The sequence below is a fragment of the Marmota monax genome, unplaced genomic scaffold (assembly GCF_021218885.2).
Source record: "Marmota monax isolate L192 unplaced genomic scaffold, Marmota_monax_Labrador192_F-V1.1 WCK01_AAM20220418_F8-fsc00099, whole genome shotgun sequence".
Lineage (NCBI taxonomy): Eukaryota > Metazoa > Chordata > Mammalia > Rodentia > Sciuridae > Marmota > Marmota monax.
The window spans coordinates 4,299,148-4,587,505 of NW_026692126.1; the positions used below are offsets into that span (position 1 = coordinate 4,299,148).

Consider the following 288,358-nt stretch of genomic DNA (forward strand, 5'->3'; position numbering starts at 1 on the left):
CTACTCTCAATGCACTTTAAGAAGTTTTGTTTGAATTAGTTATTCAATGTGAAAGTTGACTGAAAAAAAAAACGAGTATGTTAGTGTTGATGTAAAATAGCAACTCTACTTTAAAGGAAATAAGAAAACAGTTTATTCTGAGCCAAATATGAGTGACTATGGCCAGGAAGTTACCCTGAGTGACATATTCCTAGTATGAGGACTTTTTACTAAAAAATGTGAACTGTCATTTACATTGGATATAATTGCAGATAAAGGAAATTTCTGCTTATAAAAGGGCCACAGGGCCGTGGAATGAGTGAAACATGTCTAGTAACAGGGGGTTCCAGAATTTTCTCTAGAAGGGGCTTCCGGAAGGCCATCTATTTGGAAGAGGGCTAGACAACTGATCTTGAAGTCACGTCTCTATGACAAAGTGCACTCTTGCTTAGATTGTGTTATCAAGTTCATGTGTAATTTTTCTAATTTTCTGTGTATTTGTCCATGGTTTATATAGGGTTGAGGAAATGTCACTCATGTGTAACAAGGAATGAATTCACCTCCTCACCTTTCTGTAAACCCTACATCTGACCCATAGGCAGACTCTCTGGGTGTCACCTATGGAATGTTCCAGAACCTGTCTGCTCCTTGCCAGTCTTCCTGGTACCCTCTGGTCCAAATGGCCTCCTCTGCTGCTGCAGCCAGTGCAACCACCTCTTGCTCTTTCCCTACGTCCTACAGTCTCTTTTCCACCCAGGTGCCAGTCCTTGTGGCCCCAAGCCCTCTAGTGGCTCCCACCTCACTCTGAAGGACAGTGAAGTCCTTGCTGTGGTCCTCAAGGGCCTCCATGGCCTGGACCCTTACCCCCATGGATTTCGTCCCCTTGAGCACCCTTGTTCCCATTCACTTTTGTGCCCCTTGGCTGTTTCTCCAGCCTGGTCAGTGAAGCCCCTGCCCCAGTGCCTTTGCTCGTATTCATCCCTGCAGCAAACTGTGCGGATAGGCAAATGGCTTGCTCCCTCTTCCTTCAGGTTTCTCCCAAAAGGCAGAGAGCCCTTCCCTGACCACATCCCACTCCTACCGCCCTGCCCACGGTCACTTTCTGTCTCCTTGCCCCAATTTATGTCTCCTTCTGGCCCTTTGCCCCACCACCTGCTGTAGCACATGCTTGGTGTTGCCCATTATTGCCTCTTCCCCCTCTTCCACCCTCTATAAAGAACGCAGTTTGTCTCCTACACTGCATGATCCTCAGTTCCCCGAACAGCCGAGCACACAGTAATTCCTTAGTAAGTTCTGGTCGGATGAAGGCAGGGATGGAAGCACAGGGCCACATGGGGGCAAGGCCGTTGAGGAAGGGCTCAAACCCATGTTCATTTCATCTGATCTTACCTACAGGTGTTCTGATCTTTCTTTGTAAATCTGGATACCAGAGCTGCTAAAACCTTCAGCATTGTCAAGTTAATAGATCTTTCTTTTTTCTTTTTTTGTACAGGGGATTGAGCCCAGGGGTGCCTAACCACTGAGCCATATCTTCAGCCTTTATTTCTTATTTTGAAACAGGGTCTCACTAAGTTGCTTAGAGCCTTGCTAAGTTGCTGAGGCTAGTCTTGAACTTGCGATCCTCCTGTTTCAGCCTCCTGAGCAGCTGGGATGACAGGTGCGTGCCACTGTGCTGCTGGTTATTAGATCTTTCTGTCCTTGTCATCGTGAGTGTGATGCACAGAAGACTCCCTGTAAGAAGCAGAGACAGCAAGCAAAGGCCTCAAATAATCCTCTTTGTTTATTCTTGGTTATGTTTTATCCTCTTTGTTTATTCTCCTTCCTACCCAGGTTTCCTTTTTAGACAGTTGGAGCTACTTAGAACTGATGGGATAGTTGTTTCAAATAAAAGTTTTTTTTTTGTTTTTTTTTTTAAGTGACCCAGCCATGATCCCAAACTTTGAGTTGAAGCCAAGGATCAGCAAGCTTTCTGGGACAGTCAAACAGAAAGTATTTCAGACTTTACAGGCAATGTGCAGTCACATTTATAGGCAACGTGCAGTCAAAGTAGTTAACTCTGCCAGGAAGGCAGGTGTAGATGGCACTTCAACATGTGGGTGAAGTTTTTAAACTTCAACAAAAGTTTACAATCATGGGTCTCCTGGATCGGGCATGTGGGTCATAGTTTGCTGGTCCCTGACCTCAACTAAAGTCAAATCTTCCTAGAATGAGCCCTTGAACGCAGGGGTGGTGTCTAACACATGTACCGGGTACAAAGGATTACATGTTGAATATGAAATAACGAACACCCTAAGACAAATCCATCGGTGATTTTATGTTGGATGCTATTAGTCACGGGGGGTTGGGGTTGGGGGTGTGGGGAACATTGGTGCCATGATCCTGCCATGGCCCCAGCATTTGGCCTCTGGAACATGACTGTGAGAACCTTAGCCAGGAGAGTGACACTTCTCATCATTCCTAAGACAAATTTCTTTGCCATTTAGCTTCTCCCCAATCAAGATATGTCTTACAGGGATATCAGAAGCATGGTTTCTTTTATGGCGCATTTGAAGAAATTAGGCAATTCTCATTTATATTGGCAGATTAAAGAGTGACCCAACAAAATACTTACCTAAGTAAGAACAGAATTGTCTATGATGTAATAATTGCAAGGGCACATGAAGATCTTATCCCTTGACTTTAAGGTGCAAAGACTATTGCTTCTTAAAACTTCCGAACAGTAGGGACATTCATGGGAATAGATTGTGAAAGCTGAGTAGGTTTTCATGTTTGGAACCATAATCTTATTGTTGTTGTTTGGTACTAGGGATTGAGCCCAGGTGTGCTTACCCCTAAGCCACATTACCAGTCCTTTTTAAAATTTGAGGCAGGGTCTCACTAAGTTGCTTAGGGTCTTCCTAAGTTGCTGAAGCTGGCTTTGAACTTTTTTTTTTTTTTTTTTTTTTAGAGAGAGAGAATTTTTTAATATTTTATTTTTTAGTTTTTGGCAGACACAACATCTTTGTATGTGGTGCTGAGGATCGAACCCAGGCCGCATGCATGCCAGGCGAGCACGCTACCGCTTGAGCCACATCCCCAGCCCCGGCTTTGAACTCTTAATCCTCCTGCCTCAGCCTCCTGAACTGCTGGGATTATAGATGTGTGTCACTGTGCCCTGCTAGATTATTAATAAAGAGTATTTTACTAACTGATTACAAAATAAGCACATTTTGGGGTTCCCTATTCCCATTGAATTATGTTCAAATGTAAAAACATTTGTAGTCCCAAGTGTCCCTGAAGTCGCATCCTTAGGACTTCAGCAGTATCCGCCTACCTTTGCGTATGGGTCCTCTTGTGTATCTTGCATTTATTAAGAGGTTTTGTTGCTTATCAGATTATATTTGGGAAAAGTTTTCCACAAGGCTTGGAAAACAGGAAACTGGCATTGCTGTGGCTTGTGAATCAAAGTGTAGGTGGAAAACCCCTTCTTTTGACTCTCACAGAACCATCTGAGAGATGCACCCCATGAAAATAATGCAGGTGGGTCTGGGGTGCTTAATAGAGTTGATCCAGGTCCAGCCACATGGCCTGTCATGATGGGTGGGTGAGTCGGAGGAAGGCACCCCTGCGATTTCATTATTGTGCGAACATCACAGTTCGTATTTATCCAGACTGAGGTGGCTGTAATGTGTCACTGGGTGACACAGGCTACGGAACCACCGAGCTGTATGGTCTGTCTTTGGTCAAAACGTCATTGTGCAGCACATCACTACCATCATTTGATACAATTCTAAACACAAGGACACCTAACTTGGTCACCAAGTTTTCCCAGGGATAAAATGGGGTAAAATGATGACAGTGTTAATATTAGAAACAACATTTCATTTTGTCACCTAGTTGATGTTAGCTTATGGGATTCTTCAGTGTGACAACTTTAGCGTACCTCCTACTTTTTTTTTTTTCCCAATCTCTCCATTCCCGAAGCCCATACTTGGTGTATTTTAGACGTTTTCTTCTGGTCTCCTTATCTTCTTATCTGTGGATCTCCCTTGGCTCTTGGTTCCTACTTCTCCTCTCCATAGTTATCTAGTTTTCAGCCTTCTATGTTTTTGTAAGGAGCACACATTTAGATACTACACCTTTCAAAAAATTGTCTTTGGCCAAGAGCAGTTCAGGCACAATATGGCTGGATAAGGTTCTGCATTATTCAGGACACACCAGGTCCTCATTTGAGTTCCCTTAACATGAACACAAAACAGAGGGGTTTAGCCATGTAGCTCAATGGTAGAGCACTCACCTCCAACATGGGAGGCTCTGGGTCCGACTCCCAGCACCACTTTTAAATAAAGTAAATTAAAAAAGAATTTATTTAAACAAAGTAAAAGCCAATAAAGAGAAAGGTGTATAAATCAGAAAGCCGAACTAGGCTCTTTTTATTTTGAGCTTAGTTATGCCAAGGTGATGGTTTTTAAAGGTGTGAAATAAACCTAGGACCATAGTGTGCTTTATTGCCTTTTCTTTTTAAATGTTTGGATTAAGGTTGAGAAAAGGGAGATTTTTCAAAGAGTTAGGCAATGAAATGAAAGAGTGGACGCGGAGCTTAGCAATCCATCTCTTCCATTTTTGGTTTTTCGTAGGTTCTGTGTTAATACAAAATAAAATTCATGGCCTTGTGGTTAGAAGCCTGGGCTGTGTGGCCAGAGCTGGCTGGGTCTGCTCCTGGCCTTGCCACTTGCCAGCTCTGACCTGAGGAAACGCTCAGTACTGGTGCCAGGGTTTTCTCATCTGTGACGTCACTACAATCATATGTCCTTGTAGGGTTGTTGGGAGAATTAGAGATGATTTAAGGACATGAGTGCTCAGCACTTGAGAGGCAATTTATCATTGATCATCATCCTCATCCTTATTTTCACAAATGGCAGTGGGCGTGTGGGTGGGTGGCTGGTCAGCTGAGTCCCACATAGGGACTGAGTCCCGCCCTTGTCAGGGGATGAGAACCTCTAAGAGGTTGGGCCTCTTTAAGGCATCTTTAAGGGAGATGGAGATGAATGCATTGTCCAGGGAACTTGGCTGGAATCCCAGCTGCACAATGGTGGCAGGGACATCTGACACTCAAATAACACAAGGCCACAAGCAGGAGCAGAGGGGAAATAAAACCTGTCACAGCGACACTCGGGAGGGGGATGGAACATGTGTTTCTACTCTTATTTATAGAAGCTCATTCCACGTCTATGGGACAGAACTTTTCAGAATCCTATTTTATTTTTCTGGGCAAATCTTTGTAACAAAAAAATTTTAAAACAGGGAGCCGTTTGCTAACTGTTCCAAGTGGCAGTGGAATGTGAGCAGAAATGATAAAGCCCAGAATGTTCTCTCTTCATAAACATTGCTTTGGATTTGCATATTCACCAATAATTAATGCATGTAGGACATTTCTCAAATGATCTTGCGATAAAATAAGTAGGGAAAGTACTAATCAAACTGAGGTTATGAAAAAAAACGCATGTTTACAACATGGTCAGGACACATATTTGGGGAAGATTGGTGATATGACCGTGCCTCTGTCTAGATGGCATATAAATAAAGGTTTCTGACTCTGAATTCTCATTTATGTAAGACTCAAAGAATGTCCATGTGGTGGGTGGGGCAGTTGACACCCGTTTCAGCTGTCGGTGGTGATACCTAGGCTTGTCCAGGTTCTTGTTGAGGACAAGAACATTCCTGGTTTTTTGGTGCCATGGATTTTAGAAATGTAGTGCCACCACCGTTTCTTTACAGTCCTAAAGAAAATGCTCAGGTGATGAGTGAGCATTGACCCTGCAGCAGACATCCGTGTGTGCTTGCAGGAAGGCACTGTGGCTCAGTGGTGAGAGCCTGGGGTCTGGATCAGACCTTGTTTTGAACCATTGCTCAATCACTCACCAGTGATAGGATTTTGGGCAACCTATTTAACCTCTGCATACTTCAGTTTCCTTGGTCATATGAAAGGATTGTTGTGACGATGACATGAAATCATGTTTGTATATTAGCGTGAACGGTGCGCTTGTGAAACAAAGAGACCCTCAAATACAGTGACTTAAATAAGAGAGCAGTTTATTTGTCTCCCACCTGAAGATGGTCCATGGACACTGCTGCACCAGGTCACTCACTTCCATATGGATGCTCCTCTGTCTCCTGGATCACTGACCACATCTGGGGTCCAGACAGGGAACCTATAAAAGCCAAAGAGCAAGGGAAGAGGCTTCCCTCCACAGCTGGAGAAGACTAGCGGGAGTTGTGCTTATCATTTCTGTTCCTATTCCATGGCCATAATCCCATCTTACATGGTCACACCTAGCTGCAAAGAAGACTTAAATTGGGTGGCCATGTATCCAGGGGAAAAAAAGGAGGATAAATTTTTGGGAGACAATTAACAATATTTCATAGTATATGTAGCACACAGGATTAAACACAAGATTACTACTATTTTCATGAATTATCTTTAGCGTTGTCATTGTGCATTCTTTGATTTTTATTTCCTCAACTAGATCATTACCTGGAACACAATAGATGCTCAATTAATATCTATTTTTTCAAGTGAGAAATATTGGAGCTGAACAAATCATTTTGCCTTTGTTCAAGTCATTTTGTGGATGTTGGGGTTCTCCAACTTCAATTTGCTCTCTTCTGTCAGACGGTTGACAGAACTATGAGTAGGGGCTGGGAGAAAGGTCTCAGCAACTTTCCTGTATGACCTCATCAACCACGGGGCATTCTTGACCCTCACTGAGGAGGTCCAGGTAGGGAAACCAGCGCCATGAGCCATCTTCCGCTGAACAGCAGATGCTGGAGAAGTGGTCTTTGTTTGTTTGCTTTGTGGTTTTGGGGTTGGAACCCAGGGCCTCCTGCATGCTAAGCAAGTTCTCTTCCACTGTGCAACACCCCTTGACCCACCGAGAACAGGTTATGAATGTTGAATTCAACTTTTCAAAAAGTAGACGTTTTCTTTTTCGGAACATTAACTATTGTAGGGGTGAATTGGTTTGTTTGACAGGTTGTGATTTCTCTCCTTCCTGTATCATAAATGAATACTGATACAAGCATTGTAAATCCATTTTTTTATATACATTTAAATCTCTGGAGTTGGCTGGATCTTGCCTCTTGGTATCTCAAGATTCTAGAAAATTTCAAAGGTGCAGGTGTAGTTTTCTTCCAGAAAGAAGATGTGTGAGGGGAGAGATCTTTCTTGAAGTTTCAGGCCAGTGTGTTTGGCTGCCTATGTCCGAATTGTGGACTGTCAGTGTTGGAGGATTGTTAATGATGACCCAGCCCTCCTAGGCAGGAGTCCCCAACAGTGCTGTCCAGGCCAGCCTTGGGTGGAACAGTCACTGGGAGGTCACTTCCTCTGATAGAGTTGGTTCCATGGGATGGCTTTGATGGTTGGACATTTTTTTTTCCTCTCCACATTGTGCTAAAATTTCTTCCTCGACAGTATCCACCTGTCTTCCTCCCATAGGTTTGACTTTCTGGGATCACAAAGCACAGTTCGAATCCCATTTGTAGCTCTTTCTTCAGATGGTCAGCAGCAATGCCGAGCACCTTGTGTCAACAGAGCGAAGCCATTTTCAGTGGTTATTCTTTGGGTTGACAACATGCTTAGGATGGGCACTGACTTGCAGTCCTACATGTGGATCACTCCTGAGGAACATGAAGTAAGTTGTTTCTGGACTTGGGTGGATAAGCAAATTGGATGGACACTGGATTATCCCAAGGTTGGCCCACTAAGATGTCTCTTGTCAAGGTCAAGAGATGAAAAAGGGGTGCTATTGTTTGGATCTTGCATGTGCCCAGAAGGCCCATGTCTTGAAGGCTTGGCTGTCTGGTGGCACTATCACAATGATGGGAGTTTTAGAGGTGGGGCCTTGTGCGAGGATCTTAGGTCATTGGTCCACGCCCTTGGGGGAGACTGGGGGCTGCCTCCTCCTCCTTTCTCTTTTGTTTCCTGGCCAGGAGGTGAGTGGTTTTCTTCTTTACATGCTCCTGCCATGATTCTGCCTCATCACAAGCCCCAAAGCAATGGAGCCAATTGATCAAAGACTGGAACCTCCAAGCGTGTGAGCCAAAATAAACCTTTTCTTTGAAAGTTGACTATCTCATGTATTTTGTTGAGTGATGGAAAACTCTACGCTCTCATTCAGGAAACTTGAATACTTTTTGTGGAAACCATGTGCTGGTCCCGCTGTGTGCCAGCACAGAGTCAGTGGCTTAGAAACCACGGAGTCATTGTCCCTGCCCTTATGCTCACCGTGTAGAGGGACAATCCTGGGAAATGACATGATGAGACTAGAGCACAGTCGCATCAGAGAGCCCAGTGCAGTGGTGCACACTTGTAATTCTAGCTAGTCAGGGGGCCGAGGCGGGAGGGTCACAAGTTTGAGGCCAGCCTCAGCAACTTAGTGAGACTCTGTCTCAAAAAAATAAACAACAACAACAACAAAACAACCACATCAGAAATCTGAGACCCAGGAGGTGGGGATGTACTGGATGGATGAGGAAGGGCAATCAGGAAGGTCTCTTTGAATTTGATTGAAGTTTTCCAGCCACGGGGGAAAAGCATGAGTAGGAAGAGAGAGGCCAAAAGGCGCAGGGCAGCAAGTTGTTTGGTGTGACTGCTGCACAACAGCAGGTGGTGTGGGGAGGCTGGAGAGGGAGGCTGGGAAAGCAGGTAGAGGCTGTGTCAGGAAGGTTCCACGGACTTTTTTCCTACAGATGGTAAGCATCCTTGGACGATCAGCGAAGGAATGATATCAGCTCTCAGCTGGGAAGACTGCTCTGGGTCAAAGGATTAGAGTGAGGCTTGGAGTGGGTTGAACGGGATAGAAGGGGTCTAGCCTTCGGGCTGCTGCTAAAGTTCAGGCTAGAAAGGCCAAGCACCTGATCTAAAGCCACAGGAAGGAAAGGCATGCACTGGTTTGAAAGGAATAAGAAAAGGAGCTTTGGGATTTGGAAACTGAGACCATGTGGAACGGGGGAGAGGTGTAGGAAGGAAAGGCCGTCTCTAGATGGCCCTGAGCAGGAGAGGCCTGTGGTGGCGGGGACTCCAGAGGGGTTTCGATTCCTGTTACTAGAGAGCTGGAAGGCTCTGGTCCAGGCAGCTCCATCCTCAAGGACACCAAGGATGGGGAACTGCTGTTGGCTGATGGGCATGCTACCTCCATAAAGTTGAAGAGTTAAGACACCAACGAGGTGTCTGCACATGGTCTCCCGTCCCTCCTGGGCTCTTTGTGACTAACAGGTCCCAAGGAGAGTCTCAGGTCTGAGGCAGTGTCCCAGGCAGGCTGGCCTAGAATCCACAAAACCTCCTGGTGCAGCCCGAGGTCTGATCTGCGCTGGCTGGAGCGGGGCGTGGAGGCCCAGCCCTCTGCAGCCTCCTCGTTTCTTGATAGTTTAGTTTCAAACTTACTTCAGGGATACTCAGCAATTAGTCTAATTACACCCCCCTTTCCCCTTCCCCTCTCTCCTAGCAACATGCAAAGCCTTTCTACAAACAAAACCACAATCACAGCCTGACATCAGTCACTGAATTATTAATTCCTAACTTAACATAAAACAAATGCCTATATGAAACAGTTAAAGTATTGCAAGAGTATTTATTTTGAGTGACTAAACTATACACTTCCTGTTCAGCGTTAAGGAAAATTGGTCTTTATTATTCCAGGGAAATGTCAAAATCACTAAGTACTGCAGCATTCTGACCTGCGTTATGTTGAACAGAGACTACACATGTTTCTCATAAAAATATACATCAGAGATGGCTTCAAACCGAATGTCAAACTTAGTTAAAGGTATAAACCTCCGCAAAGTTATTTTGAATATCAAATATAACAATCAAATGCACATCAGCACGAGAGCCCCCCCCCCCTTATCCTTAAAGGCTGCTCATGCTGATGGATTTAGCAACTTGGTGCATGTTATTCTCAGTGAGGGAAGGAGGGCTGCATCGGCTCTCATCACAATGACCCCTGCCAGCATCCAGGAGGGGGCTGGGAGAAAAATGTATACAACTACTTAAAAATTTTTTTTTTTTAAAGTTCATGTTTTTCATCTTGCTTCAATTGTGTTTTGATTACCTGGATGTACACGTGTGTAAAAATGTATCAAAGTGTATACTTTTCTGTATGAAAATTTATAGTCCAATTAAATATGAACATGTATTTTCATATTTCATGGGATGTCAGCAAGAATAATTTTGAAAAAGTTCTTCCTAGAGGTGGACAAGGGAGATGAATTTGGAGGTCACTCTTTGTTACCTCAAAATCTCAGTTTTGCACTAAAAATCCCCAGGTGCAGTGTGTTGGGTCTGACTCCTTGGTGTCTTTTTGAAGGATCCTAAGAAAAATTAGGGTTTCCTTGGCAAAGGACTTGTGCCTCCTGAGCATCGTAGCCACCAGAGAGGATGAGAAGGGTGGGGGCTAATCGGGGAGGGCTGGACTCATAAGCATTATTGTTTGATGGCTCTTGATTTTTTTTTAGTATTTCTTTTAGTTGTTGATAGACCTTTATTTATTTATATGCGGTGCTGAAAATCGAGCCCAATACCTCACACATGCCAGGCAAGCGTGCTACTGCTGAGCCCTAGCCCCAGCCCCTCTTTTGTTATTTTATACTATAAGTTTTATTTATTTCCCAAATGGATTCATTAGTTATTTTGTTGCTTTAAACATCTCCAAGCTGCATGTGGTGGTGCACACCAGTAATCTCAGCAACTTGGAAGGCTGAGGCAGGAGGATGGCAAGTTGTAGGCTCTCAGCAACTTAGCAAGACCCCGTCTCAAAACAAAACAAAAGAAAACACAAAGACATTTCCAAAGACTCAATGGTTTTGAAGGAGGCTGATTTCTAGAACATGGGTATCCTACCTTCCATGGTTCAACTATGGAGAATATGAAAGCTTTTCTATTCCTGAGTACTTGATATTTTTGTATACTTCATTGAACCGGATGCCTGATTTTCTCTAGTATCTTTTCCTACGTATCATCCTGTTTTGGAGACAGAATAGCATGATGTTTACGTGGTGCTGATCCTGGGGTCAAGGTGCCTGGGTTTGAAGCTCTGCTCCTGGGCTGCTGTGTGACTCAGTGGTAGAGCACTTGCCCAGCACACATGAGGCCCTGTGTTTGATCCCCAGCACTGCATAAACCAAAGATCAAATCCCTGCTCCTTCTCTGACTAGTGCATCTCATAATGCAAGATTATAAAATGAGGATGATACTACATGAAGTTGTTCTGAGGATCAAGGAATCAATAAAGTGTGCAGGAGTTATTAGAAAAAGTTAGATACTATTAAGATTTTAGGGGCTGGGGGTGTAGCTCAGTTGGCAGAGTCCTTGCCTCACATGCACAAGGCATTGGGTTCAATCCCCAGCATCACAAAAAATAAATAAGTAAATAAATAAATTTTTTTTCCACCAATCAGTTTTAACAGTAAGTGACACAAATGCTTCATTTCCTCTGTGGAACTGTGATGCGTGGATTATGATTACTTTAATGCTTCAGATATCCAAAGCAGGGCATCAGATGACTATCAAAAATGCCTAGAGAAGGAAAGTAATTCCTCTTGTGAAATTCTATTGATTCCAATCCCATCAAGTAGTTAATTACTCAGAAGTTTTAGTATCCAATAGAATAAGGACAACATAAAGACTTTTAAAAGTTATCAGGCTGGGCATATCAATATTTATTGAAATACTGAAAAAAAAATCCACTTTATTGAGAAATTCCTGGCAAGAACTGACATGACAATATGTATTTCACTGATACAGTAAGAAAACGTCAACAAGTAACCGACTCCACACTCTAAACATGGCATGGATTTGAGCCCAAGGCAGCCGCAGAAAATCTGTAACACAAATATTCAGGACGCTACAGGTTGCATGTTTACAAACATAGACCAGCTATAATAAACCAAGCTAAGCCAAAAACCTTTATATTTGAGTCTGCTTTTACTAATAAGTCCTGTAATAGATAAGGCAGTTGGCTGAATGGATGTCTGGTTACAAACTGGTTAACAATGAACATCAGAAAAATGGCATCTGCCAACTTTGGATGGGCCACAGCCAGCGGCTGTGGTGCTTTCTTGTTTATCAGCTTCTGTCCTCAATGTCACCAGCAGTGTGGACGTAACTCCATATGGTCTCTTTCTAACCATTCCCAGGGTGTGATCCACTCGGTTAACAACATACCAAAATTTGACATTTTTTAGGGTCACTATTCAGTAGGAAGAAACATGGATGATAGGAGTGAATGTATTTGACTTTTTTTTTTTTTTGGGGGGGGGTGCATGGAGGATTGAACTCAAGGGCATGGACCACTGAGCCACATCCCCAGCCCTATTTGTCACACACACACACACAAGGGATGGAACACTTCCTGACTGTCCACACCACTGTGCCCCTCCACGTGTCTTCTGACTTGGTTCTGAATGGGGGTAGCAGTGATGCTGCCGAGCTCTGGGGTGCTTTGGCTGTGAGCTCTGGCCAGCGATTCTTCACTGCTCTTTGGGCCATGAAGATAACATAGGTGACAGACACGGCACAAGTCGAGGCTGGGCTTTGCTAGCCTGCACCCTTCGGGTGGGCGGGCATTAAAGGTGATTAATAAAAGTAATAAAATAATTCTCTTTGTACACGCTGAAGTCATAACTAATATCTTTGGTATACGACTTACAATGCTTGAAAGGAAAACCGGGTAAGACTCTACCTTGTTAAATTTACTTGAAAACAGAGGAAGCTACAGGTCCCATAATTTACAATAGATATTAAATAAACTACAGTAAGAATTAGGAAGATTTACAGACATTTAATCAAGTGGATGATTTTAATTCATTAAGACCCTTCTATGTCCCTGAACTATGTCCCACTAACTTGAAGACATGCTACAGTAAACACATGTATTTGGTTTCTTCAGTCTTGGCTATATCTTATACAAAGGTGAAACTGAGAACAATAAATTAGCATCATAATTGTCTACAGTTGAAACTATGATATACAATATAAATAAACTATTCAAAAGCCAGAAACATTTATGAAAAAAAAAAATTAAGGGACTAGGAGATACTTTATTTTTTTACAGTTTCTACAAGTGATTGTGCTGCCGATAATCTCAAAAAAATTAAAGTCTAAATGAGATTCCCGTTTTTGATTTTAGTGTCTCACGACATATAATAATTAAATCCTGTTAAAAATAATTACGAATCAGAAAAATAACATTAAAGAAATTACTGCTTCTGTTATTCTGTAATATCATGATCCCCGCCCAACCCACCCCCAGGACCTAAAGAATGTAAACACTATATTTTATCTGACTTTAAAAGCATTAATACTTTATTTTAAAGTTGATCCACATCTGCACAGCTACCTTTCAGAATCGCGCAATAAGGCAAGACTTTCATACCTGTGGCATCGCGTGTTAATAATACTGACGGCATTGTTTGGAGAGTTTGTTTGCAATTCTTTGTCCTCCAATATTTGTTCTACAGCAGACTTTGGTCTATGACTTAGAAAGGTCAGTATCACTCTCTTCCTTTCCTCTTTGGGGAAGATTTAAATGACTGTAGTATTTTTCCAGGCTGTATTCAAAAATTACCGTTCCCATCTCAAGATAGAGGATGCTCAGTGGCAACTAGAATGAACCTTGTGTCAACCAATCTATCAGCTTCTCCTTCCTTTTCATTTTCATAGCTTGACATGCTTCAATTTTTATGTTCAACTACTTAGGACTGTGACTATTTGACATTCCAGCAAAAGATTTTTAATGCTGTATTTTTTAAAAAATGAACCACAAACCTTTATGATTAAAAAGGGCAAATGTAGCCTAAAAAGCCTTTCAGCCAGAAATTCTTATGAAGTCCAACAATGCCAAAGCCACATTTCAGCAACAGTAGCAGAAATAAGATCTAACTTGCTTTAGTTATGGAGCATTTGCTTAAAAAATTTGTAGTCATTTCCCTTAATATTCATGAATACTTATATAAGATAGAAGAGGGATACTGCCTGCTCTTTGTAAAATCATGAACACGTGACAAAACAAACTTGAGAACATATTTAAAATGGCAAGCTGACATATTTATAGACTGTTCTTATTAGCGGTTTGCAGGTCTAAGACACAGACATTTGGAATTCATGATTTAGTGGAGCTACTAATGGGCGTGGCTGAGCATAGGTCCTTTGTACAGACTTGGTGATCACAGGGCAGAAGGTGCGAGGCCTTCCAAGGAAGAGAGAGGGGCTGTCGCAGGTACAGCTGATGCATTCTTGAGAATTGTTTCAGTTCAGCTTCACCAGGGAGGAATTCTGTAAGCTCAATCCCTCACTGTATAAGCCTAATTAATAACACAGATTAGTTCCTAAATTTCTTCATAGTGGAGATCAGTTTAAATATACAAGAATTGTTCTGTCCATTTTTATTCTGACATAGTGTTGGAATCCATCTGTGAGTTCAAATCCATTCCGTTAACAATGTCTTTCACATGAATCCTTTGGGGACATGAAGCCTTTGATTCACAGTTTGCAATACAAATACCCTGATACATCATTTATTTGCTATTAAGTATTTGATTATTATGCCTTTTAAAATTCAGTATCTTTAACCGAGTTTTTTAATTAGTGTTGCTTGGAGCAGTTCAGAGTATTTTTTCCTCTTCCTGTTCTTTCCCCTTCCCTCAAATCTCTTTGTGTTCTGGAAGCAGAACTCTTAGGGGTCATAACTTAGGCTCTTTTTGCATGCAACATTTCTATGAGAAGGTTATTGTAGGGCACGTCCCCATTCAGGTGTTTGTAGTAGAGGTATTCCTCAGCCTGCATGCTGATCGCCCGGATTTCGGGTAGTCGCAGAAGTAGCTGCCCGAACTTCTCTGTTTGCTGGGGGTAGTTGCACACGGTGTAGTCCAGCAGGGCGGCATTGACCTGTTCCTGAACACCTTCTACCAGCTGGAAGTTCTCAAGGTTTTTGACATCTGCATTTAAAAAAACAAAGAAAACAACATTTCAATGGCATTCTAACTCCCCGTTTACTAAAGCAGTGTGTTCAATGAGTGGATGTATTTTCCCCCTGACATAAAGCATACTCTATACTCTGCTGAATATTCAGTGAGCTGGACTCACCAAGCTTCCTGGGAAAAATGATCACAAAAGAGCTTTAGAAGAAGGTCTTGTTGAAATTCTGCATATACCTCAAGTCAATTAGACACCAATGGATTTTGAGCAAGGTCAACTCTTTTCATATCCTACAAAAGGAAAGGTTTGAGAATTCCTAAAGTAGAGGGATCATAATATATTGCCAGCAAATGAGTCCCTAGAGAAAGACCTATCTTAACCCAGTATATTACACAATTCATATAATTCTGTATTAATTTTTCTGACCCAAGGTGAAATCTGTGTCCAGGGTATGATGTAGTTAATTCTAATAAAAAGTGACAGGGTTCTTGTTTCTGTTTGACATTTTCTAAATGATTCTGAAAGCCTTTGACTTGTCTAGCCTATGCTAATGAACCATCTGTACACTCCACTGACTGCCAACGGAATAGTCGCTACTGGGAACTCTCTAAAATATATATCTCAGTGACTAATGATCGTTATCAAATGAAAGTCTTGTCCTTTAGGCAGAATTCAAGCTAGGCTGGTTGGTGCCCTTTAACCTGAACATGGTTTTTAAAGTCTGATTGTGTCCTTTTCTGTTTTTCCTTTTGGTCCTGGGGTCCCTCTTTGGAGAAGCCGGACATAGGCGATTCATTCTGCCTAACTCCTGGTGAGCATCCAGTTGTTGTAAGACATCTGCCCTAGAGGTCCTTATAAATACTGAATAAGAGAGAACACCACAGAATCAGAAAAGACAGACTGACGTACAGACATACACAGAGACAATGGGCCAGGGAAAATGGAATGTTGGAATTTCTCTCCTGGAGTTTATTTATGTTAACTGTACAACTTTACTACAATGTGTATATAGAAGCCGCTGGGGAAAAAATACACAGATGTGTGTGTGTTTACATACACCCCTGCATGGAAAGTAAAAAGATGCTTTTTAATTGGGTAAAAATAAATAAGAAGAATTTTGAAGAAAACAACAAAATGGTATGAGTAAAAGGTTAAACTCACTAAACCAAGTTAATGGTTACCTTAGTAACGCATATCCAATATTTTGAGCACGATCTACAGTTTGCGAGTTCTGAATGTATATACATCAAGTCTGCCTTACGCTTACTGTTTTATTTTTAGATGGAGATGGACACATACCTTTATTTTTCTTTATGGTTATTCTTATGTGGTGCTGAGGATTGAACCCAGTTCTTCACACATGCTAGGCAAGTGCTCTACCACTGAGCTACAAGCCCAGCCCACGTGTACTGTTGAAATGTGTTCAAGACGATTTTGGTGTTTATGTTTGGGTTGTAACCGTGCACTAAACATGCTCCTTTCTATCCCCAGTTCTCTGACCCAAATTTGAAACAGTGAGGAATCAGTGCTGAAATAGATACAGAGTGTGAGAACTGAGTACCACATCTATTTCAAAGTGAGATGCAAAAAAATTTGATCATTAATAAGTTGTGCAAACAGACACACACCACACTACCAGGAACTCTGCATCTTCTTGTCACATCAGACTTGGCAGCTCAGTTGTTTTCCATTTGATATTTTATATATGTGGCACTTCACAGTTAATAAAGCATTTTAAACTTACCTTACAGGAAATATTTTTAAAAATGACTTTAAATTACTTAAACTATTTATAAACCTGGCTAGGCACTTAGAGGTATACTTAGTTCAAAATTATAAAACGTAAACAATCAAAAATACCTTCATATGTTGTACCTCTGTACCACAGAAAAATCTACATGGGTGTGTGTTATAGTGATTTAAACATAACTACAAAACATTTGAAACGGAATATTATTTTACAGTATAGTGAAAGACAACTCTCACAAGTAAAGCTAGCAACAGTCATAGAGATTAACAGGGAGGGTGTAGGAATGTGAACAGTGTAAAGTGTAAGATAAACGAATAATAGCCTTTTTAGAAATTTGTTTTTGAAACTTTCTTTTTTTGATAAATGTATCCTTTGAGAACGATGTTTAACACTTTGTGATAAATTACGTCACCCTGAAGGGTGGGGAACCCATTCCCCATGAGCAGAAAACAAAGGGCAGATCATCAATTCTAGTTTATTCACACATTCTTATAGAATGATCATTTAAAGTCTTTCAATTAGCTTTATGAATATGTTCAAATTACACCTTTCCCCCAAGATTGTAAAAATACATGAAATTTTCCTTCTGGCAGAAAAATATACAGATTTATCAAGCTTTGGTTTCTTTAAACTGAGAATGAAACCCAGGGATGCTACACCACTGAGTTACATTGCCAGGACTTTATTTTTAATTTTGAGACAAGGTCTTGCTAAATTGCTGAGGCTGTCCTTGAACTTGCGATCCTCCTGCCCTAGCCTCCCAAGTTGCTGGGATTATAGGCAGAAGCCATAGTGACTGGCTCAAATATCTAATTTTTCTCTAAAGATCAACAGAGTTGAATTCACATGATTGAATTAATTATCTGATTAAGTTTCTTTAATGAATTCATCACTAAATATAACAAAGCTTAATCTGCTAATTGCACCAAAAGATACTTGCTGAATATCTATTTTGTATCTGTGTCTATACAGGTGGTAAGGATCCTAACATATAAGCTATAAGGTAAGAAAGGGAATAGGGAAAGGGATGTAGAGCAATTTCAATTGATTTAGTCTCCTTTACTCATAGAAGTTGCTGGAACATTTCTCTCCTGTCTGCCCCTGAGACGGTCTGTCTATTTTGAACTGTCCACTAAGTTCTTTGGGGTGAGGACGCTGCATCAGTCAAGGCATCTTCAGAAAATACACCAATTACTGTTGATATTTTGGGTTCACTTGTTCAAGAATGATATAGTCACATTTGTGAAAATGGCCTGTTACCTTATCTTGGCTGTCAATCTCCTTTTTCTAGTTAGAAGCTGATTTCAAAAATTTGGATGGGTGGTTCACATTTATTTTTATATAAAAATATTTATATTTTTTTATATTTTTATTTTTCAGGAAACTTGAATGTGTTTCTACAATGCTCATGGAATTAGTTTTATGCAAAATGATGTCCTTTCAGGAAAATTTAATCTATTTAAATAGAAATTTAACATCTTAACCATTTTCCCTGAGATGTCCTTCCTCCAAATCAAGATTTATCTCTAAGTACCGTTACTTGGTGTATTTTGGAAGTTTTAACTCTTCTATAAGTGTTATTCTACAATACCACACATTCACAGATAAATTCATGTTAAATTATGTGAGAAAACAAAATCTGGAAAACATGAATGCATGTTCTGGAGTTGTCAAAAATAAATGTATTGGGGATTTGGTTCCCAGATCAAATAGCACTGCACCACCTCTAGGTTTTGGCAACAGACCCCCAGCTGGAGGTACAGGGATGGACATCAGACCCAAATTCCAACCAGTGCTGTGGCATTTTGGTGCTGGGTCTCAAAATCTCCTGTGTCTGGCACCCTAAGTGCGCCTTTGAAATTTATATAAGCTTCATTTTAATACAATTTAAAAACACTGGTTAATGAACTATCATTACAAATTCTGAGCTGGAGATTGTATGTAAACAGACAGAAGCATCCCCAACCCTTTCTCTATAGCCTTTAAAATTTGATGACTGGCAAGAGCATTTTGTGCTTCCCCTCTAAGTATCAATCTCTTATCATCTATTCTACTTTATTCACTCAGGGACTAATTACCCACTTTTTATATGAAGCAGCATTAGGATAAGCTCACAGTGGGGTGCTCAGATTTTTTTCCCCTCCTTATTGGAAAGTAAACCCTTAGGTCTTCTTGAATATATTACAGGGCCGACTTCTCAGTCCTGCATAGCACTGGGGCTGTCTGAAGATGAAGATTCTTATCTCTGCCTCCCTGGTCGCTGCGGCAGTGGGAGAGCCTGTAAACCTTCCCGTTCAACACACTACATACAACACACTTTTACAGTGTTGTTCTTTGCTGAGCCAGGGAGCTTTGGGGGAGGGGTATGAATTGTTATTTGCTGACAAGTGGGAGGAAAAGAAACTTTTTTTTTTTTGGAATACCAGGAATTGAACCCACTTAACCACCAAGCCACATCCTCAGCCCTTTGTATTTAATTTTTTTTTTTTGATAGGGTCTCCCTAAGTTGTTTAGGGCCTTGATAAGAAAAACTTAGCCTTTTAAAAGACATAAAGGTGGGGGAAGAGGTACTATTTTGCACTTAGAGAATATTTCTTTTTCTCAAGGCTTTTGGGGGGATGACCTTCTATAAATTGTCACACAATTTGTTCTCAGAAGGTCTTTTCCTTTGATACAGAAAAAGAGAAATGAATTTTCTGTAAGGAATATATTTTATTTAAAAAATTCTAGATATTGATGGACCTTTATTTTATTCATTTACTTATATGTAGTGCTGAGAATCGAACCCAGTGCCTCACACATCCTAAGCAAGTGCTCTACCACTGAGCCACAACCCCAGCTCCTATTTGTAAAGTTATGTTAATAGGGCTAAATTTGAATAATTTTGTATAAATAATTTCAAAAGGAACTGTGAGAGGTTGGAGAGCAACATGCATACACCAACAAAGTTCACTTAAAACTTTCTCACACCAACAAAGTGCACTTAAAGTCTGGGCTTGGGAACGAAGGGCCGGGTATTTTTGATGTTTATGTCCAAGAGGAGATTCTAGCCTGGTTTCCAGTAAAACCTGAAACTTGAAGATTTCAAATTCATGCCTATAAATCCTTTGCAATAATATAGGTGTCCACATATAAGCTTATTAACTCAAGAACTAACTATTTTGACCAACTAGAACATACAATTCACTGCCCTCATTACGCAAATTAGGAACAAGAAAATGGTGTGCAAAAATATGTACATAAGGCATAGGTACTTTTTATGCACATAGAAATAAAAAGCTCTTAAAAACTGCGTGCTTTGTTATTTTATACCTTCATATATATACAATGTACAAATTCATTCATTCATTCATTCATTCATTCATTTGGCAGCCCTGAGCCAGATGCTGGGATACTGGAGCAAAAAACAATCTCTGCGCACAGTAGTTCATTCAGTGTGATATAGATAAGCAGTGAATGCCTTGGGGGCCACACAGGATAAGCACCTAACACAAGGCTCAAGGGACAAGAAGAGTTCCTGGGGGGAGAGGGGAGGGGACATCGGAGGAATTCTGAAAGATGAGTAGGAGTGAGCTAAGCAACATGTGGAAAGAAAAGTCCTGACCTGGCAGACAATGTCCTTTATACAAAACCTCAGAGCAGGACAGAAGGGGAGGTCCTTGGAACACTGTCATGCAGCTGACACTTCATGGTTCAGATATGGAGGAACCATAGGGTTTCAGACTGTGAAGGGCATTACATGTCAGAACATCTGGCTTTTACTATAAAGCAGTACAGAAGCACTGACGGGTTTTAGGAAAGAAGGAAACGGTCAGTTTTCTGATGAATAAAGAAAACTCCACTGAAAGTGGGGGAAAGGGACGGGTGTGTGCAGGAGGGTGAGGAGGCAGCAGGCTCATGAAGGAGATGAGAACCGAGGCCACTGCAGGAAGACAGATGTGAAACATGGCCATGGGGGTGGGGAAGGACCTGAAAAGCATCCAGGCTTGTTGACTTTGGATTAATACAGAGACAGCCACCCAGCATGGCTTCTTGGCATCTATTAATGAAGTGTGGTGGTAGCCAACCTTAAGGTACCAGGATAAAGAGATTGGAGTAGTTAGGAATGAGATGTTTGTAAAATGGCCAGAAGTAAAAAAAAAAAAAAAAAAAAAAAAGTCTAGACCTCAGCAGAGAAGCCTGAGCTTATGGTCTTGATTTGGGAGTTCTCAGAGAACAGGTAGAACCCCAGGAATCAGTGAGAGTATGTAGAAAAGAACAGGCTTAGGGGTGGGGGCCTGTAGCAGCTAATGTGTAAAAGACCCCATCTTGAAAAGGTATTGCAGGTATGCCAGGTATTTTTTTTTTTAACATGTTTTCTCATTGAATCTAGTTAAGAGGCTTATGGAGAAAGTATTAATATTCCTATATTCCAGAAGAGAAACTAAGACTTAGAAGTGTTGTTGAATGGGTCTGTGTCACCCTAGAGCCCTCACATGGTGGGATGGGAAGCCTACAGGGGCATCACTTTCAATTCCTACAGCTTTTTCTTCCTGTATCACAGCCTGCAAGTTTCAGTTATGTACTAGGGGTGGAGATTTGCTGATGCTGAATAATCAAATACTTCAGTTTTCCTTAAAAAAAAAAAAGTCTTATTATATTATGAATGAATCATCCTCAGAGAATTTGAAACAATATAGTATTGGCACACTGGGATGTAACATACCTTATCTTGATGATTTTGAAGGAACTTTATCATCTCCCCTCTCCTGGCCCTGCTTAATGAATCCAGGGTGCTTCGTCACTGAGCTACACCCTCAGCTCTTTTTATTCATTCATTCATTCATCTATTTATTTTTTAAATATTTATTTTTTAGGTGTGGATGGACACAACACAATGCCTTCATTTTGATGTGGTGCTGAGGATCCAACCCAGCCCCGCCCGTGCTAGGGCTTTACCTCTGAGCCACAATCCCAGCCCCTTTATTTATTTATTTATTATTTAAATTTTGAGAAAAGGACTTGCTACATTGCCCAGGCTGGCCTTGAACTTGTGATCTTTCTGCCTTAGACTTAGTAGCTGAGATCACAGGCATGCACCACCACACCTGTCAGGAATTTTGACATCTTAAATGTCCGAGATCATTATAAACAGTAGTCACAACTGAGACTGAACACAGTGTAGTGTCAAAGGATGTCTCTGTGGAGGATCCTCTGGGCAAGATTCACCCCAGCCTTTTACATTTGGACCATACAGATACCAAGGCTAAGAAATAAGTTTCTTCACCTTTGCCTTATTTCAGTACAAGTTAGAAAAACAGATCTCATTAATCAAAGAAGTTTTAAATCAACTTGATTTTGTGGTCTAATACCAGTGTTCAAAGAAATTCACAGAAAAGAGGTCTAATCTAGTCTGAGGGACAAGTTGGGCAAGTCACTAAACTCCTCTATTTTTCTATTAGCAAAATAAATGAAATAACTCATTTCTTAAAGCCAAAGACACTTTAACTGATAGTGAACTTAAAAAAATATACAGGTACAGTATCCTCACAAGGCATTATTTTTCTTATAATCTCAGCTAGGAATTGGAGGAGTTGTTTTTTGTTTTTTTTTTTTTTGCCTAGTACATGACTGAAAGGGGAAGTTCCTCAACAGCAATCTGGTCCTTTTCCCCAATGTGACATTTCACGGACAAAGCAGAATCTCTGATTATGCAGTTTTCCAAAGTTAATGCAAAGAAGAGTGAATACCTGCAAGTTTATCCCTTTCTTGATCAAAAACAATATTCAAGAAAGTATGATTTAGTCTTAGGTTTCAGTTAAGCATTTTCCATTCTGTTTATTAATTTTGAAGCCCACTTTCCACAAGATGTACATGGCATTTTGCATAAAATGTCACTAATCCAGTGTCTACCATAGTGCCCAGGAAAAGCAGGGCTCAGAAAATATTACTGTGTAAAGAATGTCACCTGCAGAGAGATGCCTGCAAAATACATAGTCCCCAAAGGGCAGCAGAGTTCCTAAAGAGAAGGAATATGTCTTCCTCAGTAATATGTCTTCATTTACAGTCTTAGTTCTATCTCTATAAAATTGTGAGATCATGGGCCTGTCACTACTTTGAGTTTAATGTTTTTGCATCTGTGAATACCAAGGGCTGGACTTGAAGATCTCTATTGTCACCATAGCTCTACTATTCTGTGCAATTTTGAATGGGATTTTTGACAAGAAGACACTGAATTCTTAGCAAACTAGTACATGTATTACTCCACATTTACCCAACAGCCCATCACTTGCTTTTTCATTCAGTTGTCTGGATGGTACTTTAATCTCCACAAGGATTTGAGAACTCATTTACATGAAAGTCGCCCCCTCTTACAGGAAACAATGTAGCTTTGGCAGGTATAAATTCAAAGCTTGCAAAAGTTCCTAAGCAGCTCCTGTGTGCCTGGAGATGTCTGGCATCTCTTCTGTTAGGACACAGAATACAGAATTGAGTATAAATGACATCAATTTGATATTTGGAACAAAGCAATATTTCATGCATTAATAAAAATTAATCCCCCTTATCACAGTCTGACTCTTACAGCACATCTCCTTGCCTCACCCACTCCTGTCTAGATGCACCTCTTGGTATTTCTTGGTCCTTGGGACCTTTCTACTCTCTCTTTTTGGATGGTTCTTTCCCTGTTGTGTAAGACTCACTTCCTCACTTCATTGACTACACTCATCTACTCAAGGAGATGATCACTCTTTTCGAAGAAGCTCTATTGTCCTATCACTGTCTTCTCCCTCACCTTGCCTTATTTTTACAAATTTTCCTTTAAAATACACATAAAGTATAAAAGAAATAGATAATTGCCGAGAGCCTAAAGGTAGAAGCAATCCAAGTATCAATAAATGGGTGAATGGAGAAACAAAACCTGCCCCCCCATATGTACACACAGGGGAGGATACTAAAAAAGGAAGGGGACTGGCATATGCTACCACAGATGAACCTTGAGGACATTTGATACATGAAATAAGCCAAGGACAAAATAATAAGCACTATGATCTTTCTTATATGAGGTATCTGCAGTCGTCAAATTCACTGACCCAGAAGGTAGAACAGTGGTTGGAGGCTGGAGTTGTTTAATGGACACAGAATTTTAGTTTTGCAAAAGGAAAAGAAGTTTGGAGATTGGTTTAGAATTTAGCACTACTGAATTGTGGATTTAAAAATGGTTAGATTAAAAATTTAGGTCCCCACCAAAAAATGCACATAGATGCTTATATCGCAATTTTACTTATAATTGACAAAACTTGGAAGGAATCAAGATGCCCTTTTAGTGAGTGAATGATTAACTTTGTTACACTCAGACAACAAAATAATATTCAGTGTCAAAATCAAATGAGCCATCGAGCCATGAAAAGACATGCAGGAATCTTAAATGGGTATCACTAAGTAAAAAGAAGCTAATTTTAAAATGCTACATATTAACGATTCCAACTATATGACATTCTGGAAAAGACAAAACTATGGAGATGGTAAAAAGAGCAGTGGGTGTCAAGCATCAGGTGGGGAGGGGACTGAACAGGCAGAGCTTCATATGATGCTGTAACAGCGGCCATGTTGTTATACATTTGTCCCCATGGAATGTACAACACCAGGAGTGAATCCTAATGTGAACCAAGAATTTGGGGTGAAAATGTAATTTCATCAAATGCAACAAATACATCACTCTGGTGGGGAACACTGATCATGGGGGAGGGCTGTGCACGTGTGGTGGAAGGGAACACAAGGGAACTCTGTACCTGCTGTTTAATCATGTTGAGAACCTAAAAATAAAGGAAAATTTTTAAAAAATGATTGTCATATAAAAGAAAATTTAAACCTAATGGGAAAATAGTTAAGATGATAGATATTACGTGTATTTTATGATCATTAAAATTTTTTTTAGGGCTGGGCACAATGGTGCTGCATGCCTGTAATCCCAGTGGCTCTAGAGGCTGAGGCAGGAGGATCGAGAGTTCAAAGCCAGCCTCAGCAAAAGGGAGGCGTTAAGCAACTCAGTGAGACCCTGTCTCCAAATAAAATATAAAACAGGGCTGGAGATGTGGCTCAGTGGTCCAATGCCCCCTGAATCCCTAGAGCCAACCCTCCCCTCCCTGATTATTTTTAGGACTGGGGCTCTGGCTCAGTGGTTGAGTGCTTGCCTAGCATGTGCTTGGCCCTGGATTAAATTGCCAGTACCACCAAAAAAGAAAAAAAAGTTAATGTACATATAACTTTATAAACATAATATAACAGATTTGTCAGACAACTGAAACACTGGGACATCACCAGCCCCTCAGGCTAGTGATGTTGTGTGTTCCCCCATAAACAAATTCCTGACCCACCAGCGGTAACCACAACCCAGCATTTTGTATTTCCTCTGCCCCTGTATAAAACTGCTTGTTTCTGACAGACATATATGTGTGTCTGATTTTAAAAATTGCCCATCATCCCTTCCACAATAAAAGTTGTGAAGGTCTTCTTTGCAGCTATCTTCCTACAACCTGGCAAGTGCTAAACACATTGAAGATGCTCAATAAATATGTTAATAAATTTCTCCATTAAATATTCGAAACCAACATATCTCTCTCTCTCTCTCTCTCACCTTTGATTCTTCCACATCAAATTCGTGGCAGATTTTATTTTTGTTTTGTGTGAAATTGATTTATAACTGCAAGCAAAAAGCACAAATTCTGTTATGTACTGTGCTTTCTTAAGAAACAGATTCAAATAGGAATTTTGGCTAGGGGCTTTGTACACAGTGCCAAGCTTGCCTTCTGTCCTTGAGTCCTTTGGACTTTCCTAGGTGGAGAACCCATTACCACGTTCCACACCTTCATTACCTCCCTCAGTGACCATGCTGAAGACCTCAGAACATGATTTTATGCTTATTTCCCAATAGAGCAAATACAGCACCCCCACCCCCACCACCACAAGACACCCAGTGCCTACATCATTGGACTTGCTAATTTGCATTAAGCTCCCATGAATGTAAAACATATCCATATTAATCTGACAAAAATATACTAAGCACTTTCTGTGTACCAGTCCTCCAACGATTAGCTATTTTCGAAGATTTCAAAATCAACTTCAAATACAATTTATCTCTGGAAAAAAAAGGTCATTTAGACTCAAAATTATTTCCTATATTCACAAATATAGGAAAAGCATTATACTTATGTGATGCTGTAAAGCAGTAATCGAAATATTTTCCAGGAAACCTATATTGGAGGTGTGTGTGGTGCTCAGGGACCATCGCGTGGATGGACAGAGAGCACTTCCATCTAAATGTGTATGTACAATTTGTAGTTTGCTTTCCAGAATTCTTAGGGATAAAAATGAGGACAAAAGGCTATGCTAAAGGGGATCTGAGGCCAGGAAAAAGATCATATGTTGCACCAGATGATAGTGAAAATATTAGGATGCATGAAGAATGAGAAAATAATAAGGGCTCTGGCTGGGAATCGACTGAATGTTTTGAGCCAGGAAACAGAATTTAAAGGGGTATAAAATCCAACATTTTCCTGGTTGTCTCTAAGCATCAAATAAAGTTGTGCATAAAATATGCTTAATAATAAGGCCAAATCCATACAAAGTGTGATGAAATAGGTAGCGTACTACATTTCAAACATGAACCTTAAAACTGCAGCTGCCAAGGCTGGTCTTGGGAGTCATAGTCCTTATCCTTTTCTAAAGACCATCTGTCCCCACATGAGTAGGAAACATGCACATTCATAAAAAGCAAACCTCCCTCAGAGAAAAGCTCTTCCCCCCATTCTTCTAATCACGTCCCGAAACCGTTTTTGAGCCATAAGTTTGCATTTGATTTCCACTCAGGAACTTTTGTGGGTTTTGCAAAGTTTTCTTATTTTCTTAGAATAAGATATGAGGTTCAGTTTGTTCAGGTGGCAAGGCAAGACTATGAATAAACCAACGTTATCATATGAAAGAGAATTAAACAGGCAGATCCAAGTGGGGATATATTAAGCCAAATTTAAGCTCCCGTTGTTGAATTTAGCCGGTACTAGATGTCTGGTTTGCCTCGGGATAAATTCAGCTTTCCAGCTAATCGAATGAGGAAAAGTGCCTCAGGTATGATAAAATTTACAAGAGAACACTGTCGAACAGTTCTTGTTAAAAAATATTAGCTTAAAGGCATTCTTATGGTCTTTGGGATGAAGACCGTATTTGCATTTAATTATTTGATTTCAAACTTTTATGAACTTGGATCAAATATTAGCTTAGCCAATTAAAATATTATTTTGTGTGCGTGTGGCTAAGAGCCCGGTGCAGCTCAGCTTTCTCAGCTTTGGCACCACTGACTTTCCAAGATTATTTCTAAGGGAGGGAGAAAACAGGTCACATTTGAGAATAGAATGTGCATTTAGTAGATAAGGTACCACATTCCGAGTAAATAAGACTTGAAACGCTTCTCCACATTACAGTGAGTCTAGAAGACAAAAGATGAAATCTTCTAGATATTTCTACAAACACAATCAATACTCCTTCATAATTCAGCACTTTACAGAAATCCTTTCCTTTTAAACTCAGGCTAGTCCATGGGCCATGGTGCAGTTTGGATTGCCAGGAGCAGCTTCTGTTACTAGGCTTTGTTCCCCACCGAAGGCTGGTTAGAGCCTGCTGTAAAACCTATCCTTTGGGTTTTGGAGGGCAGCAAGGGATACCGGCTCGCACAGAAAATGGACAGGGATGAGAAGGGAGGAACATGCTACCTAGAGAAGAAAACTTGCATGAGACTAAAGAAAGCAGAGTACAATTTTAATAATATCTTTTCAAAATAGAAAAGCTGAATAAAAGTATTCAAGAATCTTTACAAAATAATCAGCATATTTGTATAATTTGTATCACTCCTGCCTCTATCCAAGGAGCTGTGAGAACCTGCATAAAATGAAGGCAAGAAACTTCATAATTTTTTTTTTCAAATTTAGTCCAGAAATGGTAAGATTATCTGGAGCTAGAGAGACATGCATGGGGTCTCCACTGTTTCCCATACTCCCATCTGGACCCCACATCCCTGGGTGATGTGGACCTGGGAGGATGTGTTTGCAATGGTGGGCTTCATTCCTCCTGTGGAAGGGTATCCACTGCCTCCCTACACTCAGTTCTCACCTCATTCATTTCAACAGAAAAATGGAAACCAAATTATGAATATAATATTGATAGAATAAATTCGAATCATGATAAAAGAATGAATTACCTTATAATCAAGTCAATATAAAAAGATATAATAGGATAGGAAATTTAGAATATAAAATATACAATATGGAAAACACTGCAACTATAGTTCACGGATTCAAAGTCCCAGCCGTTTGAATAACACTAATTAGTGTAATTTGGGTTTTAATTTTGATAGGAAGTTTAACTTTCTGTTTCAGATTCTGAGTATCTAAGGCACGAGAAATAAATTTGATTCAAAACCAGCAGCTGAACCAGAAATTCAGGGAATTAAGAGAATTATTAATGTGTAACTTATTTTAATTTCCAATTTCTAATTGTTAAAGGCCTTTGTGAGGGTATGTTATGAAATGCAGGCTTGCTGTGAATTGTGATTTCTGTGAGTTCTTATCAAAGCTGTTCATCTATTTTATCTCACATTCTCTAACACTTCTGGTGGGTCTGGTATGACCCTTCCAGAGAGAGGTGCACAATGAATAAATGACAGCATTGGAAGAACTCCATATTTTAATGCTATATCAGTGCTTCCAACCCCTTTTTATGTGTATCATCTCCACCAATTTACATGACTCCATTTACATAACCCACTGTGCTCACTGCATTACTTTAGAGAGAGAATTGCATTTCCTTAGGTACCAGTACGTTCAGCTCTCTGCTGCCAAGTTGAAATGTTCTCAATTAGTGAGGTTTGTTGTATTTCCATATGTTCTGTTTCCATTTGTTCTCAAAAGTAATATATGACTATCAGTAAAATTCTGGCAAATTTATGCCCATAGGAGAACTTGATTATATACATATCAATTCTAAATATCCAAGGTTTTATTAGTTTGAAGATTTAAAATAAAGCTGTTCTATAAGAACTAGAAATACTCTCAAGTTGCTATTATATCATTTCTCTTAGTTTATTAATATTCTGCTCTGTAAGATCAGATGTTGAAGTGGAGAAGAAGAAAAAAAGCATCATTCAGCAAACCAATACTTATTCTGAATTATTTGGCCTAAAAGAAGAAAAGAGAAGGTCTTTGGAGTGGGAAACTGGTTAACTAACAAGACCGCTAAAGCCAAATACCTAGTTTTTGGACGTAACTTAAGATTAATAATTCATTCAACCGCTCATGGATTTGTATTTGTATATAAAAGTCAGAAAATCTACATTACCAACCTATTTTATATTTATGTAACCATGTGGCAGAGAAAAATAATATCAAAGATTAGTCTGAGAACTTCAGCAGCTTGTATTTTGCAAAGGAAACTTTGTGTGTGTGTGTGTGTGTACACACGTGTGTAATTGCAGATTTTGCTAAGACAGTGATAAAATATCGTGCATCCAATCATAGGGTTTTGTAAATGCTATATTAAGACTTGTATGAGAAGGAAACCAACAAAATATGATGATCAGACATTCACATACATATCATTGATATAAGTGTGGGAAGACGTTGATGTCCTTACAGTTTTATTATAACCAGCTCTTGAGTATTAGGAAAATTGTTAATACTTGCACTTCCACAGCTCTGAAAAATGAGTAAGAGTGACTTTAAATCTGTGAATACTCCACTAGCTACGAGACCATGAATTAGGAACTGCTCTACACCTAGTATTCTTGTGGTTAAACTGTGTCTTAACAGTAATTATCACAAGGTAGGATGGTGCCTGGCTCCTAAAATACTTTGCTATTTCATCTTATTGCAGTGTTGACTTAATTAATTACTCTGCCCAACAATAGTCTATCCAGTGCTCGTCTAATGGACAGCTCACATATGGATTTTCCTGAGCCAGCTTCCACAGAGAAGAGCTCTTTCAAGACACCAGGAACAGTATCAATAGTCAGCTGCTTGGGCACCTTCACTGGGCTTTGCTGAGGGAGGGGACAGGTCCATGGATGTTATCTCAGTTCAGGGTGCCATGGTAGAACCACTACTGTCTCCTGGGGATTCAAACTTAAGTATTCAGGACAAAGACAAATCACCAAATCCTCTTCCCATGAGCCCATTCATCAAATACTCCAATGTCAAAATCAAGGGCAGCCAGAATCACACAGAGCTCTCCACATTGCAATTTTGAGGTGGGTACAGCTCCCATTTTGTGAAGCAAAGGATTTAAATAACTGTTTACATTTCGAGTTTTGGATTAGGTGTGGATTCAGGAATGCCCTGCAATCTCTAGTAACAGAGAAACCTGAGGATAGGTTTTTAAGTTCCAACACAGAGAAATGCATCACTTTTCTGTGAGGGTCTTCCAAGAACAAACCTGAGTGTGATTATTCTTTGGCTGTGAAGAAACAAAGAAGCTTCCATTTTCCAGATTTTAAAATCAACGCTTCTTCAAGGAATTAAACACGGCTTATACTCCGTTTACATATGATGTCAAAATTCATGCATTCTACTGCCATGTATAACTAATTAGAATTTTTTTAAAAATGAGTGAATGGGGGCTGGGGTTGTAGCTCAGTGGTAGAGTGTTTGTCTAGCACTTGTGAGGAACTGGGTTTGATCCTCAGCACCACATGAAAAATAAGTAAATAAAATAAAGGTATTGTGGGCGGGGGCGGGGATGACTCTTGAGATGTTTGGTTGTCTTCCTCCAAGTCTATGGTAATAATTAATAAGTGAAAACATACATGGCTTTTGTGTTTTATTTTAAACTCTTAAGAAAATGTCATTCTAACAGTAAAATGTTTAAGAGAAATGCCTAAATCTTAGATAGGATGAAGTAAATGGAGAAACTGTTTATCTTCTCCACTCTATTTCAGAGCCAACAAATTCCTGATCACATAATCAAGAACAGTTCTGATCAAGAACAGTTCTTACTTCACTGACTGAAAAGTCATGGTGGAAAAAAAAAGTCATTTTGAAATATGGAAGTATTTATTACCCAGTAACAGCTGTCTAAGCACATTCAGTTTAGCCACTGTATAAAGGTTTGTTTATTATTAATGGTTTGTTAACTAATACTAATGCCAGCCACAAACATTTCAGTGCCTTTTAGTGCCTATCTTCTTCAATGCTTGACATTAATGTTATATATTGACATTATTTTTATTCCTGCATTGACTGACAATGGTTGGAAACAGAACTGCGATTAGAACCCAGGTCCATCTGATTCTAAGTCCTACTCTCTGGACCTAATCTACAATCTGTACTTTGTTAACAGGAGACAAAGTGGTAGGACTGGAGGTGAGGGAAATAATTCACAAGGTGCACCTCCGTCTAACCTCCTGAAGTTCTATTGAATCCTGGTCTCAGAGTTGTTCCTGAAGCACAGTCCACCAAGAGGGGAAGGGGCCCTTGGAAGGGTGCAGAAGCATCGATAGGTCAGCAAAATGAAAGATCTTTTTCAGTTACTGAAAGAGCTTCTAGATATTAACGCAAATGCCAGGAGAGGGGACATGTGTGTAAGATGACAGTCAATGTAAGCTGGGCATCAGAGCATGAACCGAGCTGCTTTTTGACCACATGTTCCTCATTGTCACTGATGAAACCCTTTGTAAATGTTTTGTGGAAATTTCCAGAATGCCCTTGACCATCAGCTTATCTACCTTCAAGTGGTCGACACCCTCTCAGGCTGCAAGACTTTGCCTGTTGCTGGCTTGGGACAGTGAAGAAAGTGTGGAGCAGGCCTATCCCTTTCCCAAATATGCCAAGTGTGAGCACAGCTCCCAGCAAGTGGGAAATCCAGCACAGGAAATAACACCAGCTGTGAGGCTGGTCATGGAACACTCCCACATAAGTATGCTTGATGGTGCTTACACATGCACAGGTCAGGTCTGCTGAAAAGAATCTGAAGGAACATGGGCTGAGGGGCTGTTAGGAAGCGTGAACAGACAGGGAAGCCCTGTGGTTGGAAAGATACCTCTGGAAAGAAAGCAGCAAATGCAAAAAGTGTATTTGTGAGACATATTAAAATATTGGAAATTATTTTTTCTTAAAAATTTGCATAAATATAAACCAATTTAAGAATTCAACCATATCACAGATTAGCATTTTTGTCGGTGCAATTCAGAAGTTTTTTTAACATATGAACTTCTTTTATTTTTTAAATTAGGATAAAAATTTAAATCTTACAAGACTAGGAATAAAAAAATTATGATCACAGAACTACCTTTCTTTCCTTTTTTCTTCTTTATCTTTGTCTCTTTCTATTTATTTGCTTATCCACTATTGCCTCTTTCTTAATTTATTCTCAATTTCTGCTTAAAATGCATTCTTTCACTATACTTATTTTTAAGACCAATTAAACACCCATGGCCTGTGTGTTGGACCAGCAACCTCTCTCATGGCAGGGAGCCATGAGTTGATGGCAAATTTGCTGTCATTCTGGATTTCCCCATCAATTTGACCCTACAGGGCTTGGAACAGCTGGGTTGGAAAGCCCCTACTGTACATAATATCCTGCTCTGGGTTTTCCTGCCAGAGTCTGCACCCTTTGACTGATGCGTTAGAGCAAACATAACCTGGGTGGCTCAGGAGAAGCACCAGATTATTTGGTGTTAAGGTTCAAAGTGCCCTGGAAGGTAGAACCCAGGGTCTCATGCATGCTGAGTAAGTGCTCTACCTCTGAGCTATGTCCCCAGCCCCAGGATTTTTTTTTTTAACTATGCAAGAAAAAGTATGTGAAAATAATACTTTTTAATGTATAATATGAAAACAGTACTTTTAATAAAAGCATTAATGCTACATAGAGGGAAGTAGTAGTTAAATTCAGAGAGATTATGTAATCATCCAGAAAATATTCATTCAACTTGGACCTCCAATTATACTTAGGACAACCACAACTCAAGTAGGTTTTTAATAAAGTACTTCTGCATGTAATTACATGCAAAACACCAACCTAGGTTGTAGCAAAAGAAATGAACGAAAACAAGAGTATAATTAAGAGTAGCAATATATAAACTATGTTTACAGTTTTAATTGTTAGGAACATTGGAAAATAAAAGAACTAATCTTGGGGATTTTATCACCACCTTGATTAGCTGGGACAAGGAGGGTCTTCCTCCCAGGCAGGGGTATAGAAGTACAGACAGCCTGTTGCTAGTTTCTCGGCATCCTCTGATGTAAACAGCATGTGCTAACTAATCTTTTCACAATCCTTGTAGAGAAAACCTTTTGGAACATCAAACACTCAATGTGCCTATAGCTGAATGGCAGTTCTTTCTATTGCTGGACTGTCAAAGGGAGCTTTAAAAGCCTCACATAATTTTTGGTTATATAAAAACACCGAAGGAGATGTTTAAAAAAGAAGTTGGAAAAGCTATGAAAGAAAATGGGATATTTTACAAGTTTATCATTGAAATATTTCTCCCTTCCCCTCAAGACAAGACAATCCTACAGAAATCAAAACACTTATTAAGATTCATCAATATTTCAAAATGCTACTTTTGGGAGGTTGATCTGGTCCTCAAAGTTTTAGTTTGTTAGATGTTTGTTTAATGTCACTGTGATATTTCCAAAAATATTTTTTATAGTTTTTCAAGTTTTTTATATGAACACAAAAATTATCAAGTCATAAATTTGTATATTCTATCTAAATATGTTCTCTCTCAAGAGGATAAGAACTGGGATTTGGAGTTGGATAATAATAGAATGCAAAAATTCTTTGTGTAGATCATGACTCTCAGAAAGTAATAAACTAATTACTTTAATATAGAGACCTGAATATATTCACTGCATAGGTTTTGGGGTTGGGAATTAAACTTTCGCATGGTTCAGAACCAAGACTTAGGACCTGCCTTGGAAATTCCTGGGTATGTTGCCCAGATGAATGCTGAGATGCCAGAGACCCTCTGCTCCTTGCCAGCCCCCCCCACCCCCCCACTATGAGGACCTGCATTTTGTTTTCCACCATTTTTGATTTACATGAACTAACTGGTAGCTAGTATGCTCCCAAAGGCAAACAAAGGTATTTGTTATGTATTTTTCTTTTCCCAACATATACTTTCCCCCCCCCCCTTGGGCTATTTGCTTTTATTTTATTTTTATTTTTTTTATTGGTTGTTCAAAACATTACAAAGCTCATGATATATCATCTTTCATACATTTGACTCAATTGGGTTATGAACTCCCATTTTTACCCCAAATACAAATTGCAGAATCACATCGGTTACACACACACATTTTTACATAATGGCATATTAGTGACTGTTGTATTCTGCTACCTTTCCTATCCCCAACATATACTTTGAAAGAGAATGAAACTTTGTCCATATGTATGTCTGGGACTCCTAAATTCCATTAAGATTATGGAATATTGCTTTCCATTCCCACTGTTCTTTGGGTCCTCCTCACTTGCCTGGGCGGTCAGCACAAGAGCACAGTGCCGTTCACTTCAGCTGTGGGAACTTTCTGCTTATAGTTGATTTTTTTTGTAGATGCAAATGGATAGAATGCCTTTATTTCATTTGTTTATTTTTATGTGGTGCTCAGGATCGAGCCCCGTGTCTCACGCATGCTAGGCAAGGGCTCTACCACTGAGCTACAGCCACAGCCCCTTAGAGTTGATTTTTAAGTGACAACCTAGTACTTACACCCACTGTCCAGGTGATCTTAAAAAGACAATTCCAAACCAGAAGACATGGAAATTGCACGTGTTTATGATCACTTTGGAAATGGCTGCTTCCCTTTGGAAAAATGATTATGCCTCCTATCTAGACCTGTTGAGAGATTGTTTTTCCAGGGTTCTATGCTTCCATTTAGAAGATGACCATATTTTTAAAAAGTCACCTCTGTTTAAAATTCCCTATGTAAGTTGATTTTTCTAATTCAGACTAGGCAAACATCACGGAGAGCTGCTATGTTCCATTGGTGAGACTCTAACAAGGTGCACTCTTGCAGCGAGGGGCTCTTTACTTGATGTACACAGTAATGAAAGCTCACTATTGATTTTTCTGTAGCTGCTTGTAACTATTATAGTTGATACATCAATAGAAAAGGAAAGCACAATGTTTCACGGGAGGCAGAAAATCAGAGAATACATGATGCTCTGACAGTAAATCATGGAATAATCTTAAGAATTGATAGATGGTTCCTGCTAACTTGAAACCCATGGCTTCCTCTACAAAGACTGTCCTATAATCGCCCAATATGTCCTCACCCTGACTGCCCTGAATGGTGCTAAAGGACGCAAGACAACGCTTTATCTTCCACAGAAGGCTTTTTCTGTTCCTCTGGTGGTGGTGGTGGGGGGGGGCTGGGGACATTTCAGCTAGCTGGTTTGCAGTTAGGGGACCATTTTCCTCCCTGCTCCTTCCTAGAACTGAGATGCCATAGCTGGGTTTTCTCTAAGAAAGCTCAGAGAGGAGGTCATTTCTGAGAAGAGCAAACAACAGGGAGAACAAACAAACAGAGCTACCATTAATTCTTAACTCCCCCGGGTGTGGAATAAAACAGAGGAGTTACTCTGGTGGAACTTGAGCATTGTCAGTGTGTTTTAGTTATCGGGTCATTAAAGGTAACTAAACTGAAGTTTCTTGCTTCTGAAAAGGTACTGAGTCCCATGAATTAGAGGTGATTCTTTTATGAGATTAGAGACACAATGGGGAAATGTTTGGGGTATTAGGAAGGCCTGCATTCTCCCTTTATAGAGTCTTCTTTAAAATCTTAAATTAAGAGCTAAGAGCTGTAAACTGCTGCCATCTCATGATCTCTCCCGCCCCTCCCTGATCTTGCCTGTACATTTTTCAACATTTATATACACAGGGTTAACTCCAAAACAATTACACCCAGGCAGTACTTTTTAGTGTTTAAACCATTTTACAAGCATCTCATAATCAGCCCATTAATTACTGGAGCTCTGAGCACTGTGTGAAACTCTCCCCTCCATCAAATGTATTAATTATTGAACAAGGAGTCATATTTTTAAGTAGCGCCCATAATCATCCAGAGTTTTACTGCAATAGCACAGAGGCATTAAATATGGATGATACTCAGTAGTGTCCAAGATTGTTTTCGTTTTTACACCAGGTTGATGCTATAAAAACAAGCTGGTAATGGTTCACCTATTGACTCCCTGTATGAATAGTCCAATTTCATATTTCCTCCACTAAGTTGACCACAAGAGGCTCAGGCTCTTAGTTTCCAATTTGATCTTGGCTCTCTCGTTCTGGGGATTGGATGAGTTGAAATAGTAAGAAGAATGAAAAGGAAGAGTCCGGGGGAAGGAACAGAAGAAGGACAAGACAAGATATCTTCAAATTGTTTGATCCAGCATCAACTCAATCAATGTTCACTCATTCATTCATCCATCCAAGTTTGGGGGCTATGAATTTCAAGCAAGTGATGTCAACCTTGGTACAAATGACTTTGGCGTGCCTTGGGAGAGTCAAGCAGACATCCGAGTAAAGAAGCAACATTTAGACAGGCACTAAAAGATGACTAGTAGTCCATAATGTAGAGACACAGGTTAAGTCATTACAGACAGGGATGTCCCCTGTATTGTGCTCAATATAGTTGGGATTTAAAAAGAAAATGATATAGGACAGGCTCCCCGTCTCTGGGGACTCATGATATATGTGCTCCTGGCACTGTGATGCCAGTGCGTGGTTTCCTGAGTTTAGCTATCTTACTAAAAATAGCCTCAGGTGTTACCGCAACCTCTGACAGAGTCCTCTACTCATGGACTTTTCCCTGGTGGAAGTTCCCTCCCTCTACTCTCACTTTCTCTATTGTACTTCCTTGTGTGCTGGGGGCAACACACAGACATGGCAATATAGTTGTTGGTTGCTTACAAATACCCATGACTCAGTGGCTGACAGGTGTACCCGAGGGTCACAATCTGAATAAAAAAGAGGCTGTTAGACTCTACACCAGTCATGCAATCCCAAGAGCTCGGTGGGCCAGTCATAATTACACTGAAGCCTGTGTTGGAGACACAGCTAATCAGTTCTCAGGGCCAAAGCGTGGAAAGGACCCTCAGCCACACACCAGATCCTGCATCCCACCCCCATCCACCAGAATCACTCTGGAATATGGGCTGGGAATGTACAGTGCCAAGAACTGCAAGCCAAGTAGATGGCCCACAGTGTGCTGTGTGGCAGGCACTGGAGGAAGGAGAGAAAACACACCCCAGAGGGTGGCCCTCACACCTCCATATTTTTGGATTTCAATTCACATTTCAATTTTGTAGATTATTTACTAAGCAAATGAAATGTATGAAAGAAAAGAGAAAATAATTTATTTAGAAATGATTTTTAAGATTATCAGGAAGATTTTTGTTTAAAAAAATTTTTTTGCTCAAATTTACAGCTCACCTATCTTCTTTATTTTTGATTGAAACGTTTTCACTGAGTGTCAATGTTCTCATTTGTTTATTTCTACAATAACTCTTTTTCTCCCCACTTCTGAGTTTCTTTGTTTACTAATGTGATTATTAACTAATAATTAACCAATTTTCAGTATTTGTAGCTAATTAAAAACATATTTAATTGCCGATCAGTCATCTATGCAACATGAAATGATTACTGTTCTATGGACATGCTACAGTTAAATAAAATATTTTGTGTCATTCAGACTTCACAAGCTTATGTAGACAAATGAACAACTTCAAAATGAAGTTTTCAAAGTGTCAAAGTACTGACAAGACTTGAGGTCATCCGTTCATTAATTTTTGAGTTCCAGCCCCACTTTAGCCCAGTGATCTACCAACCATGATGCCCCCAGAGACCTAGAGGGTGACCCTTCCTGTATCTCTCCAGCAGTTCACCCGTGGTCAGGCACTTAATAAAGGCCATGAGGATCTTCTGTTATTAATTAAATGAGATCTTCGAGAAGTTATAAGTTGCCAGAGGAAGGCTTCAGTATTCACTGGGACAGAAATAAAGAGTGGCAGATGGTTTCAGTGATACCTACTGATGGTAATTTATAGCTGTTAAAAATCACAGCTGTATCATTTAAAAAAAAAAAAAGAAAAACTATCTTGTGCCTTCACAGAAACTCTCCTACAGTGGTCACAGTTAAATAATCCAGAGAAACAGCGCTCATTAAGGAAGATTACAGGAAGTGAAACCAATTGTGATTTCTTATTTCTATTTGGAGTGCTGTAGTCAGCTAGATTCACTTAGAAGAATTCTCTCTATACCTATGTGAAACTCAAAGATGGACTTCTGGCTGAGGCTGTAGCTGTAGTGGTGGAGTGCTTTGCCTAGCATGTGCAAGGTCCAGAGTTCAAGCACCAAATGAAAAGAACAACAAATGATTTTCTGAAAGTTAGTGGTCCATTAGGAACCAAAGAGTTAAGATTTAGAAACCTTATTCATGTTTACTAATTTGATATTTTGTACTGAGTAGTCTTATAAATTTTAAATTTAGCTGGGGGCAGTAGTGCTCATCTGTAATCCCAGCAACTCTGGAGGTTGAGAAAAGAGACCAGCCTCAGCAACTTAGCAAGACCCTCAGAAACTTAGTGAGATCCTGTCTCAAAATAAAAGGTAAAAAGAGCCGGGGATGTAGCTCAGTGGTAAAGCACCCCTGGGTTAGATCCCCGTTACCAATAAATAGATAAATAAAATTAAAATGTAAAATCTCATAATTTAATTTCAGTTGTATTTTATTTGCTTTTTAATTTTATTTGCTTATATTGAGGATATAAAATGTTTCTAATACATTTTTATAAGTAAATATTAGAAGACTAAATTATATTTTGGAATAAATTTTTATAAAGTTTAGAAGAATTTATCTAGTCTACTTGTCCTGTAAATTTACTTTATTTTGAATGTTCAAATTTCCCCATGTCTAAGTTTTTGAAAGCAGGGAATGCATTCGTGGGGTTGACAGCATTCTTCTTTTGTTTTTTAGTTTTTAGTTGTAGGTGCACACGATACCTTTATTTTATTCATTTATTTTTATGTGGTGCTGAGGATCAAACCCAGTGCTTCACACATGCTAGGCAAGTGCTCTATCACTGAGCCCCAGCCCCAGCCCAACTGCATTCCTCCTGCATGCGAATTATCTCTTATGCTCAACCATGAAGTGACTGTACTTCTGCTAGTTGTTTAAATTATTTGAGGCATCAAGACACCCCAAACTTGCAACCTGAGGACTAATTTATCAGAAGGAACTTGAAATTCCTATTTTACGTGGATTTATTCATTTATCAATGGTCATCACTTTAAGACGTTTTACCTAGTATTTTTCAGACAGTAATCAGTGTACAGCTGCTTCATATTTACCTGAGCAGCTGTTAAAATCATGGACATGACTATGGAAATCCTGATTTGGTCATCTTAAGCATTAGGAACTCACTCCACCCCCACCCTCAGATGATTCTGGTGAGCAACAACTTTAGGAGTAACAGTTAGGACCTAGAGTGCTGAAGAATCACCAAAGAGGTGGTTAAAATGCAGATTTCTGGGCCAAAAATGGTTCCAGGTCTCTAAAGACCTGGGTAAGGCAGACACAGGTGGGTTCTTGGACAACAGTCTAAGGGGCTCACCTGCTCATCACAGGAGCAAGCATTTCCCAAATGCTGGGTACAGGAAATGTGGGATACACAGTGGGATGGTGGACAGAACCTGGGCTCTGGACTGTCCCTTCCTCCACCACCTAGTAGCTGACGCTGTGAGACTTAAGCCCAGTCCTCACCTACCTAAGGTTCAACTCATCACTTGTTGTGAAAAAAGTTAAAGGAAGTAACAAAGCATCTTAATAAACATTCCTCCTCACATCGTTAATATAGGACTATTTTAAGTCTTTGAGATTGGGTTAGGTTTTATAATATTTTCAGACTATGGCAAAGGTCATAGAGATTGAAAAAGAAAACGAAATGAGTTAATAGCAGAGAGAAATCTCTTTCCCAAAGGGAGGTTTGTGGAAGTCTCTAGTGGAGCAAAAAGTGTGTGTTCGAGCTCGACCTCAACACGACTCCTAGGGAGAAAGATGAAGCAGAGGTCCTGGAATGTCAAACTGTCCCCTGTGCTGGGGACATGGTATACTGACAGGATGGTAGAGGACAGTGGCGTATAAACTGGGAAAGGCAGAGTGGAGTCCTATTGTACAAGGCTTTAACATGAGACTGGGGCCTTCCATGGTAGTGTGTGTGTGTGTGTGTGTGTGTGTGAGTGAGTGAGTGTGTGTGTGTGTGTGTGTGTACTGCTGATGGTGCAGATGCAGGTGGAGGTGGTATTGGTGAGGAGATGTCAGGATCTTTGGGAAGAGAAAACCCTGCTGAGTTCCGGTGGAAACCCTGCAGTAGGTTTGATTTTGGTGCACTCTTTCTGTTATAAACACATCAATGGTGGAAAAACACAAAGAGAGGGAGCGAGACAGAGCAAGGCTCAGCTTCAAAATCTCTGTCAAAAACAGCACAGCAATGCAGAGCAGTGGCAAGGACTTCTATGGGCCACGGTGGCTGGAGCCCACCTTCTGAGGGCTGATGGGGCCCAAAGGGCTATGCATCCAGCAGAGCCCAGCACTGGGCTCAGGAAGGGAGTTCTATGTCTGTGTCTTTTGTAAAAGGATGGCAGCAGGCTGAACTAGGAACGAAGGCAGGTCACACAGTGTCTGCGTGACGGGATCTGAAACTTCATCCCTGATCCCACCACCGTGCAGAAGGCAAATTGCCACTAAAAGACTTGGCTCTCAACTCAGGATCTCATGGAGCTGGAAGGAAACAGACACAGAAAAGTACCACGAGGAGGAGTGAGCACAAAGTGGGCAGGATAGCAAAAACAAGAGGAAGAGAAACAGCAGCAGCTGATACAAATCTGACTCAAAAGGAGCCAGCAAAGTGTACCCTGAAAGCCAGGAAGATGTACCTGGCTAAGGAAGAAGACAAGAATGCTGAAGTCACTGATTCACTCCAGGACAAAGTGTTTCTAGGGAAGAGTCAAAACCAGTTTGTTTACCATGTGTGAGAGAGAAAGGAAGGAAGATTATAAAATGGCATATATATTAAAAACAAAGATAAAGGATGAAGCAAAAGAGGCAAAAACTAAGCATGAGTATGTACAAATGAAAAAGAACCTATGAGAAATTTTGAAAATAAAAAATACTCAGGGAGGCTGAGGCAGGAGGATGGTGAGTTCAAAGCCAGCCTCAGCAAAAAGCGAGACACTACGCAACTCAGTGAGACTCTGTCTCTAAATAAAATGCAAAATAGGGCTGGGGATGTGGCTCAGGGGTCTAGCGCCCCTAAGTTCAATCCCTGATACCCCCCCCACCCAAAATAATCAAAGAAAAAATGTAATTGATGGGACATATGCTAGGTTAGATATAGTTGAGAGAATAGAAGATGCGAGTACAAAAAGAAGCACAATGAACTAAACTGTGGGGGGAGTATAAAAATGAGAGATACAGAAGACTGATTAAAGATTTTAATACATGCTTTGCAGGAATTACAGTGATGTGCATAGAAATCATACATAAAAAGAAAGTAACAGAAATTTTAAATATCCTCTTATTGACTTATAATTTATACCTCCTGGTATAAATCTATACTTAAACACTTTGCAGTGAAAATATAAGCTATAAGCAACCAAGAGAAGGTCTGAAGAGCTACCAAGGAGATAAAGGTGGTAGGTCTCCAACAGTCTTCCCAAGTGTGAGAGAATGTGTTGTCAACCTAGATTTTTATAGCCAACTAAATTAGCACCCAAGATGAAGCCATATGTAAAATATTTTCATATGTACAAAGACCAGCATGATTTAATCAGTGAATAGATCAAATCGACCTATTAAAAAACAAATCATAAACATGTGTCTGTCATAGGAATCAGCAAATGCATTCTAAGGCATTTATCCAGGAAAAATGAAAATGTACATTCACACGAACACATGTATGTGAGATTCACAGCAGCTCCTAACTGCAAATAACCCAAATGCCTTCTTTTTTCTTTTAATACCTTTATTTTATCTATTTATTTTTTAATGTGGTGCTAAGGATCGAACCCAGCACCTTGCACATGCTAGGTGAGTGCTCTACCACTGAGCCACAATCCCAGCCCCACCCAAATGTCTTTCAACAGGTGAATAAACTGGACTACACCCACACCATGGGATACTAAACATAAAAAGGATCAAACTATTCGTATAATTACAAATGGATTGAGAGAATATTGCTGAGTGGAAAAAAAAGTCAATTCCCAAAGTTCACAAGCCCCATAATTATATTTAAATAGCATTCTTGGAACAAACAAATTATAGAGATGGAGAATAACCTGACTCACAAAGGTGAAGAATGGGACGTACGAGAGGCTGTCAGGGATAGCATAAAGGAATCCTGTAATTTCTGTAAAAAAGAACTGTGTTGGTGGTTACGAACATACAAGTAATAAAGCTACAGAAATGACACACTCATGCACACACACACACATACATGTAAAACTAATGAAATACTCAAACTTATTAAATGTATAAGCCCATTTGACTGCATCAATGTCATTTTCCTGGTCTATTCATCAATAATTGTTATGTAAGATGTTTCCACAGGGTTAGGGTTAGGGTTAGGGTTAGGGACCTCCCTCTGTGATTTTTTTTCCTGCAAATCTATAATGACCACAAAATTAAATTTTAAGGAGATTACAGACTGAATTCACAAAAAGCTAAACAAAATACGTCACGTGCTGCTGATCATACCACAGAAGCACAGGAAAACCCATGATAGCAACTAACCACTTGAAAACAGAGATGAGGAAAACAATATTGATTTAAAAAATCTGATAAAACTTCAAATATCAGATGAAGTAGATTTTAAGATAAAAGTACAAAACAGGAAAAAAAAAAAGCGAATTATGAGAAGAAATAATCTAGCAAGAAAGGTATAGCAAAGCTGTCCAGAATGACTACGAGAGAATACAAGTTGGCACCTCACAAATAGAGACTGAATCCCACGTGTCATGTTTACACAAATTAACTAAATATCACATTACAAAGGAAGCCTCAATAATATGTGCAATCTCATAATGCAGTCAACTTACAACCTCCAAATGAAAAGACAGTTAAAATCCCTATTTGTTTGGAACTTTAAAACATTATTAAATACATTGTAAGTCATGAATTTCAAAAGCAAAACAGAATATAACAGAGATCTCAAGATGTCTGAGGCTGACTACAGTGGCCACCACACAGGGTCACTCAGGTTGTGGACTGCTCAGCTCCAAGGGATGAGCTGTGAGTGGTGCCCCCTGGAGTTCTGTGCAGTGACCTGCTTAACCTTGCAGCCACCCTGGGGGTCACAGGGTCCCACACCAAAACTTTTGCAGCTACAACTATTGCTATGCCAAGAGGCAATTTTGTAACCCTTGAAAAAGTAACTTAAATGTATGGCTGAAAATGGATCCACAGAATGTTCAACTCAAGAAGCTAGAATGAGAACAAGCCAACGGAGAAGAGAATTTATTGAAATAGAAGAGAAACAAAACAAAACAAAACAAAAAAAACCACCCAACAAAAACCCAACAATTGTTGGATCTCAAAGATTAACAGTATTTATCTTCCCCCCGCCTTCTCTTCTCTTTCTTTATTTCCTCCCTACCCCCTCTCATGCTAAGAAAATAAAACTTTTCATACGGAGCTGTAAGACGTTAGAATTATTCCCACTGAATGCTGGAGTGAGGCAGGAGTGCCTATTATTAGTTTCAAATCAACAAGAGAAGCAAATAGGAGGGTCAAAGGATAAATTTGTATTTATTTTCAGGCTCTGACTGTTTACATGGAAAGTCTGGTGCAAACTATAGAAAAGCCATTTTCTATAAATATATATAACATATAAATATGTTAAGGAAATCCAGCAGGTTTGTTAAGGTACAAGTTCAACATAAAAATATTCAGTTATATTATTAGTAAGAAATTAGAAAACATTATAGAAAAAGTTTGCATTGTAGCAACAAACTATATAAAATAACAAGGGGAAAAAAACATCAGTAACAGATGAAGTCTAATACCTCTGTGGAGAAAATGACATGGCAGTACTGAAGAACATCAAGCTACTCCTGATGAAAGAAAAGATAAACAATGTTCATGAACGAGAAGAACTCAATTCTGTGACGAAAATAACATTCTCCAAATCAATCTCTAAATACTGTGCAATGTAACACAAAATCCCAACGTGGTTCCTTGGGGGATGACAACAAGTCAAACCAAGAATAATTAAGACGATTTTGAAATAAAAGGTGGATGGACTGATTAACCAGGTATCAAGATTTATTTTAAGAACACTTAAAATGTGTGAGATTTACCTGAAATAAGCAATGAAATGACAGAAAGTCTAGAAAGAGATCCGTGATGTACAGATCTTGAGCATGTAAAAGAAGTGACGTTAGAAATGGTGGGAAAGGCAAGGTACTGCCTGAGAGTGTTGGACAACTGACTACCTGCAAGGAAAATAAAATAAGAACTGGGTCTTCTTCTTACCCACACACAAAAATAAATTTTGGGCTTCTTAAAGATCTAAATACCAAAAATAAGGTTTTAATATGTATTTCATGACCTTAAAGGCTGGGAAGGATTTTCTAAAAAAGATATAAACAAGAAAAAAATCATCTAGAAAAATATTGATGAATATATGGCTACTTCTACTAAAGAAAAAATGAAGGGAAAAAAGCCAATGCACACTTTTAATCTCAGTGGCTCAGGAGGCTGAAGCAGGAGGATTGCAAGCATGAGGCTAGCCTCAGCAGCTAGGCCCTAAGCAACTGTTTCAAAATAAATAAAAATAAGGGATTTGGGGTTGTGGCTCAGCGGTAGAGCGCTTGCCTAGCACATGAGAGGCCCTGGGTTCGAACCTCAGCACCACATAAAAATAAATAAAATAAAGTAAAGGTATTGTGTCCAACTACAACTAAAAAAAAAAAATTTTTTTTTTTTAAAAAGGGCTGGGAATATGGCTCAGTGGTCGAGCATTCCTGGATTTAACCCCCAGTACCACCCCCACCCTTCTCAAAAAAAAAAAAGGAAAGATAAGAGAAACCAAATTATTATTCCATCCACCACCCATCCTTCTAGGAAACAGGGACCTTCAAATCAGTAAGAAAAGACATGTAACACAGTTGACAAAGGATGTGAACAGATACTTCAAGAAAACAAAAAGACCAATCTTGTTGGTAATCAGAATACAAAATAAAACAGAATAATCACATCTATTGAATCATAGTCTTATAGCTCAGTGGGAGAGCACTTGGCTAGCACATGTGCAAGCCCTGGGTTCAATCCCTCGGAATAATAATAATAATGATAATAATAATAATAATAATAATAATAATAATAATAATAATAAAAGTTAAATTATAGTCTTGGTGGTGTTATGGAGAAACAGAAGCTCTCATTTACTGTGGATGGGAATAATTCAGTACAGCCATTTTGAAGAACAATTTGTAAACTTCTAGAATTGAGACTAGTTGCCCAAAAATATATTTCAGAAAGACACAGAGAAAAATGTTCCTTTAATATTGCTGGTAATAAATATCCATTGACTGGAGACTGAATCGATAAATTGTGGGGTTCAGTATATAATGAAGTAGTATGGGTCAGTGAAAATAATGACCCAGATCCTGGATTTCTTAAGGATTCCAGAGCTACATGAATCAAAATAGAAATCTGGAAAACATAACATGGAGCAACAAGGGCAAATTAAGATGTTTTGAAATCCTAAAAGCCTTATTCTTTTGTAAGACAAGAATAAGTTTCTGCAGCTACCTCTTTGAGAGAGGAATTTCCTTGAAGTTATAATTAGAAATGATACTGTTACAGTATTCGCCCGCCCCAGTCCCTTTTGATATGGGCTGTTCTGGACAACTGCCAGCACATGTGGTTATCCAATTTGTCCCATAATTTCTCGTGGCCAACAAACAATGTTAAAAAAAATTTGTTTTAGAAGAAATTGCTAATTAGTCAAACTCTGACTCTAAGTATCAAGAACATAGAAGGGCTTATGAGGAAACTTTTATTTTAGTATTCTTGAAAACATACACACAAGATCACATTTTAATCTTCGTTCCCTCTTCTCGTCTATTGAGTCCAATCTTTTGGGGGACGAAGATGGCAATATTGGAAAAGGGAGAATCTGCTAATAATGCAAACTTGAAACCTCTGATCAACATCAGATAACATTCACAATAAAGATTTGCAAGAGTACAGGAATTCAGACACCAGTTGCTTCTTCTTATCGCAAAGTAAATCTGCAGAGACAGTGTAAAGGACAAGTATACTATAATTTCTGCAGTGCCTCTGGGTTTGTACTGATAAAATTTTTAATCTCAGTCCTAAAATGGGTAAACAGGGAGTAGCTCAGCTGAAATCACAGTTGTTAGTCCTGAGCAAGATGTCAGTGAAGGAAAATTGTTCCTGGTTTAACAAGGAAGGATTGGTACTCAGTCCTTGTACATTCCAGTGGTAAGAGCTAGGAAAGACCAGATTTCCCTCAGCCTCCTGATGGGTCTAACCAGAAAGGGTAACCATCGTCATAAATGACAAACATTAGTACAGTACCTTACAGTTTATAAACTTCATAGATAAACCAGAAAAGTAGTGAGTAGTAGAGAAAAATCTGGCCTTTGGTGTTTGAACAGTGAAAATCTCAGCTCTTCTACTTAATAGTTGGGTAATTTTGTGTACTTTGCCTCTCTGATTGTAAAGCAAGAATAGCCAATGACACTTGTCTCCTTTGGTTTACTGTGAGGGTTGGAAAAAACATGTTTAAGGTACTCTGCTCACAGAAAACAGTATCATGTAGCTATTACAACTAAACACGCTAACTAAGCAAGTGTTGCTTTTTATTATGAACTATAGTCCAGGCATGAAGTTAAGGGCTAGGAATACAGAACAAAAAGCTGGCAATCTACCTGGGGAAACCTATGAAAGAATTACAAAATACTCTGATCAGTAGAGACTTGTGTAAGAAGCAGTATGACCTTTGAGGAAGGAATGAGAGTGTCTATAACATTAGGGACTCTTATACTGGGACATGAAAGATGAACTTCACATAAACATCCAGCAAAGTAGGTACTGGCATTTGTGAAAACAAGGCTTATGGTGGACTTCCATAGAGTTAGTAAGTGGGGATACTGCTGACAGAAGCCATGTAATGCCCATTCCCCTGCTTCTAGGTAGAAGGACCCTGGACGTTGACTCCAAAGTCCACAACTTTGAACTGAAATTATTTTAGAACATGCAGAAGTTTTTAATTTTAATATCTACTCCTTATTCTCCCACTCTACTTAATTCCTTGAGTTTGAGGATTGCAAAGTGAGGGGAGAAGCTGCTGAAATTACTATTATACAGTTATTATGAATAATCAATATTAATAGGGCATTGTCTCATTTTGGATCATTTTCCTCTAGCATTATGAAAGAACAAAGTTCTAGAAGGTTTCAGTTCTCAAATTCCAACAATTTCTTTCAAATGAGTAATAGTTCCAAGAGACATAGGCCTCTCTAGGTCAAATCTATGGGATCCCTCAGCATTTTGGCTATGTGGCCTTGGGCATGTTCCTCATGCATGTTCTGTAGAACAACTAAAACTTTTAATGCTATGATATATGCAAAGGAAAATGTGAGACGTAGAATACTTTGCAAATAAAAAAGTTTGAGCCAGGTATGGTGGGTGGCACATGCTTATAATTCTGATGACTTTGTAGGCTGAGGCAAGAAGTTGCCAGTCTAAGTAATGTAGACTCTGTTTCAAAATAATAAATAAAAGGGCTCTGGAGGCAGATCAGTAGTAAAGCATCAAAACAAACAAACAAAAAAACTCCTACACAGAAAACTGAATATTGGGTAAGGAAGTAGAGGGATGGGGAATGGAGAGTTACTATTTTATGGGCACAGAATTTTAGTTTTGGAAGACGAAAGAAGTTCTCAGATATCCATTGGGGTTGGTTGTACAACAACTGGTATGTACTTAACTGTAATACAATTGTAAATTTCATGTTACATAGATTTTGCCACAAGAAAGAGGAATAAAAAGGTACACAGATTTTAGCAATATCTAAGAATACTTATTTTTCTCTTAGGGATAAATAGTGAAAGATAGGATTGTTTCAGATGTCCTGTCAGTGGAGATATATATATATAAATCTAAGATGGGATAAAATGATACACAACTATGATGTGGTCATTTTCCCCAGGGATCTAGACAGAAATATCCAGATGTGAGCTTATCACACTGACGATAATTGATGGTATAGAGTTTAATGTACCTATGCAAAGCTGGGAGAGTCTTAATAAGGTAAAAAGCTGGGTGAATTCCACTAAGATAATGCTGCTGTCTTTCAAAACTCAGGGTCATACAATTGAGCACCCACAGTAGAGCCCCAATGTAGTAAAAATGTAATGTGTCTTCCAATCTTTTCTGAGAAATCGCTTTCACACATCACAATGATGAATTTTTTAGATTTAGTTAAAAAGGACAACCAAGAAATATGAAGGTCTAATTTTTTGACCCCAAATAATGCAAAAGCACTATTTCCATAATTACTCTCATCTATATCTGTGCTCCTTTCCTACACAAAGAGTCTAGTAACTTAAATTCAAATTCAAATTCTGCCTCTAGGTGACTGTGTACAAAGTCACTTAACTTCTGTTAGCCTCAGTTTTGTGATGTAGAAATGAGAGGTGCAGGCGACACTGCAGGTTCTTGACACATCAGGTTCTCTTCTAGGCTAATGTTCTAGAATTGGGTCTTTCTAGAACTGAGGATGAAGTTGCTGTTCAAAATCTGAGTTTGGAACAGTGCCCTGGTGAGGCTCCAGGAGGTGACCACACACATGGTTTTCCCAACTCTTTTCATGCCTCTGATAGCTCTGAGATTTGTGTAACATGGGGATCCACAAGTGGCTTCTCACTGATAAAATATCACTAAAGGGAATACATGTGCATGGAACATGTATTGCTTCAGAGGAAAGAAGAAAGAGAAAGGAAACGGAAAGGTGCACACAATGTTGCTGGTGGCAGGTCGTGCTCTGGACTATTCCCTTGGTGCACAGTGCCTTATTCAGAACACTGCCTGCAGGGTCCAAAGAACAGTTCTTATCAAACGGAGGAGTTTTTTTCTCTTGGACAGGCTGTGTTACCAATTCCTATGCTGCCCAATACAATGGTTTTGCATAGTAGGTGTTCAATATGTTTTGTGCAATTGAGTGTTTCAAGATGACTAAAGGCCTCTTACTTTCATATTTGTACTTGTTACCTGCGTTAGATGGCTCTGTTTGGAATTTAACACTCTTAACCAAACACAGGCAGAAACCAAGACTGGACACATCAGTTTACCAATGAATTGGGAGGAAGGTTTCACAAATGACTCAGAGACAGATTTGCTCCATTCTAGAAGAGACCTGAAGGTTTGGGTTAAACAGAGGTCACTGGTGTGCAGGACCTGAGCTGGCCATGTCATCCACTGTCCTCTGCTGCACAGCACTAAGATAGGCATTTTGTTCTGAGATGTTAACAGTGCAGTTGCCACAGCTAAAGCAAAGAGAAATGTCAACCAGAGCAAATGACACTCTCACTTCCTTTCCATGCTGGTACTTCTTGACCTGATGGGCCAATATGTCTCTGAAAAATCATCTCACTAAACAGCAGCAGTTAACAAAGCGACAGTATTAGTATTAATAACTAAAATATAATAAATATTTTTAGACATAAGCTATTCAGAAATATGCTTAAATAAATGCTATTTAGGCAATTATATTCTTGTGCCAGCAGATAACAAATGATAATCACTTCTTCCATGGCTGTAAATACGTATTGATTACGTTCAAACTTAGAACTCCAAAATGAATTATATCTGGTCATTGCTAAACTGCTTTGCTCACCGAAAGAAAAAAGAAATCCACACAACACCTATTATACTGCATTTAATTAAGACAAGCATCAACTTTATGTGCCATTATTTGCTTCTGCCAAATCTCTATGGTGTAAATATTGAACAGAGGCATCTCTTGAATGCTAATCAATCCTCTCTGAATTTCAAATGATTACATCAATTTTAGAGAATGCTTATTTGCCAGCATTGCTCTCAGACCAGCAAGGCATTAGTATAAAGATATGCGTGGTAGCTTGACAAGTGTCAAGTGAGTGTTTTTCTAAATTAGAATATCACAAATGAAAAGGTAAAAACTGAGGCTGCATGCTAATTGTTAGACAAACCCCCAGGATGTTTCTTTTGCTTATCTGACTTCATGAGGAACCACTGAAGCAAAGCCCTGGGGTCAAGATGTGAGGCGAATACACAGTATCACCAGACTCTGTAAGCCAGTCCTGGGCAGTGGGTGTGTGCGTGCCTGTGGGCTAAATTTGGAGAAAGGCTAAAACAAAGCAAGTCCTGTGCCCGGCCTCAGGAAGGACGATTACCATGAAGATTGGGGTTTGCTGTTGCAAGACCACCTTTTATCAGGTTCAAGAATTTTTTGACATGTGGATTGTCCCTCTTGTCTCAGGATAATGTTAATATTCAGACATAAATTGTGATGCACAAATAGAAGAGCTTACTAGTTTTAAATTCCTCAGGATCTTTTACGGCTTTTCTGGATCAAGGCAGTCCACCAAGGTGTGAGAACAGAATTCCTCCTTTACTTTCTAGAAGTGCTGTATTTATAGCAGGTGACAACCTCTTTTAATAAATGGATTTAATGTTGTGAAAAAGCAATCTTCTCTCTGTTTCTGTGACTTTCCTTAGACTCAGAAAGACCTCTAGTTTGATGGGGGAGGGGGAACACCAAAAAATAAACAAACAAACAAATAAAAACAACTCCCACAAACTGAACAAGTTGCAAGACTTATAATAAGTGTGCATTCCTTCTCCAAAGTCACGGCTAGGATATTTCCAGGCCACTGCTGAAGTGCTAAGGAGAGGGGGCTCCTGGACTGCATCCCCACATGCAGTGCCCCCAGGGATTACTGCCTAGGAAGGACAGAATGCAGGGTTCCAGAGCATGGCCCAGGCTGGAACTACCCCACAAATGGCCCATCCTCTGCACAAGAGGTAGCAGAAAACCCTCTTGATGACCAACACTCTGATGCTTCATTGACATCTGGTCTAGGATTAGGAAATGGAATTGCAATTCAAACTACCAGTTTGGGCTTCAATGTCCCGCTATCAGGGCATCCTTCTGAGGGGTAGCAAAACACTGAGCAGACTGGATAAGAAGCTGCACACAGTGAAGTGTTTTCTTCTCATAGGAGAGCACACACCAGCTTGTCTAGTCTAGCTAAAGGGAAGGGTCCTCCCTTAAAGACAAGAATCACAGCAGGCAAGGGGCTCTGCATGGTTTTCCAGGATATGTTAAATAGGAATCTTTTGTATAGTACACTTCATGATTTTGAGGTTTACTATTTCTAAAAGTCCCTGTTACCTCTTGTTAAGTGAGATAGGGAATCAATAATCGCTCTGTAATTCTTTGCCCATTTACAATGCCTTGACTTTGCAAATGAAGCATGCATATATACATGCTTTTATATATACTCTTGACAGTAATGAGATTCCTATACATGACAGCTTGTGCTGGAGTCTTCAATCTGCCCAGAAGCCCTGACTGAGGTGGGCACCTGTTGGCATCCTGCTTCACCAACTGCTCTGTGGAAAGTTTCAGCAGTGAAACTTCACTGTGTCTGCTACTGAAAGCCAGAGGATGAATGTATACTGTGGTAAAGGAGAGAACAACTACTAGGTTTTTTTTATTTTAAATGTCAAAGAAGAAAAATTACTAAACAAAACTCAAAGAAGGAAAAAACATCTACCATATCAGAAAATAAAGGCTATTTGAAAGCTAACCAGTGCAGATGAATTTTCTCACCCCAAAGGCTACATCAATCACATTGTTCAACTAACAAAGATGGTACAATTTTGTTTACTATTAACAATGTCAACATCATAATACATGAGCAGATTATGATCAAACCCTTTGGGAAATAGAAGGCTCTTATACATGAGCACAGAATCTACAAATCCACTCACCTCCCTACATCCCATCCCTTCCTAAGGAACTTCATCCACATGAATCTGATAGAGATATGCTTAGCTATACTTTTTCTTTCTTTTTTACCCCTCAACTTTAAGGTTTATTATAGCCATGCCCTCCAAAAGGGAAGATTATAAGCAAAAAGCTAACCTTGTTCAAAAAATTTAAATGGATGCTAAAATAGACATATAAGTAATGAGAACTTATGATCATTTTGCTTTCTTAAGGCCTGCTGATTGGTCCAAAGAAATACAAAACCCTAAGAGGCAACAATAATAGAAGAAAGAGTCTTGAGAGACTTTAAGGCAAGAGCTTTCTAACAAGCATACTGATGTGTGAAATCAAGAATTCACACAGAGATAAAAACAGACAAAAAAACTATGATATATTTAGAAACCAAGGGAATTCAAAGCTATGTAATTATGCTCATCCCTTTTATCCAAGGGTAACACATCTCCTGGGCATGGAGGAACTGCATCTGTATTGAACATTTATATACTTTTCTCCTGTCATTAGTCCCTAATGATACAGTATCAAAACTATTTACTAATACTAATAATTGACATTGTGTTAGGTATTTTAAGTAATTCTAGGAATGGTTTAAAGTATCCTGGTTAGGTTATATACTACTTCATGTTATATAGGGAATTTAAGCATCTTTAGATTTTGGTATGGGGCAGGTAGTACTGACACCAATTTCTGCCCAGGATATGGAGGACTGGCCCTACTTATTATGCTTTTACCCCAAAAGTGGTTTTCTTCTTGGTCCACATTCTTCAGATGATCATCCTGATTTCCTGCATCATTTTGCTCATATAAATGGTGCCTGAGTAAGTATGTAGTATTTTTAAAATATTGATTGATGAGTTCGATGTCTCTGAAGAGGACACTGTGTAGGAGCAGAAAAATGCTGGGGACACTTGGGGTTGTTGGTTCTAGACCTGGCTGAGGTTAAAATGTTGAGTAAAACCATCTGGTTTTGTTTGTTTAGCTACAGAATCAGCGAGAGTCTCGTATGTCCCTTCTGTCAGGGAAAAACTAAATGATTTACTCACATGAAGATATTTTATTGTTAACACTTTTGAAGGACAGGGCATTTCCTTCTATGGCTCATTTGGATATCTGACATGCTTAATGCCACAGTTTCAAATAGGCCCTATATGCGAATCATTAGTGATTAATTTCATTTATTATTTTCCTTGTAAAGGAAAAAGACTTTCTAATTTCCATCTGCCTTATAATAACCCCCTTTGTAATGTGAACACTTATATTCTTGCTAACATAAAAAAATGCCAAATCCTCTAATATTTATACATGGGATCTATTTTCTAGCGTTTCTGTCTTGAAATTTTGTTTTATTTATTTATTTTTTTTACTATTTTTGTGTTTCCCATTACAATTTTCTTTTTAACCTGGAAGTTGGGAGGAAAAACATACATTCATTCATGACTGCAATAAATATTTATTAAAAACCCATAGCTGTCAGGTAGTATTCAAGGAGTAAAACATACACTGTGCTCACGGAGCTCAGAGTTTATGAATTTGATAGATAAAAGGCCTGTGCCTCACCACACAGCCCCCCTTTGTTTAGTGCTAGACTTGGGTAGTTAGAAGGAGCCATAACAGACAAGGTAAAAAAAATGTTCTGCTTTGCCCTTCAATACTTCATTTTTTTCTCATCCCAAATATGATTTTAAAGGTTTTTTCAAAACCTTCGGGTCCATTTTAAAACCCTTTCTAACTTGTTGATCAAGTCACACAAATACTGCTTATTCTGGAACACTGTAGCAATAGCTCGGCTGCCATTTCTATTTAAGATAATGGGCCTAACTCCTTCAACATGGAGGTGTTGTGGTCTGAAACTAGCCCAAAACAGACCTGGGGAGGAAGCAAACAGCTCTCAGCAGGGCGCTTACATTGCATATCCAGTGATTGGTGCTCTTTGCCTATCCAGTGATTCTCCTTAGAAAGGGCTCAGGTAGCAGGCAAGTAAGGGCATCCAACAGCAGATAGCCTTTCTGCCAGGATCTTTAGAGTGGTTCTCTGAGATGAGCACAAACTGTCTTCCGTGGGACATTGGCTGAGGTCATGTGATGGTACAATCAAAGGCCACAACCAGATTATCAAAATTTGGTATGAAGCAAAGGACTACTATGATGAACAAAGATACGATTTTCTCCATGAGGTTTACTGGAAACAGGGCTCTTGTTAATGCCGTGGAGAAATTGTACACTGTGCCTTGACCACCTTTCCTTAGCAGGGGCTGAAAGTTTCTGGTCTTGCATTTGCTTGCCACAGAAATGCATGCCATACATAGCTACCTTTCGTCATTCACATTCTTTCTTTCTAAAGTTAGCTTTTCAAAAAGAGCTTATGAATAAACATCTGCTCTCCTAACCTGGAAAAAGCAGAAATGATTTAATTTTGAGAAGACATTTTTTAGAGAGCTCTCTGAAAAAACTTGTGTCAGAGAACTAACCTGCACTTGAGCTGTGACTTTTTGACTAAATTAATCTCCTATTATCAATCACAAATATTTTGGTAAAGGCTTTGCTCTGAGTTTAAATAAGTCTATTTATTCATGTATCATATCAGTAAATATTTTTTAGGTCCTTCTATGTACCAAGGAATATTCTAGAAACCTGGTGTACAAGGAAAACATGAAGGACAATTTCTAACCTCAGTGGGACCTCAGTCTAAAGCAATGGAGCACAGAAACATTTACAAAGCAGAACAGACCCTTCCAGTAGCAAAAGAGACTTGAAGTAAATATTACCCAGTTTTGAGGTTTGGTAAATACCCTTGAAGAGAATAACAGTCTCTGTAACTCTGCTAAACATAAAAAGTGCTTATAAAAGTATTTCAAAGAGAATAGTTTACAACCATTCAAGGATACTCACTAAGGGAAATAGGATATCATACGTTTCTATTTCTTTCTTTTGCCACCTGGGATACAACAAAAGTCATAATGTCCAGCCACTGAATCTCCAGGCTAGGGGACTCTATAGGCCAGACTAACAACTTAGTTGACAATTCTGGGCACTTATTGCTTTGAGGACCCAAGCTATATTAATATTCCTGATAGGCTTCAACATGTAATGACATTGTTCAGGATACCACAGGTAAAAACCTAGTGACCACTTTCCATTTCTGTCCTTGTCTTGAGAAGGTAATATTTCATAGGATTTCTACTCATCTAAAATGCATCCATGATACCGAGGCTCGTGAACACCTATACTTACTCTGTAGGATTTATTTCTACACTGATGGGTGACAGTCAGTCAATTTACTTTCATCATTCACTTTGATTCCTTGTTAGAAGAAGGTGGTAGTATGAACATTAAAATTTTTATTTTGGCTTTTCTTGGGTCATCAATTTTAACTGGCCAACTTAGAATATTTCCTTTTCTGCCAAGTTATCAATGGGTGCAAAATATATTATCTCATAGTTTGGCAACAAAATAGGGTAACTTAGCAAGATTTTAAGAATGTATTACATCTATGATCAGCTACTGATTCTTGGGACTAAACACCCAGAAATTCAAGACTTACCCTAGTCCTCTTTATTTAAACTCTGTCATGACCTCTGACAACTTATAACTGGTTTATACCCGTGATCTCCTTTCCACCCCCGGGGGTAAAACCACCTCTTTCCACATGGCTATAAGAAAATCAAATCAACCCAAACTACACACCTCACCCCTGTTTTAACAGCTCTGCATTGCTTCCCAGTTGCCTACAGAATAAAAGCCATGACACCTACTTTTGCTGACACTATACCCCAGTGGCTACCTCAATGTCTGGCACATGGATATGGCTCAATGGGAATTTGCTGAATGTGTCTGGAGTCTGCTCTTCTGTGCCAGCCTCTGGCTTACCTCTCTAGCTGCATTTGCTCCTTCCTTATACCATATTCATCTGTTAATTGTTCCCCCAACTCATCTTTTTACAGCACTGGGGACTGAACTCAAGGCCTTGCACACACTAGGTGCGTGCTCTACCACTGAGCTGCATCCCCAGCCCTGTTTAAATTTTGAGATAGGGTCTGACTAAGTAGCCCAGGCAGGCTTAGTCCTGGCTTTGCAATTCTCCTGTCTTAGCCTCCCCAGTAGCTGGCGTTACAGACATGCCCCACTATGCCTGGCTCGCCCAACTCATCTTCTTCTCTTTCGCCTTCACATTTTCAAGTTGACTGTTCTTTTGGTCTTAGAACACTGCACCTACTCAGGATCACATCCTACCGCTTCTCACCAAATCAATCTGGAAAAGGCTACTTCAAAATGTGATATATGTAAAACGTTGTTTTATTCAGCCATAAAGAAGGACAAAATTATGTCATTTGCAGAAAAATGGGTGAGAGAGAACATTAAGTGCTATAACACACAAACTTATAAAATGTCAAGCAATATTTTTCCTCCTTATAAGTGGAAGCTAGAAAGGACAAACAAAACCAAAAGTGGGTGGGGGGCATCTCAGGAAAATCAAAGGTTGATCAGTAGAGAAAACGGACCAGGGAGAGGGGGAGGGAAGGGAAGGGGAAAATACTGGGGAATGATATGGCCAACATCATGTGTAATAACGGATCCCACCATTATGTACGACTATAATGCAACAATAAAGAAATGGCTATTTCATCTCTTACATGAGAATATTGCTGTAGCCCTCTTTCTACAGTGTCTCTGGCTTCTAATCATCCCTCCAAATCCTTATTTTTCTTCAGCAGGAAGGAAGCTCAAGGTTGCGCTGGGACTAGAACTTATCTGGCTTCAGGCTTAGGGGGCTCAAGACTTATAAGGGTTTGGGTCAGCAGATACCTGGCTTTGGACTTGGACTGGGCTTTCATGTGTGACCCTATATGATTTCATTCTCAGTCATAGGTAGAATAGGTGTCTGGAGGGAAGCCTGGGAATCTAAAGGCTGATTATCTATATATAAGTCAATAAAGTTGAAATAAAGGTTTTCCACTCATAAATTAAAAGCCACCTGTATTTTACAATTAGTTCCACTTTTCCTCTTTCTTTAAAAATGAATTCTTGGCCCAAACTTAATTTACCTCGACCTGAAACCCATGCTATCCTGTCTTCCTTACACGAATCACTAGGGTTTTAGCACACCTTAGCTGGTGGCTCCCTGGTGCCCTACACCTGTGCCCCCTAACAGCATGCTCAAACAAGGAAGGAGGATGTGATGAGGTTCAAGAAGATAATTTGTAAGGTACACAGGTTGAGAGCCTTTTAGACTCACTCCCCATTCCCTATCGACAGGCAGAGAATATAGTAACTTTGAAAAATGATTATAAGGCAAGATAAACGGGTTGAGAATAAAAGGTGGATCATGGTTCATGTGCACATCATCAAATGTAATGCAGTTCCCCCACTAATTTTAAATACCACTGAAGTGAGAGGACTCTTTCTAAATATTTTATCACTGAGACGCCATAAGATTTCTTACTCAAGTATTACCCCAGTTTCTATTTAATGACTGATCAAATGTACTAGTTGAAAAGACTGAGATCTTGTCATAAAACTGAATAATATGGGAGATGACAGCAAGCAGACTCGTGCTATCTCCTGACTGTCTAAAAACTGCTCTGGGGTGACAGACGCAAACTTCCTTGACTGGAATGTTCCTCTTTATTGTGGTTAATAAAGAAACCACACAGGGTCCAGCCTTGGCATTATAAACCTTTGAATATGACATCTATAAAATTCTGTTGTCTTTTTAAATTTTCAATAACATTTCTATACACTATATTTATCGCACTTTCCCAAATGTGAAAATGCTCTTTGTATTTTAAGTGCCGACTACATGTGAAAAATTAACTCTGGTTCCATTACTTCCAACTCTTCCTTTATTAGCAACAGTTGTGCGATGCTGTCAAGAGGCATTTTAAGACTAAAGTGCCCAATTTGGAGAGCAGACACATCTGTTTTACCTCGCAGTGTGTTTTATTGTTTTATTTCTTGGGATATGAATTCACAACTATCTTATAACTGAAGACTAAAGAAAAAACACATGTTGGTAAATCTGATTTCAGCATTTTTTTTTCTTTTTATTCGAGGGAAGTTGCCTCCCTCAGCCGTCTGTCAGGGAAGAATAAATGGATTTGGCAAAAAGTTTATTTAAGTTGGCTTTATTAAGCCAACAAAATACAGAAATCAAGTAAGGGACAGGCAGAAAAATCTGTTCCTTTGAAGTCAATAAAAATCCATCTCCTTAATCCTTTTTTTATTCCAAGCAGTGGTGATTTTTCTCAACTGGCTCACTGAGAACCTTGATTTAGCTAATCTGTCTTGCTTAGTTATCTTTCTTCTCTAAAGCTTTCTAAAGAAGCATCTTTCCCCTTGACAACTGTCATCCTTTATGCTTGCATAGTGCAGCATCTGGTTATAAACATGCTCTCGTTAATCCTGATAGAAATTTAAAAAAAACAGGCTTTTAATTACTATCCACATGTTAGAAGAATAAAAGATGCAATAGGTAGCGAGCCAAAAGGAAAGGCACATGGATTGCTCAACAGCAGGAAGATGGCAAAAATCTGAGACCACACATCTTTGCCTTCTGTTGTGGCTTTGACTAGCATCTCTGCTCCTCTCAGTAAAGGGTGAGGAATCAAGTAGAAATATATATTTTTGTGGCTATATATATATATATTCATGTAGGAAGATTTCATGATTTGAATGGAAAGGCATCATCTTAGTGTTAGAAAAACATATTGACTTGGCATTGGGCACCATTGAGTGATATTTGGTGGTTCAGCATGAGAAAAGGATTGCTTACCCAAACTAAAGAGCACCAAGAATTTCAGACACACAAACTCTCGCTGATCAAACTGTAGGGAGCGAAGTTTTGCCACTAGCTCCTGTGCGTGACTCATGAGGTTGTTGAGGGTGGCCCCGGCTTGTGATGCAATTATAGAATAGTCCACCTGCAACACAGTTTTCATGAATGTTAGGATCAAAAATGCACATTTCACTTGAGATTGTTAAGCATCGTGGGTAAAATCAGACTGCAACACACACTTATACCAGAGAGGGCTTTCCCCTTGAAGGTAGCTTGAGACACGGCCTATTATCATAAAATGAATTGCAATTTATCTGTTACATCTAATCACGCTGATGAGCTTTGTAGGAAACAGGTTTTGATAGCCTGCATTTTACAAGTGTATATACCTTCTTTCTCTTATAAAGTTATATTGTCGCAGAAAATATTTTAACTCAAGTTGAAAGAAAAAAAAATATACTGTACATACAGCTTTCTATCTGTACACCATGACAATGACCAGTACATGAGGAAAATATAGGCTGACTCACATTCTCTCTGTATTTTAAGACCACATTTGAACATAATCCTAGTTCAAGATTGCTTGTGGATAACAAAATAATAATAATGATAGTAATGATAATAATAAAATCACATTTAAAGTATTCCAGCATGCTGCTTCCTTAAAAGCTATGACATAAACCTGCTAGTTTCAGGTGATCACATTAGATGCCGTCAAATGAATACATCTCTCTCTCTAAAGACAGCAGTGACCTTATTTGCAAGAATAATTCCCTCGTCTGGAAAACAAAATAGAAATAGCATATTCCCCATTTCGTTAAAAAGAAAAGCACGGCAAGGCACCGATCTTAGATTATTCATGGGGACATGCGAAGCTCCATTTATAATAAGTTAAGATGTTGGGCTGGCTGTCAGTGGAAGTACTGGCTGTGCTGCTTCGTTTACAGCATAATGGGAAAGCCCAGTTGGTACCTGCAGTTCCAGTCCTTGTTTTCCTGAAGAGCTCTCAGGCAACCAGATACTCTTTTAGGTGCATTTAATATTTGCAGCAGCAGCAAATTTGTCTGGGAGGCAAGTCCTCATCTGCCACTCACCCAGAGCAGACTGTATTAAATTTTTATATTTATTGACATTTCATTACCATAATTGACTGCACTTGCTTCTCTAGGAGAAGGCACGGGGCTGCCTCCTAAGCAGGAGAACTAGTCCCTTGAGTAGAATTTGCAATTAAAAACAAGGCAGAATGGATTTTTTTTTTATTGTGTAAATATGATGAGTTGAATTTTCAGGTTTAACTAGAGAATACTAGGTGTACAGAAACCTTTTTCAAGAGTGAGAAAAATTATGAGTCAGTGGAAAGATGACCCCCAAAGGTGTCAATCAGTTTATAGATAGTCAACTATGCATGAAAAAGCCACAGTTAAAGTGTGTTCTAGGAATCTCGTGCATCAACCACCAAACTGTCCTCCGTCTGTATCCATCCGTGGGCGAGCATCTGTCCTAAGAACTCCAAATGTGGGAAAGAAAAGTTCAGTACCAGGGCTGGAAGACAGGACAAGCTGTTTATATAGGATTGAGTATCCCTAGTCCAAAAATCTAAAGTCTGAAATGCTCCAAAATCTGAAATCCTTTGAATTCCAAGTGACACCATTAATGGAATGTGTACATGATGAGTTGCAGCCAAACCAAAAAGTCACTAAAAATACTGTATAAAATAACCTTCAGGCTATGTATGTATGAAACCAATGAATTTCCTGTTTAGACGGGGGTCCTAGCCCCAAGACATCTCATTAAGAATATGCAAATATACCAAAATCTTAAAAAAAAAACTGAAATCTAAATGATTCCTGTTTCCAAGCATTTCATATAAAGGATACTTAACCTATAATAGGACTTCCACAGAGACAACTGGGCTAGATGATTCAACAGCAGGCGGAAGGCCATGAGGTGAGAGGTAGAAGAAACCTGAGACAAGACGCTACCTGGGTCAATGCTGCCCTCTAAAAACAGAGGGCTTGGGCGAATCGGACAACATCTCCATCCCTTACTTTCCTCATCTTCAAATAAGGCTGATAAGAGAGATGATGATAAGGTGGCTCTCACTTTTATGATTAGTAAGAAATCATCATAGTTGGAATAATAGTACCAATTTAGGCTAAGAACTAACTGAATGCTCCGTGACAGTAGCAGAACACATACAATGTGCTGTGTGTGTGTGTGTGTGTGTGTGTGGTGTTGTTTTGTCAATGCTAGGGATTGAACCCAGGGTGTCCTACCACCACTCTACATCCTCAGCCCTTTTTGCTTTGAAGGTCTTGGTATGTTGCCCAGGCTGGCCTCCAATTTATGATCCTCCTCCCTCAGCCTCAAGCATAGCTGGGATTATGGCATGTGTCAATGTGCCTGGTCAAAGTATATTTTAATAGAAATCATTATTTAAGCCCTAAACCAGGAATACCATGTTAAATAAAGTACAAATATGTAATATGAATTAATTTATATTGAGATGTGATTAACATGCCAGTAATCCCAGTTACTTGGGAGGTTGAGGTGGGAGTATCAAAATTCAAGGCCAGCATGGGTAACAGGGTGGGACCCTATAGGGAAAAAAAAAAAAAAGATGGGTTGATGACATTTTTGATGCATGTACAGTTCCAGCAGAACTGTAATAATTAAATTCAAATACTAGAAATTCATACTTGAAAATATACTATAACTGAAAGGAATCTAAATTGTTTCTTGGGATTATATATTTAGTGAGAGACCTCTACTGAGAGGGACCTCAGGAAATCAATTGGCATACCAACAACTTTATTGCCCTACATTTATTTACATGCTAATTTGAAAGCTCAAACATGCTTATTAAATGAGGGCTCCAGTAACACTTCTTTCAAGGATAATTTATCAAATTGCACAGTTCTGAAGGAGGATGGTTGATTTATCCCCGAAACGGCACAGAGATCTGCAACTTCCTTATATTTTATTACAAACATAATTATATTTTCATTGTTGAATGCAGAGTTTGTGCTCATTTCACGAGCAGCTGGCCTTGTCTTTTATGTACTTAGTAAAATTAATTTATTGCTCTCTTACATGTAATCTTTGTGCCATTAAATTCAAGGGAGATATTGAAAAAATACTCTAAACCGATGCCCCTGTTGAGTAAAATTTCATTTATCATGAAGGTAGAAACAGTTTTAGCTAAATTGCTTTTAGTTCTAACCTCCAAAATTGTGATGACTTGTATGTTGTAAGATGCCTGTCATTTTAATATGATACACAACAATCAAAGATAGTAACAGTAGACATTTCCCTTAGGATGAGGTTACAGTGGCTGTTAATTAGTTACAATATGCAAATACTCAAATCTGACCCCATGTTGAACTATTCTATTTTATGTTACATATACACGATTACGTGTGTGTGTTTTAAAAATACTGAATAGGAAGGAATTCGTCTCATAAAATGCTAATGCTATGTATTGGTTGTTGATTTGACAGCGCCGATTATTACTAATGATCATTGCTTCCTTTTTGTCTAATAAAGTTAAATACATGCGTGATTAAAAATGCAATTAAAACATAGTAGCAAACTTTAAGGTTAAGTAAAAAACTTAGTGGGAAACACGGAATCCTCATTTCAGCGCCAGGGGTTGTGTCCTGGACCCTCTCTGAGGCGCTATTTCAGTTACTTCAGTTCTGAATACACACAGGAGACCTGGATTCTGCCAACAATCGACAAGAAAACTCACTAGTCACCACGCTTAGGAGGAAAGTTGTGCTCCTTTTTCTAATTTGCCTCTTTCTTCAAGTTCCAAGTAGCAGTTCTTCCTGAGAATCCCTCGATGCCCTCCTTCTGTCCTTCTGTCTTTCCTTCCCATCGGGGTTCTGGGGATTAAACTCAGGGCCTTACTCCTGCTAGCCAAGCCCTCTACCATGGAGGTACATCTCCATTCCCCTCCAGTCCTCTGCTGTGGTAAGTTCCCCACATTATTTTTTCAGTAGGGAAAAGCCAAAAGATTGGGCTGTGGAGCACCTGGGGACTTGCATCCCTCAGTCTGTCTAAGAGTGTTGCTCTAAAGCCATGTACAGACATCACATACAAGCTTCAAGGTGACATGAAATTGCTGTTTGGAATTTCCTTGTGGCAAGTCTTTTGGCTGTGATATCATGGACTGAGGCGTGTATAATATTACTATTCACTAGTCTTAAAACACTCAAAATAAACATTTTCAATTGTTCCAGAAGTAATCATTACAAGAAAACTGGGGAAAAAATTTTTTAAAAGAAAAAAAAGGAGAAAAATTCCATATGCAAACCTAAAAATTGATAATGAGTGATTTGGGTGTACTCTCTCCTGGGTGAGGCTGGAAAAGGTTGTATGAGTTTAGTTAAAGTTTTATCCAGCAATTCGTTGTCTCTCCTTTATTTGTGGGGACAGTATAATCTCACAGCCTGGTGTTAGGGGCAAGGCGCTTCCTTATAGAAGCTGAATCATCTGGATAACTTTGAATGGCTGGCTGGTCCCTGCGTACTTCCTCCTCTGAACTTCAATGCACCTTATCTGAGTCCATGTCATGGGGCTTACCTGTGAAAGTGCACAGTGCCAGGCCCCAGGCAAAGGGCAGTCCCTGCAGTCATTAATTAGATAGAGGGATCACATTTCTTATCACTTTTGACTCTAGGGCTGTGTTGAATTTTTCTCCACTCACACCTTTTGACTTCCCTTTGTCTATCAGACTACTAGAAATATTTTTAATAAAAAAATTCCTTCCTCACCTGTTCCATGGGTGTTAGCTAAGTTGCTGGTAGGGGAATTTTGCATGCTTTATGGGCATAAGGCCATTCTGTGCACCCCCAACCCCCACAGTGATATCAGTGTCATGGCCTTGATGCAATACATCATGGGCACAGACTTCTACATTGTTTTAAAGTTCACACTCCACACAAATCCATGCTACTAGGTCAATGTGTCTCCATGGTGGATTATTTTAATTCATTTTAGAAAGTAAGGAAAGCTCTTATTACACACACACACACACACACACACACACACACACAAAGTTTCCTAACACTGAATGAGAATTCTAACAAAAATGATGATTTTAGGGCAGTGGCATTAGGAATAATATTTTTGCCTGGCATAGTGGCACACACCTATAATCCCAGCAGTTTGGGAGGCTGAGGCAGGAGGATACAGTATTCAAAGTCAGCCTCTAACACTTAGTGAGGCCCTATGCAACTCAGCCAGAGCCTGTCTCTAAATAAAACACAAAAAAATAGGGCTAGCATGTGGCTCAGTGGTCAAGTGTCCCTGGGTTCAATCCCCAGTACCAAAAAAAGAAAAAAATATATTTTTCTTAATGCTGAAATAATTTTATAATAGTAAGTAGTAATCACATTAAAGTTACTTCTGGATAATTTAAATTTACTATATTACAATGTATTTGCAGCACCACCCTCCAAAACAAAGAACACAAATGTTTATGTATTTAGCTTCTATAAAAGGGAGATGAATTTGTTTTGCTTGGAAGTGCCACTGATGACTCTCAGTGTATAAAGGCTGCTATGCATTAAAGTTATTCACAAAGACCAAATTAAAGGCCTGTGGTAAAAGCAAGCTCTGTAGCATCTGGGAATGACCCAAAGAAGTGGGATGGGGGCTGGGGTTGTGGCTCAGTGGTAGAGCACTTGCCTAGCATGTGTGAGGTGCTGGGTTTGATTCTTAGCATCACATATAAATAAGTGAATAAAATAAAGGTCCATCAACAATGAATTGAAAAAAAAAATATATATATATATATAATGATGTGTTGGTTAGGAATACAAATTCTAAGCCAGGCACAGTGATGTGCATCTGTAGTCACAGCTACTGGGGAGACTGAGGCAGGAGGATGACTTGATCTGGGGAGTTTGGGGACATCTAAGGCAACATGGTGAAATTGCCACCTCAAAAACAATAACAACCCCAAACCATACAAAAACTATGGTACTAGCCTGCCTGGATCTGAATCTCTATTCTCCCTCTTATGATTTGTGTTTTGACCTTGAATCAACTACTCCACCTCCCTTGGCCTCAGTTCTTTATCTGCAAAAAAGGGGATGATAATATTTTATTCTTACAATTGTTGTGTTCATAAATGTCAGCCTCGTGTCTGCCTAGTGTTTTAGTTTTCTTTTTGGGGGGAGGCTTGTGGAGGGAGGATCAAACTCAGGGGCCCCTGCATGCTGGGTGGGGGCTCTACTGCTGAGCCCCACCCCCAACCCTTACACTAGTTTTGATTAAAGTTTTTACGTCAGCACTTTACAAAACTATTTCCGGTGATTCCTAGTGCAGTTCTCTCATGGAGATACCATTATAATCCTGACTGGACAAGAGACAACAATGAAGCTTGAATAAGTAAAGGCATTTGCTCAATAGGACAGAGCTAGTAAGTTCTGGACAGGAGTTCTGCCTTCATCCCAGGCTGCATATGGGTATTCTGCACACATGTGTGCATGCAAATGCATGCACACATTTAAAAAAATATTTATGTTTTAGTTACAGGTGGATACAATATCTTTATTTTGTTTTTATGTAGTGCTGAGGAATGAACCCAGTGAATCACGCATGCTAGGTGAGCACTCTACCACTGAGCCACAATCCCAGCCCCGCCCCCCACACTTTTTTAATACCCAAAAAGCACTCTGCAATAAATATACACTATAGTTCACATGTGATTAGACTACAAACTCAATGGTGTATGTGGTTCTCTATTTCCTTCCTTCAGTTTCTTCCATGTTTTTTGAAATACTTTTTTTCTCCAGAATATCACTTTACTCTGACACTTATTATGTACTCCTTTCCTTCCTTCCATCATTGTATAAACCATCTTCTTAAAATTGGTGCACATAAGATATTTTATTATTACAGTTATTGGTGCTATTCTAACAAAAATCTAGCTTCCCTGCTCTTGCCATTAGGAAATATATACCATTTTAAGAAAATTAAACTTGGAATTTCACCTATCTCTCTGGGCCAAAGGGTAGGAAGCGGTCTATCATAGTGAAAAGGAGATTTATTGTTGGGAAAGAATTGTTGGTGTCTCTGATCCATGAGAACTAGTTGGAAGACAGGGGACAAGAGAAATGTAGAAAATGGGGAGGGTGAATACTCTGGGTCTTGAGTCCTACTTAATTTGTTTTATTTAAGCATTCAGGTTAGAGATAGGATAGTCCTCATTTAGTGAAATTAGTTAATATTTATCACATACTTACCATATTTGATATTATAGGAGGAACTATAGGGATATAAAATAAATATGCGTTTGTCACTCTGAATTCAAATATCTTTCTCGGGACTGAAGATGTAGCTTAGTGGTAGTTTAAGTTTATCATGCACGAGGCCCTGGGTTCCATACTTAGCACCAAAAAAAGGGGGAAAAAATTGAGGCATTCTTCTCATTCTGTTAAATGAGGTATGTGCTCTAGAAAAGTCTTTCTTGATAGCACTGTGGTTTTCTACTCTATCACTGCAGGAATCCCAGACACGTTCTAACTGCCTTTTCCAGTCTATTCCATGACAGAAGAGAAGATTTTTTTTTCCCATAACCATCAAAACGAGACTGTGTGATTATAATGAAACAGCATTAGGCTATTCACTTAGACTGGAGGAAAAAGCACAGGGAAGAACGTTGATAGACTCTGACATGTTTCAAACAGGGCAGCAGAAAAATGTGGGCTGCAGGGAAAGGTGCTAGGGAGACTGTTTTTTAGCCAGGGAGTCCCTTCCTCCAGATCTATTGCCAAATACAAGGCAGAAATAACAGACTATAGACTCTGATTTTATTTATCCCTTGATTTTTCTGGGTGTTGAAAATCAGAAAGGCAAGACATGTACTTTCTCTACTTTTTAAATGGTAATTACCTTTACCAGGGGCAGCACTTAAGGCAGAATGAAATGTGAAATAAGGAATATTTCTAAAGAGCAGGGATGAAACCCATTTCATTTCTTGAAACTCTGAAGGAAATGAAATCGAATTACATTTTGTGAGCCGAGTCTTGTCCTTCTAATGCAGCTCCCAGTTGGTCAGGAGGTGGGAGGCACACCTTGTGTTTAGACTCTGAAAATGGGTACATTTCCTTCAAAGACTTGGATCATGAGACACAAGTGCTAAACAAAAACATTCAAAAGCACAGGGAGTCAGAGAATTTTCTTCTCTGGAAAGCTTTTCTCTTGGGAGGCACAGAAAGTGGGGACCCAATAGCTAGGGAGATGGTTGAATTGATCCAATTGGCAAAAACCGAAGTAGTGCATGCCTTTAATTTGATTGGGAACATGTGATTTATTAATAATACAGCAAATGGTGTGGAGACAGCCTTTCATTTTCAAATATGCACTGCTGTGGTTTCACAGCACATAAACATTTATGGGGATGTAAAAGATCACGGTGCCTGAGTATTGAAGTCACCATGGCTGAAAGGTGCGCTGCTGTCCTGCCTAGGTATACCCACGGGCTGGAGGAACCAGGGTTCCGTGGACTTATTTTATTGATCCATCAGTTTCTAAGTGGAAGGTAAGAGACTGGAGGGACTTGCCCATATCTTTATCAAGTTGGAATTAGGTCCACTAAGGCAGTTCCTCTTTCCCCAGATATCTACAAGCCCCTCTCTCTTCCTTTAAGTGTTCCCTCAAATGTCACCTTCTCAATAAGGTTGAAACAATCGTTCTGTTTAACATCACAACCCATGGCATGGATGCTTGTTCATTCCACCTTACCTACTGGTTTCTTCTTCTTCTTTTTTTTTGGGGGGGGGAGGGTAGGAGGTCTTTACTTTGATAATACTTTCAACTCTAACATTCCCGATTTATCATGATTATTTATTGTTAATTATTAGCTTCTCCCTGCTATAGCATAAAATTCCACAAGGACAGGAAACAGGTCAAAGCCTCAAAATAGTGACTAGCACCAAGTAGGATGCTCAATAAATATTCTTTCTTTTTATTTTATTTGCAATACTGGGGATGGAACCTGGGCCTTGTGCATACTAGGCAAGTGCTCTTCCATTGAGTGACACGGAACAGCCCTTATTTACCTACTTATTTATTCATTTAATTTTGAGACAGGGTCTCAAAAATTGCCCAGACTGGCCTAGACCCTGATATTATCCTGCCTCAGCCTCCTGAGTAGCTGGGATTACAGGAGTGTGTCATTGCAAAGGGCTCAATATTTCCTTCTTACTTGAAAAAATAGCTATTCAGAATAGGGGTAAAAGCCTGATGGTTATGTTTTCCTTTCTATTGTTCTTGGACATCTGGCTCCTGAAAACTGGAACTCCTGTCCCTTTTCCATACTGGCCTTTATGTCGAATATTTCAACTACATATGACATTCGAATCAACCTGTTCCAACAAAGGTAAGGATTCTACAATTTATAAGGTTTTTAAATAACACACAAGTATAGTAGGCTAATGTAGAAGCTCGAGGAAAAAACAAAACAAAACAAAAAACAGTACTAATCACCAAGTTTGATTGAGCAATTGTTCTGACCCTTAGAAGCAGAACTTTCCATCCCTGCAGACTAGAAGCAGCAGAATGCTTATGATTATGTTTGCTTTTACAAGTTTATCTGTAATCATCAGAGCAGGAACTGAGTGCACCAAGTCATCTTTTCTAAATTATTGGCAGCCAATCTCTCCCTTTCAAAGCACAAGAGTGCTTCTGATCTAGTTAAATTCCTGCCATGCTGAACATGCTTAATAAAAAGATGCGCTTTATTTTTATTTTTTTGGTCTCTACACTCACTTGTTGCCCAGTAACCAGGAAAATGGATCCTTCCTTTCCATGTACCACTTGTCGGTAAATGTGGTCGAGGATTAAGAGCTCACTCCAGCAATTTTGAAGCAGCTTCATTTGGTCATCAACCTGTAATAGAAAAAAGGGGGGAGGGCAGTTATTTACTACCTTTGTGTTTTTGCATAAATTTTTCACGTAAGAGAACAACAATAAGCAAAGAAATCTCCACCAGTATTCACTAAGGTACTGATGCTCAGAATTTACATCACTTCTCCTGAAAATGCTTATTTTTGTTTAGACAAATACTTGATGGGAAACAAATACTTATGCCAAGTACTTGTGATCAATGAGGTACTCCATTAGGTTGGTCCATCTAGCATGAATAGAGCTAGTGGTTGTGAGAGGCACGGTTGCCTGGGACTGTCCTCATACACCCCATGAGATGACCCCAAATAGCCAGATCTAAAGGTTGACACATTAAACTGAGCTGGAAATCATATATAAACATTAGCAAGCTGCCAAAATGAGAGGATTTATAGAAACAAAAATCAGGATGACAGTCCACGGGACTCTCGCAGATAGGAGCACACTGCCACTATTTTTCACGGGTTTTCACCGACAGTCCTAATTGTGCTAGACCCTGGACAGAACCATCACACGCCTATTCTTGGTGTTAACCTGCATCTGCTGTTATGATTTAGATGATTTCCCCACCAACTCTCTAAATTTGTTTCCTTATCCAAAAAAACAGGTCAAGAACTACTTTCTCCTTTATCTGGATCACCATGAAGATCAAAAATGCTGGCTTATAATGGGCATTTTACTCTTGTCTTGCCCTCCAGGGAACTGTAGTCTTCAGTCACAAATACACATCTGTCTCATGTAGAGTCCACATATATGTCTCAATACGGGGAGCAAACGGATCCATTTCCATGGCTATTTGTAACAGTTCACTCTTCCTGTTGTAATATATACCAATCAAAAACCTTGCTGTACACCCAAATCCAGTGCCCATGTTTGGATATTGATTGACCTAGCATTTATAAAACCCAGGCATGGTGGTTCATTTCTGTAATCCCAGCAACTTCATAGCTGAGGGAGGAGGATCACAAGTTAAAGGCCAACCTCAAAAATTAAATGAGGCCCTACGCTATTTAAAGAGACCCTGCCTCAAATTAAAAAAAGTAAAAAGGGGCTGGGGATGTAGATCAGTTGTGAAGTGTCTCTGGGTTCAATCTCCAGAACCAAAAAGTAAAATCAAAGAAAAAACACCAAAGCCTGACATTTACATGTTGTATAATTTTTTAAAGAGTTTTTCTGCATTATCCAGTTAGAACTGGTATCATTATATTCAATATTCAGGTGGGAAAATGGGGTCGAAGAAAGACAAAGGGGCGTGCCTGAAGAATTTTCTTTCTCCTGCTCAAATTATACGCCGTCTCCAAATCACATCAAGAGGTCCTAGAATTTTCGAAGTCAAATTAATATAATTCACTTTAACAAATTCATTTTAAGTTGTCATCCAATGGGACTCCAGAGAGTTGCCACTGATACATTAGCAGTGGTCAGACCTTGTGGTGAACTATGCTTCCATTGGACCAGGACACAGTGAACATATTCAGGAGAACACCGAGGCTTTGAGGAGAAACAAGGATTTGAGGCCACAGCTCTACAGGTTCCAGCTATGAGGGCTTGGCCAAACCATATAATTCTCAAGCCTTATTTTCTTGGTTAAAAATGTATAAAGTGGGTCTTGTTATGACGAGAAGATGAGATAATAAACAGAGAGCCCTTGGTGAAAATCTACAGTGATACACAAATGAAGAACCAACAAACAACGGCTCCCAGCTGACAGACCACATAGTTCCAAATCGAAAGAAAAAAAGGTAATTGCATGTATTGCAGCTATCATGCAGCTCTGTGATACACAAAATGCATCCACCCCTGTGGATGATGATGATGATGATGATGATGATGATGATGATGATTTGAGAGCCACTTAGGGTGAATCTAAGTGCCAGGCCCTGGATAAAACAGTGAACAAGGTAAATACAGTCCCTGCCTTTATGTGATTCTTCCTGTGGGGGAGGATGGCACCCAAACCCTGGTGAGCAGTTTAGCTGACCGTGGGAGTTCCTGTCCTTCTTAAGAGGAACATCTCCGGAGCACTGTGGATTGTTCCAGGTCAGGCTCTGAGCAGCAGCTTATGTGGATCTACCTAACTGTTCTCTGCCAACAGGTGACCCCAGCAGGACACTAAGCCATGGCCTGGTGTCCCAGCAACACGCATGTCATCACACCCAGAGCAGATTCCTGGAATTGTCTCTCAGATGCTAAAGGGTGGGTTCAAAAACGAAGTGCACTTGGCTTCCGAGTTTTATTATCTTCTCATCACTATCAGTCTCTTATTTGAAAGTTATCAGTCTATTATGGCAATTTGGTTGCATTCATTTTTTTTCTTCTTGTGATATAAAGCTTAGGTTATTTCTTTAGTGCTCTTTTCAGGGAAGCACAAAATACTGTACTTTGAGATTATCTCTCCAGAAACAATAACCACACGTTAATGCTGCACAGAATTTCCAGATGGGTGGAGAATATAGACTCCAATGTCCATTTATGGATGCATAAAGGAGATTCCAGTTAAGGACAGAAAGAAAATTTATTATCCCTGTGCTGTAGATAGAAAAACGAAAGAGATAGGAGACTCTGGGGGCCATGAAGAAAAGAAGAAAAGTTTAGTGAACATTGAGAAGCCTGTTTTTTGGAGGCCTCTCCTCATTTACGTCCCCAACCCCATTCCCTATCTTGCATACATAATGTGACAGAAATAGTACTGGTACCAAAGTGCCACAACTAATGTAAAAAAATTACAAGAACTTAGCTTCCCAGCCTTTTAGAATGTTGAGGATACACTGCCAATCTGCCTGTTTCCCAGTTGTTCTGCTCTTTGGAAATTGCCAGAACAGAGGAAATGGACTCCATCTCCTTCCTATAATTAGCACTTCACTTTTTTGTCTTATATGCTGTGCTGTTCATGTCCTTATTTCTCCCTGTGTTTCCAAGAGAGGGCTTCCTATGATTTCTCTGTTTTCACAAAGTACTGCAATTGGTTATCTGTCTGCCTTCCCTTGAAGCTGCAGATCAAAAAGTGCCTTCCTTAGTGCTTGGCAAGAGAAGAGGCACTTAATACATGCTTGTTAAATGAAGGGAAAAAAATGACTGGATCATTTCCACCTTTTCCCTGTATATCCAAGCCCACCATATAAGCAAGCGCCTCCCTTGGTGTTTGTGGCATGATAATGCGTGCATGGCTGTGAACACACCAGCAACTTAACTTTGACCCTTCGCACACGTGCCCTGCAGATTCACACCCACGGCTGGCCCTTGGTAAAGACTTCTTGACTGATTGTAATTTCAACACCCCTCTTGAGCAATTGATTCCTTGTTTGAGCACTCTCTGAGGAGGTTTTCCACGCCAACATTCCATTTCATTATTTTCCATAATTGATTATGTGATATTTTATGTTATCTTGAAATTGGTGAGTGTGCAGCTTTGCAGGGCTTTTGTATGACATGGTTTTTATGCAGTGCTATGAATAAAAGGACAGGTAAGTATGATGGCTGGCTTGCTCCCTCTCCCTGCATAAGAAGTGATGGCAATTTTGAAGATATTTTTTCTTTAGAAAACATATTTTAAATGATTGAAGCCAAGAGGAAGAGGGGGAAAAATAATCCACTCCTTCTAAGTCAATTCTCTGGATGCTAATACTGGTAATGAGCAATTTGGAGTTGCATTTGGGGAACCCAGGAGGGGGACCAACTGGATACAAATGCCCTTATATATCAAAACCTCTCACTAATAGTTAGCAATACTACCTCACATAATCCTGGGTTATCAGCTGCAATAAAAGGAAGGACTTATCTCAGAAACATAGTTATTTATCAGAGAAACTATTTATATTGGTATTATAGACCAGAGCATAAGGAATACAAGTCTCATATTGTTATCAGGCACAACTTCCCACAACCCAGAACGTTAATCATTAGAAATGTGTGCTTTCTCATACCAAGAGTGGATTTAGCAAACAATTATGAGAAGAAAAATGTGTGGATCTTTCTCAGTCTCACATTCAACTTATCAAAACCTCTCTGTTTTCCCCTCCCTTTACCTTTGAACAGTCCAGAGACTCAGCTATTTCACTTTCCCTCTTGCAGGGGTTTTTGAAAACTGACATCATGAATCATTGTAATTAAGCTTTAAGAAAAATATTATTAGAAAACATTCTGCTGAAATGGTCTGATAGTTAAAGTGGTCATAAACCCATTTCATATTTCTGACTATTCAACTTGGTGTTAAAAAAAAAAGTGAGGGAAACAGGTGACTAAAATATGATCTCTACCTTTGAGAGGTGACAGGTGTGAGTACCTTTTTATAACCCCTTGTGCACAAGAAACTCATGAGCATTTTACCTGAGTCTCTTTCTTGGGGAGACTTCAGGGGAGAGTCAGAGGAGGGTGTGATAGGCCTTTGCCTTGCAGAATTACTTATCAAACATTTTCCCTCCTCAATGGTTCCTATTAGAATAGCTCTTGGATCAAAATCAAACAAAAACACAAATAAAAAATGATTGGAAGATTCTTCAGAATCACTACAAATGAAATCCAGGTATTCAATTTATTTCTCTTTCTGGCAAGAAGAAGGGGAAAAAAAATCCCAGAGGTAGATCACCATTTCTTTTTGTGATAATGATTACATTGGTAGTGGTATATTCAGAAACAGAGAAGAGAGGGAAAAAAAACCAAAAACCCAAACAAATCCAAATCAATTTAACAAAACTCAATGACATCTGGATGCAGTGGTGCATGCCTGTAATCTCAGCAACGTAGCAGGCTAAGGCAAGAGGATCACAAGCTTCAGCAACTTAGTGAGACCCTGTCTCAAAATAAAAAAGGGGTTGGGGTGTAGCTCCGTGGTAAAGCACCGGTGGATTCAACCCCAAGCACTGCAGGAAAACAACTCAATGCTCCATGAGAGGCCAGTCTGAGCAAGACAGACACACTACTACTTCACTCCTTTACTGTTTTTATGAAGAACACTGATGATTATCTGAAACCTCTATAATAAACTGCTACAAAGTCCAAGAAAAAAATGATTTCACATTAACAATGATTAAACAAGCACGAAAAACAATACGGTACAAGAGAACTAACAGACGATAAAACTCTCCAGTCAATTGTTGCAATTCCCAATAGATTTATAACCAGAAGTTCTTCCCTGTTCCAAGGGAACTGGACGTGATTCTAGTACTTTCCAACCAGGCTGCTTTGTTCCACAATACAGAAACCTATCTACCAAACTCAGTCAGGAACTGAGCTGTCCTGCCTCCTTTCTGTTTCTCCCATAGAGCCACAAAGGGTCTGTCTCATTCCAGTCCCCCTGCTCCCTGCCCCAAGGTTCTGAACTTTTCAGACATGGAAGCAGGAGCAGGAGGTTTAACTACTTGGTATCTGCCTCTTCTTTTCCATTCCCATCAACCCCTCTAGGGCTTTCACTCATTTCCCCTCCCATCTAGGTCAAGAACACTAGTCCCCTCCATAAAGGTTATCAAACATTTTCCCCCCTCAATGGTTCCTATTAGAATAGCTTTTGGATCAAAACCAAACAAAAACACAAACAAATAGAAAATGATTGGAAGATTCTTCAGAATCACTACAAATGAAATCCAGGTATTTCCCCACTTGACCAGAGATGGTCAATATGCTCCTCCCTCTTGTTCTGATCCATCATATACACAGTTACTAATATTACCTACTCTGTTCATTTATTCCTTTGGACATGAACCTCTTTCGTATTCCCTAGACTTTCCTTTGGAGATCTCCACCAAACCAGAGCTCCCAAGCAATCGCATGTCAACAATAATTTATCAATGGGCCTGCTGATCCTCAAGCCAAGGGTGATCTGGGATAGCCAGAAGCTGAGGATCGTTGCCTCTGACCGCGGCAATCTGCTCTGTTTACACTGGTGTGCCACGCGAAGATTAGCATTTTTCTACGTCTGCCAAGTCATAAGATGAAGCTTTCTGTTGAAGTTCCTTTCTCATATCAACTTTCTATCCCATCACATACTAATCCTCTAGTAAACACTGCCTGTTTTCTTTCTTTCTTTCTCTTTCTCTTTCTTTCTTTTTTTTTTTTTGGTGGTGGTGGATACTGGGGATTGAACTCAGGGGCACTTGACCACTGAGCCACATCTCCAGCCCTATTTTGTATTTTATTTTAGAGACAGGGCCACTGAGTGGCTTAGTGCCTCCCTGTTGCTGAGGCTGGCTTTGAACTCTCAATCTTCCTGCCCCAGCCTCCCGAGCTGCTGGGATTACAGGCATGTGCCACCGAGCCCGGCAACATTGCCTATTTTCTGTAGGCAGTTTTTTTCGTGATTTATTGCTGCTATTGCTGCTGTTAGGAAACACTTAGTGCTGTCAGGCACCATCTACAGGTTTACTATTGGCAGCTTTCTAAAGCCTAAGAAGAAGAGAGGGTTCTGTGCCTCATGTCAACACATTTTAAAAACAATAATGAGTAAAGAAAGAATAAAAGCTTTAAATGCATGAACTGATTTTATATTCACAATGAACCCTAATTATGGACTAATTATGATTCCCTACTTGACCAGGCACTGGTTCTTCACTGGTAGAGGAGGAGCAGCAGCTGGGAAAATGTAGGAGAGCTGTCAGCAGGAGGAGTAGACAGAAAATCAAACAGACCAGTCCGCTACTTGAGCAGCTGAATGCACAATCACTCAGTAAGGATGCCAGAACCTTAGACCATAGGACCCCTAAAGAAACCACTCTGACACTCAGGGCACAAAAGAGGACATTCGTGACCAGAAGGGTTTCTTGGCAGCAGGCTCATCAAACCATGTAAGAAGTCGGGAAGGGCTGGGATGAAGCTCAGTGGTAGAGCGCTTGCCTAGTGTATGCAAGACCCTCGGTTTTATGCCCATCACCTCAAAATAGAAAAGGAAAAAGAAATCGGGGATGTCTGTAATTTGGTAGAGAGCATTCATCAAAAATTATTAAAAATTTTATTCAAAATTCAATGTTTCCAGAGGGGAAGTTTTACTTATTCAGAATGTTTATAAACATGGGAAAACTAATTTCACCCAGATGTAAAATGTGATATTACTTTATATAAAAATGTGTGGATGCTGAAGAGTGTATTTACATACATGTGAAATGGTTACATATATATGAAACATCTTTGAGGTTTACAGATTAAAAAAAAGACTGCAAAGCATATATAAATGGTGAATATAGAAAAATATATCACCAGGTATATTATTTAACCAATTTCTTTCAAATAGAATTATAGCTGCATATTCTGAATTTATCAAACCAAAAGATTATAATTGACTGATATTTCAGCAAGAGACTTTAAAAAATGGTTTTAAGACAAATATAAAAAACTGACTAAAATTTATCTTTTGGTTTGATAAATTCAGAATATGCAGCTACAATTCTATTTCAGCCTATTTGGGGAGATCAAATGGAAATTTTCAAACAGCTATCCTAGTAGAATTTTCTTTCTCTTCAGTTACCACATATAGCCCCACATATAATTCTTACCGCCTGACGATGGTGGGCAGTAAAAGGTAATGAGACTATTTTTCCTTATGGCTAATGGAATCAATCACATTCCGTTGCTTGAGAGTCAAAGCATGAATATATGCAAAGAGACAGGAAGAAAAGGAGGTCTCTTCCATTCACTGAAGGTTAGCTATGTCCACACTTCCCCTAAGACCTGTCACTGACATACATGATGTTTCAGTTAGCTTGACTATGATAATGCCATGAATGCAATATTCTGCAAAGTAAAGAACCATAAAAATTATCATATCGATGAGCTTCATGGCCAACCCAGCCTCAGATTTTGTGGGACTGATATAAAAAGATCTTTTTTTGGGGGGGGGGGGGTATAAGGGCATGGTTAACCTAGTAGTCATTTATCTTGTCAGATTATTGATACACCACCACCAACAATAATTATATTACTGCTGGGTGTAATGGAGACTTGAATGAATATAAGACCTGGTCCATATCCTCAAGGACCTTATGATTGAGTTGAACAAACCAGACACACTAATGCAAGCTAATTAGTGCACCAAGTAGCATACAAAGTCTTAAACTTTGTATGAAATAATTAGAAAATGAGGCTGAGTAGGCAGCTCAGTGGTAGAATGCTTGCCTCATAAACCTGGGGCCCTGCGTTCAACCCTGCACAGCAAAAGAAGGAAAGAAATTGAATACATACTTCAAAAAAAAAAAAAAAACAAAAAAAACTAGACTTGAAATCAATTTATAGCAGTTAATATATACATGTAATATAAGATGAATAACAAAATATACAAGAAAAATGAAGCTAAAAGAAAAGTAGGGAAACAAATCAAAACCAAGACTAGGGCCAGTCCCCCAAATAAAGCACCCTATGCATTGCTTCCATTGTCAGAAATGGGCCACAGTTTGGTTCCCTGTAGCTGGAGCACCACTACTAACATGAATTGTGGAGTACACATGAGATAAAAATCAAGACAGTCACTTGCAAAACATCTTCTCCTGGGGCAGGACTCCTGAGAAACCTGTCAGTAAGATTGTCAAGGAGGGCTCCAGGGGATGCTGTACACGAGGCTCAAGGCTCCAACAACAGCCTCGCGGTAGCTACAATGCTTAGCTTTAGAGTTCCTTTAATGCCCTTCATGTGGCAAATGTTAAGAGGAGTCAGGAGAGTTGGGCCCTAGAACACAACTTCCTGGTGGTCTATTTTATTCCAGATATAAATTGAGACAGTCCACAAATGGAGAGAACGTACACACCATTACTGGTAGCATCTTTCAACCACTGTAAGGAAACATGGCTGTGGAGTGCGAGGTCCCAGGCTCTTGCCTGGGCATTCTCATTTACCATGTGACTTTGGGTGAGGAACTCAACTGGGCCAGACCCCAGCTACTCTCACAGCCTTGTTTTCACCAAATGAGATGACTGTAAACTTGTCCCCGCAGTGACTAGTACACGGCACACACCCTAAAAATACTGAATTTACCTCCAGCATTTATATACATCTAATAACTAAGAAGGCCAAATACAAAGGAAAAAATTCCAGGTAACGTAAATAAGCTGATGAACTAGATAAGAAATATTTTCAAGTTGATTAATGTGAAGTATTTTCCAGTGCTTTCTCTGGCTGGGTATTGTTTCATTTATGAACACTACCTGTTTCCTGTCCTCCGGTTTAGAAATCTCCTATGTGTAATTAAAGTAATGTTCTCGAATGTCTGACCTGGCAGATAATATTCAAGCAATGAAAGCAAATTCCTTCTAAGCATGGCACATTTTACGCTGGTTGGCTTGGAATGTCAAGAGAGCATTTGCGAATATGGCGATGATTTTATAATAAGGTGATGAAGTTGTGCGTATAATTCTCATTTTCCAGACACAGACTTAACGGGTAAAAAAAAAACACCACCAGCCATAGGAGAATTGCAGGTGTGAAGCCGGCCCATCCTCTGGACATCTGAAGTCCTAAATTAAGGAAGGTTCTGGCTGTACTGCACACTGTGAGATGGACATAACGTTGGGGTGATGGGTGAACCCATCTTGGGATGGCAGGGTGGACAACAAAGAGGTAAGGTGGGGGATATTCTACAGGGTGTGTTCTATGTGCTTTAAGTCACCTAACACAACTTCTTCCTCCACAGACTGCATTTCACAGCCTTTAAAAAAAAAATGTTTAGAGGCTAAAATGTCCTTGGGTCCTTTTTAGCTGACTGTTTCAATCGGGCAGTTGGCCAAAGAAAGGAGAAAAAACAAAACAAAACCCAATGGCCTAAATATCACTCACCAAAAATACAACTCAAATTAGGGCAGAAGTAAAGGAGAGGTCCCCAAGGACAGTGTAGTGATGGGAATTCTCTGGGTACAAAGGCTCCTGGGAGGATTCCTCTGCTAGGTTCCCCTGGGAGACACGGGAGGAGTTGTTCCTTCACACAGTGCAACCCCCCCGCCCCCACTCAGGGACCAGTGTTAAGTGTAGGTCAGTCTCTGCCTTCAGGGATACAGAGAAATGGACTCACAGAAAGGGGTGGCAATGGAGCAGAGCCCAAGGAATCAAAATCTGGCCTCAAAGTGCAGAAAGTTTATTTTCAGGAAAACCAGACAATTTTTGCATTATGACATTTCTCAATAGGATATATCAGGGAATTTCATCCCAATGCTTAAAACACTGCGTGTCAGTACTAATTCTTAGCAAGCTTCCTGTCTCTCTCTGGCACTGTGAATGGCATCCCTTCCCATTACCTGAACGGGAAGACCCCACCCCCATATCCTACAGAATCACACCTACATATCCTACATGCAGAGTTCACCGTAGGTGCTTTGCTCAACGCTGAAAGGCTCTAGTGGCTACTTTAATCCAACTATTTCATTTGACAGAAGAGGATACTCAGGGTGGGCAGCCTGTGGTTTATCTGAAGTGACTCAGGTGCCAGCAAATGGATGGGAATCCAGGTGTTCTGAATCCTAGCCCAGAAATCTTTATTCTGTCAATTGAATTTAGGAATAAAGAACAATCTTTATTTTTTTTAATTTTTAATTATAATTGCTATGGTTGGGATCTTAAGTATCCTCCAAAGGCTCAAGTGCTAAAGGCTTGGCCCCCAGCTGATGGTGCTACTGGGAGGTAGTGGAAGCTTCAGGGCTGTTTTGCTTCCTGACGGCCATGAAGTGGCGCTCTCTCCTGCTGTCAAGAGATACTACCTCATCGCAGGTCCCACAGTGACTGACTGGGTCAAAAAAAAAAAAGTCTTTGCTCCTTTGAAGTTGATGACCTCATTTATTTTGTCATAGCAACAGAAAGCTAATACAATACGGTCCCAATTTCTTTCCTGTAAATTGCATTAATGGTAATCTAATCTATTTTGAATATAAAGAAATTTGCAATTTAGGAATAAATTAGAAGGTCCTCTCTCAGACTACAAAATACAAATCCATAGATACCAAATAACAGAACTTTGGGATTATTTGGATATAAAATCTTATTAAAGATATTCTTCTTATTTGGGGCAAAACTGTGAAGATGACTTAGGATGGGGACCTACTGAGGAAGGAATGAGTTGTTTCTGGGTACAATAAAATCAGGATGGAGAAGCAGTCTAGAAATAAAAGGTTGCACTGACTTCATAATTTTGAAAATCCACAAATTAATTTTATGGGGTGACAGGATGGACTAGATTCTCCTCTCAAGATATTTAGGCAAATGATAGTTCCATTTGATCCTGGGCTCTTTTGCCATTTTGCCAAATTTTGGTCCAGGTATATTTGCCTCCAACTTGGGCTTCACACACTTTCTCCAGGCAAAATGGAAAGTAGGGGAAATGAAGCCTAGGAGAAACCCACAGGATTCAGGCCCCCTGCTTGTGGCCGTGCACAGCACTGGGCTTGGGTAGAAGGGCTTCAAGGGTGAAGAGGAAATTCATCCCAAGGGGCCTGCACCAGAGTGACGGAAATACCGAGGTTGGGCCTGAGCCATTGTCCCCCGATACCCAAAGTGTCTCTTGGAAACCGCATCTGAGAGTTAGAGGAATCAGAGTGGACTTGGATCAATTTGAATCTGGAATTTGTACTTTTTTTGAAAATGAAAAATGTTTGCCTTGTTGCCCTGTTTCTATCTCATTTCTAGAATTCACATGGATCATTACTTCGAGGAAGGAGTGCACTAAATTATTCTAGCTGGATTCAACACACCACCACCACCTCCTTGGGGTTTTTGCCACTGGGCAATCATATCTATACAGGAATGTTAGTGAGCTCTGGCAAAGGGAAGGTGTGTGTGTGTGTGTGTGTGTGTGTGTGTGTGTGTGTGTGTGTTCATGCTGGGTCCTAATGCCAGCAGTGAGTAGATACCTTGTAATGAAGACATGAACTTGGCTTTAGTAACATCAATATGTTCCACTTTAAAGCCATCTGACTGTATGTGGATTAATCTAATCCCTATTTTGAAAAACACACGATTTACATAAACTACAGATGAAAAATGACACTGGTTATAGTAAAAAAGCAATCTATTTCTACTAAAAATCTCTTCTCTAAGTGATAAACAACTACAAGATCCTAACAGCAGGAACCTGAGGAGACGCCCAAGCGAGGACAAGAGAATATCCACTCCATGCCTGGGCATGGTGGCACATGCCTATGATCCCAGCAACCCCTGAGGCTGAGGCCAGGAGGGTCGCAAGTTTGAGGCCAGCCTCAGCAATTCAGTGTAGTCCTCAAGGCTGAGGATGTGGTTCAGTGGTAGACTGTCCCTGGGTTTGATCTCTAGGACTAAAAGAAGTAAAGAAAAAAAAAGTAAGAAAGGAAAAGAAAACATCCACCCTGGTAGAATGCTCAGGCTCAGAAAGAGATCCATCTCCATTCACACGTGAGCTGAGTGGTTCAAGGAGGGACGTGCCAATGAGCTTTCAGATCAATATGGTGAAGTATGGAGATTGATCTCATCCCACAGTGAGTACATTAACGAGCTCCTCTAGGTGACCTTTGCCCGGTAGTACAAATTAGACTCCACCACAAACCACATTCTTGAATGGAGACCTTTAAAGGTCTTTGCTCCTTTTTAATAAAGCACGCTGTAGGCAGACCTCAAAGATGACACCCCCAGAATATAGCATGTTGTTTTTAGAGACTAGGAGTTCTTGCAGAATTAGTATATTATGTCTGAAGTTATAGATGACATCGATGCAGGTTTTAAAGCATATTATTTTAAGAAGTATTTTTGGTCTTGTATAATAAAGGTGCCAAACAATTCTGAGCAGGAAGTCCTACTAGTGGCTTTATTTAAATCTCTCATAAAAGTTCAGGGAGAAGCAACTGTATTCGAGATTCATGCTCCTCAAACTTTAACACACCTACAATTGACCCAGAGGCCTTGTTAAAATGTGCACTGTGACTCAGCAGGTCAAAGACTGTTGACTCTGTGTGTCTAACAAGGTGACCTTGCAGCAGGGCTGACAGTCACACGTGACACTGAATAAAAAGCTCCGGAAAACTGCAGCCGCTAGATGCCCTCTTCCCATGTGTGGAAGTGTGAGTAAAGTATCTCTCACACACTCATGCATTAAAGTTTTAGGCACAGGAATGGCATTGAACCACATGCCACAGTGGCCAAGGGTAGGAGCTATGGACTCAAGCCTGATGCAAACCCAGCTCTACCCAGGGCCAAAAGAGCTGGGTGAACTTGGTCATGATTTAACTCCCTGAGCCTTAGTCTATTCCACTTCAGTCAAATTGTAATTAATACTGATGCCCACTCTGTGTGTTCCCACTTGTTGTGAGGTATCATTGAGCTACTGTATAAATAGAGTGTAAGACAGGGCTTGGGCTCAATAAATAACAGCTTTTATTAGTGAACATCACTGTTCTTTCATCAAAGTCAGAACTAGCTCCCAACTCCAGCTCAATCCAATGACAAAGAAAAGAAGAAGCCAATGCAAAATGCTCATAAACAGGGTGCCAACGCCAGGCTTTTGTCTGAATATGACCACGCTGCTAATTCTCTTACTGTCTTGGGGGCTAATTGGAGATAAACCATAGCTGTCATACAGGCCCAGAGGGACCCTGACTTCAGGGAGATGAATACTAGGGGACCTGCTGCCCCTTAAAGGCAACTCAAGGTAGGGTGGCACCAGGTCACATAGGACCAGGATCTCTGGAACTTCTACCGTGCTCCACGGGGGCGTGGGGGTGTGAATGTGAGCACAGATTGTGGGGAGAAGGACAGGTAGAGAAAAGCTGGGTCCTTTTGTTAGTGACTTAGACACATATCCATGCTGTTTCCCAGAGCTACCCCCAGCCTTAGCAAGGCTACCAGCCCCACCAGAAAAGCAGCCTGAGGACCACTGGCAGAAAAATCCTAAGATTCTGAGAAGGGCTTCTATTTCCGTAGGGGTTTCTCTCACCACTCCACATACTTGCTGACCTAAAAATTCCAGTTTAGGGGCCTGGGGGATGGAGGTCAGTGGTAGAGCGCTTCCCTAGGATGCACCAGGTCCAGGGTGTACTGGGGAGTATGGGGGTGGTGGGGTGGGAGAAGGTTGGTTCTAGTTCTCCAGTTTGCATCAGATTTTAACCCCTGTGGAAGAGTAGATAATGCCACGAGAGTGATAATATTTAAATCAGTGGTTTGACAAGTGTGGTCAGGGATCTAAGAGGTTAAAACTATTTTCTCAATTATACCAAGATGTTATTTGCTCTCTTGACCCTCCACCTCTCAGGAGTATAGAGAGGCCAAGAGATGCAATGACATCATTACTCTGAAAGCAGATGGAATGTGTGCTTGTGAATTCTTGGGTTTTAACGATCTCTCTGTTTTAACTCCTAATTCATTAATATTGATGGTCCAAACGCACATTGAGGCTGGGGGTGTAGCTTGGTGGTATAGCAGGTGAGTGAGGCCCTGGGTTCCATTCCCAATGCTTGCAAAAACATTTCGGAAAGCCTTGCACAAATTAAAGGTCTTTGGTGTCCATCATTTTCAAGAGCACAAAGTGTCCTGACACCAAAAGTTTTGGGGATCCACTGCTTTATATCAATACCAAGCATTTCCATATTATCATAAACGAATTTTGGACAAGTCAAAAATTTGGTGGGGTAATGACTGAGTTCAGATCTCTGTGCTAGAGCTTGGGAAAGAAGACAGCAATGAGTAAGGGGTGAGGAAGAAATGGGGTAGCAGCAAAAAGAGAAAAGGAGTATAATGACGATTATCAGATGTGCCCAGTTTTGCCCCAGTAGTCCCATGACTACATTTAGACTTGTCGAACCGATGGCTTAGAAGATGACGATGCCTGAATACCAGGTTGTGAAATTTTCACTTTTCTGTGATGCCATGTAAAGTTATGAATGATATTCAGGTAGGAATTGGGGCCTATCGAGAAAGAAAGTTACACTGAGCCCCTGAAAGAGAAGCACCCCATCAGGAATGGTGGTGCACACTTGCGATACCAGTTACTCTGGAGGTTGTAGCAGGAGGATTGCAAGTTGCAGTGGATGCCAGCCCTAACTTTTAGAGAAACCTAGTCTCAAAATAAAAAGTGCCCCTGTGTTCAATCCCCAGTACCAAACAACACTCATGAACTCCTGGAATACAAAACAAGCAACTCCTGAATAACCCACCCCACAGCCTTGTGTCCCTGACCCTGCCCACACAGAGTCTGTAATATGAGAACAATGCCCAAGAATAAGGAATACTGTGGTCAAAATTGTGTGACCCCACCTTGGCTCCACCTCTAGCTCCGTCCTAGCTGCTGTCCCTCTATAAATGTTAACACCTCTAACCAAAGGGCTTCTTCTCACCAGGAAGCAAACCCACACTTGCTCTCTTTCCCCTCAAGAGTGTAATCCTTGCTTTCCTAACGAAGTCTTTGCTCAGATCTGATGTGTCTTTAGATTCCTTTCTGAGACATCTGTCAAGAACCACTTGACGTCTCCCTCCTGCAACTCCTCAGACCCTCCTCCGGTCAAATCAGAAAACACAGGCACTCACTGGAAAGAGGGGAGCATGGGAGAATATAAAAGAAAAAAAAAAGGAGGGCAAAAGGAAGCTTCTTGGAGCTGATGAATACTTCCATATTTAACAAGCAATCCAAAATGCTAGCATGGAGCTTGGAAGGCAGGAATGGCATAACTGTTTGTAGGTGACGCCACTAAGAAGAATGTGTACAGTGAGAAGAAAAGGGAACCAAAGCAGAAACTTAGAAAACTATTGTTCAAGAGTTAGGGATCCTAGGCACAGTGGCGCACCCCTGTAATCCCAGCAGCTCAGGAGGTTGAGGCAGGAGGATCACAAATTCAAAGCCAGCCTCAGCAACAGTGAGGCGCTAAGCAACTCAGTGAGACCCTGCCTCTAAATAAAGTACAAAATAGGGCTGTGGCTCAGTGAACCCTGAGTTCAATTGCTGGGATCCCCCCCCCAGAAAAGAGTTAGAAAGATAAAGGGGAAAGAACCTCACAGGGGGAAAATGTTCAGAAAAGAATACTGATGTGCCCCACTTAGAAACTGGTCTTTTTGCTGCCAGATGAGAACTCCACTCTCAAGGGTTGGCTGTGGAGACATGAAGGTGCGGGGGTGGGGGGGTGAGGGTTACCAGGAGAAGAAAGGGCAGGGTGGTGACAGACCGGGTTTCTGTGTGAGGAGATGCTGTGCTTAGGTGTGCTTATATAAGAGGGCAGTTTTGCACACACGAGTGGACAGAAGAGAGCCAGGAGAGTGGGGAAGATTTAAAATATCAGCAAGGGATGAAAAACCAGACACTAGAAGAAGTAGAATGGGAACCACGAGGGAGAGAAGCAAAAGAAAAAGACCCCTCAAAGTTCACAAGAAGGGATTCTGAAATGGAGGCACAGACACAGCCTCTGTGGACAGCAGGCTTTAGTGTGAAGTGTGTGCATGTGTGCCCGGGAGCAGTGTCTGTGGCTGGGCCGGGGAGGGACATCTCAATGCAAGAGGGAGAGGTGTGTACCTCCTGCAGGTAGAGGGAGGTCAGAGCAAAATGGCAGAAATCACCCAAATAATCACCAGGCAGCTACATCATCAAAGACAAATTTGCCCTTTGTGTGGCTCCAATTTTAACCAAGGTCAAGGTTACACAGAAAGAAAGGAGGACTTTGGTAAGATTTCACCCTCCTTGGGGGACTTCTATTATTGCACTCACCATATTGTAATGCAATTAGGTGAACTTTTTAGTTCTAAAAAAGTTTGCGGAAGTCATTCTGTCTCCACCCTTATACCTTTCCATTAATAATAGACTTAATTATTTGGCATAAATAAGACTTGTTTGGCATACTAATGAAAGGCAGGCTGAAAGTCACTGAACAGTAAATGAGTCACCTTTTCTCCACCCCAACCCTAATTAGCATTTCAGTATCTTTACCAAGTAGTTAGAGAGACAGACTCACAAGCCATTTAAGGGTTAGAATGCCACTCCCTTCTCTCCTTTCTCTGTCCTTCAGAGGTGACTAGGGACAGGATAGGGCTTAACTTACATTACACTCAATAGAAAATACAGTTAAGATATCTCAGAGAGTTATGTTCAACTCTCGAGGAAATATTAGATGCACATGAAAAAACATATCTGCTAGCTTGGACAATAAATGTGTTGGCCTTTAGCATGTTTCTTTATATTGACTTTGTGAAATGTGATTCTTGCTTTGGTGATGCTGAGATACAGTTTAGAAATAGCATTCTAGCATATTCCCCCATAAAAATAGCACTAGATCTCATAATTTTATACAGATGCACTTGCCTCTTTGAGGGCAAATAAACAAATATTTTTTAGTTGTAGTTGGACACAATACTTTTATTTTATTTATTTATTTTTGTGTGGTGCTGAGGATCGAACCCAGGGCCTTGCATGTGCTAGACAAGTGTTCTACCTCTGAGCCACAACCCAAGACCATTTTTAATTCATCTCTGTGTCCCCAGATTCTAAGGCAGTGCAATCTATAATGTAAGCTGTACTCTACCCCTATTGTATAGGCAAGGACACAAAAGTGGAGAGAGTTAAGTCACTTTCCTAGTAGCATGTGGCAATCTAGGACTAGAGGTCAAGTCTTGACTCCAAACCCACCTAATTTCCACCTCAGGAGGCCTCTGCTGTGCTGGGAATTGACTGTCTATCCAGGACTCTGTGCCAAACCTAAGCATTTTACTGAACACATCAAATACAGCATTGGGATTCTGCTGAATGTCCTCCTCCCAAACCCAGTAGGCAGAAGCACTAGGGACCCATCAGCAGGAACCTAGCCTGAGGGGCCCTTAGGGGCAAAGTTCCCTAGACTTCTGCCTGCTTCTCATCTTCAACCATCAGATCTCAGAGAAAGCAGCTCAGAGTGTGGCCCCATGACAGAATTTTAACTTGGATTTTAGCAGTGTTCACAGTATTCAATCACAGTATTATTTTTTGCCTAGAAATCTTGGATTCCCTTTGTTCAGTGCTTCTGTTTTCCTGTTACACTTTATGGATGGTTTGCACTCTCATACTGTGTTTTTGTTATGCCAAAAATGTTGATTGTTCTTGTATTATCAAATCAATGAAGCAGAGAGAGGTTACTAGGAAGGGATTAATGCCCTGTTAAAGAAATTGGATGATATGACTTGTTATTCACTGAGAATGATGGCAGATCTATGAGATTTACATGAACAAGAGCTTTGTGAGTTTATCTGAAAGCCCACATAATGGGCCTCATTTAGCTATAACATGGAAGAACATTCTTAGATATTCTATCAACAAGCTTTAAAACCCTCTATTTATTCACATGATTTCCGCCCTTCCATGATCAAGTTCACTGACATACACTAAACATTATCTTTAAAACATTAATTTCTCCTTAAGTCATGATTTCTCACTTTCCCCTTAACTCTGAGCTTCAGAAAACTATTAGGATCACCCTTGAGCAATGCAGAAATGCACTTGAACTCACCATATATGCCACATGGGGAAAATGGTAGGATCTCAAGGGCTTACACAGGGAGAGCAGAGACATCCACTACCTGCACATCCTAGGTTACGAAGCTTTTCAAAACTACAAATGCTTTGGATAAGATTAGTGCAAACACTCAAAGATTTAGTAGCTGTGTGTAATACACCTGGAAGCCTACCTACTCAGGAGCTGAGGTAGGAGGATTGCAAGTTTGAGGCCAGCTTGGGCATCTTAGTGAGACCTGTTTCAAAAAAATAAAAAGGAGGGGTTGGGATTGTGGCTCAACGGTAGAACACTCTCCTAGCATGGGCCATGCTAGGCGGGACCCTGGTTCATTCTCAGCACCACATAAAAATAAAGGCATTGTGTTGTGTTCATCTACACCTAAAAAATAAATATTATAAATAAATAATATAAAGGAGTAAGGGTGCGGCTCAGTACTAGCAATCCTCTGGATTCAATCCCCATAATGGCAAAGAATTTAAATAAATAAATAATAGTTTGTAATGGGGTCCAGTGGCGGACACCAGCAGTTCTAGCTACTTGGGAAGTCAAGGTGGAGGATTTCAGTTTGAGACCAGCCTGGGCAATTTAGTAAGATCCAGTCTCAAAATAAAAAAAAAAAAAAAAAGGCTGTAGCTCAGTGATAGAGTGGCTCTGTGTTAATCCCTAGTACTACAAATAAATAAAGATTTATAATCATGAATACATATAATTTTGCCATGCATGGTGTGGCACACCTATAATCCCAGAGATTTGGGAGGCTGAGGCAGGAGTATCACCAAGTTCGAGGCCAGTCTTTGCAACATAGTGAAATCCCAAGCAACTTAAACTGTCTCAAAATAAAAACACAAAAAGGATCTAGCACAGTGCTAGAGCATCCCTGGATTCAATCTCCAGTACCAAATAAATAAATTAATAAAAGAAATTTTCTTTATACTCTTCATATGGAAGATTTAAGTCCAAAAATGATACCTGGTATATTACTGATACTTTATAAATATTTAAGCCTATGATCAAGAATACTATAAAATTATGGCAATATGTAAATCAATGGATGTGTAACTGATGTGATTCTGCAATCTGTAAACGGGGTAAAAATGGGAGTTCATAACCCACTTGAATCAAAGTGTGAAATATGATGTATCAAGAACTATGTAATGTTTTGAACAACCAACAATAAAAATTTAAAAAAATAATACTATAAAATTAAATTTATAATATTATAAAATTAAATTAAACTATAAAAATGTAAGGAAATCTGAACTTCATATTGCTTAGTAGGTCCTAGGGATACATGGGACCCATCATGAATACTTGACTCAATCTTTTGTTATCCATTGACAATTAGAGGTTTTGTAGGAATCCTTAAAATGCATTAAAATTCTTCTCTCACCATTTGAATTGGTTAAAAAATTGTGTATACTCTCATATTCAATGTATGACTTACTAAAAAGTGTTGGGAGAACTTAAAGGAAATGTCAACTGAGTACTGTATTGAGAATTACTGGGATAACAAATAATATTGTTACTTAAAACACAGATGGAATTAATTCCTTTCATTTTGATTTTGTTTTGCCATACTGGGAATTGAATCCAGGGCCTTGCACACGATAGCACTCTACCACTAAGGTACATACCCAGCCCTTTTTTTTCAATTGTATTTTGAGACAGGGTCTCATTAAATGGCATTAATTCTTTTGGATCAAATGAATTGATTTGAATTTTAGAAATACAGTAAGTTAAACTATTGTATAATGTCTTTAAAAATTTTTTCTTATTCTACCCTACCATATTTGTACATAAACCAATAAAAATGAAGTTGCTTATAAAATGACATTAAGGTCATAACACTGTTTTACATTGTTGATTGATATTCGTAACCTATTGTCTCATTTAAACTAACTATTAGAAATGCCAGTTTTGGAAATCTTATCTGGTAGAAAAATTGTTGACTATTTAATCTTTCAATGAAGGTATATGTAATTATTTTCAAAAGTCTGAATTTCAGTCCAAAATTATTTAGAAGGTAAAACTCTAAGGTAAATAGTCTGAGTTTAATTTCTCAGGGCTTGTGTTTGAAGGTTTGTCCCAATTTCAAAATAGATAAACAAACAAATGCCTTTAGGTGCTTGAGTACCTTGTTTAGATTAAAAACAGATGAATAAATGTAAAAGCTTTGTAGGTTCACAGTCAGTGTTTTCAGGGTTTATGTTGAGAAGCTGACAACTAGTTAGAAAAGCCTGGCTGGACTAATCAATTATTCAGATCATCATTAGATGCCTATTATATACAGAATCATGGGAATTGTGTCTCTTTGCAGTATTATATTAAAATCATGAGTCTAAATACTCTTAATGTGGAATGAAAAGATAAGCAATCTTAATATTACACCAAGACTCACTCCAAACAATGAATTGACTTTTATGTCCATTATGTAAAGGACGTTGTTTCAGTTTAATTTCTATTTTTTTTTAATTTTTAATTTTTGTGGTGCTGGGAATAGAACCCAGGGCCTCACACAGGGTACAAAGCACTCTATCAACGAGCAAACCCCTAGTCCTATTTTATATTTTAAAAATAACAATTATGTCCCATGGTACAAAACACTGAATATGATTCTAATAACATGAACAACAACAAAAATCATTCTTTGTTCTTTTAGGAACTTCTAGAATCGAATACACAAATTTGGACATAATTTCTAGAATGTAAACAAATTGATCTTTTAGAAAAGAAAGTACATCTGTTGTATGCAAGTATGTTTCCCCCTAATGCACGGAACTTTCTAGACTAATGAAAACAAAAATTTCCTCTTACCAAAGCTTTTGGGGAGCTGTTACCTACCAAATATATGCTATTTCTTCCTCCAGTGAGAACAAACATACCCTCTCTTTTCTCTCTCTGGCAGTTGGTGGGTGAGGTGGGGGCTGGGGGTGGGGCAAGCTCTTAGATTCAAACCATAGGAAAACCAAAAATAGATGCAACCAGACACCTGCTGAAAACAGTGACAAATCCCACTGACACTGCAGTGACCCCCAGTTAGTCAAGATTTAATTAAGGGGCATAATTAAGTCAGTGGAACAGAACACTAATGAGTGTTTTTTTTAATACGGGTAATTACACGTAAAAATACAAACTGTGATGGAGCCCCAAATATATCATTAAAATTAACAGTATAGAATAACAGAGCACTAAGGGTGTCTCCTCTATTGCTGTTAAAAAAAGAGGGGGGAGCTGACTTCATCTCAGGTTGAATAAAACTCAGGCAAGTTTATGTTGGCTTCATGCTGGGAACATTTGTTATTCTAATTTTGCAACAATAAGTGACTATGTGTATTGAGATCCTGTTTTCAATGCAGATTCCATTGCTTTGAAGTCTTTCTGAGCTTAGCATTTTGTCCAACTGCAAATGAGCAATTAAAAGACTGTTTGCAAGTATTTGGCTTCCTATGGATGGGCTTATGGAGGTGTCCATCTGAGCTGGGAGACTTTGACAGATGCAGAAGACAGTGACATTATTTACTAATGCAGAATGAGCTTCCGTGTTAACCAGTCATGTCGGATTCTTTGTCTGGATCTTTGCTTTAGTAAGCATTGACATAACCCACAGAGCTGGGGGTGTACAGACTGGGAAATATCACAGAAGACTCTAAATACGATGGAAATAGACTGGTAACCTTTCTAACATGAAAATGAGGCACTTAGGTCACAAGGGGGGGAAAAAAAGACTGAAATAACCACATTTGAGTCTGTGATTGGAAAGCATGACTGTGGTTGGGCCTCACCTTCTGCTGAGAGTGTTCTATCTATGGTGCTCTAAGCTGGGGCTCCCGGTCCAGAGCAGCCTTTGTCCATTCTTCTAAGCAACAAGTGGAAAAGCAGATTCTCTTAACTGCTCATACTCCTGATTGGATCTGTACAATTAGGGTTTTGGAATCTTTTTAAAAAGTCATCAGATTTTCTTCCTGAAGGTACTAAAATATGTCTCTCCATCTTTCTGCTTCTGGTCTCACCTTTACTTTGCAATATTCCAGAGAACAAGAAAAGAATATCTTTATGATCTCATGATTAACAGAGGCCAGTGGCCAGAAACTGCATCTTTTTATTGAGGGCTGGATTTGATTTTGGGGGGAGGGAGGCAGTGGTGAGGATGGACCCAGGGTCTCTGTGCTAGGCAAATGCTCTATCACTAAACTACATCCCCAACCCAGGTCTTGATTTCGTACATATAAGGATTGATGAAGGTCTTTTGTAAATATATGCAAAAGTATTTGTAATTTATTATATAGCAGTGCCTCTCATTCAAGAATTCAATTTTTATTGATATACATTATCAGATAAGTTGTCTAATGTTAACTTCTTATCCATACATATCAATGTGTCTAGGATGAAAATGAAAATTTTTTTTCCATGTGAAGAATTTGTTTTTGACAAAGCCAGCCAGGATAAAAATATCCACAAATAGAATTTTGACATTTTAAATAGTGGTGGGTGAACTCACCAAACCCAAGGGCAGCTGAACACAAAATAAATGGAAAGAAAAATCACCTGGTTTCTTTTCCCCTAATGTTTGCCTTCCAAACGAGCCTTATCTGGGCCAGGTGTGGTGGTGCACACCTGTAATACCAGATACTTGGAGGCTGAGGCAGGAAGGTCTTCAGTTCAAGGCCAGTCTGGGCAAGTTATTGAGACCTTCTCTCAATATTAAAGGAATAAAAAGGACTGGGGATGTAGCTCCCATGCCCTTGGGTTCAATCCCCCTTACCATTAAAAAAAAATTCTCTCTGGAGCAAAGTTAGTATAGCAGACAGAAGTTATAGGTGATTAATTAATTATAAAGTCAAAGATTTTACATATACACACCCAAATCCAGAGTGAATAATTTCAAGATATTACAAATGGAAGCATTAGAATTCCAATAGTTTTCTGAATATGAAATATATGAACACTCTATGAAGTTGAGGCCGAGTGATGTGTGCAGCCATACACTTAAACTTTTGAGAGACCATACAAGATGAATTCAAGTAACTGGTTCTGTTAATCTAGTGACCAGTTCAATTCATTTGTGACAATTGAGACATAGTTTTTGGTAGCATTGCCTGGTGGTTCTTGTTAAGAAAATGATTATGGTCTCTTTGTAAAGCATCTTCTCTCTGCCAAAGCAACTACCTTAAACTTAAAAAAAAAAAAAAAAGATCATAAAATAGGGTAAGCCATTTGTTCAAAGCTTAGGGGTAGCGCCCAAACAGTCCTAAGTCAAAAGGTTTTTCAGTGGCATCTATCATTCAAGTAAGCAACTTTGGAAAGCCAAACAACTGAATTTTGGGCCTAGCTCATCTTCCCAGACTGCCTGACATGTCTGATTCCCAACATCCCTTCCACCTCTCTGTCCTTTTGCAAGGCCACCCTTATCAAGTTATGTATGAATGAACAGAGGTGTCTTTCATCCCCTTCTTGCCTCATGGTTCAAAAGGAACTACCAAAATAGCAGCCACAAAAGCCCCACAGCCTGCCAACCGGCTTGCACACATCCCATTCTTAAAGACTTGTGAAAGGTTGGAGAGCTCAGCAAAATTTTTATGTACGGGAGCAGGCCCAAGGAAAACTCACCCGCCATAACCAATTGTGGACAGAGGATCATCTATCAGCAGGCAAATGCAGGAACTCCAGAATGTCTCTCCTCAAATGAAATAATATATCTTTGAAAGCCAATGCCCGTTTTAGGCCCGAGGCCCATATATCAAGCCTGAGAGGCTTGTGGAATCGCTCCAGGGCCATTAACCTTCCACCTGTTTCCCCTTGTCCTTCAGGATGAGACCCTGCCCTTGATTTTACTCTCTTCCCCTGTTCATCTTCCGACAGACTGTAAATGTAAAGCAGCGGGCCTGTGAAATAATTCAAAGGCAATGGACCAGGGGCATGGTTACAAATCTCTGCCACTGGCACTGTGACTTATGCAGGCAGTTTGTCACACATGAGCCAGGTGACCTCTGTGACATAACAGAGAAAAATATCGCCTGAGATCAAAGATGGGATTCGGAGCGCTCTAAGTAACTTTGCTCCATACAGTGAGCAGGTTATCTGGTATCCAAGGATTTCCCCTTAAACCAATAACATTTGTTCTAGTGAAACAGAAAAGGTAGCCCAGGGACTCCCTAATTGAAATCACTTCTGTCAAGTAGAATTGGAGCCTTTCCTGTAACATCGGGATTAGAAATTTCTGTTGTCTTGCTCGTGCTGTGTGAATGCCAGGAAGAGGCAACATAAACCCTCCCATTCAACCTTAACGCGGAGAAATTTATAGAATTGGAAAAAGGTACAAGTGAGTCCATACAGGATTTGTTAGCTTGAATATTTAAAGGTACAGTTATGAGGGTACATAAAAAGTTTTACTATAGCTTATAAATTTGCCAGGTCAAAGTAGTTCAGTAAATTTTTTTATTCATTAAAATGGATCATACATGTCTGTTGTGTATTATGGATAACATAAAAAATGATAGTAACTCAAGGAAGTCATGAGATCATGTGCATGAATTTGCTTGTGTTTTTGTTTTTGCAGTGCTAGTAACGGAACCCAGGGGCCTATGCATGCTAGGCAAGTACCCTACCACTGAGCTATATATATCTCTGCCCTTAAAGTTACTTTTGAGAGTCCAAGTTTTCTCCAAATGATATTAGAATTTAGGAAAATGCAGAATCACCCATGAATGGCTTAAAAAAAAAGAGAGAGAGAGTTAAGAGCTGAAGATGTATATGGAAGGAAATTAGCAGTTTGAATATCTTAAATGTGAATTTAAACCATTTTCTAGTTTGTATTTATTGCTTAAATTATGAGTTTTCTCCACTCATTTTGGTATTCAGACTGGTATTCTCTGTTGGGTCTAGAAAATAAAGAAGACTTCGAAGTAGTCCTCTGTAGCTAGGCCCACTGTCTCTGTAGTAGGAACATTTCATTTTTAATTTCGTCTATATTAAAAACAGAAACAATAACAGCCAGTGTTGGATTTATTGGTTGAGTGATGCAGGCACACTCCGGTTCATGCATTTCCTGTTCTAAAACAAGGAAGAACTCTAGCCAGGACATAAGTGGCATTCCCTGTTGCCCTCTACCACACATGTGCACACAATAGTATCTTTCTTTAGGTGCTACTCAAATCCTTAGCAGCCAACAACTGTAATGTGCTTTTATCATTTTTCAAGCACGCTGACACCAATGTCCAATTTCCAAAATGTTGACACTAATGTCAAATGCTTAAAAAATACAACAATACTCCCTAATTGGATCCTTATACAGTGTATATGGATCTGAACTATTACGCCATACCTGGTATATATGTACAATTAGTGTAAGTCATTTAAGAATTACAAAAATGATAATTAGAAAGTTCTGATGTGCTCGCTTCGGCAGCACATATACTAAAATTGGAACGATACAGAGAAGATTAGCATGGCCCCTGCGCAAGGATGAAAGTTCTGATGCCAAAGTTTGGAAAAATTTCAAATACCAACTTAAATCTTCACAAAAATAGGAAGCTGCCAATCTTCTTTAGTCAGCCTCTGAGTCTTTCATCTGAGACCTTCCCCAGGCTTCAAAGGGTCAATGAAGTCCTGAGGACTGCATGCAAATTTTTCTGTTTATGCATTTTTCTGGAAAGATTAATAATACCTTTCATCAGATTCTCTAATGAGTTTGTGATTCCAAGGAATGTTAACCATGACTGTGATAGTATAGATTATGCAATCTTGAAAGATTTTGTTACTATACTAAAAATAAAAAACTGGGAGCTGGGTGTGGTGGTTTAGCAGCTGTTAATTCCACCTAGTAGGGAAGCTGAGGCAGGAGGATTGCAAATGTGAGGCCAAACTTGGTAATAGCAAGACTCTGTTTCAACATAAAAAATTTAAAGGGCTAGGAATGTAGCTCAGTGGTAATGTGCCTCTGGGTTCAATAAAAACAAAACAAAAAAACAAGAAAAATTGTGAGATCTTGTAAGGATCCTAGAGGTCATCCACCTGACCTGGTATTTTTGCATCTGAGAATAAGAGGGAGCCACAAAACTCAATTTATGAAAACAATAGGTAGTGCAAATAATGGGACCCAAGATTCTCACTTCCTAAACCCAGGACCCTTCCACTATGAGTTACCATCTTCCCTTTGACTGTTGTTTGAGTCTGATTTTGTTTTATGTCACTTTAAATAATTTTTCTGTGATATACAAATCTAATTGTGAAAAATACATGTTTGCAAAAGAACATAAAACATTTTAATATTTATGGCCTTAGGCACCTATTGCTATGAATAAATGGTAAGAGGCTTTCATTTGTGGACTAAAATTTGCTTTTATAAAAATACCAATAATTAGGGCTGGGAATGTGGCTCATGCGGTAGCGCGCTCGCCTGGCATGCGTGCGGCCCGGGTTCGATCCTCAGCACCACATACAAACAAAGATGTTGTGTCCGCCGATAACTAAAAAATAAATATTAAAAAAAAAATACCAATAATTAGAATGGTAGATATTATGCCTTGAACTTTTGTTTGGTTTTCTTCCTGAAAAAAAGATCATTTGTTTATATTTCTTATGGCACAGCATACCTAAGTTTTAAGTAGCTTTGTTGCATCTATTTAGTTTTAAGTATATTTTGCAGTGTTTCTTAAAAAAAGTAATATTTAAATTACATAGATCAATCCATTGTCATATAGTAAATAAGATTAATGGATACTCCATTTTAATATTTATAAAAGTTTCAACCCAAGATCACGCAACTCTGCCTATCTTCAATAAATATTTCTACTTAATATTGTTAAATTCTATTTCCAAATTACTAAGAGAAGCAATGCATACTATTCAATTAAGTTGAACTTATTTCCCTACTAAATAAAATACTAAAATACCAAATCTAAAACACTTAAATCTGAAGAAATATAACAGTTGTTGTCAGAATTCTCAAATAAAAGTAAGATATTGGCTATTTTCAGTAAGCCACTTAAGTCATTCCTTTTAGAAAAAAGTATATGACCAAAGGGGGGGGGGGATTCTCATAATAAGTTATCCTAAAAATTTTAACTCACTAATTTTCTATGATTTAAACAAATAAAAGATGGTTAGCCTTCTGCCAGAAAAAAAAAAAAAGTCCTGGGCATGAATCACTGCTTACATTCTTTTCCATCCACAAACAATTTCATTTGGGAAGGTTGCCACATAGTATCGACAGTGACAACAAATGGCATTGTCCCATGAACATCTGTTTCCGACTCCCACACTGATACTGCAGGCCACTGGTTGGGACTTCGTTGGTCTTCACAAATTGCTGAGCCACAAAGGAACTGGAAATCACTGGTACGTTGAGGTTTTATTATTGGAACACAGGAAAACTTTATCATCATGCTGGGAAGTTCTGTATCTTTTGAAATATTGGAACCGGGGTTATGTTAGCACATTAAACCGTGCGGAAGACTACTTCTGAAGAAAGGGGAGGGAAAAAAAATCATTTCTTGTCTATTATGTCCTTGGGTTGAGGTTCCCACTTCATCTTCATATAACTTCCTCACCCACCCTCAACTAAAAACTATTTTGTTTTTTAAAGATGTTATTGAATTTCGTTTCTTGTGAAAATTGAGAGAACATTTGGAATACCAAAGAAATTCTAAGCCAACATGATAAATAAACACTATTGTTTCTTAACAAAAAAACATTAGATGAAACCAGAAGAGCTTTTGTATACACTTTTATTTTTTTCTTCTAAATTCACACTACCAAGCTGACATTGTCTGAAACCCTGGCAACAGAAAGCTCATAAAGACCCCTGACTAGAATATCCTCACCTCAGTGCCCATGGTTAAAAGGAGCCGAGCAAAGAGCTGCTAGGACCAAATCCAAAATGAACAGCATAAATGGAGGTGGTGACAAGACACAGATATGGAACTTCTGTTTTACACTTGAACCTGTGCTGTGAGCTAATGGCTTATGCTAGTCTATCAATAACCATTAAGTGCACAGGACAGATTTCTACTGGCTTACATTGTTCCTCCCCGTGGCGTTTAGTTTTAACAAAAGCAATAATGGAAATGAAAAATTTTCACAGTGGTAATTCTAAACAAAATATGCTCCAACTATTTTGCATACTCCAAAGTCATTTGCATATTGCTTCAGCTAGAGGGTCCCCCTCTTTTTGGTGGTTAAAAATGGGATGGCATATTAATGGAAATGTTGAGTAGGATGTGCAATCAATGTCTGACCTGGACACATATTTTAATGTTTAATTCTAAAAAGGCATATTGACAATCTATAAGATACTGTTTACTTCTTTTGACATTACATATAATAGTCTCTCAAAAATTTTGTGGAATAGATCTCTAAATGAAATAATCTCTAAAATCTGACCTTTCTGGTTGAAGATAAACCAATAATTAATTTCTACTGCTGAGAAATAATCCTTATACTTATTTTGCTTAGAATATGATCTTTCACCAGAATACAGTTTATGATATGTTCTAAGTATTAATCTAACTATTGCCAAATACCACATATTCATAATTTCACATGCTGAAAACCACCAAAAACATATTTTAAAAATAATCATTCAATCTATTATTACTACTTGTGGGAAAACATATTCATATTTGGATAAGTTATTTTTTTTCTTCATTTGACTCCAGTTTGTACTGATGTTTTTTGAAAATCAAAGTATTTGAAATGTATGTATCTCTCACTTTTAAAGACAGTCTACAATCTATTCTTAAATAATTACATTCATAGATACTTATCAAAACAAGAAAAAAAATCTGGGCTGGGGATGCACTTCCATGGTAGAACATTTGCTTAGCCCATGCAAGATCTGGGAGTCAATCCCCCCAGTACCACCAAAAACAGAAAAAAAGAAAAAAATGAATAAATAAACAATTGGAAATTAGAAGTAGATCTGATAATACTTATGTATAAGAATTCTTGTGATAGAACTGAAATGTGTTGTGTATTATATAGGACAATAGCTTATGTCTATATTGTTGTTTATGCTTTTCAAGGTACTTTTACCTGCCACTAGCTCATCACGGGTGGCTCTTGTAAGATAAATAAGTACAGCTATTTTCTTCCCTTCATGTGCAAAGAATCCTTCAAGATTGACTTAGCTGATTCAAATGGTAGTAACTTTGCAGTTTTCCCCTCCATAGTCAGAGTCCCTATGCTCTGCATTCTGGCAACTTATCTCATTTCTATTGTACACCCTTGGTTAAACCTAATTGTATCTTCACAGGTCTGTTTGGCTGCCAGACCTGGCTTGTGAGCAAGGACTTTGTATCTTTCTTTGGCACTGGGGGTCAAACCCAGGACTTCACACAGGCTTGGCAAATGTTCTCCCACTGAGTTAAATCCCCAGCTCTAGGGACTAGGTATTTTAATTTACCTTGTATCCCTACTGTTCAGAATTATACCTGGCACGTAACAGGACCCCATGTATATATATTTACTACAGGAGTTAATCAGGACATGGTGGTTCAAAAACAAACAAACAAACAAAAAAAACTATGTGTATTTGTGTGTTTGTGAGTATGTGTGTATTCAAATGTTTTGACCCAGGTTGTAGCGTTCATGAGTGGCTTAGGTGAACAGGCTCAGCTCCTGGTTCAGGTCTGTCTACTGTGGATGACTCCTTCCAACTTCTGGCATGAACTGACCCTCTAGAGATGTCATCTGATAATGACCAAATAAGTTAACAAAAAGGCAAGCCTTCGGTGCTGATTTTAGTAAGGAAGTAAAGATAAAATTCTTCATCACACCTTGTGTCACCCAGAGGAAACGTCAGCCTGCCAATTTTACAAACATGCCAGTAAAAGAATTTCCTTGGCCAAGTGACAGCGTGGAAATGTCCTTTTTAAAAATCAATTAACCCCCTGAATCCGAGAGCTTGCTCGGAGCATTTCCTAGGCCATGGAATACAAGGCTCATGGAGATGCTGTTCCCCTTTCTATTTCTGGGCACCTTCTTTTGTTCATTGGTGCTAAGAATAGTGGCAGAGCTGGGGGCACTATTTATAGTCCTGAAAACAGTATGGCTCTGTGAACACTTTATTCATTTATATTTCCTGTGTTTATTGTTACCTTACCTTTTTAGTAATTAAAAGTGTTCATCCAAGATTTTATTTAGTAACAAATCAGTTGTAAATAGCATTTCTTTTAATATATGAAAGCCTATCTTTAGACTCCATTAAATATTTCGCTCCCTTTCCGTATTAACTAAAAACAGATTTCAATGGTGGGGGAGGGGCATACAACTGTGTTTTCCTTCCAAATTGCATATGAAATCTAGTGATTTGACCTTTAGGTGTTTTGATTAAAAGAGTCTCAGTGTATGCAGCAACTCACACCCTCTCAAATCACTCATGTTTCCTTTTAAATGTTGAAGTAAAATTTCTAGTATGGCTACCCCACCATGCATTCATAATTAATAAACTGTAACTTTATTTTTTAGAGCTTTCAATTGTTTTAAAACATGACTAGAAAATGTAATATTAAAAATGTCCCCTCTGCCTCACAAAAAATTTCTTACTGGAAGACAACGTCTCTGAACATGGTCCCACTTGGGACTTCCCTTTGAAACAGATGAAATTTTCTGGTCCAAGAAGCACCCAAAACCAGAACCCAGTTTTACCAGAAGTACTTCTGCTACTCCTTTGACTTTTGACAAGTGACCTAGACCCTGTGCCTTTGGAAGCATGTTCTGGTGAGGACAGTCCTATCATGTATCCATCACAGCACAAACAAACAAAAATGTATATTCTGCCATCCTGAACCAACATTCTGCATCCATGGTGATCTATATAACAGTACAGACTGATTTGACCCCAGGTCGGACTCAAGGTAGTTTGTGTGCATCTACTTTTATATTGATCAATTTTGAAGACCTTCAGGGGGAAAAAAATCTGCTAAATACTGTGACTGGCTCTATGGCTGAGTAGGGAGATACTGAGGAACACAGGTGGTAGTGTTGCCTGCCATCCCTGTGAAATATCTGCTCTGCCTTTCATTCCAACCTCAAAATGCACTAGGATGGAGACAATGAGGGGCTTATCTCAAACACTCCCGTTTAGAGAAATAATCAACAGTTAATTGGAGCATTCAATCTCAAAAGCTCTCTTTAAATAAAATATTTTTTATTCCTCTGCTTTCAAAGTGATCGAACTAAGAGATTCAGCAAAAGTGGGAGCAATTATGTAAACATTTATTCACCAATTCTCAATATGGGATAATTTAGCTATTGGATTTGCTCTACACTCAAATGCAAGAGAACAATGGATTTGGGGGCACCTTTGTTGTGTGTCATTTCAATGTGTTCAAAGTGTCATTTCAATGTATTTTTACCTAATGTTTTGTTTTGATAAAGTTAAAGCGAAATAAATACTCTTCAGCTCCTAAGCCATTGTGAAACATCACATCTGTGTAGCAAGTAATTATACATCTAAGCTAATTATTGATATTAGGTATTTTTCCTCTACCTCCTGAGGTGAAGTAGGATAGTGCTCAAAGCTATGGGAAAATCTACAGCAAGAGCACATGAAATAATATTTTGTGGATATCAGTTCCTCTGTCTCCAAATGTGTTTTATCTGGTATCTTTGATTTAGAAATCAAACAACATTAAACAAAATAGTTTAAAACAAATGATTTGACTGATTGAAAATTTTTGCTAGTTAGTCATCTGGGTAAATAATTCTGAACCAAAGAAGTCAGTTGCTCAAAAAAAAAAAAAGAGCATCCCATAAAAGGGCATGTATTCAGAAAGGTAAGAAGTTTCGTTCTCATTTCAAAAGATGAACTCACTTTCACTCTCTTACAAAGGATTCCCATTTCCACTATTCCTTATGGACTCTTCCAGAATTCCCCCATTTCCTTGAGAGCCTTAACATATTGGCACTGTTATGCATCATCATAAAAACTCACATACATGCACTCAGGTATCAGTATTCTTATAGTGCAAAAGCCAGCAACTTAAACCAGTCCTTACTCAGGCTTGTCTACATGTTTAGTTAATTTTTAGATTTTTGATTAAATGTTATGCAAGAGCAGTTGGTGAAATCTATTGATGATCACTTTATTTATCTGAAGCATATTTCCTGACTGGTAGACTATTTAAAAATAGAGATCGTCAGTCACCTGAAAATATGACTGGCTCAAAATTTGCTAGGCAGCTTTCTTTTTTTACTTGAATTACTCCTTAAATGAAAAGATCCAAGCCCACATGCACAAAGGCCTTTGCCCTCCATTCATTTAACTAATGTGACAGCTTACCATGGACAGGAAAAATCACCTAAAACCCATGTGTACAAAACTACTCTTTTGAAATGCAAATCAAAACTCACAAAGATTTCATCTCCAGTTAGAATGGCACTCTTCAAAAATACAAATAACAATAATTGCTGGCAAGGATGTGTGGGCAGGAAGGTATGCTTATATACTGTTGGTGGGAATGCAAATTAGTACAACCACTTCGGAAATCAGTGTGATGATTCCTTGAAAGACTAAAAATGGCACTACCATATGACCCAGCTATCCCACTCCTTGGTATTTATCCAAAAGATCTAATATCAGCACACAATAGCGACACATGCATACCATTGTTTATAGCAGCACATTTGACAATAGCTAAGTTAAGTAATCAGCTGGGGTTCCCATCAGCAGCTGGATGGTCAAAGAAAAGGTGGTGTATATTCTCAATGGAATTTTATTCTCAGGCATAGAGAAAGAAATTGCATCATTTGCAGGTAAATAGATGGAATTGGGAAACATCATACTAAGCGAAATAACCCAGACTCAGAAAGTTAAAAGTTAAATGGTATTTCATATGCAGAACTTAAAAAGAGAGTCACACACACACACACACACACACACACACACACACACAAAGGAATTAAAGAGAGATCCCATGAAAATAGAAGGGAAACCAACAGGGTAGAGGAAGGGAAGAGAGGAAGGAGAGGAGGCATCTACCAAATTATGCTTCATCATGGACGAATACACTGCAATGTATCTAGCTTCTACATATAATCATGATGCATTTATTAAAATAATAAAAACTGAAATAATAATACTAATAGAGGGGAGATAAGAGATTTGGGCAAGCAGATGGGGGAGAGAGAAGTGGAGGGAAAGTGTAGGTACTGGAGAATGAGATTGATCAAGTTATGTGGATGTACAAATATTGCATAACAAATCCCACTATTATGTATGATTATATTGCACCAGTAAAAAAAAAAAAATACTCCTTTGGTCCCCTATACAATGTATATCAGTCATACTACTTCTCAAATGAAAAGTACTTGAGTACTCATTTCCTTTCTCTGGCAATACTAGAAGTCAATAAAGAAAATTTTTCCTTCTTTCTTTTTAAACCTTCCAGCCCCTGATTACTGGTGATTAAACTCAGGGATGCTTTACCATTGAGCTATAACCCCAGACCACCACCAGCATTTTTTTTTTTTTAAATATCAAGACATGGTGTAGTTAAGTTGCCCAACTTGACCTTGAGCTTGTGATCTCCCTGCCTCAGACTCCTGAGTTGCTGGAATTACAGGGGTGTACCACTATACCTGCTTGTTTCTTTTTAATTTTTCTCAAAGCCTTTTTAATTTGTCAAGCTTTGAACTCAAGAGTACACTGGAAACCAGGCATAGCTCTAGAGAGAGAGTTCTTTATCAAAATTATAATAATTGACTTTATTATTTTATTTTTGTAGCACTGAGGATTTGAATCCAGAGATGATTTACCACTGAGCTACAAACCCAGCTCTTCTTATTCTTTGTAAGGTCTCACTAAGTGCCTCCAAATTGCTCTCTTGGTGGGTTCAGCCTCGAGTGACTGGGAGTAGCAGCATCCAGCTAATATTCCATTTTAAAGTCAACTTGCGTACATCTTAGATGATAACTACATATGGATCTGTGTACATAATTAGAAATCATGTTTTACAATGTACTTTGTGTGTGTGTTTGTGTGTGTGTGTGTTCGGTACTAGGGATTTAACCCAGGGGTGCTGTATCACTGAGCACACTAAAAAAATAAATAAAATTACCTCTGGGCTGTGTGTATAACGTTCATATAAAACAAATGAATTTCATGTTTAGACTTGGGTCCCATCTTCAAAATATGTCACTATACATCTGTGAATAGTGCTCCCAGAGTGTTATTATTTATTTATTTATTTATTTATTTATTTATTTTTGAGAGAGGGTCTCTCTAAATTGCTCAGGCTGGTCTCAAAATTTCAATTCTTCTACCTTAGTTCTCTCCAGCCTCTGGGATTATAGCCACGCGACCTGATGCCAGGCTTCTAATGTGTTTTTTTTTTTTCTTTTTTTGGTACCAAACAATAATAAACCCAGGGGCACTTAACCCCTGAGCCACATTCCCAGCCCTTTTTATGTTTGTTTAGGGCCTCACTAAATAGCTGAGACTTGCTTTGAACTAGACTCCTCCTGCCTCAGCCTTCAGAGCTGCTGGGATTACAAGCATGTACCTCAGCACCCAGCCCAACGTATTTTTAATGAGCCACTTAAGAATTCTAATCTTTTTACTTAAATATGGAAGGCAAGATTGGATAAATAAAACCAAATAGGAAGCTTGAGATTACTTAATAAAGATTGAACAACCCTAATCCAAAAATCTGAAATCCAGTACACTCCAAAATTCCAAAGCTTTTGAGTGCCAACAAGACAACGCAGTGGAAGATTTTATACCTGACCTCATGTGAGTGGTCACTGTCAAATCACAGGCACACTAAAATATTAAGCAAAATTACCTAAAGGCGTGTGTACAGGGTTTATTTAAAACAAGGGAATTTCATGTTTAGACTTGGGTCCCACTTTTCATTTATACATATTCAAATAGTCCAGAATTACAAAAAAGAACCAAAAATACGAGATCCTAAGCATTTTAGATAATGAAAATTCAATTCAATCTGTAGTTTATTAGGTGATACCTCTTAAGAACAGAAAACTGAATTTTTAGGCTATGGGGCCCCTAAATTCACAGAACCCTAAATTCTTCTAAGGAAATGATTTTAAAACCTATATCTATAGAAAATATTCTTTTTTTTTTTTTTTTTTGTGGTGCTGGGGGTTGAATCCAGGGCCTTGTACATGTGAGGCAAGTGCTCTACACACTGAGCTATATCCCCAGCTCTAGACAATATTCTTATTATTATAGAGTATGAATTCTTTATGAATCCTTCATTGAAAGCAAAACAGAATTTACATCACTTTTTATTTATTTATTCCTTTAAAAGGTTTTTTTGTGTGGTACTGGGGATTAAACTCAGGGGCTCTTTACCATTGAGCTACATTTCCAGACTTTATTTTTTATATTGAGATGACCTCACTAAATTGCTCAGGCTGACCTCAAATGGTGATCCTCGTGCCTCAGCCTCCCAAGTTGTAGGATCACAGACATGCTGGATATACATATCAGAAATCCCTTAAGGTAAAAATTGTGAAATAGAAGTAATGGGACGGTGCCTGGTATCAGCCAGTCTAGGTGAGGGAATATGGAATGATTAAACAGCCAGACAAGGTTCAACAATGCTGCAAATGTTGAGTTTAACACGCAGAAAAATCACTTATTTAGTCTACAGGCATGACTATTCTGATAGTCCCAAGGCTGATGAGAATTTATTTTTAGGAAGAAAAACTAAAGGTATCTGGGGTTAACATTCTATATTAGTCAAATTGATTTGTCTAGACTTAAATGCCATTGGATCACATTTTAAAATATTATCATCTATGTGAATTTCTACGTTCATTCTCATATCTTCCTGGTTAAATTATGCTCTACATGAGAAATACCTGAGCAAAACTGCAAATCAGAAGCAGAGTCTCTGTAACTAATGGGCTTAACCTGCAGGAACCTTCATATGCATGGGCACTTCCACGGCACTTGGGAACCCAATCCATGTGTACACACAAGGTCTAATGTTTTGGGAAATCATGCAAGAGGAAGATTTTTGTTTATTTGTTTGGGAGCTTTCTAAATTATGTAAGCTTCAGGGTTCACAAAGTTGGGATCAACTTCTGTTACACCTGCAAGGAGCTTTTCAACTGCAAAGATATTAGATAACACTGTATCATTTTGTTTTTCCTTCTACTTCTACTTTTTTTTTTAATGCCTAGAGGTACTAAATATTGGTACTAAAGGTACTAAATATTGGGAAACCAAGTCCTGTTAGAATATTGAAAGATGTTATGAAAGATGTTATAGCAGATAAGGCGCTGAGGTTGTAGCTCAGCCGTAGAGCCCTTGCCTAGCACATATCAGGTCCTGGGTTCATCCCCACCAATACACACACCAGAAATTAAAACAGATAAAATGCTCATCTATTAATGGGGTTATTGATCCTGATATGTACGACATATTCATCTCATTTATAATATTGCAGATAAATCCCTGGATTTGTTTTATGATTCAAACACTGACCAATGTTCTGTCCTGTGGGGGAGAAAAGCCTTGGAAAGACTGTGTCTTGGATATCTTATGCCACTGAAGGAAACAAAGTTGAGAGTTGTTTTGTGCTGTGCTGTGGATTGAATCAGGGCCTCACACATGCTAGGCAAGAGTATTCTACCACTGAGCAGCGTCCCCAGTCCTAAGAGTTCTTTAAAGAGCAACAAAGATGATTAAAGACTTGAAGGTAAAACTTAGTGTTTAAACTAACTAGCAATTTTAGCATTGTTAAAAAAAGAACCACAACAACTATGGGAGCCATCATTTTATTTTGTAGAGTGCAAGCTGTCTCAGTCACGAATTGCAAATAAAAGCCAATTAGACCTTTAAAGGAAAAACAACAACAACAACTATTGAGTTAAACAAACTAGTCCTATGTCAAGGCACTGACACAAAGTATGGGCCAAATTATTCTAGAGAATCCATAGTGAGGTCCAAAGAATACTTCCAAATGCAATATCCCAAATTCCTAATGTATTACAAGGGGTCCAGCTGGGTGTGGTGGTGCACACCTGTAATCCCAGTTACTCGGGAGGCCGAGGCAGGAGGATCACAAGTTCCAAGCCAACCTGGGTAACTTAGCAAGGCCCTAAGAAAATATATTACAATTAAGCAATGGGTCATGCACAGTCTCTACTGACAGACCCAGAGGGAATGATATATACTACCAAAGGAAGGATTCAAGTTGTATATAAAGAAATGTCTGGAGTGCTGATCAAATCCAAAGCAGACAGCCAGGGAACTTGTAGAGAGGATCCCCGCCCTTGAGAAGTCTTTGAGAAGAGCTTGAGTGGGGTGGTTTAGCTGTGCTTGCTCGAATAAAAAGGATTAGAATAAATCAATGGTTCCCAGAGGGGGCATCTGAGAACCAGCCCTGGCATCTGGATGTATCTGTTCGGGAGATCTTAGACACTGCAGGACTTGTCCCTAGAGATTCTGATTCCTCTTCTCCACAAATGTCTCCCCAGGGTTTAAGCCAGAGACATAATTTCGCCTGTCTCATCTTTTCCTCTCAAGTCCTTTTAGACAATTTCATTGGCTTTCTCTCAACATGTCCTGGGGGCATCCCCTTCTCCCCCATCTCTGTTCTCCTACCCTGCTCTAAGCCACCATAATCTCTCCCTGGATTGCTGGACCTCCCACATTCATTCCTGTCACTTCAACCCATTTCCCACCTGCAACCACAGCGATATGTGTTCCTGATGAGAACTTGATGAAGTTACTCCACTGCTTACTTCTGTGAATTTCCAGCTCCAAACAGAATACAACCAAGGCCCCTCCATGAGCTGGACCTCAGCAAATTCTGTGACCTTATCAAAGCCACTCTTCCTCTCAGTCACTGGTTTCTAAGGGTGGGCACTGGCCTGCCTTTTTCCTCCTGTCTATTGAAAACACCAAGCTAGTCTGTACCACGGGGTGCTCTGCACATTTCTTTCCTGTGCCTGCACTTCAGGTCTCCAGATTGACCCAGGAGAGTCCTGTCTTGCTGTTCAGATCTCAGCTCAAGGGTTGAGGGTCAACTTTTCCCACTGGTCCTCTCTGAAGCCCTCTCAGAGCTCCCTCTCACCCTCCACAGGCCCTACCTACTGGCCATCAATCAACACAACCTCATCTGCTTCCTTCTCACACAAACCTGGGCACCAATAAAAGCGCCCTTGTAGATCTCCTTCACTCCAGTAGCCCCAGGTCTAGAACAGGACTTGACACATGATGGGTGTTTAATTAACATATGTTGAGTGAATGAATGAAGGAATGAATAATTCATCAGGTCAGGTTAGGATTTAGGAATAATCTATTTTTAAAACCTGGTGTGATCACTTAGGTATCCTGGGCTGGGACAGACAGCCCCCTAAATGTACACGTACACTAGAAGGTTGATTTGGTGCCAATAAATCAAGGACTATGAAATAAACACTCTTATATCAGCTTGAAGTTAAAAAAAAAAAAAAAAAAAAAAAAAAAGATGTACTAGTCAAAAAGGATGATGTTACGGGGCTGGGATGTGGCTCAAGCGGTAGAGCGCTCGCCTGGCATGCGTGCAGCCCAGGTTCGATCCTCAGCACCACATACAAACAAAGATGTTGTGTCCGCCGAAAACTAAAAAATAAATATTACAACTCTCTCTCTCTCTCTCTCTTAAAAAAAAAAAAAAGGATGAGGTTACAAAAAGAAATTTTAACACATCAAATTTGTTTAAATTAAATATGAAACAAAGGACCAAGACCTCAATTACGTACATGTCACCAACAGCAAAATTTACCTAAAGGAAAAAAAGTCCTCTTGGAAAAAATAACAAAAACAACAGCCTAGGGTTAGGGCTGGGGCTCAGTGGCAGAGCGCTTGCCTAGCACGTAGGAGGCACTGGGTTCGATCCTCAGCACCACACACACAAAAAAGGTATTGTGTCCATCTACAACTAAAATAATAATAATAATAATAATAATAATAATAATAATAATAATAATAATAATAACAGCCTATAAGACATACCAACCGGCTGGGTACAGTGGCACACACCTGTAATCTCAGTGGCTCAGGAAGCTGAGGAAGGAAGACCTAAGTTCAAAGCCAGCCTCAGCAACTTAGTGAGGCCCTACATAATGTAGTGAGATCTTGTCTCAAAATTAAAAATAAAAAGGGCTGGGGATGTGGCTCAGTGGTTAAGCGCCCCAGGTCAATCCACGCTCCCGCCCCAAAAAAATCTGTGAAATTATATTGCAGGCATATGTCCAGTAATTATGATGGTACTGGGTTCTCTACCTAAGTTTCTCTGGGGGCTTCCCTTTGCCTGGAACAAATTCATGTAAATGCCCCTCATCATCACCCAGCTTTACCTCTTTCTCTTTCCCCCCACTCAATCCTCCTGCATGGGAATCACACCAAGGTTGCGGGAAGCACTGCACCAACACCTGTATGGTTCTGCGCTTGCTGTTGTCTGCTAGTGTTGCCTCCACGCCCCGCCCACCTGGTTCTCAGCTCCCACTCTTCTTCCTAGACTCCTCTGGGGAGTAACTTTCTCCCTCCCTGACCTCTTCCCCTCCCCGACACTGGGTTAAAAGCCCTCCAAAGAGCTTCACTGCATGCTGGACTAATCTCTCTTTCAGTTTCAGGGGTCAGTTTGTTGTCTATGGGAATTAAATTTTATTTTTTAGTTCCAATGTCATCTTAAATCTTGGTGCAAATCTAGACAGGATCCCGCATGTGCCATTCTTACAGTGCTTGCCTGAGATTTCAGAGTCAGAGCTCACCTTTGTTTTGGTCCTGCAGCAAAATCAGGAAGGGGAGGGGGTCCTATGTTGACAGAGAAAAGTGCCTCAAGGACTAAAGGGGTGTCCAGTGAAGACTACTGTTGTCTTTAGCAATTTAACAAAGAGATGAACCCATGGTAGGAGTTCGATCAGTGTTTGATGAATGAATAAGTGAATGAAAGACGTTGAATCAAACCCTAAATCTAGCCTAATCCTAGGTGGAACCTTCTCCTTTATGGCCAAAGTGTTTCAAGGGCAGTGTGTGTTATTCAACTGTGAAGACAAGTGCCACCTCCTAGAGAAATGCCAGCATGAAGAGTTTTGATCTTTTTCAAAACACATTTCAGTCTCAGCTGGACTTTCCTAAATCTATTACAGGAATGAAGTTGTTTTCCCAATTGCAACATTTCATTGTTTCAACCATGAAAGTCATTCAACAGTCAAATAAAACTCCTTTGAAAACATGCATAACCCCTAATCCCCATTTATGAGTACAAAATATGAATGCTTTTGTAGAAACACGTTATTTCTCACAACAGTGCACCAGGGCTATTGTGTTTCCAAGGCAGATATCTGATGTGATCTGAATCGAATGTAAACAACAAATTATTGTGTTCAAGCATCTTCCCTCGCTTCATGTACGTGCCAAACAGATCCAGAATTTTTTTTTTCCCTCCAAAGCTGGAGCAAGAATCAATTAAAGTACATAATAATGTGTTAACTAGCTAATACAGCAGTTAACATTAAGGGGCATTTCAAGCCTCTGAGTTTTTAGAGGCAGAGCTGTTCTTTCATTTGCTCTGTAAGATCTATAATTGAAAGAATACCGTGAGAGACGCCTTTCATCAGCTCCCCAAGTTACATTTCCCGCTTTGATAACTGTACAAGGAAAATCTAAGGCACTTCAAGCTACCCAATTACATTTGATTAGCTAGTCAAAATAATGTAACAGCTTCTCATCACCCAAAGGAAAACTTTTGAAGAATTCTGTTGCCAACATGTCTGCACCAACCCTAATCTATATCATTATTTTACAAGGGGAAATGTAATATTTAGTAAGTTTTTTTTTAAATCAGGCCATGAGTAAAGCCTCTTCTGCATCACAACTTTAGATCAAAAAAGCACAATTGTGATAGGATGTGTATGATAAAGAAGCATTTGTGGAGATTTCAGAATTGACCAGATACAGGGGTGCAAATAAAATAACATGCATTAGATCGAGCCAGCGTTTCAGAGAACAGATCTAAAAACAGGATATGCAGCAAAACCCTGTGATATATACACACCAGATCTGCCAAGGAAAATTATTCAGGACCCCAAACCTATGCATAAGTGTAGTGATTGATTAGCAAATAAGGGAAAGAATCTGTATAAAAATCAGCACCATTAAGAAGCCATTTAAGGGCTGGGGATGTGGCTCAAGCAGTAGTGCGCTTGCCTGGCATGCGTGCGGCCCGGGTTTGATCCTCAGCACCACATACAAAGATGTTGTGTCTGCCGATAACTAAAAAAATAAATATTAAAAATTCTCTCTCTCTCTCTCTCTCAATCTCTCTCTTTAAAAAAAAAAAAAAAAAAAAAAAAAAAAAAAAAAGAAGCCATTTAAAATATCATTCTGGAATTTTCAGATCATTGAGACTATTTATTGAATGTTCCTTTAAAGTAAAGACAAAAGAGCTGTGGATTTGACTCGGTGGTGGAGCAATTGCCTAGCAAGGTTCTGGGTTGGATGCCCAACGCTGCAAAAATTAAAAAAAAAAAAAAAAATACAGCTTGCTTTTACCATTGAGCAGTTTGTTTCCTTTAAGTCTTTTTTTTTTTAAGTTGTCAATAGCACTTTGTTTTATTTATTTATTGATATGTGGTACTGAGAATTGAACCCAGTGCCTCACACATGCTAAGCAAGTGCTCTACCACTGAGCTAGGACCCCATCCCTCCTTTAAGTCTTTAGTGCATTAATTCAACATGTACCAGTGTCTACAGTGCTTCATTCCTATAAAACATGTTTTTAATTTAAATGAAATAATGATCCTGCTCTGTTAGGTAAATGGTTGTGTAAACAGGGCATTTAGAAATGCAATAGTCAACTCATAGGAGGTGGTCTTGCTGGAGACTTTAAAAACCCACACTTCTGAACCAGTGATGAAAGGCCAGTTACACCCCTGCTCCCCAGTCGGAGGTTACGTTCCGCCTTGCACAATAACGGATAGACTTTAGACCTGTTGGTCAATGATTCCATCTGTCATGGAAGAAAAAGCATTCTCACAGAATTAGAAGTTGGATCAAGTTGGGTTGTAAAGTTAATCCTGAATGTTGTGTAATCCCAGTGACGTTTTTAAATATTGCAGATTGAACAGCAGTAGTGCTCAGAGGCTCTATGCACCTGAGATTTCTATTTATTTTTTTTTTCTCTTCAAAATTTATATGAGGAATCATAGAATTAGCTTCGGTAGGTCAGAAATGTGGCATTTGAAAACATTGCCAGTTAAAAGGAAGAATGACCATTTGTGGGACTATGTGGAGATGTGAATGAGAGTCTAAAGTGTAACTCTCTTGTTTGGCACAGAAACTGTCACGACTATTTGAAAACTAGAGGGGAGTTTTGAAGTTCTCTTGTATGGGAGTTCCGTGGGTCCCATCCACACTCACGCGCCTAAGCCTGAAGCAGTGTTCTCTCTTGCCCTTGCACATCAAAGCTGACCTGCTACCCTCAAAGGAAATTGCCACTGTGTGAGAGTCATCTGTCACCGTGGAAGGATTGGAAAGAAATTCTATCCATCATCATTAAACATAGCCCATCTTGGGTTTTTTTTGTTTGTTTGTTTGTTTGCTTGTGGTCTTAGGGGCTGAACCCACTGAGCTACATCCCCAGCCCTTTTAATTAATTAATTTTATTTTGAGACAGAGTTTTACTAAACTGCTGAGGCTGTCCTTGGATTTGCAATCCTCCTGTGGAATTGGTCACGCACCTCCAAGCTCGGCTCACTACACCCCATCCTTAGAGGTCAACTGTTTCTCTTGCCTTGTCTGCGCATTCTCAGACGAGTTTATGAGCTGCCCTCTTTCTACAAGTACATTCTACCTGAAGGATAAATGCAGATGCAGTCAAGGACAGGGGTCAGCAACCACCCGGACCCTGGGACCATACTTCTCTACAAGCCTAACGCCTAAAGATTAACCTTATGCCTGGATCTCTGAGGCCCAGGAAAGAGCAACGATAAAAGCAAGCTGAGTACGAAAAGAGAAGGCAGTCTAGACAGATAGCAAACGACAGAAGGAAGAGAGTGGAGAAAATAAAGCAAATGGTGTAGGTTAGAAAGTCTATGGAGGAGCTGGCAGGGACCCCATCCCACTGGCTGCCTGAGCTGAGCCTAGCACAGGTTGGAGAGCAAATCAGATTTCAGTACCAGGCACAGGGGAACACCAGGATGCTGGAAGAGGGGACGCAGTGTCTGTCATTGTTCTTTACTGTGGGTGGTATCCTCGGGTTAGAGATTAATGTCTTTAATGTGAAGAATAGTTTAAATGCCCAATTTCCATGCAGCCATTCTGCAAATGGATGTTGAACTCTCAAAGATTTGTATGATCTGCTTCCCAAGCTGAAGAACAATAAGTCAGAGCAAAGTCATTCTTTACTTATCCTGGAAAATAAAATGATCTATTTTCCCTCAGGTTCAGAGGGCAAAGTCCTTCAACAGTGTTAGGGGGTGTCACACATGAGTCATGAATCTGTTTTTTTTTTTTTTTTTTTAACCCATTACCTGACTTTGTATAACAGTGGATACCTGTGTGCAAACAGGGACCCAGAGGTGCAGACTCAGGGAACCTCACCTGTCCAACACTGAGGAACTATCACTGGTAGGCTTTCCATAGATCTGTGAGCAATTTGTATGACCTGCTGGGCAAGATTTAGAGTGTACAAGGACATTAGTTATTCTCAGCAAACAGGCAAGTAACTACTTCTAGGACAAACTGACAAAACTCTACTGATTATTCAGTCAGAAATGGTGCTGGGTATAGGAGATGGAAGGGGTTGGGGAAGGCCCGCCCAAGTATTCTGGAGTTGGGAGGATGCTCTGCTACTGCATACTGATGGCCTCATTCTTTGCCACCCAGTTTGATAAACTAAGGCTTGAAGGCTCTAGAGTAGGCCACTATAGATAATGGCAAACACCTCTCTCCATTCTGATGGGGATTACGGAATTGTTCTATTCTCAGTTTCCTACATGGTCCTCCCCTAATTAGAAAAATAATAATGAGTTTACACACCCTTGAGTCAACTTATCAAAAACTTGCTCTCTGCAGTGAACGTAATCAGTTAAGATCTACTGGTACAAGTATGGGTAATTTGGTCTTCGTAACAAGTATGAAATACCTCACAGTTTACAAAGGATTTCCACACGCAATTTTTTTTTTTTGCTATAATAATAGCATTATCCCACATTAACTATGTAACATGGCTCAGGTTAGTAAATGTCTCAGGTCTCAGTATCTTCATCTGCAAGGTGGGTATAATCATGCCTAGTACACAAGCATCTTTAGCATTAAACTAGATGACAGATGTGAAATAGCTAACAATTGCCTGCTTCCTAGCTCAATAAGAGGTGCCCATTAGTACTGTCATCTTCAAACTTTAGTCCAGGAAAAATCCAAGTATTTTCTTGAATTTTCTTTAAACCCTCAGCTGTTAGTTTAACACCAAACCTTAAGGGGAGCTGGCCTGAGGGTTCACCTACCTCAGTTTGTCTCTCGTCCTCCCCCAACATCTCCAAACTGACCCAATTGCCTTGATTAATTTTACTGGTATCAACAAATTACTTGGCTAAAAGGATGGATTAGGTAAAAACTGAGGTAGCAAACTTCTACTAATCAGTTTCCTGGATGTCTCTATGGGCTTGTATAACCCTAAGAAGCAAGAGAAGGGACAGATGGTTGTGTCCCTTAGAAACAACATATATGTGAGAATGACAGATCTAAACCTTTTACTCCCACTCGTTAACCAAAAGGACACCATATACTATGCTCACAGACTTTCCTAAGAGTCAAACCAGAAAATGGCCTGAAAACACCCAGCATCAGGGCAGGCTCTTCATGACACCCTCTAAAATTTACCTCTCACCAGACATGGTGGCACACACCTATAATCCCAGTGAGGTTGAGGCAGGAGGATCTCAAGTTTAAGGCCAGTCTGGGCAACTTAGCAAGATCCCCTGCAACTTATTTGGAGAACCTGTCTCTAAATAAAAAATGAATATGTCTGGGGATGTAACTCAGTGGTAGATTGGCCTTGTGTTCAATCCCCAGTGCCCCCCACCAAGTTACTTCTCTTTTTACCATCTGTCCTTTAACATATCAAGGAAAATGCTGATTATTTTCCTACTCTTCTTCATATTCAGACACCTAATAATGGCTCATCTAGTGAAACTTGGAATTCTCAGCCATGGCGGGTTATTCTGATGCTGTCCCTATAATTCTAGTAGATAACAAATAGATTAATAGGAACAGGAAGCTTATTGGTTGCGTGAACAAGCAAACCCAGTGTGAATCTCTGATCCTCTGCAGAACCATTCTCAAACATCCCAGAGATTGTGTTCACCTAGATACAACCCATGCTCTGCTGTACTGCAACTAAGCTTTAGGAAGTTAGGCAGTATAGACATATTCTCCCATTTGGAAATATATACTTGATGAATAAAGCAATTCAGTTCTTTTTAAAAACAGGGAAGAGCTGGGCATGGTGGCCACACCTATACTCCCAGGGACAACTTGGGAGGCCAGAGCAGGAAGATCACAAATTTGAGGCCAGCCTCAACAATTTAGTGAGGTCCTGCCTCAAAATAAAAAATAATAATAAGAGCTGGGATACAGCTCATTGGTCTGTTACCCCTGGGCTCAATCCCCAGTACCAAAAATAAATAACACTGGACAAAAACTATTTAGACAAAAACAGATGAGGCCGGGCACAGTAGCACATGCCTGTTATCCCAGTGGTTTGGGAGGCTATAACAGGAGGATGGTAAGTTCAAAGCCAGCCTCAGCAACAGCAAGGTGATAAGCAACTCAGTGAAACCCTGTCTCTAAATAAAATACAGAATAGGACTGGAGATGTGGCTCAGTGCTCTAGTGAACCTGAGTTCAATCCCTGTACCCAAAAAGAAAAAAGAAAAAAAAAAAAAAAAACAGATGAGGATTAATGGGCTAGGGTGGAGAGAGAAATTTACCACAAAGGGGCTCAGGAGAATTTTATGGGGTAACAGAATAGCTCTGCATTTGTACACTAAGAAGAAGAGTTCATTTAGAGAAGGTAAATTATCCTTTAATAACAAAAGATGGATGCTTCTTAGTACTGGTGTATTTTCAAGACATCCCTGCGAAGAACACAGAAGGTAAAGAACACACATCGTCCTGGTCAGGTAGGCGTGTTTGGGAGGCTGTAACAGGAGGATTACAGCTTCAGGAAGTTAGGCAGTATAGACAGATTCTCCCATTTGCAAATATACACTTGATGAATAAAGCAATTCAGTTCTTTTTAAAAACAGGCAAGAGCTGGGCATGGTGGCCACACCTATTCTCCCAGCAGCTAACTGACCATAGCACAAACAGGTATTGACTGAGAAGAGCTGATTCGACCAGGAAACAGCTCAGATAACAGGTTCCTCAGTCCATAACAGACAAGAGCGCAGTAGCAAACAAGGCTAGAATAATATCACTTCTCAACACCATCAGCAAGAATACAGGCTTCTGTTTTAGATCTTTCTGCGGGGGAAAAAAAAAAATTACAGAAGCAGCTGTTTAATACCCAAAGAGAGAAGAAAGACCATCAAGTCAAACCTGCTGATTCCATGGTTCTTTCCAAATTCACAAAGACAGAAGAAAATGTCCACGTCCACCTCTAGTGGAAGAAAAACCATTTTCCTCTTTTCCTTGTAAGCCTAGGACACACAGATGTGTTTAATTCTAGTATCTCTTTAATGAGTAGAAGAACTGGCAATAAATGGTTTACAGATTGTATCCTTCTCCAACAGGATGCTGGGGATGTAGTTCAATGTTAGAGGGCTTGTCTAGCATAGAAGAGGCCCTGGGTTCAATCCCCAACAGCACAAAAACAAAACAGAACAGAGTAGTGAAACCATAAGTTCAGTAAGGTAGCTGGTGATCATTTTGGAAACCATATGGGTAAGCAGGAATGCTGAGGCTGAATTAGACTAATGGTTCCTGACCTCAATTTGCAGGCAAAGGTAGAGCAGAGCCACGTGGCAGATAGTGTCGGAAGACATTGTGAGGGCTGGTGCAGCCTCTCCTTTCCCTCTTCCATAGAAACAAAAGGAAGAAAGGTTAGAGCTGGATATGGTGGTCAACATCTCAGCCTCTCTAGAGGCTGAGGCAGGATGATCACCAATTCAAGGCCAAGCTTAGCAGTGTAGTGAGACCCTGTTTCAAAATTTAAAAAATAAATAAATAATGTAGCTCAGTGGTATAGAACCTGCCTAGCATGTGAGAGGCACAGAGTTCAATCCCTAGGACCAATTTTTAAAAAGAAATAAAATAGCTTAAAATGGAAGCAGATTTAATCAAGTCTCAGATCATAGACCTGTATATTTGGAATAGTGAATTGTAGCTTGGGGAAAGGGATCTGGAATATTAAAATAAATAAAGCATGGTGGCACACACCTGCAGTCCCAGCCTCTCAGGAGGCTGAGGCAGGAAGGTTGGGGTCAGCCTTGGCAATTTAGGGAGACCCTCGACAACTTAGTGAAACCGTATCTCAAAATAAAAAATAAAAAGGGCTGGGGATGTGACTCAGTGGTTAAGCATCCCTGGGTTCAATTCCTGGTACCTAAATAAATAAAACTCTGCCCAGAAAGCTTGTATAATGAACCAGAGAGAAAGGAAGGTTTGCCCTTCCCCTTACTGCCTTGCTTTAGAGGAAACCACACTTAAAAATGGGCTCTGGCATGGCTGAATTCCTTTGACACAAATTCCCTGAGTCTCTGAAACCTATTTTCCACAAAAATGCTAGTTATGAGCTTCAGTCAGGATTAGTTTGGGTTTTTTTTTTCCTTTATTTTATTCCTACATGTATCAGAATCATTCATGGAGGGGAAGTTCTTATATATCCATTCCCACAATTCTCCAAAGACATCTGTTCTCATTAGAAGATCAAATAGATCCTCCAGATTCATTAGTTGCTTAACAAAGTGGGAATTATTTCCTCACTGCTCCGTGTTTATATGAGATACGCCAGTCACAGGTGAGGGCAAAATAACGAGGGATAGTGTTTTTCCCACACAGGGACAGCTCGTTCAGCAGAGTGGAAATGTTTGGAATTTGCTATTCTTTTCTAAAAACACGAAGGAAAAGTCAAGAATATATAGGCTATTTTGAGACAGATTTAAAGTTCAGAAGGTGCATTTAATACATTGTTTCAGAAAACTTGACGTTCATGGCTCACCTATCACCTGCTTACAATCTCGTTCTCTTTCTACCCATTTTCCTTCACAGGCACACTAAGGAACCCACATGGAACGTGTCTTGCACCAGGTAGAACACAGGACGGAACAGCATTTGGCACTTATAGCTGTGGAGCCCAGCCCATATTGCTGTGGCTGCACCAGATTCTTCCCCGGAGCAGACTCTAAGCAGAGGATGAGGCGCTGGAGGATGCCTGGCAAAGCCCTCAAGGTCCAAAAGTGTTAGCTGGTGGCCCCATTGTGCTGAATGATACCTTGGTGGCCTGAAAGAATTATGAGGCTTTCGAAAGTGACTCATTCACTCCCAGGGGGCTGGCTGGGCTCAGGGAAAGTCTGTCCCCCTGATTATTAGTGAGTAGTAATTAGGTGGTAGGCATGGACTTTGGATAACCTAGATTTGCTTTAGTTTGCCTGGTGGAGGCCTGCAGAGTGGGAGTCGAAAGGTTCCACTGAGTGCATGTGAGCACCAGGAGGGGCCCAGGATGCTCCTTTGAATCTGAAACTTCCAGTCCCAGATCTGCCCCTTGGTAGCTGGGGAATCTTGGGCAAGTTACGCTTTCTTCCTGTCATGGTTTCTTTATGTGCAAAAAGAAGAGATTAGGGTCACAGGATTTTCACCATTTTTTCTAGCTCTGAAAAACCCATGATCTACAAATCAGAGATATGGCGTCTGATAGAAGAAAAAGTTGGCTACGATCTACATACGGTGGGGTCGGGCTCCAAATTCCTCAATAGGACACCCATAGCACAAGAGTTAATAACTAGAATCAACAAATGGGACTTACTCAAACTAAAAAGTTTTTTCTCAGCAAAAGAAACAATAAGAGAGGTAAATAGGGAGCCTACATCCTGGGAACAAATCTTTACTCCTCACATTTCAGATAGAGCCCTAATATCCAGAGTATACAAAGAACTCAAAAAATTAGACAATAAGATAACAAATAACCCAATCAACAAATGGGCCAAGGACCTGAACAGACACTTCTCAGAGGAGGACATACAATCAATCAACAAGTACATGAAAAAATGCTCACCATCTCTAGCAGTCAGAGAAATGCAAATCAAAACCACCCTAAGATACCATCTCACTCCAGTAAGATTGGCAGCCATTATGAAGTCAAACAACAACAAGTGCTGTCGAGAATGTGGGGAAAAGGGTACACTTGTACATTGCTGGTGGGACTGCAAATTGGTGCAGCCAATTTGGAAAGCAGTATGGAGATTTCTTGGAAAGCTGGGAATGGAACCACCATTTGACCCAGTCTATTCCCTAAAGACCTAAAAAGAGCATGCTACAGGGACACTGCTACATCAATATTCATAGCAGCACAATTCACAATAGCAAGACTGTGGAACCAACCTAGATGCCCTTCAATAGACGAATGGATAAAAAAAAATGTGGCATTTATACACAATGGAGTATTACTCTTCATTAAAAAATGACAAAATCATAGAATTTGCAGGGAAATGGATGGCATTAGAGCAGATTATGCTAAGTGAAGCTAGCCAATCCCTAAAAAACAAATGCCAAATGTCTTCTTTGATATAAGGAGAGTAACTAAGAACAGAGTAGGGACGAAGAGCAGGAGAAGAAGATTAACATTAAACAGGGATGAGAGGTGGGAGGGAAAGGGAGAGAGAAGGGAAATTGCATGGAAATGGAAGGAGACCCTCAGGGTTATACAAAATTACATACAAGAGGTAGTGAGGGGAAAGGGAAAAATAATACAAGGGGGAGAAATGAATGACAGTAGAGGGGGTAGAGAGAGAAGAGGGGAGGGGAGGGGGAGGGGAGGGGGATAGTAGAGGATAGGAAAGGCAGCAGAATACAACAGACACTAGTATGGCAATATGTAAATCAATGGATGTATAACTGATGTGATTCTGCAATCTGTATTCGGGGTAAAAATGGGAGTTCATAACCCACTTGAATCAAAGTGTGAAATATGATATATCAAGAACTATGTAATGTTTTGAACAACCAACAATAAAAAAAAAAAAAAAAAACCATGATCTACAGATCAGACACTGAGACTCTTCCAATGCACATGTTGCTATTTTGGGAATGACAAGTTTCTGAGTATTTCTTTCACCTTTCTCATGCCATTATTTTGGATGGATGGAGACCAGAATTGTATCTTACAGGTGGTGCCAGGCTTGGTGGCGCACATCTGTAATCCAAGCAACTCAGGAGGCTGAGGTGGGAGGATGGCAAGTTTGAGGCCCACCTGGGTAAATTGGCAAAACCTTGTCTCAAAATAAAAATAAAAGGGCTGGGGACGTGGCTCAGAGGTAGAGTGCCCTGGGTTCAAACTTCAGTACCGAAATATAGGAGAGAAATAAAAAACAAAGTGCTCCCTAATGTATGTCCTCCAGCTCTCTCCACTTCCATCTTCCTGCTCAGAAATTCCAGTTTCCATGAGCACACTGTTTTTATATTATTATCATTATTTATTTATTTATTTGTGTGGTGTTTATTAGAGATGGAACCCAGGTCCTTGCATATGCTAGGCAAGTGCTCTGCCACTGAGCTATACCCCCAGCCTCATTATTCCTTAGTTACATTGCTGCTTCATGTTGCTTCCCAAGTTGAGAATTTGGGGGCTCTCATTTCCTGTTTCTCATTTCAGTATTTTAAGTGGGAACCAGAGTACCCTTTTGCACCTGGTAGGTAGATGTGCAGAAAAACAAAAAAGACCCACCAATTTCTTCTGGCCCTTCTGTTCCCTTAACTAGTAAAGAAATGAATGGTGTACTCTCTCCTTTCTACAAGGTAGGGGGAAGTGTACATCCCATGAAAGTCAGCAATAGGGCATTTGCCTTATTATCCTGTTATTTCCCAGGAGCAAATACATGACTTTCCATCCTGAGGTTGTAGAGGTATAGGCAATCTGCCCTGGAAATATGTCACTCGATGTGCCACTTGCTGTGAAGTCAACAAGAAAAAGGAAAATGTATAAAGGAGAGCCCTCATCTTTCTGAAAAATATTTTAAAACCACAATTTTGCAAAGTACTAGAGTGGGGACTTGGACTGCAGGCTTCCGGAATGTCTTACAGGCCATGCCAGGAGGAAAATGAGTGGTGGCAGGTAGGCTCCATCCAGCAGGTGGCCCACAGCAGAGCCATATTTCTTGAATTGCAGGTCATGCCTCATTAGTGGGCTGTGACATGAATTTAGTAGGTCATGACCAGAAAAGTCCTTTTTTTTAAGTGAAATAAATTATGCGAAAGCAGAATAAACTAGAAAATATTGGAGTACATGTAGATCACGTATTATCTAACAAAATTGTCATTTAGGGGTGTGTCTAAGGTGTAAGTGTGTGTAAGAGAGTTTAGTACACCATGTTCCAGTGTAAAATATATTTCCCACTGCAGGACACAGAAAATGTGGAAGTGACAACATTGGAGATGACTTGTGATGCTGGCATCACAAGACTGACAAAGTAAATTTACAAATGAAAAGAAATTCTTCCTATGGGAATATTCATCTCACAACTCTGCTAAATTACTCTGGATTCTACTTTTTGTTCTTGACAAAATAGTTAAATGGAAATATTCCTGTTCAATATAAGCCAAGGCAATGGTAAAGTGGGTTCGAGATGGTGTCTCTATCCTGTTGACAGTTCCACCCCGCGTAAATGCCTCCTGATATTTGTAGGGTTTTTTTTCCTTTGCTTTTTTCCCCTGCTCAGACAGTATTCTCTCCCTTTCACTCTTCCAACAACAAAAGGCAGTTACAGCAAAGCCACACCAAGAGCCAGCTTCACACTTAGGAGAGGATGGTTCATTTCCTCCTCATGGTTTCCAATACTCAGCCAGATCAGAGAAACTTTGCTAGTAACAAACTATAGAAATGATCCCTGAAAATTATAGTCTTCTTTTTCAACACATGTTCCCATGAAACACTGATAACTGCATCGAACACCTGTATAAGGACAGGCAATAAGCCATACATGATGTAATCCCAAGCACTTAGGAGGCTGAGGCAAGAGGATCACAAGTTTGAGGCCAGCCTCAGCAAGTTAGTGAGGCCCTAAGCAACTTGGTCAGACCCTATCTCAAAATAAAAATAAAAAGTCGTGTATTGCGTGTATGTACGTATATGTAACGACAAATGCCAATAGCATGTACAACTATGAAGCACCAATATAAACATGGGGGGGGGATAAAAAATAAAAAGGTTTGGGGATGTAACTCAGTGATAAAGCACCCTGAGGTTCAATAACCCAGTACCGGAAAAACAAAACAAACAAACAAAAAACAACTGATAATCAGCTGCAGAGTGTAGCTCAGTGGTAGAGTGCTTGCCTAGGACACATCAAGCCCTGGGTTCAATCCCCAGCACCATTTTAAAAATAAAGGAAAAATGACTGACAGTTCTTTAAGAGCCTCTGCTCCCATAGGCATTTATGTTTTAGCCAAATATTTAATCTCATGCCATATAAAAGAATTTCATAGAATTCAGCTGCAGAAGGAGGAAAATTAGAGAAAAGGAATATATCCTCAGCTTTCTTGAAGTCCTATCTGTGGCTAGCTAGCTATGTTCACTATGTAAATCTCTTTTTTCACATGCAAATAATTTTTATTTATTTCCTCATTGATTTGTGAAATGTTATCTTTACTGTCTTTGTTTTAAAAACAAAATAACTATGGAAATATTGCAACTCTAAGAGGAAATATTTTATTCTATCAAACTTTGTATTAATCTTATACTCCTTTAAACATTTTCCTTTTCCTTGTTGACTTAATCTTATACCCAACTTAGTGCTTATCAAATTTTAGTCCTTAATTTTTATATATATATATATATATATATAAATTTTTATTTATTTATTTTGTGGTTGTAGATGGACAGAATGCCTTTATTTTATTTGTTTATTTTTATGTAATGATAAGGATCAAATCCAGTACCTCATACTAGGCAAGCACTCTGCCACTGGGCTACAGTCCCGGCCCTCCTTAATTTATATTGATTAATGACTGTTAATTATGATACAATTATATGATGCTGTAATACTTGGCAATATTATTTCCCACTGTCATACTAAGACACTACACTGCTTGTTTTCTTGCCTGAATAAGCCCGTATTACACAAAGAACTTGACTTTTCATGCAACAATTAACTTTTAAAATGTACCACTTTACTGAGTAGGTAGTATATGCCAAACTCCCAGGATTAGGGTACTTTACCTATAAATTCTCATTTTTTCCTTGCAAACCCTCCTCCAAGTAACATCTATTATTTTCTACTATTCCATAGACGCCATGTTCACAACTTTACAGATGAGAACACTAAGGCTCAGAGATGGACGATGCCCATGAAGACATGGTTATTAATTCAGATCAAGTCTATCTGATTGCAAAGGCTGTGCTTTCATGGTTTTTATGTCACCTAATCTTTCAGATGTATTTGGAATTATTTTCATCACCTCACCTGCTCTTCTAAGGACATGGTGGTGAATGTCTGAACACCAGGAAAGCTGTTTTTATTGTTGTTGTTGTTGTTTTTTTTAATGAAGACCGCTCTGCTGATGTAGAACAGCTGAAAACACTACATACTCAGAAATATCTGGCCCGATGGTGAGAACTCGATGCTTTCTGCTTGCCCTCAGTAGCCTGGTATCTCAGCTGTCTTTCAGTCTAGCAATTAAGGATGTGAAAATATCCAGCATCTTTTAACAGCATGCTAGAGATATTTTATTAGATCCATTCAGATAACTTTTTTGTTTCCATGTGCAAACGACGGTACTTTAAGACTTCTATGAAAAACATTATTTTCCATTTGCAAATAATTTCCACATCCCGTAGTCCTTCTGTCTGCACAGACCATTTTTAACAGTAACTCTTCAAATAAAAAAAATCATCTTTTTCTCTCTACTCTCAGAGATTTTTAAATTTCCAATGCCTCAGGTAATCAGAAGCCACAGGTATTTAGCAGCCACATCTCTCACGACAGCAAAAGGAAGACGTTGATTTCATAATAGAATATACTGAAAAATCAAATCCAGGGTTCTCTTTAAAATCAGAAATGAAACCCCTAGCCACCAGATTCAGACTCCAAACTTCTAAGTGACTTTACCACATTAATTCGGTCTTTAGTTTCAGGAAATAAAATAATCATGTAGTTAAACATAGATCCTTATGCAAACAAGTACTATGTTTACAATGTACCAATCCATTAAAATCAGCAGCAGACATACATTCTGAGAACTAAAACCTGGGACACATAGGCTAGCAATCATCATTAGCTCATTCCCCATCCAATGGCAGTAAACATCCTATTGGAATCTGCTCCGAAAACAAAGGCTTTACTAACCTAATGTCAAGGTAAACAGGTAGTAAATACCTACTTGGTAGTATAACCAGTGGTATCACATTTGCATTCTTTAGGTTCTAAACACAACTAAATGTTGGCATTTTTTCCTTTGAAAGCTACTTTCAAGATAACACCATTATAATATAGTTCATAATGGGGTAACTTAAAAAAAACAGTATACTAGGCACCACTTGACATTAACATCTTTAGCCAACATTAAAATTTTTTAGCCACAAACTATCTGAGATAGAGGGAATAAACATATTATGGTATACAGAAAAAAACTAAGTTTCCTATATTTTATGTTAAAAGTCATTCACCCCAATTAAGAGCTACACAGAATAATTACAATTGTGTACCACTGTGCCCAGCTTATTGTCAGTCTTTATACCATTATTCAATGCAATAAATAGTCCTAAAGTTAAGCTACAATAAATAGTCCTAAAACACAGTTATAAAATATAACTACTTCAAATCACCCAAAGAAGAAAAGGAAAAAGTACTTTCAGCCCCAAGAATATATTCATTGGGAATAGAGTTAGGTCTCCCTTGGAAGGGATATTGAGTTGTGAGAGCAGAGGGCATACCTTAAGTTCTCTGAAGAAGATACTACTCCTGGCCCACTCAACAATGGAGAAGAGGGTTTGATCCGCCATTTTGCACATCAGCCCAAATGTGCTCAGCTTTTCGTGCTTGCTTCGGTTAGCCTGCTCTTGCTGCAAATAGGTCATGATTTTGGCTTGAACTTGAGGCTCATCAGGCTCACACTTCAAAAGTTCCAGTATCAGGTGTGGAATGCTTGCCGGGGAGCTTGTCTGGTAACTATCCATATAGGAATAGCCCATTATTGACTCAGGTGAGCTGGTGTAGGGATCTGGGTACTCAGACTTGATGGCCCGGCTAGGAAAGTGGCCATATGCTTGGTAACCTTGCAGGCTGCCATGAGGTGGCATTGTCATGCTAATGGGGGATGTTACAAAGGGACTTCTGTCATAGTCTGTAGGAGGCAAGGCAGCATGGTTCAGAGGTAGGCCTTTGGAGGCAGAATGGATGTTCTGAATGGCAGAAGAGATGGTCAGGTCAGAGGGCATCGCTTGGATCACCTGAGACATGGCTTCCAGTTTAAGTCCATTGGCTCGGATGAGGGCTTTTTTCTGTTGCTTCAGGGCCCTATCTCTCTTGTACATTGGTCCAAACTTATTCCTTCCTCCACGCATTCGATCAGCCCTTACCGCTGTTGGGGGAGCAAAAAAAAAAAAAAAGGTGGGGGAGCGTGTATATAAGATGAAAATTATTAGCATTCTCCAGGATATCTACACTTAGAAATGTTGAAAATGAACCATAAATGTTTTGTGTGGCTGTTTTCATTATAATAGCTCACAAGAATTCCAAGGAAAAACAAAAACAAAAACACCATGTCCTCTTTATTTATGAATTGCTTACTCTTTTTTAATATTTATTTTTTAATTATAGGTGGATACAATATCTTTATTTTCATGTGGTGCTAAGGATCGAACCCAGTGCCTCACACATGCTAGGCGAGTGTTCTACCTTTGAGCCACAACCCCAGCCCTCTAAGTGTCATTTATCATTGAAAAAAACCCTGATAAATGCATTGAATAATGGTATAAAGACTGACAATAAGCTGGGCACAGTGATACAAAATTGTAATCCCGCTGATTTAGGAGGCTAAGGCAGGAGGATTACAAATTCGAAACCAGTCTCAGCAAACTCAGTGAGACCCGGTCTCTAAACAAAATACAAAAAGGGTTGGGGATGTGGCTCAGTGGTTAAGCACCCCAGGTTTCAATTCCAAGTAATAAAAAATAGAATAAAATAAGATTAAAAAGGGCTGGGGTTATAGCTCAGTGATAAAGCGCTCCAGGATTCAATGCTCAGTAAATTAAAAATCTTGGATACATAGACATAGTAACCCTTTTGAGAACTGAAGAAATTTTAATAATTGTTTTTTTGCTACACATAGGGATTATTTCATATTTCTAAGAGCATCAATCTTTCTACTGGAAGCATTAATTTCTATTATGCCAGTGATTCTCTATGGAAACCCAAATTCCTTTTTGTTTTGTTTTCTCAGAGAAAAATAAATCAAACACCCCATTTCTGGATTAAATTGTGAATATTTTGCCTTAGGATATCTTCCTCCTTCTCAGTCATTTTGGCTATTTTGTTGTAAAAGGATTGAGTACATGCTTTTCTTGGGAAATTTATTTTTACCTCAACTTGATAAGTGCACATCAGTAACCACCAGTTATTGCTTTTAATTTAAGCAGAGTTGGACATAATTAAAGCAAATTCCTTTCAAAAGTGGTCCAGAGGCTGTTCTGTCACAATGGTGTGTGGAGTCTGGGGCCATGCCTAATAAGTTAGTTAGCAGCTCTCTCCAAGCCCATAGTGGCCAATGGCAATTAGATAGAAACCAGAGACCTCTGACAGCTTGTGACACACTGAAATTGCTGGAGGTTAAGTTTTTGAGCTTTTTATCTTAGGATTAGTATCACATTAAAAATTTATTGTGAATTCTAGGTATCCAGAATACTGCAGAAGATCATAAAAGAGTTTTTCATCTGGATGATAATTTATTGAATATTCAATTGTTTCAGACCACTGTTAAGGGAAGTATGAGCATGTACCCCACATGACTTACTACAATTAAGAAAGCATAATTTTCAAGGTAAAGAAATACAACCTTCTTTCTTTTGTTGGAAAAAAAAAATCATATGAAATCACAGCATTGACTTTTTAACATTTTTTTCTTCTCAGTCACACACCATGATAACCACTTTCCATAATATTCTGTTATTTGGTTAAATAATAAAGTGATTGGTGATAAGAAAATTAATGAGCATCAATTACTTCCTTTCTCCATTTCTTCTTTAAAGCAGTACTGACTTAACAGTTCTTATAACAACCAAAGTGACTAATTCTATTTGAAGGAATCTGTTAGCAATTTGGCACATTTCTTAGAATGACTGTTATTAGTTTTTTAGTACTTCTATCAAGTATGAGTTCCACGTAAGGAGAAAGCTCCAAATAAATATAGCTCATGCCTCATTGATCAAATAAAATGCACTCTTGTATCTAGCACCATTAGTGACATTGTTATTATTTTATTTGCAGTATATTTAATCTGTGGAAAGCCAGTGGGTCAAAGGCTGGAGAATAGCAGCACACCATAGCAGTCCATGAACTACAAATTATTTACAGCAGTCACATATTAACTTCACTGCCTGCCAATCTGAACATGGAACGGTTTTGCTCTTTCAACAAGGTTTAGTGTGGCTTTGGGGGAATGGTTGTCTTGTTCTTGTCAAACCATTGTAACTGATTTAATCACTCATTCTTTTTCATGTTTTTGCTTCTCAATTATTTTATTTTGCAGATTCAGTCAATGTAAAAATGTGCATTTCTACACTATAAAAAATAAAACTCTAGCCGGACGCTGTGGCGCAGGCCTTCCAGCAGCTTGGAAGGCCAAGGCTGGCCTCAGCAACTTAGTGAGACCCTGTCTCAAAATAAAAAATAAAAAGGGCTGGGATGTGGCTCAGTGGTTAAGTGCCCCTGGGTTCAATCTGTGGTTAAAAAAAAAAAAAAATGAAATTCTACCTGAGAAATTCCTTTTCACAATTCAAGGCTCAAGAATCATGAAATTAACAGGGACAATTGTGATAAGCACACCTATTTAAAAAAAAACAAAACAAAAAAAAAACGATTTAAATCAAAACTTTTCCCAGGACATCCTGATTTGAAAACTTAAAGGATATTTTGGCAAATTAATTTTATTTGTTCTCAGATGGATCCTTTTAGTCTTGTTATCAATTAACCTGACTTTTGATCTGTTCCCCAAACTAAAAGGAAGGGACAACTTTGATATTTAAATTCTTTTCCTTTTAGATGTCACCATGTTTAAATGAGACACACTATTCTGCAGACAAAACATAAAAAGATCTTACTTTATGGCTGTAGTGTTAAAGGACTGGGAAAATACTGTTACCATAGCATAAGTACAATGCTGTTTTAAAGTCCATGTCCTTGGAGACTTTAAACAGGCAGTAGTCTTTAGAAGAATCTTACCTTCTAGCTTCATTCCAACACTTAGACATTTTTGAAATCGACAGTAAGGACAACGTTTTCTCTGTGTTTTGTCAATTTGGCAGTTCTGGTTTTCTATACATGTGTACCTTTTATTATTTTGGACTGTTCGCTTAAAAAATCCCTATAAGACAGAGAAAATAGTGAGACGTATTATAAATCTAATACCCGTCTCTTCCATTGTTTCATTTTAAGGAAATCACCATTAAATCTTTTCATTGTACCACTTGAGCCCTTATGTGGTTCTGTGGTTTATTTTACATTTCAGCAAGATCAACCCTCCAAAATAGTGCCAGGCCATAGTGATTTATCTGGCCTCAGAGTTATATTCCTGAAGAATTACATCAAATCTGGGGGAGATTTGGCTTCCACATCATTTCATCCCAACAGTCAGAAAAAAATACACTCTATATCAACCAGTGATTTTTTTTTTTTTTAAACCTGTTTTCCCTATTAACCCTGATACTCCAGACAGAGGTCCTCATGGAGATTTGCATTGTTTTTCAAGTAGTCTGATACAATTTCAGTGACAAACCATTGCAAAATGCCAGAGGAAAAACTGACTAGCAAAACACCTCAGATCTCTTACAAATGTCAACAGTGAATAGTTAAAAGCAAAAGGATTTAAAGAGATTTAAAATGGGAAAATGGTCATAATTTCCCTGGAATACATTCAAGCATGAGCGCTATTTAAGAAAAAGATGAAACTCATGGAAAGAAGCATGTCACAGCACTAAATTGGAGAAAGCAGCTCATGTTTTCCTTATATTTCACTCAAAAAATTAATCAAGAATAAAATTTGTAGCTTTACAATAGAACAACGGCTTTTATTAAAATAGAACTCTTGTTTTTCTTACTAGCTATAAAGAGAAACAAGCATACCTTGTTAGTGAATGAAGGAATTTTCCTGGCAATGGTTTAAGTAATTGTACTGTTTTCAAATCAAAAAAATGTCGAAAAAATAAGGAATACTGAATTTATTAGAATTGTATTAGAAAGTCTAACATAAATTCTTAATGTATTATTGACATGATTAGTAACAAGAGTAAGTTTTGCATATTCAAATTCCTTGCATTTAAATAGGTCACATGATACATTAATGAAATTATTAGAAACTAAAATCTGGTTTCTTGCTGTTTAAAGTATAAGTTTAAAAAAACATATTAAAATAATTTTTTGAAATAAACCAGGATGAAATCATGCAGTGGGAATTTAGACTTTTATAGCTGTGGATAAAAAATGCTCAGACTTGTAGCACAGAATACTCTGAAGTTAAAATGTATTTGGGAAATACTTTGTCATGTTCCCTTTCAAGAACAGGGATGCTTTAAATATATATAAGTCAAGCAAAATCAATATTTAGGACTGTTAGAAATGGAAACCTTTCTACAGCTACATCACTTTATTCCAATAAAATATTTTAAGGCCATGAGACTGGAAAAGTTTTCTAAACAGCATAAATTTCTTTGCCTTTTTGAACTAAATCAGACACATATTTCTAAGAATCATCTCCGTAAGACTTAACTCTCTCATTTTTGAGTAAAAAAAAAGCAGTCTGAATTTAGCTTTAAAAAGTAATTCAATGGTTTATTTTGGTTTTGAACATTATATTTTTTTTAGATAGCAACTTATGAGCAAACCTTGCAACTCTCACAGGTGAGAAGCCCGTAATGGTACCCAGACACTTTATCTCCACACACAGGACAAAGCTCTTCGAGATCTTCATCATAGGAGTAATTCACCATTTTAAACTGAGACACTGAAACACAAGAAGAGAAATGTACACACATATCCAATTAATTTATTGCATAGGTTTTAATCCTGCAAGGAGAAGCACTTTTGGTGATTGGTGGGCAATCACCAGGTAAAATATAAAATAAAAATAATTTTTACCCAGGTAGTACTGAAAAAATAATTTTGCACACTTCAAGTAAAAAATCTTTGAGCATCAATGAAGATGCACTTCATATTTTAAAGTTTAAAAGTAATTCCAACTTATTTTGTTAACATTCTAAAGTGACCATTGTTGAACAAGTCTCATAACTTCTGCTAAGCAACAGATCAGAATGGAAACATGAATCGCATAAAGTAACCACCTAGAACTTCTTTTAAATCTCGGCAAAGTTAAGTTCCAAAATGTCACCTGTACCCAAGAGAGAGAAACAACACAACACACATTACTCCCCAACTCTTAAAGTAGTTTCCTGAAGGTCTACCTTGCTTGTAAGGATAGTAACACCAATTTACAAACGTTGTTTCACAGAGGAAACTGAAACCCTAGAAACCTTCTCGGGAGCAGCCCCACTTTTACAAACAGCCGGCGGCTCCCAATGTTCAGATCTGTTAGATAAATCGAAACATTCAGTTCTGTATTGACTTCAGTTCTGAATATTTCCATCTCCTTACGTTTGAAAATATCCTGTGAATATAAAAAGAAGGAAAAAGAAAAGAGAGGACACCAGACGGGAGAAAAATCAGAAGAAACACACAAAGGTTTGTTTCCTCGCAAAGTACCTGTGCCCTGTAATGAACTTCACGTTTCTGATCATCATCAAAATACAAACACCTCAAGATCTCCCTGTTAATCAGAAATCAGGCGTCGCGACAGCTCAATGCCGGGATCGGCTGATCGCCTTGCTGGGGACGGCTAACCAGCCAAGGCATCTATGCACCAAAAAAAATAAACTATGCGCATAAAGGACAGTGGCTTGGAGACCCCAAGAAGTACCTGATCCTGTCCCTCCCTGAGACTCCGCATTTGCGCGGGTCAAGTCCCAGAGTGCTGGTGGGCGGGCACCTAGGGCGAGGGACAGGTCTGCACAGAACTGCCACCGCGCGCACTTTCCAGGGGCACCCTCTCTCTCACCCCTTGCTCAACCTTCTGCTACTCAATGGCGCACAAACATCAAGGCAAGTTTGTTTTAAGTTAATCAGTGGCATTGCGGGGGCGGAGTGGGGGGGGGTGCCCACCGCCAGGCAGAAGTTTCCTCTGATTTGTTTACAAAGCAGGAAAGAGAAATCGCGTCTGCTCCACAGCTAAAGTACCCAGCAATACAAATCACCATAGTGGCCTCCTGCGATGACTTATTCTTTTTAAAATTGTTATTTTTTTCTCTCCAGCTTTTCAGGGTCTCAAAGGGCGGTCGGGTTGGTGTTTGGGCTAGGGGTGGGGGTCACTTTGCAAGCTGAGGCCCGAACGCAGACCTATAGAGATGTGTCTCTTCCAAGACAGAATCCTGAGCCGGGGGCTCAGGCTCAAAATCAAAGTTTAGGATAGTTCGGAGGAAAAAGGCTCCCCCAAAGGCAGTATTCTGGGATCCATGACAGGGAAACAGAGATGCTGAGCGCAGTTCTCGGAGCAATGCTGGTCTGAATCCTAGCCCCTAGAAAGTCCCTAGAGTTTGGTGACCTGAGGGTTTAAGTTCCTTTAAACCTAAACTTTTATGGTGCCCCAGAAAACTGGCGACTACAGTCTCAAAGCATGTTTTTGTAGGGAAGGGAAAACGAGTACTTTACCAAGTGTATTCTTTTCTAACTCCCTTCTTCCCCAACAAAGTACTCTCTTACTTCACACGTAAGGGGCTCAGAGAAGCAACCACTTTCTGAGAGACTCTGGGTTCACCGAGGGAATCCATCACCCCAAAGACTTGAGGTCTGGGGTTGGGATCCTCTGGGAAAATCCAGAGAGATTCGGGTGGGGAGACAGAAGTCATAGTGAGAGGCCGAGGCATCTTTCAGGTACCCTGGTACACAGCCCAAGTAGGCGTTGGGAAGACCGAATGCACCCGGGCCAAGAAATCCCCGCACTTTCCCGAGTCTCAGTCTGAAGAAAGGAGAGGGGACCCGCAGGGTCTTGGGAAGCTGTGGCCTCAGAGAGGCGCGCGAAGTTGGAAGAGCTGCGCAGAGAACCCGGTAGCGGATCCCCTCTCTGGACTCCAGCACAGGTCGGACTAGGATGTGACCCCGACTAGGACCGTAAGAAGCACGATCAGAGACCCTCAGGCACCGCCCGACACACAGGCCGCGAGTCCCAGGGAAAGTCGTGCCCAGAAACTTCCCACGCTGCTTTTGAACCCAGGGCTAAGCAAGCGGCGGGCCGAATCTCCTGAGCCCTGGGCACAGGACAAGCTTATTCTGATTGAAAACAGTAAGTAGTGTCATGAAGATCCCTTTCGAACTTTTACAAAGAAAATGTAACCTTGGCATCTCTCTCCTCTCCCTTCCAAATAAGCTGTCGTCCCTCCCCACTCCTAGCTCCAGCGTCTCCCGGAGCTGCCTTCCCGGAGTCCCTCCGCGCCGGAACGGGAAGCAGCAACTTTCCTTTCGGACCCAAGAATCCCCGCTGGTCTCAGCCGGTGGCCGAAAGTGCAGACCCTCTGCCAGGCGGTCGGCCGAAGGAAACCGGTACAGCTTCCAGCGCTGCTTCCCCTAAGCCACACTTTGGTGGAATCTCAGGTGTCGGGAAGAAACGCCTCTTTGGGCCAACGGGGTTCCCGCTGCAGCCAAACCCAGTTAGTCTCCGGGGCTTCAGTCCCCGGAGACTTCCACAGCCCTCACTGAAGGCTTGGAGAGACCCCGGGTTCACCCAGGGAATAAATGACCCTACCAGCACGTTGCACGCCCTCCTGCCACCTCCTTTTCCCTTTGCAATGGGGCGACGTCAGGTTTCCCTACCAGAGCGTCCGGGGCAAACTGCCTACCCCGCACCGCAGAGCAACCAGCCCTGAACTCTTCTCAACACCTCCCCGGCCCTTTCAAGTTCGCTCAAGGGGATGGCAGGAAGCGTCCCGGGATCACAGGCCGGCGGCCCACGTATCCTGCGCTCTGGAAGGGGCGAGGATGGAAGAACACCGGTGACTTTTCCTAGCATTGTTCCCTCCCCGGCCCAGAGCAAATGCTATAAACTTCTGAAGGGCTTACTTAATGCAAGCCAGATCTGAAGCTGCTATTTTGGAATGTGGAGAAAATGTAGCCATTGAGATTTTTTTTTTTCTGTTATTGTTGTTAGCAATCAAGAGCTCAAAAAACAAATGGGATTTCTATAATCTCAGCTCTTGAATGGATGAGAGGGCAATAAACAAACCATATCTCCCTACTCCCCTCAACTCGGTACTACCCTACTAGGGAAGGATGGTGTAACTTTGATTTTCTTAAGTTCTGCCAACAGTTTTGAAGTTGTCCAAACCCAAGCCGCCCCTGGGGTCAGCCTGGGCTTGGCAGGGGGTGCTCACAGACACCGCTTGCACAGCTTTTCCGCGACCGCCTTCTCTTTCTGCAGTCTTCTCCCTCCAGACGGATTATCAAAGTACACCGCAATACCGAGAATCTGCTCGAATGTCCAATAACACATTCCATTTCTCAGAACGATCTTATTATTCTAAAGTACCTTCAGCCTCGAGCTGCCCGCCGCTCGAGTTACCGTAGAGCTCGAATCCTCTTAATCAGAAGCGACCAATTAGACATCGATTGTCAAAGCTCTGCCCGCATTGTTCAAGAGCCATAAACTTTTATGTCTGCACCTGAGGAGGGATCCTGATGCCCGCGCGCCGCCCCGCAGCCTGTGGCTACAGGCTTGGAGTCCCTAGCCCCGCTGCTCCAGGGCCGGCGCCGGGCGGGAGGCTGAAGCCCACAAAGCTAGCCTGAGGGTGGAGAAGCCACCGGAGCCCTCGAGCTACGCGGCGCCTCCTTACCTTGCATGTTTTCCGGCATCTGCCCCTGTTCCCCATGCGATCGAGCCAGTCCCAGGGCTTCCGTCTCCACTTTGGGCAGCATGACAAGGCGGCCGAGGGCGGGAATGGGGAGTCGGTATCGGTCCGGAAGCCCAGCACCTGGACACGGGCAGCACAGATTCAACTCCGGCGGAAAGAGGGAAGGGGCTACCAGGATGCCCGCTCACCCACCCGCTCGCCGGAGCGTGCCTCCGCCTCCTCCCGAGCTGCCCGGCAGGACCTCGGAGCCCTGTCCTATCTCGCAGCCCCGGAGCCGCCCCGGAGCTGCGAGGAGGTCAGGTTTACGCGACGAAGAGAAGACTGCGTCCGGGTGCCCTGGCTCCGCGCGGCCAGGGAGCAGCTGCCCGGGGCAAGGATCCGCGAAGCGCCGAGCTCCCAGAGGGCAGCTAGGCGGCCGCCGGGCTGCCACTGCCGCCGCCACGGAGCCGCTGCCTCTGCTCCCGGACGGCTCGGGCGACTCCTTCCCCTCCCTCCGCCCGCCCTCTGGCTCAGGATCGGCAGGGGTCTCTCTCTCTCTTTCTCTCGCCTCACTTCTCTCCTGCCTCCTCTCGGCTCTCCTCGCCTCTCCGCCCCTTCCCCCTATCTCTTTCTGCCTCCCCCTCGCTCCCTATCACAAGTGCGGAGTTAAGTTCCAACCTCCCTCTCCTGCCTCGTGGACTTCTCTCGCGTATCGGAGAGCAGCCCCTTCCAGCCCCGAGGGTGACGGTGCTGGGAAGGAAAGGGGACAGGCGAGGAGACGGGAGGTAAGTAGGGCCCGGGTGGCGGGGGTGGGGGGTGGGAGATTGGATTGGGGTAAGGGGTGAAGACAGTGAATGGGGACGCGGGTTCCGGACTCAGGTCGGACACTAACCGCCAGCCAATGAGGATGCTCCAGTCCCTTCGCCTGCCCCAACCTCTTCACCCCGCCTTAGCCCACTCCCACTCCACCCTGGCCCGGGGCGGGGGGATGTAAATGCTGCTGGGTCTCAGAGCTAGTGAGAAGCGACCTCTGTCTGAGCGCCGGAGCGATGGATCAGAAACCCGGGAGGCGATTTCCAAGAGCTGAGGGAAAGCGAGGAGAGGGGATGGAGTGTGTGTGTGTGTGTGTGTGTGTGTGTGTGTGGTGGCGGGGGGCCGGTGTGGGTGGGTGTAGGTGCATGCCTTGGCTTGTAGGGCCGGTGAAGAGCAAAGAAGTTTAACAACCGTTTAAAATACCTAAAGAAGAAAAGGCAGGTTGAACTCACCAGACCTTCTCAAATGCAGAGTCGGTCTCCCAGCTTCATTTCCCCCACAGCACTCGGTCAGTGGAGAGGCCACACCATGGATCCCCCTAGCCCTGAAGAGCGCGAGGGCCGGGGCTTACTGAGGATTTACCCATGACCCTGGGGTTTCACTCAATTGCCGGGAATAAGAGGAAGGGGCAGCCACCCCTGTTTCCCCACTCTGCTCTCCAGTCTCTTCCCCACTTACAAAAGGTCCTCCACCCAGCCCAAGATTATCTTGGTGACAGACTTCCTAGCTTTAGTGCTTCCATATAGAATGCAAAGATCACTCCTGGCTCTCCCTTTTCATTCTAGCGTCTCTTTGCTGGGACTGATCCACATGAGGCCCAGAGGCTCAACATTTTTTTAAAAAAAGTTTTAAAGAACCATCTGTTATGCAAGCTCTTCGGCCACCAGCCCAGCCACATCTTCAAAGTTTTCAGATCTCATCCCAACAAGATGAAAAACATTCCTTCCAGCCTCCTGACTGAATTCGAAAAGCCTCATATTCAAAGTCTGCTGTGCAACTGGGTAATTATCAGAGTCCACCCACAAGGGGGTGAATTTGAATCTCAAAAGATCTGAATTTATTCTATTTAAATGGCACAAGGATCACACAAACTGCCCCGTTTAATATTGGATGAATTTAAAATTATTCCAATTATTAGTGCACAATTTATACCTTATATGAAGTGAGTTATTCATCCCCCATTCCTGGCAATTCAGATACTAATAACTTTCTGAACTGGTTTGCCACTTTGCTTTTCGATATATATTCAGAGTCTAAGTTATTTAAATTTCAGTTTTACTACTATCTTTAGGTTTCATGGAAACAAACTTAGGAAGTCTTGCCCATTAGTTTGTATGGGAAAGTGGGCTAAAGTTGCCAAAATTAGTGACCCCTAAGAAGCATAGATTTTTATGATAGTATCAAGTAACAGTGTCAATACATTTTCAGTATTACCAGTTGTTTAAGACATCACTGTGAATTAAGAATACACATTCTTACATAGTTCAGAAAGGGAGTGAGTCTCAGGACTCAAACCATTGCTTGCCCTCCTCTGTGTGGAGTTCAGGTGAACTTGGAAAATCAGTGCATTTCAAAGTCTTAAGATCAACCTCCTCCCACTGCAATTCAAAGAGCCTATGTGGGCACTTACACAACACTTTCCCAAACATAACCCTGGCAAGAATGCAGGACTGCATACTCTTGGTGGTAAATGGGAGCTTCCAGCATTGGGTGTGAGATGGAAAGTCCTCTGCTTCACAGAGCAGGAGAAGGACAAAGAGAATGGAAAGATGTTGAAAGAGGGTGGATAGGACCTGCTAGATTGCAGAAGGCAAGGAAACCCTGCCATTACTTGAGGTTGGGGCTGACCCAGTGAGGCCAAGTTTGTCCCACCATATCCCCCAAAGATTGAGAGCGATGGTGGCAAAAAGCCAACAGACATCCATTTATCTTCCCATAGCAAGACTTAACAAGAAAGAAAAATCCTCGCAAAATGGGAGGGAGGTGAGAGAGAATAGGGGTTGCAGATGAGGATTAAAAGAAATTCGACCTTTAAAAATTTAGCCGCATCACACAGGAAAGATTCAGGAGTTTTCTCCCTGTGTTTAAGATCTAGTCCAGGCAGACCCTTCTGCTTAGCTGCCTACCAAAGGAGCACCGAAAGAGCTGGACGTCTCAAGCCGAGAGAAAACTAAGAACCAAGGGAACTCCTAGCACGAAAGCCCAGCAACCCTGGGCATTGCAGGCCTCCACCTCCAGGTGGGAAAAGCTCTCTAGGGCCAGCGCTATTCCAGATCCCCCGGAGGGACGTCAAAACTCGAGGCGGGAATCTACTGGAGTTGGTTCTTGTCAGAGATCCAAGGGCGCACTCACCTTTCCCCAGATCGCTCCTCAAGGAGTTTGGGTGGGCCGCAGGGTCGCCGACCTAGGTGCAGACGCAAGGGGAGGGGCGGCGGAACCAGGCTGCCATGCCAAGCTCTTTACGCACCTCCAAGTGCACCCTTGCTCCTTCCGAACACTCATTCTGGTCCCGTGACCCTTCAATTCCGTTGGGCAGAGGACCCCAAGGAAACCGGGGACCCTCTTGCTCTGTGACCTTGTGTGGGTCCGGCGCCCCCTAGATCACTCTAAGAAGGAGAGCTGTACGGGAAGGAGCCTATTCGAGGCGTCTACAACCGGGTTCTTGGGATGGTTCTAGGTTCTCGAGGACGCAGTGGGAATGGGAGAGGCTAGCGGCAGCGGGGAGGGGAGGCAGTTAAGAGGGAAGTGGATGGTACAGGACCCGTGTGGTCTAAATGCTGATGACAGCGGTGGTCTATACGGACCCAGACATACACCAAACGCTGGCGGGCAGACAGGTCCCATCCTCCTCTAGGGACATATTTAACAAATGCCACTCTGCCGCTTAGTGGAAGCACACTTAGGGATTCACCATGGCCTCCCTCCTGTGGGTCATTTAACCTGTGCCGGAGACCAGAGACCTGAAACCTGCAGGCCTGAGATGCCTCCAGATTTAGCTACTGTGCGCGTCCTCAATTTCTTCTCTCCACTCCCTTTGCCAACTTCTGGCAAACTTCTCTTTTTTCCCTCCACCTCCCCCACTCCTCCTCCTTTCCTACGAGAGTGGTCTCCTGGGCTCATCCTTCCTGGTTCTGACTTTGTCTTAAAGTGTTGATTGACGGTTGCAATTACAAAGGATGATGGCTCAGGGAGGCTCCCGCAGCCTTGATGAGCCTGAGAAGCGCAGTCCTGGCATATTTTATCCAGGCTCGGCGTTACGGGGCCGTGCGCGCCCCATTCACCCAGCTGGCTGGAGCTGAAAAGGTCTCGCGCTCCCCACCCGCGAGGATGCAACTGCCGGCTCACCTCCCCGCCTCTACCTTTCCGCGGGTTTTCAGAGCCCACGTCTGGAATAGCCTGACCTTGACCTGACCTGAGAAGTGTCAGTCCGCCCTGCGAGCTGAACCCCTGCAGGCTGCAGTGGGATAAATTGTCTAGATTTCCTTGAGCGGTTCAAGTTTCCGGGGCATGGAAACAGACCACTTTCCCGCGCGCTTGGGTAGATGAAGACTTTCGTGATCCACTCAGCCTCATAAGAAACTTGCAAACTTTTATCCCTGCAAACAATTTCTAACGTTTCCTTCTCCGTTCCTACTTTTTTGATGTTTTTAAGAAACCAGAACAATTACCTTTCTAGTCCCAGGCATTTACTTTTCAGCCCTCGGAAGGAACCTAGATTGTTTTCAAAAGGTCTTCATTACAGGGCCATGGTAGCCCGAGGGAAAAGAGAAGCGAGCTTATCAGTCTTCATACAGAAACTCGGCCTCTGCCTAATTTTTCCGCCCCTCCTACTCAGACCAACAGAAGCCATTTTTGCCTTTCCTTAGAAATTAAATGCAGCAAGAACTCAACCGAGTTTGGTGCTGGGCTCTGGGGGCTGGGCTGTACGCCCCCGCCCCTAGGCTCCACCCGCCTTCACCCAGCGCGCTTTGTTTTAAAAAGAAACAGATTAAGTTTCAGTACAGCTGTGTGAATTACCGTAGAGTATCGAACTGGCCAAAGCTTTGCGTACTCCGCGGGAAAAAAAAAAAAATCCCTTTCTATTGCGTATGTTAAATTACCAAGACATCGTCAACAATCTCTAGTGCCGGAGGTAAAATTGCTGCCCATAGAGACAATCTACCCTTTGGGGGGGAAAAAAAATCTGCCTGTAGTGGGCAAGTGGAGATTGAGTCACAATCAGTATCTTAATATATCATGCCTCGTTTTTACTGAGGAGGCAAATGAAAGCTGAAACAATGACATGGATGACCCAAGCGTCTCCATCTCTTCCCCCAAACAACCTCCCTCCCTAGCCCCGAAGGAAAGGAGGGTTTTTTGGTTTTTTGGGGGGGAGGGTTTGGCCTGGATTATCGGAATTGGAGACTCTTTGCATAAAAAAATGACTTCAATGGAGAACTTTTACACTTTCCTTTATTTGGAGCATGAGGCCCCAATCCAGGGATCCGAGCGCGCCAGCCTCGGTACAGCCAGTGCCCTTCAAGTGGGATATCTTCGAGGGGATATCTGGTTTAGAGAAAGGATGTGGTTTAGGAAATAATCTCGGGCAGATGGGCCAATCGAATCGATCTCTTCCTCTCTCTAACTGACATGGAGGCTAAACCAGCTGTTGCTCAAAACTGAGACTCCATCCTCGGGATCACTCCCAGCCATTCCTGGAGACCAACCAGAAAGTTGAGTGACGCTGGAAGGGACAATCCAGGCGCCAGCAGGCCACCAGTACTTAGTGAAACTTGTTGAACACTTGCAATTTCACTCTCCTTGACCCTCCCCCGACCCCACCTCGACATCAATCTGGACGAGGAATTTAATCCTTAGCACTATTCTAGGCTACTACTCAACTATATCCAACCATACTGAAAGATTCTTTAGGGAAGGGGTAACTTCTCACAGTGTTTCCGAATCCCTGCAGAGAAAGGATGGATGCATCTTAGAACCGTCTTCCTTAGGAAAAGACCCTAAACTTGGGTTTTCTGATTCCTAAAATCGAAGAGCGCTGGGTCTGTGCAGAGAGATGCGCATCCAGCAATTGGGGTTTTAGTCCGCAAAGAAAATTTGGGTTTGGTAAGGCCAGATTTACAATGGTATGGTCACTTTCAGGCACCCGGAGTGAAACTAGAGAAAGTGTTAGGAGTCGGGACAGTTATAGAAGTTGCCCAGTTTGAAGGGCGTCGGCTTCTCCAACCTGAGCACAACTTTGGGAATCAAGAGATATTGGCCAGTCTGCAACAAGGCTTGGGGAGAGGAGTGGGGGATCATTCATCTTTCCCCCTCACCCCGAGTTTATTGTTTGGAAACTGAAGTTGATTCCAGGACCCAGTGGTGGATTCCAAGTGATTTTCTTGGAACACCATAGAGATCGCTGGAGGGAGTGAACTTTTCATTGGAGTGGGCGGGGACAGAGACTGGGGTATGCAGACTCCAGCTAGGAATCCAACATTTACTATTTAAAAAACAAATAAATAGCCCCAGGCTTGGGACCAGCATTCCTCACTGCAGGAGGCATAGCTGGATTTGTCCAGAGTGCTAAATATAAGGAAAGGTGACTGCATGTCTTTGTCCCTAGCCCCTCCTCCCAGGACAACAGTACGTTTCCTCTAAATGCAGTCACTGAATTTGAGGGATGTCCCTGTCCTCCTTAGATCCACTAACAAGCAGATGTTCTGAATTCCCTCAGTTCTTTCTCATCCAGTGTTGGTAGCCTTGTGAGGTGCCACACATTCTCAAATTAAGCTTCATTAAAACTTCAGAAACACTCCAGAGAAGGAGACCAGAAGTACCTTCCACCCTACTTGCTCTGGTTCTGGCCTCAACTTGCCCAGACCAGTCTCCACATTGTCCCCTCCCCCAACCCCTCCTGGTACCACTCCCCATCCCACCCTTCTGAATTCTACAGGGACTCAAATCTGATTTCCATTATGGAATAAAAAGAAGTATAAAGAGCCACCTACAGATGTCTTTCTTAAACTCTTCAAAATGTTTTTGAAGAAAGTCTGACCAACATTATTTAAAATCATAATTCCTTTACATCAAGAGCATATACATAGATACCACCTTGGGGGAAAGAACATGGATTTCAGAATCATATTTCTGGGATTCTATTTAAAGCTCTCTCTCCTGACAATCTGAGTGATCTTCAGTACGTCAAATGACCTTTCTGATTCAATTTGTTAAATAAATGGGGTTAACAAGTAAACTTTGTAGTTACATGAAACTGCCAGAAAACCAGCATACCATCTGTTGATAAATATCAGCTCTCCTTTGTCTTTCTTTCCTGCTAACTTCACCCAAATTCATCTCTCCTTAAGGAAAACAACTCAGAAGAGAACCATTCTAGGACCTTAAAAATAGATAATTCCAAGTGAGAAGGGCTTGCCAATTTGATCATCTTGTAGGGCTTGACACAGTCCTTACAGGCAATTATGTTATCTCCAGAATAAAATTGCTCACCAAACTGCTCATGGATATCTGTTTTCAGCTTGCTGGGAGTTTAAAAGTCAAATATGTCTTCTTATTTAACAGCCACACAAAAGCACACATAATGGCTTCCCAAAAGATTAAAAAAGAATCAGGCTTTATCAATTTGTCTGGTCAATTCCAGTACACATGGTTTCCTCTGACTTAATTTCTTAAACTCATATTGGTCACATGGGGCTCTAGATCACAGGTTCCTGAAGTTCCTTGAAACCAACTGAATTTCTCAAAAGATTTTTGTTCCAATAAGATGAAGAGGAAGGATAACTCAAAGAAGTAGCTCTATCATGAGGTAGGTTGTGAATCTGGGGAGTGAGGTGTCAGATGCATACCCTGACCGGGAAATGTGTTCTAGAGCCCTTCTCTGGCTCAGCTCAAGTTCAAGTCTGAATCCAAACTAACACTAGACACTGTGTCTGTTGGAAGGATCAGGAAAAGGAGAAAATCATGACCAAGAATGTTCTTGCTTTCTTCATAAATCTCTCTTGGTTTATTAAGAAACAACTTATTTTTTTTTTTTTTAGTTGTTGATTGACCTTTATTTACTTATTTATATGTGGTGCTGGGAATCGAACCCAGTGCTTCACACTTGCTAGGCAAGTGTTCTATCACTGAGCCCCAGCCCCAGCCCCAAGAGACATCTTAAAGAAATGCTTCAACTCTGGTCAGCACTTGTGGATCCAGGCCAGTGCGGAGGAATCTGAGTAGCACTGTTTTGGAGATGGGCTGTGGCAGGAAAGGAAAGGAGGCTCCAGAATTTAGCTTCCTGGAAGGAACTGGCAGCCTAAGCCCCAGTTGCAAGAATCACTGGACTTGGGTGGCTGACGTTCCAAACTGCATTGCAAGTAAAGTTGGTTAGAGGCTAGTGGGACATAACTAGCTATCACATTTCCCACTGAATGATGTCTACTTTTAGAGATCCCTATGAGCATAGAGCTTGGTAGAAGTTATTATTGCTGAAATAAAATTGGGGGCTGGGGTTGTGGCTCAGTGGTAGAGCACTTGCCTTGAATGTGTGAGGCACTGGGTTCAACTCTCAGCACCACATATAAATAAAACATAAAGGTCCATCAACAACTAAAATAAATACTTTTTTTTTTAAAAAAATTGGACTTCAAAAATATTAAGGGGACCAGATAGCAAACCTTGTATTACAGACTCAACATAGTGTTTACACTGTGTAGGAGGCACCCTTAACTATATAGTCATAACTTCCTGTGGATAATGTGCAACATTATGTTGAATGTGCATAAAATATTCTATAAATGCACTTAATTTGAAGAATTAAGTAAATTTGGTGCAAAGCATGATGTTGGGCATATGGGGGGGTGTCAGTAAACTTGTTTTAGAACATGTTTCCCATCACACAGATTTGGAACCCCCCACAATAGGGATTAAACTAAGGGGTGCTCTATTACTGAGCTACATCTGCAGTCCTTTATTTGTTTATTTATTTATTGGTACTAGGGAATGAATCCAGGTCACTTAACCACTGACCCACATCCTCAGCCCATTTTAATATTTTATTTAGAGATGGGGTCTTGCTGAGTTACTTAGGGCTTCTCTAAATTGCTGGGGCTGGGTATGAACTGGAGATGCTCTTTAGCCTCCAGAACCACTGGGATTACAGGCATTTGCCACTGCAGCCAGCCTATTTTTATTTTTTGTTTTGAGATAGGGTCTTTTAAAGTTGCGGAGGCAGGCTGGCCTCAAACTTAGGATCCTCTTGCCTCATCCTCCTGTGTAGCTGGGATTACAGGTGTGCATAGATTTTGGGGTGTTTTATAGACACAGATAAGTACAAAATCTCTGTTAAGTTAGTATATCATTCAGTACAATCAATCCACTTGGGAACTGGGATGGCAGGGGCCAGAAACTAAGAATTTGACAAGTGATTTTTATTGCAGTTTTCTTTTTAGGTACTGGGGATTAAACCCAGAGGCATTCACACCATGGGTCTACATCAGTATCCCTTTTTATTTTTTAAGACAGGGACTTACTAAGTTGCCCAAGGTAGGCTCAAACTTGTGATCCTCCTACCTCAGCCTCCAGAGTAGCTGGGATTATAGCTCTGTGACACCACAGAGCTAGAACACTTGCCTAGCATGCACAAGGTAATCTAGCCAGACCAGTATTCTTGAGCCAGTTATTTGAAGGGAACAATCTAGTTATAATGAGAGTCTGGACGATTACATTGAGGTAGGCAGAAGGAACAAGTTTGTCTCAATTCTGTTTCTGTATGAACCCAGACATCTATACATAGCTTTTGTAGTTACACAAGAGAAAGTCGTGCAGTTAAGGCCCCTTGAACTTTTAAAACAAAGAAGGCACACCTCCCAGAACAACAAAACTGAATTCAATGTAGTATTGGGAACCCTAGCTGATACATACCTATGCTGGGCTCAGTTTGCCACCTCAAAGCTACCCAGCAACCTCAGATACTATAGCCACAATTATGGGTTCTTCAAAGTGGGCTTGTCCTGGGGGGTCAGAAAGACCAAAAGACAGCCGTCCTTCAGGAACCAGGTCACTCTGCTTCAGTACAACAGTTAGAGCTCTGAAGACTCCACCACAGCTCCTCAGCCCTTTGGACAGCTCTGTCCAGACAAGAATCTCAGAAATGACTGTCAACACTTTTTGGAGGCCACTCAGTTAACAGATGGAGTCTAGGAGCCAGCAGCCACCTTCAGGTCACTAAGATATTACAAGTGGGAGCACCTTTCAACCCTGTGGGACTGCAATATCAGGAGAAAGACTAGGGAGTGTGGCTGGGCCGGGTGACTACAATCAAGATCCAGAGAAATGTTTCTTTGCACCGGAGAATTAACTAGAATTCTTTCATCCTGGGATCTGGTGGCAGGAATTACCTAGAGAGCTTTAGGGATACTGGGGTTAGCTTGCTGAGGTCTGATGAGCGCCTCTTTCCAGTACTGTTTTGGAGGCTCAGTACCAGCAGCCCCTCGGGGTTAGACTGACAATTCGCCAGTTCCAGAGCATCTGCGACAGTGCTGATCTCAGACCTGCAGGTTTTTTCTATTTACTGTCAGATGGACCCGCCTCGGTTCCACCGTAGCATGTGCTGTTGCGGTCGGTGAAAACAGTTCTCCCACGGTAGCAGAGACAAGTGCAAAGTGGACTGGGGAACGCGGCCCTGGATCCACGTGGGTGGTCTCGCGACCTTGCTCCGGTCTCGGGGCTGCTGCCAGCCGGAGCTGAGCGCGGCAGTAGCACGGATCAACCCCCCCGCGCGCGCGAGCCCCCAAGCGCGCTTCTCCGCGTGCGCGCGCCGTCCCGTCTGCGGCTGGAGCGCGCTCTCGGTGCGAGCCGGAGTCGTCCCATCTGATTCACGCAGAGCGCGGTTCCCTGCAGCAGAGACTCCGGTCGGTGCACTGTGGCGGTTTTGCCCGAAGAGAACGATTTGAAATCGTTTTTTTTTCCTTCTTTCCCAGCTCCTCTGTTGTGCGTATTTTCTTTGCTATTTGCAGAGCAGTTAGTTCTCTGTTGCACTCTGCTTGCTTTCCCCGTGTTTCTTTTTCGTTCAGTACAGAATGTTTTTTGGGAAACATTTCCTCAACTGATATACTTTAGGGTGTAGTCGGCCCATAAATAAAGCAATCACGGCATTCGGTGGAGTCAGCTGGCTACCCCGGGGGAAAGAGGAAAAGCTTGATTTTTCCTTCTTGTTCCAATGAAGCTGGAACTCAGAGCTCTTGCCAGGCCCCTGGGAGTTCGGAGGGAAATTCCAGTCCGAAAGCCTAAGAAAGCATTTCAAGACAAGGCACAGGTCCTTCAGCAGCCAGAGGAAAGGAAGAAGGGCATGATTGCCATCAGACTAGTAACCACAGGCCACTGGAAATCACTTCCCTCTAGAACTTGACTTTTAGGGTTAATTCAATGTAGTCTTGCGGTAAAATTAACAAGTTTGTGACTTTTTTTTTTTAATGAAAAAGAGCTTTATGGGCTGGGGACATAGCTCAATGGTAGAACACTTGCTAGCATGCTCAAGGCCTTGGCTTCAAACTCCAACACCCACCCTCCCCACACCCCACCCCAAAAGCTATATGTACTTATTTCTGTTTATGAAGACAAGACATGCTCATTATTAGGAAAAAAAAAAGAAGAAGAAGAAGAAGAAGAAGAAGAAGAAAGAAACATTGGCTTAACTTCTAATTGTTTTCTTCAATTTGTTTCCTTGCATAACTTTCTTTTGCTGGGAAAATAAATAAAAATATTTTGACAGTATCTATAATGAATGCAACACCATAATGCCCTGTAACTGGAAATGTCACAAATCTTGGAAAAGTCTCTGTTAAGATAATTTGACCAATGGACACTCAGTGTGATTAACTCGTTTCAGATTGTTCAAATTTGAAGTTATTATGTTTGCTTAAAAATTACCAGAAAATGTTAAGCTTGAAATTGATAGATTATGAATTTTCTGGCTGTTCTAGGCTAATAGAATAAAGTCCCCAAACAACAGATGTAATAAATAATCTATATTGAAATGTCTGTTTGCTTTTTGTTTTGAACTGTAAGAAAGATAAATGTGTGATATATGCATTGGCTTATTTTATGTGCATTTAATAAACACAATAGGAGAAACAGAGATTTAAAACACCAAATCCATCAATGAAGTTGAATTACATGTATTATTGTAGTAGCAGAATAATAACCAGATGATAAATAGGCAACTTTCTACTTACCAATAGGTGTAAGTCCATGCTTTAGAGATTCTGGTAAATCCCCAGGATCCAAATTAGAAGACATTTTTAGTGAAATTATAGGCAGTCCTTTGGCTTAAGGCAGAAATCATCGAGCCCAAGAAAAAGTGCAGTTTGTCATATTTTGTGACCTTGGGAAGGACACATCAGACTACAGTAGTCCTTATTCCCTTAGTGAAAGTTAAGAAAAAAGGAAAAAAAAATCCAGAATTCAGAAAGTTACAAGCAGGTCTTTCCCTGGACTCTGTACTTTTTCCAACATTAGTGACCCGCTGTAAACCATGTATCCAGTTTCATGATGGTTTCTAATCAGAAGAATGGAAACTTTCGATAGGCTTTGACTGATCACATGACTCCATGCAGGTTGATAAGAGGACCCTGTTATAAAGTGACAGCAAAAGAGATAAGAACTCTTGGCAGATAATGGCAAAGAAATGATTAACTCAGAAGAGGAGGGGTGATATGCTGCACAGAGAGTGGAAAGTTGTAAAACTGAAGGGTCAGAAGATCATACTTAGTGGATAAAACTCCAAACCAGCTTAAATCCACTAACTAAGCTTAGGCTTGTGACATACCCTCTTGATGTCATCGCTTCTTTGCAGAGCTCTTCTGACCTCTGTAAATACATTTTAGGTGATAACATTGGTAGACATTAATTCTTTAAGTGATGACTGCAAATATGATCGACACTTTGAAACACTACAGGTAGCATTTTTAAGCTTATGGTCATTTATTTATTCATGTCTTGTTAACTTTTTAAAAAAAGTCATTCTTACTCATTAGATGGGGAGTTAATCTTAGCATGTTTGTAGCTAGATCATTTGGTTAAAAGGGCAATCTATATTTTTTTAACCCCATTATAAAGTAAAGCTTATACTTTGAGAGAAATGCTGGCAAAATGAAGACTTTGCAGGACATTTTCTTTTCCTTTTTTTTTTCTTTTTCTTTTTTCCAGTACCAGGGATTGAACCCAGGGGCACTACACCACTGAGATACATCTCAAGATAAGGTCTCACTATGTTGCCCAGGCTCGCCTTGTACTGCTACCCTCCTGCCTCAGCGTCCTAGTCCTAAGTAGCTGGGATTACAGGTGTGCACCACCATGCCCAGCCAAAATCTGGATTATTAGAGCAATGCACATTGTGGGCCAGTTTGTTATTTTTCTTGTTTGTTTTGAGTTTGTCCCTCTCCCCTCTGCTTCATGGCCAGAGATTCTATTTGGAAAAACCAAAATGTTTCTGTAGTTTTTTTTTCCCCGTTTAAAATTGTATTCTTTTAAGTATTAGATTTGACTGCGAATAATAGAAAAACCAGAGCAATTATGTTCTAAACAAGAATGCTTATTTCTCTTTTACAAAGGAGGTGCAGAGACAGGCATGGTGTGGAGGGGCATGCCTCTAATCCCAGTGATTTGGTTGGCTGAGGCAGGAGGATGGTAAATTCAAGACCAGCCTCAGCAATTTAAACTAGACCCTGTCTCAAAATAACAAGGGCTGGGGATATAGGTCAGGGTAAAGTGCCCCTGGGTTCAATTCCCAGAACCAAAACAAACAAACTAAAAACCAAAACCCCAAACAACAACAACAACAACAACAACAAATCAGAGGTAGGCAATTTAGCCATGGAAAATGATTCTACAAAGTTGTCTGGGACCTGAGTTCCTTCCATTTTAGTAGTCTTTCTTTTCACTATTAGGAAACAGGAGGAGGAGGAGAGGAGGTCTGCTCTTTTTTAGGCCCACTTTCTCAAAGCAACATGTAAACACTTTGCTTACAGAAGACTAGGCAGAACTTAGAACCACACCTACATTTAGATGCAAAGGAGGGTCCAAAGGGAAGTATTTTAGTTGAGTAGTTAAACATGTATTCCAATAAAAAAAGATTGTGTAATTACAGTAATTCTGGTTGGTTCTTTGCTACTATGTCTTTGAACAATCAAAAAATAACATGACACATTACTAGAAATTTACCCATATACATGATACAGGACATATAACTCTGAGAAATAATTGTTCTCTTAAAAATTACTCAGGACTCAAAAAAGTTTTTGTTTATGTGAATTATATCTATTCATATTTACTGTGTTAGAAGTTAAATTTGAAGATGCTAGGGGCGTTATTCAGTGGTAGAGCACATGCTTAGCATGTACAATGCCTGGGATTTAATCCCCTGTACCCCAAAAGGGAGAGAGAGACAGAGACAGAGAGAGGGAGAGAAGAAAACAGACAAAAAGAAAAATAGAAAAGAACTTAAAATTGAGAAACTTTAAAATATTTATTGCTTATAAATTTTTTATTTTACTTATAGAAAACAATAGCTGGGTGTGGTAGTGCATGTCTGTAATTCCAGAGGTCTGGGAGGCTGAGGCAGGAGGATTGTGAGTTCAAAGCCAGCCTCAGCAACTTATGGAGGCCCTAAGCAACTCAGTGAGATCCTATATCAAAATAAAAAATAAAAATCAGGCTGAGGATATGACTCAGTGGTTAAGTGTCCCTGGGTTCAACCCCTGGTAGAAAGAAAGGAAGGAAGGAAGAAAACAAGAGCAAACCTATTATATATTAGTACAAATAGCATATGAAGTTCAAAAGGGAGGAGTATTATAATAGCTTTTCCTGATAATCAGGGATTTTTTTATACCAAAATTCCCCAAGTTGTATCATTTTAAAGATTATTTGAAATATGGTCTCTGAAACCATATCAGTGAACTTTATTACATTAAAATTCATTGGTCTATTTTGTGCTCCAAATCCATCTTTTACATGTGCATGGTTTTGTAACATCATACATTAATAATTTGGAAGATAGAAGTTCCTTGAGTTTTGCAGATTTTTCCAAATGTTGATGCATTTCATCATACAAAATTAAGAAATTCACCAGGCACAGGGGCACAGGCCTGTAATTCCAGAGATTTGGGAGGCTGAGGCAAGAGGATCTCAAGTTCAAAGCTGACCTCAGCAGCTTAATGAGGCCCTAAGCAACTTAGCAAGACCCTGTTTCAAAATAAAAAATAAAAGGACTGGGGATGTGGCTCAGTGGGAAAAATGCCCCGGAGTTCAACCCCCAGTGCCAAAATAAATAAATAAATAAAAATAAACAAATATTTAAAAAAATAAAAAATCATATTTACTAATATCACCACTGATCTCATCAGAGTCCCAAACACTGGGAAGATCTCAAAATCATAGTGGCAGATACAAGTTTTCCAAGATCCAAAAGCTCAAATTTTATCATCCAAAAGCACTGTCAGAGCCGGCCTATTATCCCAAACTACTGAGAAGACTGAGGCAACAGGATCTCAAGTTCAAGGCCAGCCTGGGCAACTTAGTGAATACCTGTATATAAAATCTGTATCCAAATAAATAAATAAATAAAAGAAAAGAAAGGAAGGAAGGAAGGAAGGAAGGAAGGAAGGAAGGAAGGAAGGAAGGAAGGGGGATGTAGCTCAGTGATAGAGGGCCCCTGAGTTTAGTGTCCAGTAAAACACACACACACAGTGCCATTAATTTTTTCCTTAAAGTAATAGGTTCATGTCACTTACGTTTTAGAAAATGTCTCCAAGTACCCATATTTGAGTGACCACACTTTATGAGTCTTTTATCCCTCCCTCCCTCCCTCCCTCCCTCCCTCCCTTCCTTCCTTCCTTCCTTTGCAGTACAAGGGATTGAACTCAGGGCTTCCTACATGCTAGGCATGTATTCTACTCCTGAGCTACATCCCAGCCCTGATCATCCATTCTCTTTCTCTCTCTCTCTCTCTCTCTCTCTCTCTCTCTCTCTTTTTGCATCCAGGGGTGCTTAACTACTGAAACACACCCCCAATCTTCTTTTGTATTTTATTTAGAGACAGGGTCTCTGAGTTGCTTAGTGCCTCTTTTTTTTTTTTTTTCTTTTTTCTTTTTTTTGCTGAGACTGGCTTTGAACTCGCGATCCTCCTACCTCAGCCTCCTGAGCCACTGGGATTACAGAGGTAAGCGACTGCGCCCAGCTTGGTCAGTCACTCTTAAAATGTTCAAATGCTATTGCATGAAAACAGCAGTGAGATCTGCTCACAGCTCAAACAACTGTGTCAGTGATTTTCTTAGAGGCAGCCATCATGCTTGGCTGTAATCATTCAATGATACTGAAGAGCTTTGAAGGACAATGGAAGGCAATGTAACTAGGGAAAAATTTAATTCTTATGGTTTAGCTTGATGAGAGTGTGTTTTGCTTTATAAAATAACTGTTCTTGAAGCGTAGTGTATTAATTTTGGAAAACCACATCTCTATTTTGAATGCACTTGCTGATGTTCTAGTTAGAGAACATGACATTTAGGATTTTTATAATACATAATTGGTCTGTGTTTAAAATAAACTCTCATCTATATTTTTTGAAATTGGGGTAAGAAATCAGAATCGGATTAAATGGATTGCATCATCTTTGTTAAAGATTGTGAGTCATTTTTTCCTCCTAGGATGTTGAAAGGAGGCATATTGAGATTTCTTTGTTTACGGAAACTTTACCCAGTCTTATTAGGGTCAGTGTCCTGCCATGCTACTCATGCTCAGAAGAGATTTGCAGAACATGGGTAGCTGGATTCTTACCACCGAAACCCACCGTTTTGGCCACTATTATGGCTTTTCACCTCTTTGCAATAAATGTCAAGATTAAAAATGCACCTGACCATACCTAAGAGATGCCTTCTTTGTTGCTTGTAAGACTAATTCCTGGATAAACAGTTTTATTTATTTACTTTAGGACAAAATGTTAGCAAACTTCAGAATTTTCCTTTGACTTTTGAATCTGTTGATAGAAGGACTTGGGGCTTGTCGGGGGCAATACTAAAACAAATGTACCCCTACCCCAGGACCCAAAGCTGAATGAACAGGAAAGTAGCTGTCTATCCCCTTAAGGAACACATTATAATGCAATTACCTTAGTTTAAATTGCAATGTTAGTGAGCTTAAAGTTTTAATTCCTATGCAGGAAAAAGTTTTTCAAAGGAAAAAAACTATAGTACTTGTAAGATCAGAGAGACACCTACTAGCTCTGGCCAGGACCCCTGAAATTATGCCTTAATTAGGAAGGGATCAGTGTGTGATACTTATTGTGCAGTTAATAAAGAGGGAAGGGACTTTTCCTAAAATTTCATATAGATAAGGATACTGGATAAATTAGAACATACATTTATACTATTACATCTACCGATGTTAAATTTAAATTTTTTTTTTTTTTTTTGGTACTGGGGATTGAACCCGGGATGCTTTATCACGGAGCCACATTTTCAGCCCTTTTTACTTTTTATTTTGAGACAGAGTCTCACTAAGTTGCTTATGGCCTTGCTAAATATGGATTCAACTTGCAATCCTCCTGCCCCAGCCTCCCAAGTTGCTGGGTTTACAGGCGCTTGCCACTGTGCCCAGCTAAAATGTGTTTTATTGTTTTGGTTATGGAAGAGAATTTGCATCTATAGTAAATAAAACATGTATATATATTTTCAAGCCTTTATTGATTTTAAATAATATTAATATTGAACCCTCTTTTAAATGAGGCATATGGGGTATGTATGTATGTGTACACATGATTTCTAACTCAACATATGAGCATTTATTGTAATGAAATTTCACACATAATATAAAAGAATTAGCAGTTATTGTTCAAAGGTTCGTGTTACTTTTTTTTTTTTTAATTTTTATTTTTTGGTGCTGGGGATTGAACCCAGGGGTGTTTTATTTATTTATTTTTTTTTTAATTTTTTTTTTTTAATATTTATTTATTTATTTTAGTTTTTGGCGGACACAACATCTTTGTTTGTATGTGGTGCTGAGGATCGAACCCGGGCCGCAGGCACACCAGGCGAGCGCACTACCGCTTGAGCCACATCCCCAGCCCAGGGGGTGTTTTAATACTGAGGCACAACCCTTTTTATTTTTCATTTTAAGACAGAGTCTTGCTAAGTTGCCCAGACTGGCCTTGAATTTGTGATCCTCCTGCTGTGCCCAGCCATGTCAAAGAATTTTTGAATTATTTTTTAAACTTTATTTTTATCTCTGGTTGCATCATATTTTATCTCTGGTTGCATCATATTTTCTCTCTTGCCCCACTTCATTTTACTTGAAATGTTGGAATATGGCATCGGCAGGGAAGTGAGAACACAGAAAGTCCTCTCCCCTCTCCTCTGAGCTGTCCACTGGGCTGCTGGCCCTGCGCTCTGTCCAGTACAGACTTACTCAGCCACGTTTGGGTGGCGTGGGGTCTGGGTGACCCCTGGAAGGCAGAGTCAGAAGTGCTTGTGGCCATAACTTGGTCCAGATGAGTGTTGAAATATCACTAGTTAGATGTCCACGTGGCCTTACGAAGGTGATATTTTGTAGAGGAGACCTGCTTGTGGCAGGTGAGTAGTTTAAAACTGGCGCTGGTTCACACCAAGTGAGATAACTGTTAACCCTGGTTGTGGGCAGAGCCAGGTAAGCATGCTGTTTTTCCTTTAAGTTTTGTCGTTGTGTACACATAACCCACGTGATCTCTTTAGTATTCATTAACACTGTATTAGCTATTCTTTATTTCAATTAATTTTTCTTTTAAATATATAGTATATTTTTAAATGTGATGATGATGATTATTTTTATTTTTGTGGTCCTGGGGATTGAACCCAGGAGCAGTTTACCACTGAGCTACATCCCCAGTCCTTTTAATTTTTTATTTTGAGATGGGCTCTCACTAAGTTGCTTAGGGCCTGCCTAAATTGCTGCGGTTGGCCTTGAATTTGCAATCCTCCTGCTTCAGCTTCTCAAGTAGCTGGGATTATAGGCATGTACCACCATGCCCAGCTCAAACTGTGATTTTTATTGAAATGGATTATTTATTCTCAAATGTGAGATGAAAATCCAGAAGGGACATATATTTCTCCAGGCATATTTTATACCTGTAACTACTTTGGAATACTTTCTGCTGTAGGTCTTCTTTTATAGATGTCCAAGCTTTATTCAGGCCATAGAATAGCATTGTTCATCAGATCCTCTCTGCCCACTGCTGTAGCTCTGATTATCTTCTTGGGAGACCATGCAGTTTGGGGTGGTGCATGTCACCACTCTGAGCCTGAAAACATATTCCATATTCCAAGAGGAATGAAGGTCTTACAGCAGGGGTGGCTAAGAACCTGGGATTGATGATCAGAAAACTTATGATTATTTTTTCTGCTCAGCCTCCTCTTTGGGTAATGCTTACCCTCTTGAAGTGTTGAATTCTTCCTAAGTAAAAATGACCAAAAGGATGGAAACTAATAGTTTCTGTGATGAGAAGTAAAACAAAAGTGTGTGTATATTAAGTGCTCAGCATTACATCAGAGGGAGAGAAAGTGCTCAATACACATTAAATGTCCTTCAAAATAGGTGTTTCCTGTGTGACCTAAGATCTTAGATGAGAAACACGTCTTTTTTGGGTGGTGGAGGGGAATGGGGATTAAACTCAGGGGTGCTCAACCACTGAGCCACATCCCCAGCCCTATTTTGTATTTTATTTAGAGACAGGATCTCATTGAGTTGCTTAGCACCTTGCTGTTGCTGAACCTGGCTTTGAACTGGAGATCTTCCTGCCTCAGCCTCGGGAGCTGCTGGGATTACAGGCGAGTGCCACTGTGCCTAGAGACACATCTTGTTAAATGGAATTGTGGAAGACGTGCAAGGTTTCGTTTTGGGTTTTGTTTTTGATGTCAGTTTCCTTTTGGCCACAGATACTACTATACAGCCTGTAGAAGACTTCATGAGTTCCTATAATAGCACCATAAAGTGACATGCTCTGCTTCCCTCCTTTTATTTTGTATGTGGTTAAAAAAACATGTAATGGCACAAACGTCGAATTTCATGTTACGCCATTTGCCTGTGATTAGTCACAATTATTTTTGAAAATGTATGACAAGTTGGGCATGGGGTGCATGTCTATCATCCCAGTGGGTCAGGAGGCTGAGGCAGGAGGATCTCGAGTTCAAGGCCAGCTTTAGCAACTTATTGAGGGCCTAAGCAATTTAGTAAGACCCTGTCTCTAAATAAAATTCAAAAAAGCGCTGGGGATGTGGCTCAGTGGTTAAGCGCCCGGGTTCAATTCCCGGAAAGAAATAATGTATAACAAAAGTTGAGGTATAGTAGCATTACTAGGTTGCCTAAGAACTCCTACCAGACACTTTGAAAAAAACTCTGCTATTTGTTACTCTCTTACTTATTTTTTTTATAAAACTTACTGGCATGCTCAGGAAACATATTAATGAGTTACTTTGGACTTTTGAAGCTTATCTATCAGCCTAATTGAATAAAAATAGGTTCTCAGCAACTTGTGAGAAAGGAACATATTTTTCTGAAAGAGGGACTAGTGTAATGTTCACATGTGGTTCAAATAACAGGTGCTTGGAACTCAGCCTCAACCAAAGTTAGCAAGCAATTTACCTCTCACCTACTGGGGGGAGTGAATATCTACAAAAAAAAAAAAAATCATGGCCTAAATTTTTAGTAATTATTTTTCTCAAACAAACTACAGTCTAAACATGTCCTTTTGGCAAATGTGGGCAGTTTTTCATGAGGGCATTCTATTTTAAAGACCTTCCCTAGCCCACTAACCTCATCAGATACCATAATGTAGAATATTTGTGATGGCTCACATTTATATGAATGCACGTTTATAATGATAAAACACTATTTGCTAAATGATTTCAGGAAAGATTTGTAAATGATTGACAGATAACTAATGATTCCAAGGTATCTTTGCCAAAATCTGAGAGGTATTCAACAATGTCATCTGAACTCATATTGCACGATGATGTTAAAGTTCAGTTAATGAGTTACAGTCAATGTAAACTTCCTGAATATACACTTCCAGGACATTATGACATATCTCTTAGGAACTGATATTCTTGCAAAATTGGATTTATGGTGAAGACCTTATATGAACATGCAAGAAAGTCCCTTTCAGTATGTTTATAGTCTGGGTTTACTGAGAACAAGCATCCTAAGATTATTCATCATTCCAATAGACTGATTGCACCAGATATTGGGGAGATTTTACAGAAGGTTTAGAAATACTTTCCCAGTCAGTTCTTGCCAATTCATTGCTTAATAGGGCATTTTTCATGTACCTTCACTAATAAAGGCAGTTGTCACTCTTTTATATAGGACCTGAGCTAGGGTTGGCCCTTTTTTAAAAAATCAGCTTCTTTAATTATCCTCTCCCCTGTTAAATTATAAAAGATGGTGGAATGGTGGGTTTTTGGAGAGAAAAGATTTCTGTTCATTCTTTTTAATAACTGTGAGAAATGTGGCACCTGGCAGGAAAGATAAGTGACTTTTACACAGTGCTATTATGGTCAGGTAAATATTACTCACTTTTTATAGCACTAATAATTAAACAGAGCCTTAGTCAATCTTTTGGCAATTGAAATGTTTAAGACTTTATTCTCCTGTAGGCTTGTGCTGAGTTCCCCATGTTTATCACACTCTGGGATCTATGTCTGATGGCTTATATTTCATATCTTTATTTAGAGCAAATGAAATAAACTCAGTATCATTTTGCTTCCATTTAAGGCCTTTTAAAACATTTAAGCAAATAACTAAAGTATCTAAGCTGTTTTTAAAAGAGAAAACTATTGAGCATCCAAGGTAATTTCCCTAGAAATCACATCATTATTATAATATAGAGCCACAAAATTGATCTCAGACATTCTTAATTCATGAAATGGGTTGTTACATATTACTTAATTTTACCTAGTAAATCACATGAATATAACAACAATCAAATACTAGATGTTCCTCTAGACTGAAATATTGTATATAGCTAAATCTTTTTTTGGGGGGCGGGGGTGAGTACTAGGAATTGAACTCTGGGGTACTTGGCCACTGAGCCACATCCCCTGCCCTATTTTGTATTTTATTCAGAGACAGGGTCTCACTGAGTTGCTTAGTGCCTTGCTTTGCTGAGGCTGGCTTTGAACTTGCAATCCTCCTGCCTTAGCCTCTCATGCCATTGGGATTATGTGAAGCTATATAATTCAATTTTTAAAAATATTTATTTATTTATTAAAAAATTATTTTTCTAGTTGTATATGGACATCATCCCTTTAGTCTAGTTGTTTACTTTTCTGTGGTGTCAAGGATCTAACCCAGTGCCTCACACATGCTAGGCAAGCAGTCTGCCACCAAGCTACAACCTCAGCCCCTATAACTCAATTTTGATTTGTGTTTTACTTAAAGAACATCTTTTGCACTTTCAGTCTTAGTAAAAAAAGAAAATATTTGATAAGTATTAAAGCAGGATTTTAAATATTTATTTTTTAAACAGTTTCTCAAAATAGCAATCTGTGATCAAAACTTCAGTTTACTGACTGTCATAGAATAAGGGTATAAATTCACAGATGTTTTATTTCTCAATATATTGGAGAAAGAAAGTATAAAACCCAAAGAGAAAAGAATAAATTAAAAGACACTGAGGAGTAATGCAAAAAAAAAAAAAAAAGACACTGAGCCTGACGTGATGGAATGCATAACTATAATCTCAGCAGATCAGGAGGCTGAGGCAGGAGGATGCCAGTTCAAAGCCAGCCTCAGCAATTTAGCAAAGCCTTAAAGCAATTCAATGAGACCTTGTCTTAAATTAAAAATTAAGAAGCCTGAGGATGTGGCTTTGTGGTTAAGTGCCCCTGGGCTCAATCCATAGTACAAAAAAAAAAAAAAAAGAAAAAGAAAAAGAAAAGACACTGAGGATACTTAGAAAGGTCCCTTTATACCATACAAAATTGCAAAACTCAAGAATTTCAAAAAGGTAGTTTCACTTTCTATCTATAGTTTTTATTTCTATAAATCTAACAAGTTATATCCTTGAACACTATTCTTATTTAGATACTGAAAATTTATCATTAAAAAATTTCCCAGTTCTTTTGTATTTCTCAGAAGGCCATAAACTGTTCAATTTTCTTATATTTATCTAATAATTAAGAGGAGAGGAAGTTGAAATGATGAGGAAATTAAAATTTTAGAACTGTGAGAGATTTCAGTTACCCAATTCTGATTCTGTGTCTCCTCCTTCTCCTCCTCCCCCTCTCCCTGCCCCTCAGCTGACCCCTTCCTTCTCCTCCTCCTCCTCCTTCCTCTTTTTTGTGATCCTGGGGATTGAACCCAGAGCCTTGGACATGCTAGGTAATTGCTCTATTTCAGAGGTACGCCCCTGGGCCCTTCTCAAAATTTTATTTAGAGACAAGATCTCCTAAATTGCTTTTGGTGGCCTCCAACTTGTGATCCTCCTGCCTCAGCCTCTCAAGTATCTGGTATTTCAGGCGTGTGCCACCACCCCCAGGCCACATTCTTTCTTTCATTATTTTCCATTATCACATAACTTTGTTGTGGCTGTAGCTAGTTGAGTGGTAGAGTGTATGCTAAGCTTGCCCAGGAGGCTTTTATCACTGGGTTGCATCCCCAATCCTTTTTATTTTGTTTTGAGATTAGGGGCTCACTAAATCGCCCAGTTGTTTGGTAAAGGGATAGAAAAGAGGAGAAGATCTAAGAAGAAAGTTAAGTGAGAGAAAAAAGACAGAAGAGAAATGATCACAGGGGGCAGGACTGCGTTGTCAGTGAAATGAGGGGACCGTGTGGAGATCACGGGAACAGTACCATGGGTGAGGGTCCCCGTGGTGTAACAGGCTGTTCATGGGGGAAAACACAGAGTGAGGAGACTGTCGCTGACTGCTAGGGTGCAGGTTCCAGGTACTCAACACAGCAATGAGTAGCTAACTTCGGAGTCCCGTTAAGTGGAAGGTGCCAGGCTAAACTCTAACAGATTGTCTCTTTTCATCATGACAAGACTCCTGCATTAGGTAATGACAGCGATTCTCCCACAGGCGACCAGCCCCTCAGACCTCTTTGAGAGATAAGAAAACTGGAGGTTTGTAAAGTTAAATGGTTTCTTCAAGGCCAGCTGGCCGGGAGGAGTGGGGCAGTGACTCATGGCTCTGACCAGTTCTGGAGCCCGAATGCTCACTGTGGCTTCCTCAGTCCTTTATGGAGCTTGGACCAGAGCTGGCTTCTGCATTTGTCGAAGAAGGTCAAGTGTGTCCTGTCAGTCACGGTGGTAAATTGCATAGGCAGCCTGGCTCTCGGTGCTTTCTTCTTTAATCCTTTGGCAGATGGTTGCTGACATTCTTCCAGGGTAGCCAGTCATCTGTAAGGAGAGCAGGTCCTGTGGTAGGAAGCCAAGTCAAGGAGGTCAGGGTGTCCTTAGGAGAGGCCAGGGTTTCCGTGTCCCCAGCTGAAGGTACGCAGTGGTCATGGCCCTTTTCCTCCACAGCCGTGAGGCTTGGGCTGCCTGTAGAGCCACCTCGGTCACCTGATTGCTTCAGAGTCATCAGTGAACAGAAAATCGAGGACAGTGAGCAGACACAGGAGATGAGAGGTGAGATTTTCTTATAATGAATGGTGGAAAAGTAGCCCGGTGTCAGGTAAAGAGGCAGGGCGACCTTGGCAAGGTAAAGGGCACAACCCAAACCTCTGTTTTCTCGAAGAGACTCGAATTCTGACAACTTTAGCAGTTAAGAAGCTAAAGCAGTTGAATTTAAGAAAATACATGTATATGCATATATATGTATACACACACACATATATATTATTATTATTATTATTATTATTATTATTATTATTATTTTTAATAATTGAGAGCTCTAGGAGCAAACAGACTTCTTTAAAATCAAGAAGTGATAGGCTGGGGGTGTAGCCCAGTAGCCAAGACTGTGCTTAGCATGTATAAGGCCCTGAATTCAAACCCAAGCACCCAGAAAAATAGAATAACTAGATAAATAAAATAAAGACAGGAGCTTTCTTTCTTTTCCATGCTGTGAATTGAACCCAGGGCCCTACACATGCCAGGTAACCATTCTACCACTGACCATATCCCCAGCTCTTTTTAAAAATCTTTTTCTTTTCTTTTTTGGGGTGGCAGTACTGGGAATGAACCTGGGATACTCTGCCACTGAACTACATCCCCTGGCCTTTTAAAAAATATTTTTATTTTCTCCATTTATGTACAATGTGTCAAGATACATTCTGCTGCCATGCCTGACTGATTGGAACAAATTAAAAAAAAATAGAAGGGAGGCTAGTAGAATAGAAGAAGGGGAACAGGAGGACGGAGCAGAGGGAAACGGGAGGGACTAGGGAATGAAATTGATTAAATTATTCTGTTTTATTTTGTGAACGTATGAATCTATTATGAAAAATAAAAAATAAATTTTTAAAATTCTGAGATAGGGTCTCACAAATTATTCAGGCTGGCCTCAAACTTGTGATCCTCCTGCCTCAGCCTCCTTGAGTAGCTGGGATTACAGGGGTGTGCTACCATGATTTTTTTTTTTTTTTTTAATTTTTGTTTTTTGGTACCAGGGATTGAACTCAGGGGCACTCAACCACTGAACCACATCCCCAGCCCTTTTTGTATTTTATTTAGAGACAGGATCTCTCTGAGTTGCTTAGTCTCTTGCGTTGCTGAGGTTGGCTTTGAACTCGAGATCCTCTTGCCTAGGCCTCCAGAGCTGCTGGGGTTACAGGTGTGTGCCACCTTACCCAGTGAGGCTCAAATTCCTAATGAGGCTGCCTAACTGGAGGGCAGTTTGAGAAATGCTTTCCTTCTATTTAGTTCACTAAAGGTAAAAGTCACTTACAATCTTGCCTAAATTCAGTCTCAATAGGGAGTTGCCACGGTTAGTTAGGTTTGTCTGCAAGTAATCACTGTGTCAGATTCGGGGTGTCAGTTAACGGGAACTAATAGTTTGAAAAATTAACATTGATTTTCTTTCTTTTCTTCTTTCTGTAGTGGGCATTGGACCCAGTGATTTTCTTTTCATAACATCACCTAAGATAAACTCTATACTTTATGATTAGGAATAGATTCTGGATTTGACTCTTTTTTTTGGGTACCAGGGATTAAACTCAGGGGCACTTGACTACTGAGCCACATCCCCAGCCCTATTTCATATTTTTTTAGAGACAGGGTCTCACTGAGTTGCTTAGCACCTCACCGTTGCTGAGGCTGGCTTTGAAATCGCGATTCCTGTCTCAGCCTCTGGAGCCGCTGGGATTACAGACGTGTGTCACTCCTCCCAGCTGGATTTGACTTTTAATTTGACTACCTGATGAACTTGAGGCATTTGAAAAAAAATTAAAGTGCTCTTGGTCTATCCATCTTTGGATAAAGACCACAGTTTTGTGTTCAACACTGAATATTTTTCAATCAAAGTTTGTTCAGGGAATATCAAAACTCAGCTTTGGCCTGGCACGGTGGTGCATGCCCGTGATCCCAGCCACTTGGGAGGCTGAGGTAGGAGGATCAGTAGTTCAAAGCCAGCCTCAGCATCTTAGTGAGGAGATAAACAACTTAGAGAGACCCTGCCTCAAAATGAAAAATAAAAAAAGGGCTTGGGAATGTGGCTCAGTGGTTGAGCACCCCTGGGTTTAATCCCTGGTACAATTAATTAATTTAATTTAATTTACTACACGTGAATCCACCAAGACACAGTCCATGTTCTTTGTATCTGTCCCTCATTCAGGGACTTTTTCCCTTGAAGACCCTGCTTCCCCTTGGTTGGGTGAGCTTGGAGTAACAGACAGCCTGACCCCAATTGGCCCCAACAATAAGGAAAATATACTCTGCTGCAGGTAGTTGAAGTTTGGAGGCAGCATACGCCAAGGCTAGTTAATTCATGGCTCGGTGGCCTCATGAGGATCCCACCTCTTTCTGTTCCTGCCTTTGTCACCAACAGAACTTAAGAGACATGGCACACAGAATTGACTGCTTTCTCTGCTCCATTTCTTGCCAGCAGAACCCCAAGGTTTCCTTGTCCTCTGGTAGTTCTCATTGCTGCTGGGTAGCTGCAGAAATTCTGGGCATCTCATTGCACCAAAAAGAGTCATTAAAAAAAACAAGCATTTTTTTTTTAGCATTTTTTTTTTTATTAGAAGAGAAATCCTAAAAACTCCTGGCAGGTCCCTTGTCTATGTTAGAGCAGTACAAACCTATATTTAATTGGGGATCACTGGAATGCAAACATCCCCTCTGTGGGGTTTTCATCTTAATGGCTAAGAAGGAGAGATTAGGAGGGAGTCAGGTGAAACCCAGAGTCATTTGCTATGGCAGAAAATGGCCAACTCTTCTGACCAAATGAAATTCTGGGCCCTGTGATATATTAATCAACTTTGTCTTCTCCTCCTCCTCCCCTCCTCCTCCTCCTCCTCCCCTCCTCTTCCTCCTCCTCCCCTCCTCTCCTCCTCCTCCTCCTCCTTCTCCTCTTCCTCCCCTCCTCCTCCTCTTACTCCTCTCCTCCTCCTCCTCCTCCTCCTCTTCCTCCCCTCCTCCTCCTCCTCCTTTTTTTTTTTGGTACCAGTATTGAACCCAAGAGCACCTTACCACTGAGCTACATCCCAGCCCTTTTTATTCCTTATTTTGAGATAAGGTCTTGCTAAGTGACTCAGGCTGGCCTGGAACTTGCCATCCTCCTGCCTCAGTTTCCTGAGTCACTGGGATTAGAGGCATGCACCACCCTGCCTGGCTTGTCCTTGCTTTTATTTGGTATGTTATTAGATCACAATATCTACCAAATATGTGCTAAGAAGATGCTAAGAAGGTACATTCCTGATGCCAAACAGAAATCAAGGATGTTAATTTGAAGTTGAGGTGAATGTGTTTGTCCACTGGCAGCAGAGTTCTGGGGTTCAATGTGCAGGTTGGTTGAATCTAATTGCATCAACTTGAATTCAGCTAATGCTAGACTCTGGGCACTTCTTTGTGCCTCAGTTTCTTCATCTGTAAAATAAAGATAGCAATTGTACCTATATCATAATATTGTGAGGATTTAATTGTTTAATTAAAGCCTGGCACATGCTGGGCATGGTGGCACATGCCTATAATCTCAGCAATTTGGGAGGCTGAGGCAGGAGGATCACACCTTCCAGGCCAGCCTCAAATTTCCCAGTAGCTGGATTGCAGTTGTGTGTCCCCATGCTCTACATATTTTTTTTTAAGATGAACACAATATCTTTATTTATTTATTTTTATGTGGTGCTGAGGATTGAACCCAGTGCCTCATATGTGTGAGGCAAGCTCTCTACTGCTAAGCTCCAGCCCCAGCCCCTACATATGCTTTAATAGAAAAACAAAAACAAAACCAAGAACACCCAACATTTGCTTGGGAAGGATAATGGGAATTATCATAATGGGATTGAATCCAGGGGCCCTCAACCACTGAGCCACATCCCCAGCCCTATTTATTTATTTATTTTTTTTATTTTAAATTTGGAGACAAGATCTCACTGAGTTGCTTAGTGCCTCACCATTGCTGAGGCTGGCTTTGAACTTGTGATCTTCCTGCCTCAGCCTCCCGAGCTGCTGAGATTACAGGTATGTACCACTGTGCCCAGCTTATTGATTTATTTATTGGCACTGAGGATGGAGCCCAGAGGTACTCAGCACTGAGTTACATCCTGGACCTTTTTATTTTATTTTGAATCAGGGTCTCGTCGCTAAGTTGCTGAACTATGCTGACACTTGCAGTCCTCCTGCCCCAGCATCCCAAATCCTTGGGATTGCAAACATGGGCCTCAGTGCCTGGTCCAATTTTCTTTTAATTACTCTTCTAGTTTCTGGTTGCATTCCCTTTACCTGTTTGAATCTAAAATATTCTTCTTCCATAACTTGATACAGACTGTGTGTCCTGATATTGAACCTCTTAAACGAGTCTTGCCTGCAGAGCCCTTCATCACACATACCTTCTCCCATCTCCTCTCCTGTGACCCACACTGGATGTGGTGCAGCGGTAAGAAAATCAAGGGAACCATGCTTGGCCATGAGGAAGACAACAATATAATATTACCAATAGGCTTCAAAGAGTCCAAATAACTGGTAATAAGAGACTTTAGATATGGTATCAATTTGGGAAATAAAAACTAGAGTATCACAAACTAGAGTATTTTCCCTAAACTCTTCCCAAAGGATCATGCATATTGTTCATTGGCTGTGTGAGGTCTTGGCCTATTTCACAAGAAAGAGAGATGGATGGAACCAAAGTGACAGGCTGGCAGGGCATGATGCTGCACAGCTGTCATCCCAGTGACTTGGGAGACTGAGGCAGGAGGATCTCAAATTTGAGGCCAGCTTCAGCAATTGAGTGAGGCTCTCAACAACTTAGGGAGACCCTGTCTCAAAATTAAAAAAAAATGCAAAGGGCTGGGGATGGAGCTCAGTGGTAAAAGTGCCCCTGGGTTTAATCCCCAGTACTGGGGGGAAAAAGTGAAAGTCTGAGTTAATGTGTGCTGTTGGGGGCAGGTGGGTGGGTCTGGTTTGTTCTCCATAAGTGTGCCCATCTGAGGATCATTGTTTACACGTAGGCATTTGTGGGTCACCAGCAGCTGAGCTTATGGGAGGAAAGATTAGAACCAAGATTGTAACAATTTTGCCCTGAAGGATGCAGTTCCTGAGAAGCCGTGTAAGGAAAGCTTTGGCTTCAGCTTTTAGTTTTTGTTTTGGACAAGGTATTGCGGGGCGGGGGGGGGGGGTGCGGTTAGTGACACAATGAGTGTTGTCTTCCAAGCCTTTTTTTTTTTTAAATCAATCTGACACATTGTTTGTCCCTTTGGGTTTGATAGACATGTTGTAATAAGGTCCTGAACTGTTCACTACCTCTTTATGTACCTTCTGTCTAAAGGCTTGTTACTATTGTGACCTATATTCATGGAAGCACAAACAATGGGTTTAACCATTAACTCTCAAACCACCTTTAAATGAATTCTTTTATAAGATGAGAATTATATAGGCTTCCACTGGTTGCTTAGAGGAAACAAGAAAAGGATTCAGGTTGAACTGGGTTTTTAAGGAACTGGGAGGTGATGGTGACGTGACCCCAGACCAAGCAGATAATCTGCCTTGAATGGACTCCATTGGGTAACAATGTCTAATTGACATTCCAATACGTCTGAAGTTGGTTTGGCTGAGAACAGAGTTAAATTGTGGCAATATCTTGTATTCATTGAATAAAATCCCCAAATGTATCCCAATACTTAGTGTCTATTAAGGCATCATTTGATGTTACATGTCTATTTTCAGGGCCTTTCCTAGAGAAAATCACAAGCTACAATGGATACATTATTTTCTCAAGTGATATAAAGGACTGAACAGAATAACCAAAACGTGCCCCCCTTTGATTTATAATTATTGTCTCTTCTGTTTTTTAAAACACATTTTTTTTTTTTAGTTGTAGAGGGACACAGTGCCTTTAATCAATTAGTTAGTTAGTTAATTAATTAATTAATTTTTATGTGGTGCTGAGGATTGAACCCATGCCTCACACGTGCCAGGTAAGCAATCCAACACTGAGCTGCAACCCCAGCCCTTCTATTTTTATTATGTATTTTTGGTGCTGGGGATTGAACCCAGGGCTTAGCACATGCTAAGCACACAATCTACTGCTAAGCTACATCTCCAGTCTCTCTTTTCTATTTTTAATTCAACAACAGTTTGGAGGAGGAAGAGGCATGGTGTCGCATATCTATAATCCCAGTGGCTTGGGAGGCTGAGGCAGGAGGATCTTGAGTTCAAAGCCAGCCTCAACAATGGCAAGGTGCAAAGCAATTTAGTGAGACTCTGTCTCTAAATAAAATACAAAATGGGGCCGGGGATGTGGCTTAGTGGTCAAGTGCCCTGAATTCAATCCCCAGTACCCCCTTACCCTCCATAAAAAAGACAGAAAGAACTAAATGTTTAAGTAGCAAGAATAAAACCACTTCATTTGGGCATGGACGTTCCAGATGTGTGAATCTTAACTGGGACACAGTTGAAGGCAGCAGCAACCCCTTCACTACTGTATTCCCAGTGATTCAGGAAGCTATAGCAGGAGGGTTGCAAGTTCGAGGCCAGCCCGGGCAACTTAGCGAGACCCTGCCTCAAAATAAAATTTAATGTCTAAGCAGTAGAGCACTTGCCTGGTATGTGTGAGGCACTGGATTCAATTTTCAGCACATATAAATAAAAATAAGTAAATAAGCAAACAAATAAATAAATAGAGTTGGGATGGGCTCAGAGGGAAGAGTGTTTGTCTGGCATGCATGAGGCCCTGAGTTTGATCCCAGTACTGGGGAGAAAATATAAAACTTGCTATGTGTAAAATTTTTCCTTCTTTTTATTTTTACTTTCTATTCCTACAAATGAAAAATCCATCCTGAACAATTCATCTGTCTGCTCTAAAATTTCACTTAAAACCATACCAATTTGATCTGAACAAAACATTGGAGTCATGCTTGCCCTACTCCTCTGTGTGTATGAGAACACAAGTATAGAATGGAATGACCCGGAACAAATACACGCCCAGCGGGTGCGTGAGTGGGGACTGAAGCCAAATCTCCTACCTCCACCTGCGCTCTTCCAACAAAAGGCAGTCAGAAAGGTCAAGTTTGGCACATTTGCTCTATTTCTGTTTTGACAGAAAGTTCCATCTTAATTCTTTCATCATGAATGAACTTCCTGTGAAATACAGCATGGTTGCTCTTTATCAACATTCACACACACACACACACACACACACACACAATTTCCCTGCCACCTTGAAGTTGGGCATGGCCATGTAAATACATTTGGCCAATAAAATGTGAGTAGAAGGGACACTTTTGTGTTGCTTTGGGACAGAGCATTTAGTTGTCAGTGCTAGGCTGTCCAGAGTCCTTTGTCCCTTCCATGTTAACCAAAGAGGCTGTGTTTTCCAGATGGTATAAGGTGGCAGAACTCACCTCAGCATCAATGGCTGAGGTCCTACATTGATGACACTTTTCCCTGGAGAATCACCCAGACTCTAAGTGAACAGAGAAATAAGCCATCATTGTGTCAGCTCATCAATGTCATGGCCTTGCTTGTTACTGCAATGATACCTAGCCTATCCTGATTGTTACAAATGGGCTTTAGGAATCTACACTACCTATATTAGTAAGCGCTTGCCAAGTGGTAGACATTACGGTAAGTATTAATTGTGATTGAGGCATATATCTATACCCTTTGCAATTTGGGGCATGGAGTCTCAGAAAAGGTGAATAAATTCCCCAAGCTTACTCAACTAGGTACAACCAGAGTCCTTCCTGGGCATGTCTGGCTCGAAGGTTTCTGCTTTTTTCACTACACTATACTCTGAGGGTTTAAAAGTACCTGTAGATGCTGGTCTCTGTGGCACATGTTTGTAATCCCAGTGACTTGGGAGGCTGAGACAGGAGGATCGCAAATTCAAGGCCAGCCTGGACAACTTAATGAGACCCTGAATCAAAGTAAGAAAGAAAAAAAACTGGGGATGGAGTTCAGTGGGAAAGTGCTCCTGGGTTGAAGCCCCCGGACACTGAACATACATTCACACACGCCTACATACATACATGGACATTCTGTGGAGTGACTGATGTGTTTTGATCGCCGTGCTGAGCACTATGGGTAATGCACCATGAGAGGTAAACCCTGTCCTTAAGAATTCAGAGTATAGTCGAGGAGAGTAGAGTCCACGAAACCACAGAGGACAGCATGAGATGTGAATCTGGCATTGAACAGTCCCCAAAGCTGGAACTGAGGCTTGAAGTTTGAGGAGCATGTAGAGAGATGAGCAGTCCAGAGCCTTGTCCAGCTCTGGAGCACGTGAACTCTGGACTGCCTAGTTGGATGGCGACCCTGTCACTGGAGCTCTCTCCACCCCTGTGCCTTCATCTATGAAATGGGGTCAGCAACAGTATTGATGCCCTGGGCTGCTTGTGAGAATTATGTGGAATAGTGAATGTGAAGAGCTTAGCGACAGCCCCTAGTGCTCAATGACTGATGGCTGTCTCCGGACCCTGCACACAACAGGACAGATGTGGTGGGAAGTAACACCGAAGATGGTCTCCATAAGCTTAAAGGCTTCCATTTGTGTCCCGATTCTTTATCTGAGACACAAAGAAGATAAAATGTGGTGAGGTGATCTCTGTCACAAATGTGATAGGCACAAAGAAGAGCCAGACATGAGCACTCTTCTACTTATTTATTTATCATTTCAGTACCAGTACCGGGAACGGAACCCAGTTACCCAAGTTCTGTTTACCACTGAGCTACATCTCCAGTCTCTCTCTTTTTTTTTTTTTAATTTTGAAATAGGGTCTTGTGAAGTTGCTGAGGGTCTTGCCAAGTTGCCCAGACTGGCCTGGAACTTGAGATCCTCCTCCCTCAGCCTCCCGAGTTGCTGGGTTATAGGCATGTGCCACCCTGCCTGGCAGTGTGATCACTGTTGAACTGAAGATGTAGAGTTGATCAAGGGAGGAAGGCTCAAGGGACTCAGCACAGGGAGGACCTGAGAGGGAGGAGAGCAGAAGGCAGAGGGCAGGATGACTGTGGTGCTCCCTGCCCAGGACTGTGGGGCAGGTGCTAGTTCTGCGTGGCAGGTGCTAGTGGTGATAATCTGGCCTCAGGTTTGCTCTTGTTTTCTAACCTACCCTAGCAGGTGTGTGGTGGCACGAGTAACTTTGGTTTCATAATGTCAAGTTGTGGGAAGGGCATGGGATTCCGAATCACAATGACCTATGTTGAAGTCCAAATTCCCTTAGTAGCTGTCTGATCTTGGGCAGATTTTTTTTTCTTTTGGGGGGCAGTCCTAAGGATTGAACCCAGGAGCTCTCTACCACTGAGCTAAACCACCAGCCCTTGGAAAATGTTGAGACAGGGTCTTGCTAAATTGCTAAGGCTGTTCTCGAATTTTCCATCCTCCTGCCTCAGCCTCCCAAGTCAGTGAGATTATAGGAGTGTGACACCACACTCGAGTCAGATAGATTTCTTAACCAGCTGGATCCTCAGTTTACTTATCTGTAGGATGAGGATAATACCCATCTTTCAGGATTGAAGATGAATTAAGGAGGATATATTTAAAGCAGTCAGATCTGGGATTTTTTTAATATTTATTTTTTAGTTATAGGTGGACACATATCTTTATTTTTATGTGGTACTGAGGATCGAACCTACTGCCTCATGCATGCTAGGCGAACATTCTTCCTCTGAGCCACACCCCCAGGCCCAGCTCTGGGATTCTTATCAGAGTTACTGGTAGTGGTAGCTGTTTCTGTTATCATTAACAGTTATTGAAGCCCCCAGCAATCATTCTTGTGAAGACATTCATTTTTGTATTTTTTTTCCATACCAAAGATTGAGCTCAGGGGCACTTGACCACTGAGCCACATCCCCAGCCTTATTTTGCATTTTACTTAGAGACAGAGTCTCACTGAATTGCTTAGGGCCTCACCTTTGCTGAGGCTGGCTTTGAACTCGTGATCCTCCTGCCTGAGCCTCCTGAGCTGCTGAGATTACAGGCGTATGCACTGTGACCAGCTTCATTTGTGTATTTTTTATATCCCAGGGAGCCCTGAGGGAAGAGCCAGGAACACGCATGGGCATCCCAACTCCTAACCCTTCACTAAGTGACTTCCTCTCCCTTAGTCTTGTGATTTTTAAGAAAAGGAATGAGAAGATGTGCAAGTTGTGTAGGTGCAGAATACAACACGTGTGTCCCATGTTTTGTATTTGGTTCATTCCCCCAGAGCTTCGTGCATTTAAACTTGGTCTCCAGGGTCTAGGGTAAGGTAATTAGGTCACCGGGGCTCCAGCCTCCCAGAGGGATTAATGTTGTCTCTCGTGAGTGGATTGATTCTGGTAGGAGGGGAACATCCTGAAAGAGTGGGTTTTTGAAAGAGAGTGAGCCTGGCTCCTCCCTGTCTCTTGCTCCTCACTGTATAATGTCCCCCCCCACAACAAATACTCCCACCACCGAGACCATCCTTTAAGAGGCTCACACCACAGCTGAGCCAGCGCCATACCAGAGCTGACAGCTAATGCCAGTGCCACATCCTTGAATCTCCAGAACTGTAAGATATTATACCTCTTTTCCTTATAAAGCACCCAGCCTCAAGTATTTTTGTTACAGTCATGGAAAACAGACTAAAACAATGTGAAAAATGAACATTGTAACTTCACTCATTTCATTTTAGTTGGTGGAAGACCATAGACACCTTAAGTTCCTCAAGATGGCTGTCTTCCAGGTGCTCAACTTCTCCTTTGACGTTCATAGAAACAAACCAACTTAGTTGCCATTTTCACTTTTTTTTCTTTTTCCTGCTTTAGTCTTAATTTACCAGACAATTATATGTCGGTGAAATCAAGTGGTGTCAGCTAACTCTTCCACCCGGGCACAGAGAGGTACCTGAGGGCAGGAAACTTCCATGACCTTGCTGTCTTGCAGTGTTTACATTTGCGCTATAAAGCCTGGGGTTATTTATGTCAGAAGACTAGAGCTAACTAGCTCCTCGTAGAACTCTTGGGTTGGCTGCCATAGGATGCTTCAGTGGGATATTTTCTTACTGTCTAGTGCCTTGAAATGTCCTTTTATGAACATTCCTTAAGGTGCTGCCTTGTTTGTTCTTTTCAAACTGGAGTTTTCAAATTTAAACCGTTTTAACAACCCTGTTTGGTATTTATTCTGGGGACTAACCAAGATCATCCATGAAAGAGGATGGTAGATTTGAAGATAAAAGGTTTTTGTTACAGCGGTTCATTCACTCATTTATTTAACCGATATTTATGGAGTGCTTACTCTAAGTCATCATACTAGGTGCTAGAGATATTAGGGTGGATAAGACATAAACCCTGATTCTCTAGGAATTTTTCAGTTTAGTGTAAGATTTGGGCAAGTTAACAGACAGTTAATCAGAAACGAGAGGCTCAGTGGAAGTGAGTGCCCATAGAGACACTGAGGTCCCCAGCTAGAAGTGGGTTCTCTTTCTTTCACAGCACCTGTCACCTGTCCTGAAAAAGTTCTGTAGGTTCATATCTATTTTTTTTTTTTACAGGACTTTTTGTCCTGTATCTCTGTGTTCTCCATGACACCCAATTCAGTTACTAGTAGGTAACAGCCACTCAGCAGGAGGATCACAAGTTCAAAGCCAGCCTTAGCAACTTAGCAAGACCCTGAACAACTTAGCAAGATCCTGTCTCGAAATAAAAAATAAACTCCATGTTTGTATAAATATATCAAAATACACTCTACTGTCATAATGAAAAAGAACAAATAAAAAAAATAAAAACAGCTGGAGGTGTAGCTCAGTGGTAAAGTGCCCCTGGGTTTAATCCCTAGTATCAACTATAAAAGGTAATAGTCACTCAGTAGACCCTTAGAGGGCTGGGGTTGGGGCTCAATGGTAAAGCTCTTGCCTAGCACGTGTGACGCACTGGGTGTGATCCCCAGCACCACATAAACAAACAAACAAAAACTAAATAAACAAAATAAATGTATCATGTCCATATACAACTAAAAATATATAAAAAAATGCTTAGAGGATTAAAGAGGTCTCTTTCCCTCATAATGCTACCTTTATTTTTTTTTTTAAATGGAGTCATCCCTTCATATCTTCAGATGATGTATCTGTGGATTCATTCACTCTTTTTTAAATGTAATTTTAAAATTTTATATATGACAGCAGCATGCATTACAATTCTTACACATATAGAGCACAGTTTTTCATATCTCTGGTTGTATACACAGTGTATTCATACCAATTCGTGTCTTTATACCTGTACTTTGGATAATAATGATCATCACTTTCCACCGTCATTAATTACCCCATGACCCCTCCCTTCCCCTCCAACCCCTCCGCCCTATCTAGAGTTTGTCTATTCCTTCCATGCTCCCTCTCCCCATCTCACTATGAATCAGCCTCCTTATATCAGAGAAAACATTGGACTCACTCTAGGAGAAAAACATTTGAAAACAAAATTGCATCTGTACTGCACATATACTGACTTTTTTCTTGCTATTATTCTCTAAACAACACAATGTAACAACTGCTGACAGCATTTACAGTACTAGGTATTATAAGTAATCTAGAGTTGATATGCAGCATCCAGGAAGACGTGTATCAGTTATATGTAAATACCAGGCTACTTTATACAAGGGACCTGAGCATCTGTGGGTTTGGGTGTTGGTGGGGGAGGTCCCAGTGCCTTCATCAATGAGTTGAAATTTATAAGTAAATGAGTAAAATTTCCAAAGGTGTTTATCAGTTCCTACCATGAGCACACACTTGTTCAGTGTGGAGATATTCTAGTCAAGACTTCAGAGATGGTCCTTTCCCTGATGAAACTTAGATTTTAGGGGAGGAGACAGTAAACAAACTCATATAGAAATTCCAGTTGTGCTCAGTCTCCCCATTCACCCCTGTTGGCGTGGGACACATTTGCCCTCCTCTGTTTGGGAGAGAGGAAGGAAGGGCCAGGGTATGTAGGGGTGATGATCATTGGAATTTGTAGGGGAAGAGACAGGTGGCCAGCAATTGGGTCTCCTGCTTCCCCCCTCCGCGGGCTTGGCCACAGGGCGGATGGCTAATGTTTTTTTTTTTTTTTTTTTAATCAGCCCTGAATTTCCAGAGAATTGCTGTGATGTCAAGCTGAAAACAGCTTTGCTTTGCTTTATATTGCATCCCTCATTTCCACTCTGCTGCCTTCCAAAGAAACTACAAGAAGTAAGAAACAGCCTTTCCAATTTTATTAAAGCAGTGTTTTGTTTGTTTGTTTATAGTACTGGGGATGGACCCCAGGGCTGTGCATGTACTAGGCAAGTGTTCTACCACAGAGCTCCATTCTTAATTCTTTAATTTTTTTTTGTTTGTTTTTGGTACTGGGGATTGAACCCAGAGGTGCTTTACCACCTAGCTACATCCCCAGTCCTTTTTATTTTTTTATTTTTGAGACAGATGCGGGGAACCCTGTTAAATCTCTGAGGCAGGTTTTGAATTTGCAATCCTCCTGCCTCAGCCTCCTGAGTTGCTGGGATTATACGTGTGCATCTCTAAGCTCAGTTGCCTCATCTGTAAAACAAGAATAAAAACATAAAGTCATATGTTTAATGTAAAAATTAAATAACATTAAATGCCTAGCACACAATCAATGTTTATTATTATTACTATAACCATTAGGATTTATCCTTATTTTCTAAGCTACTAACGGGTTGAATCTTTTTTCACATAGTGTTTGTATTTTTATTTCTTTAGTTACTGAAGATTGAATTCAGGGTCTTAAAAATGCTAGTCAAGCTGAGTCCCAGCAATTTGGAAGACTGAGGCAGGAGGATCGCAAGTTCAAATCCGGCCTCAGCAACTTAGTGAGATCTGTATCAAAAAAAAGAAAAAAAAAAAGGAGTGGGGATGTGGCTCAGTGGTTAAGTGCCTCTGGGTTCAATCCCTGGTACCAATAAATAAATAAATAAGCTAGCTAAGCACTGTACCACCGAGATAAGTCCCTAGACTTTAAAATAATTTAAATTTAATTAATTGATTTACCCAATACTAGGGATTGATCAGGAGCTGTACCATTGGGCTTTCTCTGCAGTCCTTTTTGTTTTTGTTTTGAGACAGGGTCAGAGTTGCTCTGGATGGCCTCAAACTTGCCATTCTCCTGTTTTCGCTTTCCAGGTAACTGGGACTACAGACATGTCCCACCATGCCCCACCTCATATAATGTTTTATGATTTTCATTTTCTTTCGTGTGAATTAGTCCTATCTTTGGGGGTTTTGGGAGGCCTTATGTGTTACTCTCTTTTCCCCGATGCTGTGGGTTGAACCCAGGGTCTTACACATGCTCAGCAAGTACTGTCACTGAGCCACAGTGACCAACCCCTCTTTGTCCTTCTTAATCCTTCAGATGAGATATTGGTACCATTCTACCATATTTATACTGATTTTCTGCTAATCTTAATTTTTTGTTATATAAAGCTACAAAGATTTTACTTCACTTTATCTAGTTTTCTTTCATACTTTCTTTATTTCATCAAATCCGAGGAAATTATTATCAGTCTTCCAAACATGCATTTGGTTTTCTGCTCATTTTTAAGGATTTAAAAGCAAATTCATAGATCCTATTTGGGTGTTGGGTTTTAAGCATTAAGATAAATCATTGTCTTGGCTCCTTTCTCTTGTGCACAGTTATCTGGTTATCCTAACATCACTTAAAAATAATCTTCCCTTCTCCATTGTTTTGTGATAACTAATTTTCCACAGGTCACCTTCTATTATGCAACCGTGCCATTCGGTGTGAGCTGTGCTTTGAGTGTCTCTCTGAGGTCACTGGAGCAAACGGTGCTCAGGAATTTTCACTGTCTTGACAACCATATTCCATGTCACAAGGCAATTGTAGGCAGTGCACCGGAGTTTAGTCTCACTTGGAAGCTGTAAATCTTATCTTAGTAAATAAAATAAAACTGGCTAATGATCACCAACCGTATTTTCTTTTCTTCTAAGGGATGGGCTTGAAAAAGAAGAGGGGTTTCTTATGATAGCACTAAAACAGCTTTTAAGCAGAAAATGGTCTTCTGTCAACCAAGTCAGGTTATCCTTATTACACAAACATACCTTTCTCAATTCAGTTCTTTTAAGTTACAAATGTTTCCACCTCTGTAGAACTCCATAAGAGATTATACCAAGCGTATATATTTGTTTATACAAAAATAGTTTGAAATACTTTTTTTTTTTTTGAAACTGGGGATTGAACTCAAGAGTGCTTTACTAATAAGCTATATCCTCATTCCTTTTAAGTTTTTGAATAGAGATGGGGTCTTGCTAAGTTGCTGAGGCTGGCTTTGAACTTGTGATCCTCCTGCTTCAGCCTCCATAGTGCTGGAATCACAGGCATAATTCATGGTGCCGGGCTAAAAGTTTGTTTCCTTTGCAGAAGAACAGGAGCTGGCTTCTATTAAAGCATGTCAGAAGAAGCTGGCTTCGTTGGAAATAGGCCCTAGTGCTACTAACATGTCTCTTTATATACCATTCCAATAATCTGTTCCTCCACCATTGAACTAACTAGTTGGTTGTGGAGTCGGGTGAAGGTTGGCCTGCTTAGCTTTGAGTCATTTAATCATCCAGTGAAGGTGGAACCGGTGTGTTTAGATCTTGAATGAGAAGCTTTGCTGGGAGATAAGTCTGGATTAGCCATCGTGAGCTGACATGATCCTTTATGGTTCTGTTCCAGTTCAACTGCAGCAGTGAGAGATGATCTTTATGGCCTTTCGAGCTTTTCTTTCAGGGGAAACACCATGGACTAGGTTAGATGCCATTTAGTCAAAAGTGCACAGAATTTAGAGAGTGCATCTCTGTGCAGGGAGCTGTGCTTTTTTGTATTCTAGAAGTTCCCAATCCTGTTAGAGAGAAAAGACTTACACACATGGCAATTTATCAACCACCTGTAAAAAGCAGTATCTACACAGAGCCAACGAAGGAAAGTCACGGAAGGAAAGTTCAGGGGTAGGTTGGTGTGGGGTGGAAGAATGAGCAGCAGCTTCCTCAGTGAGGTTGGAGGCATCTGGTCTTGAAGGACTGTTAGAGTCTGTAAACAAGTCAAAATAACACCTGGCATTTTGCCAGGGGAATGTTAGAGTTTGTAAATAAGTCTAGATGGTGCCTGGCAAAATGCCAGAGGGAGTGGTTTGAGAAATAACAAAAGCAAGCCATTAAGTGTGGAGATTCCTGATTGGTTGACTGATGTATCTAGTTTATGTTACTTAGATAAGCTGTGTGGAATGTATAAATACTGCTCCTGTCCTGCAATAAACGGCTCCCACTCCTGCTGTATCAACGTACACAAGTTATTCGTCACCCCCTCCCCCCCAGACTGCGGCAAAGGACAGATGGGAGGAGATGAGGAAAGGATGGAGAACATTCAGGTGAGATGGAGCCTAAAGAAAATGAGAGGACTTGAAGGAACAGAATGTGCTGGAGAAGCAGTGATTAGATAAAGCAGGCTGCCGTAGAGAAGATTCAAGGGGAGAACTTTGAGTCTGAACAGGCTTGAATGCCAGACATTTTGTCCTGAGGAACTAAAGGAAAACTAAATATATTCATTTATTCATCTCTTTCAAAAGCTCTTTGAATCTGAATGCCAGATATCATTATAGATACAATGGAATCTTGCCAATTTATTTATTTATGGTGCCAGGGATTGAACCCTGGGGTGCTTAACCAACACTTATTATTTTTTAATTAATTAATTATTATTAATATTTTGGGGGGTACTGGCGATTGAACTCAGGAGCACTCAGCTCCTGAGCCACATCTCCAGCTCTATTTTGTATTTATTTAGAGACAGGGTCTCACTGAGTGGCTTAGTGCTTCACTGTGGCTGAGGCTGGCTTTGAACTCGCCATCCTCCTGCCTCAGTTTCCTGAGATGCTGGGATTATAGGTCAGCACCCCTGCACCTGGCAGATTTTTCCATCTTGAAAGAACAACAGCAAAAGTGGCACATGCCTGCAAACTCTATCACCTGTGCATCAAGTGACTGCTCTCCAACAGGGCTTGACACACTGTTTTCAAATGGAAGCCCGGATGTCAGCTGAATAGATGCCAGTACTGCTAAAATTCTAGGTCTTGAGAAAGAGAAGAGTCCTTTCAGGAGATGTGGCCATGAGTGCCACATCTCGGGACATTTTCATGTTTATTGTACACTTCTCTTAAGGATGGTTGCTGCCAATCCAGGGGCATAGCTCAGTGTAGAGGCTAGCCTCCCGAGCATGCAGAGGTCCCTGGTTCCATCTCCAGCATTGTGAAACAAATAAAAAACTATACTTATACTTTTAGGGAAATGACAAAATGAATTCAGGTGTAATTAATTTTTAAATTTGTGGTTATCTTTCACACTCTTTTTTCTGTCTACTGTCAAATATTTATATTAAAATTTTCCCTTTATAATGTAATTTTACAACTTTACTACATGAATATTGTAGAAAAATAAAAAAAGTATTAAAAAATCAAAAAGCCATTATTATCCCACCATCAAAGAAAACCTATGTTTAATTTGGGTATTTTTTCTTCCATTTTTTATTGGTGATATTTATTTATATTTATATTTATATTCATATTTATATAAGATATACACACGGGTATATATAGATATCTTTTCCTTTTTGAAATGATGCTTGCTCTGTTGCGTAGGCTGAACTTAAACTCCTGAGCTTACATTATCTTCCCACTGCATCCCTGGGAGGAGATGGGACCACAGGCACTAGCCCCCAAGCCCAATTGGCATAAATATGTTTTTGAGAGCTGGGTGTGCGCATACACACTTGTAATCACAGGTACTGGGGAAGTTAAGGCAGGAGGATCACAAATTCAAGACCAGTCCAGACAATGTAGCAAGACCCTACCTCAAAATTTAAATAAGAGATTTGGGGATGTCGCCCACCCAGTGGTAGAGTGCCCCTGGGTTCAATCCTTCCCCAGTGTATGTGTGTGTGTGTGTGTATTTGAAAAACAAAATGGTGTAACTTTCTTTTCCTTCTACTTGATGTTTTCCCAGGAATATCTTTCCATCGCATGGAACATTTTCTCTTCTTTTTTAATAGTTTCCAAAAATTCTATTGTGAAAAATTCTTGAAGCCAATTACAAGTCAAAAAGTTTTAGAAACGAACAATCATTTATATGGACATATTTTTCTATACACAGGCTCATCTTTAGAATTTTAAAATAAATAATCAAAGTATCAGTGTAATTTATTACAAATAGAGAGTGCTCTCTCTCTCTGTTTCTCTCTCTCTCTCTCTCTCAACTACCTCAAGGTGACATGCCTTCTATGTAGCCAAAAGATAAGGGGTCTGACATCTGTTACAAGAGTGGATGGTGAAAACTTGAATTTTTGTGTGTGTGTGTGTGTGTGTGTTGGGAATTGAGACCATGCAGGCACTGTTTCACTGAATTACATCCCTAGATTAATATGATTTTTGAATTGCTATTTAATATTCCATCATATCAATCTGGCACTGTATTTATTTATTTATTTATTTATTTATTTTTTGGTACTGAGGTGTTCTATCATTGAACTTCCACCCCAGCCCTTTTTAATTTATTTTGACATAGGGCCCTACTGAAGTGCTCAGACTGACCTTGAGTTTTCTGTCCTTCTGATTCAGCCTCTGTAGTCTCTGGGATTACAAGAGTGCGCCATCAAGCCTGCCTCAATCTGGCACTATTTTTAAAACAATTTTTGATTATTGTAAAAGGGCTTTTATTTTATTTTATTTGTTTGTGTGTGTGTATGTGATTTTTGTGTTATAAGTGAAGTTAACATGAATATTATTGTACTAAACTTTTTTCCCCCAGCTCTGGGAGTTGAACCTAGGGTTGCTTTACCATCGAGCTATACACACAGACCTTTTTATTTCTTATTTTGAGACAGGGTCCCACTAAGTTGCTCGGCCTGTCCTCTGACTTGTGATCCTCCTATTTTGGCCTCCCAACTAGTTGGGATTATACCATACCTGGTGATATTAAACTTTAAATTGTTGCATAAAAGGAATTGAAATTCTTTAAATTGAAATTTTTCTTCCAGGCATGGTGGTATACACCTGTAATCCCAGTGACTCAGAAAGCTGAGGCAGGAGGATTGCAAGTTTGAGGCGAGCCTCAGCAATTTAGCAAGGCTCTAAGAAACTTAGCAAGACCCTATCTCAAAATTAAAATGTCTGGGATATGGCTCAGTGGTTTAGCATTCCTGATTCAATTCCCAGTACCAAAAAATAACAAAATAAACATTTTATATTGAAATATGTTAGTTCAAACATTTTAATTAAAAAGTTTGAATTAAAATATTTTAATACTTAAATATATTTTTCATGTAAAAATAAAAACAAATACATAAGTAGAATCGGAAATAATGATCCCTCATATAACCTGTTATCCAGAGAGTGCAGTTGTCAAGATTTTCAAAATCATCAGTGTGTTTCTGCATTTATGATTGATTTTAATGCTCCAGGTATTTATTTGTAAAAAAAAAATTCCAAGAAAGATTAAGCTGATTTATATATATATATATTTAAAGGCATGGATCTTCCTCCATTCCAGGTGTGGAACAATACTGTATCCAGGGACATAGCATGGGATTAAACATGTGAGCTCGGGAATTATGGAAGACGCCATTAAAGTCCTCACTTGGCAATAATGTGAAGCTCTGCCACTTGAAGCAAGATTGTCATCTCTGGAGTGTGCCTCAGTTTCTTTACCTGTGAAACAATGATTACTTTATTTTCTACTTCTTAGAGTTGATGTGAGGATTCAATTATTTATTTATTTTTAAATTTAAAATCTTTTTTTTAGTTGTTTGATGGACCTTTATTTTATTTATTTATATGCATTTCTGAGAATGGAACCCAATGCCTCAAGCATGCTAGGCAAGCGCTCTGCCAATGAGCCATAACCCCAGCCCTCAATGATTTATTGTTTGTAAAACACAAGTATTGCCTGCTGTGACCTCAGTTACTGGGGAGACTGATGCAGGAGGATTGTCAAGTTCCAAGCCAGTCTTGTCTATTTAGGGAGAGCCTGTCTCAAAAATAATATTAAAAGGACTCAGAGTACAGCACAGTGGCAGAGTGCTTCTGGGTTTAAGTCCCATACAGGGGGGAAAAAAACCCAATTGTTGAGTAAGAGAAGAATCTATTGCCCACTGTCAGTATTGTTAAAAAGGAAAAGCAGGGTTTCCTTTTATATATATATAAGGAAATACGTGGTACACACCTATAATCCCAGCAGCTAGGGAGGCTGAGGCAGGAGGATTGTGAGTTCAAAGTCAGTCTCAGCAATTCAGCAAGGCCCTAAGCAACTCAGTAAGACCCTGTCTCTAAATAAAATACAAAAAATAGGACTGGGGATGTGGCTTGGTGGTTAAGTGCCTCTGGGTTCAATTCCTGGTACCAAAAAAAAACAAAACAAAAAACAAGTAAGCAAGTTTAAATTTATAATGATTTGGTGGGGGCCCAAGTGTATGTGTGTGTGGAGGGGGTGGCTACAATTAGTGATCGGGCAGCTCTCAGAACCAGAAAACCTTCCAAGAACTCCAGAGCTGCAAAATGGACAGCAATATTTATGGATAGAAAACAGAAGTGAGATAAAAAGAAAACCTTAATTGGTTCCAGTTTATTTGAACCAACTAGCACCCAGGATTGACTAAAACTCAATCACTGTACATAGCTGAAAATCACCTAGGAATCTGCTCACCTGTTGAGAGCCACAGCCGAAGGGGCCCCAGCAAACTTCCAGCTGATTGGCTCACTGTGGCCCCAGCAAACTTCCAGCGGCCAGCTGATTGGCTCCTCTGCAGTGATGCTCATTGGGCTGTTTCCTCCGCCCTTTCAGACTACGGAGCTGTTCATTGGGGGACTCTTTTGGCTCTGCCCACACAACCTAGCCAATCAGCCTCAAGAGCAGGAGGAGTGGGGGCTTCAGAGGCTCATCGGAAGCCTGTGGTGGCAGTTGGACCGGTGGTGGCAGTTGGGCTCTGAGGGAATTCCTGAAGAGCTCCTGTGTTATGGCGTGTGTTCTAAAAATAAAGTTCGTTTGTGCTTGACAAGTGGCTCATGAATTGTGCCCAGCCAGACTGTGGCACTCAGCTACGTTTCCCCCAAAGTTAATTTTATTTGGCATAAATGACTACATATTGGTTTAGTATGTTAGGCCCAGTGTAGGAACATAGTTCAAGTAGTCTTATGCCAATTTTATTTTAAGAGTAGAAAAGAAAGTGTTTATAGCCACATCAGAAGTCAAGTTGAGAATTGGAGGAACTTGAAAGATTAATGTTGTCTTGAAACAGATATTTGAAGTCAAAATAGATTTTTTAAAAAATCTGAATTACCTGGATAATTGCCACCTTTCTCTCCTTCCTTCCTTCCTTCCTTCCCCTTCCTTCCTTCCTTCTTTCCTTCCTTCCTTCCTTCCCCTCCCTCCCTTCCTTCCTTCCTTCCTTCCTTCCCCTTCCTTCCTTCCTTCCTTCCTTCCTTCCTTTCCTCCTTCCTTCCTTCCCTCCCTCCCTCCCTCCTTCCCTCCCTCCCTCCCTCCTTCCCTCCTCCTTTCTCTCTTTTTTCTTTCTTTTTTTTCTATACCAGTACTAGGGATTGAACTCCGGGGCACTTGACCACTGAGCTACATCCCCAGTCTTATTCTGTATTTTATTTGGAGACAGGGTCTCACTGAATTGCTTAGTGCCTTGCTTTGCTGAGGCTGGCTTTGAACTTGAGATTCTCCTGCCTTAGCCAGCTGAGCAGCTGGGATTAAAGGTGTGTGCCATGACACCCAGCTCCATGCTTGCTTTTGACTATCTTATGAGGGATGGGCAATTGAGAAATGGTTTTCAGACTTTATTGCAGGCCATGTTTTGGGTAATGTAGTTTCTGCAACTTCTCATTTGATAATAAAATTTATTGGGCACCTGCCTCATACTGAACAGTATCTTTAATACTGAACAGTATCTTTACCCTGGTCCTGCAATAGAGATCCAAAAGGACTAAGTGCTTGCCCTTATGGAGCCTATAGCCAAGTGAGAAAAAGCAAAACCAAGTAATCAAGCCGGGCATGGTGTCGCACACCTGTAATCCCAGGTTGAGGCAGAGGGTTGCACATTTGAATCCAGCATGAACCATTTAGCAAGATCCTGTCACAACATAAAAAATAAAAAGGACAGGGGATACAACTCAGTGGAAGGGTGCACCTGAGTTCAATCCCGAGTATATGGGGTGGGGCCAGGAAGAGTAAGCAAGATCATTTCAGAGTGACAGGTGCAGTCACATCAGCTCCAGGTTCTCATCATCATACAAGGCTGTGGGGCTGGGGTAAGAGAATTCTGCTCTAGAAGGTCAGGGATGGCCCATCTGGGGTGATGCATGAGCTGGAAGAGTTTTCAAGAGAAGCTGCTGCTAGGTAAATTTCTAAGGAAAGTGGGTTCCAGGCAGAGAGAGTCCCAAGGACTAAGATCCTGAGATCCAGTAAGGTCAGCTGAGTAATCCACTTGTTTCCTCTATTTTACTCAACCTTCTGTTTGTTAATCTAGGTAGATATGACATGTAATTATCTGGGGAAGAGATTGTCTAGGTAATTTTAGCCATAGTCCTTGCAGAGAGAAATGGGCTTTGCCTTCTCTTCCATTATCCTGCATCTATGTCAGTCTCATCTAAGAGATGTGGGAGGGGGAGAGCTTTTAAGAGGGCCTGACAGCCTTAAAGAGCAATTTTGATTTTCCTTGAGTGTGCTAATGTTAGCACAAATACTGACTGGGCTGCCAGGATATTTCCACACATATGGCCACAGGGATGATGGAGGTAGTCAGTTATTGATTCTAGTAGTTGAAATTTTTTTTTCCTTTTAACTACTAGAAAACTCAGGTTCTGGCCATTTCTGCCTGGGAGCTCCCTGGAGTCAGAAGTTGTGTGGAAATTACCTTCTACCTTGGTTTCTCACATGTTGATGCTCAAGAAGGCAGTTACAGTGTAGCTGATTAGCATTCTGTACAGAATAATTCAAAGCAAAGACCAAACCAACAGCAAAACAAAAATAGAAAACCCTTTTTAACCAGCTTATTTATTTCTAATTCAAGGCCAAACCCCAAGGAATGCTCAGATTTCCAGCTCTGCTGTTAGATGGAACATTGTGCATGATTGTATGGTTGGAGAATACCGAACGTGCTTTATGAAGGTGGGTTTTGTTTTCTTCTCATTTGTATCAACAACTTTAATACCTAGTACACGGAAAACCCTCAATAAAATAAGCATCAGCAGAATAAATTAAAGGCACAAGAATATAAAGGACATCTTTTAAATAACTCGCCCATATGATTTTTTTTTAAAGAGAGAGTGAGAGAGAATTTTCTTAATATTTATTTTTCAGTTTTCGGCGGACACAACATCCTTGTTTGTATGTGGTGCTGAGGATCGAACCCAGGCCGCACGCATGTCAGGCGAGCGTGCTACCGCTTGAGCCACATCCCCAGCCCACCCATATGATTTTTATTTATTTATTTATTTTGGTACTAGGGGTTGAACCCAGGGGCACTTAACCACTGAGCCCTTTTTTGTATTTTATTTTGAGACAGGGTCTCACTGAGTTGCTTAGGGCCTCGCTAAGTTGCAGAGGCTGGCTTTGAACTGATGACCCTCCTGCCTCAGCCTCCTGAGCTACTGGGATTACAGGTGTGCGCCATGTGCCTAGCTTCCATATGATTTTTCCCCTTCGGGAAAGATGATCCTGAGAGATTTGACAGACTCACCAAGAGGACAGCTACAGAGAAACCCCTTTCTACTTTTACTTCAAAAGGATAAATGAGCCCAGTGGTAAAGAGAATGCTTGTGGATCAGTTGCCGTGTCGCCCACCCGTAATCCCAGCAATTTGGGAGACTGAGGCAGGAGGATGGCAAGTTCCAGGCCAGCCTCAGCAATGAGACACTGTCTCAAAATAAAAAGGGCTGAGTGTTTTTCTTTGTATGCAAATTGTGAGTGGAATCAGCAAATCAGAAGTGGATTTGATTGTCCTCTAGAAGTTTAATTTGATCAGAAATCTCAGTCCGTAGCTGTTTTAGTTTTTTCGCTGCTGTGACTAAAAGACCTGACCAGCATAATTTTAGAGGAGGAAAAGTTTATTTGAGGGCTCACGTTTTTAGAGGTCTCAGTCCATAGAAGGCCGGCTCCATTCCTTGGCGCTCAAGGCAAGGGAGAATATCATGGAGGAAGAGTGTGGCAGAGGGAAGCAGTTCACATGGTGATCAGAAAGTGGAGAGAGACTCTTTCTCTCCAGATACAAAATATATACCCCATAGCCATGCTCCCAGTGAACCCCTTTTTCCAGCCACCCACACCCCACCTGCCTCCAGTTACCACTCTGCTAATCCCATTAGGGATTAATTCATTGATTATGTTAAGGATATGATCCAATCATTTCTCCTCCAAACCTTTTGCATTGTCTCACACATGAGCTTTTGGGGGACACATCATATCCAAACCATAATAGTAACGTTATTTTATTTTAGCAGTACTGGGAATGGAACCCAGAGACACTTTACTGATACTCTTCCAGCCCTTTTTATTTTGAGACAGGGTCTCACTAAGTTGCTGAGGGTGGCCTGGAACTTGCCATCCTCCTGCCTCAACCTCTTGCGTAGAACATTATGTTTTCAATCTGTCTTTCCTCCATTATATTATACCCTCCACAAGAATAGGGATCTTTGACTGGTTAATTAATTGCTGTCCAGTGTCTGCAGCAATGCACTGAAAGTTTTGCTGAATGAATTAAAGATTTTAATTGTGAGCCAGGCATGATGGCACATGCCTATAATCCCAGCAAATTCTGAGGCTGAAGCAGGAGGATTGCAAGTTCAAGACCAGCCTCAGCAACTTAGGCCCTGAGCAATTTAGTGAGATCCTGTCTTAAAATAAAAATAAAAAAATAAAATAAAAGGGCTAGGGATGGGGCTCAGTGGTTAAGTGTCTATGGGTCCAATTCCTTGCACTGGGGAGAAAAAAAAAAAAAGGAATCCAGTTGTGTTTTCAGTGCCTATTCTATATCTTACTACATGATCAAAAGGAACTAATTTATTTCATTTAGCATCTGTCGGTTCAAGGAATACACTTATAAGCAAATATGAGAGCTCCTGCCCTAAAAATGTCTAATATTTTTGGGGCAAGTCTGTATAGTAGGCACTACACTATGGGGTTTATAGATTGTATTTTGATTAATCTTCATGGCAAACCCAAGAGGTAGGTATTAGTATTTTCTAGATGATGAAACTGAGGTGCAGAAATGCTGAATAACTTGTCTAAGTTGCATAGCAAGTAAGTAGCAGAGTCAGGATTGGAACCCATATAGTGTGATCTCAGAGTCCTGTAAGGTAATTACTGTGTCCTATTTAGGCTTCAGGAAGTTACTGTGTAATACAGGAGCCAGAATTCAAATCAATAATCACCACACAAACATGGTTAATTGCAAACTGGGCTTTGTGCTGCGGAAGAAAAGATTAACTCCTTTAGAAATGATGTGATTTTTTTTTTTTCCCTAGACAGCCAGACAACTGGTAGGCATTAGGCACTCCAGGCATTGTACAATCTCTTGGCACATAAAGCACCGCTCTAGGAGGATGTTAAGGTCATGTGAAGAACTATTTTAGGTGTGTCAATCCAGAACAAGAGTTAGTGATCTGGAAGAGGCCATGTGACTTCTGAGGCTGGGGAATTTTTCTTTCTTTCTTTCTGGGATTTCTAAAGGTGTGAACTGCTCAGGGAATCTCCCACGGGCTCATCAGGGACTGATAGGGACATAGTGATCATTGCTTGACGATGAAGATGGTGACCACACCTACAAAAGGCAGCTGTTTTCTTTCTTTTTTTCCTTCTCTGCTGTCCTGGAGATTGAACCCAGGGGCGCTTTACCACTGAGCTCTATCCCTAGTCCTTTTTATTGTATTTTGGGACAAGATCTCGCTAATTGCCAACAGGCAGCTGTTTTCTGTGTTTTGAAATTTAAAGCCATTTATTTAGAAACACTCACTTTTAAAGTTAAGCTCTCCTCTTGTTTCCCATAGTCTCATGTTTACCCTACACTTCTTCATTTTTCCTGGCTTCCTTATCATTTAACTCTTCCCCTCCACCCCCAGGCTGGGAATCAAACCCAGTCTTTGCACCTGGGAAGCACTCATTGTACCAGTGAGCTACAGCCCTTGCCCTGTTGATTTAAGTTTCCAAATGTGTCTTTTTCTTTCTTTTCCTTGCAGTGCTGGGGATGGAACCCAGAACCTCAGGCACACCAGGCAAGTGCTCTACCATTGAACTACCTCCTCAGCCCCTCAAGCATCCCCTCCATCTAATGGGATTTGTTCATTCTACTCATTTTATCAAACTGTTACTACTAATGACTGAGATTTTGCACAGTGTGGTTTGCATGAATTCATGTTAGATTATAATAGCATATTGTGACAATAATTTAGCTGTGACCACTTCTACTAAGCATAAATATTAGGTCAAAATTGACCCACTTGCAATTCGAATAATTCATATTGATGAAGTTTAGAGACTCACTCCTTTTTATGTTGGGCAGCAGGATGATAAGTGGTCTCTTGTGTTTCCAGCTCTGAGCTTCCTGAAAGTGAACTACCAATATTAATCAATTAATTAATTTTTTTGGTGCTGGAAATCAAATCAGGCTCTCACGTGTGCTATGAAAATGCTCTACTATTGAACTATATCCCCAGGCCTGATCCACCAATAGGAACTGCACAAGGAAACCCTGTGTATCAATGGTTGAGGGGCTAGTTCTGATCTTTGGGAGGGAAAATAGGACAGTGATTTTGATCCATGAAGATTGGATGGCAGAATGAATTTTACATAGTGCCTCTCTTGCTGGCTGGAACTCTGGAGGCTGGGGTATGAGGTTGATGGGGTGATCAGAAGGCTGGATGGGTATACGGGGCATCAGTGGCCCCTCCCACTGCAGAGGGGGCATCTCACTGGCTGCCCGCTGCCCTTTAGACTGCTGCAGTTGGAATAACCTACAAGCCCTGAGAGAAAGATTCTGGATTTCCTTAACCAACAAGTTTTTACTCTAGAATGTAAATTAGAACCAGAATATTATTTTACTGGTGAGCTATTCATTATAATTTGTGCTTAACCAATTATCTCCCATCCTCACATTTGTGGAACACCTAAAAAATGTGAATTGAAACACAAACAGTACTTATGGTAACTTTGAAATATATATTTCAATGGTGCATGCCTGTAATCCCAGCAGCTTGGGAGGCTGAGGCAGGAGCATTGCCAGTTCAAAGCCAGCCTCAGCAATTTATCAAGGCCCTAAGCAACTCAGCAAAACCCTGTCCCTAAATAAAATATAAAAAAGGATTGGGGATGTGGCTCAGTGCTTAAGTGCCCCTGGGTTCAATCACTGGTACAAAAAAAAAAAAGAAAGAAATAGATATTTATGTTTTTGGAGTTCTTTTGAGAAAAGTGATGAATGATTATTGATAATGTTCATTAATATTATTAATGTTGTCATTAATATTATTAATGATCACAAATTATGTAATTTCTAACTTACTATAATGCACCTGTGTCAATTTCACTGAAGTATTCACAGGACTGGAAACTTGGGGCTTACTGGGTTGAGAAGCCAAGGCTGTGGCTGCCCTGGGATGGAAGCCACGGCAGCAGAAAAGGCTTCTAAGAAGCCTGTGCTAGCTCTGTGGGTCCCCTGCCCCCCACGCCCCACTGAAAATCTCTGTAGAGTACCATGCTTCTCTGATTCTCATTGTTTGAGGCAGTATACCCTGATGATGTCATGCGCATTCAGACTGTGCATGTCAGTGCACAGTGTTGATTGACGAGGTTATCTTTTGGTGTGTGTGTGTGTGTGTGTGTGTGTGTGTGTGTGACCTTTCTTGTAACCTGGAACTGGAAAACATCCTGAGGGAAGGGGTTGAATCTATTCTAACATATGCCACACTTTTATAAATGGCAATTATTATATTCTCATAATAAAGAATATTCATTTACCATTCAACAAGTATTTGAGTGTCTACTGTGCTAGTTATTTTCATAGACAGCAGAGAGATAATAAGTTAAATAAGTAAAATATGTAATATGTTAGATGATGACAAATGCTAATGAGAGAAGGAAAGCAGGGATGAGGGCAGGGCCTCTGGAATGGGCTGTCAGGGAGGCCAGGGAAGGACCCCCTTAGGAAAGACATCTTTGAATAAATGGGGAGGAGAAGTGTGGGCAGTCCTGCAGTAGACATATTCATCCTGTGCTGAATACAAATTTCAATTCTCATATCTGAGTAACTCAATGATGCAATAACAGACTTAACCAACAAGTGTTTAATGTATTATGATTATGATTATGATTATTAGCAGTACCAGGGATTGAACCCAGGGGTGCTTAACCACTGAATCATATCCCTGGTCCTTTTTTGTACTTTATTTTGAGACAGGGTCTCACTAAGTTGCTTAAGGCCTTGCTAGGTAGATGAGGCTGGCTTTAAACCAATAATCCTCCTGCCCCAGCCTCCAGAACTGCTGGTATTATAAGTGTGCACCACCACACCTGACTTTTTAAACATATTTAAAAATTTTTTATGAGTTTGGTTTGGAAAAAGCATGGAGAAAGTCAATTTTTGCCAATCAATTTGAGAGATGTTATTTGTTTTGGATTGTAGAGAAAAAGTTCAAACTTTTTTTTTTTTTTTTGGTACTGGGAACTGAAGCCAGGGGTGCTTTACCACTGAGCTACAGCATAAGCCCTTTTGCATTTTTATTTTTTTTTTTTTTGAGACAGGGTCTTTCTAAGATGCTGAAGCTGGCCTCAAACTTGAGATCTTCCTGTCTCAGCCTCCGAGGTAGCTGGGATTACAGGTGTGCACCACTGCACCTGGCAAAAAAAATCTGATCTTTAAGAGAGATTTTGACCTGAAATCTAACCTCTGCCACTTTGAGGGATTCCTTCCACTGTATAGAGAGAAGCCAGTCTGTTGCATAGCAACTCAGAATGAGCAAGAAAACGTTCAAACCACGAAGAAATCTCAAGAGCTCAGTTCCTGCACCACCCATTTGATAGGGAAAGAAACTGGAGAACTGACTTAGATGAAGTCTAAGGATTATTTCATGGCAGACTAGATCTCCTGTCTTTCTGCTCTGCGGTCACTGACTTCTCTTATTTGCAGTCTGCATGAGGATGAGGAGGAAAGGATGTTTTTATGACAGACCACTGTTACAGGATTGGCTTTCATTTCGTGTCCCCTGGAGGTGATTATGCCCAGAGGAGGAGGAGTTGTACATGGAATTCTGACAAATTACCTGCTGAGTCAGTCTGGGGCCTCTGGAATGTCTTGCCCGAGGTGGGCTTCCTGAGACCAAGTGTAGCAGATTCCATTCCCATTAGTATTTGGTGTATGACATTTCCTGGGTTATCTCATTGGTAGCTTCTGATGGCCACAAAAAGAAAAAGATTGACAGGAGAGCAGAGATTCTCTTACTCAGCTTGTGTGCATATGTGCAGGGTGGTTTGAACAGGGCCTTGGAAAATTCTGCTGGAGCCCTGGGGGATGTATTCCTCTTTTGATGGCAGGCTATTACAGATCATTTACAAAATAAAAATTGGGAAAATAGGAGTTCGAGTCATGGTGCTATTATTTGCCTAAGATAGTTCCCCCAAATGTCTTGTATGTTTATAACCATTGAGGATTACAATCCAATATTCTCTTGCCATTTTTATTTATTTATTTTTTGATATGGGAAATTGAATCCAGGGGCACTTAACCACTGAGTCACTCCAGTCCTTTTTATATTTTATTTTGAGACAGGGCCTTGCTAAGTTGCTAAGGGCCTCACTAAGTTGCTGAGACTGGCTTTGAACTTGCGATTTTCCTGCCTCAGCCTCCCTAGTTGCTGGAATGACAGGTGTATGCCATCATGCCTGGCACCATCTTTAATTTTTATAAACGTAATTCAGTGATGTGATGATGTAATTTTTTGTTCATTTGTGGGGTTTGTTCATTTTGTTTTTGAGAAAGTGTTTTGCTATATTGCTCAAGCTGTCGTTGAACTCTTGGGCTTAAGTGAGTCTCCTGCCTCAGCCACCTGTGTAGCTGGGACCACAGGCACATGTTACCATACTTAAGTGATGATATGCATTTTCTTTTCTTTCTTTCTTTTTTGTACTGGGTATTGAATCTGGGGTGCTTTACTAGTGAACTACATCCCCAGCCATTTTTACTTCTCATTTTAAGACATTCCTGCTAAGTTCCTGAGGTTGGCCTCAAACTTGTGATTCTTCTGCCTCAGCCTCCCCAGTCACTAGGATCACAGGCATGTGCCATTGCACCTGACTGAATACATACTTTTAAATCTCTGTTTCTTTTTCTTTTTTTTTTTTTTTTTTGTGGTGCTGGGGATTGAACCCAGGGCCTTGTGCATGAAAGGTAAGCACTCTACCAACTGAGCTATGTCCCCAGCCCAAATCTCTGTTTCTTTACATAAGATGACACTTTGAAGAATTTAAAGAGCTTTGGACATGCTCTGTGAAGTCCTAACTGATCTTTTTGGAGGATATTGGACAGGCTAAGGTTGGCATGATCCATGAGCAGGAGCCAATTTTATGCACAAATGACACCATCAACAACCAAATTCAAACACAAAATCAGACCCAAAAAAGCATATGGATGGGGAGAGGAGATTAGAAATCCTGTGTTGCAAATCCAGATGGTGTCACGTGGCAGTGTTCTACAGCACAGATGATTCTGCTAAAGGCCCAAGGCAGAGCCTCTGTGGTGGGTATGGAGTGGGAAGGAAGGGGAGGGACTTCCTCTATTTTAAAGCTGTAATATACTAACTGCTCAGTGAAGCCTTTCTGGATTCCTTTAGAGATGTGGGCACTCCTGTCTGTCAGTTACCAGAACAATTGTTTTTCTCCTAGGAGACTTTATAGCTCTGTACTATCTTGCAGACTAATCAGTGGTGTTGCAACCTTAAAGTCTTCAAAATTCCTAAGACAGCACCTTTCACATGACAGGTGCACAAGAAATGTTTGTTGACTTGAATGATGAGCCCTAATTCAGATTGGCCCTCAACAATGGGGACACTGCTGGGTACAGTAACACCTGTAATCCCAGCGACTTGGAAGGCTGAGGCAGGAGGATTGCAATCAAGTTCTAGGCCAGCCTCAGCAATTTTGCAAGACCCTGTCTTGAAAGATAATAAAAACTAGAGCAAAAACAACAAAAAGAGAGGTTGAGAATGAGATCAGTGGTAGAGCGCTTGCTTAGTGTATGGGAGGCCCTGGGTTCAATTCCTAGTACCCACTCACTCAAAAGGGATGCTAAAAATACTGAGCACATGAGGTCACCGTTGAGATCATATGAAGTAATCGCATGAAGCACCTTGCTCAGGGCCTGGCACAGACACACTCATTTAATATTAGCTATAATTATTATTAATATTTGTTGAATTGAAACAGTAAATGATAATTGGTCCTTTGGTTCCTAAGAACAATTAAAATAACTTTGGAATAAATTTTGGTTAGCAAAATATATTTTTAATGTCCAGAGAAAACTGTGTTTAAAAATATTTCTTGTTTTCTGATAATTGACATTGAACTAGAGGTCAAAATTGGATTGATTTGAAACAAACAGCTTAGACTTTTAATATTCAGAATCCATAGGGCTCATCAAATAATCAAGAATTAAAATAATTACAACCAACTTGCATGTTATTATTAAGGACTTATATAGAAAGAGCCTTGAAAAACTCAAATGACTCTCAGGAAGAAACCATGTTTTCCTACAGAAATGAGATAATTTTTCCCCCCTAGTACTGAGGCTTGAACCTAGGGCTTTGTATGTGCTAGGCATATCTCTACCTCTGAGCTACATTCCCAATCTTCTTTTAAAACAACAGTTTTTATTTTGGCCAGGCTTGGTAGCCCATACCTGTACTCCCAGCTACTTGGGAGGCTGAGGCAGCAAGATGTCAAGTTCAAGGTCAGTGTCAGAAATTTAGTAAGACTCTGTCTCAAGACAAAAAAATAAGAAGGGCTGGGGATATAACTCAGTGGCAAAACAACCTTGGGTTCAGTCCTTAGTAGTAGTAGTAGTAGTAGTAGTAATAATAAAACAAACCAAAAAACAAAAAAAAAGTTTTTGAGATAGGTTTTTATTTTTTATTTATTTATTTATTTTTTAACTCAGGCTGGCTTTGAACTTGTGAGCCTCCTACCCAAGCCTCCCAAGTACAAGTAGCTGGGATTACAGGTGTGTGCCACCGTCCCTGGCCCAACTTTTTAAAAGGAAGCAAGTTGCTCAATCTGCACAAAATGTTTGGAACCATCAATGGCATCTGGTCAGGAGAATAGAACAGTGATTTTCCTACAGTCCATCATCCTCTTGGGGGCTGTGGCTATTTCCCATCTGTGGACTAATGACCCCAGCCACACGGGGTGACTTTTTAAGAATCACCAACACAGTAGGAGATAAGCTTTCCCCAACTCATTCTCTTTGTAAGTGTGACCTTTGAAATGGATTTCCTGAGTATAGAATGAATTGTAGTACTGTATACAGCAGGGCTTACTGCCTGACAACTATATTGCCTTGTCATTTTAGATCTTTTTTTAAAAAATCTTCTTTATCATAGCTAGATGTTAAAATCGATGGAGACAGGAACAGTGCTTTATATCCCCATGTATCTCTGGGTTTGTTTTTATTGACAATTACAAAAATATAAACTTATTCTCATTTAAGAAGTTGATGTGATATTTGGGCCAGCTTGATTTCATAAGCAGCTATGGGAAAGGTTAGTTTATGAATGTTATAAGGTTATGAATATATAGTTATATAGTTTATGAATGTTATAATGTTATAAGGTTATCTTATGAATGTCGACAGTCAGTTCATTTGGAATAAATACTTCACTTATTATTTAAATTTTTTTTTCTCTTTTTTTAATTGGTTGTTCAAAACATTACAAAGCTCTTGACATATCATATTTCATACATTTGATTCAAGTGGGTTATGAACTCCCATTTTTACCCCGTATTTAAATTTTTTAAGTTAGTTTTTTTCCCCTGAGATTAAGATCTATACTATATATATCTTAAAGTGAGTGAATAAGACAAGACACAAGATGAAAAAAGATATTTGCAACATATGTAAACAACACATGATTAGTCCAGAATATATAGAGAGTTTTAATGAATTCATAGAAAGAAGACTAATGGGGCTGGGCATGTAGCTCAACTACTTGACATGCTCGGGGGTCCCAGGTTTAATCCCTAGCACTAAGAGGGGAAAAAAAAGGTGGGGGGGAGGGGAAAAAAAGGTGGGGGGGAGGGGAAAATGGGGAGGGGGAGAGAGAGAGACAGACACTAACAATTCAGTGGTATAGTAACTTTGGGAAATGTAAATGAAAAATCACAGGGAGATACTACTTCTTTATAACCAGACTGATTTTTTCAAAAATCATCTAATATTGTATAGCTATCAATCGTATAAGGCATGTTCTATAATTATATTTAAAACATGACAGCTATGCATGGTGGTGCATACCTGTAATTTCAGTGATTTGGGAGGTTGAGGCAGGAGGTTTACAAATTCAAGGACAGTCTGAGGAACTTGAGGAAGACTGTGATTCAAAATAAAAAATTAAAAAAGAAGGGCTGGGTATGGAGCTCAGTGGTAAAATAGCACCTGTGGTTTCACTCCCCAGTACCTCACCCACCCCCCCAAAAAAAAAGAGAAAAAAAGAAGAAAGAAGAAAAGAATTCCTCTACCCCAGTGAATTCCGATAGCTATCACAAATTGCCATACACTGGGTGGCTTACCAGCAACAGAGATTTTATTTCTCAGTTTCAAGGGCAGAGGTCTGAGATTGAGCTGCTAGTGTGGTTGAGTTCTGATGAGGGGTCCCTTCCAGATTGTAGACAGCTGTCTCCTCATTGTACCCTCATGTGGTAGTAGAAAGACACTAGGTGGCTGTACACGAGGCCCCCCAAACCACACAAAATCAAAATGGAGTCACTTATGCTAAAGTTCTATGTCACCAAGAAACTAAGCTATGGGGCTGGGGATGTGGCTCAAGCGGTAGCGCGCTCTCCTGGCATGCGTGCGGCCCGGGTTCGATCCTCAGCACCACATACAAAGATGTTATGTCCGCCAATAACTAAAAAATAAACATTAAAAATTCTCTCTCTAAAAAAAAAAAAAAAGAAAGAAACTAAGCTATTTATCTGTACTTTGGAGAAACCAGAGGAAAGGAGAGAAAATGGCCAAATTTCCCAAACAGTTGAGTTTCATCCACATGATAATGTAGTTTCCTCTGTTTTAGTTCTTGCATTCTTTAATCCTCAGGAAAAGTCAGATGAACTAATCTGATGTTAGCCAACCAGTTATTTTTCTGTTGTTCTGTCTCATTTTACAATAAAACTAACTTTGGAATGACTAGTCTGCTCTTTGTTCTTTGGCTTCTCCCTTCCCCAGGTCTTTTCTGTATATAAAAACCAACCCCTTCTCTTCAGACCATTGAAAAAGACTCTATTTTGTAGAACAAACTGTTGCCTAGTTCTAGAATTGTCCTTTGGCCATGGCCATCTGTATTTGACCTTGTCCTACAGTTTGCCAAGATAGCCATTCATGACAGGGTCAAACAATGCTTCAGCTTCTCTGTTTTCACATTAAATAGAAACAATGTGCATTTATTTGTGGCTTTTCCCCTTTCAATATTATGTTGTAGAGGTTTACCCACAATAAAACATGGAATTCTTTTGTACTCATTTATTATAAGTATTTTGAAAGCCGTTCGATCGTGTTCCATTCTGTAAATACACCACACCCTTGTGGACCTGGAACATATTTAGGAAAAGTGAAAGTTTTCAAATAGATGAGTTGAGAGGAGGATGGGTCTAGAGGATTTATCTGGTGATCTTGGTGCCAGTTACTGAGATCAGGAGTATAGAAAAAGAATTAATTCTCTGGGGCAAGGGATGAACTTAACCCATGAAGTTCTAAGTTTTCAATTCTGTGAATATTTCAATGATACAGGTGTGTTATAATAGGAAATCATAATCATCTGCAGGTTATATAGCCTTCATTATCAGCGAGAACAAAAATACAGATAGTTCTATTAATAACCCTGGGACAATATAGTACCTCTTACATATACACAAGCCATTTTATAAACAGGATTATAAAATGGCTTGTAAGAGGTACTATATGTAAGAGGTACTATATAATGTACAAAGAAGTGGCTTTCATGATCTGTAAATGATTATTTTTTTCTGGAAAGGAGTAAATCACTCAGATAAAGGGTTGCATTACACTTTTGACATATGTGTTGGTTTTCCATGACATGACTTGTTTTGACATTGTCATTCTTATCATTTGTGAATAATTATGGTTTCCCATATCAAATCTGGCATTATCTTGGACAGTGGAAGGTCTGAGAGTGTTACACTTTCTTTCTCCTTCTGGATTCTCATTGTATCATTTTAGGCATGCTAAGCAGATGTCTCTCTCTCTTTTGTACTGGGGATTGAACCTAGGGGCACCCTGAGTTTCACCCCCATTTATTTTTTATTTTTATATTTTTAGCTCATTTATTTTGAAACCGAATCTCACCAAGTTGCTGAGACTGGCCTCAAACTTGCTATCCTCCCACTTCAGCCACCAGAGTCACTGGGATTACAGGCATGTGCTACCACACCCTGTCAGATGTCTCTTTATAAATACAGGAAGTTAATGAGATTCCTTGTCTTTGTTCACAAATTGAATAATGCATAGTAAATTCATAATGAATAATCTATGCATTTACAACACACATTTCAATTTTTCAATTGAACAAAGGCCAATATCATTTTTTACTTCTAATAGAAGTGGAACATTTGGAAACCAACAGATTGTATTCATCCACACACCATGGACACTATCCTAGGTCCCTCTACCTGTGGTTGAGGCCTATTGGTTCTGCTCTTTCTTTTTTCTACCAGTGACATTTGCCAAGGGTTCCACTGTGTCATATTTCATTTCAACAATGAAATTTTTGTCATCTCACCATTTTGCAATGGGAATTTAATTATTTGCATTGAATCTGTAATCGTATCACCCTCTTGATTATTTTTTCATCAACATGGTTGGTTTCAGAGGACACTTGTCTATTTTCCCTCTTGTAGTTTGAAATCCAATGTTTTGAAGGTACACCACAAGTCATAAGCAATGATTAGATGATTGGAAAACAAGAACAGAAACTAAAGTGTGTCTGTGGATTTTCTACCACTTCCAGCATTTGTAAAACTATCCTACTACTCCCAAGGAAGAAAAGGAAAATAGATTTGGAGTAGATGACTAGAAAGAACTATCTATGTATCTATTACACTTTTAGTTTATTTTTATTATAGCATTAGGCATAACATATTGTTTACTTGTGTATCTGACTTGCTATGAGACTATTTCTCAAGGGCAGTACTCTAGCCAGTGCCTCAGCAGAAAGAGAATAGCATTCCAAAGGGGTAGTTGAAGGGAGTGCAAAGAAGAAATTATTTATACAGGAACAAACAAGGCTATAGAACCTTACCAGATAGGGTGAAACACCCAGGGATTACCAACAGAAGGTGGCAATTATTACCCACATTATTATTATTAATCAGCAGCTAACAAAACCAGTGAGTGCTGAAACTGTGACTCTGGATAGAGGTTTGTTCATGTTGCCATCTGTGACATAGGATCACAGAGAATAATTACCCTGACCTCTCATTGAATTTCTGGCAACAACTTCCATTAGGCAAGTCCAGACTTGGATCTAGAGGGGAATCCTGGTCCTTTAAGGTCAGGCTCCAGGAACTCAAGGCAGGGTGGAGAGGGCAAATATGAACATTGATGTACAAACAGAGAATAACAAGGGCAGGTGGGCCTCATTTCAGGGACCTGGAACATTCGGTCACTACACTGCACATTACTATGTTGTCCCAGTGTCCTACTGACCGGGCAGCTATTTTCTACCATTGATAATTTAAAATATAGTGCATTCCTTGAAGTAAAATGACAGCCTAATTCTACAAAATACTTTCATTTTTTTATATTAATTGTCAGTTATGTATGCAATATTTTGTTCAGTTAAACATTTAATATAAATAACTTTTTTTTCCAGTATTGGAGATTGAACCCAGGGATGCTCTACCACTGAGTCACATCCCTATCTCTTTTTATTTTTTATCTGGAGATAGCATCTCACTCAGTTGCCCAGGTTAGCCTTGAACTTGTGATCCGTTTTCCTCAGCCTCCCCAGTCTCGGGACAGGTGTGCACCACTATACCCAGCAGTAGAAGTGATTTTTGCAGTAAAGTTTATGCTACTTTCACAATAAATTTGAAAATATTTTCAAATGCTCTAAACCATTTGCTTTTTACTTTTCTCAAAAGAATAGACCTCTAAAAACCTAATAATGATTTCAAAGTTACCATGAGTGCTATATTTGTTGTTCAATCAAAAATGTTATAAGTGTTACATATCTGGAGTGATGGGACAAAAATGGGTTAAATTAGGTAAAGAAGGAATGGTCAATGGATGGGTTAGATCCTAGGTCACTGGACTGTGTTAAATGCTTGGTGAAATTAGAGAGCCCAGTGTGTGGACTGGTACTGAGAAGTGAAGCATGCAGGGCTGAGGGTGTAGCCCAGGGGCGTAACACCTGTCTTGAATGCAGAGATGCTGGGTTCCATCCCTAGTATTGCAAAATGAAAAAAAGAAGAAGAAAAAGAAGGGAAGGGTAAAGGATCTGGACCAGATGCAGGACTGTAGATTGGTGGTGTGCCTGGCTGTGAGGTTGGTGAAGAAAGGGTGCAGGCTGGGCCTAGGACTTAATGAACTATGAATAGACGTGTTATCACTTTGGTTCACATTCTACCAAGACAGCTCTGCCTGCCTGACCTTCCCTAACATGGAAATGTTACAGATTCCTTCTCAGGATTAGGGACATTCAATGAGGGACACCACTTTATCAATGGCTGAGGAAATTGGGCCATTAGTGAGAAATCTTGCTTTGGAGGATAGAAAGAGTTATTTACTCTATTTTTTTTTTCTTTCTTTTTTGGTGGTGCTGGGCTTTGAACCCAGGGCCTTGTGCATGCAAGGCAAGCACTCTACCTACTGAGCTATATCCCCAGCCTTTGCTCTGTTTTTTGAGCTTCCTCAAAAGAAGAAACAATCCCCCAAGACCATGCCAACAAATACCTGCTTATCAATTGCTCAAATACCATCCTCCCAGATCCAGTCCAGAGGAATATGGAAAGACCCTTCTACCATATTCATACACAAATAAAAATGCTGGGTCTCATTCCCACAAGGAAATATCCAAAGTTATTGTGAAAGGGCTGTATTTTGAGCAATGGTGGCGATTTGTTTTTTGGAGCACAAAGCAAGCAATAAATCTGTCACCCTGAAAAATCAGGTTATGACCTAAAGGAAGTAGCAAATTGTGACTTTTGGTAAAAAAGAGTGACCTACCAGGGAGGGTAATTTATCATGATAACAAAAATGCTGGTGTTCTTCTGGGCGACCAGGAAGAAGGGCTGCAGTAAGCAAATTCAAGAGATGCAAGCGTCCGAATATTTTTAACTGATCAATATTTCCAGGGTTCACAAGCAGCCAAAAAACGGTCATTGTTCAGATTAAGTGCATTGCTCATCTGATGTGTAAAAAGGGAAAAATAAAAAAGAGTTTAATTATTCTCTTTAAAAAACATCACCACTCAAAAACAGACAATCTTTGTAAAATGAAAATAAATTAAATATCTCCCAGGGATTTAAGTGTGAATTCTTGAAGTTTTTTTTTTTTTTTTTTTTCAGGGAAGCAAAATATCATGTTACCTAGAAATGCTTAGGGAAATTGACTCTGAGATCAATGCCCTTTACCCATGTTAGAACTTTTCATGTTTCAGGGAAAAGCAAATTATTTCCTCTAAGGAATTGTTGGTTAAATAAAGACAAACCCGTGAGTTACTTCAAACAGCACTCCTGTCTTCCTATTTAGGTTGGATACCTTCCATGTGTCCCTTCAGGTCTACTATTTATCCTGCCTATGCCATCCACCTTACTTTATGTCCCAGGACGTGGCTTCCAGGGATTCTCCCGCCACCTGGCTTTTGGTTGGGTTCAGTCAATGGGTGGCACCTGATGGAGAGTAGGGGGAAGAGAGACTGGGCAGGAGTCTCCCTCCTTGCAGGGTGCTTTGGGCTGGCTGCATGCATCTGCTGAAGGTCAAGCTCCTGCAGGGTGAGTTTCTTGCATAACTTTTGCTATCTCCAGGTTCCCGTAACCTCTCCCTTCCCTGGACCCATTAGACCCAGGATGGTTAATGTGCCCCATCGTTGTGCCCTAGCATGTGGTGTCCTGCTTGGTCCTCGAGTGACACACTTGAGAAGTGCCTTCCATAGACCTCAACCTTCTCACGGCATTTCAGGGATTCTGGATAACTAAGGCTCTTCCCTAGGCTTCCTTCTCCTGAAACAGTCATGACAAATGATGATCCGTCGTTGGATGAAAAATGTGGAGTTTGCATTTGGTGGCTGTATTTCTATTAGCTCCTCTGTATTGATAGCAACATGACCCACCCAAGCTTTGGATGGTTATAAAATTATGATTTGATCGGTAGATTTGCTGACAAGAACAAATAGGATAAACCGAGCTCTATGTCACCATCACTTCCCAATAAAGTTGAAGGCTAGATGAAGCATTCGGTTTCTGAGCATTAATACCCATTATCTCGCTCAACCACCACTGCCATATGGCGGTACTTATTTTCACTCCACCAGCCTACAAATTTAGCTGTCGGCACAACAAACTTGGCAGGCTCATCCCATTTCTCAGAAGAGATTTAATAGCAGTGAGTTCACGTACTTCGAAGACTTCATTACTTTTATTAGCTCTCTGTGCTCTCTGCTTACTGGTGCACTGAGAGGTATTACTGAATAATCTATAGTTGTCAGAAATATAAATGTGCCCTTGTATAGTACAGCTTTAATTCTACTTATTTTATTATCTTATTTAGGATATTTTGCGTGGGATTATACAGCTTTCCTTTGGTCAAGGAATGTGTTGCAGAATGGTTTGGGTTTATTCCTTTTTTTTTTTTTGTACTCAGGGTTGAACTCAGGGATGTTTTACCACTGAGCTACATCCCCATCCTCATTTATTTATTTATTTATTTATTTTTCATTCATTCATTCAATCATTCATTCATTCTGTGATTTGAACCCAGAGGTGCTTAACCATTGAACTACATCCCCAGCCCTTTTTAATATTTTATTTAGAGACAGGGTCTCCCTGAGTTGTTTAGGGTCTCACTAAGTTGGTGAGGCTGACTTTGAACTCGTGATCCTCCTGCTTCAGCCTCCCAAGCCAATGGGATTATAGGTTGTGACACAGGGCCTGGCCCCTTTCTATTTTTCATTTTGAGATAAGGTCTCACTAAGTTGTTAAGGGCCTTGCTAAATTGCTGAGGCTGGTCTTGAACTTGTGATTTTCCTGCCTCAGTCTCCTGAGTCTCTGGGATCGTAGGTGTGTCCCACTGTATCTGTCTATAAATTTTAATATTATAATACTGGCATATAAGCACCAAAAGAACATGTAGAAAGTGAAATAAGGGGGACTGGGATTGTGGCTCAGTGGTAGAGTGCTCGCCTGGCATGTGTGAGGCCCTGGGTTTGATCCTTAGCACCACATATAAATAAATAAAATAAAAGATCCAAAGCAAAAGTTAAAAAAAAAATAGAAAGTGAAATAAGGACTTATCCAAAGAAACCCCAATATTGACAAAGCAGAACACTCCACATCAATTGCATGTAATTTTTCAGTTGTCTTACACTTTAGAATATTTTTTAAACATTTTTAAAATTTATTTTTTTAGTTGTTGATGGACCTTTATTTTATTTACTTATATGTGGTGCTGAGAATCGAACCCAGTGCCTCACATGTGCCTCACATGGCTCTACTGCTGAGCCACAACCCCAGCCCGACTTTAGTTTATTTTGTATAAGTGAGAAAAGAGGAGAAAGTGGGTATATATTTTAGTCACTGAATTAAGAAGTTTACTATATTATTTCATTTTGGTTTTTAAATTTACTTTTGTTTTTATATCTTACAGTTCTCAATAATAAGGCCTAGCCTGTATTTTATATATTATACAATCTCTCATGAATTTTTAATTAATCTTATGCATCCAATATCTTTTAAGTTTTTTTCCTTTTGCGGTAGTGGGGATTAAACCCACGGATGCTCTACCACTGAGCTACATCCCCAGCCCTTCTTACTTTTTTATTTTGAAATAGGGCCTTCCAAGTTATCACTTGGAATCCTCCTGCCTCAGCCTTCACCAGTTCTGAATTACTTCCTGCCTTGATGGGGAAGAAAGGTATTATAGGCATGTGCTACCATAACCAAATTCCTTTAAAAAATTTAAAATACAAATAAAACATAAACTCAAAAGGAAAGAAAGGAAGTCAGACCTATAGGGAAAGGTTATTCATATCCTTGGGTAATCCCTTTCCTACTTATTGCAGCCATGTTTTTAAGAGATTTCTTATGCTTTTCTTATCTCTCAGGCCCTTGAACAATTTTGAGAGAGTCTCTTTAAGTTACTTAGGGCATTGGTAAATTGCTGAGGCTGACTTTGAACTTGCAATCCTCCTGCCTCAGCCTCCTGAACCACTGGGATTAGAGAAACATGCCACCACTCCTGGGGACTATTACTTTTCTTTAAAATAGTTTACTGGCCAGGGATATAGTGGGTTCAGTCTCCAGTATGCAAAACAAACGACCCCCTCCCCCAAAAAACCCATATTTTCAGGGAGATAATAAGTCAGATGCTTTTATGTCTTTAGTTCATTTAGTCTTTTCAGCAAATGAAAGTAGTTATCATCATCCACATTTTGCAGGTATGAAAATGGAGCTTCAGAGAGATCAAAGAACATTTTATTAGATAGCATGTAAGTCAGAGAACTCGGACTCAAACTTAAGATCAGACTTCAGGACACTGTTCTTCAGGGTTTACTGCCTTTTCCAATGACTCTTGTGAGGATCGAGTACCACAGTGTCTATGAGCAGTCTTGGAAAACTACACAAGCTATGGGATCTTGGAATCCCTGGAATAGCCATGTTTCTGTAAGTAGAGCTCATGTGGGTTTTAATTTGTAAGAATCTCTTATCCTCTCTGTTTCATCCATAGTTTAGTTTGGATAGCTTAAATGACATGATTGAATGAGGGAGGTTAAATTATCACAAAGCAGTGTTATTGGCATTTATTGTGGAGGCATTAACTTTTATAGCTCTATTGTGTTATAATCCATTCAATTTTCTGGCAATTTAGAAGAACAACTATTTATAAGGGGATTAGCTTAGTTATGTCTTCAAGCTGCCAAATGTTTCCCTGAGAGACATGGATTAAGGTTCAGAAATAACTTAAAGTTGCTGGGTGTGATGGTACACACCTGTTATCCCAGGGACTCTGGAGGCCAAGACAGGAGGATTGCAAATTTGAGGCCGCCTCAACAAATTAGTGAAGCCCTCAGGAGTTTAGAGAGACTGTTGCTGAAAGTTCTGTCCTTGTCGCCAATGCCAATCCAATAGCAAGGGCAAGGTTTTGAGAAAAAAGAAAAAAGGTTTATTGCTTTGCTAGCAAAGGAGAAACAGAGGGGACTCCTGTCCCAGAGGCTGTGATTCTGCCCATCAGCAAGAGCAGGGGGCTTTGAAAGAGATGATTCAAAGGTGATTTTGCACGTGTTCTGGGTCAGGAATAGTAATTCACTTGTTAATTTGGGAGATAGTCATTTCTGAGATCTTCTGATACCATCACCAATTCTGAATTACTTCCTGCCTTCGGTAGGTGTTGACTCAGGGACACTGTGACTCTGTCTAGGATGGGGAAGAAAGGTAATCCTGTTTTCCCTGAGATTAGGGAGGGGGAGAGATTAGGGAGGAGCAGGGAGAGAGGAAGATAAAGAAACTTCCATTTATTTAAAAAATAAATTGCAGGGACCGAGCAGCAAGGGCTATATTTAACTATAAAGCAGACCACTGTTACAAGACCCTGTCTCAGAATAAGAAATATAAAGGACTGGGAGTGTTTCTCAGGGGTAATGTGTCCCTGGGTTAAATCCCTAATACTCCCCACTCCCCAAAATAAATCAATAAAATAAAGCAAAATGACTTTAAGGAGATGAGTCAAGCTAGCAGGAACTGAAGGAGCAGTACCAGGCATAGCTTTGGGTGCTATCTTATTTCATTCCATCCTTTTGGCAAATTACAGTAATAGGTAAACTTTCTCTGTAGGGTGCCAAATAATCATTTAAAAAGTGAAGTTTTTTTTTTTTTTATAAAAGTCAAAGTGTGCATTGCGAGAAATTTTAGAAGCAATCAGCAGTAACAAAATTGCTTCAAGTTAAATTTATTTTACCGTAGAAATTCCTTCCTTCCTTTCTTTGTGCCAGGGTAAGGGAGTGGTTATTTTCAATAAGAGCCAAATCACTTTCTACATGAAAGCCTAGACATACAGCCATTTAATTGCTTTGGGTGGGCCTATCAATTTAAATTGTATGGGTTGACTTCCACATGGACATGGGTAGAGATGGGAAAGGAATTGAATTCTGGGAGCCCTGGCTCCTGGAAAAGGTTTGCATTGGGTGAATCACACCAGCTGGTGAATCATGCACCCATTCATTTCACAAAAGTTCTGTTAAATAAACATTACAGGAGGCCCTTCGTTCGAACTGAACACTTGCACGGGACCCGATGGACAAGATTAAAAATCAAAATGAAGTCACCCAGGCTGAAGTTCCATTTCACCAAGTTGAAACTGTTTACCTGCCCTTTGGAGAAATAGGGATTAGAGAGATAACAGCCACATTTTCAGGGCAGTCAAGTTCAACTAGCATGATAATGAAGTTCCCTCTGCTTTAATCCTTACACAAAAAAAGTGACCTGAAATAACCTGAAGATAACCAAACAGTTGTTTTCCTACTGTTTCCCTGTCCCTGCCCAAGGAAAGTAATTCTGAAATGATCAGTCTGTTTTCTTCCAGCCCTTTTCTGTCCATAAAAATTAGCCTCTTCAGCGGGGATGGTTGGAAGATTTATTCTATTTTCTAGAGTAAAACAAATGAAGCCATCCTGGCATGGTGGCACACACTGTAATCCCAGTGGCTCAGGAGGCTGAGGCAGGAGGATGGTGTGTTCAAAGCCAGCCTCAGCAAAAGCGAGGCGCTAAGCAACTCAGTGAGACCCTGTCTCTAAATAAAATACAAATAGGCCTGGGATGTGGCTCAGTGATTGAGTGCCCCAAGTTCAATCCCCAGTACCAAAAAAAAAAAAAAAAGCCAAATAAGATCTTTAAATTGTTGTAATTTTATACTCTGACAGATCACAAACCTTGATTGTCTTGGGAGTTGCCAGGCAAACCTACAACCCTGGGAACAGTATGGTCTATATCTGGGAAACCTGCTGTTGACAGAAAAGGCAATTCAATCACTTTAATTCTCTTTGCTTAGATGGGAGGATTTTCTGCAGTAACACAAACAAACTTAATGTGTCCATCAAGAGCATATCAGAGGTTGAACTGCATAAGAAAAGTTCTGATCATTGAGAGAAAGTAGACTGTCAGAAGTTAATCTGCTCACAGCATGAATTAAGCACAGTTGTAAGCAATAGATTTTGTGAAGATTCCAACCCACTAATCATTGAAAGTGCCTTGGGTGTGCCTATATCCTGAGACTCTGGAGGCCGAGGTAAGATTCCAAGTTCCAGGCTAGCCTCTGGAATTTAGCCAGTCCCTGTCACAAAATAAAGAAAGGGCTGGGGATGTAGCTCAGGGGTGGTGTCCTAGCCTAGCATGTGTGAGGCCTTGGTTACTGGAAAAAAAAAAAAGAATCTGGTGCACAGTAGACACTGTCTACACACTAATTATGATTGCCCCAGTGGTGGGCATGCTGGACTGGCATTATCTGTGTTTGTTTCGACTGACATATGAATGGAAAAAGAGGAAGAAGATCAGTGGTGTGCAAATCCAACTGACCACCAGAATTTCATGAGGAGTTTTCTAAAATTTAAATTTCAAGTTCTAGTGCTGGAGATTTTTATTCTCATTCAATGGTTCTTCTTCTTCTTCTTCTTTTTTTTTTTTTTTACTTTTTTTAAGTTCTGCAGCTGATTTGGTCTGTTCATCAGATTTAGAAACTACTAAATTCCTTCTCAGTTCTACTATCAAGAGTTTGGAATAGCTTCAAAATCTGGACTATGGAGAAGAATCCTTTCTTGATACTTATAGTTCAAACTCACACATATTTGCATTTAACCAAAGTCAACTCATTTTACTGTGCCTCCTCTCAAGGTTTGAGAATCTGTAAGGTAATTGAAGACACAAATGAAGCTTTTTGAGTGGTAAACAGTTTCTCTATGTGCACATCAGAACCTACAGAACTCAAGGCAACCTGTTTACTTACATGTATTAATTTAATATAAAGGATATAGAGGATGCCTGGAATCCTAGCAGCTCAGGAGGCTGAGGCAGGAGGCTTGCAATTTCAAGGTCAACCTCAGCAATTTAAGAAGGCCCTAGGTAACTTCCTGAGATCTCACAATACAAAAGTAAAAAGGGCTGGGAATGTGGCTCAGGGGCAAAATGCAAAAAGAGTTTAGAAGAGTCCTGAGCATAGGAGCTTCTGTCCCTGAGGGTTGGTGCATGTCACTCTCACACACATAGATACTTTCACCTACCCAAGCTCCTCCCTCTTCCCCGGGGGTCTTTGGGTAGGGCTGAAGATTCCAACCCACTAATCATTTAGGCTTTCTGGTGAAGGCCCCATCCCAAGTTACATAACTTCCTAAACTTTGGTAAGATCATAAAGGACTCATTATGAATAATAAAAGACATTCCTGGCATGCGGTGCGGGTGGCAGCAACATCTTATGCAGCGGGAGCAGCAGGGATTGGGGAACCGAGTTGTGGGGGAAAGGGGCAGGGTTCCTGCCAGCTTTCTGCCTCGCCCTGCACCACGCCAGGAAGCCACTCCTACTTGGAGCACGGAGCTTTGAGGCTCTTGGTGGGGTCCTGAGGTTGTGACCCTGGCCCTCTCCATTCCATGCACACCACCAGGATCAGATTGAGGAATCTTGTGATTCCTAATATCTACCTAATATCTACCCAAGAGACCTGCCAAAGATGACCCTGAATCTAAGATAGAGGGAGGACGGCCCCAGCTGCAGTCTTAAATCCACTCTTCAGCCAGCCACTTGGGCACCGCTCAAGTTCTCTGCTTCTCCTTCTCTCATGTGCTAAACTGGAATGGACTGGCCCTTGCAAAATGAGTGCCTTTGGGCAAGTGACTTCTCTATGCTTCTGTGTGCCTCATCTGGGAAGTGGGACTTAGCACCGTGGCACCTACGCTGCAGGACTTCTGTGAAGGCAAACGAGTTTAAGTGGCAAAAGTGTCCAGCCCATGAGAGCTGTCAGAAAATGTCTTTTTATTCTGAGTCCCCCATTCCAAAATCCAAAAAGCTAGAAATCAAACAAGTGTCTCTTGTTTTTTGGTAACTTGACAGCAATTCCCAACTCAACTGACTTGATGTTAAGTCAAGTCTTTTTATTCCACTGTGGTCCTTTATTTCCAAGGATTGAAAATGTTCTAATAATAAAAATTGTCTTAGTGTAAGGGTAAAAGAAATTGAAGTTAAAGCGTAAAAGTTAAAGAGTAAAAGACCGGGTGTTGTAAAGTTTCTAAGCTGCAAGGTCTGAGTTAAATTTCTGTAGCTGTTAAGACAATGCTTGCCCAGTAATAAGGGCTCTGTGTGGTCGCACATAGGCATTGCAGGGCCTGGACCAATTAGTTTAAATGTAACCCCCTCCTTAGGAATGACCAATCACTCCAGCCTGACCTGTTCCCGCCAATGAATGAACCAATCATGTTTAGGAGTTGTTGTTCAATTTTCCCGCGCCTCATGATGATTTGTTCTGATGTATACAAAGCCCTCCGCCCTCCCCAAAAAGTGTACTTAAGCAGTGCTCAGCCCCTGCTCGGGGCTCTGGGCTGCTTTCCCTTCTTGAGTGGGCATGGAGCCCCAGCATGCTGGTTCAATAAATCCCCCTTCTGCCAATTGCATGAGTGGTCACTTGGTGGTCTCTTTCTCCGACATTTCGCGGGATCCTTACACTAGTACTGACATACAAAAAAAAAAAAAAAAAAAAAAAGACATTCCTCTCACTGAGGAAATCTCAAAGGTTTTAGGAGGTTCATGCCAGGAAGAGGGGACAAAGACCAAATATATTTCTTATTTTACCAGTCTGAGAAAACCTTAGTTTCATGCACACCTGTAATCCCAGAGATTCCAAAGGCTGAGACAGGAGGATGGGAAGTTTGAGGACAGCCTCAACAACTTAGTGAGGCCCTAAGAAAGTGACACCCTACCTCAAAATTTTAAAAGTTAAAAAAGGGCTTGAGGCTGGGCATATGACTGGGTCAGTGGTTAAGTACCCCTCGGTTCAATCCCCAGTACAAAAAAAAAAAAAAATTTAATGTTCCCATTTTTCTTTTAAGGTGGAATGAAAATAGAAATCTTTAGATTAGATATAATCTTATCTTTAGATCAAAGTGCTTGTGACATCCATCAGAGCTATTTATTTTGCATGGATTTTTTTCTATAGCATGTTGTACTTTAGTGCATAACACTCAAGGTACAGGACATTGTAACTAACATTGTTATAAATAAAAGGGAGATCAGATCAGTCTTCAAGGGCTCCAGAGTGAACAGCATCTTCAAAACCTCCATGTTTATCATCTTTACTTTCTGGGGGTAATTTAATAAGGTCATCAATCCAAAGAATTGTAATTACAGCTTCTGTTGCAAATTTCGAGCTCTTTAACTAGGGTGGGTTCTAACACCCCTGCTTGTTTGTTGTTTGTTTGATTTACCATTGATCAAATCAAGACCAATCCATTTTAGATTTTTACGTTGTGGATTAACTTGAGCCTCATCATGAAAAGCTCTTAACTTTGCAACCAGATCTGTGGAGTCTTGGGCAGCATGAACTGCCAGTGTATTAGGAATAACAAGAAGAGATCTTTCTAACCCTGCAATAGCAAGCTGTTCCGGAGAGCCCATGCTGGTGGCTTAGTTTTCCAGGTATATGGAAAGGGCTGCTTCTACAGCGCCCCCACCAGGAACCACAGATTTCGACTCCAAAACTCTTCACCACACAAACAGCATCATGTAAAGAGCGCTTGGTCTCATCACACATGAAATCATTTGCCCCACATAAAATAATTGATGCAGATGTACGTGCCTTAGTATTTTTGATTAAGATCAGCTCATCATCACAAATTCTCTCCTATACCACTTCTTCTGCTGGTCCCAACATGGTAGCTTCCAAAGTTTCTTCACCTTCCAAATTGGCCAGGGTTGACAGAATAGTTGCTCCTGACACTTTAGCAATGCGCTTAAGATCCCTTTTCAAAACTCTTCTAACTGCCATGGGGCCAGCCTCCCCAAAGCACTTCAGACACATCATCAATTCCACCAAAAAATATGGAACGCTTCACGAATTTGCATGTTATCCTTGAGCAGGGGCCATGCTAATCTTCTTTGCATCATTCCAGTTTTAGTATATGTGCTGCCGAAGTGAGAGCTGGAAATTGGTTTTAATAGACTATTCTTCCATAGCTAGCCTCGTGCTTCCTGGTAAGATTTGGGCAGACCTCAGCCCTTATCCTAACTTTGTTCAAATTCTCAGATCTTTATTCTTCAGTTTGTCATGTGCTATGAATGGAAATAAGAATGCTAAACTTAGTATCTGCTGTTCCTTCTTTCTGCTGCCATATATAGTGGTTTATATCCCTATATGAGATACATTCCCAGATGTGTAGCTACTTCTGCATTTCTCTATTTTATGTAAGCAGAATGATCTGTACAGATTATTTTGCTGCATTTCATGTTTTCTAAGATGACTCTATTTTGATACAATAGCATGATGTCATTTGCTTTTAAATATTGTACTGTATCCCTCTTTATGGATCAGTTTTTTCTTTTTCACGGTCATGTGGATGTTTGTTTCACTGTTTATTATTAAAAGCTGTGTGAAGACATTCTCATACATGTCCCACTGCATAAATCTGTGACTCTTTCTCTAGGGCATACACTAGGGCTTTATAGGTAGAGTATGGGTAACTTCTGACTTTCTAAGATGTTGCTAATCTGTTCTGGAGAGTCAGTATATTAGTCATATGTGAGATTTCATATTGATCCATATATTTTCCACCCTTTGGTATTGCTAGAGATTTAAATTTTATCAATGTGATGAGTTGTAAATGTTATTTTATTTCAATTTGCATTTCCCTGGTAACTAGTCTCTTTGTGTTTATCAGACATTCTGATTTCTTCTCTGTGAACCCATATTTCTTATTGATGTTAGATAGGAATTCTTTATATTAATTCTTTGTCAGTTACACCTGTTTCAAACTTCTTTTTGTTTTGATATGAGATCTTCCTGTCTTACCCAGGCTGTTCTAAAACTCCTAAACCCAGGTGATTGCCCACCACACCAGGCTTGGATTTTTCTTTTCCTTTTTTTTTTAAACATTATGTGTGATATCTAACTGAACAGAGACCTGCAGAAGAGGGACCAAACTTGGAAAAGTCATAAGGATTAGTCTAAATCTAAATTCTCAGAAAATCCAAGGGGCACATCAGTGAAATCAAGACCAAAGACCAAGTTGGAGGTCAGAAGTGAGAATCAGGACCTTCAATACAACTACGATTTAGAAAGTGGGGAGGCAGTAATGGACGCGAGAATCTTCATTGCCCAGGTGAGTAAACTGTTGATCTGGATGATGATGGACCATCTTGTCCCGGACAAAGTGGTGGTAGTTGTAACTTCCTTCTATTTAAAATAACCTGCAGACTCTGATACCCATGGAACAAATAAAATAGCTCACATGGTATCAACATGTGGATGGTATGGGATGAGATTTCCTTGTATCATTGAGCACCATGCCTGGTTTCATGCCCAGCCCTCCTAAATACACAGAGCCTTACTACAACCAAAGGTTCTTGAAGGTGCCCAGGCCTATTTCCACTTTTCGGTTGATTCAGCTCAAATTTAACCTTCTCTGTTAACCTCATTGATTGCCCCAAGCTGAGCAAATGAGTTGGTTTTCTTCCATTAATTTATTTATGGAATTCTAATGGCATTTATGTCCCTATATTATAGTTCCTCAAGTGGGCTGTAAATTCTCCTAGCCCCATAATTATAACCAATCCCACTTTTGTGACTAGCACAGGATTAAGAACACTGCCTTAGCAGCTTCAGCTGCTCTCCCTTATCCACAGAAGATGTGTTCAAAGGCCTCCAGTGGATGTCAGAAACCTCAGAGAGAATTGAACTCTATGTATGCTATGTATTTTTCTGGACATTCATACTTATGATAGAGTTTAATTTGTCAATTAGGTACAGTAATAGATAAACAATAATAACTAGTGATACAATAGAACTATTTTAACAATATACTGTAATAAAATCGGCAGCATCAATATTCTTGAATTTGGGGGCCATAATTAAGTAAAATAAGGGCTATTTGAACACCAGCACTGTGATAATGTGACAGGTGATATGCTAAACCCAAAACTTCTATTAAGTGACTAGCAGGCAGGTAGAGTATACCATGTGGATATGCTGGACAAAGTGATATTTGTATCTGGGTGGGATGGGATGCTATGGCATGAGATTTCATCATGCTACTCAGAATGGTGCATAATTAAAAGCTTATGGATTTAAATTTTTTTTTGGTTGTCGTTGGACACAACACTTTTATTTTATTATTTGTTTATTTTTATGTGGTGCTGAGGATGGAACCCAGGGCCTTTCACATGCTAGGCAAGTGCTCTACCACTGAGCCACAACCTGAGCGAGCCCTGGATTTTTTTTCCCTGATATTTCCCAATTAATGTTTTTGGACTGCAGTTGACCACAGATAATGGAAACTATGGAAAGTGAAGCCACAGATAAGAGGAGACTATTGTATTTAGTAGCTATTTTCTGAATGAAGAAATGGTTTCCTGTTCATGCTTGAGCATCTGAATGTAAGGAATTGATTACCTATTGGAAAAGAACTTTCTAGGATTTTTGTTGTTGCTGTTTGTTTGTTTTTGAGATGGTATCTTATAATGTTGCCCAGACGGGTCTTGAACTCCTGGAGTCGAGGGAGTCTCCCACCTCGGCATCCTTAGTGCTGGAACTGCACACCATATCTGGATTTTGGAGAAGTGCCTGCCCATCCTGCCCCAACCCACCCCATACTGGGGATTGTACCCAGGGGTGCTCTACCACTGAAATACATCCTCAGCCCTTTTCATTTTTATTTTAAGGCAAGGTCTCTCTAAATTGCCAAGGCTGGCCTTGAACTTGAGATTTTCCTGCCTCAGCCTCCCAAATTGCTGGGGTTACAGGCATGTGTAGTTTGAAGAAATACTATCTTATTGAATAATAGAGCATTTAAATTTTTTCCTGGGATAAACCACCGTCTTCCCATGGCTTCCATTAACATTAGAATCAATTCTGTTTCCTTGTATATGCCACCTCTTGAGATGTCGAGATATAATTCTTTATGAAAATGATAGCTAATTTAGAATAGGTTTTGATTTTCATGCACATAGCAAAATCATCCATCTCTATGACCTTAACATTTCTTGGGAAATAAATGAATAATTTTCATTGATTTTGGCCTTTTACTTGAAGAATCATCTTTTTCACCCAATGTGGTGAAAAAAACTCATCCCAGGGACTCAGGAGGCCACGGCAGGAGGATGAGGAGTTTGAGGCCAGCCTGGGCAACTTAGTGAGACACTTTCTCAAAAATAAAGGCGGGGATGCAGCAGCTCAGTGGTAGTGTACATAGGTTCAATCCCCCAGTACCAAAAAAAAAAAAAAAAAAGAAATAAAAAAGAAAAAGAAAAAAAAGTACTTTTTACAGACTTAAAACTCAATTTTGGCTAGGTGTGGTGGTGCATGCCTATAATTCTAGCAGCTTCAGAGGCTGAGATAGGAGGATTGTGAGTTCAAAGCCAGCCTCAGCAAAAGCGAGGCACTAAGAAACTCAGTGAGACCCTGTCTCTAAATAAGATACAAATAGAGCTGAGGATGTGGCTAAGTAGTCCAGTGCCCTGAGTTCAATTCCTAGTACCAAAAACCAAAAATCCCCCTCAATTTTGGATTTCATAACCTAATAAAATGCATACACATTTTAGTACCAGAGATTGAACCCAGAGGCTACTGATTGTTTTAAAACACCCCCAGCTCTTATTATTTTTATTTTGAGACAGGGTCTGGCCAAGTTGCATAGTGCTAAATTGCTGAGGCTGGCAAGGAATTTGTGATTGTCCTGCCTCTGCCTCCCCAGCTTCTGGGATTACAGGTGTGTGCCATCATGCTGGGCTAAAACAAATATGTCTTAAATGAATTCTTACTTTTTGTGCCAACCCTCAGGTAACGATTACCACTACCATAGGTGCGATTGTTCTATTTTACAGGCAGAGACCCTATAGCTCCAAGGAGGTAAATTCACACAACTCTAAATAGAAAATTTAAGTGTTTTGTTGTGGTGGTTTTTATTTTTTCAGTATTGAGGATTATGCATGCTGGGTAACCTCTTTACTGCTGAATTACACCCCCAGTACTAGAAGAAATAAGGCTTAAATCTATCTCTGTTTTGATTCATCATCCAAAGTACTGACTGCCATGCTGTATGCCTGTCCTGTTGTCTGTTTATTCCCATATTTCGTTTTATTTATTTTCTTTCTTTCTTTTTTCTTGGTACTGGGGATTGAACTCAGGAGTGCTTAACTACTGAGCCACATCCCCAGCCCTTTTAAATTTTTATTTTGAGACAGAGTCTCACTAAGTTGATTAGCGCCTTGCTGAATTGCTGAGGCTGGCTTCTAACTCCAGATCTTCCTGCCTCAGCCTCTCGAGTAGCTGGGATTCCAGGCATGTGCCACTGCACCTGCCTCCTTCTGTCTCGCAGGAATTAGCTAAAGACGCAGCTGATTACTTTTATGCTTTGGCAAGCCTTACTGAAATTGTTTTATTCTCCACTTTCATCATATCTTCAGAGAGTAAAAACTGTGAGGTTATAACTGCATGAGAGGAGGCCGAGGAGTGGCCTTGTTCATTCCTCCTTCTCAGTGGGTGACTGCATGTTGAGGGAGATTAAACCTCATAACCGGGTGCAACGTTTTATGCAGTGCCCATACCTATTATCCCAGGGACTTGGGAGGCTAAGGTAGGAGGATTATAGCCTGGGAAACTTAGTGAAACTCTTTCTCATAATAACATAAAAAGGCCTGGGGTTGTAGCTCAGAGGTAGAAGTCTCCAGGATTCATTCTCCAGTACTGAAAAAATAAACTAAAGTCAAGGGGCTGGGCATACAGCTCAATTGGTGGAGTGCTTGCCTCACATGCACAAGGCCCCGGGTTCAATGCCCAGCACCACAAAACAAAACAAAAAACACTGAAGTCAAATGGATGCAACCAGTGAATAAAAGCTCCAAGACTGAACTGTCCTCAGCTTTGCCATCTGCTCCGAAATGAACCTCTTAAATCCCTTATTCCCATTAGTGGATTGTTTTAAAACATATTCTCAAGGAGATGAATTTGTTTCTTTCTTCCTCCAGGTTTCTTTGGCCCTCTATTACTTTAACTGCAGGCTTATATTTTCTGAAGCATGTCTGCAGGTGAAGTCAGGCAGAGCACATTAACAGACCTAGCATGCCACGGCTAAGTAATCCGGTCAAAGTATTCTTGTTGTGTATCGCATGCATTCATAGGACCATTTTAGTTATTGCTGTAATTAGTTCTGATTCGAGTATTCTGCAGAGAATGAGGTTTCTAGATTAAAAGTGGTCAGAGGCTGCTTGGCAGGGGGGATGTAGGATGCAGATGGCAGACAGAGCCTGAAGGAGAGATGAGAGATGTTTCTATATGCCTCAATTTGTGGCATTTCTGATTTTTATATGGACATTAAACTTGGTCAAGCTGAAGTGCCATTTGCTCTAAGAGAGGATAATGTACACTCATCCCTATGCTTTCTAAAAAACAGACTGAAGCTGGAGGTGGCACAGGCAGGGGGCAGCGTACAGTGACATTGACGTTACAGAGAGCCTTCAACACAGGGCTTACAAATAGGAAAAGAATAAGCATATTTTGCCTGTACCCTTCTAGGTGAAATTACTTTGACTCTTGGCTGAAGATACAAGGTCGCAGGTCTTAGATCTGGAAGGGACCCAAGAGATCATAGAGGCCTTCTTAAATTGCAGAAATGACAGTTTTTATTGAGGAGTCAGGATAATATTTACTATGGGTCAGGGACTTTGCAAGGCACCCAGAGTAAAAAGATAAATAATAGAGAGCAATCCCTCCCCTCAAGGAGTTCACAGTCTAATGGAGGAGACAGAAAGTGAAATGGTTTTTCCAAACAGTATGATAAATGGTAGTTGGCGTGGGTCCCGTGGGAATTCAAAGGGATGTTCATGTTGCCTGAAGCAGTTTTCTAGAAAGTTAGGGAAGGTGTCCGAGAGCAAAATGAATCTTGAACTAACACTTAAGGGATGCCAGGATATTTCTAGGCCAGTGGGGTGTGTGGTGGGGGCAATTTAACAGAAGGGCCCTCATCTTGAAAGGGTTGGTGTCCTAATGTCCTAAATGCACAGTGCTTTTAGGGAAGTAAGAAGTCTTACAAAGCTGGAAATTAGTAAAAATGAATTTAAAAAGAGTCTGAGAAAAGAACAGATGGACTGAGAAAGGAGAGTATAAAAGTTGAAGTGTTTCTAGGTCTTTGCACTGTTTTTTTTTTTTTTTTGGCAGTGCTGGGACTGAACCCAAGCCGGAGGCCTCACTCCTCCTAGGCAAATGCTTTATCATTGAGCTACATCCCTGGCTCAGGTGTTTGCATTGGTCAGGAGAATAGAACTATTTATTAAGATGTCGAGTCACATATGAATATTAAATAGTAATGGGAGTATTAAACATCTGATTTCTGCTTGTGTTTGGAGCAGATTCTCTTGGAGGAAAAAGCTTGCCAAGGACATCAGAGAGACCTGACTCAGCGGGGTGCGGTGGTGCATGCCTGTAATACCACTGCAACTCCAGGCTAAGGCAGGAGGATTGCAAGTTCAAGGTCAGCCTGGGCAATTCAGCAAGACCTTGTAGCAAAAAAAAAAAAAAAAAAAAAAAGAGTGGTTGTGGTGGTGGCAGCTCCTTGAGTTCACACACACACACACACACACACACACACACTCACATACCCAACCACCTTCAGAATCAGAGAAATAGAAAGTTAAAAAAAAAAAAGAGATGTCATTCATCCCCATTAGTTGGGCAAAAATAAAAAGCAGAACTGTCAGAGGCTAGGAATGTATCTGTACAGCCACTTTGGGGAGCAGTCTGACCATGTCCTATTAGCACAGAGATCTGCAACCTATCACACACCTGAGAGCAGTGGTTCTCCAAATGTGATCTGGAGCTGTAGATGGCCCCGGAGACGCTTCTGTAAGGTCACAACTTTCCATCATAATGCTGAGAAGTTATTTGATTTTCACACTCCAGCTATGATGGACTTTTCCAGAGACTGAGGATGAAGAATGGCACCATCGTGGTCATCATCAATGTGTTGCATGCTGGGAGCTCCTGCACTGTCAACATCTGTGTTTTAATTTCTAATATGGCAAATATCGGTAGGTATACTCCACATGAGCACAAATTCTTTGGGGATCCTTGGTAATTTTTATTTGTTTGTTTGCTATGCTGGGGATTGAACCTAGGGCCTCCTGTGTTAGGCAAGTGCTCTACCGCTAAGCCACATTCCCAGCCTGGTCCTAATTTTTAAAAGTTTAAAGGTATCTTGAGTCCCAAGAGTTTCAAGAGAAATTCTCATAAATGTCCACAAAGAGGAATGTAGAAGAATACTTACTGCATCATATTTGTGAGAAACTGGGAACCGCTTAAAAATGTCCTTCAATAGAAGAAAAGATAAAGAAATGATTTTCAGTCTCTTAAAAAATTATGTTGAAAATTTGACCCCAAAAGAACAGTTGTAGAAAGTTATGTACAGCTTACATAACAAAGGTTTAAACTCTGAAAAATTATTGCGTGCATATAAATAGTTTTTAAGACTTGCACGTGCATTGCAAAAATATGCATGAGAACGATGAACCCCCAAATAAAGATTGTGTTATCTTTGAGCAGGAGGCATGAGAACGGTATTGCTGAGGGACACTCAGGGGAATTCTATTATATTTATAATATACTTCTTTGAAAACATGACAAATCTATCATGCTTTTTTGGTGTCTTTCCTATTTCACTTTGTACTTTTTCGTGCTCTTAAAATAGGTTATAATAGAATTGATTTAAAACTTATAAAAGAGCCATCGAGGGAACCCTAGGGAGCTAGCCTTGAATGGTGGGGCAGAAAAGTCAAATAAGGGTTTTTGGAAAGAGAGGTCAGGAAACAGTAGAAAAGCCAAGAGAACAAATTAGGACAGAGAGTTTAATCCTAAGCATTACAAACGGATAGGACAGCACCTCAATCAGATGCTGAGGGGAAAGGCCAATGACTAAAATGGCTTGTGTTTGAGTCAGCTTTTTCACTGCTGTGACTAAAAGGATCTGACCAGAACAATTTTAGAAGAGGAAAAGTTTATTTGAGGGCTCACGGTTTCAGAGGTCTTAGTCCATAGAAGGCCAGCTCCATTCCTCAAGGATTCAAGTTGAGGCTGAACATCATTGATGGAAGTGTGTGGCAGAGGGAAGAGTCTCACATCATGGTGACCAGGAAACAGAGAGAGTCTCCACTCTCTAGATACAAAATATAGAGTCCATAGCCCCACCCCCAAGAACCACTTCCCCCAGCCATACCCCACCCACCCAGTCAATTCCATTAGGGATTAATTCAGTGATTAAGTGAAAGCTACCATCTGATCATTTCTCTTCCAAACCTTCTTGCAGTTGTCTCACACGTGAGCTTTTAGGGACACCTCACCTCCAACCCAAACAGCATGTGATTGGGAATCTTGGGGAGTAGGTGAGGCTGGAGCATGGAACAAGGGTTTCTTGTTGCAGGGTCTGGCTGCCTGGTGACTGATGGTCTAGGAAGGATAAGCCAAGGAGGTTAGAGGAATGAATGGACTGGAGGTCGCCATGGACAGGGGAACAGGTGGAGGGAGGGTAGGCCATCAGGTGAGGTGCAAGGGTATGTGTGGTGTCATGGGATTAGGAAGACTCAGATTTCATATGTGAGCGGTTCCTGGTGGCCCCAGACTCTTGGGTTTGGAGGAAGGGGCCAGGGCTGTGGGGTCAATCTAGAGACACTACAGTGGGGTGCTGTCGGTGCCTGAGTGGTCAGGTGGCCGAAGTTTCACTCTCAACTTGTATCCTTGTCCAGGGTCAATAAGAACCTCTAAGCTTTATATTTTCATCTGTAAAATGCAGTTCATCGTGCCCCATGCCTCAAAAGGTTGGTGGGGAGATTAAATGAGATAATCCATGGAAACGGTGATTGACACACAGAAAGTGCTCAGTAAATACCAGCTAGTGATTTTTAATGCTTCCACATAATGATTGAAGTTGCCTGCAATGAGGTAGGAAATGAGAGGAGAGATGTGAACTAGGTGCCGCTTGTCACCAGTGGCTTTTGGGTAATGATCCTAAAACAGGTAATTGGAATTGGCAGGGAAAGGGAGAAGCTGGTAGGAGAAAGTAGCATGGATTTCAGGTGGGGAGGTTTGGTGGATCAAGGTGCAGGAGGAATAGTATGAGAGCAGCAATTAGCAGGTGATGCAAAATTATAAGTGAGAGTCGGAGGAGAGATTGGGATTGGAATGTCGGTGAGGGTGGGAATATGAGAGTATTAGGTCCTAAACATGGAATGAGTCGAGGTCAGGATGAGTGCCTGAAAGGCCTTGTATTTTGCCTATTGTCTGAGGAGATGGATGGGTAACGTGGATGAAGAAAGGAGCACTGAGATGTCATGCTACAGCTGTTTTAGGGCCTACCTAACTTCTAGTGAGTCTTAAAATAATTTCAGGAGTTATGCTCCGTGCAGAGTGCACAGAGAGGTGTGGAAGTGGAGACGGTGATTAACTACACGTATTGGCCTATAAGGAGAAGGGTGGGTTTAATTTAGTAACTGGATTGGGGAAGGCTTCAGAGAGGAGGTGGCATTTAAAAATAGATTTTGGCAGATGAGGTGTGTGTCAGAGGTAATTGCACATTAAAGGACATGAGGTGTAAGGAGCTGGGTTACACTAAGTAAGCCGAAATGGTAGAAGTCCGAATATTTAAAAATAATACATAATCATTGACAGCTTTTTGAAAATAGTGACAAGAGGAAGATTTTTTTTTTTTTGAAAAGTTGTTATGCAATAAGAAAGCTATGAGATTGGAATTCTCAATAAGGTATTTCTTTGGCCTTTCCTGAGTGTTATTTAAACAGAGCTGTCTTTAAAGTTGTACAACAAAACTCCATTTCCAAGGATCATGCCAAGATCTTGATCATCTCTCATGTTCCTTTGGCTACTGTGCTACCACCTAACAATTATTTTTATCACAGATTTTGAGTCTCTTTAAGATGTGTAATTAAAAATTCTAAACTACTAATGCACTGGCTTTTAAAATTTTTCTTGCTATTTTTAGAACCAACCTGGCTTTCAGTATACACTCTGGATTGACATGAAGATGAGTTTGGGGTAAGCAGATAATCAATCAGAGCTAGATAATAGACATCAGAGATAGTGCTTTGCAAGGTATATACTCTGATTTATGTTAGATGACTGTTGACTATGATACCTTGAAAATATTTGTGATGGAATAAGGCTTTTAGAGCCAAGCCTCAAAGACAAAACCATTATTTTATCTATCTATCTATCTATCTATCTATCTATCTATCTATCTATCTATCTATCTACCTAGGTATCCATCCAGTCATTTATTCTTATACTGACTAAATGTGAATGAAGTAGTTGCCAGTAGTTGCAGTCTATATAATTTACAAAAATGAACACTTCTCAAGTGATGAGAATATTAACCAACGGGCAATCTGAATTTTGATTGGTTTCAAAACCTACTTTCAGCCTGGTATGGTAGTGCACACCTGTAATCTCAGCAACTTGGGAGACTGAGGCAGGAGGATTGTGAGTTCAAAGCCAGTCTCAGCAACTCAGCGAGGCCTTAAGCAGCTCAGTGAGATAAAGTTTAAGAAAGGGCTGGGAAAAAAAAAAAATAAATAAAAAAATAAAAAAAAAAAAGAAAGGGCTGGGGATGTGGCTCAGAGGTTAAGTACCCCTGGGTTCAATCCCCAGTACCAAAAAAACAAACAAACAAACAAAAAAAACAGAACAACAACAACAACAAAAAAACCCCAAACCCCCAAACAACAACAACAACAAAAAAAAACCTTTCAATTTTACCATTTAAAACTTGCATTTAGGGTTATGGGTATGACAGAGCACTTGCCTAGCATGTGCAAGCCCTGAGTTTGATCCCCAAAACTGGAGAGAGAGAGAGAGAGAGAGAGAGAGAGAGAGAGAGAGAGAGAGAGAGAGACACTTGTATTTACCCAGACTGCTGAAAGCTGAGGCTGGAGGGTTAAGAGTATTATTTTACTTGCAATTTACTGAGCCTACTTTTAAGAATGAGAAGAATAGTTTTAAGTATCCTTAACTTTTTTTCCCCCATTATAGCTGCCTGGATGGGCACACTAAGCCAATGTACAAATAAATACTGTATTTTTAAAAAATTAACCTGTGGAGTTATTTGTGGCAGATTATCCCCCTATTTCAATTTTATTTCCCCCTTTTACCTCTGGTCCGTCCTGGTGTCTAACCCCACACCACTCATACCTCCCACTGTACACAGCAAGTAGAAGCCATGGTCTGAGAATTCCTTCTTCTTTTTTTTTTTTTTATAAATTTTAATATTTATTTTTTAGTTATTGGCGGACACAACATCTTTGTTTGTATGTGGTGCTGAGGATCGAACCTGGGCCGCACGCATGCCAGGCGAGCGCGCTACCGCTTGAGCCACATCCCCAGCCCCCTGAGAATTCCTTCTTGACACCAAACACCCTCTCCTCTGCCCCTGCCTCTCATCTCCCATCTCCATGAAGGACTTGCCAGCTGTGCTCTGGACCAAGGTGCCTCCCAGGGTCTTCCCAGGGTCTTTACAACAGGTTTAAGTGTATCCAGTTAAATAATGAGCCAATCCTCATTGGGTCCTTCATTCCCCGTGGGTCCCTGCCTTACTGTCATATTTCTTGCACAGTAAAATGCTTTAAAGGGTCAAAACAATCCTCTGTTCTAGTGACCCCCCCCCCCCTCTCTCTCTCTCTCTCTCTCTCTCTCTTTCTGAGGTTATCTTCCTGTCAGTAAATCCAGGGGATATTTTCCAGTGTCCAGTGTATTGGCCTCTTAGCAGCGGTGGCACTGTTGGCCTGCTCTCCTTCAGAAACATGGCTAGCTTTGGCCTCCAGGATGCGGATCTTCTAGATCTTGCTTCCTCCTCTTTTGCCACCCCTTCCCCATCTCCTCTGAGGTCTTACCTTCTACCAAGCAGTTAATAAATTCTGGAGTTTAAATTAACTCTGGAGAATAAATTATCCCTTGGACCCTTTTCTTCCTACCCTGCACTCTCTTGGCCCTTCTGGAACATGACTGATTGTTCAGGAGATCAGGTTCCCTAAAGGAAAAATCGGGTGCTGTTGCCTGAACTCAGAAAATGGACACTGGAGCAGATGCTCAACAAGCAAAAACAAACAAACAAAACAACAAAATGATCCAGAAGCCCACCTCAGTGGGTGAGCTGCCTATTTTTTTTTTACAATTTATTCTTGCTCTTTCTCTCTCTCTCTTTTTCCCCCTGGACTGGGGATAGAATCCAGGGACAATCAGCCACTGAGCTACATCCCTGGTCCTTATTTACTTTTTATTTCGAGACAGGGTCCTGCTAAGTTTCCTGAGCTGGTCTTGAACTTGTGCTCCTCCTGCCTCAGCCTCCCCAGCTGCTGGGATTAGAGGCGTGGGCCACTGCCCTCAGCCGATGATCATTGTTTATTCCTAGTGAGACATAAGCAGGCATCGTGCAACTTCAGAAAATCAAAAAAAGATAGCTGATTGATGAAGAAAAAAGATGAAAATTTATTTTTTTACTTATTAAAATAATTGAATCAATCAGAAAGAGTGACAGATTTTAGATTCCCAGGAGCCCTGATGTGACAGGAGGAGCCTCTTCTGTTTCGTACGATTCTATGGAGAAGATATCTAATTCTAAATATTGTGGGTTTTATCCCCCGTCGGATTTTATCTTTAATAAATGACCTGCCCTTTGGTTGTTTGTGTTGGTCAGTCATGAGCCTTGTGTCCTAAACGGATGCAAACAATTATAGAATAACCCTTCTAAACAAGCAAGTTCTGGGAAAATAAAATCACCACTGTGATAATTTGGAAAGAATACTGATGGCCTTCAGCTTCAAAACAATACAATTGCAGCCTCCCGCATGTATTATTTATGAGAACATTCATGCTATAAGTCACCGGGGAGGAGGGGCCCCTGTTGAAACACTGGGGCAGTTGAACTTTCCCAAGGATGGGCCGGGACAGCATCATCGCTCATATCTTTTTCTAAACACTGTGTAGGTCTGAGGTGAATGTGACCTCAGTTTTCCTTCTCCAAGCTGGTTCCTTGCCTTATGGCATAGGATTATGCCAGGATAGGTTCAGTGAAAGCAGCTTTTAATCTGAACATAAGACCCTGAAAAATACGGATGCTTCAAATTGGGCTTGCTTGGCATTACGTCACATGGAAAGTTGTTTTCCTGATAATAGCAACCCGAGGGAATTGATGGAGACTCAGAGGGACATGGAAGAGTGAGTAGAGGGCCCCGGCTGATGGTCCCCCAAGTCTGTGTTGAGTAGTGTATTCCAAGCTCTGCACAGACATATCTGGAGCTCTGTGTCTTTCCTTTTCCTTTCCCCTCCCCTCCCCTCCCCTCCCTCCCTTTCTTTCTTTCTTTCTTTTTCATTGGTACTGGGTATTGAACTTAGGAGTGTTTAACCACTGAACTACATCCCCAGCCCTTTTTATCTTTTTATTTAGAGAAAAGGTTTTGCTGAGTTGCTTGGGGCCTCACTGAGTTGCTGAGACTGGCTTTGAACTGGAGATCCTCCTGCCTCAGCCTACCAAGTCACTGGGATGACAGGCATATGCCATTTTTCCTGGCTTGGATTTCTTCTTAAGACCCAGACTTTCTACTCATCTTCCTGATGGGAAATATTGCAACTTCCACATGCCCCATGTAAACATTGCACCTTCTGTCAGGAACAAGACAAGGCCTCTATGTATTATATTTACAGACCAAAATAAAGTGGAGTCAATCATATTCTGGCAGATTAAAATGATGTCTGGAAAAGGCACTTTTTCTTCCTCATTTGCTTTAATTTCTTTGTCTTTACGATAACTTAAGTTCATCACTTTTTTTTGCTGCTGAATTATTATTTTTTAAATGACTGAGTTCCTTTGTCATCTGAGTCTGAAACAGGACTCATACAGGAATGATTTTTTCTACTTCAAAATTATGCTTTTAATGGCATGACATACTTTGAGAAACATATTACACAAAAATACAAATATTAAAAAAATGATACCTTTGGGCATGACTGTTTCATAAAAGGAATCTTTGCATTACTAAATTACTTAGCCAGACTGTCTCTAAAGAGGGCATGTTCTAGTGTTCTCTACTGAAACAATTACTGGATGGCCTGGATAGAAGAGAAATTTAAGGTTGCTCTTTATTATTAGGATTGCTAGGTAAAATACAGAACACCAGATTAAATTTGTACTTCAGATATAAAACAAATAGTTTTTCAATAACATCTCAAATATTGCATGGACATATTAATACTAAACAGATTATTTGTGTGAAGTTAAAATGTAACTAAGTGGCAACCCTACTAGGGTAAAAGAAAATCTTGAAATATTTATTAAACATTTTATCATAAAGTTTCAATTGGCCAACAAACAGGGTTCTGGGTAAAATTTTTCTTTTTTTATATCAGCTGAGTGATTTGTGTTAGATGATATGCAAAAGTTCTTCGTGGTCAGGTCTGGTACTATAACAGTGGTCTACTTTATGCTTTAAATATAGCCCTTGCTGCTCTGCCACTGCATTTTATTCTTAAAATGGACATGTTTCTTTCTCTTTCTCTCTCCCTGCTCCTCCTTAATCTCTCCCTCTCCCTAATCTCAGGGGAAGAAGGATTACTTTTCTTTTCCATTTTAGGCAGATTTATCCATCCTTGAATACACACCCACCACAGGAATGAAGTAATCCAGACTTTGAGAATGGCACCAGAAGATCTTGAGTATCTCCTAAATTAACGAGTTACAACTCCAACAGAGAACACATGGAATGTAGCCTTTGAATCACCTCTATAAAAGCCCCCTGTTCCTGCTGGTGGGCAGATCAAAGCCTCTGGGTCAGGAGTCCCCTGTGTTTTTCCTTTGCTAGCAAAGCAATGACTCTTTTTCCTTTTTCTGAAAATTGCGTCCTTGTTATTGGATTGGCATTGGGGACAAGGACCAAACTTTTGACAATAGTACCACATGTCTGTAATCCCTGAGACTTGTGAGGCTGAGGCAGGAGAATGACAAATTTGAGGCCAGCCTGAGCAATATAGTGAGACCCTCTCTCAAAATATAAAGGGCTGGGGATGTAGCTCAGTGGTAGTTCCCCTGGGTTCAATCCCCAGTACCACGAAAAAGAAAAGAAGAAAAAAAATCCCAGTGTGTTGTTTCACCTTCAAATTTGTCCCATCTTACTGTGACTAATGCAATAAACAAAGTTGAAACTGATGAAATAATTATTAGAATTTGCCTAGTGAAGTGTGTAGTTATGACACCTAACAGAAGGCTATCCAACTATAACATGTTTGGATGAGAAATGAAAACTTAATATGTTGAAATATCAAGATAAATAACATTTTTGTGGTACTGGGGATTGAATCCAGGGGAACTACCCTAGAGCTACATCCCCAGCGGTTTATATTTTGAGGCAGGGTCTCCACAAATTACCCAGGCTGTCCTTGAACTTGTGATCCTCTTGCCTCAGCTTCCTGAGTTGCTGAGATTACAAGGGTGTACCCCCAACGTCCAGCTTCAGTCTATGGTCTTTTAAGGCTCTTACAAAGCTTCTTATTTTGTACAATACACAATTGATATTAAAGAAAGCATGAACACAAAGAAAGCTTCCTTCCTAGTGAGTATTAATAAATATACAACTTAATTTCCCAAAATGTGAAAAATCATAACACTGCTTAAAGAGCACTAAGATTATCATTGGCACACAAAACAAAACACAAAAACAAACAAGATTATCATTGTGTTTATGAAGACTGTACACTCTTTTAAATAGAAAAAAAAATAGATTAGAAACAAGGTATTCTTCTTGCACAAATTTTGATACTTATAAATTAGGATCCAGTTGTGATTAGATAGTATTCGACCCAAATAAATGCTGTGTTGGGCACCACATAGATTAAATGGTGGCATGAACATGTTCCTGGAAAATATTAATATAAAATGTAGTACCACTTTTCTACAGTTAGAAACTTACTTTCCAAGTTATGAACGATTCCAGAAATTTTCTGACATCCTTTAGAAACTGTGCAATCCCTGTACACAGGTAGAGAGACTCTTCCCTCAGCCCCTCAGGTCATCAGCTTCTAGCCCCAGGCATAGATTTCATTACAGAACATCATTACCATAGCTTGCATAGTGCAGATGCAAATGACGGTCATTAATCTATTGGTATTTTTAAAGAAAGGGTTTAGGCGGAGCCTTCGACCTTTCACGATGGCTCAGGACAGAGTGACCACACGGCTATCGATTGTGACCTCCGACAGACTTACCATCGGGTCCCTTGTTCGGGATGCACCGTTTGAAACTGAGATGGATCAAGCACACAACTAATGAATTTAACAGCCTCATTAGGTAACTCTGCCTACCCTTAATAGTTCACAGAAATGCTCTGGGCATTTTGAAACCGGCATTAATGGAGAAGGCTTTGGGGATTTCAGGCAAGTGCTTCCTTTCATTTGCCTTTCTCTTTCCCAAATCCCCTCCTACCCACCGCGGGGCGTTCTGAGCATCCCTAACTGCCGGCTTGTCAGCTCCTATCTGCGCGTGGGCTGTTCCGCAGGACGGCTGAAGGAGGCGGTCATCTTAAATGGCTCCAAACGAAGTCAGTTATTGCCCATTATTTATTTACTTGATCTTGGAGTCACAAAAAATTAGTTGAGGCGAGATCTGAGGTTTCTCTCTTTGTTTTGTCCTGGGCTCTCCTCCTCTGGGTTTAGCTGGAGGCAGTTCCTTGCTGTGAGCTGCATCTTAAGGTGCTCTCCTAGTGGAAACCAAAGCTCCGTCCTCCTCCTCCACGCCAATCTAAAACAAAGGCTAGGTTTGGAGAAAAAGGAAAAAGTTTTATTGCTTTGCTAGCAAAGGAAAAAAAAAACACACACACACACACACACACACACAGAGAAAAAAACACAGAGGACTCCTGTCCCAGAGCCTGTGATTCTGCCCATTATGGGAAACAGGGGTTTTTAAAAGAGGTGTTTCAGAGAAATGAGATTAGGGAGGAGAGATCAGGAAGGAAATGATCAGGGAAAAGAAGATCAGGGAGGAGAAGGTTGGGAAAATGAAAGAAAAAAATAAGATTTTTTTTTTTTTTTTTAAACATGTAAGTTTTAAAGTGACAAGGGAAACCAACTTGAATCTAATGTATGAAATATGATATGTCAAGAGCTTTATAATGTTTTGAACAACCAATAAAAAAAATTAAAAAAAAAATAAAGTGACAAGGGACATAGTCAAAGCATCAAGTGGACCCCTGTTACTCTAGAGCGCACCCAGTTTACAGTGGCTGGTGTTGCCTCATCCTTCAGTAAAGCTGTTTCCAACACATCTCCTCTGGTGTCTCCTTGTCCAGAGACCATTTTTTAATCCCTCTGGGACACCCATTTCTTAACCCCTGTGCTTGGTTCAATGTACACCTCTCTGTAGCACCATTCCTTTTTCCTTCCTGGGATACAGAGTTAAATACTACATATTAAATAAGCAGATAAGACACTAATGTAGACTTCTGCTAATACCTAAAAGATAAAAAAAAAAATTGGGTAAGAATGTATTATTCAAGGTTAGGGAGGAAGAACTGAAGAGTCAAGGTTACTCTACAAACCTCAGGAATTCTCTTTCATTTCCAAATAGCTGTAACACAAGGCTATGCCTTTCCTTGGAATGCTTTGATAGACAGCCACATTCTACTGAATGCTCTTCTTCTGTGTATTTTCTGCAGATTTTTTTTTTTTTTTCTGTACTGGGGATTGAACCCAGAGGCACTCTACTAAAGAGCTACATCCCCAGCCCTTTTTATTTTCTATTTTGAAACAGGGCCTTGCTAAGTTGCTGAGGACCTCATTATATTGCTGAGGTTTGCCTCAATGTAAGATCCTCCTGTTTCAGCCTCCTGAGTCACTGGGATTACAGGGGTGCACCACTGTGTCTGGCTTATTTTCTGCAAATCTTATGTTCAGTTGTATCAGGGTAAATCAGTACCTTCTCACCTTTTCCACATGTTGGTGCACATAGGGAAATGACATTTGTACCACACACTGGGATGCACTGAAGGGGATTCTATATTAAGCCTGGAGGAATGTTTATTTTTTATATTAAATGATTAAGAGAAAAAAAGGAATTACAAAGCATTGGGGAGATATTAAATATACAACCAACAAATAAAATGTTTTCATAATGTTTAATGAGAACCTTAAACTCTTTCATGATTAAGTCTTACCATCAGGTATATTATTATAAAATCAGATATTATAGTTGGATGGCTACATGTGATTTTTTAAAAAAATATATTGTTTTAGTTGGAGATGGACACAATACCTTTATTTCACTTATTTATGTGGTACCTCACAGGTGCTAAGCAAGTGCTTTACCACTGAGCCACAGCCCCAGTCCTAAATGTGATTTTTGATTAAGATCTTTTAATAATAGTCTCTTCAATATTGTGTGGTAAGAATTTTAATAGTCTTACTAAGAGTCTGAGGCTGGCAATCCTCCTGCCTGAGCCTCCTGAGTTCCTGAGATCATACAGGTGTGTCACCACACCTGGTATTCCTCTGTTATTTTTAAGGTCCATTTCCCATATTTTTATGAAATTTTCTGTGATGTATGTAACTCTTTCTGGGTTGTAACTTAAAGTTTTCCCTTCCAAAATTTCATAGCCACCCCCCTTTTTTCAAAATTTTAACATTGTTTTTATTTTCTATTTTATTTGTCATGTACCTATCTTTTTTTTGCTAGACTTTAAATTTGATAAGAGCAGGCCCAGTTAAGGTCTAACTCATCTCTGCAGCTCCTTAGTACCTGTCATGTTTCCATCACTAGTTTGGCAGATATTGAATTATGTATATATCACATTGTGCTGCTTATAGTTTTAAATTCAATTTTTCTTATTAGACTTAGATCTCTGGGATTATATGTAAACAAATAACAAGTATATTATTTGTTTTGTATCTCCCAGTGCTTTGAACAATGACAAATATATGGTAAGTGGTTAGTAAATGCTTGCTTCTTCATCTTTAAAGGAGACTGGCTGACCCATGGTACAATTTCAGTTAAAACATCAATAAGTATTAAGTAGTGATCATAAGAAATTAAAAATCACAGAAAAGTATAGGAAAATGTGTTTTCTATTATACACCCACATGTGTATATATCTTAAAAGCATGTTTTCATCTCCTAATATTTCCTAAAGCTTGGTGACCTTTGCATAGGATTAGATGTCTTCCATGGATGGAAATAGATTTCTAACTCTTTGAAATTGTAATTTCTTATGACAGTAGAAATACATCAAGGAAAACAGAGTTTGGGTCAAAATACATCTCTAAAAGTTCTGCTTTTCTCAGAACATTTGACATTTAAAACTCATTATTCCTTGCCACTTGAGTCTCAGGGTTGACCTCAAGGATGTTGTAAAAGGCACAGGATTTAGAGGGCAAAGAGAAGCACAGGAAGCCCAAAGGAATGAAATTTTGAAGAGCAGAGATGTCTAATTCATGTTTGATGATGTCAAGTTCAGAAGAACAGGAGAGAATTTGGTGGATGGATGAGAAGGAAAGGGGGGAGTGATGATAGTAGGAACAACATGAAGTCAAGATGGGGAAGATTGAGGCTGGGGTTGTGGCTCAGCGGTAGAGCGCTCGCCTCGCATGTGCGGATCCCTGGGTTCGATCCTCAGCACCACATAAAAATAAATAAGTGAAATAAAGATGATGTGTCCAACTAAAACTAAAAAATAAGTATTAAAAAAAGAACTTTATCAATGTCTTTGAAGTGTAATTAAAAGTTTTTATGAGCCCCTAAAAAAAAAAAATGGGGAAGATTGAAGATGTCAGAGACTGAGACCCACCATGGTGAGGAGAGGAGAATTCTACAGTGACACTGTGATCTTTCACATTTTAAAATGGAACAAGTTCAAAACATCAGTAATTAAAAATAAAAGAATACAATTTCTCTCCAATTCTATCTTCCCAGCAAACCAAATCTTTTAGCCTTTCTTATTATTTTTAGGCATATGGGAATATTTAGAGCCACCCAAACATATCAAGCTTGTTTATCCATAACTGTGAGGATAACTATTTATCCTAAAACTTATTTATAATTCTGCAAACATGGCCACAAAACCTCCTCCCCTTGAGAAAGAAATAGAAAATGTTGATAGCTCCTATGTTCACTTTACTGAGTTTAGACATCCCTCCTCAAGATAATTCTCCCAATTTTAAAACTCTAGGAACCTGCAATCAGGTTAAGACTATTGGCCAAAGGATTTTAGTCATGCCATTATTTTCATTAAATTGATAGCATTTATGTTGGTCAGTTTCTCATTGCTGTGACCCAAAGACCCATCAGAAACAACTGGGAGGAGGAAAAGTTTGTTTTGGGCTCGTGATTTCAGAAGTCTTAGTCTATGGTCAGCTGATTCCGTTGCTGGAGGCCTGAGATGAGGCAGAACATCATGGAGTGCTGCAGTCCGGCTGGCTGGGCCAAATAACTGGGAGGTGACGAGCAACTTGTGTACATTGATACAGCAGGAGTGGGAGCTGTTTATTGTAGGAAAGGAGGGGTATATATACATTCCACACAGCTTATCTTAATTAACATAAACTAGATACATTAGTCAACCAATAAGGAATCTCCACACTTAATGGCTCGCTGGCATTACTTCACAAACCACTCCCTCTGGCAAAATGCCAGGCGCCATCTTGACTTGTTTACAGACCCTAACAATGGAGGAAGGGTGTGGTGGAGGAAAGCTGCTCAACTCATGGTGACAGGGAAGGAGAGATAGAGCAGGAGTCAGGGGACAGATATACTCTCTAAAGGCACACCCCCAGTGATCCGTATCGTCTAGTCATGTCCCACCTGCCTACAGCTACCACCTAGTACAATAGTCCTTTCAAATTATTAATCCAACAAATGGATTAATCCAACAAATGGATTAATCCACTGATTAGAATACAGCTCTCATAATCTAGTCATTCTACTTCTGAACATTTGTGCAGTCTTATGAGCTTTAGGGAACACCTTACATCCAAACCATAGAGCATTCTAGAACTTAGATGTGCTTACTTTTTTTCCTTTTTAACACACAATTAACATGCATAGGTTTATTACATCCTCATAAATATACTTAAATTTTGAAAATCTCCTCATCCCCAGTTGGTGGAGCAGTACAACATTGAAATAATTCATATTTCCCATCAAATCTAGAAATATTTACTAGCTATGGACCACAGTGTAGGCTGGGTGGGTGGCAGTTTACTTCCTATGTGATTAACCATCACTGTAACTTTTCATCTCTAACAAAAACATTAACAACAAAAAAGCCAGGGAGTAATAATGATAGTGTACTAATTATTTTATAATTTGTTAAATTACCTTAATTTATATATTAAACATCACTCACAAATGTTGGCACTTTATTTGTGATGTTTACTTGCCATTCACCTTTCACCTGGTTCCAATGCAGTTGTTCTTGACACCCTGGTTGAGAAAAGCAGCTCTCACCTGACACAGAAATGAACTCTAGTCTGCAGTCGCCATAAAGATGCTTCAACTCTCAGCGAGTGAAGTCAATGACTATGGTCCTTGGAATGGTTCTGGATTGTCCAATACATTTTCTCACCTAGTTTAAGATATAAACCACTTTTAATTCTCTTGAGAATCCATTGGCTAAAATTTGAGGCTTTTCTCCAAAGCCAACATCTAAAATCTCCATTTCATCAGTTTTGGATACACTTAAAAAATGTCCAAATGCATTCTGACAACTTTATCAGATAGAGCTAGAGATGCCCTCCATATTCTGTTGTCTTGGAATAGAAGGTTTAACATGAGTAGATAAATGGATAAAGAAAATGTGGTATATATACACAATCGAATATTATTCAGCAATAAAAGAGAATAAAATCATGGCATTTGCAGGTAAATGGATGGAGTTAGAGAATATAATGCTAAGTGAAGTTAGCCAATCCCCCCAAACCAAATGCCAAATGTTTTCTCTAAAATAAGGAGGTTGATTCATATTGTGGTGGGGAGTGGGAGCATGGGAAGATTAGACAAATTCTAGACAGGGCAGAGGGGAGGGAGGGAGTGAGCAAGGGGGTAAAAGAAAGATGGTGGAATGAGATGGACATCACTTCCCTAAGTACATGTATGAAGAAGACCCGGATGGTGTGAATATACTTTGTATACAAGCAGACATATGAAAAATTGTGCTCTATATGTGTAATATGAATTGTAATGCATTCTGCTGTCATATGGAATATATTAGAATAAAAATTTTTTAAAAAAGAAGGTTTAACATGAACATTAAGATGCTTCCCTGGAAACTTCAGCATAACGATTGGACCCCAAATTTTCATTCTAGTGTTTACAGCATAGTGTCCTATATTATTTTCTGCTATAGGTTCCAGTTAATGTGTTGTATAGTTTGTGCCTGAGTTTGTCCTTTCTTTCTTCTGTGAGTTAATTCTGAGGTATCCTCTTACAGACCAGGTTTGAAGGAGTAGAGGTGGAATGAAAGGGGTTGAGCATCTTCTGTGACCATTGTGTATTAATTGTTTTATACTTAGCTACTGGGTTTAAGAAAATGAGTAATGTGGTTCCAGTCTTGAAGAGTTCAAACTCTAGGTCAGGGAAACAAACAAACAGGTGATAATAAAAAGTTAAAAAAATAATATTCCTATAACTGAACCTCTGTGTTGCCGTCACCCACTCTGCTTGGGGAACCTGTTCCAGAAGGGAGGACCCTGGAGCTGGCCCTTGAGGAGTGAGCTGTAGTTTACCAAAAGAAGAGAAGCCTAAGGATCTTTCAACCTTAAGGAACAGCAAACGTTTGGGAGTAAAAGGAGGAGAAATGCGGAGATTTCTGTGCAAGTAAATTAAAAGGAAAGTGTGACTGTACTGGCTTGAGCTTAGTTTATATTTACTTTTGTTTGTTTGTTTCTTTTGTTCTTTTTTTTTTTTTTAACCCAGTGGTGCTTTACCACTGAGCCACATCCCCAGTCCTTTTTATTTTTTATTTTGAGACATGGTCATGCTACGTTGCCCAGGCTGGCCTGGAACTTGCAATCCTCCTGCCTTTCCTGGAATTACAGGAGTGTATCACTATGACCAACTGTATTTTTATTTCCAAGCATCCACCGTGGTTTCTAAGTGTGAAATAAACAGTGATCCTAGGTAGATCCTGTACCTAGTGTACCTAGTAGGTTTCCACTTCCTTGTGGGGTAGATGGAGACAAATCTCTTGGATATTTATGGAGGGTGCCTTTAAAGCATTCTCAGTAGATCTGCTAAAACAAGTTGGGTGCATTTTTCCTCTGCTTACTGATCAGGGAGAGAGGGGAGCAAATCATGAAAGTAGTGAAGGACTCTTTTGAGACTTCTGGCTTAAGGGAGACCTGGGTCATGCCTGCACCCCTCCTACGTCCTACAGACACTTTCCCCACAGTGCCTGGGTCCTCTCAATATCTTAAGGAAAGGCACATAAAGAAAGCGACTGTGTCTGCCTACCTGACGACCTTTTTGTCCTGAATATAGTGACCCCCTGCACTCATTGTTTACCACTCACAGAGAAAAAAAAAATGTACTCACTAGCCCAATCTCGGGCATGTCCTGAGGTTTCCCCTGTGCTCAGAACAAGCTGTGAGACCTGATCTTGACTGTCCTGGAGTTTCCATTTGGGATGAGTCTACATTGCAGCCAGAGCGAAATTCCAGAACGTGGACCGCGAGGATGCAGGAGTTCTTCATTTACCTGACCTTCAAAACTTTTCCCTGAATCAGATTTTCCACCTGCATCCTGGACATCTTTACTAGTGCTTCCAAGTGCCCCCTCAAATTCACGCATGAAAAATAAGACACCTCCCCCATCAGCCTTATCCAGGTGTTCTCTCATCGTTAGATCTGGGTTAATTGTATGATGTCCCACCCAGCGAGCAAGCCGGATATCTGGAAGCCATATATGACTTCTTCTTGTCCTTCACATCTTAATAGTCAACCTGTTTAAGTCATGTTCATTAACCTTCAAAATGATTTTCCAATTTCTTTTGTAGTTGGGTGAAAGTGCAGTATTTGACAGTTGACATGCCCAAACTGTATGGCTTCTGAACTTGGAGAGCAATGGGTAGAGGTGTTTGACACTGTCTGTTGGCTCAGTTTCTTCTAGTTAAGCCTATTTTAGGTTAACCTAGTCTCTCCTCTCCTCACTTCTGCCCAAGAGGGTGTCTGAAGTAGAAGAAAGCTGACTTGCCTCAGGTACTGGGAAACGGACTTTTGTGGGGCAGGAGGTGTGGAGGGCAAGATCCACACACTGATTTTTTGCTTGTCCCTGGGTTGCTTTTCCCTAGGCATCAACCCACGCCCTCCCCTAATGATCAGTGTTGTAACTAGTTCCACTCGGTATGTGGTTCAGATTTAATATCCACGTTCCTGCCCTTGAGCCCCACCAGAGTCCCCGGTCCTGAAAGCCCTGCGGTGGCTTCTGCACTCTGGCCAGGGGCCCTGCTAGTCCATAGGTCCTTTTGGCAAGCCTCTGCCTCCATGGGCAGCTGGGGACTTGTGGATCTTCTGCACAATTGTACATACTGTTGACAGTCTGCCTCACTGGACCCCTCCTTCTGCCACTGTCATTTCTGTCCCTCTACTGTTGACCTCAGTATCTCAGCTCCAGTTGCATCTGTCTGGATTTTCTAGGCCTCATCCTTTGAATTCTGACCTCTTTGCTCCACCTCTGGAAAATGAAGCGTTTTCTCTTTATTTCCTCTTTCTGCAGGAGTAGCCCACGTCTTCCTCCACACAGAGAGAGCAATTGACCTGCTTCCCCTGGGGCCATCAGATGGTAAGAGTGGAGGGGAAGATGATTTATAGAGGAAATAGAGACTCTATGTTTGCTATTTTCAAAATAGTATTCTCACTGCATAAATTTGTATTTATTCATACATGGATACTTCTTTATATTTTTTATTTAAACAAAATTACATTGTAATTATTTTTCTAGACCTTTTTTTTTAGCCAAAAAATATATTTTGGATCACTTGCCAGGTCATGACGTTCAGCTAGACCTCATTCTTTTTAAAGGGTACGTACCATTCCATTCTATGACTGTATCACAATTTGTCGTCATTTAGTTTGATCCTGGTTCTCTCTGTTTTTTTTTTTTTAATTTAATTTTTTTTTTTTTAATATCAGGGGTTGAACCCAGAGGCACTTAACCACAGAGCCACATTCCTAGCCCTTTTTATTTTAGGGTCTTGCTAAGTTACTCAGGGCCTCACTAAATTGCTGAGGTTGGTCTCAAACTTAGGATCCTCCTGCCTCAGCCTCCTGAGTTCCTGGGATTACAGGCATGCACCACCCAGCCTGGTATGTATCCTGGTTCTTACTACTATGAATATTTCTGTAATAAATACCCTTATACAGGGTTCCAGAAAAAAAATTATGCTTTCTATTTTTCTCTTAGAATCTTGGTGATTGTTTTTGTCTTGCTTAAAAAGATTATTTTTAGGTGGCCAGGTTGATATATACCTGTAAACTTAGCCACTTGGGAGGATAAGGCAGAAGGATCACAAGTTTGAAGCCAGCCTTAGCAATTTAGTAAGAACCTGTCCAAAAAAAAAATATGGGGGGGAGAGGATTGTTTTTTTTTACTCCAAAATACAAAAAGTTGTGTTCCTTCTCTCTTTTACACTTTAAATGTTTAGTTAATTTAGTTATTAGTGTTTACATATTCAGCAATTTTGGTAGAATTACTATTTTCCAGATATTTTAGAATTGTTATTTTGAAAAGAAAACCAATTTTTCACAGTAAATTTTATGGTTGGAATCAGTTACTTGGGGAAATTTAGGTTGAGGGATGTTCTAATTGACCTCAATTTCACACTCGGCATTTCGGTTCTCATTCTTTTGTCTCAGGCTACAATTGCCAAATGTCCCTAGTCTGTCTTTGGAATAAGATGGATGTACATTTCCATCTCCCCTGTTTGCAGTAGTTAGGTTGTTAATTATCCAAATACTCAATCTCAATCTCAGCTCACAGACCCCACTGCAAACATGAATGCACAAGCAAATTTAGGGTTGTTTAAAATCATTGTCAGATCCCACAGTGAACTCCAAGTGCTAGGATTTCTGCAGCTCAATCCTAATATTAAAAAATTCAACAGATAGAGTTGCAGTAAAAGAAAAAGCAGAATTTGTCAAGGTCTGCATTTTAAAGGTATTTGTTATATAACTGCTATTTTTGCAAAAAGAGTATTCAAGTCTTTGTTTTTCCCCATAGTATGTATGTATGCATTTACGTATGTGTGTATGCATTATCTATTTGAAGAAATTGGAAAAACAAAAACATAGGCAAAGAAGAAAAGAATTTGCTGGCACCTATAGAAAGCCACTACCAACATTTGGACCCATTTATTTATTTTTTTCTCGTGCTGCGTACATTTTGGGCAAATGTGGAGAGGTTCACTATTAAGATCAGTATTTAGTGGAACTGAGCTCAAAGGCGAATGTAACCATTAAAGAACTAATTTTAGGTACACCAAATTAAATCCAAAATGAGATCAATAAATTTAATTATCTTTGCAATTTCATATTAATGTTTTCACAGTATCAACTTGAGAGTTTGAGATTATGGTCCGGAGCAGTGCCTTGTACTGGGACATTCTAGCTGGTCATGGTCCTGAGACTGCATCTTTCCATTGATGAGATGCTCTTTTTCAGCTTAGGCCAGTGGGGGACATAATGTTTGTTGCCACAATACCATCCAGTGATTAGACATTCTTCCCTTTGAAAAATTGTAACCAACTGAAGTGAAGACTTACCTAATTTTCATGCTCTGTATTTGAAGTTTGGTTCATCAGTGATCCTGAAATTTTATTGTGACAATTCCAAAAATTTTAAGCTTCTCGCTTGATTGGAGAAAAAATACTGAATTTTTAAAAATTTCAATAAATTTTGTGTGTATATGATGTTATTTATTGGTACTGGGAATTGAACCACAGGGTCTTAATCACTGAACCACATTTCCAACCCTTTTTATTTTTTATTTTGACATAGGGTCTTGCTTAATTGCTGAGGCTGGCATTGAACTTGCCATCCTCCTATCTCAGCCTCCAGAGAAGCTGGGATTATAGGCATGCACCACCATGCCTTGTTCAAGATAAAAATTTTCAGCCACAAAAGTAAAACCAAACACAGTTAATTTTGTCATTACTGTATGGTGTTGGCATGTAGACTAGAAATTTCTAGCTCATTCTAAATATTTACATAGTTTATAAAACATTGAATATACTTAATAATATTTTTAACCTTTTGATGCAAAGTGAAATATAATTCAGACAAATATTTTTTGGTACTAAGGATTCAACCCAGGTATGCTTTACCACTGAGCGAAGTCCTCAGCCTCTGCATTTAATTGATTAAAATTCTGACACAGGGTCTTGCTATATTGCTTAGGGATTTGCTAAATTGCTGAGGCTGGCCTTGAACTTGCAACCCTCCTGCCTCAGCTTTCTGAGCTGCTGGGATTACAGGCGTGTACCATTCCCAGCCAGATAAATTTTTTTTCAGTATCATGATTTTTAGAGTTTCTATCCTGGGCATATATCAAAAATCCATCATTTTTCAATGGCATACACTTCAAAGAACTTATTGTTTAAAATTCTAGCTTCTTAGATTCTACACTACAAGGAGTTATCTTATTTGTCATTGTCATTGTATAAAAATTGCTTGTAAAATATGTTAGGATGCTTCATTTTTCTCTTCAAGTCAGGCAAAATTCCCGTTTTTTATTTTTCATTTTTTTGGTATTAGGGATTGAGTCTAGAGGCACTTAACCACTGAGTCACATCTGCAGCCCTTTTTAAAATTTTTATATTTTGAGTCAGGGTCTCACTAAGTTGCTTATGGCTGTGGCCTTGAACTTGTAATCTTCCTGTCTCAGTCTCCCAAGTTGCTGGGATTCCAAGTTTTTAAAAATAAATACTCTGTGCTGGGCACAGTGGTGTACACCTGCAATCCCAGCTACTTGGGAGGCTGAAGCAGGATGATCACTAGTTCAAGGCCAGCCTGGGCAATTTGGCTAAACCCTGTCCCAAAATAAAATGAAAAGGGTTGGGGATATAGCTCAGAGGTAGAGCACTCCTGGGTTCAATCTCTAGTACCAAAAAAGCAAAAACAAAATAAATATTCTGATAATAACACATAACTCTGTTAACCGATCTTACTTAATTTTTTATTTCTTTGGTGCTGGGACTTGAACCCAGGATTTTACACATGCTAGGAAAGTGCTAAACTCAGGAACTGAATTTGGAGCAGCAAATGTGAAGGGGTGCAATCGCAGCTTAGAAAGGTTACTTGTGAACAGTTCAGTGGATTTTAGCACATTAATGGTGGCAACCATCGTTACTATCTAATTCCAGATCATTCCCGATCTCCCAAAAATGAACCACACACCTGCTATCGGGGCTCCCATTCCTCTTCCACCTACTCTGTCGCGACCCCTTGCCCGCAAGGAAGACGCAACTCAGGAATCTTCTTTCAGCAGTTTATTCAGGCCCTTGATATTTCTTCTTCTTTTTCTCCGATGCCCCTCCCAGCCTTAATAAAGCATCCCAAGCCCCAATGCAAAGCTGCCGCGTGGAGCTTTCTCACAGGGTGGTGAAAAATCATGTGCCAACTTTCCCAGATAAGGAGTTGTTTGTCACAGACCACAGCGGAGCCAGCGTCATCTTGTAATGGCGACCATAATCTGCAGAAACGGCAGAAGCGGCTCACCACAGTTCCCCCTTTTCTGTTTTCTTAAAACAATACAGGCGAGAGTAGAGGTCCTATCCCACTGTGCAGAAGTGGCTGCATAGTATGACTCAGTCCTAAGGAGGCGCCTTCCCCAGATCTGAAGCCATATCAGCCGACGCCTTTTTTCGTGGGGCGGGGCGTGAACGCGTCTAACCCGCATGCAATAGGACATGCTCTCCTTGAGGTCCACGTCAAGGATCACTCAAGTGCAGTGCCTTGCCTCGCATCCTGTATCGTGACGATGGTGGACGAAGGGGGATAGCTGAGGCTGAACTATGGCTGTTTATAAGGACAAACAAGTTGACAGCACCCTGAAAGAAAGGCACGAACTTCAAGGCGATAGAAAAGTACTAGTGTGGAAACCCATCTGCGTGCAATGGCAGTAAGACCGGCAGAATGCAAGGGCTTTCCAACACTAAGAGAATAACAAGGAAAGTCATGTCGATCCCAGTGCAATGTTATAATAACTTGGGGTGTAACGACCATGACAAAGGTTTACTGCTTAAGATGCGCAAGCCAGACTTGAGGTGAGTTGCCATTTTCTAAAGCTGCAAGAGCTTGTATGATCATAGCCTTTTCTTGTGCATGGCGAGTTTTAAGGCGACAGAGAAGCCACAAACAGAGTACAACACCGAAGCAACACATTGCACCAAAAATGCCTACTCCCACCCACTCTTTGAAGAAGGAAAAAGCAGAAGATATCCAATCGGTGAATTGACCCAAAGTCACTGGTTCAACATGGGTACTATTCAAAACAGCAATCTGAGTTAGTTGAGACTGGATCAAGTTTTCTGCTTCCATGGACCAGGTTCCGGATAGATACTCTCCGATGATGCGGGAGGCATTTCTGGAATCATTAAATCTGACAGAGGTTATACATAAATGTGCACGTTGGTCAACACAACCCAAATGTACTAGGTCAGACAATTCCTCAACTTGAGCTTGAAGCAGATCTATCCTTTGATTAGCAGCCAGAATCCCAGATAAAATGTGTTGATTAATTCTACTTTGAGATTTAAGTATGGTGGATGTTTGTTGAATAACCTGATTAATAGTGGCAGCAGTTTGTACCTGGCTGGCCATGGCTACTCCAGCTATAACTGCTGCAGCAGCAGACACCGCCACAGCTGTCACTATAGCTGCCGTAATTCCAAAATCTCTACGGGCTCTAATCAGTTCAACAATAGGAAAAGACTCTGGATCTGCAGTAACCGGGATCGGGACAAAAGTTGGAATTTTCATAATCACTGCCGTAGTCCAGGAGCCATTCCAACACGCAGACAAATAACAGGTAATATTAGAACAATTAAGCATCCCTTGTAATGTAACATTAGTCAAAAGAAACAGGAACGGAGATTGGAGACGGACTGCTGCGGAGGGTAATGTAGCATTAGATAATTGTGAATTATTTGCAGAAATTTTAAGCCTCCTACCTCGCTCCGAGTCTTGGGTACTGCCAGAAACATTAAACAGCCAACTTTGGACTCCTAATATTTCCCTGGGGAAACACAAGCGCGGACTAGACTAGCCCAATCTGAGGGAGTCATGCAAAATCTAGTAAGTCCCTCCACCTGAGTGAGAGTGAAAGCGGCATCTATGCCATAAGTGCGGACAGATTCTGCCAAGGTTTTAATTAGCTTAAAGTCTAAAGGCTCATGATATCTTCCCCTGTTATTGTCCTGAAATACAGGGTATGCAAGTCCCATATCTGTATTAACTGTCCTCCAAACTTGTGCATGAAAAGATCTCCCGGAACCTTGGCTCCCCCCCACATACGGAGGTGGGGCAATCGGCACCATATCTTCTTCTAGATATTCTACCTCCTCCTCCTCAGAGTTTTGTTGACCAATGTTAACTCCCTTCCCCTTCTTACAGTAGGCCTGCGTGCCCTGTGTCTCCTTTTTCTTCTTTTTCATTTTTATCTTATGTAGTTGTTGTAACAATATATCAAGGTCCTCAGAACTCTCTGAGTCGCTTGTGTTCTCAGGCGTTTTTAATTCGGTCAAGTCTGGGTAGAGCCTTCTCCTATTTTTATCTTCAGGCTCTTTTGCCTTCTCACTACTGTTACTTTTAATACTCTCTGCCACTCCACTACATGATCCTTCAGATTTTTCCTCATGTAGTTGCTCAAGAATAGCTTGACCCTCACTCACAGCTTCCTGGCATTTACCATCTGTAAGGCAACCACGGACCATTTTCCAAAGGGGTATCACCCCACCCTCTAATATGCCCTGCTCAGAAGCAAAGTCAAGATCTTTGCCTAATTTATCCCAACTAGGCACAGTAAGGCTGCCCGAAAATGTAAACCACGGTGCAGCGATATCTATCTTCTGTTAAAATCTCTGTAAAGTACGTTTCACTTCCAGTCCCTTGGAACGTAACAGGCCATCTAGGGCCAGGAGAAGCGGACTTGAAGATGCGGCACCCATGACACAACAACAAAGGAAGCACAAAAAAAAAGAAAGCGAAAGTAGAAGCGAAAGTACACAGTGCAGCTGCAATAAAATGTAAGGCTCTCTCTTTCATTACAGAGGAGCTGTCCCGCTTTGGTCGCGGATCCCACTTACTAGGGACTAACCCCGCTTTGATCGCGGATCCCACTTACCTGGGACTAACCCCGCTTTGATCGCGGATCCCACTTACCTGGGACTAACCGGTGCACCACCCCTGACTGTTGAAAGTTCTGGTTCCCGGGTCTCGGCACCACTTGTCGCGACCCCTTGCCCGCAAGGAAGACGCAACTCAGGAATCTTCTTTCAGCAGTTTATTCAGGCCCTTGATATTTCTTCTTCTCTCTCTTGGATGCCCCTCCCAGCCTTAATAAAGCATCCCAAGCCCCAATGCAAAGCTGCCGTGTGGAGCTTTCTCACAGGGTGGTGAAAAATCATGTGCCAACTTTCCCAGATAAGGAGTTGTTTGTCACAGACCACAGCGGAGCCAGCGTCATCTTGTAATGGCGACCATAATCTGCAGAAACGGCAGAAGCGGCTCACCACACTACTCCAGTATTGTTTGTCCTTATGGATTTTGACCTATTCTGGACATTTGATGTAACTGGACTCATACAATGTATTTTTTTTTTTTGTATTTGGCCTGTTTTCACTCAGTACAATATTTTTAAGGTTGGTTCATGTTATACATCATGTATCAGTTCTCCTCCCCCTCAACCCCCCCTCCTTTTTTTTCCCTCTTAGTACTGGGTATTTAATCCAGGGCACTCTACCACTGAGCTCCAAACCCCAGTCCTTTTTTATTTTTCTATTTTGAGACAGGGTCTGGAGGCTGGCCTTAAATTTACAATCCTCCTGCTTTTTTTTTTTTTCTAATATTTATTTTTTAGTTTTCGGCGGACACAACATCTTTGTTTGTATGTGGTGCTGAGGATCGAACCCTGGCCGAATGCATGCCAGACGAGTGTGCTACAGCTTGAGCCACATCCCCAGCCCAATCCTCCTGCTTTAACCTCCTGAGTTACTAGGATTACAGGTGTTTGCCATTGTGTTAAACCAGTACTGCATTTCTTTTTTATAGACAAATATAAGTAGATTCCACATTTTGTTTATTCATTCATCAGTCAGTGGAGATCTGGGGTGTTTCCACTACTTGGCTATTACAAATAAAGCTGTCCTGAATATTTGTATACAAGTTTTATATGAACCTATATTTCCCACATTCTTGCTGACACTTGTCAGCTGTCATTTTGGTTTTAGCTATCCTAGTGGGTGTGAAGTTGTATCTTTCATTGTTGTAATTTTCATTTTCCCAATAGCTAATAATATTGAGAATCTTTTTTTTTTTTTTTTGGTATTGAGGATTAACTCAGGGGTGCTTAACCCCCTGAGCCACATCTCTTTTTATTTTTCATTTTGAGACAGGGACTCTCTAAGTTGCTTAGGGCCTTGCTATGTTCTCAGGCTAGTTTTGACTTATGATCCCCTTGCTTCAGCCTCTCAAGTGGCTGGGATTATGGGCATGTGTCACTGCGTCACCCATCTTTCATGTGCTTGCCTGTGGAGTCTTAATGCCTGTGAGTTGAACACAGCTTTTTAATCTCCCAGTGTGATTTGATTGGCTTCCTGTGCTTCTACCAACTCCCCTGAGCACACACCCCAGGTAGCTGCTGGTCCAGGGAGAATGAGGAGATGAGCTGGATCCAACCCACAGTCTGCAGCCACAACCACTGACCCCCACACCCTTGAACAAGTAAAGCAAATGTTTGTTCTTACATGCCACTGAGATTTGTGGTTTGTAATAGAGTTAGTGCAGCAATAACTGGCCGAAACATGTGTAAGACATGTGTACAATTTAAAAAGTATTAATAAACTCCTTTGGAATCTCTGCCCAGATGAAGTAAAAGAACAATGCCCATTTTCTTCAAAGTGTCTTCATGCTGCTCCCCAACCCCAACCTCTTACAGTGATCCCTAAATAGTTCCTAAATATCTATAAGCAATATTCAGTAAATTTTATTTTGCCTTTTTGTAATTTGAATAAATACTCCTTTATATTTAGACCTTTAATGTTATGTTTCAGAGATTCATCTATGTTGACATCTGCAGCTGAACTTCCTTGATTTTTATTGCTATATTTCATTGTATAAATAAGTTATCATTCATTTAATTGTGAATATTGGGGTCTTTTCATTTTTGGACTATTACTAACAACGTAGCCTTCTTATGTGTACAGTACAGAGCGTGGTGTCGGAGTTTCTCTAGGTGACTCTCTGGGATCACAATTTCAAAGGCAAGGAGCAAACCCATTTGCAATGCTATGGGGCAGTCCAAGGGGCTGGGCCAAGTCGCTCCCCTCCAGCAGCCTCTGGGAGTTGGTGCCTCACGGTGGGCTCACGCTTGGTGTTGTTAGGAGTTTAAATGTATGGCCATCGTCTTGGATGTGTTATAGAACAGCATTATGATTTATTTTTACATTTCCTTCTTTTCTAAAGAGAATAGCTGTGCTTTAATATGTTTGCATAGTTCTTTTTGTCAAGTACCCATTTAAGCATGTGTGCTACCTTTTAAAATGGGATTTGTTGACTTTGTCTCACTTATCTATAGGAGTTTTTTAAAAATATATTTTCTACATGTTAATCCTTCTTTATATGTGTTAAAAATATATTTTCCTATTTGTGGCTTTCATTTTAAATTTATTTGTTGCATTTGATTGGTATACAGATCATTTTTTTCATTTAAACAAATATGTATTGAGCACCTAAGATGGAACAGAAATTTCTAGCTTTAGTGATAAATGAATGAACAAAATAAGCTCATTACCTGCCCTCAGACAGACCCTACTATAGTAGATTAAGATAGGCAATAAAAAATGGAATAAATAAGTAAATTGTATAGAATCTCAGAAACTTGGATGTTGAACTATTGTTTTCTAGCTTTTTAATTTTTCTTCATTACTAGGAATGAAACCCAGGGGCACTCTACCCCTGAGTTACATACCCAGTGCTTTTGTCCTTAGTAAGAACAGGGTCACTAAATTGCCCAGTCTGGTCTCAATTTTGCAATTTTCCTGCCTCGACCTCCCGAGTCACTGGGATTACAGATGGGCACCATTATACCCAGCCGGATCTGTTCTTTTTTAATTAATCTATTTATTTTGTGGTACTGGACATGGAACCCAGGGCCTCACGCAGGGTTAAGGAATTCTCTAAAATGAGCTACCTTCAGAGTGCATGAATCGATTGTAAAAATTAAAACCACTCAACTTTATTGGGATTTAAAAATTCCTTTCTTGATCCTGGGCACAGATTAGGCTTGCCACATGCAGGGAGGAAAGGGTTGTTGGCTTCTTCTCTCCTCACAGCTCCTCATTCTCTACTTTGTGGGCTGCTTCTGGCTCCACTAGGGTTGGAGAGGAGAGAAACCGTCTCTGCCACAACCCAGTTGTGTCAGGACAGTGGGGTAGGTTGCGGACAGGGCAAAGAAAGTACCCAGAGACAGTAGGAGAGACATGGTGTATAGGGGAAAGCTTACGAGGGATTAGTGGCTGCTCCAAGAGCTCAGTGGTGACAGGCTGACAGCACCTGTGTCACAGTGCTTGGTGTTTTGCCAAACAGTTTCTCCTCTCTCTCCAAGTGTTTTGTCCAGCGACAGATGGCTGGACAAGTGTCATGTATCCTTTCCATGGTGCCTTCTGTTCCACCCATGCATTCAGAGAGGAGTTTTGTAAGTTAGGCTGCAGAAGTGTGACGTCCTCAGCATTAGCTTGCTTATAAGACCACCATCATCCCAAGTAGCAACCGACCTGGTGTATCTGCAAGAAAGTAGTTTTTTTTTTGAGGGTGGGGTGGGGTGGGGGAGGGTCGTATTGAGGATTGAACCCAGGGGTGCTTTACCACTAATCCACATCCCCAGCCCTTTTAATTTTTTTTGTATGGAAACAGGGCTGAAGCTGGCTTTGAACTTGTGATCCTCCTGCCTCAGCCTTCTGAGATGCTAGGATCACAGGCATGTGCCACCATAATGGGCAAGAAAGTGGCTTTTTAAGAATGACACTTAGTTCCCAGTGGGCATAAGAGAAAGTCAATGTCCTTCAACATAATATGTATCTGGACTTTTTTGACCCAGGTGTTTCTTTTTGTTCCCTCAACGTGGCTAGGTTTTTTGGGAACAGAAAGTGGGAATTCAGGAACATGGTGTTTTATTGTCCCCCTTTTCTCTGTGTTGACAGAACCAAAGAGAGAGAATGGGAAGAGCATACCTCCTGGAACTGTCATGGACAGACAATAACACTGACATGCTGGACAAGAACTTGAAGGTGATTCTTTCCCCATGGTAGTAATTTCCTAGTGTTTTCAAAGACCGTCGATGTACATTCATCATCCATTCATTTTGCCATTTGCCATTTCCCCCCATAGTGCTGAAGGTATATTATCTGAAGTTATATTATTTATTTGTTCACTATGTTGTGAACTTGCTTATTATCTGTATATTGTACTACACTATAAGATCTTTGGTGGCCGGAGATTTACTTGTTGACTAACCTTTGTATCAACAGTGTTTATGCTGGTGTCTAATACATAGTAAATTATCAGTGATTATGCAATGAATAACTAGAAAAGAGATTTTAAATCTAGGAAGTTGGAACAATGGAGCTTGAAACACATCCTTGAATAATTACTAATAGAACAGAATTTGCCTTCATTTTTTCTCAGTGTACATAATTTCCAGACTTCCAATTTATCTGTAAGAAGTCTATTTTAAATAGTGTAGATAATGTATCTTGGCTTCTTTTGCTTAAAGCCCTTTTGTAATTTTGTTTATTATTATTATTATTTTTTCGTGGTGCTGGGGATTAAACCCAGGGCCTTGTGCATGCAAGGCAAGCACTCTACCAACTATGCTATATCCCCAGCCCCTTGTAATTTTTTTCTTAAATTTTATAATGAAAAACTGTATATTAATTTGCTCATTTAAAAATACTTTTGGAGTACTTTCTCTGTGCCAAATGCTGTTCTGGGCATTGCAGATATAAAGGTGAGTACAGGACTCTTTACTAAAGAACATACACTAGGGTTTGAGAGGCAGATAATAAAACAGTTAAAAATAAACAATATTATAATTTCAAATAAATGCCATGGGGAAAAATTATTCAGGGAAAGGGTACAGAGACTGGCTGAACTGAAGGCAGAGATATGGAATAGTCTGGACAGGAGGTGACATCTGAAGAGAGAGATCTGAATGATGTGAAGGAGTGAGCCAGGCCAGGGGTGGGGAGGTGGTCCAGGCAGATGTGGGGCGTAAGTGCCAGGAGGGCAGGGTGAGCTTGGGGTCTTTGGGGAAATAGTGGTCATTGTGCTGGGAGCATGTGAGGGAATTGGCTGGGATGTGAGGCTGGATGAGCAGGTGGGAGTCAGCCTAAAATTGGACAGTCAAGCTTCCTAACCCTGGAGCTTGGTTTTCAGGGTTAGGAAGCCAGTCATCTCAGGTATTTAGGAAATTAGGAGATCAAGATATCAGATGGGACCATTGCATCACTAGACAGATCATTCAAATGAAAACTAAATAAAGAAGCTACAGATCTAAAAAATATAATTAATAATGCAGATTTAACGGACATACATAAAATATTTCATCCATGAGTGACTAAATACACTTTTTTCTCTACCTCATTTGGAACATTTTCTAACATAGATTGTATCTTAGGATACAAAGCAACTCTTAGCAAGTACAAAAAAATATAAATAACATCCTGCATTTTATCAGATCATAATGGAACAATATTAGAAATCAACAATGAGATAAAAAAAAACTATTCTAACACCCTGAGACTAAATAATTCACTATTGAATGATGAATGGATAGCAGAAGAAATCAGAGATGAAATAAAAACTTAGCAGAAGAAATCAAGGATGAAATAAATACTTCGGTAAATGAGAATAATGATACAACATATCAAAATCTCTGGGACACTATGATGGCGGCTCTAAAAAGAAAATTCACAGCATTGAGCTCTTACATTAAAAGGATAGAGAGTTACCAAGTAATCTAACGTTACATCTCAAGGCCCTAGAAAAAGAAGAACAAATAACAACAAAATCGGCAGAAGATGAGAAATAATTAAAACCAGAGCCAGAATCAATGAAATTGAGATTAAAAAAAATTCTTTTAAATCACTGAATCAAAAAGTTAGTTCTTTGAAAACAAAAACAAAATTGATAAACCCTTAGCCCAGCTAACCAAGAGAAAGAGGGAAAAATGCAAATTACTAAAATCCGTGATGACATGGAAATGTCACCACAGACACTACTGAAATACAGAGGATAATCAGAAGCTATTTTGAAAACCTACACTTCAATAAGCCAGAAAATCTTGAAGACCTCTATAAATTCCTAGAGACATACAACCTACCCAACTTGAAACCAGCCTTTTAATTTAATTTTATTTTTTGAGACAGGTGAGCAAATGAGTGAACTTTCTATATAATTTATATTTTACTATTTTTTCTTTGACACAATATTAAAAATAAGAATGCCAAATAATTGACACAAAGGGGAAAAGGCAGGGAGGATGTCGTTCCTCAGCACATGAGGAAATGGAGGTGGAGACCGCAGACTTAGGAAGGGGCCCGGAGAGGTGACCTCCCGGCCTTCCCTGCTCTTCCCATCCTCAGGAGAAGCTCACCAGGAGTGGTGGGTCTGTCTGTGACACTTCTTAAACCTCTGACTAGGGCATGGACTGCCTCATGGATTTGCCTCCTGTAAGATCCAGATGTCCTCTGCCTTTCCTCTTGGCTTCCTGAGGGGCTGCCTCCTGCAGGGTGGGAATCAGGCAGCCTCTCCATCACATTCCTGCAGTCAGCTACTAAAACTCCCTGTCCCTCAGTTTCCACAAGCCTACTGTAGAAATGAAACTTTGGTGTTTCCTGGAAGAAACTGTGAGAATCTGCAAGGCTGAACGAGCTACTCTAGGAAGCAAGTAACTTAGAAATTCAAAATTTTATTATTGTATCATCCAGTGTCCCATTCTTTTTTTTTTTTTGTACTGGAGATTGAACCCGAGAATGCTTTACCACTGAGCCACATCCCCAGCCCTTTCTATTTTTTATTTTGAGACACGGCCTTTCTGAGGCCTTGAGCTTGTGATCCTCCTGCCTCAGCGTCCCAAGTTGCTGGGATTACAGGTGTGTGCTACCATATTTGGCCCATTCTTGTTTATTCGTAGGTTATCTAACTTCTATTTCAAGTTTCTCTTTTTGTTACACCTGTAATCATTTAGAACAATCATGGCATTTTTAAAAACAATATATATATATATATATATATATATATATATTTATTTAAATAAACTTCTATTAAGAACCCAATATATGTGTCCCAGGAGTGAAGTCCCCTGGTACAGTGGGGATGGGAGTCCAGAGCTGTATACAAGCCTGGCAACGTCCCTATTTACGACAATTCAGCCCAGCACAGTAGATGACAATAAATTAGCTAAGACAGAGTCAACACAGTTATTTCCTCAACAATTACATACTGGTACCTCAGAAAATGACTGCTTGGCTGTATGCTCATTTCAAACAGTATTGGGGAAAGAAAATAGGATGGAATCAAATGCTGAGCAGAAGGGCGGCTATTTGTGCTTCATCTTCTGAAATACTTGTGTTTTTCCTGAGGATTTTAATCTGACCACAGGCAGGAAGGTGATCATTAGAGGAAGATGGTATCTTCTTTTTTAAATGCTTCATTACACTTTACATGGTAATAATGGGCACTCGCATGCACACCGCCCATGGACATGAAAGAGATTAAATTGGGAGTTTGGCAGCATTAGCTTCTCTAGAACTCACATTCCCAGGAAAAGCTCAGGTTGTGCCAGGAGGAGCAAGAACTCAGGGGCAGAGGACAGACACTTGCTGGCTGCAAGGGCTTGGGGGAAACCCTGGGCTCTGGGGACTGTGGTTTTCTAGGTATAAAATGGGCAGAGTAATCTTTGCTCTGCCTTCTTCCTAGCGGGGGTTTGGGAACTCGGTCCCACAGAGAAGGGGCTCAAATCATAGAATAATCAGAATTATTTTAGGCAAATTCTATTATAGAAAATTTGAAAAATATTTGTGGATGAGGCATGAAATAATTTTGCAATCGCTGACTGTGCCTAGAAGACGGTCTCAGGCTCTTTGCTGAAGAAAAATGGGGTCTGAAGATTGTGGGTCTAGGGGTGAATATGGATAAGTGAGTTAAATATATGCAAATACACATGTAAACACAACCTAAAACCAAGTGGGGTGGCACATAACTCTAATTCCAGCTATTTGGGAGGTTGAGGCAGGAGGATTGCAAGTTTAAGACCAGTGTGCGCAGTTTAGGGATATGCTGTTTCAAAATAAGAAATAGAAGAGGCTGGGGATGTAGCTCAATGATGGAGTACCTCTGGGTTTAATTCCCAGGATATCTCTCTCTCTCTCTCTTTTACACACACACACACACACACACACGCAGAAAACTGTCACAAGTAGCTACCCTGTGTTGATCGAGCACCTTCTTTGTGCCAGATACTAAGACAAAGGATCCTCATGACAGTTTAACAAGTAGATAACTGTTCCCATTAGAAAAGAGAAACCTCAGGCCCGTACAGTTTATAAGAACTTTCACCAGATCATGCAAATTGTAGATGTCAGAACTGGAACTCATGTTCACCTGACTGGTTCTGAAGCCCAGGCTCTAATCTATGCATTGCTTTGGGTGTGTGCCCCAAGATTCATGTGTTAGAAACAGTCCCCAAAGTCATCTGTTACTGGTGTTTGAAAGTGGTGCCTGGGGAAGGTAATTAGAAATAGATGACATCATGAGGTTGGAGTCACCTTGACTTCATAAGTGGCTTTAGAAAAAGGGAAGAGAGGCCTGAGCCATGATGCTCTGACTCACCCTGTGATACCTTGTACTGACTTGAGACCCTGCAGAGTCCCCTACCAATAAGAAGGATTTCACCAGATGAAGTCACCTGATCTTGAAATCCCTGGCCTTCAGAACATGAGCTGAATAAACCTTTAGTCTTTCTGAATTACCCAGTATGTGGTATTTAGTTATAGCAACAGAAATGGACTAAAATAATCCACAACATTTTACTCTTCCTGTTTCTCTTACCCTCTTGCCTATTCCCTTCCCTTCTCTCTACTATACTGCTCCTTGTGCTCTCCACCTGCAACCCCCACGTGCTCTTGCAGACATGCCTAGCCCATATTTATAATTAAGCACAAATATCATCATTATTAATCAACTGGAATTGGGGTTTTCCTGCTATTTATAGGAATCGTATTTTAAAGTTGAGCTATAGAGGGTGACATAGATTATAAACATTCTATTAAAACATTTTAGAGCACATGTTGTTAGATCTGATATGAAATCTATACTTTAAAAATATGGCTGAGTGGAGTAAGCCTATTTCTTTCCATGTTATACTAAATCTCTGAAATATTACGTTATTCATGTAATAAAAATCCTGTTAGAAGGGGCTGGGGATGCAGCTCAGTGTTAGAGCACTTGCCTCATTTGAGGGAAGCCCTGAGTTCCATCCTCAGCACCACAAAAACAGACAGATAGACAGAAAACCCTGTCCTAGGAGAACAACACCTTTTCCATTGTAACTGAAACTTCTTCATGTTATGTTAGTTAAGTATGATATAATCCTTGCTGAGGGTGTTAGAGCAAAGGGGATAGTTTTCTTTTTCTTTTCTTCTTGTTATTTGGCATAATTTCTTTTAATCGGGCATGACAAGCATGTTTTAATGTATCCTCTATCAGTTAGTAAATTCAATCATTTTTTTAAATACTTGGCCAATATGTGTAATGGCTGAAGCTTTGCTGGGTTACTTTATAATGTGGGGTAGGAAAAAAAGGATCTGGCAAAGGTGAGAATTTTTAGGAAATGCCAAAATTATGTATCTTTTAAATTCCCCTAAAGGGGATACATTTATGTTGACATAAATTGTTCAGTAAATTGTGTAGCTAGCAATATCACATGGGTGGTGGATAGCTTGTCATGGGCCAATTTCAAATATGTGTTGCAAAGGAGTCAAATCATCCTGAGTAAAATCATCCTAATATCCACCTCATTTTTCCACCCGAGGGACACACACTTGGACAGAACTCCTCCAACTTTAGCCAGGGTTTTCCCCATGAGGGCCAACGAGAGGGTGATTACTAGGTGGGTTGAGCTCTGAGGGAGGGGTGACTCTCAGAGGCTTGTCAGCTGCTGTGACCCATCCATGAGGCTATGCAGTACTTGGTGCTTCTATCCAACGTGTGCTGGGGACTTCAGTACATGGCATGGTCTGTAGGGCCTGTTCCCAACATGTTATGGAGAGTTGTGTGAGTTTTACTAAGGCTAATTCTCCTGCTCGGTGCAGGGGAGAGATGGTCATCAACACAACCTCCTGATTCATCCTTGTTTCATTTATGTCATTTGAGGACTGAAGTTATAGCACCTAACGTTGAAGGATCTGATGAAGTCAGGCAGATGGAGGGAATTCTTGTCATTAACTGGAGGATGGAAGGAGATGATCGTTGGTTGAATATCTCCTTTGTACCAGGTTCTCTCATATATAAAATCATTTAATTTTTAGTACAAAAAAATTCTAAATGACAAAGTTGAATTCTTACTCCATTTTAAAAATCAGAAAACTGAGGCTCTGAGAACTTGAGCTGAGACTAAGGGTTTCTCTGTAAAGGTGGTGGAGCTGGTGTTTAAACTTGGTCCCTGACTTCTGGTACCCAGCTGTTCACATTGTCACACCCTGCAGAGATGGAGTGCTTATCATCTTGAACCACATCACACCCTGCTTTCTAGCACAGTGTGAGTATTGGGACCTGGAGCCTCTCCTGGGGTACGTGGATGTTGGTTGCTGTCTGACTTTGTGAGAGCTTTATAATAAGCAAATGTAAATAACAAGAAACTTAGGAACCAAACTCAAAATCATTCTGTTGCTTAAAATTTTAATTCACTATAAGAAATCTTGATCTTAATTCTTCTGGGTAAGCATCCACATCAAAAGAAATGCCTATGTTATAATAAATCAGTTTTTGGTTAAGAAAAAAATAGAGCAAAAATTGAGTCTCATTTTCTTTTCTTTCTTTTTTTTTTCTTTTTGGTATTGGGGATTGAGCTTAAAGGCACTTTACCACTGAGCCACACCCCAAGCCCTTTTTATTTTTATTAAATTTTGAGACAGGGTTTCTCTAAGTTGCTGAGGCTGGCCTCAAACTTGCAATCCTTCTGCTCCAGCCTCCTGAGTTGCTGAGATCACAGGTATGTGCGATGGGGCCTGGTGAGGCTCAATTTTCAACATGTACACAGTTACTAGTCAATAGAAATATATTACTGTGTGTACATACGTGACCAATGTGATTCTGCAACCTGTACACTCAGAAAAATGAGAAATTATATCCCATCTGATTCAAATGTATGATACTTCAAGGACATTGTACTGTCATGTGTAACTAATTAAAACAAATAAAAAATTAAAAAATATATACACTTTTTAAAAATGTAATCTTTTTATATACCTATTATAGTGCTCTGTATGTGTAATATGAAATGAATTGCATTCTGTCATCATGTATAACAAATTAGAATAACTAAATAATTTAATAAAAATAAACCTATTATAGGTGAGCACAGAACTTTTTATAGGAGAAAAGTCAGAACTGAATTTAGGATTAAACCACAGTTATGATTCTACAAACATTTTATATAAAATATAAAATATATAGTCCATTTTTAAAAATTAAATTATTTATTTATTTTAATTTGTTATACCTGATGGCAGAATGCAATTCATTTCATATTACACATATAGAGCACAATTTTTCAAGTCACTTATTGTACACAAAGTATTTTCACACTATTCGTGTCCTCATTCATGTACTTAGGGTAATGATGTCTAACTCATTCCACCATCATTCCTACCCTCTTATCCCCTCCTTTCCTCTCCCTCCCCTTTGCCCTATCTAAAGTTCCCCCATTCCTCCCATGCTCCCCCCCCCACCAATATATACACTTTTAAAAATAGCACATCATCTAGTCTCGATTTCCTGATATTTTGGTGAGGGAAAACCTCCACTTTTTTCACCCAGAGATCTCTATTATGTAATTATCTCTCACCTTAGACTTAGTTACTTGGCTTGAGGTTCTTAATTTTATCAGTCACAGTTGGTCTCCCAGAATTCTCATCACTAATCCTGAGTGAGTGCTTACTATGTACATACTTTGCCTGGTCTTTTGGAATCCTCTCCATCCCATGGTAGGCCTGGTGTAATTATCCCCATTTTACTAACGGGAAAACCAAGAGGCCATCAGACTGGCAGAGATGAGACTGGAATGTAACCCAATGTCTGACACCAGAATTCATGCTCTTAACTGTACGGGGTATCTATAACATCACTGGGCAAGAAGTTAGTGCTCAAAAAAAATATTACGCAATAGGGCTGGCTATTATGCGATAGGTTGTGGCTCAGAGGAAGAGCACTCACCTAGCACGCTTAAGGCACTGGGTTTGATCCTCAGCACCGCCAAATAAAAAATAAAGATATGTCTCCACCTACAACTGAAAAAAAATGTTAAAAAATATTTTGCAACAAAACCCATCCAGGACTTGGGGTGTAGCTCAGTGGTAGAGCTTAGCATACAGAAGGCCCTAGATTTTATCCCCAGCAACAAAACAAAACAAAAATAAAAACAACCAAAAGGGAAACAAATTACCAAAGACTAAAATAACTAGGATACTTCTCATCCTTTCCTAGAACAGTATCAGCTTTTGTTCCTCTTAAGTGTTTGGCAGTCTGCAGGTTGTCTACCCTCTAGCTCCCCAATATCATAGGGAGACCTCTTCCAATGAAGATTTTTTTTTTGATACCAGGGATTGAACACAGGGGCACTTTAACCACTGAGCCACCTCTGCAGCCCCTTTTTGTATTTTATTAGAGAGGGTTTTGCTGAGTTGCTTAAAGCCTTGCTAAATTGCTGAGGCTGGGTTTGAACTTGGGATCCTCCTGCCTCTACCTCCAGAGCCACTAGGATTATAGGCATGCACCACCACACCAGGCTTCCAAAGAAGATTTCTATGAACAGATTCTCTCTTCTCTTTAGAAGGGATCATGATTTCCCCTGAAATAATGCCTAGTAGTGTCATTGGCAGGTGGACACACGGATCCTTTGACCCCACAGCTTGCTTCTCTGGGAAGGGATGAGGATGCACAGGAACAGAGGCCCAGCTCTGGAAATGGGTTACTTGGTAGTTCTGTGGTGTGTAGAAGAGGGAAGGCAAGGGAAAGGGAAGGAAGAGGCCCTTATATTGCTATTGAAGGAGAATCGGCTGTTGGGCTGGCAGTCTTGGGCAGCAGGAAATGGGCCATTATTTCTGGAGAGAACTTCCTGTCCCACAAGGATGAACTTATCCACATAGCACGTTTCTCCGCTTGGACTCTGCGTCTGGGCTTCCTAAGCAAGAGATGTGCTCGGTATGGCTCTTGTCTCTCTCCTGGGTCAGGGTGTGATAGAACTAAACTCCCCAGGAAATCCTCTGAGGGAACCCACAGGGCAGGAGCAGGGGGGTGGTCCTGGTGGGGCTGAATTTCTCACTCCTCTCCCCTTTAGTTAGTTGACCCCTAATTTTTATTGAACACCAACTTTCAGGCTTGAACAAAGTCTTCCAAAGTTCTTAGACACTGCCCCAACCATCTGCAAACCCTTCTGGAAGGTTCCAAGGCAAGGAGTGTAACCCAAAGGTGAGGTGGATGTTTATGTATTAAAATCAGCTCTTTTGGAAATAACATTTAAATATTCATAAAGTATTTTCAAAATTACCCCAGAATGTGCTTTTTAAAGGCAAATGGAACCTCACCCATTCTTCACGAGCATTTTATTAATCTCACTCTTTTTCTTTGCTTTCCACGGTTTCTCTTCTTTTCAAACAGACAGATGGTTTCAGGCATTTACAGTAGCTTCTATCCTGGTGTTGCTATGCGACAAAATGCGTCCTCTCTGTGTCCTCTCTCTGTTGTATCCCGTTTCCGTTCAACAACTCAAAATAACTAGCCGAGTGCTTCAACTGCTACTTCCTCCTTTCTGCAGAGTTGAATATCTATCAAGTATCTGCCGGGGCTTCCTATCTCTTCCTGTTACAGCCTTGAAAAAAAATGTGTTTGCCCCAATTGATTTTCCTCATCACTTCCTATTTACATCTGCCCACTTGGTGCTAAGGCGGCAAAACAGACATCAGTGAGCCGCGCAGCTGTTGGCCGGCAGGGGAAAAGAAGTGTCAGGCAATGTGTGATGTTCCAAACCAGGATTTTTTTTTTTTTGTTGTTGTTGTTGTCAGGTGTGAGGTTCCTGTTTTTCCTTTTAATCATGTCTCTGTTTCCCAACAGATAGTAGAAGGCAAAAAGAAAAAAAAATAATAACACAAACATAAAAGCAGCTCTTTTCTCATTTCTTGGCTGAAAATGAGGATAATAAATTCGCTGATTCTTACTAAGAAGTAAGCAGAGGACATAAAAGCATCCTGCATTTTGAAGGTAGGAAGTTCAGAATTTAAAGAGAAAAAAAATCGCTCAGATAATGAACAAGTCTTGTCTGTCTGTCTGTCTGTCTCTCTCTCTTTTTTTAAAGACTGTAGGTCATGTTGGGCCTCTCCCTCAATTTCTTGTTTAACCATTAGATTCATTTATAGATTCTTCCAAAACTCATTTCATGCCTCTTTAATCCGTGTCATTTTTCTTATCCCTAGAAGTCACAAATCTCAAATAATGAGACTATAGTCGACCCAACTAAGTGATCGGGTATGTGGAGTGGAGGTTGGGGAAGATGTGTTCACTCCTCCTTGCTCTTCAGGGATTTCAAACTCCAATTTCTGAAGAAAACTATGATCTCCACTGGAAAAGCAGGCACGTATTGAAAACTGAGAGAACACACGATTCACAGGAACAGGATTTTCTCTGGTTTTGAAAATAAAGGTGCTGCAACCGTCTGTGAATTGAAACAAAATATAAACCACTCGACGGAGTGACGATGCTGTACAGTTCCTGTAAATTCAAAAGCCATCCCAGTCCCCTGAAATCGAGGTGAATTGTGTGAAATGTTCCTTTTTGAGGTGGGCCTGTCGATGTCTCCTGGGACAGTTTGGTCTTTCAATCAAGTGTCGCCTGTGGAGTTGTGGAACCCTGTGTCTTGGCAGTGGCAGGTGCAGTCACTGAACTGCTCCATCCAGCCCCTTACGTGACCCATGCCTTTGTCAGGCTGCCAGTGCTACCTGTGTACAAGTCCCTTAGTAGCCATTGAGGGCCATCAGATCAACTGTCCTGATTTTACAAGATAGTGTTAAGTAACCCTTATAACTCTCATCAAGGCCCCACAAGAGTGACAAGAAGTGGGCTCAGAGCACAGAACTGGGAGGACAGACTAACCCTGGCATTATGTGCAGTGCTGCAGGGCATTCAGGAAGTACCAAAGTGTGTATGGGCTGTGGTACAACCTGCAATTCAGGCATCCTTTGGGGGTCTTGGAAAATATCCCCCATGGCTAAGAGGGTCCTACTACATATGTGTGTGTGTATGTATATATGTGCGTGTGTGTACGTGTGTATGCATACATAAATATGGAGAAGTAGATGTTAGAACTACAAAACCACTCAAAACAATTTTAGCTCATTCCTTCAACAGGTATATTAAATACTACCTTACCTGCCATCTTTATTTGACATATGGTTATATAGAAATTAGATATTTAAAATATTTAAAAAATATTTTTAAGGGGTTCTAATGTTGTAAACTTCATTAGCTCTCCAGATTTTTTTTTTCATTGTGTGTTTGAAAGAGTCTCTTGTCCTTTGATTTTTATCATACCTAGGACACACAAACAATAGAAAAAAGAAAAAAAAACATTTTTGAATCTTCATTCTGTTTTGGGGGCTCAGAAACGTTCCGTATGCTCTTTCTCATTTCCTTTGGAATATTTCGTCATATGACTTTCAACTATGAGCCTTGACAATTCCTTTAGATCTTGAACATAGTGTGAGTTCTAGGGTAGATAGTGAGGCCACAGAATGCAAGTCATGTGTCTCCCCAAAGTCACAGCCAGGAGCAGGAACATAGTGATTTAGGGAAAAGGAACCTAGATTGTATTGGTCTTTCAACAAAGAAGTGGTACCTAGGTATTCAGCTCTAAAATCCATGGGAGGTGGCAGAAGGATTACTGTCACAGAGAATCCTTTATTGCTTCAGTCCACTGATATTATTTATATGTATATATATATATATATATATATATGTATATATATATATATATATATGTATATATATATATATATATATGTATATATATATATATGTATATATATATATATGTATATATATACACACACATATATGTATATATATACACATACATACATATATAAATTTTTATGTAATATGCTAATTTAATTATATTATTAATATATAATATATTAATATATGCATATATAAATCATCATTGTTGTGCATCTAGTTTTTCTAGCTGTTCTCTCCCCTATTCACCATGAATGGTTTTCTATGTCATTAAATAGTTGAAATTCTGATTGATAAGGACTGCATATATATCCCTTATACAAGTAGCTTTGGTTATTTGTCCAAAGAGTAGATTCTTTTACCCTTTAAAAATAATTGCATGTGCCAGATGTGGAGGCACACACCTGTAATCCCAGAAATTTTGGAGGCTGAGGCAGGAGGATCCCAAGTTAGAGACTAGCCTCAGCAACTTAGTGAGGCCCTAGGCAACTTAGTGAGGTCCTAAGCAACTCAGCAGACCGTGTCTCAAAATAAAAAGGGCTGGGGATGTGGCTTATTTGTTAAAAATAGTGGTGCATTTTATGGTGAAATAATGCAAAATTGTGAATGGGGTGTATTTTATATCAGTATGCACTTCTTCCTGATGCCTTGGCTTATCTTGGTGTATAACACATGCTCCTCCCATGAGTGGACTCTTTGAACTCACCTCTTCCAGAACAATCTGAAACTTGGAAATTAACTTTTTCTCCTGAATTCAGGGAGTCTTTTATTTCAGGTCTTGGTTCACAAAGTATAATTTTCCCTGGATATTTGGGCTTCATGGGGGATACTGACGTGTGAGGTGAATCTCAAACAATTTTAATCAGTGTGGCCTCAGCACACGTGTGGCGTTCACTGGAGGTGATGTTCCGCTCTGCCAAGGTTTGTGGCCAGAGCCACATAACGGTTTCCCAGTGATTTCATAATTTTGAGGCCTTTCTCTCCAGTTCATGTTTTCAGTTTCTTTCAAGGGAGGAAAACTTTTCTTGTTTCTGTTTGAAGATTAGCATAGTTCTTGGCATATTACAAGGAGCAGTAATTTAGAAAGCAGTTTATTTAATATCAGTGGTTGTTTAGCTTCCTCAAATCTGAGATCACAAAATGTGGTTAGTCTCAGCGATAAAGGGGCATGTCTTGCGACACTACTCTCAGGACAGAAGTTACAGAGAGGACAGCATGAGTCAATTGGCTGAAGAACGAGAGGTTGAGTGAACAGAAGCAGAATGGTCAGGCTCATGTCTAGGTTAGAACATTTTGAGAGCATTGAGTAAATTCTGAGATAATGCACCTCTGCATGATCATGTGGTTAGAATTTCTAGTCATCATGCATTCTTGGCTGTTGAACCATGTCCAGCAAATCCTGGTCATCAGAATAACATCTCCGTGCATGCATGATGAATAATACTCCCTTTTAAGCAATGGAGATAGGACTGATCCCCCCGGGCTACATGCCTTTGGGTTCTTCTCTAGAACATTCTTGTCTCCCTTCTTCTAACACACGCTTATCATCTTCATCCTCCACCCAAAAGTTGTTTCCGACACTTGCCTCTAGCCTCAGTCAGCCCTTTGGTGGTGCTTTCACAGCATTCTTACTCCATATTCACAAGTATTTAATGACCACTGTCCTTGAATGTCCCCGAGCTCCCACTGATCTGTCAACTACTGAACAGGAATCATATTATATTTTGCCCCACATTCTCCACAGTATCATAGTCCATTGTTCACCATAGGTACACAACAAATTTTATCAAGGGGACCCTTAGTGTTTCATAAGTCATACAATGTGTTCCTGAGATGCTGATGAGATCAGGTACTGGTGGGGGACTTTATTCTGCAGTCTCTCTTTGGTATCTTGATCAAAAGACACAAACAACTGAAGGTATTTAGCCTCAGCAGATGACATCCATAAGGCCCTGGTTTACTCAGCAACGAGAAGGAATAAATTATTGCTACTTGCAGTAACATACAGGAGTCACAGGGAATTTTCAGGAAAAAAAGATTGTATGCTTTAATTCCATTTTTATTTAATAGTTTTGGAATGAAATGATAGAGAGGGAAGAGAGATACATGGCTGCCGCAAGATGTTAAGATGGGGGAAGGGGCTGCTGTGGCTATAAAGGGATATGTTGACAAGACAATTTTGCATCTTTTTTTTTTTTTTGGTACGAGAGATTGAACTTGGGGGCACTTGACCACTAAGCCACATCCCCAACCCTTTTTGTATTTTATTTAGAGACAGGATCTCACTGAGTTGCTTAGGCCCTCACTAAGTTGCTGAGGTTGGCTTTGAACTCACGATCCTCCTGCCTCAGCTTCCCGAGCTGCTAGGATTATAGGTGTGTGCCTCCGGACCCGGCAAGACAGTTTTGCATCTTGATTATGGTAGTGGTTGCACAAATTTCTGCATAGGATAATATTGCATGTAGCTACATACACACAGACACACATAAATGAAGGCATGAAAAATTGTCCATCCATGAATCAACTCTGTGGATTGTGCCAATGTCAGTTTCCTGGTTTTGTTTTGTATTTCAGGTCTACAAGATATTACCATTGATAGAACCTGGCTAAAGGGTACTTGGGACCTCCTGGTACATTTTTTTTTTTTTGCACCTTCCTGTGACTCTGAAGTTAATTCAAAGTAAGTTTTTAAACACCCCTCTTATTCATGCATAACCCATTTTCTGTACTCATAAATTGTCTTGGATCTAGATGTGAAGTGATCTTTAACCCAATCTAAGTGTTTTTATATCTGCAGGCACTTGGTTGAGAAGAGGCAAGTCCACAAGTGTATCCAACTGGAGTACTAGTCTCAGTCCCCTCTGACTGTGCTGTGGTCTTGGAATCATCTCACTTGCTTCTACTATGGGGATGATGATGCCTGCCTTGTAAAGTTGTTGACAGTGAAATTTGAGACTTTATTTCTTGTGGGTGGTACTTTCTTAATGCTCAGAGTTGACTCAAACAAGGGAAAAAAATGATTGTTTAAGAGAGTAGTCTATTTGAAGCTACTCAAATTGGTTGTGAAACCAACCTAGATGCCCAGCAATGGCTGAATGGATAAAGAAACTGTGATATGTACACACACACACACACACAATGGAATATTACTCAGCATTAAAAGAGAATAAAATTGTGGCATTTGCAGATAAATCGTTGGAGTTGGAAAATATTATGCTAAGCGAAGTAAGCCAATTCCAAAAAACTAAAGGCTGAATGTTTTCTCTGATTATTGGATGCTGATCTATGATGGGGGGGGCATGGGAAGAATGGAGGAACTTTGGATTGGGCAAAGGGGAGGGTGAGGAGGGGTTATGAGGATAGAAAAAATGGTGGAATGAGATGGACATCATTACACTAGGTACATGTATGATTGCATGAATGGTGCATCTCTACACTATGTACAACCAGAGAATTAAAATGTTGCACTCCATTTGTGTACTATGAATTGAAATGCATTCTGCTGTCATGTACAACTAAGTAGAACAAATAATTTTTTTTTTTAAAGAGAGTAGCCTATTTGAGATCTGTGTACAGAGCATGCCAACTTCAGGGTCAGAAAATGTACTTACATTTGGTTTTAATAGCACACACAAAAAATATCTGAGCACTGACATTTTGGAGAGTCAGTGTCTGTGTCATGTGAGTCACCAACTTATGTGATTTTCACCCTGGATTGGATGGCTTCACAGGAAACCAGCAAAAGTGGTTATCCAGTGAAGTTTGAGGGTTATAGAGAAAATAGGTGGGGTGGGTCTTCTTGGTGCTTTTAAAAATTATATTACTTTTTAGTTCTGTGAAAATATCTACTCAGAGACTGGGATTGTGGCTCAGTGGCAGAGTGCTTGCCTCATGCATGCTTTTATATTGTGCTGAGGATCATGGGTTTGATCCTCAGCACAACATAAAAATAAATAAATAAAATAAAGGCATGTTTCTATAAAAAAAACCTATTCAGAAAAAGACATAGATGATTATAATAGCTTAAAACACTGCAGAGTTTATACAGAATTTCTGCTTAAATTGTATTTACTAAATTCTGTGTTGCTCTGTTTTATTGTGGTAAAACATACATAACAAAAAATTTACCACTTAAATCATTTGAAAACTCAGCGGTATTAAGTACATTTTTTTTCATTTACCCCAAATGAAGCCCTATACCCTTTAAATATTAGCAACTCCATTCTCTCTCCCCCAGGCCCTTAGAATCCCCATTCTTTCTGTCTCCATGAATTTGACAACTCCAGGTATCTTATGTAAATGCAATATTTGCCCTTTGTCTGATTGTGTTTCTGGTATGCACTGGGTACCATATAAAAGAAGTGTGTAATTCATTTATCAGATAATGCTTCAGAATGAAATCTTAACAACAGGATTCCCCTTGTATCCCAAGTTTTCTGTAATCTGCCAAGAATTTGAATTCTAAAGATCTGACCCATTGATATATTATAGAAATTACCTGAAATACATGCATAAATTAAAAACATACTGTAGTAATGGTTTTCACTTGGCTTTATTTGAAGGGTTATCTATTAGACATTTTGTTTCCCATGACATGAGTTAAGTCCTTCAAGTGGTGGATATTCAAATAACAGACACCAACCCCTTTCCACAAACAGGTGGATATTTGGTCTTCAATAGAATCGTAGATCAAATAATCTCATCCATATGAGAAAGGGAACGTAAAAATGTCAAAGAGCATTATTTCTAATGTAGAGATGTGGGTTGAAGATAGAGGAATTTGTTTCTTACTTAGTTTTTTAAGGTGTTATAGAAAGATATGGGACGTCTTTGCAAAGCAGCCCTTGTCTATATACAAAAGAGAACAGTGCCTAATCACTGTTGCATTCATTTCCTGACTCTGCTACAAGAAATTACCACAAACTTAAAATAACAGAAATTCATCCCCACACCTGGAGACTAGAAGTTTGAAATTGAGGAGTGAGCAGGGCCATGATCCTTCAAAGGCTCAGAGGGAGAAACTGGACCTGTCTACTTTAAATTCTGGAGCTTGCTCATAATCCTTGGTGTTTATCTCTCTGGAGAAAATACCAGTCCTCAGATTAGGGCTCACTCCAATGGAATATGACCTCATTTTTACTTGGTTATATCTGCAATCTCAGAGGTACTAGATGGATATATATATATATATATATATATATATATATATATATATATATATATCACCCTCCCTCTCAAATTCTACCCACAATTGTCATTGTTTTCTTTAGGAAAACAATTAAGGTCATAATCTTTTACCAACCTTGAAGCAATAAGAATCTATTTGCTGTGGCCAGTTGTTATCTATCAAAATATGCAGTTCTGTCCGTGTGAAAAGTACTGGTGGTTACTTACTGGTTTTGGGAAATAGCAAGAAAAAATAACAGTAGACATTCCACCCTTATAAAGGAAGGAAAGCATCTATATTGTTAGGATTCCTTCCAGTTATCTCTGCTACAATACCTTTTACCCAATTCACACAGCTTGAGGGTAACTGTCAGAACACTCAGCACTTCTGTGATTCAAATTCAGCAATTTAAATGGAACCAAAGGAGACTCTCTTCCTTCATGGACATGTGTGTGGATGGGACGGATCTAGACAATATCATCACTTAGTTTGCTTTTGAGCCAGTACAGGCATTCATTCACCTGAGGTTAACATCACTTATACAGTGAAAGATGGGGATGAAACCTGTTCTTTACCATGATGCTTTTAACTGGAGCAGGAAATCAAATCAAGGGCCTGCAGCACATTCCTTCTGGAAACTCTGTTAAAGGAAGGAAGTTCCCTGGGGGATTTTTAATCCTCATATATACAGAACTTTGTTTTGAGAGGATCATTTAAAAAAAAGTCTGTACAAAATGCCCTGAAGGGCACTCATGACACACTTGGGGAAAATTTATAATGCTACAGTATTACACCAAAAGATACAGGATTTTGTCTTAGGTGAATAAGAAGAGTCACAGCAGGAAATAGCAGGTGTGCACAGAGTTCAGGCTTATTAGAAATAGTTATCAGTGGTAGGGAACAACTTGATTTGAAAGTTCCATCAACAGGACCAACCAAAGAAAACAAATTGGGACAAAGCAGGACATTATTATTATTATTATTAATATTTTTATTTTAGTTTTCGGCGAACACAAGATCTTTGTATGTGGTGCTGAGGATCGAATCTGGGCCGCACGCATGCCAGGCGAGCGCACTACCGCTTGAGCCACATCCGCAGCCCAGGACATTATTATTATTTTTTTTTAAGAAAAATTCTTTTTTAAAAAATATTTTTATTGGTACATTATAATAATGCATAATAGTGGAACTCGTTGTTAAGGAAAATTTCTTTCTTGTTACATTTCAGAACCTAGGAATTCAAGAAGTTGGGTCATTGCTGGCTTTCCTGTGATACTCAGTAGCCTGTGCAGTGAATGCTTTACTAACATCAAAGAAAGGAAAGTGGAACTGGGCATGTGTGTTGGCACAAGTCTGTTACGGCAGCTACTCAGGAGGCTGAGGCAGGATGGCAAGTTCAAGGTCAGCCTTGGCAACTTAGTGAAACCCTGCCTCAAGGGTTGGGGTGTAGGTCAGTGGTAGAATGCTTGCCTAGCATGTGCAAGGCCTTGTGCTTCAACCTTAGTAAAAAAGAAGGAGGGGGGGAGGAGAAAGTTGCAATGGACATGCACACATAAGCGGAGCCAACAGTTTTGTGAAGTCATGAGATAGGAAGATTTGAAATGCAACTAGAAGCTGATATTCTTAAGCTAAAGAAATAGGCTCTCCTACCTGGGCATGGTGATACACCATGTAATCCCAGAGGCTTGGGAGGTGAGGCAGGAGGACAGCAAGTTTGAGGTCAGTCTGGGAAACTTAGAGAAATACTATCTCAAAATAAAAATAAAAAAGTCTGGGGGTGTAGCTCAGTGGTAGAGCACCTGTGGATTCAGTCCTCAGTACCATTAAAAAAAAAAAAGACGAGAATAGAAATAGGTTCTCTTAATTGGCTTGGCTGATTAATACATGGAGTTAATGAGGTGAAGGTTATGAGTTTATTCCCACAAAGAGTCTCATCCTCTTATTGGGAATTGACTTTTCTCTATGGCCATTTTTTTTAAGAATTTGTGTTCTTCCCTAAAAATCTTAATTCATTTACTTATTTTTAAAGACAATAAAGAAGTAATGGTGTGTCTCTTGAAAAATGACTTTTTTTTAAAAAAAATATCATCTAAGATACTAGAATGATAGCAACATATATTGTTTTACTCTTTACCTGGACCACCCAATTGAGCTCTCTGCCACTTTAAGATGATAGTGTTAGTAATTTGTCACTAGGATTATTTTTATGATTGTTATTTCATTTAAAACTTTTATAGCATGTGGCACCTTGAACAGCCTCTGATGTTATGTACCTTATGAATGGAATCCAAGTCTTTCAATTTGACTGCAAATCTACATACCACTAAGATCAATGGCTAATTACAGTAGTTGGCTCTTTCCATTACTATGTCAATAATAAAGTTAGTGCCCCTTATGGAACACTTCAATATAATTGACATCTGTTTTAGAATCTGGTAGGATAAACTTCCCTTACCCTCATGTTTTTGTTTGCATTGAAAATAATCAGGGAGATATTGAAAACAAGCCATATGTTCAATGACAATAAATGCTTTAAATGGTCTCTTTGGACATATACTTCATTTGGAGTGCAGCAAATGATTAGCAGATGATTTTACAATTTCCACATGGATAAAAAGATTTGAGATGTACTTTCTTCTCACTTCCAATGCTTTGTTGACTGACATGCACTTCTGGTGTTTGTTAGTACATAGAATAAAAGAACAGAATCTATGTTTGCTGATATGATATTTGCAACCAGGCGGCACAGCAGGTTAGGAGAGGATTAAGATTTATTTCCCCTGTATACTTACTGACAATTTTTCTTGTATTCATTTGATTGTGTAGGAGTAAGGGGAAATTATTCTTGGAAAGTTCTTTTTATCTCAAACAGAGCTCAAGAAAGTGTGAAGTCAAAAATGTCTGAGAAAGAAGTGTTTAAAAACAAAATTTGCAATCAGTAATGATAACTACTAATAATGATGCTAATGAGGACAAGAATGCAAAGACAGAACATCAACGAAGCTGGTTACCTATAACAGGAACGCTTGCTCATTTTATTCCTTGGAATACATTTTAGTTTTTTTTTTTTTTTTTTTTGTGGTGCTATAGATTGAACTCAGGGCCTTGGGCATGCTTGGCAAATGCCCTACCACTCAGTGACATACCCCAGCTCCCCTGATGTACATGTTATTTTAAAAAATTCTTTATGGTGCTCGGAATTGAACCCAGAGCCTTGCTAACCCAGGAGTAGAAGGCAAGAGTTCTACTATTGTGCCATATCCACAATCCTGGGTGTACATCTTAAAGATCTTAAGAAATAACATATTTCTTGACTTATTCTTTCCTCTCTTTTGTTCAAATGGCTGTTTTTAAATGTTTAAAATATCTGAAATATTGACAGAGTATATCCTTCACTATCAGTACAGTGGAGATTTTTGCACTTTACTTTTATTTCACATTTGCTATCTTGAGTTTCTTCTTAGAGACAGTTGACTCATTCTCTGTGGGCATCAATTTGGTAATCCATAGGACAGATAGCATATTATCTCCCTTGCAGGGACATTATGAGCACAGAATGTGGTAACTGGCAGAGCTTGGTACCAAGCAGCCCCAAATAAAAACATTTTTCCTTTCTTCTCTCTCCACTGATTAATTTTCTCCTTTTCATTCTTCCCTAGTTGTAAGTCTTTGTGATTCTTTTATGATATTATCTTTCTCAATTTAAAATTGTCACTGTGAACTTGCCTTCATCAAAATTAAGAGTAGCTGCTCTTTTTATAGAGTATTTAGAGGAAGGAGGGAAAGAAGGAAGGAAGGGAGGAAGGAAGAGAGGGAGGGAAGGAGAAAACAGCTGTAGAACCATTCAGATGATCTATTTGCTGTTGGATGAGTTATTGTAGTCTGTACTTTTTGAGAATTTTTTTCTATTTTATCTAATCATCAACTTTATGTATGTGTTTGGAGTATGCTCTTATTATCCTTTTGATTTTTTCCTATTCCATTCCTGATATTATTCTATTTTTTTTGTATTTGTCAATCTTGCCAGAGTTTTGCAATTTTATTAATCTTAAAAAAAAAAAAAAACTTTTTTTGGGTGTGTGGGGCAGACCTGGGGTCAAACCCAGGGCCTCATATGTAATAGGCAAATCCTATCTGAGCTCCACCCCTGTATCTCTGTTTTCCAATGTTCTGCTTTAGCTCTGTGAATTTTCTTCATAGAACTGCTTAAGATGTATATCGCACACTTTGGTATGAATGCATTTTCATTTTCTTTCATTTCCTCATTAAAAATTTCCATTAGACTTCTTTCTTTTATTTGCAGATTATTTAGAAGTAGGTTGTTCAGTTTTGAAATGTGATTTTTTTTTCCTGTTACTTTCTGCTCCGATTCCATTGTGCTTGGAGGATACTGCTATATGGTTTAAATGTTTTAAAATTTGGTGAGGCTTGTTATATGGCTCAGAGCATCGGCCATCTTAGCACATGTGCTAAAGACACCTGAGAAGAATTGCATTCTGTTATTGGGTGGACAGTTCTGTAAACGTTGGCAAATCCTGTTGGTTGATGGTGTTCTTGAGTTCTTCTGTATCCTTGCCGATTTTCTGTGTAATTGTTCTCTGTCCATCCTTGAGAAAAGGGTATTGAAATCTTTAGCTGTAATCTTTGGGCTATCTATTTATCTTTTCAGTTCTCTCAATTTTTGTTTCACATGAAACAGCAGCTCTGTTGTTTGGCGTATGTGCATTTAGGATTGCTGTCTTCTTTGTGGACGGACCTTTGTTTCAGGATATTTTCTTTTCTCTGAAGCCCATGCTGTCTGACATTAACATAGCTGTTCCACCTTCTTTTAGTAATGTTCACATGATATCTTTCCCCATTCTTTCACTTTCATTTTGATTCTATTGCTAAGTTGAAGTGGATTTCTTACACACTGTATATATTGGGGTCACTTTTTATTTATTTTTCTTTTTTTTATTGGTTGTTCAAAACATTACAAAGCTCTTGACATATCATATTTTATACATTAGATTCAAGTGGGTTATGAACTCCCATTTTTACCCCAAATACAGATTGCAGAATCACATTGGTTACACATCCACATTTTTACATAATGCCATATTAGTAACTGTTGTATTCTGCTACCTTTCCTATCCTCTACTATCCCCCTATTGGGGCCACTTTTTAAAATTCATATTGCCGTTGTCTGTCTTTTAATTGGTGTACTTAGACTATTTGGATTTTTCTTGTGGAACCTAGGGTCTCATACTTGCTCCACTGACCATTAGCTCCAGCCTGTTTCTAGACCATTTATGTTTAATGTAATTGTTATGTTAGAGCTTAAGTCTGTTATTGCATTTTTGTTTTCCGTTTGTCCTGTTTCTTATTTTTGTTTTCTTTTGCCTGCCTTTTGGGGGATTATTTAAGCATTTATAGACCTCCATTGTATTATCTATGGCATTTTTGTGTGTAACCCATTCTATAGCTTTTTAGTTTGCTGTTCTAGGTATTATATCATTATAATATTTATGTATATGTTAAAGTTATCATGGTATATTAGTGTCACTTATCTGTTCAAGGGAAGTATAGAAAGCTACTCCCTTTGTTCCTTTACCCTCCCTGTTTATAAAAAAAATTATCTTTAGTTTTTAGATTTTGGTTATTATATTTCTCAATGCTAAAATTTATATTTTGTTCTTTCATATATTCTCTATTTATTTGGTTAAACTTTTAATTTCTTCATTTGTTTCAAATGTGCTAGAAAATTCTAACACTTTTGTTTTCTTGATATTGATATCTGATGATTGTTTACTTACATTCAGTTTTTTTAAAATTTTCTAATTAGTTGTACAAAACAGTAGAATGTACTTTGACACATTCATTATACATAAATGGAGTAGAATTTCTCATTCTTCTGGTTGTACATGATGTAGAATTACACTGGTCATGTAGTCACATATGTACATAGGATAAGAATGTCAGATACATTCTATTATCCTTCCCCTCCTTTCACTCCCTTCTACCTAATCCAAAGTAACTATTTTATCATAGCACTCCCCCCTTATTGTGAATTAAAATCCACATATCAGAGAAAACATTCGGCTTTTGGATTTGGGGGATTGGCTTATTTTGCTTAGCATGATAATCTCTAGCTCCATTCATTTACTGACAAATGCCATAATTTTATTCTTCTTTAAGACTAACAGTCCATAGTGTATATATACTGCATTTTCTTTATCCATTCATCTGTTGCAGGACACCTAGATTGATTCCATAGCTTAGCTATTGTGATTTGAGTTGCTATAAACATTGATATGCCTGTGTCCTTATAGTATGTTGATTTTAAGTCCTTTGGGTATAAATCAAGGAGTGGGATAGCTGGGTCAAATGGTGGTTCCATTCCAAGTTTTCTGAGGAATCTCCATACTACTTTCCATAATGGTTGTGCCAATTTGCCGTCCCACCAGCAGTGTCCGACTCTACCTTTTTCCCCACATCCTTGCCAACACTTATTGCTGCTTGTATTCTTGATAATTGCCATTCATTCAGTTTAAAACTTCCTGGTTCCTAATAAGAGTAGTGCTTTTTGGTTAAAACCTGAACATTTTAGATATTATGATACTCTGGGTCTTATTAAACTTTCTATTTTAATTGGATTTCTCTGATCCTGCTCAGGCAGGGGGAGAGGGAACAGCCCCATTACTGCTAGGAAGTGGTGCAGGTCAATTTCCCCACCTGGCCTCTGTGGACAGCAGAGGTGGATGAGGGGAGGTGGTCCTTGGTACTGTTGGGTGGGAACTGAGAGTTCTGGCTGACCACTTGGCCTATCTGACGTCATGGTTGGTGGGAAGGGGAGCCGGTATTTGACCCTGTTACTGCTGGGTAATGATCAAAGTTTTGATTCTCTACTAGGTACTTATCACAGCACTCCAGTGGGGACAGAGGGGCACTTCATTTCTCCAAGGGGGACGTAGAAGTCAGGCTTCTCATGTGGTCTGCACTGACTCTGGGGTTGGGTGATTTATTTCTAGCTATTCTCCACTTGCTCTTTGTCTCTCTTTTTCTCTCTCCCCTCCCACCTGCCTCTCTCCCTGTCCCTCTCCCCCTCCTTTGAATTATCCAAGGTTTGCTGTGATCTTTTTTTCATATTCTTATTGGTACATGATAATTATATATAATGGAGGCATGTGTTGTTACATTTTGCACATGCACCTCCTTGCCCCACTCTTAAGGGCTTTTTGGGGTGAGTGTGGACCCTGGCTTCCCACTTGGTCTTTGATGGAATGAGTGGAGATGGGACCACAGTGTGTTCTGTGAAGTTTGAGAGGAGTAGAGCAGTTTCTGTCCACTGATCCTCTCCTATGCCTTTGGCTAGGGGGAGCCAAAATCATGGTTTTTTTTTTTGGGGGGGGGGGAGGGGTTAGACTTTTCTTGTTTTTTTTTTTTTTTAACTGCTTTGGCAACCAGGTTGCTGGTTTCCTTGGCAAATCTGGGATATACGAAGCAAGAGGACAACTCAGGCAACTTTCTCTAATGTGCTTCAGGTCTGAGTTCCCTCAGCGGTTTGCTGACTCCTCTTTCTGCCTTCTGTTGGTTTTATGCATGATGTCCAGGGCTTCCGGTTGGACTTAGTGGGAGGATTAGGGAAAAATACTGTGTGTCCCATCTTCCTAGAAGTGAAAGTCTCCTAAAATGAAAATTTTAGCCCAAATATTCCCTTACTTTGCTTACAGCTTCCTCTAGGTGTCCAGTTGAGTTTTGAACATTGTCTTCATCTTTTGATCCCCTCTCTTGCTTTTTCAAGAACAAGAACATTTGAAGTTAAGTAAGGGCAAAAGTTGCAGTATAACTTACGGCGTTTTTGTTGTAGTATTTGAAGCTATCTCAGAATTTTTCAATATAATAATTATTAATTATTATTTAATTCTGTTAGGGAGGATGGCTTTATAAGTAATAACATGGATTTTTCGTCTGCTAGGTAATGCTTAGGACTATTTTGCATCTAAACATTATTGAAGTTGCTCACAAGGGGCAGATAATTTAATATTGACACAACCTTAAATAAATTGAAAAGGCATAAATCAGAGTAATGAGATTCATAAAGCTGTTAATATTAATAGGGAAACCTTTGGGGAAGCATGCTATAAAATCAAAGAGACTAGGAACCCTAGATGTAAGCGATGACTTGTTAATGATTAAAAAATTGGCTATTTTGTTTCAATCTCTTTTCAAGTAAGGCTATTCTGTGTCTTTAGAAAAAGAGCATGTCTTTATCCCTGTTATCAGAAAATGGAATTCTTACGGAAAAAAAGGTCAACATTTGTAGAGAACACCATATATTTCTTTTGGTTTTGCATATAAGGAATCAGGACAGTACTAAACTTTATTTCTGAAAAACAAACAAACAAACCCCAAACCAAAATCAACCTGTGAGTTCTTCCCCAAATGACACCATAAATATTTATTAATAGGAAGCATTTGTACATCACATGTGTGCACATATATATTGCTATTGTTGAGGATTCTTAGCAATTTATTACCCTTTGATTTTAAGGGCACAATCAGAGGACATAACTTGAATATGTTAGGTTTTGGGTTTTCAGTGTTCAAAAGGAGTAAATAAGAAAGCTAGAGAGACACAACCTAGGCACAGGAAAAAATAACTTATTTGGACAAGTGGACGAAATATGCTGAAGAAGGTTGTAGAATATCCTTCCTTAGAGACCTGAAGCCATGTTGGGATGGTTTTTGGAGATAGAACTGAGTCTTAACTGTCAAGAATAATTATAAAACCCAGTTATCATTTTTGTGAAGTTCTCAGTCTCTGTTTGTAAAAAGATAATAATTCAGTGAAACTATCAGATATTTTGAAAAGTAATTGCTTTAAGAAGATTTAATTAGTCCAGGAAAACTTTATTTATATATATTCATATTATGTATAAATATTTATTTATTTATATATTTATTTTATATATATGTATATATATTTCAGTTTTAGATGATTCAGTTAAATCTAATTTTACAAATTACTTTTAGAGCGTCTTTTTGTCCCAAATACACAAACATAATAGCTATTACAAAATAAAAGCAGATGAATGTGCTGAATGGTTCCAGCTAACTTGTTCAGAGGGTTTCCTGGAGACCTGGGTATCTTGAGGAGACTGTCTACTCTGGAAAGTCTCTATGGAAGGACAGAGGATGACAAGTTGTAATATGGGGTCCCATCTTGTTTCAGCACCAAATTGGAGGATGATGTGCTCTAATATCTTGATTGCTGGTTTTCTCTTTCCTTCAAGAAGAGGGTGATAGAGTCTCTTTAATGACTTTGTCCTGTGGGGTAGTTTTTTTCCCTAAATGCTATCGCGTATGACACATTGGCTGTTTTCAGATCTGATTCAAGTATTTGCTCAAGAAGATACTAGATCTCTGTGTGTTGCATTGGTTAACCCTGATGGAGGAGGTCAGCATGATATGGGACACCTGGGCCCTAATGAGTTCATTATAATTGAAGAGTACATGTTGCCTGAAACAAATGAAAACTTTGGTAGCTGTCAGAGATCAGACGTTGAGTGTAAAAATTTTGGTCTTTAATTAAGGGAAATATGCTCTCTCTTTTTCTTGTGTATTTGTGGATAGGAATGGAAGAGGTGGCTCAGACTTGAGTAATTTAGCAACATTTAATCCACAAAGCCATTATTTTAACAGAACACCTGAAGTTCTATCCATCTACTCCTGTCTTATCAATAATGTGTCTGTGGGCGGAGTTGTAGCTCAATGGTAGAAAGCTTGCCTAGCATGTGTGGGGCACTGGGTTAGATTCTCAGCACTGCATACAAATAAAATAAATGTGTCATTGACAACTATAAAAAATAAAAAAAAAATAAAAATAAAATAAGTGTATCTGCCACTAGTCACCAAAACTCAGCAGATTGGGAGGATCAGTGTGAATGAATCAAGGACGCATATCTGATTCAGTAGGCAGCAAAGATGAAGCCTCTTCTCACTAGAAACAAGCAAGGTAGGGACATCACAACATTGGAGTCACTAGGAAGCATACCTCTAAAGGACCAGCAGAGGATCCAAGAACTGAGGACCTCATCTCAGGAGGTGCGTGCCAAACAGGACATTTCTTCTTTTCAGTGTTTTTTCTTCTCATTACTTCCTTTTGCTACCCTCCTCTCCTCATTCAGTAGATGACACCCAGTAACTTGGCACAGAGAGGCTCTTATAGAACACATGAGTCTGGTTTTTGAAACTTGAGATTCAAAATTGGGAGTGTGTGACACAAAGGAAACTTTGGAAAGATAATTCAGAGCCAATTTTTCTCACTCTTCAGTACCAGTTAAATTTCCCGAGGATTTTAGAGAGAAGTCTGTCCATTGATACCCAGAGCAAAGCCCTGACAACAGTTTTTTTCCTGCATGTCTTCAGCTGGGATGAGGCTGGGTGTGCACTAGTGATGTGCTAGACAGGCGGAGGTTGGAGAGAATAATGACCACATTTATCTGGATAAAAGCAAAATCCTAAACTATGTAGAAATGGAGCTATTATGGCCTTCATTTAAAGAGTCTCAAACTATTCAAACCGCTTGCCTAAGATAAAACTTTTAAGTATCAGACCTTTAATTCTAAGCTTTCTATTTAAAAATTAAGTCAGAAAAGAACTATAGAAATTGAAAAAGGAAAGAAAAGAAAACAAAACGAGTCCTATTATCCAGGCACAGTGGTGCATGCCTGTAATCTCAGCTCCTCTGGAGGCTAGGGCAGGAGGATCACAAATTGAGACCTGCTTCAGCAACTTTGCAAGAGTGTCTCATAATAAAGAATAAAAAGGGCTGAGGATGCAACTCAATGGTAGATCGCCCCTGGATTCAATCCCCAGGTTCTGCCAAAGCAAAAACAAAACCCCCAACACCCGATATAAACCAAATCAAACCAAACAAAAACAATCCTATTAAATTGGTAGTAAGTTAATATAATTAGAGAACCACCATCATAATCCAGTTTCATAATATTTTATCATTTCACAGAGAACCTCCAGGTCCATTTTCCATTAATCTCTGTTTCAGTCCTAAGCAGCTATTAATTTTCTTTCTATGTCTACAGATTTGCCTTTCTAGAAATCTCATATAATTGGAATCATATACTAACAGAATGAATTGGGAAGTGTTAGCTCCTTCTTTGTATTCTGAAAGAATTTGTATAGGTATTACTTCCTCCTCAGACAGTTGATAAAATTCCTTAATAAAGTTATCTGAGCCTGGGCTTTTCTTTGTGGGAATATTTTATTATTGTTATTATTTTATTCTTTGCAGTTCCAGAGATTAAACCCAGAGCCTTGCACATGCTAGGCAAATGCTCTACTGAGCTATATCCCCAGCCTTTTAAATTTTATTTTGAGACACAGTTTTGGTAAACTGTCCAGGCTGGGCTTGAGCTTGCAATCCTGAATAGTTGAGATTATAGTTATGTACCACTGTGCCCAGTTCTTTGTGGCAATATTTGAAACTCTTAATTCACTGTCTTTATTTATTGTAATTATATTCAGGTTTTCTATTTGTTTTGCAAATTTGGTAATTTATATCTTTCCAGGACACAAAGTTATCTAATTTGTTGGCATAAAGTCAAGCACAATATTCTTTTATAATTAAAAAAAGGTCAATAGTGATACCCAAGAGGGGATTGTTTTCTTGTAATAGAATAAAAATAATTCATTCCAGGGCTCCTGGCTTACTTATTTTGGATGTATTATCAAGGAGTTTCTGCCTTTAAAATCTATTTATGAGCTTAGAAAAACTTGACTGTAATGTATGTTCAGGCTCTGATCTTGTGAGCTTGCTCAACACATTGTGATGTTTAGTGATTCCCTGTGAGGCCCTCACTTACCATTCCAGGGACCGGTGGCCCCTTTGCTCCTGGGTTTTTGGCTCCTTCTCCCATCATTCCTTTCAGGTTACTTTTCTGATTTACAGCAATTCCACAACCTTTCCCCAGAGAATGTACATGATCATTCTCCTCTTTATGTCATATCACATGTCTTTCTAAGCTATAATTTTAATCCATTCATTGATTTAGAATCGTTTTTTCTTCACCTATCATATGGTAGGGAATCTATAAATAGTGAACTGGATAGAAACCCTGAAGGCACTGCCATGCAGTGGAAGACATGCATACAGAGAGCCTCCATGTCAATCACCGGGCAACAAGCAAAGAAGAGAGGTAGAGGCGAAGGCATCAAAGATGTGAAAGGAGAGGGGGATCTCCTCCAGTCAAGGGCTACACAGGCCACTTGGTGGACAAAGTACCATGTGAGTTAGATTTTGAAGGATGAGTCAAATATAGATATGGTTGGAAACTTTTTCAGATGTAGAAACAAGCAACAGCAAAGGCACAGAAAGGCATTGTGAGCAACCAAACAAAACAGACTCCATACCAGGGACGGTTGTTGTGTCTGTGTTCATCTTCAGGGGGAGCAGGTTTTAGGAGTGGAAAACTGGGGTTCACTCTTGAATGTGTTGAGTTTGAGATATCTGTCGATATCCAGGTGGAAATAGGAACAGAGTTGGATATCTGAATGTGAGGACGGGGAAGAAGAAGAAGATCTAGACTGGGGGACACATGTTTAAGTCTTTGGCGTGAAGATGGTATCTTAGAGCCGTTGGGTCGGACAAGTGTGAAACAAGAGGATGAGAAGAGATGAAGAGAACAGAAGCTAATGGCAAGGCTTGCGTTTGCTAGAAGCAGAGAATGCTGGTGCCTGTAACAAAGCAGAGAAACCCAGGAGGAAGGGTGGAGTTTTGGTTTGGGACATTGAACTTGGACATTTAGCTGGAGGTATCTCCCTACAGGGGTAAGCATGTAGACCTGAAGCTTGGGAGAGAAGGAAGATGAGAAGCAAGAGTGGATGGCATGCTGCGTGAACTTACCAAGGGAGAGACCAAGGGGGATCAAGGGCATGGGGTGCCAAGAGTGCCAGCAGGGGTTCCAATGAAACAGCTAAGTCAGACTGGATGCGGGGAACGAGAGAGGCAGCCAAGGGGCAGGTGGACTGTGAAGTCATTAGGGAGCTGGAAACATTTTACTAAGGAGAAAAATAAGACTTATTAGCACCAAGTCAGTGGCCCCACTTCTCACAGTGGGTGCTAGAAACAAATTCAGTTTCATTTGCTTCTAAAACCTATAATCCTCTTTCCATCACATCTTGAAGCCTGCAGTAATCCCCTCCCATTGTTTTTTTTAAGAGTGTTAACTAACAGGGTAATATGGTTAGTTAGCTCTTGAGCCAGTTCTAGAACCACATTATCCATTTCTCTCATGTTCTTTTCACCAGAACACAATCTTAAGAAAACTTCAGCTTAAATATGACCAGATAATATTCCATAGTCCCTATAATATAACATTTGTAATAAAAGTAAACAGAACTTCTTAGATTTCACTAAATTTGCTGGGCTTGGTGGTACACACCTGTAATCCCAGCAGCTCTGGAGGCTGAGGTATGAGGATCTCGAGTTCAAAGCCAGCCTCAACAAAAACAAGGTGCTAAGCAACTCAGTGAGACCCTGTCTCTAAATAAAATACAAAATAGGGCTGGGGATGTGGCTCAGTGATCCAGTGCCCCTGAGTTCAATCCCTGGTACAAAAAACAAAATTTACTAAATTCAGCTTTTCTTCTTGGAATTCCAGATTGGAGCCTAATATTCTGCAGCTGAGTCCTCTTGGAAGACAGTCCACTTGGAACTACACACGTCAGTGAATTTAGGAAGATTACCAAATAATTTTCCTGGTTTGTCTATGTTGGCAAATTCATTTATGATTGAATTATTAGCAACCAATAAGCAAGTGTCCCATAATACAATCATAAATGAATCTGCAAACATAGATTGTCACAGTACTGCAATTTTCAGTAATATAATTGTAGTGTGGTTGAGGTTTAGTTTTATCTTTGCCAGATATTTCCTCAAAGTCACAATCACAGGTCTCACCACTGGTGATACTATTACCAGGGGAGCTGAGTCTAGCTGCTTCTCTGTATACCCACAAAAAAGGTTGCTTTAGTAAGCTCACAATGTATTGCTTGAACCTTTGGTCAGCAAATTAGAAAGTGGGATTCTTATTGTCAACAATCTAATAGAGCACTCAAAAGCCATTGAAATGGAGAGCTGAAATAGAATTCACATAATTCAGGAAAAAATACAATTTGACCTCAAATACTCAGTTGGGAGTTTCCCTTAAAAATTCACTGCAAGTGGTCTCAATTTTACTTGACTGATATAATCAATTCTACAACAATATATTTACATATCCTCTTTTTTTAAGGAGCTTAAAGTACATCCCACACACGATTTTTCTAATCTCTACAACACGGTCTGGAGCCCAGGGGTCAAGCACCTGGCTTATGGATTTCTTCACAAGAAAAACTCAAAACAGTCATTTCTTTGGAGAGAAACCACGTCCTTTGCTGCTCATTAATTGTTTATCTGAACATATTTGCTCTCTGGTTTCTAGAGTTATCCTTTTCCTAGGAAATACCTGCTTCTCTAGATTTCCTTTTATCTATAAATAGAGATCTGCATAGGTAGGGGTGTGCATGTATAAAATTTATTTAATTACACTATACTTCTGTGGTTTACATGCAAACCCTACCACCTCTACTTCATCTTTAATATATTGACAGTTATGTTTAATATATTGACCACTGTTTTCCTCTCTATGAGCTTCCCTCCTCACTTAAAGTACCTCGGGGAAGAGTGGCATTAAGTATTCAGTAGAGGAAGATCAGCACTTTTGCTGAAGTCTGAACATAAACAAATTATCAAGGAGTTTCTGCCTCTTATTTTGATCCACAGACAGGAAGGCAGTGTTTCCAGTGATTAATATGGTGATTTTCTTTAGACATAACGTTTCAGTTTCAGAAAACTAGGATAATGGGGAACTGTCTTTGGCCATGAAGAGGAAGAAAGAACATTATTTTTGTCTTATTTTATAATGATCAGTTGTAAAATTTGAAAATAAGTGAACCTACTTTGATTTGCATCATTTTTTTTTAAATTTTAAGAAATGAACCAGAATAACCATTGATCAGTTTGTGACAGGTAATACCATTTGCCTATAAACTTTGATACAAAATAAGCACACTTTTTCTCTTTTTTTGCTAAAATATAGTCTACAGTTATGCTACTGCTGTCACAGAGAATTAAACTGATGGGGTTACTTTTCTTTCTCATCATTAACTATATCACTAGTAGCAAGAACAGTAAAATCACTGAGTGCTACATGATGTTGATTGATCGGGAGTTGAATGTTGATAATGTTAAGGCAGGCTAAGTCTTGTATAAACATGTTCACTCTAATTATTTTTAATTACAACCACTGACATCAGTCAGACTCTACATTGGAAGAGGGATGTGGTATGTGGTCCCAGCGATGCCTGACACTTCCAACTTCCTTCTGCTTCTTGACTGTTCTTTGCACAGGTGTCCCCTGATCTTGTCCACTTCTCCCTGTATTGTCACTATTGTATCCATAAATATCCATCATAAAGGATTCCTGAACTCCCTCAACTTGTTTAATGTGTACTATCTTTCCTTTTGATTCCTAAGACATTTCTCTTAGAGTCCTGAATTGATGAACATGGGGTGGGGGATGGGAGGCTCTGTAACAATCCCGGCAAACATGGCGGTGGGTTGGATAGAGAGCTGGTGGTAGCGACAGAGCAGGGATAGACTGGGTGATGTGTTTTGGAGATTGGATTTACATGTTGGCTGATGAATTGCACATGAAGAGTGAGGAAAAAGAAGGAACCCAGAATAAGATCTTTGAGACCAAAATGCAAGAAAGGGCTATTTTCTCAATGAAGGAAGGTTGATGAGCACAGAGTGAGATGGAAATCACGTTTAGCTTGCCATGCCTACGAGACAACTAAGTGAGTTTGGAGGGATGTCTGCAAAGACTTCCCAAAAGATATTTTAGCTTAAAGGATAAATTTACTGTTGTAACATATAGATAAATAGATTATCAAGGCAGCTCTTTGCTGTGCAGTTGTTCAGAGGTCCAGGCTGCCAGAAATTCTGTCACTTTCCCCAGGAGTCTTTATCTGTCACCCTGGGATCATGACCATTATACCAGGAGGAAGAGAATAAAATACCACCAGGCGGTGGTCATGGGAGGGTTTCCTGGTCCTGGCATCGAAATGGGACACAAATCACTTCTGTTTGCATTTTGTTAAATAAAACAAAGCCACATGTCCTCACTTGACTGGGATATATGATCTAGTGTTGTGCCTACCTATGAACAAGAGAAGATGGATTTGAGGAGCGCTAGAAATGACCATATCTAATTGGAGTCTTAGAGGAGGCAGTTGGACCACAATCAGAGAAATGTGCTCTAGAGATTTAAATGTGGGAGAAATATCACGTAAGGTATTAAAGTATGCAGGGGCAGATATTATAGACAAACAAGGTCTAGGGTCAGATGATTACTGACCTATGGTCAAGCATGGTAAAAGGGTGAACTCATGAGACGAAAGTAGAACTGGATGTCTGTCACACCACCCTCAGGTGGAGGGGAGCATTAACCTTCCTCCTACTCTAGAGGAAGTCAGTATCTCTGGAGGAAGAAGGCAGGTTTTATGAAGGTGAGCACTTGGAAGAGTGGAAGGTGGAGTTCCAGCCTTGAGGATCAGAGGAACCAGCTTGAAGATGTGGGAGAGCAAAAGGACATGGGACTGAGCTGGGGATCCTCACTCTTTAGGAGGTAGAAAGAGGAGAAGGAGGATGAGTGAGTTTATTTCTCAGTCATCCATTTAACTCTTGGGTAAGTTACTCCTCTAGCTGTTCATTTGTAAAATGGAGATATAACTCTAATACCTTTCTCTTAGGATGGTGGGGATTAAACCATGTATATAGCATGTACAGCGACTATCATATGGGCAGGACTCTGTATTATCTTAGGTCCTTTTTTTCTCAACATCTTTACTGAGAAACATCGTATAATGTTAAGGCAGGCTAAGTCTTGTATAAACATGTTCACTCTAATTATTTTTAATAACAACCAATGACATCAATCAGACTGTACATTGGAGGAGGGATGTGATATGTGGTCCCAGCAATGCCTGACAGTGCATTTGTGCACTGACTTCCACATCATTGATATTTAGAAAATGTTTACTGAATGAATGAATGCACATATCTGTAGTAAATGCAGAGTAAATCTTAATGCTGCTAGGAGATTATAATGATAATCCTTCAAATAAATAAATGCCATGTGAAGAATATTCACTTTCAGGAATAACAAAAAAAAATATTTCAATACACTAACACAGTCAATCTCAATTTGAAGGCTTTTGGAGAAAATGATCCTATAAAATGTTTGATTTAGAGAGCTCAGCTCTTATAAGAAGTTTTCCTCCTATGAATCTCTTTAAATGGAAATTCTTGTAGCATTAAAAATTATAGGCATTTTTTCCCTTAGTTTTTTTTTTTTTTTAATTCTGTAATTAATTCTTATACAAGTAGAACTGACTACTGTATGTCAATACTATTTTCAATTCTCAAATCAATAGCCTGTCTGTTTGGGAAAAAAATCTAATTAGTCTCACTGAGGGGTTACCTCCTAACGCAGGGGAAAAGCCCCCACGTTCCTGAGGTATTGACCGGGAAGCGAGCTGGATGAAAACCCTTTTTAACGGCCCCCCGTGAGGTCAATTTAAGCGCTCTTGGCAATACGCGGGAAGGAGCGTGGATATGAAGACAGCTCCTGTTCTTTTGCGTCTCGCAGTTAGTACCACTTTCTTCACATTTGGTAAAATATGCATTTCACACCTGGTGCTAGTTTTATGTAAGTGGGATGCTTTTGCTCAAATGCACAGGAATCATCAGTGAGCAAAACCAAAAAAGTGTCTCAGCATAGATCAGGATCCCTTATTAGTTCTTTGGAGATTATTTCAAAAAACACCGACGAAGTAAAAACTGGAAGCAACATGGGTTTTCAAGGGTTTGAAATAGAGCTGTGTTCGATCACTCTCGCCTCCTCCCGCCAAACGCTTTCTCTTGGCACGTGCTCTTCTTGGAACACCTCCCCATCGATTTCACCTGATGAATTCATGCTTATCTCTCAAGACTCAACTTGTCACTTTCTCTTTGACTTTGTTTTTTCACCTGTCACATCAGCATTCTCTGTTTTGCAAGAAGAGTATTTTGTTCTTGCTAAAATTGTAGCACTTTTCACAATATAACAGTTTATGGATCTGTATCCCTCATTGGGTTATGGAGTCCTTAATATGTCCTGGTGTACAAATATAGGACATCTATAAAAACCTAAGTTGACTTATATGGGACATCGGGACATAATGGGTTAAGGACCAAACCTTTATCTTATTCACCTTTATATCTCCAGAACTTAGAATAGTAGCATAGTACCAGACACACACACACTCTATATATATATATATATATATATATATATATATATATATATATATAATTTTCTTTTTTTTTTTAGTACTGGGATTGGACTCAGGGGCACTTGACCACTTAGCCACATCCCCAGCCCTTTTTGTATTTTATTTAGAGACAGGGTCTCACTGAGTTGCTTAGTGCCTCACTTTTGCTAAGGCTGGCTTTGAACTCGTGATTCTCCTTTCTCAGCTTCCCTAGGTGGTGGGATTACAGGAGTGCAGCCACATATTTATTCAATAAAAACCTTTATCTCAATACATAGACTGCTATTGAGTGACATTATGCCCATTGTCATAATATCTTAGAACAGGGGCTCTCAACTGGGAGTGATGTTTGCTCTCCAGTAGACCTTTGGCCCTGTCTAGAGAGCTTTTTGGTAGATACCACTAAGGGGGAGGGGCTGTGCTACTGACATCTATGGATAGAAGCCAGGAATGTCGCTTAACATGCTACAATGCATAGGGCTGACCCTCCAACAAAGCACATCCTACACAAAATATCAGTCTTGCTAAGGTCCAAGAAATCCTGTGCTACAAGAAGTTTGTATGACATATTTTTCAATGCCACATCAGTCTACACAGTGCCAATGACTTTATATACTGGTATTGCCATATGTTGTCTCTAAACTATGAACATTCTGAGCTCCTGATAAATATATTTTTATTTTCCTTCCTCTCTCCCACCATTCCTATTTCTTTCTTTCTACCTCTTATTATACTTATTCAGCATTTCTGACTGTATGTTCCAAAGTACCTTCAATCAAACGCATACGAGAAATAACATCATTTTCCTGGGGTATTCCTTCTCAGCTATATATGTTCTTCTAATCAATCCTCTCATTAGTATTAATTAGTTTCCCAAGCCAGAAAATGAATCTTCATTTACATGAATTAAGCTCCAAAGTCTATACATCCTTTGAATAACTCCTAAATCCTTCCCTTCTTTCCAGGCCCTTATCACACTCTTGTCTGAACCTCTGTAGATGGCTTGGCCTTCCACATCCCTCCCTTATAACTGTAAGAGTAAGTTTTAAGGTATTGATTCTCTCCCACTGTAGTATGACATCATTTTAGCAATTTGAAAACCTCAAAACCAGTAAAGAAGAAAACAGAATTCTTATGTTATTGCAACCTAGGACAGTTTAAAGTTCCTTTTCTATGTAAATGCTGTATATATGTATATATATATTTTTTTGAGAGAGAGAGAGAATTTTTTAATATTTATTTTTTAGTTATCTGCGGACACAACATCTTTGTTTGTATGTGGTGCTGAGGATTGAACTCGGGCCGCACGCATGCCAGGCGAGCACGCTACCGCTTGAGCCATATCCCCAGCCCCAATGCTGTATATATATATATATTTTTTTTTTCCAATGCTGTATATTTTTAATACAAACTTGGATAATATTGAATATACATCTGTGTGTCTGAACTTTGTTTTAACAATGCAGTAAATACTTGGATCAGACTCTGCTGGCCTGGGAAAAGTGAGTATAATAAATGAGGTCTGTGTCTATGCCTAGCTGGATTGTATTACAGATGATACACTCTAGTGTTCTTTTGCATTGAATAACACAGATTGTATGGATCCTTCTTGCCCATCCAATTGCACTGGTCTCTGGCATCCTGAACCAGTCTTGCCAATATGCCAATCTGCTCTTGCCTTATATGTTGTTTTATGATGTGTGAGTAAAAACAATGGTCAAATGCTGGCAATTTCATCTACTATAGCCTTGTATGTAAAGCTGAGCTTAGGAGAGGGACAGCCAACATTCTAGAATGTCTGATGGAATCTCCACTCCTTTCACCTTGCCCCTATGTAACTGGGACATTCTAATGAAGTCTTTTTTGATGAGACTTAGAACTTACACTTTTGTCAATGATCTGAATGTGTTGATTGTCCTAATTATGGGGTTAAAAAAACACAATGAAACAAAACAAAAACCCGAATAAACCCTTTCATTGATCCAAGTGGTGTCTGGTTTTTCAGTCTCCACTGTTATTTCATAGGTTTGATCATGCATTCTCTTCTACTCTTCGTTCAACTTCTTCTCCACCTACCCCTCAGTATTAACCACTAACCACATTTCGTATGGGAATTTGGGGACCTTCCTCTGGGCCACAAAGGCATGGTATAGATCTAGTTACTTCTTATAAAGTTGTGATGGAGAGCCCCACTACAGTCCTGGTCTTCAAGAACTGAACCTGATTCAGGCCCCCTGCCTTGCATGAGTGCCCCCCCCCTCTTAAAATTAAGCCAAATATAGTTAAATTTTGTTTTATTAAAAAAACACTGAATTTGGGAATTATGACATTTTAATAAGAAAACACTACCTTTGGGGCTTACTAATATATTTGATCTTTTGTCATTTTTTCTTTCTTTTTCCCTTCCTTCCTTCCTTCCTTCCTTCCTTCCTTCCTCCACATTCTGAACCTCTCACATGCAAGGAACTTCCCAGAGCTCTTTTCTTTGCCTTCCTTATGGAATTCTTATTTATGGCAAGTTCACCTCTTGGCAATGATGCCACCACTCCATCCCCCTTACCCCTTGCCCTGTAATTTTCTGGGAACTGTAGGTCTGAATGGATCTAAAAAGAAGAACAATGAGGGTTGCATCCCACCAGCCCTGATTGGTTTAGACACTGGGCATTTGAGATAGTGAGGGATCAAATACCTCATTATCACGTTTCAAGATTGTGGGTTTGACTTTACCCCTAAAACCAAGGAATCATTAGGAGATTTAGATAGGATGATGACTTATTCCAACTGGCACTTTACTGGGTTACTTTCACTCAGATCAGAGCTGGCATCTCCCCCAATCCATTTAAATCACTGATAACACCCTTCCCCAAAATGCATGTGGTGGTGATAGAGAGAACCTAAATAATTGTAAGAATTTTTGTGCATTTAAGGCCTTATTAATATAGATATCTAATGACAATTGTTTGTTCTCTAAACTTTCTATTTCAAAAAATTTGTAACATTCTTTTTTAAAAATATTTTTTAAAGTTGTAGATGAACACAATACCTACCTACCCTTCCTTCCTCCTTCCTTCCTCCTTCCTTCCTTCCTTCCTTCCTTTTTATGTGGTGCTGAGGATTGAACCCAGTGCCTCACATGTGCTAGGCAAGCGCTCTACCACTGAGCCACAACCCCAGCCCCAAATTTGCACCATCCTTTCTTTTTATATATATTCTGCCTTGTTCCAAAGTTAAAACTTCTAAAATTTTTATAAACTTCTATTATATGTATCTGAATAAATTTTTGTAAACTTCTATTATGTGTATAATAGTATCTAACTTCTATTATTTATGGCAAGTTCACCTCTTGGCAATGATGCCACCACTCCATCCCTCTTACCCCTTGCCCTGTAAGTTTCTGGGAACTGTAGGTCTGGAGATATATATATATATATATATATATATATATATATATATATATATATATATATATATATAATATAAAAACATAAAAAAGAATGATAAAAAGTTACCTGCATCTTAACACTTGGATATGAGTCTCAGAAATGGAGAATGAAATGCTTAAGAATTATCAGCTAGAATAGCCTGTTAAATGATACAACTTACATCTATAGTTTAGTGACCCTATGCTGGTTCTAAAGAAGGTCCCGAGTCTCTGTAAAATTTGGAAGTTATTTCTAAATCATCAGAGAGAAAGTATTATTGTTTTCATTATCATTTCAATGTATATTTATTGTGGTCTAATTCTTTGAATATTTGTGATCTTTATATACATAATTCCGTAGTTAGCAGATTTTTAGATGAATTGGAACATCTCCTGTGGGACTTAGTCTCCTTTCCCAAGTTCTGCAGTTTTACTCTCATTAAAATGCTCTCCATACTCTGCCTCAGATCAGAGCTATTTAAACATGTGCCTTTTCCCCTGCTATGTTGTTGCTTTGGGGAAGCAGCCTGGCTTTTTTTTTGTGTGTGTGTGTGGTGCTTAAGATGGAACCTAGGGCCTTGTGCATGCTAGGCATGTGCTCCACTGCAAAGCTATGCCCCCAACCCCAAAGGTCGGGTCTTTTTATCTTTTCATTCTTTATATCACATGGCACAATCCTGGCACATAATATATTTAGTAAATATTGATTAACACTAACATTTATGTGCTCAATTTACAATATTGAGGAAACTAATCACTAGTCTCTTATAAAATTGCAAAATCTCTACCCCATGCCATTTCATTTCCTGGAGGTCCCAGTTCTAGGTACCAACCTGCAGGGAATATGTCCAGTAAAACCAAGGGAAAAGTCCTACAGTTCTCACTCACAACTGTGAATCCAGTGTTCTCATAGCTGTGTGGCTAATTTCTGAAATCCGACAATCAGATTTTTGTTTCTTTACCATAAATTCAAAAGCAAATAAAATTGGGAACAATGATGCTTTGAGATGCTTTGGTCTTCTGCTTCCAATCTGAACAAAATACCTGAGCATTTGTTTTACAACATGGTGTGCCGCAGTCCGGCTGCAGCAAAATAGCTGGGGGGTGACGAACAACTTGTGTAGATTGATACAGCAGGAGTAGGAGCTGTTTATTGTAGGACAACAGAGGTATTTATCCATTCCACACAGCTTATCTAATTAACATAAACTAGATACAGCAGTCAACCAATAAGGAATCTCCACACTTAATGGCTCGCTGGCATTACTTCACAAACCACTCCCTCTGGCATTTTGCCAGGCGCCATCCAGACTTGTTAACAGACTCTAACAATGGTGGAGAAAGAGCCCATAAGAGAATGAGGACAATTAGACAACAGAGATTTGGAGGCCAGGGCTTTCCCACTAAGCCATGGTGGGCATACTTTCACTAAATATCTCTATTCAGTGAAATCTTGTGTGGCACTGAAATATATTCGTGGAATGAAAACCTAGACAAAGACTTGGTAATTCTGAAATCTTCTCCCATGGGACTGAAGTCACCTTGTTTTTAATTTAAACCCATATTCTTATTCATGGAAGCAGAAGTTTGCTGGATCCAGTGCTCCACAGTGTCATGACACTTTCTAATTCGACTGGATGATCTTCCTTGCACTATTGTTCATTATGAGCGATTTATTGAAGTTAAAGTTGCTGTCACTAAGTCAGTGTCAAAATAAATTCTGTCACTAAGATGGTGGAATTCGATCGACATTATTACCCCTAGGTACATGTATGACTGCCCATATGGTGCGGCGCTACATGGTCAATCAGAGAAATGAAGAAGAGTTGGGCTGCAATTGTGTACAATGAGTCAAAATGCATTCTGCTGTCATATAGACCTAATTAAAATAAATAAATAAATTCATATAAAAAAACCAAATTCTGTCACTAGAATTCATTTGACCATTTCCTTTCCTTATCTGTTACGTGAAGGTAAAAGTGCAAGTGGAGGAACCATTAGCAGGCTCTTGCAAGTGTTCAGATAATGGACAACAGTGGATTGAACTAGGATGGTGGTAGGGGTTGGAGAGGAGTGATGGATTCGGATACATGTTGAAAGTAGCTGGGGATGTGGGGAATGAGGGGAAAGGAGGAATGAAAGATAAATCCTCCAGTTTTGGGTTGAGAATGATGGTATCTGTTATGGTTTAGATATGGGGTGTTCCCCCAAAAGCTTATTTATGAGACAATGCAAGGGAATTTAGAGGTAAAATGATTGGGATATGAGACTCTTACCCTAATTAGTGCGTTATGCCATTTGGATGGGTTAACTGGATGGTAACTATAGGCAGGTAAGAAATGGCTAGAGATGGGTCGTTGGGGACATGCCTTTGGGGGTATATATTTTGTTCCTGATGAGACAAGCTTATTCTCTCTCCGCTTCATGCTTGTCACGTCCTCAGCTGCTTTTCCTCTCCACATCTTTCTGCCATGATGTTCTGCTTCACCTTGGTCCCAGAGCAAAGGCGTTGGTCATCTATGGACTGAGACCTCTGAAATTGTGAGCCCTAAATCAACTTTTCCTCTTCTAAAATTGTTCTTGTAAGGTCTTTTTATAACACCAGTGAAAAAGCTGACTAAAACAGTGCTTTTATGGAGGTGGAAACATGCTGGAAGAGGGGAGATGAACAGTGGTTTTCCAGGTGTTTGTGTTGGAAAGTTCTAGCAAATATCCAAGGGGCGAAGTCAAATATACAGGTATACACTCAGGTCTGTGTTACCAGGGAAAGGTCAGTTCTGGAAATATCTATCTAGGAGTCCTTAGCATACAGGTATGTTTAAAGCATGGGATTGGATACACTTTGGGGCAGCAAAGACAGGAGGGGTTAATCTGGAAAGGGGGCACTTGTCAGTCAACTAGAGCAAGGCTCTGCAACCAGAGCCCATAGGTCAAATCCAGCCTGGGAACTGTGGTCTGGATGGGTAGGAGCTAATAAAGGTCTTTTTTTTTAAATAAGACTTTAAAAGCTTATAAATAGAATAAAAAGAATATTTCGGATTGCATGTGATCACAATGTCTGGCATATTTCTGATCTAACCTTTTAGAGACAAAATTTGCAGCCTGATAAAGTAGAGGGAATGAAGCCAGCAAAAAAAAAAAAAAAAAAAAAAAAAAAAAAAAAAAAAAAAAACTGGGATAGAATGTGCAGAGATGCAGGGGGATATCAGGGGAATTTGATGTCATGGAAGCAATGAGATGAATTTGAAGAAATTGTGTCAGGGGCCAAGTAAGATAAAGACAAAGAATAACATGAATATCATAGGTGATATGTAATATCAGCTTCTACAACAAACCATCCCAGCATTTCAATGGCTTAACACGATACAGGGTTATTTCTCATTTGTGTAATTCACAGTTGGCTGTGAGTGAGGCGGTGGTTTTGTGAATGTTGTGGGTTGTATGTGAGCTCTGCTCCATGTGTTCATATGCAGATACCAGTCCTTTCATTGTGTGGTTCTGTTTACAGGTTTTGGGATTTGAACCTGGATCCTCAGCCTCAGGTCTGCCAATGTAGGATGAGAGAGAGAGACAATCACAAGTAAGAGCTAGTGAACCGCTACCTCATTTTGACCCAAATTCAGCTGGTGAAAGCTTAATCACATGGCGACCCTCCTTAGCAAGGGAGGTTGGGAGTTACAGTCCGGACATGTTCTCAGAGGCGAAAGTAGTTGGGGTCTGATGAACCTAGAACACTCTCTCTGCCACAGAGATCTCCGCAAGAGCAGCCTCTGCAGTTTGGAGACCACAGAAACCATAGCCAGGTGGCTGGAATGATGAATGTGAGGATAGAAATGGAGACAGTGAGCAGAGACACCGCTTTCAATAAACATCACTGGGAAGGGGAACATGAAGAGAGACGGTAGCTGGAGAGGAAACAATGTAGGGTGGAAAGAGGTTTCCCAGGGAGAAGAGGTCTGAGTGGTAGTGATGAAGATGAAGATGGATGGTGATGACATTAGCAGGCATCCATATTTGTGCACTTACTAGGTCTCAGATGTGGTTCGAAATGCTTCTCCCTTGTCAACTCAGTATTTACGAGACTGTTAGTTGGTATGTATCCTGGTTATTGACATACAGGGAAAGTGAAGCCCAAAAAGGTTAAGTACCTAGTCCGATGTCACATTGTTATCAGCTGGGCTGGTACTAAAACACAGAGAATATGGTTCCTTTAAGGTTTGGTAGAAAGAAAACAGCTTTCAGAATCAAATAGGCTTATATATGAATTCCTGGCCTGCTTCTTACTAAACTCTATGGCCTTGGGAGATGTTACATATTCTTGTCTATAAAAAGATAATGTCTACCATTGAACTATTATTAGGGTTAATATATTTAGAGCATCTAGTATCATGCATAATATTTAATAGACATATAAAATGGTAATTTGGTTATTAATTAAGAAAGATATATGTCTAAATACACTTTTTTCACTTTACATATTTCTTCTTTACTTTTTACAAGTTGGCAACAGATTTAGAAAGTTTGTTCCTGTTAAAAAACAAACCGTGCTATAGATGTGGATGAAATATCATTCTGTATAAAATTTTAAGAGGCTCAGGCATTGAAAATCAACTTGTGTATGACTTTAAATGTGTAGACTATTTTCAATCTCTCTAACATTTCAGGGGAAACTTTCACAAAGCAACACACTGTCTGATGGCAAATGGATGTTCTGTACCTTTATTGTCATTTATCCCCTTATCTTGAATAAATGTGACTTTGCTTTGAAAATGCTAGAGGTGGAGGGATAATCTATTAAAGACCTGACCACTTTTCACATTCAAAAGGTCACTTGCATTTTATAAATACAAGTGAACTGATAAATCATGCAGTCAGAAAGATATTTCACCTATCAACTCAGGGCCTCTGTCCAATGAAATGTGACACCCCCTAAATTCTCTGGGCTCTTTAAATGCCTTCTCTCAGCATTTCTATTGAACATTGAATGTACCCGTATCTTAACCCTTGTCTGATATGCCTGGGTTATTGGGTTCTATGTGTATGAAATCTGATAATTACAAGCTCCGGGAGGCCAGAGCCTTTGATTTTTCCTTCCATATATCTTGCATGTGGCATTTAGCAGAAGTTAAAAAAAATGGCTGAATGAATGAATGATCATGATTGGGCATTAAATAAAAGATGGAGTAAGTTTTCAAGAGATAAATGACCTTTGTATAGAACCTATAGTGGTTGTGTTTCAAAACCTATTACTGTCCATTAAAAAGAGCAAGTAGTCCCAGAAGATTTTTTTTTTTTAACATACACAAAAGTTTTCCTATTATTCTTTAGTTGATGTTCAATAGCTAAAACTCCTGTTGTTTGGTCCATTTCCCTGTACAATAGATGTGGATTCTCTCCTGGATCTCCCCAAAGTGGATAGCCTCATGTAAAACTCCTATACCATCAATATATTGATTGAAAAACTGGATACTTTGTATGACTTTCACCTTTGTTATTACTCTTATTGTCTTAAAGTTATATTTATATGCAGGTTATATTTGTGAAAGTTTCGACTAGCACTATTTTTGGGTGGGGATGGTAGAGAAATTTCTTAACCCTCTAGGAAACAATGTTAAGGAAATTTTAGTCTAGTATCATAGATAATTTCTATAATATTTTTTAGTCAATACTTTGACTCTGGAAAAAATGTTTAAGTTGTAAGTTAAAAATATTCTCAATATGAGACTATTGAGAATAAATTACAAGGGTTCACATTCAGAAAATTTACACAGATTTTAGAGGTAATTTCTTCTTCAATTAATAAATGAGATTTTTAATAAGTAAAAAACACAATTATTAAACTCATAAGTATGTTTTTTTCCTTAAATTTAAGGGAAACAATCCAGTTTTGTGTTAGAAAGATGCTTTTGTGTTGAAATGTTTTCAATCATTTTAAAATATGAAATTCCTTGAAATACATCTAGAAGTACATTCTGACAAAGTAAATTTCAAGATAATTAAAGCAATGGAAATTAAATTATTGCCTTAAGTTTGTTCTCTCAGTATTAAATCTGAAAATGCAAGTACTTTAAAGATATTTGAATTTTTAGTAGGTTTACAATAAAAATGATTGCCTTCAAGAACTTGAAGAAAATTAAAAGATGAAATTAAAGTAGGAACTGGGGCTGTAGCTCAGTGGTAGAGCACTTGCCTAGCACATGTGAGGCACTGGGTTTGATTCTCAGCACCACATAAATAAATAAAATAAAGGTATTGTGTCCATCTACAACTAAAAAATTAAAAAAAAATAAATAAAATTAAAGTAAATAGCTGTTATATCCTATTTAGAACAGAAAACCTTAGTATATCATAGTGTCATGATTTTATTAGTATATTTAAAAATATTCATTTTTATTGGCACATAAAAATGTACATATTTATGGGATACCATGTGATATTTTGATGCATGTACACATTATGTAATGTGTATAATGTCCAAATCAGGTCACACATCTCTATCACCTCAAATATTTTTTTTTTTTTTTTTTTTTTTTTTTTTTTAGTGGAAGCATGCAAAACTCTTCTAGCCTTTCTGAAATATACAGTATATTATTGTTACCTATAGTCACCCTACCATTATGCAATAGAACACCAGAACTTATTTTTCTTATTTAGTGTATACTTTTAAAAAGTGAGTTAAGACACTGGTGTTGCCAAATTAACATTTTATGCTCCTCTTGGTTTCGTGAATCACAAAACTGAAGCAAGTCTTCAAGGGCGCATGTGAGGGCGGGCAAGTTACCCTGAGCAGTGGGGGCAGATGTTGATGGTGATCAGTGATAGATGAGGTTCAGATAGTGACACAGTGGGCCAGAAGCCTTCAGAACAGACACTTTGATGAAATCCCAAGGGTGGAGGAATGGGTTAATTCCCCACTCAACCTGTGTGGTGTTGATTGGCCAAAGAGGAAAACATGTAATCCAATATAGCTTTGAAAAAAAACCTCCTAGCCATTTTCAATGTGATTAAACAAGGGATCCTTATATTAAGAGAAATGAACGAGACAGTTTATTTACAACAATGATAATTTCTTTTTACATGTCTCCTCTGCACTTTCCTTTTCCACATCCTATAACTCTATGTGGCTACGTACAGGAAGAAGATGAGAATTTAAATGCTTGCTTTGTGTCTAGAAACTGCCCTGCTCCTGCTTTACAATTGAAAAACCAGCTACTCAATTGATTGTTTTGTCTGTGTCCAAAGGCCTCAAAGTGTGGTCTGTCCATCAGGTGCTCCACAGGGTGGTCAAACCCAGCAAAGAGACACAGCCTGAGGCTGGCCTAGACAATTCTAGTGATTGAAAGACAGTGCGGATCACATGTTCAGAATGAATTTCCTGGCCAGAGTGCAGACAATCACAAGCTCTGGAATTTGTATATTTTGCATTTGCTAGAATAGGTTTGTCCCTCTTTTTCTTTTCTTTCTTTAAGGTTTCATTTATTTTTTTTAATTTTTGCATGGGTGCTTTACAATTGAACATAA

General features: G+C 40.0%; 1 protein-coding gene, 2 non-coding genes and 2 pseudogenes across 11 annotated transcripts; 1 reads left to right on the forward strand and 4 right to left on the reverse strand.

Annotated features, from left to right (window-relative positions):
* Positions 1–11,640: 11,640 nt before the first annotated feature.
* On the reverse strand, positions 11,641–145,526 carry Nr5a2 (nuclear receptor subfamily 5 group A member 2). Of its 9 annotated transcripts, none has more exons than XM_046464664.2 (9): positions 145,200–145,526; positions 142,888–144,251; positions 133,174–133,311; positions 129,124–129,242; positions 127,466–127,607; positions 123,961–124,607; positions 68,331–68,450; positions 58,545–58,692; positions 11,641–14,949 (listed from the first exon to the last, which is right to left on the reverse strand). In XM_046464664.2, the coding sequence occupies exons 3-9, from the start codon at positions 133,253–133,255 to the stop codon at positions 14,702–14,704; spliced, it is 1,506 nt and encodes a 501-aa protein (XP_046320620.1). In that variant the 5' UTR covers positions 133,256–133,311; positions 142,888–144,251; positions 145,200–145,526; the 3' UTR covers positions 11,641–14,701. The 9 variants fall into 9 exon arrangements, with proteins under 9 accessions (XP_046320620.1, XP_046320627.1, XP_046320610.1 ...); XM_046464671.2 differs by having other exon boundaries at positions 142,888–144,283; XM_046464654.2 differs by lacking the exon at positions 142,888–144,251.
* LOC124107201 (U6 spliceosomal RNA) lies at positions 94,244–94,351 on the forward strand. The gene has a single exon (XR_006856319.1). It is a non-coding gene; the product is annotated as a U6 spliceosomal RNA (small nuclear RNA).
* LOC124107167 (small nucleolar RNA U3) lies at positions 120,740–120,933 on the reverse strand (annotated as a pseudogene).
* Positions 145,527–205,331: 59,805 nt separating the features above from the next.
* LOC124105623 (T-complex protein 1 subunit alpha-like) lies at positions 205,332–206,114 on the reverse strand (annotated as a pseudogene).
* A 14-nt stretch (positions 206,115–206,128) lies between these two features.
* Positions 206,129–206,235, reverse strand: LOC124107205 (U6 spliceosomal RNA). Its single transcript, XR_006856323.1, has one exon. It is a non-coding gene; the product is annotated as a U6 spliceosomal RNA (small nuclear RNA).
* Between the last annotated feature and the right edge of the window lie 82,123 nt (positions 206,236–288,358).

Coding starts and splice junctions, on each gene's coding strand:
- Nr5a2 (XM_046464654.2), bottom strand. CDS start 145,263: ATGTCTTCTAATTTGGATCCTGGGGATTTACCAGAATCTCTAAAGCAT. Junction 68,451..123,960: donor TCTTCTTCAGAGAACTTAAG/GTATGCCCTCTG, acceptor TTTCTATTACAG/GTTGATGACCAAATGAAGCT. Junction 58,693..68,330: donor TCCTGGTTACTGGGCAACAA/GTGAGTGTAGAG, acceptor ACTGTGTTGCAG/GTGGACTATTCTATAATTGC.